Here is a 288,358-nt window from a genome sequence, read left to right on the forward strand (position 1 = left end):
GTGCTCCAGCTGTTTATGGACCAGGCCCGTATTCCTGAAGATTCGTAGTAGCACGAGCTGCTCCTAGACACCAAATTCTGAGAATCCAGATGTTTTCTTAGAATTTCCCCTAAAAGTGAAGAGCAGATCCTAGTAAAGGTAAAAGCTGTTCCTAAAGAATGCGAGCTCTGTCAGGGGCCGGGAGACAACTTCAGGATGCTCAGGAGTTCCCTCAGCAGAGGACCGAAGAGGCCGGAGCGAAGTTCTCCAAACGCTGGATGGCGGTGAAGTGATGAAACGCTACAGACGGGAGGAGGGTGCAGGAATCATGGTGGCTGATCTCCATAGAGAAGTACGTCTCCAACCCAACGCCACAATACAACACAACTTAACAACACAACATCACAACTTAACAACGTCACAACTTAACGACACAACATCACAACTTAACAACACAACATCACAACTTAACAACGTCACAACTTAACGACACAACATCACAACTTAACAACACAACATCACAACTTAACAACACAACATCACAACTTAACAACGTCACAACTTAACGACACAACTTAACAACACAACATCACAACTTAACAACATCACAACTTAACAACACAACATCACAACTTACCGACACAACATCACAACTTAACAACGTCACAGCTTAACAACACAACATCACAACTTAACAACACAACATCACAACTTAACAACACAACATCACAACTTAACGACACAACATCACAACTTAACAACGTCACAACTTAACGACACAACATCACAACTTAACAACACAACATCACAACTTAACAACACAACATCACAACTTAACAACACAACATCACAACTTAACAACGTCACAACTTAACGACACAACATCACAACTTAACAACACAACATCACAACTTAACAACACAACATCACAACTTAACAACAACACAACTTAACAACACAACATCACAACTTAACAACGTCACAACTTAACGACACAACATCACAACTTAACAACACAACATCACAACTTAACAACAACACAACTTAACAACACAACATCACAACTTAACAACAACACGACTTAACGACACAACATCACAACTTAACAACATCACAACTTAACAACACAACATCACAACTTAACAACACAACATCACAACTTAACAACAACACAACTTAACAACACAACATCACAACTTAACAACAACACAACTTAACGACACAACATCACAACTTAACAACATCACAACTTAACAACACAACATCACAACTTAACGACACAACATAACAACTTAACAACACAACATCACAACTTAACAACACAACATCACAACAACACAACGTCACAACTTAACAACACAACATCACAACTTAACAACACAACATCACAACAACACAACGTCACAACTTAACGACACAACATCACAACTTAACAACACAACATCACAACAACACAACGTCACAACTTAACAACACAACATCACAACTTAACAACACAACATCACAACAACAGAACGTCACAACTTAACGACACAACATCACAACTTAACAACACAACATCACAACTTAACAACACAACATCACAACAACACAACGTCACAACTTAACAACACAACATCACAACTTAACAACACAACATCACAACTTAACGTCACAACTTAACGACACAATATCACAACTTAACAACACAACATCACAACTTAACAACACAACATCACAACAACACAACGTCACAACTTAACAACACAACATCACAACTTAACAACACAACATCACAACTTCACAACGTCACAACTTAACGACGCAACATCACAACTTAACAACACAACATCACAACTTAACAACAAAACATCACAACTTAACAACATCACAACATCACAACAACACAACGTCACAACTTAACAACATCACAACTTAACAACACAACATCAAAACTTCACAACACAACATCACAACTTAACAACACAACATCACAACTTAACAACACAACATCACAACTTAACAACATCACACCTTAACAACACAACATCACAACTAAACAACACAACGTCACAACTTAACAACAAAACATCACAACTTAACAACACAACATCACAACAACACAACGTCACAACTTAACAACACAACATCACAACTTAACAACATCACAACTTAACAACACAACATCACAACTTAACAACATCACAACTTAACAACACAACATCACAACTTAACAACACAACATCACAACATCACAACTTAACAACACAACATCGCAACTTAACAACACAACATCACAACTTAACAACACAACATCACAACTTAACAACATCACAAATTAACAACACAACAACACAATGTCACAACTTAACAACATCACAACTTAACAACACAACATCACAACTTAACCACACAACATCACAACTTAACAACACAACATCACAACTTAACAACACAACATCAAAACTTAACAACACAACATCACAACTTAACAACACAACATCAAAACTTAACAACACAACATCAAAACTTAACAACACAACATCACAACTTAACAACACAACATCAAAACTTAACAACACAACATCACAACTTAACAACACAACATCAAAACTTAACAACACAACATCACAACTTAACAACACAACATCAAAACTTAACAACACAACATCACAACAACGCAATGTCAGAACTTAACAACACAACATCACAACTTAACAACACAACATCACAACTTAACAACACAACGTCACAACTTAACAACAAAACATCACAACTTAACAACACAACATCACAACAACACAACATCACAACTTAACAACACAACATCACAACAACACAACGTCACAATTTAACAACATCACAACTTAACAACACAACATCACAACAACACAACATCACAACTTAACAACACAACATCACAACAACGCAATGTCAGAACTTAACAACACAACTTAACAACACAACATCACAACAACACAACGTCACAACTTAACAACACAACATCACAACTTAACAACACAACATCACAACTTAACAACACAACATCACAACATCACAACTTAACAACACAACATCACAACTTAACAACACAACATCACAACTTAACAACATCAAAAATTAACAACACAACATCACAACAACACAATGTCACAACTTAACAACATCACAACTTAACAACATCACAACTTAACAACACAACATCAAAACTTAACAACACAACATCACAACTTAACAACACAACATCAAAACTTAACAACACAACATCAAAACTTAACAACACAACATCACAACTTAACAACACAACATCACAACTTAACAACACAACATCACAACTTAACAACAAAACATCACAACTTAACAACACAACATCACAACTTAACAACACAACATCACAACTAAACAACACAACGTCACAACTTAACAACACAACATCACAACTTAACAACACAACATCACAACATCACAACAACACAACATCACAACATCACAACAACACAACATCACAACTTAACAACACAACATCAAAACTTAACAACACAACATCACAACTTAACAACACAACATCACAACTTAACAACAAAACATCACAACTTAACAACAAAACATCACAACTTAACAACACAACATCAAAACTTAACAACACAACATCACAACTTACCAACACAACATCACAACAACACAACATCACAACTTAACAACACAACATCACAACAACGCAATGTCAGAACTTAACAACACAACATCACAACTTAACAACACAACATCACAACTTAACAACACAACATCACAACTTAACAACAAAACATCACAACTTAACAACACAACATCACAACAACACAACGTCACAAATTAACAACACAACATCACAACTTAACAACACAACATCACAACAACACAACGTCACAATTTAACAACATCACAACTTAACAACACAACATCACAACTTAACAACACAACATCACAACTTAACGACACAACATAACAACTTAACAACACAACATCACAACTTAACAACACAACATCACAACAACACAACGTCACAACTTAACAACACAACATCACAACTTAACAACACAACATCACAACAACACAACGTCACAACTTAACGACACAACATCACAACTTAACAACACAACATCACAACTTAACAACACAACATCACAACAACACAACGTCACAACTTAACAACACAACATCACAACTTAACAACACAACATCACAACAACAGAACGTCACAACTTAACGACACAACATCACAACTTAACAACACAACATCACAACTTAACAACACAACATCACAACAACACAACGTCACAACTTAACAACACAACATCACAACTTAACAACACAACATCACAACTTAACGTCACAACTTAACGACACAATATCACAACTTAACAACACAACATCACAACTTAACAACACAACATCACAACAACACAACGTCACAACTTAACAACACAACATCACAACTTAACAACACAACATCACAACTTCACAACGTCACAACTTAACGACGCAACATCACAACTTAACAACACAACATCACAACTTAACAACAAAACATCACAACTTAACAACATCACAACATCACAACAACACAACGTCACAACTTAACAACATCACAACTTAACAACACAACATCAAAACTTCACAACACAACATCACAACTTAACAACACAACATCACAACTTAACAACACAACATCACAACTTAACAACATCACACCTTAACAACACAACATCACAACTAAACAACACAACGTCACAACTTAACAACAAAACATCACAACTTAACAACACAACATCACAACAACACAACGTCACAACTTAACAACACAACATCACAACTTAACAACATCACAACTTAACAACACAACATCACAACTTAACAACATCACAACTTAACAACACAACATCACAACTTAACAACACAACATCACAACATCACAACTTAACAACACAACATCACAACTTAACAACACAACATCACAACTTAACAACACAACATCACAACTTAACAACATCACAAATTAACAACACAACAACACAATGTCACAACTTAACAACATCACAACTTAACAACACAACATCACAACTTAACAACACAACATCACAACTTAACAACACAACATCACAACTTAACAACACAACATCACAACTTAACAACACAACATCACAACTTAACAACACAACATCAAAACTTAACAACACAACATCACAACTTAACAACACAACATCAAAACTTAACAACACAACATCACAACTTAACAACACAACATCAAAACTTCACAACACAACATCACAACTTAACAACACAACATCAAAACTTAACAACACAACATCACAACTTAACAACACAACATCAAAACTTAACAACACAACATCACAACAACGCAATGTCAGAACTTAACAACACAACATCACAACTTAACAACACAACATCACAACTTAACAACACAACATCACAACAACGCAATGTCAGAACTTAACAACACAACATCACAACTTAACAACACAACATCACAACTTAACAACACAACGTCACAACTTAACAACACAACATCACAACTTAACAACACAACATCACAACAACACAACATCACAACTTAACAACACAACATCACAACAACACAACGTCACAATTTAACAACATCACAACTTAACAACACAACATCACAACAACACAACATCACAACTTAACAACACAACATCACAACAACGCAATGTCAGAACTTAACAACACAACTTAACAACACAACATCACAACAACACAACGTCACAACTTAACAACACAACATCACAACTTAACAACACAACATCACAACTTAACAACACAACATCACAACATCACAACTTAACAACACAACATCACAACTTAACAACACAACATCACAACTTAACAACATCAAAAATTAACAACACAACATCACAACAACACAATGTCACAACTTAACAACATCACAACTTAACAACATCACAACTTAACAACACAACATCAAAACTTAACAACACAACATCACAACTTAACAACACAACATCAAAACTTAACAACACAACATCAAAACTTAACAACACAACATCACAACTTAACAACACAACATCACAACTTAACAACACAACATCACAACTTAACAACAAAACATCACAACTTAACAACAAAACATCACAACTTAACAACAAAACATCACAACTTAACAACAAAACATCACAACTTAACAACACAACATCAAAACTTAACAACACAACATCACAACTTAACAACACAACATCACAACTAAACAACACAACGTCACAACTTAACAACACAACATCACAACTTAACAACACAACATCACAACATCACAACAACACAACGTCACAACTTAACAACACAACATCACAACTTAACAACACAACATCACAACTTAACAACACAACATCACAACTAAACAACACAACGTCACAACTTAACAACACAACATCACAACTTAACAACACAACATCACAACATCACAACAACACAACATCACAACTTAACAACACAACATCAAAACTTAACAACACAACATCACAACTTAACAACACAACATCACAACTTAACAACACAACATCAAAACTTAACAACACAACATCACAACAACGCAATGTCAGAACTTAACAACACAACATCACAACTTAACAACACAACATCACAACTTAACAACACAACATCACAACAACGCAATGTCAGAACTTAACAACACAACATCACAACTTAACAACACAACATCACAACTTAACAACACAACGTCACAACTTAACAACAAAACATCACAACTTAACAACACAACATCACAACAACGCAATGTCAGAACTTAACAACACAACATCACAACTTAACAACACAACATCACAACTTAACAACACAACGTCACAACTTAACAACAAAACATCACAACTTAACAACACAACATCACAACAACACAACATCACAACTTAACAACACAACATCACAACAACACAACGTCACAATTTAACAACATCACAACTTAACAACACAACATCACAACAACACAACATCACAACTTAACAACACAACATCACAACAACGCAATGTCAGAACTTAACAACACAACTTAACAACACAACATCACAACAACACAACGTCACAACTTAACAACACAACATCACAACTTAACAACACAACATCACAACTTAACAACACAACATCACAACATCACAACTTAACAACACAACATCACAACTTAACAACACAACATCACAACTTAACAACATCAAAAATTAACAACACAACATCACAACAACACAATGTCACAACTTAACAACATCACAACTTAACAACATCACAACTTAACAACACAACATCAAAACTTAACAACACAACATCACAACTTAACAACACAACATCAAAACTTAACAACACAACATCAAAACTTAACAACACAACATCACAACTTAACAACACAACATCACAACTTAACAACACAACATCACAACTTAACAACAAAACATCACAACTTAACAACACAACATCACAACTTAACAACACAACATCACAACTAAACAACACAACGTCACAACTTAACAACACAACATCACAACTTAACAACACAACATCACAACATCACAACAACACAACATCACAACATCACAACAACACAACATCACAACTTAACAACACAACATCAAAACTTAACAACACAACATCACAACTTAACAACACAACATCACAACTTAACAACACAACATCACAACTTAACAACACAACATCACAACTTAACAACACAACATCAAAACTTAACAACACAACATCACAACTTACCAACACAACATCACAACAACACAACATCACAACTTAACAACACAACATCACAACAACGCAATGTCAGAACTTAACAACACAACATCACAACTTAACAACACAACATCACAACTTAACAACACAACATCACAACTTAACAACACAACATCACAACTTAACAACACAACATCACAACAACACAACGTCACAACTTAACAACACAACATCACAACTTAACAACACAACATCACAACAACACAACGTCACAATTTAACAACATCACAACTTAACAACACAACATCACAACTTAACAACACAACATCACAACTTAACGACACAACATCACAACTTAACAACACAACATCACAACTTAACAACACAACATCACAACAACACAACGTCACAACTTAACAACACAACATCACAACTTAACAACACAACATCACAACAACACAACGTCACAACTTAACAACACAACATCACAACTTAACAACACAACATCACAACTTAACAACACAACATCACAACAACACAACGTCACAACTTAACAACACAACATCACAACTTAACAACACAACATCACAACAACACAACGTCACAACTTAACAACACAACATCACAACTTAACAACACAACATCACAACTTAACAACACAACATCACAACAACACAACGTCACAACTTAACAACACAACATCACAACTTAACAACACAACATCACAACTTAACGTCACAACTTAACGACACAATATCACAACTTAACAACACAACATCACAACTTAACAACACAACATCACAACAACACAACGTCACAACTTAACAACACAACATCACAACTTAACAACACAACATCACAACTTCACAACGTCACAACTTAACGACGCAACATCACAACTTAACAACACAACATCACAACTTAACAACAAAACATCACAACTTAACAACATCACAACATCACAACAACACAACGTCACAACTTAACAACATCACAACTTAACAACACAACATCAAAACTTCACAACACAACATCACAACTTAACAACACAACATCACAACTTAACAACACAACATCACAACTTAACAACATCACACCTTAACAACACAACATCACAACTAAACAACACAACGTCACAACTTAACAACAAAACATCACAACTTAACAACACAACATCACAACAACACAACGTCACAACTTAACAACACAACATCACAACTTAACAACATCACAACTTAACAACACAACATCACAACTTAACAACATCACAACTTAACAACACAACATCACAACTTAACAACACAACATCACAACATCACAACTTAACAACACAACATCGCAACTTAACAACACAACATCACAACTTAACAACACAACATCACAACTTAACAACATCACAAATTAACAACACAACAACACAATGTCACAACTTAACAACATCACAACTTAACAACACAACATCACAACTTAACAACACAACATCACAACTTAACAACACAACATCACAACTTAACAACACAACATCACAACTTAACAACACAACATCACAACTTAACAACACAACATCAAAACTTAACAACACAACATCACAACTTAACAACACAACATCACAACTTAACAACACAACATCACAACTTAACAACACAACATCAAAACTTCACAACACAACATCACAACTTAACAACACAACATCAAAACTTAACAACACAACATCACAACTTAACAACACAACATCAAAACTTAACAACACAACATCACAACAACGCAATGTCAGAACTTAACAACACAACATCACAACTTAACAACACAACATCACAACTTAACAACACAACATCACAACAACGCAATGTCAGAACTTAACAACACAACATCACAACTTAACAACACAACATCACAACTTAACAACACAACATCACAACTTAACAACAAAACATCACAACTTAACAACACAACATCACAACAACACAACATCACAACTTAACAACACAACATCACAACAACACAACGTCACAATTTAACAACATCACAACTTAACAACACAACATCACAACAACACAACATCACAACTTAACAACACAACATCACAACAACGCAATGTCAGAACTTAACAACACAACTTAACAACACAACATCACAACAACACAACGTCACAACTTAACAACACAACATCACAACTTAACAACACAACATCACAACTTAACAACACAACATCACAACATCACAACTTAACAACACAACATCACAACTTAACAACACAACATCACAACTTAACAACATCAAAAATTAACAACACAACATCACAACAACACAATGTCACAACTTAACAACATCACAACTTAACAACATCACAACTTAACAACACAACATCAAAACTTAACAACACAACATCACAACTTAACAACACAACATCAAAACTTAACAACACAACATCAAAACTTAACAACACAACATCACAACTTAACAACACAACATCACAACTTAACAACACAACATCACAACTTAACAACAAAACATCACAACTTAACAACAAAACATCACAACTTAACAACAAAACATCACAACTTAACAACAAAACATCACAACTTAACAACACAACATCAAAACTTAACAACACAACATCACAACTTAACAACACAACATCACAACTAAACAACACAACGTCACAACTTAACAACACAACATCACAACTTAACAACACAACATCACAACATCACAACAACACAACGTCACAACTTAACAACACAACATCACAACTTAACAACACAACATCACAACTTAACAACACAACATCACAACTAAACAACACAACGTCACAACTTAACAACACAACATCACAACTTAACAACACAACATCACAACATCACAACAACACAACATCACAACTTAACAACACAACATCAAAACTTAACAACACAACATCACAACTTAACAACACAACATCACAACTTAACAACACAACATCACAACTTAACAACAAAACATCACAACTTAACAACAAAACATCACAACTTAACAACACAACATCAAAACTTAACAACACAACATCACAACTTACCAACACAACATCACAACAACACAACATCACAACTTAACAACACAACATCACAACAACGCAATGTCAGAACTTAACAACACAACATCACAACTTAACAACACAACATCACAACTTAACAACACAACATCACAACTTAACAACAAAACATCACAACTTAACAACACAACATCACAACAACACAACGTCACAAATTAACAACACAACATCACAACTTAACAACACAACATCACAACAACACAACGTCACAATTTAACAACATCACAACTTAACAACACAACATCACAACAACACAACATCACAACTTAACAACACAACATCACAACTTAACAACACAACATCACAACTTAACAACACAACATCACAACTTAACAACACAACATCACAACTTAACAACACAACATCCACTGCGTGGATGGTGACATGGTACGGAATGTAGCCAATCAGAAAGCAAGCTGGCTGGGGAACAAGGAAGTAAATAAAGTCTGTGTTCACGATGTCTCCAGACTTAATTTCTTCAGTTCTTGCTTTTTCTGTCAACAATAGCCCCAAGACCACCATCATTCGCTCGTCCTGTATATTCACTTCCATGCTGGGTGTTGTGTTTTTCAGTTGTTGCTATGGTTCTTCTTCTTTTGCCGGTTGTTGCTATGGTTCTTCTTCTATGTTATTTGCCAGTTGTTGCTATTTTTCTTCTTCTACGTTTTTTGCCGGTTGTTGCTATGTTTCTTCTTCTACGTTTTTTGCCGGTTGTTGCTATGTTTCTTCTTCTACGTTTTTTTGCCGATTGTTGCTATGGTTCTTCTTCTACTTTATTTACCGGTTGTTGCTATGGTTCTTCTTCTACGTTATTTGCGGGTTGTTGCTATGGTTCTTCTTCTACTTTATTTACCGGTTGTTGCTATGGTTCTTCTTCTACGTTATTTGCGGGTTGTTGCTATGGTTCTTCTTCTACTTTATTTGCCGGTTGTTGCTATGGTTCTTCTTCTATGTATCGACTTTTGCCTGGCTCGGAGGACTAGATTCTAGATTGTTGTGGGATGGTTGAAAAGTTGATCTATCTATCTATCTGTCTGTCTGTCTGTCTGTCTTTCTGTCTCTCTGTCTCTCTCTCTGTGTGTGTGTAAACAGTATATATGTATATAGTGTTTACTATAATATTGATTTCTCTTGAGAGGCTTTACAGTGATACATTGCAAATGACGGTGTTTCAAACTATTGTGTGAGCTCACATTCTAAAACACTAAACATTGGAAATTATTATAGATGTTCGTGTGTTTATTGTCTATTCTTGTTTATTAAATGTAATGTTACAGTTTTAAATTATTTTTTCATCATAAATCCAACATAAAAAACGCCAATCAGGTGAAAATCTTACATTTAGCGTTAACTCCAGTTATACCCAACGTGTTACTCTGGCTCTCTTGCCCCTACCAATATGGCGGACGCGTTGACGTATCGCAGCAACGGGCTGACGCGATCTGTGCGTCTAATACGTAAGTGACCGGGTCGTGAGAACACCGGAAGAAGATGACAAAGCGTCAGTCGTGTTCATGTTCGGATGGTTTTTTTAATGACTTCTTTGTGTGAGCGGAGTGTGTGAGTGTGTTTCAGCAACAATGTCTTCAGTTCAGCATCTGAGAGAGTTTATCAGCGCGCGACTAACTGCTGCTGCTGAAGAAATATTCACAGAGTTTGAAAAAACCATCGTCCAGTACGAAGAAGAGATCGATCGTCAGCGCAGACTGCTGGATGTCACCTGGAAACCTCAGATGAAGCTAACCAGGATGAGTATGTGACACTGTGATGGGCTGAATGGTGTGTGCGTGTCGGCTTAAACGTCGGCCGGTGTTCTGCGTGTCGGCGAGGGTTGTCATGGTAACGGTGGAGCCAGAGCCCTTTAATGGAGAATTGCATCAAGGAAAGCAGCGACACCGCAGAAAGGGCCGCTAGCGGTCTGCTGGTCGTGGACCTGATCTGGTAGGGAGAGAGTCCAGGGATTTGCGGGCTTGGTGGCCTGGTGGGTTCCAGAGACGGGCTTCAGTATGAAGAACCGCAGGTCGATTCCCCATCACAGTGGGCTCTGTTTACTGCTCCCCGGATCCTGGATCAGAATGCAGAATTTCCCAATAGGGCTTAATGAAGCTGTGGTTATTATTATTATTAACATTAGCTGCTAGTACAGGAGCCGGGTCCAGCCAGGGCCGGCCATAGACATTTTTTATAGACGGGCTGGAGAACAGGGTGCCACATGGGAATCAGGATTAGAACATCAAAATGAATGAATAAATAAGATTACTTTGAGGTTATTTCCCCCTTGAATTTTGACCAACATTGTGGTTGTGTTCATTATGTGTATTTAATTTAATTATTTTATTGCCAGGGTCGTACCATAAGTACCATAAGTCCTCTTCCAAGAACCGTTATAAAACATTACACATACTTTTTGAACTTTTCCCCCAGTTTGCTTAATTAAATCTATCCTGATCAAAATGAACAAATATTTAAGAATTCAAATTATTCTAACTTTAAATGCTATTTCGTGTTTTTCCCCCTATAAAAAAAGATGTTGTCATCAAACTAGTATTTAAAGGGAGAAAATGACCTAATTGGTATTTTCATCAGGCCTGAAGTCTTTATAGCTGCTAGAGGAGATTTTATCTTCTAATGGCCTAAAAGGATAAAAAGTATAGCCGTAAAATAATCATCTAATGTAAAAACAATGCTAAAACTGTAATATCAACCTCGTCTGTGCTGTTTTTTCAGTAAGAATGTGCTCTGTCAGCATTTTGTCATGTGACCCACAGACTCTTTTATTGCATAATAATATTGTTTCTATGTGTATACATATTGTTTTATAGTTTGTTCAGCCCAAAGTTGCACAAGAACCAGGCATCAGAAACATTCACAAGGGAATTCACTCGGGAGAGAAGCCGTATTCTCGTAAAACCTGCAGAAAAATGAGTCTGAAGGGCAGAAATGGACAGAAGGATTACAGCCCTGTGATATTTTTCTACCACGAGAACATCATTTTGTGTTTGTCTCACCATCAGAAACTCTCAGGTTGTGGTTTTTGGTACGTTTTGGGTTGTTTTCTGTCTGAATTCTGCTGCTGAATTCTATTCTATTCTATTCTACAGTCATTTAACAGACGCTTTTATCCAAAGCGACTTACATTTGAGAGTAAGAACAACACAAGCATGAATTCAAACAAGATGGGACGTCATAATTAAGTGTTAGTCAGACCGCTTTGAGTCCAGGTGGACCAGGTGCTGTCATGTAGTGCTAGAGGCAGTGCATATAATTTTTTTTTTTTTAGTAATTAGTAATTTTATTTAAATACAAGATCACGATTTCATCACACAATATCAACTTGAGATGGTTCATGATGAAACTGTTGAGTTTAGCTCAGAAGAGGGATTTATGAATTAAATGTCATTCTTTCCTTGAATTTACAGTTTAATAGTCTTTAAATAAAAGTGAAACTCTGTATATAAAAACTTAATTTTCATCATTTATAGAACATAATTAGGTTTAAATGTAATAAAACCAACTTTTTCTCTCCTTTGCTCCTTCCAGAGCTCCCGCAGTATTTCCACAGGAAGGACGTTCCCTCCGACTCCGGTCTGGACCCGGACGACCCAGAACCTGCACCGGTGAAGGACGAAGAGCTTCTCTCTGACCAGCTGCTCGGCTGGGAGGAGAAGGACTTTGGTCCAGACCAGGAACCAGAAGCTGCACCGGTAAAGGAAGAGGAGGAGTTCTGTATGAGCACAGAGGAGGAGCTGCATGTGTTAAAGACCGAGACCTTCATCGCGACTCCTACTGATGACGAGAACAAGCAGCGTGACCACGGCGAACTAGAACTGAACTGTGACCAGTTTCTCTCCCAGAACCCTCCTTTAATCGAGGCTCTAGATAAGGACGATGTGAAGCTTGAAGAGTCGGGGTCAGCTAGAAGTGAGGAGGTGAAGCCGGAGAGGGAATGTAACAGCAGAAATGTGGACAGGTCTTCCCCGTCGGAGAGTCCGTGTGGTCCCGGTACAGGGACGAAGCCTATACTATGTGATGTTTGTGGAAAAGCCTTTAAGCATCGCTGCCTACTTAAAAACCACTACAGGACGCACACAGGTGAGAGGCCATTCTCCTGTAAAACCTGCGGAAAAAGTTTCACCCAAGCCAGAGTCCTGAAGGTCCACATGAGAACTCACACCAACGAGATCTTCACCTGCAGCACCTGCAGCAAAACCTTTAAAAGTGAGAACAGTCTGAAGATTCACGAGGGAATCCACACGGGAGAGAAGCCATATTCCTGTAAAATATGCGGAAAAGGTTTTCTTTATAATCACCTGACGCAGCACATGCGGGTCCACACGGGTGAGAGGCCGTACTCCTGCAAGCTTTGCGGAAAAACCTTCTCTCTGAACGACAGTCTGAAGGGCCACATGAGAACCCACACAGACGAAAAACCGTTCCCATGTAAGGTCTGTGGGAAAAGATTTAAAGGTAAATCCACTCTGAGAATCCACGAGGGACGTCACACGGGGAAGAAGCCGTATTCTTGTAAAATATGCGGTAAATGTTTTGCGTCTAATGAGCTGTCCAAGCACATGAGGATCCACACGGGCGAGAGGCCGTACTGCTGTAAGGTTTGTGGCAAACGTTTCACTCAAAGCGGCGGCTTGAACGAGCACATGAGGACCCACTCGGATGATAAACCCTTCCCATGTGAGATCTGTGGAAGGAGGTTCGCCCAGAAAACCCACGTGACCAGCCACATGAGAACTCACACGGGTGAAACGCCATATTCCTGCGAGACCTGCGGTAAGCGTTTCAGGTACAGTAACGGCCTGACGGAGCACATGAGGATCCACTCGGGCCAGCGGCCCTACATCTGCTCCATCTGTGGGAAGAGCTTTGTTCAAAGCAGCCAGCTGAACGGTCACCTGAGGATGCACGCCAACGAGAGGCCGCATCCTTGCCACCTTTGTACCAAACGTTTCAGACGTAGATATGATTTGAACGTCCACATGGAAACTCACCTTTTTTCTGGTTAGTAAAGCTTGCAGGAGAAAATCTGTACGAATCAAAATATCCGTCTTAGAAATTCACGTCCCACTGCGGGAGATGATTCAGTTCACGGCGTTGCAATCACAACAATGAACAAAGTTCAGCCAATCCAGGCAACTTTGTCCAATCACTGCAACCTTAATGGACCAATCACAGCGCTGCTCTGTGTTACCTGCTACACCCACGGCATCAGATTGACCTCCCGTCTCAGATCGCTGATGTCCAGATGTGTGCGAGGGAAAAGTGTCGCATCCACTGCGAAGCTCCGTGCGCTCAGCGTTCAGGGAGGGTTTTGCTGGACGTGCTGAGCAACCGCCTCACCTCTCCAAGCAGCCGGCGCAGGTTCGAGTCCCGACTCGGGACTTGTTGCTGCATGTCTTTTTTCTCTCTGACCTCCTATCAAAGAACGGTCCCACAGCCTGAAAGTGCTTCTAGTGTTGATGATGAAAGTGGCGGCGAGCTGTTTTAAACGTTTCTTCTGCAAGCAGCCAGAGAAGGTTTGACATGAGTGGATGATACGGAAAACCAGCATTATGAGTCGACCTTTCCAGATCCGCTGTAAATGCTGAAAGCATCACTACGTGAGCTGCACAGTGGTGTGGTGGTTAGCACCGCGGCCACTCAACAAGGTCACTGGTTCGATCCTCGGATGGGGGAGGTTGGACCAGAGGATGTTCTCCCATGTATGCGTGGGTTCGCTCCGGGTGCTCTGGCTTCCTCCACATCCAGACATGCAGGCCAGGTTAACAGGTCTTCATGTCTGCATAGGACTACTTGTATAAATAAAGGTTAAAAATGGATTATTTGTTATTTGCTGCTTTTTGAACGATAGTTGCAGCTAGTTTCCTTTTTTCAGTAAAGAACATTGACATTTGAAAACTAGCATTTTACATAAATTTGAGGTATTTTTTATCAGGAAGAAACACTAAAAACTTCTGCAGCTTTTCCTAGAAGGTGCTGCTAAATCAGGCATTTTTGGTCCAATCACAAAAAGCCCTGGTGAAGTGCTGGAGGGACGAGCTAACTTAACGCTGTTCACCCGTCCTGAATGCACAGGTGATGTCAGAGCTAACATTTTTGTGTTAATGAGTGTGTTGGATCTCTGAGCGGGAGCTGTGTCTGTCAATGCAAACACAGACCTGAGCCAATCCGTCAATCTTCCCCATGAAAAGTCTGGAGGGATCCGTGATGCTAGGCTCGGTTTTAGGCTCGGCTCAAACATTTTTCAGCTGTAGTTAGTTGTACGCAGGTCAGGACACCCTCTGTCAGTGGTATCTAAATCTTCCTGCTCTTCCTTGAACATCCCCTCCATCCGTCTCAGACTTGCTGACCTGCCATGTTTGCTCCACCCACAGAGACCTTCTAACTGCCCACATTACCGTTTGGGACAAAGGGAAATGCGGTCTTTCCCATCAGAACCTACAACATCTCCGATTGCTTTTTATCCTCCTTAAATCTTTCCTTTTTCAGAGGGACTTTGGCTTTTCTGATGAAAACACGACAGATTTTGTTGCTGCTAATCTGGCTGCCTTGTTCTGTTCCGGGTTAGAGCTCTGGAACGTTGTTGGGATATGTGGAGAATTCCTTCTTATTTATTGTTGTTATTGTTCCCTTTATCAGAGTATTTTTAACTTTCTAATTTTACTTATATGTTAAAGTGACTTATGCCTTAGGATTTTTCTGTTTCATGTTGTCTCACGTTTTTTCATACTGGTTTTTAGATCTCTGCTGCTCTTATACTATTTTTAACATTTACATGAACTGTTATTAATATTATTAAAGTGTCCTTGGATGATATTAAAAAAAATCTTGCAGTGCTCTTGGTATCCTTATGACTGTGTGTTAGAAAGAAATGTGTTTCATTTCCCAAAGTAAAAATGATTAAAAAATATTAAATTTGAGTGGTTAGCAGTTGAATGTCCTCTTGATGATAAACAGTTCTGTGGAGCCGGTGGGAAATGTTCCTCTTAAACCCAAGCAGCTGCATTCCTGTAAAATATAGAAGCCTCGTTATTGTGAAACATGTGACAAAGGTTTCGGACAAAAGAGTACTCTGATATGAGAGGCTGTAGTCCTAAAAACATCTGTTTACATATATATGTATGAGAGCGACATGTAGCGGAACTACAGCTAAAGTCCAGTTTCTGCCGGAGGAGGAACTGTGTCACATCCGGTCTACGTGAACAAAACAAGCGGCGCTAGCAGCGTTAGCTAGCAGTGTTAGCTAGCAGTGTTAGCTAGCAGTGTTAGCTAGCAGCGTTAGCTTGACTTCAGAGGAGGTAAAGCTGTTAGGTTCGGTGTGTGAGTGTGTTTCAGCAACAATGTCTTCAGTTCAGCATCTGAGAGAGTTTATCAGCGCGCGACTAACTGCTGCTGCTGAAGAAATATTCACAGAGTTTGAAAAAACCATCGTCCAGTACGAAGAAGAGATCGATCGTCAGCGCAGACTGCTGGATGTCACCTGGAAACCTCAGAAACACCTTCACGCTGCAGGTATGTCTCACTGTGATGGATTGAATGAACTTCCACATCATGGAGTGTGATGAAAGATTCAGGATTGATCTGTTAAATCTTTGTTAATTCTGACTTGAAACTAATTCCTTATTATTATCACGAGAAAGTTCCTTCCACATCTCCATCACTACCTTCCCTTCTTCATGCTAATTAGGTTCTTACATTTTCTGTACTTTAGTTGTTTTCTTTTTTAAACCATTTCCTGTCTTTTATAAAATTCTAAAGTGGTAGTGTTTCAATTTCCAGGATTAATTATCTGCTGACATTGTTTGATTCAACTGTTTCTCTACAAGTAAATTAAAATTATTATAATTATGCAAAGAAAAAAGTCTCAAATAACCACAGTACAGTGATAAACCACCAAGTCAGGATAAAGTTCTCTGTAGCTAAATCATCCATATATATATATATACACACACACACACACACACACACACATCCAGGGCTCCAGACTAACGTTTTTTACGAGGAGCCCAGCGACCCTAACTTAAATTTTTAGGAGCGCAAGCAGCAAATTTAGGGACACACACTGAAATATTTACATTTCCTCTCATTTTCACTGTATTAGTGATAAAAACTTGAACAATAAATTCAGAAACTACAATCTTTACAATTCACATTGTTTTTGTGCAGCAGTTGACATAAAAAACATCTTACTGGCGGCACGAATACAAAACAAGTAAACACAGAACTTATCAAATAAAATCAAATCAAATCAGATTTGATTTTCACTTTGCAGTCGAAGCAGAGCGGCAGCTTTGTCCCCGGCCTCCCCCACAGGACATGGTACGACTGGTCCATGTAGTTCCTGCTAATAAACAGCTTCAGGGCCTGATGCTCCTCCAGCCGCTGTTCCCACTCCTCAGTAAGAACAGCAGCTATTGGCTGTCCTACAAGTCGCTAATTAGCATCATCAGCCTGGTACATGTAGTTGTAATGGATGCTGCCATAAAGAGGGACGTAGTGGGAAAGACAAAAACTGATAAAAAGACAACCTAAAAATGTTTAGAACAGCAAACAAACAAACAAATAAATAAATAAAATTTCTGTCAATATTTTCTTTCTTTTTTTAAGTGTATTTTGTTTTTAATTCAGAGTCTGGAACATTTTTAAATATTTCCTCAACACTCTTCATTAACAGACGTTACTGTGACGGTAAACCAGCAGGATCCTCCAGCAGCAGCTTCTACGTTTCATTTCCAGCCTGGTCATGAAACAGAGCTGAACGTCGTCTGAATGCAGCAGCTGCTGCTGCGAGAAGACCAAGACCGTGTCTCAAACCGCGCACTTACATGAGTGCACTGGAAGGTAGTGCGTAGTGCGCACTAAGCACTACCTTCTGTAGTGACACTATCGTGGGTAAGTCCTGATCCACACTGAGCTCTAACGTTTTGAACTTACCGGTAGTGACGTACCAGCTTAGCAGCGCCGCTCTGTTAATATTTTTTTTTTCTTCCAAAACCACGTTAACATACGTGTTTGCATGTCTTCATACTTTTATGCTATTAAATGCCTTTTAAAAGGCCTCATTAGTGAAACAAAGAACCGTGGCCTCCACTGTATGAATCTATCTCAGTAGATAACAATAGAAACCATCAGCACACATTCATGTGTCTTTGCGTGTCTCCCCCATACCTGTTAGTATAAAGTACAATTTAAAACACTAATAAGCAAAGATATCTTAACTGGATTAAAGTACGTTACATTATACATGTGTTTTATTGGTGTTTCCACTGATACGTTCACGTCTGCAACAGGAAACCGATTTTACTAGAAATCATCATTTAAAATATGAAATGCAGTAATGAAGACGCTAAAACAGGGATACAGAAAACATTTTATTTAAACTTTTTATTAAAACATTTCTCACTTGCCACCTCCTCTTCTCCACAGCAGCGTCCTAGCCTGCAGGTGGTAAATGCCTCAGTGCCACTGCTGGCTCGGTGGTTCGATGCCACAGTGACCTACGGTGAACACAGAATGGCAGTTTATATAAAAGCAAACATTATTATGTACTTTATGGGTACTTTGCAGACGCTTATCTAAAGTGATGTACAATCAGCTACGGCTTAGTCAGCGTTACCATGGAAACGGGCCGGTTCTCTAACCAGCGGTGTTTCCTAACCAGTTTTCAGATAAAGGACCATTTCGTTTACGCCAGAGACCCCGCAGTGCTTAATGTGGAGGTTCAGCAATCATGAATAAACATACGGAACCTATAGCATTAATCATTTTTAACACTTATAGCCCATCAACATCCACGAAATCGGCTATAAAACTGTTAACATTTACGTTGCTAACTCTACTGCAGCCTCCAACAAATGATCAGATCCATAACTGTCATCAGGGATAGACGAGATAAGTGGTCTGTGTCAGCGCACTAAGCACTTAAATGTAGTGTTCGAAGTATAGAGGTGCGCGGTTTGAGACACACCCCAAGCCTCGTATGAGAGGGTCTGCACAGCACCGCTAGGGTCTGCACAGCACCGCTAGGGTCTGCACAGCACCGCTCCTCGTTGGGAAGATAAACTCCCTTCATTCACCTCCGTCTCCAAAAGTCTCCAATAACACCAGAAAAACTCGATAGAGGGTCTGAAAACTCGCTAAATACAACCACAAAGTCGCTACGCTGGCAACACTGAGGAATAATAAATTCCTCCAAGACCCGCCTCTTTCCACACATCAGCCAATCACAGAGCTCGTTCATCCCCGCTCACACACGCATTGCCTGTTGTCTTCTTCGTTGGTATTTGTCTCTTTTTCTCGTATCCAATTATATAACGTGTGTTCATATAAACCAGTTTATAAATGATGATGAGCTAAGAAAACCAACAGATTAGATCAACTTTTCCCTTTGATTCACTCCTCCATCCTGAGCTGCATGAGGACACAGAGGAGAGGAAAACCTGCATCAGAACCAGAACCGGGAAGGAAAACCTGCATCAGAACCAGAACCGGGAACGAAAACCTGCATCAGAACCAGAACCGGGAACGAAAACCTGCATCAGAACCAGAACCGGTAACGAAAACCTGCATCAGAACCAGAACCGGGAAGGTAAACCTGCATCAGAACCAGAACCGGGAACGAAAACCTGCATCAGAACCAGAAACGGTAACGAAAACCTGCATCAGAACCAGAACCGGGAAGGTAAACCTGCATCAGAACCAGAACCGGGAACGAAAACCTGCATCAGAACCAGAACCGGGAAGGTAAACCTGCATCAGAACCAGAACCGGTAACGAAAACCTGCATCAGAACCAGAACCGGTAACGAAAACCTGCATCAGAACCAGAACCGGGAAGGTAAACCTGCATCAGAACCAGAACCGGGAACGAAAACCTGCATCAGAACCAGAAACGGTAACGAAAACCTGCATCAGAACCAGAACCGGGAAGGTAAACCTGCATCAGAACCAGAACCGGGAAGGAAAACCTGCATCAGAACCAGAACCGGTAACGAAAACCTGCATCAGAACCAGAACCGGGAAGGTAAACCTGCATCAGAACCAGAACCGGGAACGAAAACCTGCATCAGAACCAGAAACGGTAACGAAAACCTGCATCAGAACCAGAACCGGGAAGGTAAACCTGCATCAGAACCAGAACCGGGAAGGAAAACCTGCATCAGAACCAGAACCGGAAAGGAAAACCTGCATCAGAACCAGATCCGGGAAGGAAAACCTGCATCAGAACCAGAACCGGGAAGGAAAACCTGCATCAGAACCAGAACCGGGAAGGAAAACCTGCATCAGAACCAGAAACGGGAACGAAAACCTGCATCAGAACCAGAAACGGTAACGAAAACCTGCATCAGAACCAGAACCGGGAAAGTAAACCTGCATCAGAACCAGAACCGGGAAGGAAAACCTGCATCAGAACCAGAACCGGGAAGGAAAACCTGCATCAGAACCAGAACCGGGAAGGAAAACCTGCATCAGAACCAGAACTGGGAAAGTAAACCTGCATCAGAACCAGAACTGGGAAGGAAAACCTGGATCAGAACCGAGACTGGGAAGGAAAACCTGCATCAGAACCAGAACCCGGGAAGGAAAACCTGCATCAGAACCAGAACTGGGAAGGAAAACCTGCATCAGAACTGAGCCCGGGAAGGAAAACCTGCATCAGAACCGAGACTGGGAAGGAAAACCTGCATCAGAACCAGAACCGGGAAGGAAAACCTGCATCAGAACCAGAACCGGGAAAGTAAACCTGCATCAGAACCAGAACCGGGAAAGTAAACCTGCATCAGGACCAGAACGTAACCAAACCTCCTCCACGTTCCAGTCTTCTTTTCTTGGTGGGCTTGTTCTTTGCGTTGGTAAAGTGGAGCTGAAGTGTTTTGCCTGAAAGCTCCGGTTTGGTGTCGTCTGTCCGGATGTCCTCCAGAAGCTTTGTGGCTTGTCTGTGTGAATCCTGGTAAATTCCAGTCTTGGTTTTTTGTGTGTTTTCAGCAGTGTGTCCTCCTCTGTCGTCTCTCATGGAGTCCTCTTTGGCTCAAACAGCGACGGATGCTGTGATCTGACCCTGATGCACCTTTAACTTGGAGGTCACCTTTAATGTTTCTGGGGGTGTTGTTGGCTCTTTGGTTACCATTCACATTATCCATTTCTTCAGTTTGTCATCAGCTTTCTTTTGCAACGTCCAGGCATGTGGCTTCAGTGTGTACAGTGTTCCTGTCACAGGAACACTCAGCTGCATGGAGATGGTCTTGTAGCCTTTACCTTTAACACGCTGGTCTATGAATTTCTTTCTGATGTCCTGAGACAGCTCTGACCTTGGCTTTCTGTGGACCATGTTCAGTGTGGTGCACACCATGGCCCTCATTTATCAGATGAACGTACACAGAAATCTGTGTGCACAACCATTTCCATACGAGGCTCAGCATTTCTTAATCTGGACGTGAGCGTAGGGTACGATCAGATCTCATGACAGGTCTGAGATCATGTAGCAGGTTTGAGTCCGTGTGGATCTGCGTTGCAGCTCAGCAGGTGCTGAAAATAACTATTAAACCTCAAACCGTCTGGACACCAGCAGCCACATGTTCAGGATCAGAATGAACCCATGTGCAGAAAAAAGCAGATTTAAATGGATCCCAAAACGAATAACATATCTTACTGATGCTTGGAGTGCACACGACACGTAAAATGATTCAGTAAAAGAACAATATAAACAGCTGAAGCCACACAGGACAGTTAGAAGAGCTCAGATTTAACATCATTATCACTGCGGTCCATAGACCAGAACAGACCTCCTAAACCACGGCCCATAGACCAGAACAGACCTCCTCAACCACGGTCCATAGACCAGAACAGACCTCCTAAACCACGGTCCATAGACCAGAACAGACCTCCTAAACCACGGCCCATAGACCAGAACAGACCTCCTCAACCACGGTCCATAGACCAGAACAGACCTCCTAAACCACGGTCCATAGACCAGAACAGACCTCCTAAACCACGGTCCATAGACCAGAACAGACCTCCTCAACCACTGTCCATAGACCAGAACAGACCTCCTCAACCACTGTCCATAGACCAGAACAGACCTCCTAAACCACGGTCCATAGACCAGAACAGACCTCCTAAACCACGGTCCATAGACCAGAACAGACCTCCTAAACCACAGCCCATAGACCAGAACAGACCTCCTCAACCACTGTCCATAGACCAGAACAGACCTCCTAAACCACGGTCCATAGACCAGAACAGACCTCCTAAACCACGGTCCATAGACCAGAACAGACCTCCTAAACCACGGTCCATAGACCAGAACAGACCTCCTAAACCACGGTCCATAGACCAGAACAGACCTCCTAAACCACGGTCCATAGACCAGAACAGACCTCCTAAACCACGGTCCATAGACCAGAACAGACCTCCTAAACCACGGTCCATAGACCAGAACAGACCACCTAAACCACTGTCCATAGACCAGAACAGACCTCCTAAACCACGGTCCATAGACCAGAACATACCTCTTAAACCACGGTCCATAGACCAGAACATACCTCTTAAACCCCGGTCCATAGACCAGAACTGACCTCCTAAACCACGGTCCATAGACCAGAACTGACCTCCTATACCACGGTCCATAGACCAGAACAGACCTCCTAAACCACTGTCCATAGACCAGAACAGACCTCCTAAACCACGGTCCATAGACCAGAACTGACCTCCTAAACCACTGTCCATAGATCAGAACAGACCTCCTAAACCACGGTCCATAGACCAGAACAGACCACCTAAACCACGGTCCATAGACCAGAACATACCTCTTAAACCCCAGTCCATAGACCAGAACTGACCTCCTAAACCACGGTCCATAGACCAGAACAGACCTCCTAAACCACGGTCCATAGACCAGAACAGACCTCCTAAACCACTGTCCATAGACCAGAACAGACCTCCTAAACCACTGTCCATAGACCAGAACAGACCTCCTAAACCACTGTCCATAGACCAGAACAGACCTCCTAAACCACTGTCCATAGACCAGAACAGGCCTCCTAAACCACGGTCCATAGACCAGAACATACCACCAAAACCACGGTCCATAGACCAGAACAGACCTCCTAAACCACTGTCCATAGACCAGAACAGACCTCCTAAACCACTGTCCATAGATCAGAACAGACCTCCTAAACCACGGTCCATAGACCAGAACAGACCACCTAAACCACGGTCCATAGACCAGAACATACCTCTTAAACCCCAGTCCATAGACCAGAACTGACCTCCTAAACCACGGTCCATAGACCAGAACAGACCTCCTAAACCACAGTCCATAGACCAGAACAGACTTCCTCAACCACTGTCCATAGACCAGAACAGACCTCCTAAACCACGGTCCATAGACCAGAACAGACCTCCTAAACCACGGTCCATAGACCAGAACATACCTCTTAAACCACGGTCCATAGACCAGAACATACCTCTTAAACCCCGGTCCATAGACCAGAACTGACCTCCTAAACCACGGTCCATAGACCAGAACTGACCTCCTATACCACGGTCCATAGACCAGAACAGACCTCCTAAACCACTGTCCATAGACCAGAACAGACCTCCTAAACCACTGTCCATAGATCAGAACAGACCTCCTAAACCACGGTCCATAGACCAGAACAGACCACCTAAACCACGGTCCATAGACCAGAACATACCTCTTAAACCCCAGTCCATAGACCAGAACTGACCTCCTAAACCACGGTCCATAGACCAGAACAGACCTCCTAAACCACAGTCCATAGACCAGAACAGACTTCCTAAACCACTGTCCATAGACCAGAGCAGACCTCCTAAACCACGGTCCATAGACCAGAACAGACCTCCTAAACCACTGTCCATAGACCAGAACAGACCTCCTAAACCACGGTCCATAGACCAGAACATACCGCCTAAATCACGGTCCATAGACCAGAACTGACCTCCTAAACGCAGACCAGAACTTGTTGAATGATCAAGATGTGGTCTTTTTATTTTTGACTAAGGAGAGAAGTTTTTATTGTTGTATTTAACACCATTTATTCTCTTTGGGACCTGGTTTCAGAAGTTAGTGTTTTCAGGCTCTCGACATGCCGGTTCCACAGGAAATGTTGAAATAATAAAAAAGTTTAGCATATTCACCTCACCTCTTACCGTTAACAAGTACACAGGATGAGTTCTTCCAAAACATTGTGGACCCCCTGTGGTCTTTGGAGGATCCTTAGGGGTAAGGAACCCCAGGTTGGGAACCTCTTATCCCTTGCTACAGGATTAAGTCCTGTGTGAAATATACCAGAATACCTGCCTGTGTCAACACCCTGCATGTTTTTTTTATTCCCTCCAGACCTCCCACCACAATTCGACTGTAAGGAAGAGGAGGTTCTCGCAGACCAGCAGCTCTGTAACCAGGAGAAGAACTCCAGTCTGGACCAGGAGAAACCAGAACCTCCACAGATTAAAGAGGAGCTGGAGGAACCTTGTACCAGCCAGGATGGCGAGCAGCTAGCCCTGAAGGAGGAGACCGACGCCCTCATGGTGACTGTTCACTTTGATGGAATGGACCTCAGCGAGGCGGAACCGAACCGAGACCAGCTCCTCTTCCAGGACTTTCCTGCAGCTGAGAATCAAACTCAGGAAGGAGGTCAACCTGAGGAGCTGGGATCGGCTAGAAATACGGAGTTTTTCCACAGTTACGTTACCGACGCCGCCGTTCCAAAGACCCGGTGTAACACCGCCGCTAAAAAGTCCGTTCAGTGCGACGTTTGTGGGAAAACTTTCAAACATAAACATCAGATTAAACCTCATTACAGGATCCACACGGGGGAGAAGCCGTACTCCTGCGAGATCTGCGGAGCCAGTTTCGCTCAGAGTGGAAGTTTCTACGTCCACATGAGGACTCACACGGGCGAGTACTTCCAGTGCAGCACCTGTGGGAAGAAATTTAAAGAGCTGTCGCACCTGAAAACACACAAGAGAACGCACACAGGTGAGAAGCCGTACTCCTGCCAGATCTGCGGGAAAAGCTTCCGACATAGCGGCACTTTGACCGTGCACATGAGGACGCACACGCACGAGAAGCCGTACACCTGCGAGATGTGCGGGAAAGGGTTCAATCAAAGCACCAACCTGTTGACACACATGAGAACGCACACAGGCGAAAAACCGTATTCCTGTCAGATCTGCGGGAAAAGTTTCCGACATCGAGGAACTTTGACCGATCACATGATCACTCACACGGATGAGAAACCCTATTCATGTCATGTCTGCGGCCGGAGTTTCCGACGGAGAGGAGTTTGGACCGAACACATGACGACTCACAGCGCTGACAACACAGCCGGAGATGCTGGTTCCAGTTAGAGGTGGAGATTTCAGATTTAACACCAATTCTTAGAACTGATTCACGGCTTCAGAGCGGATCTGATCTCCTGTTTGGTTTTTAGTCCTGGACCAAGAACAGATCTGATCCCCAGTTCGGTTTTTGTCCTGGACCAAGAACAGATCTGATCCCCAGTTCGGTTTTTAGTCCTGGACCAAGAAGGGATCTGATCCCCAGTTCGGTTTTTAGTCCTGGACCAAGAAGGGATCTGATCCCTGGTTCGGTTTTTGGTTCGGCTGGACCAGCATCATGTTTTGTATGAGCGGTTTTCTCCTGGACAGTCAGATATAAATCCGGTATCTGAGTCAGAACCAGAGTCTGTCCAGTTCTAAAGAGAATAAAGGACTGGGACTGGACTGGAAAGTGGAAAAATAAAAACTATTTACCACTTCAGAATATTTTAACAAGGTCAGAGATGAAGCCATGAGGACTGGACCAGGTCTCTGGATCACCACTCTGTACCAGGACTCTGGATCGGGTCTCTGAATCAGGACTCTTGATCAGGACTCTGGACCGGGACTCTGGACCAAGTCTCTGGATCTGGACTGTATTTATTAAAGATGTCCAGATGAGTTCTGATTTTTCAGTGAATCTAGGCCGGCGTTGGGGGTCCTGAAGGGGGTCTGGTTCATGTCTCCGTGGTTCTGTCCAGGTTTAGTTTAAATAACTGCGTTAATAATAAAATCCTAAAAAACCCTTCAGGTTACCTCTTTGTTTTTGTAGGAGCAGAAATGTTCTTGTGTCTGTTCAGATATGAACCTGACCGGGTTCTGTGGACCACCAGATGGATTCTACACTAAGGCTTTGTTTCAGGAGCTGGTTCTGGTTTTTTAAAATCCATTAATAAGGATTGTCAGCAGTTCCCGAAGCCGCTGGACATTTTCTCCTCTTACCTTTTCTTTAACCTTCGGTTTATCAGAGCCTGCGGTTCTAGTGGGTTGGACCGTCTCAGGATGGACCAACCCAGCCCTGTGCTGGGTGGATAACGGGTAACCTGGACTCTGGATCGGACCTTTGAGACGGTTGTACAGTTTCTCACCCCTGTTTCTGTGGTTTCTGTCATTAAATCAACAAGAAAGTGCAGGTGGTGTCTTTTTTTCTGGCTGTTCATTTGAGTCCGGGCTGAATTCACCTGCTTGGTGGTTGGACCCGTCTGGCTCGTCCCGGCGAAGCTTCTTAGCTGAACCGACCCGACCGGCTCGTCCCGGATGACCTTCTTACCTGAATCGACCCGTCCGGCTCGTCCCGGCGGACCTTCTTACCTGAACCGACCCGACCGGCTCGTCCCGGCTGACCTTCTTACCTGAACCGACCCGACCGGCTTGTCCCGGATGACCTTATCTGAACCGACCCGTCCTGCTCGTACCAGGGGACCTTCTTACCTGAACCGACCTGTCTGGCTCGTCCCGTCGTACCTTCTTAACTGAACCGACCCGACCGGCTCGTCCCGGATGACCTTACCTGAACCGACCCGTCAGGCTCGTACCAGGGGACCTTCTTACCTGAACCGACCCGTCTGGCTCGTCCAATCGGACCTTCTTACCTGAACCGACCCGTCTGGCTCGTCCAGTCAGACCTTCTTACCTGAACCGACCCGTCTGGATCAAGAATCTCTGCAGTGATTGGAATTGTGTTTAAGTTGTTTAACTTTGGTTCTTTCAAGCATGTGCAGATGCACACAGTATATAATCAATCTCTATATTACCAGCACAAAATAAATATGCACACACACAGAAATACAGTGTTTTACACAATACACACAAAAGGTTGAGGGTAAAAAAAAAGTGTGTAATGTTTGTTTTTGGATTGTGTGTATTAATTTCTGCATATGTGTGCATTCAAACACATATTTGCAAAGTTTATAAATAATGTATTACACGTTCATTCCCTCCATACTGAACAACCAAACAGAGACGAGGTTCTTTCAGCCGTCATGTCGTGATTTATCTCTGAATCCGGGTTTAGGTCTTAAACTTTCAGATCGCTGTTGCTGGTTGAGCCAAAACTAACTGAACAATCAGTGTGTTAAAGTCAGAGCTTTTAATTGGCTGATGAGTTGGACCTTATTCGAAACGTCCAGATCTTCCACCAATAAAATGAAATGGAAAACACTCCTGATAGAGGAAATGTGGCTGGCAGAGACAAAGTTAAAATGGAAAATCCCCCAAACAGAAGCCAACATTGAGAAGAAACGATTCTCCGATCGAACGTTCATCCCGTCTCACTTTGACCCACGTTGAGCAGATCAGCTCAGGCACGTTTTCTCTGTGTGCAACAAAACCTGAAGATTCATTCTGAGACACGACGGAAGTCCTCACCTGAGCACGCTCACACCAGAGGCAAATTACGCCAGCTGTGAACATGCAGGCATGTGGAACAACTCATGAAGATGCAGCTGTTCAGACACCGTAGTTCAGTCAAGCTGCACAAAGTTCATAAACGTCTTCAGCTTTGTTACTGAATTTGGAGATAAAGCTGATGCGCTTCTAACGATGGTGGTTCACTGGGTTTCTGTCAGTCGTTTTAACACCTGGAGCAGAATCGGTGAAGGATGCAGCGTTCTACAGCATCTGTTACCATGGTGACAGTGCACAGGGTGGCTGGAGGAAGAGTAGCCGTCTGCCAACCTGAAAGTCGGCGGATCGATTCCGGTTGAAGTGTCCTTGGCAAGACAGTGAACCCCACGTTGGCTCCCCATGTGTCAGGTGTGAATGTGTGTGATAGGAAAAAGCACCTAAAATACACAATAAATAAGAACGGTTCATTCACCACTTTAACCTCTATCTGTTCAACTACTTGTTAACACAAATGTCTAAATAGCCAGTTGCTAAAAATAGAAAAAAATCTGTCCATTTTTAGAGTATTTATAGCTGCTATAATGGTAATTTCCCTACTTTTGGATGGATGAAGTAACTAAGTCTGTCTAAAGAAACACTGAAGCTTTGTGAAGCACTTTTGGTGAAAATGAATGTTTCAACCATGTAGTCTTTACATAAAATCATTTATTGTCCCCAGTTTGTATTTAAATGTAATATATAATTATTAAACAGAGATTATTATATACTATTCACTTCTGGAGTATTTGCATTTTGACTTAATTTAGTTGATGTAAAGGTCTAGTTTATAATGTAGGTTAGTTAACAGATGTTTGGTGTTAACCTACAGATGTTAAAGGCAGTAGAATAACTGAAAATTAGTAATCAAATAGAAAACAAAGCGAAAGATGTACATTTGGGAAAATTAACGTCTTTTTAATATTTCAAAATAATTTAAAAAGTATTATTGCAATGTAAAGTTTCAGAAGTCCATCTTCTGTTTAATTACATGAAGAATTTGACAGAATAATCTCTGATCTTCCTGACTGTTCTGTCTATGTCAGTATATGTAGTCTACTGCTACTCCACTGAATTCTATTGATGCATGCTCATTTTTACGTGCTTTTTAAACTTGAATTAAAGTGGAACCAGAAGACAACCCGTGTTTCTGTCGGTGCCTGACGCGGTGACATCCGGCGGAAGTGAGCGAAACGGCGAGAGCGAGAGCTTTACTTTTGTGTTTACTTGGCGGGAATACGGCTGCGTTTCGGTGTGTGAGCGGAGTGTGTGAGTGTGTTTCAGCAACAATGTCTTCAGTTCAGCATCTGAGAGAGTTTATCAGCGCGCGACTAACTGCTGCTGCTGAAGAAATATTCACAGAGTTTGAAAAAACCATCGTCCAGTACGAAGAAGAGATCGATCGTCAGCGCAGACTGCTGGATGTCACCTGGAAGCCTCACATCCACCTAAACCCGATAGGTATGAACCCCTGATGGTCCCACCCGACTCATGGATCTGACTCCTGGAGGATGGAGGAGAGTTCTCAGTAAAGCTTCACTGTTTTCCACCCAGAAATAAAGACATGCTAAATGTTTACAGCCGCTTGTTCTGATTGGCTGATCGTCTCGTGCCTCAGTGGATAAACTGATCAAACTATTGTAGTCTGGTTCAGAGCTATCGTAGCCGCAAAGGCTCATGGGTAGGCATGTCTTAACAGGAATAGCCCTTTGATTGTTGTTAGGTAACTTCAGGTGATGTGACTGGATTACTTTTATCAGTTTAAGCTCATGTTAAGTTTGGCTCCTGGAAAGTTTCCCTCTGCTGTGTTGGTGCTTTAACACCAGTCTGCTGTCTGAGCTGCTCAATATACCGTTTAATTTATACCACATACTCATTACTGCTGTCATGTTATTGATTAATGTGAATCTGTATTTAACACTGACCCTTGCCAGAAGGGAGAAGGTTTTATTTTGACACTGGGGCAAGCTGTCAACATTAATTTGCATTATCATGTGATTTAGAGCAAATATAAAAATCTAAAGCATTTTATTCAGGGATCCACATCAGGGTTTGTACTGAATCTAGGATTATTTTAATGAAAGGTGTGTAATGCTACGAGGGAAGAGAAACGTGGACTCTGAAGCTCACTGTGGCCACTTGTCCTTCCTCTGCTGCTTGGCAGCTTTGATTTTACACAATAACACACTGATCGGTGATGAGGAAGCAAGTTTTCTGCTCAGTGACTTTTATAATCATCGTTATTAATGACGGTGGAACAAACACGTCAGTCGGGTTGCCGATGAACTCAGAAAATGTCCCAGCCTGATAATGTTGATGTTCAGCCTTTCAGTTCAGTAGAACTTGATCTGATTCCTCAAACAGCTTCTACTGATGTTACGACTCTTTCCAGCTGCTCAGGCAGCAGAGTTCTGTTCCAGTCCACCTACCTGACCCTGTATGTTTAGAGACCTCCAACGGACACCGCTGGACTTTGCAAACTACACCCTGAAAGAAATGTGGACACAATTATGTCTTTATTATTAACTTTTTACCATTTTTATGATCCATTTCACCCTGAAAGATCCATGCCTCTCTTGTTTTGGCGAAGCCTCTTTCCACCAGGAAACGCTTTCTTTTCCTTCTTAAAAGACAAAGTCCTCCGCTGGTCGTCCCTGCCCGGCTGACGGTAAAGGAGCGGACCCGTTAGCACCACTCTCTGCAGCTAGCTAGCTTTAGCTCTTTCAGCAGAGGGTGTGATAGCAGGATAGCTAAGCAGGTTAGACTTAGACTTAACTTTATTGTCATTATACAAGTGCGGTAAGCAAGTACAACAAAATGTCTTTCAGTACAACCCGTCCAAGAGCAGACAGCAACAACATGTAAACACAAACAGGATCAGGCAGCAGCTGCAGGGACGGTGCACCTATTTCACAGATGGAAAAGGATAACATTAGAAATAGAACAGGATGAGGGGAAAAAAGCATCTCAACACTGGGCCTGGAGGGGCAAAACAAACACACCTCAGTACATAAAAGCACAATTCAGACAACCAACCAAGGCGGGGAAATCATGGGGGAGGTGTGTCTGTGATAGTGTGCGTGAGTGTGCTTGCTTGTGTGCATGCGTGTGTGTGTAAGTAAGTATAATTAAGCGAGCCTATGAACTTTCTCCCAGTCCCTTTCTCCAGTCTCTGCCACCAGATGATAGTTGGGCGATCTTGGGAGCTGATCCAGGAAAGGTCCACAGCCCGAGAAGGTGGGGGGGTGGGGGCAAGTGCAGGAAGAAAAGATTAGCAAGAAGTGAAGGAGCACAGCCAATCATGTGGGTGGAAATGGGTTTTAAGGTGAAGCTGCAGCAAGGATGCTCGTTGCAGATGGAGAACAGAGGATCGGCTGAGCGGTGACAGGATTATTGTCTGGTTATTTCTGGACCTCATTCATTATTTCATCCATTTCACAGATATGTTAAAGCGTGGATGAGTTTAGTTTTATCATTTCAAGGATCTGCATCGACGATCAGGACAGACTGAAAGTCCAAACTTCTGTTTGTGTGTGAAAGTGTCTGAACTCTCCCACAATGGTGCACACACATATTAACAATACTTACACACTTAAATGTAACGTGGAAACATGAAGGACCTGCTTATTCTGCAGAGCCCTGTTCATGGTTGAAATATAACAGATGTTTAGTTTTATGGTCTCAGTAATTAACTGGTGTCCCGTTGTCCTTGCAGAGCTCCCACAGCATTTTACCCATGAGGAGGAGGTTGCTCTCACCCACCAAGAGCTCTGTAACCAGGACAGAAGCTCCACCGTGGACCAAGAAGAACCAGAACCTCCACAGATTAAAGAGGAGCAGGAGGAAATATGTACCAGTCCAGAGGAAGAGCAGCTTGTACTGAAGGAGGAAACGGAGAGCTTCATGATTGCTGTTACTCATGAGAACAGGGAGCAGAGTAAACCAGAAACCAGCAGCGAGCAGCTTCTCTTTCAGATCTCTGCTTTAGATGAGACTCCAGAATGTGAAGGAAGCAACCATGAAGACTCAGAATCAGCTGCAGATGGAGAGTCAGAACCAGAAAATCAGCGTCACAGAGACAGAAGTGATGAAAGTCACAGCAGTAATGTGGAAAACTCTGGAACGTCAGGGAGTCTCTGTGCGCCTGGCATGGCTAAAAAGTCTGTCAGCTGTGATTTTTGTGGAAAAGTTTTTACACAGAAATACAATATGATGAGACATCGAAGAACACACACAGGTGAGAGACCGTTTCCCTGTAAAATCTGTGGTAAACGTTTCACAGCACATGACAACATGTTGGTCCACGTTAGAATCCACACCGGCATTAAACCATATTCCTGTAAAATATGTGGTAAAAGTTTCACTCAGCGTAGCAGTTTGACTACTCATACCAGAATCCATGCAGGTGAGAAGCCTTTTACCTGTAACACCTGTGGAAAGAGTTTTACTACTAGTGGTCACTTGACTGTTCACATGAGATCCCACACAGGTGAGAAGCCGAATGCTTTTAAACTATGTTCTCAGTGAATACTCGATTCTGATTGGCTGTAGGTTATCCTTTAAAAAGTGTTATAGGACACCTGTTAAAAAAAAAGTTCCAGTCAAATAGCCTTACCCCTCCCTTCCACCGGGTGTGTATGTGGCATGTTACGGCTGTGCCACGGCCTCCACTGCTATTTGCAGCTGTTTTAGTCAGTGGTTTGATTCCGACCGGGTGCACTCGTGGGCGCTCCACACCGGACATGCTCCCGGTATGAAATGCCGTGCCACGCAGGTCGGAACGAACCCATGGCGCAGCCGTAACGTGACGCATACGCACCCGGTGGAAAGGAATGGTGATTTAAATTGTTGCACAGAGTTTCTGTTGGTAACCATGGCAACAGAAACTCAGAACATATGTTATTTCACAGTTTATCACAACAGCACGACAATAGATGATACATGAGTGATTTTATAGTTTCCTTTAACCTGTTTGGTGAATTTGATCATTTTAAAGACTTGGATGAAGCAGAAGAGAAAGAGAGAAGAAAACATGAGAAGAAGGAGATGCGACACAAGGAGGTGACAACGGAGGAACTGAACAATTTAGAGGCTGACAAGGACGAGGTAAACACAAATAAAAGCTCGAAATGGGCAGTTAAAACATTAAGAGACTTCCTGGCTCAGAAAAACATGGACATCAGCTTTGAGAGCTACGCTGCCTCGACTCTCAACGACGTTCTGAGACTCTTTTATGCGTCTGTCCAGTCGACTAAAGGAGGAGGAGAGTACAGCGTTGCCAGTTTGAGGAGTTTGAGAGCCGGCATTAATCACCACTTAAGAGACGTCAACATCATTAGCGACACTGCGTTCAAGAGCAGCAATGCGGTTTTTAAGGCGATACTGAAACGTTACAGAAAGAGCGGCAAAGACACCAGCTTCCACCATCCTCGCATCCCCGAGTCGGACCTGGAGATAATCAGATGTTCACCTGCGCTGTCTCCTGAAACGCCCCTCGGCCTCGTCAGAAAGGTGTGGTTTGACATCCAGCTGTGTTTGGCTCGGCGTGGCAGGGAGGGAAACCGTGAGCTGACCATGACATCTTTCAACATCCAGAGAGACGAGGCTGGCGTTGAATACGTCAGCCTCGCGCAGAATCCCGACGCTAAAAATCACAAAGATCCAAACAACCCACACAAGCAAAGCCTAAGAGGTTTCATGCTGGCAAGGCCCGGGGATCCCCTGTGCCCGGTACAAAGCTTCAAGAAGTACATCTCTAAATGTCCCCCAGACGCTAAATCTTTTTATCTGCACCCGAAGCGCTCCATCACCACGGCATCTGATGTGTGGTACTCCAGGGAGCCGATGGGCGTCCACTACCTGGGAGACATGCTAAAAAGAATCAGTGAAGAGGTTTGTACCATTCTAATAATAATGTATCCCCGTGTGTGATGCCTGACCCCCTTCTGCCCTCATTAATAGCCTGTGTGTTTATTATTGTTTCTTTAAGGTGGGTCTGTCGCGGATTTACACGAACCACAGCCTCCGAAGGACGGCTGTAGGCCGACTCTCAGACGCCGGGCTGGAGACGCGCCAGATCAGGTCTGTGACTGGACGTCGCTGTGAAAGCAGCCTGCAGGCTTACAGGGCTCCATCAGTCCAGGAGAAACAAGAATGGAGCAACATTTTGTCGTCCTGCAACGTCCCAACCAGCAGCGGTCAGGGTCCATAAACGTTACACTGATGTAGCAGGTGTGTGTGTACCAGGAGCAGGATGTCCCAGAGGTGTAGCAGGTGTGTGTGTACCAGGAGCAGGATGTCCCAGAGGTGTAGCAGGTGTGTGTGTACCAGGAGCAGGATGTCCCAGAGGTGTAGCAGGTGTGTGTGTACCAGGAGCAGGATGTCCCAGAGGTGTAGCAGGTGTGTGTGTACCCAGAGCAGGATGTCCCCGGGGTGCAGCAGGTGTGTTTGTACCCAGAGCAGGATGTCCCTGGGTGCAGCAGGTGTGTGTGTACCCAGAGCAGGATGTCCCCGGGTGCAGCAGGTGTGTGTGTACCCAGAGCAGGATGTCCCCGGGGTGCAGCAGGTGTGTGTGTACCCAGAGCAGGATGTCCCCGGGGTGCAGCAGGTGTGTGTGTACCCAGAGCAGGATGTCCCCGGGGTGCAGCAGGTGTGTGTGTACCCAGAGCAGGATGTCCCAGAGGTGTAGCAGGTGTGTGTGTACCCAGAGCAGGATGTCCCAGAGGTGTAGCAGGTGTATCCTCGCAGTGGTATCGATTCTCTCTTCAGAACCTCAGACACAGTCGTTTCCTCGGAACAGGCATTTATTGCACAGGATTGTCTTCTGCGTAGTTTCCATCACGGTCATGGCTCCATGCTGTAAGAACTGCGAATGCACAGAGTAGAAAACATCCAAACATGCAGAATAACAATTAAACTAACAAACACAAGTTTAGCTGGTAAAATATAGTTTGTGAAACTGACCCCTCATTGGCTGCTTGTCCTAAAAGAGGTTTTAGTTCTTGAAAAACGGGTCAACTTCATTTAAAGCCTTACAGCATCAAAGGCAAAAATAAACCGATTTACGTTAGAAAACTAACCCACTGCCAAGGCGGCGTCCAGATGGCGTCTTTTCTAAGTCGCTTTTGGACGTCCAGGTTTGGTCCCCCGCGGTGCAGACTGACGCCAGACGGCGTTTTTTCTGACATCTTCAGAACGTTAAGTTTTGACGTCCATAGGACGTCTGCCATCGGGGTAATTGCAGTATGAAGGTGGTTGTTGTGGACGTCCCTTATACGCCAAATTAAACGGATTTTAAACATGGTGACTTTCCTGCTTCCAGGCAGCTCAGTTTTACACATATTTACACCACGATAAGTAAACCAGGGATTTTTGTTCCCTATGAGAACATGCTGGAAGTCACTGGAGTCCAGTCTGAGGGCCGTAGGTCCAGACACAGCAAAGACTCCAGATCCAGGTCCGGACACAGCAAAGACTCCAGATCCAGGTCCGGACACAGCAAAGACTCCAGATCCAGGTCCGGACACAGCAAAGACTCCAGGTCCGGACACAGCAAAGACTCCAGATCCAGGTCCGGACACAGCAAAGACTCCAGATCCAGGTCCGGACACAGCAAAGACTCCAGATCCAGGTCCGGACACAGCAAAGACTCCAGGTCCGGACACAGCAAAGACTCCAGATCCAGGTCCGGACACAGCAAAGACTCCAGATCCAGGTCCGGACACAGCAAAGACTCCAGATCCAGGTCCGGAGATTCATGATTCAAGAATTCCTTTATTTCTAATATCATATTGTAGAAAGTGGGTGCAGCGTTGTCCAGAACTCTTTGTAGAATTCTGCTGGATAACCATCTGGACCTGGGTCATCTGGACCTGGGTCATCTGGACCATCAGGACCTGGGACTTTATTGTTGGGCTCATGCTGGCGTTGACCTGTTGAAAGAGGGGACTCCAGGCCGCAGCCATACAGTGTTTTTGTGGTTCCCACCGCTGTCAGCACCATTGGTTGTGGCGTGTTGGTGATTTGTAATCTAGCTCTATTAGTGAGCGAAGACTTAGCATCTATGGGGGAAATTATGGATGATGATGCGTTTGGACCACAACAACCACTTTCAGCGGTAGCGTTGTCGGAGCCTGCTAGCTTGCTAGCAGCTGTAAGATTTTCTGGTTGAATTTCAGCTGCAACGTTTTGATCGAGATCATAACCGGGTGACTGGTCCTGAAGTAGCCGCCAGTTTATCAGGTCTGCTGAATCATACATGTACATGTATTTTTAGGCATTATGGTCGATTGTTTAGTTAATATGACTAACTAACTAACTAGAGCACGTCAGCTGCAGAATTTACACGGATCCTTTTTTCCACTGACGTACATTTAAAAGTCTTCTTCTGTTGATACGGCCTGTCCCTGTTAAACAAAGCTGGGATGAAACGGGACTCTCGTGGGTACGTGGAGATGAAGCGGGGGGCTGACAGGCTGCTTACTGGAACTGTGCTGGTCTGTCCTGGTGGAAAGAGCTGAGCCAGAAGGCTGAACTGTCCGGTTTACCAGCAGCTTTATGCTCCAGCCAGAGCTGGACCATAAGATCACAAATAACATCTGGACGTTTTCTGCTGATGATGAGACTGAACGTATCTGAACGAATGAGTAACTCGCCGCTGCAGCCAGATAATTGGTGGTGTTTGGGTGTAATTTAGTGAGTCATGTTATACGGGCCTTGCATGTGGTGGAAACATGGTGACTTCTCAAGCAGAAGCTTTTCTTGTGTCCTGTTGTCCTTTCAGAGTCTTCTCAGCAGTAGAAGTGGAAGAAGGAAGGTGTTGATGAGCAGCCGCTCGGTACCCAGGAGGCTGGCTTCAGTCTTCATCAGGAGGAAGCAGAAGCTCCACAGATTAAAGAAGAAGAGGAGGAACTCTGCACCGTTCATGTGGGAGAACAGCTTGTTCTGAAGCAGGAGGCCGATGCCGTCATGGTGACTCCTGCTCACGAGGAACATATTACCGGTGACTTAAAACCAAACCAGGAGCAGCTCCTTTCTCAGGTTTCTCCTGAAGATAAGAGCCAAGACCATCTGAATTATTTTAACATGTAATCGTGTCTGTTTTGTAAATATGGTGTTGATCTTTTCATCCGGTTTTCTGGGAGTGAACTGAAGTCCCAGGAGAGGAGGGACGTCTCAGCTCCTGGTTTTTCCCAGATGGAGGTTTTCTGTCCCGCTTCATGACTCCTGTCTTGGTCTGTGTTCCAGCTAATCTGGGTGTTTCTATTCTCATTCGTCTTGTAATAAATGGAAGTGGTTTACACGAGGAGCTCCGCTGTTTTCAGACACCAGTTACGCAACATTAATGGCTTCATGAGCTGAAGGGAGGGTATTATTTGTCATCAGCACGTGATGAGCCTGTATTTGTTTCATTTATGAGTTTGATGCCAAATTACAGCCAGGCATCTCAGGGTAGCTCATTTTCTACCAGTCCTACCACATCCACTGATACACACTTTACTGAGCTCATATTTGTAGAGGTCATTTATATTTGCATATGTCGCTCTGCGTATTGTAGACACCACTATACACGAGTCTGTTTTATTACTTGCTGCTTATTTTATTCCTTTTTACTTTTACTAATGCTGCACTAGAGCGACATCTGCCTGCAAACCTTCCTTGTGTGTGTGTTCATACTTGGCGAATGAAGCTGATTCTGAAGTTATTACGTTGCCTTGGGAACGTTTTACATGTTTTATATCTAAACAGAAAAAAGGAAACCTCACATGGACAAATTAGATATTACAGTTACTTTTATTAAAATATTACAGTTATTTTCTATTTTATTTTCATATAAACCAAATTCATCCTGTGGGCCAGACTGGACCCTCTGGTAGGCCCGTTTTGTTCTCCGGGCCCTATGTTTGACACCCCTGGGTTAGGGGGACATTTGGCTATAAAAAAAAGTCAACAAGGGCAATTTGCTGAAAAAGGTTTGGGAAACAGCAGCAACACAGCAGGAGAATCAGGGCGGTGCAGGTGTGTGTGAGACCAGCAGGGCGGTGCAGGTGTGTGTGAGACCAGCAGGGGGCGGTAATGCAGCTCTACGTTAGTTTGTCTGCCGACCAGAAGAAGCAGCAGCAGCGCTAGCATCGTTAGCTTCGCTGTGTGGAGGTGTGTGAGCGGAGTGTGTGAGTGTGTTTCAGCAACAATGTCTTCAGTTCAGCATCTGAGAGAGTTTATCAGCGCGCGACTAACTGCTGCTGCTGAAGAAATATTCACAGAGTTTGAAAAAACCATCGTCCAGTACGAAGAAGAGATCGATCGTCAGCGCAGACTGCTGGATGTCACCTGGAAACCTCACATCCACCTAAACCCGATAGGTATGAACCCCTGATGGTCCCACCCGACTCATGGATCTGACTCCTGGAGGATGGAGGAGAGTTCTCAGTAAAGCTTCACTGTTTTCCACCCAGAAATAAAGACATGCTAAATGTTTACAGCCGCTTGTTCTGATTGGCTGATCGTCTCGCCGCGGTCACGTATCTCCGCTTTCGACTGATGGCTTATTTTCCCGGCAGGGTCTCGGATCGACCTCCACACATGGAAATATTATGCGCTTCTTATGGCGAGCCAAAAGGGCCATAATTCGCCACACTGTTTGCGCGTTTGTGGTGAAAAACTTTTGTTAAAGCTTCGCTAAACGCCGAAAAATACGCCGTTCTTGGTGGTCATTGTTTGAACGCGCGTTAAAAACGGCGTTTTGATGTATTAAAGTGATCCCAGCCCCTTTTTGTACAGCCAGTAAAATTGAACCGTGATAATCCAGTCAGTAAAGAATAAGAGCAGATCCTCCAGTTCATCACTGGTCTCTGCTGAAGGATTGTCTGCATTGTTCCAGTAACCCTGTGGTCTGCTGGTGTGTTTACATCTCCAGACATATTCACATGCACTGCCAGGACACAAGTTCAAATATAGATAAAATAACTCCGATCATTGCTTCACGTCCTGGAAGTGGACCATGTGCAATATATATACATACATATATATATATATATATATAATGTAAACGAAAATTTACAAAGTTCAGACTGAAAGTCCAAACTTCTGTTTGTGTGTGAAAGTGTCTGAACTCTCCCACAATGGTGCACACACATATTAACAATACTTACACACTTAAATGTAACGTGGAAACATGAAGGACCTGCTTATTCTGCAGAGCCCTGTTCATGGTTGAAATATAACAGATGTTTAGTTTTATGGTCTCAGTAATTAACTGGTGTCCCGTTGTCCTTGCAGAGCTCCCACAGCATTTTACCCATGAGGAGGAGGTTGCTCTCACCCACCAAGAGCTCTGTAACCAGGACAGAAGCTCCACCGTGGACCAAGAAGAACCAGAACCTCCACAGATTAAAGAGGAGCAGGAGGAAATATGTACCAGTCCAGAGGAAGAGCAACTTGTACTGAAGGAGGAAACGGAGAGCTTCATGATTGCTGTTACTCATGAGAACAGGGAGCAGAGTAAACCAGAAACCAGCAGCGAGCAGCTTCTCTTTCAGATCTCTGCTTTAGATGAGACTCCAGAATGTGAAGGAAGCAACCATGAAGACTCAGAATCAGCTGCAGATGGAGAGTCAGAACCAGAAAATCAGCGTCACAGAGACAGAAGTGATGAAAGTCACAGCAGTAATGTGGAAAACTCTGGAACGTCAGGGAGTCTCTGTGCGCCTGGCATGGCTAAAAAGTCTGTCAGCTGTGATTTTTGTGGAAAAACTTTTCCACAAAGATACAAAATGATGAGACATCGTAGAACACACACAGGTGAGAGACCGTTTCCCTGTAAAATCTGTGGTAAACGTTTCACAACACATGACAACATGCTGGTCCACGTTAGAATCCACACCGGCATTAAACCATATTCCTGTAAGTTATGTGGTAAAAGTTTCAGTCGAGGTAGCAATTTGAATTTTCATACCAGAATCCATGCAGGTGAGAAGCCTTTTACCTGTAACACCTGTGGAAAGAGTTTTACTACTAGTGGTCGTTTGGCCGTTCACATGAGATCCCACACAGGTGAGAAGCCGTATTCCTGTAAAATATGTGGAAAATGTTTCTCTGAAAATCATAATTTGACTGCCCACATGAAAATCCACACAGGTGAGAAGCTCTATTCCTGTAAAACATGTGGTAAAACTTTTATTGAAAATCGTAATTTGACTGTACACATGACAACTCACACAGGTGAGAAGCTGTATTCTTGTGAAATGTGTTGTAGAAGCTTTGCCAGGAGTGGTTACCTGACTGCCCACATGAGAACTCACACAGGTGAGAGGCCGTTTTCCTGTAAAATCTGTGGTAAACGTTTCATAACACATAGTAACTTGCTGGGCCACATTAGAACCCACACGGGCGAGAAGCCTCATTCTTGTAAAATCTGTGGTAAACGTTTCACTCGGAGTAGCAGTTTGACTTCTCATACCAGAATTCATTCAGGTGAAAAGCCTTTTACCTGTATTACCTGTGGAAAGAGTTATACTTCTAGTAGTCATTTGACTGTTCATATGAGAACCCACACAGGTGAGAGGCCGTATTCCTGTAAAATATGCGGTAGAAGTTTTGCTCAAAGTGGCAAACTGACCATCCACAAGAAAAGCCACACGGATGAGACCCCGCTGCCCAACCACATGCAAGGAAATGTTTAAAGACATCAGCTGTGAAAAAGCCCAACTAGACGTTCACATGAGAGCTGGACGCTATCAGTGTGGACTAAATCAAGTCCTCTGAGCCACATGATCTAACAAAAACAAAGAAGAAACATAACACCTGGAAAAACGAAGAAGAACCATGGTAACAACCGTAAAACACAGCACCCAGCATGGCAGAGGACATACATGAAGTAATGATGGTGGTTTGAGAGTAGTTAACAGAAAAATCCAGAACTGAAAAAATAACAGACTGGAGACAGAGAGTTTATATCCTTCCTGGTTCCCCAGTCAGCTCGCTCTCTGATTGGCTACATTCCGCTGCTGAAAGTCAGGTTCCTCTTCTCTTTCTACCAAACACAATGACCTCAGTTTTGTCTTCATTTAATTGTAGAAAATTCTCCTTCATCCAGGTGTTTATTTGCTCCAGACTCTGACACAGTAAGTCTGCTGGTCTGCAGTCGTCTGGTGACAGACATAAAGTTGTGTATCATCAGCATAACTTTGATAATTAATGCTATAGTTCTGTAATATTTTACCCAGAGGGAGCAGATACAAGTTGAACAGAAGGGGTCCAAGGACTGACCCCTGGGGGACTCCACAAGTCATGGCCACTCGCTCGGATTCATAGCTGCCGATCGGAACTAAATAACTCCGGCCTTCTAAACAGGACCAGAGCCAGTTAAGGACCGCTCCAGAAAGTCCAGCCCAGTTTTCCAGCCTGAAAACAGGATTCTGTGATCTACAGTATCAAACGCAGCACTGAGATCCAACAGAACCAGGACTGATAACTACGTCTGTCGGTGTAACCTGGATTTACCTATGAAAGAAGTTCCAGTCAAATCGACTTATTATTGTAAATTATTGCGTTGACTAAACAGTAGTTGGTAACCATGGCAACAGAAACTCAGACACCAGGCTGCAGACGTGCCAGATCATGTGTGTGACGGCGCATCGTTAAACCAGCAGCGGTCAGGGTCCACAAATGTTAAACCAGCAGCGGTCAGAGTCCACAAACATTAAACCAGCAGCGGTCAGAGTCCACAAACATTAAACCAGCAGCGGTCAGAGTCCACAAACGTTAAACCAGCAGCGGTCAGAGTCCACAAACATTAAACCAGCAGCGGTCAGAGTCCACAAACATTAAACCAGCAGCGGTCAGAGTCCACAGACGTTAAACCAGCAGCGGTCAGAGTCCACAAATGTTAAACCAGCAGCGGTCAGAGTCCACAAACATTAAACCAGCAGCGGTCAGAGTCCACAAACGTTAAACCAGCAGCGGTCAGAGTCCACAAACATTAAACCAGCAGCGGTCAGAGTCCACAAACGTTAAACCAGCAGCGGTCAGAGTCCACAAACATTAAACCAGCAGCGGTCAGAGTCCACAAACGTTAAACCAGCAGCGGTCAGAGTCCACAGACATTAAACCAGCAGCGGTCAGAGTCCACAAACGTTAAACCAGCAGCGGTCAGAGTCCACAGACATTAAACCAGCAGCGGTCAGAGTCCACAGACATTAAACCAGCAGCGGTCAGAGTCCACAAACGTTAAACCAGCAGCGGTCAGAGTCCACAAACGTTAAACCAGCAGCGGTCAGAGTCCACAGACGTTAAACCAGCAGCGGTCAGAGTCCACAGACATTAAACCAGCAGCGGTCAGAGTCCACAGACGTTAAACCAGCAGCGGTCAGGGTCCACAGACGTTAAACCAGCAGCGGTCAGAGTCCACAGACGTTAAACTAGCAGCGGTCAGAGTCCACAAACGTTAAACCAGCAGCGGTCAAACTCTACAAACGTTAAACCAGCAGCGGTCAAACTCTACAAACGTTAAACCAGCAACGGTCAGAGTCCACAAACGTTAAACCAGCAGCGGTCAGAGTCCACAAACGTTAAACCAGCAGCGGTCAGAGTCCACAGACGTTAAACCAGCAGCGGTCAAACTGTACAAACGTTAAACCAGCAGCGGTCAGAGTCCACAGACGTCAAACCAGCAGCGGTCAGAGTCCACAAACGTTAAACCAGCAGCGGTCAGGGTCCACAGACGTTAAACCAGCAGCGGTCAGGGTCCACATACGTTAAGCCAGCAGCGGTCAGAGTCCACAAACATTAAACCAGCAACGGTCAGAGTCCACAGACGTCAAACCAGCAGCGGTCAGAGTCCACAAACGTTAAACCAGCAGCGGTCAGAGTCCACAGACGTTAAACCAGCAGCGGTCAGAGTCCACAGACGTTAAACCAGCAGCGGTCAGGGTCCACAGACGTTAAACCAGCAGCGGTCAGAGTCCACAGACGTTAAACCAGCAGCGGTCAGGGTCCACATACGTTAAGCCAGCAGCGGTCAGAGTCCACAGACGTTAAACCAGCAGCGGTCAGGGTCCACATACGTTAAGCCAGCAGCGGTCAGGGTCCACAGACGTTAAACCAGCAGCGGTCAGAGTCCACAAACGTTAAACCAGCAGCGGTCAGGGTCCACAAATTTTAAACCAGCAGCGGTCAGAGTCCACAGACGTTAAATCTCGTCCTTCAAACGCCACTATGGACATGCCAGTATCTTTATGAAAGGTCACGTTCAACAGCAACGTTACATTTAATTTTAAAAAGGTCGTCGCCTGTTTTTCTGTCTTGATTACTTTACTTACATACTTGATACAGAGTGAATGGATAACTTTATAAAAACGATTTAGGATAAACTTGCTTGATAAACATTTAATTATCAGAGTGAATGGTGGATAATTTTTGAACGATGTAGGAAACTATTTGTGGACTTTGACTGAAACAAAATGCTGCATCATCCTCTGGACACACACCAGCTGTAAGAGCTGCACCCGCCCTCTGAAATGTGTGTGTGACATAACATAACTGCAGCCGAGCTGCAGGTTCTGTGTTAGAGCCGGTTACCTTGGCAACGCGTCACAACGAAATAGTCCGCTCAGCCGCTTCTTGTGAAAAACTTGCAATTTCGCGTCGGACGTTTCACGCCTCCGCGTCATCCATTACTTTATGATTTCTGACGCTCTTTGACGTCAAATCACATTTTCTCTACTTCAGTATTTTCTTTGCCACAAAGTCATGAACCAAAATAAAAACCAGCGCTTTTCTCAGATGATAAAACGTGTCAATTTTAAACATACAATGGTCCCAGATAGTCTGGAACTCATGTTCCTTCACAACACTGCAGTTACGTGGTGGCTTTTAAACTGTTAGGTAATGCTATGCTAGGTTAGATAACCACAGCAGTGTTATTACTAACTTAGACGGAGAGTAACTTAAGCTAGGTTAGCACAGCATACATAGAACTTATTTTTACTTTGTAGTCAGCTTTGTCCCTGTCATCCCCCACAGGACATGGTACAACTGGTACATGTAGTTCCTGGTAATAAACAGCTTCAGGGACTGATGCTCGTCTCCAGCCGCTGTTCCCACTCCTCAGTAAAAACAGCTGCTATTGGCTGACCTAAAACTCGCTAGAGGGTCTGAAAACTTGCTAAATAGCCACAAAGCCACAAAGACCCACCTCTTTCCACACATAAACCAATCACAGTGCTCGTTTGTCCCCACTCACACACACAAGGTGTGTCCCAATTCAGGGTCTGCACACTTCGAAGTGCGGATTCGTCGGCCACATACGTCATCGCGGTGCGCGAAGTACTGTCCCAATTCACAGAATTTGAAGGACCCTCCGAATCCACCCTTCGAATCCGCACTTCGTTTGGCCTCAAACGAAGGATGCTTGTGATGCATCCTTCGCGGCCTCTTTTCTCCCATAATTCGTTGCGCACAGGACGGTGGCGAATCAGCAACCTCACAAGAGTCTTATTAAGTTTAAATAAAGTTTTATTTTAAAAAAAAGTTCGTTTTTTTTAACTACACTTTAGTATAAACGTTACAAAACCAAGTACATTTAAAGCATGTTTGTTAAATGGTGACATTAAAATTCGGTAATATTTGATATTCAGATACTTTTAAGGGGTTAATTAAGTGTGTACCGGCTGGAAAACAACAGAGCCTCAAACCGTTTTTTTTTTTTTTTTTAACTGTCGGTGTTGCCGCTCCGTGTTCAGCGTCTACTGACGTTTCCTACGAGTAATTTCTGAGGTTTAAGTGATTAAACGTCCTGTGTTGTTGCTATGGGAAATTCTTGTAGACTAGGTAGGCTGTCCCATTTCACGAACGTTAAGCAGACTTCGAAGTGTGTAGACTACGGAGGACACTCTGTAGCCTACGTAGTCTGCGCACTTCGAAGTGTGCAGACCCTGAATTGGGACACAGCTACACATTGGCTGTCGTCTTCTTCGTTGGTGTTCGTCTCTTTTTCTCGTATTGAAGTTAGTTTGAGGCAAACCAGCAGCTGATTTGTTATTACTGTGAACTACTGGGCTGAAGAGGGAGCAGAAGTTTGTTAGCGACTAAATAAATTCAGTTATAACTCCTACAAGAAAAACACTGAAAAATGTATCGTCTCCGTTATGGAGTAGATGAAAAATTCACTCGCACTGTCTCACATTTTAGTCGCAAAATGCGACCGTTTGGCCGCAGTCTGGAGGCCTGGATGTGAGCTTATCTAGTGTAGATCTGCTAGTTTCAGACTTCTGTTCTTTCACAGAGTTTCTGATTAAATCTTCCTGCAATGGGACGGATTTGTGCTTCTGAGGGTGTAAAAGTAAAACCGGACTTTATTCTTTACCTGCGGATCCTCATCTGGCGACAGACAGCAGCTCAAATCGTAGCAGCAGCAACTTCCAGCAGCTCTTCCTGCAACTGCCACAACCTGCCGCGAGTCTCCAAAGCTTTCCAGAGCTGCTGGAGCTGCTGACAGGCAGCTAACAGCGCTAACAGCTAACGGCTCACACTGATACGTTCAGGACCACCTGGTTCATGTGGAGCTGAGGAGATTCAGGAGGGAAAGTCTTCCACCTCAAAGATGCTCTGTGGTGTAGCTGCTTGGTGAATCTGTCTTTGCATCTTACCAGTGAGCTGAGCTGCTGTCTGTCAATCATTTCTGCCTGTGCATCCCGCCCCGCCCACTCTCCGCCCCCCGATCACCCCACACCTCCCACCCCAACCCTTGCAGCTTCAGCCATTTTTCATAATTTGGCAGTGGGTGGAGTTATGCAGAAAGTAGGTGGAGCTACACTTTAAGTACAAATGCAAAAAACTAACAGTTTTAACGTATTTTCAGACCGGAAGTGTTGGTTTATGTGAGCGAATCACAGAAAAGCTCTGCAGTGGGAGGAGCTTCCGGGTGTGACAGCTTCCTTTAGAGGGCTGAGCACCAAGTATTAACTAACCAGTTTAGAGGAACCATTTTTACACACATTATCAACCTTACTCAGAAATGAATTTTGGCATGGCGAGACAAGGCCCGTCATCCCATAGCAGCACCGAGATCCGGTGATGAACGGTCTGTCGCTGTTCTGAAACGCCAACACCGCTTCCCATGGCAACCGCTGAACCCTCAATGAAGTTAGCTTCTGATTTGCAGCTTCCAATTTGCCAAATTTGTAAAGGGTGATTCTGCCCAGATCCCGTTAGACCAGCCCCTGACCAAAAGCTACAACACTTGGACTCTTCAAACCTGGACTGGAATGTCCGACACATCATCTGGATTCATGGAAACAGTTTGTTTTGTGAAACCTTTATTCTATTTGTGGCTCATTTTTTGATCTGTAAAAAACAACAACACTTAGACTCATTAATTCTTTAACTTTGAACTACTGCAGATTCTGTAAAATTCTGTGTTTTGTGTTTGTTTTTCTGATCTTTTGTGGATGAACCTGACATTGTATAAATTGTGGGGAAATGGTGAAGAATTTGGTAAACTGGGTGGGATGCAGTAGTATCGTACAACAAATCCATTTTTACTTCTGCAACCTCCTTTTCAAACAGGAAAAGGAAATGTAATCATGTAAATGTTGAAACGTGTTTGAAATAAACTGCCCAAAAGCCGACATAATTAACTCTTCTTTTCTTTTATAAGGAGGATTTCTGTAGTGCTGTGAAGCAAAGGTGCATGAGGCAACTGAAGTTTTCCATCTCAAAGGTTATAAACGGCAAAAACCCCAAAGAAACGTGTCATTTTTTTGTTTTGTTAAAGGACCAAATAAAGACCTCATATATATATATATATATATATATATATATATATATATATATATATATATATATATATATATATATATATATATATATATATATATGTGTACATACATACATATATATATACATACATACACACACATATATATATATATATAGCAACACAGCAGGAGAATCAGGGCGGTGCAGGTGTGTGTGAGACCAGCAGGGGGCGGTAATGCAGCTCTACGTTAGTTTGTCTGCCGACCAGAAGAAGCAGCAGCAGCGCTAGCATCGTTAGCTTCGCTGTGTGGAGGTGTGTGAGCGGAGTGTGTGAGTGTGTTTCAGCAACAATGTCTTCAGTTCAGCATCTGAGAGAGTTTATCAGCGCGCGACTAACTGCTGCTGCTGAAGAAATATTCACAGAGTTTGAAAAAACCATCGTCCAGTACGAAGAAGAGATCGATCGTCAGCGCAGACTGCTGGATGTCACCTGGAAACCTCACATCCACCTAAACCCGATAGGTATGAACCCCTGATGGTCCCACCCGACTCATGGATCTGACTCCTGGAGGAGAGTTCTCAGTAAAATTTAAAAAGTGTCTCCGTGCTCAGCAACATTTTAGAGATAATATGACTCGGTGCAAAATGAGGTTCTATTAAGTTTGGTAATAAACCAAAGATCAGTACCGTGTTATGTACACAGTTCGGGTCGCCCGTTATGTATCAGCGGATCGTTTTTTTGTGGGAGATGAGAGTAAAATGAGCTTCTTGTGGGAGATAAAGAGTAAAATGAGCTTCTTCTGGGGATAAACTTGCTCACATCTCTCGCCTTCAGGGTTGAGCCTCAACGTGTTAAAAATGTTATTAAAACTAATGACAGTAGTCGAGGTCTAGTTCATTATCAGTCCATGTTCTGTGTTTCTATTTTCAACCAGCAGTATGAAGGAGGGGTCCAGAGACGTGGTGTTAGGTAAACCGGTCTCTTGTAAATGAGACTGCATGTCTCAGTGGGCTGTCTGTATACATAAAGCTTAACATTAAATGGTAGTAAAACTGATGCTACACCTTTATGACCACATCTAACAGAATTTCTTTGTATGTGCTCAAATTTCCACTATAGTCCATCAAAGTTGCTTCACAAGTTGAAGCTCAGGAAAAGTTCTTGCTGTCTAGGATGAGCCAGTAACACCAAACTACTTAAGAAATATGCATTTATTGTTGTCAACAAACAAAAGTACAAGATAGAACGATAACAGAAAATATGGCAGCTTAAAAAATAACAAGTTTAATTCTTGTAACTGTATATAAATGTCCCACCTCCATTTCTCTGTGGATGCTTCTGTGTCTGAGCTCGGCTGACGGGACTCTGATGCCTGATGATGAAACCTTTATGAAACATTTTAATAAGCGCTTCATTCTTCCTGTGAACATCTTGACCACGGTGCCTTGGTTTTACTGCGTGTTTTACTTGGTGTTTTGGAGAAAATAACTGGATTTCTGACCTGGTTGGCTGACAGTCATTAGCACACACACCCACTACTAAACTGAAATAAAGTTCTACAGTCATCTAGCAGACGCTTTTCTCCAAAGCGGCTTCCATCTGAGAGGAAGAACACCACCAGCAGAAACCAGCCAGGTGGGACGTCAGACTGCTGGAGTCCAGGTGAACCAGGTGCTGTCAGGTAGAGCTAGAGGCGGGGCTTCTTTTTTTCTTTTTTTATTCCTTTGCTTAAATACAAGATCTCTATTTCATCAAACAACATCATCTTGGGCATAAGTGCAGCAGCTTCTTCAGTACCTGGTTGAACCAAAGAGCTGGACAAATCTTTCAAACTCATTCTGAGTAGAAGAGTTAAGCTAAGTGTGGAAATGCTCCTTAAACAACTGAGTCTTTAGCTTGCTTTTAAAAGTGGATAAGGACTCTGCGGATCAGACGGAGTTTGGTAGATGGTTCCACCACCGGGGAACAACAGAGAATTTCCTGCTGATCTACAATAAAGAGCAGAGAAAAGCCAGCAGGTGAGGCAGCAGTACTCTGTCTCACCTCCAGGGGGCGTAGTTTCATGCTGGTGGATGAATAGTTTAATAAGAAGCTCTTTTTGTTCTTACAATGTAAATGTGACTCCAGAGGAGTCGGTGCCTCACCAGCCATGAACCCACCGCACGTCACTGATCTCCATCAGCTTTCTTTGTTCAGCTGCTGAGAAAATGAAGCTCTCGGTTTGCTCTCTTTTTCTGCTGCTCCTCTTTTCCACCATCCACTCGTCAGGGCTTCCTACGTTCCTCAGGACCTCCACATAGCCAGGCTACGTAAGCCTCGCTTGGATTAGCTCAACTAGATGCAGCTGAAATGTGTTAGTGGAACGAATGAGCCTTAATTCAGAGCTGGTGTTAGTTCAAGCGAAGCTTTCCTCATACAGCCTGGCTTCCTGTAGCTACGCTGGTGGAATACACCCCTGGTCTTTTAATTATTGTTGTCTTAACTGTGTTTGTTGGTGATAGAAATGGTTTTACTGAGCTGGTAGCTGAGATTCTGGACTTTCTGTGGATACCACACATGTTTATAGTTACATCTACAGACCTGACGCTACACCCGGAAACCAGATGTTAACCCTTAACTCCCGGTAGCGGAGGCTGCAGGTGCAGAGGTGAAGCTAAACAGTCAAGATAAGAATGAAAGTTTAGAGAAATTATATCCAGAAATGTGGATAATGAAGCAGTGAAGCTGCATGGATGGAAGTTATTGTGCATATTGTGAATATTTCTCTCTCCTCACCATCTAGAAGCTGTGAGATTCTCATCCTGCTTTCTGTCTGTTCACCTGATGCTGATATTCATCACATATTGTTCCTTCTGTGTTTAGAAGGAAGCAGCTTCACAGCTTTAAATTCATCCTGCTGACTTTTTACCTTTTAGTTAGTAAATCCTGAACATTTCATCCTTCTTTCTCATAAATATGTGATTTTATAAATGAAGAAATATTTTAACTGTTGCTGTTTAAAGAGAAAACTGCTGCTAAACCTGTTTATGTGTTTAGTGCAGGTTTCTGCAGCCTTTCCAATCCAAAGAGCCATTTTTCCCTCAGCCAGCTAAATAAAACTCCTTTAGAGACGCAGATGTTACCAGACTTTTCAAAAAGGAAACTTATCATTTTTGATAAATATCTACTATAGAAAGCTTTAAAATAAAGAAAAACAAAAGATACAGAGACTGGAAAATGTCTGGAACTGTGTTTCTGGAACATGTAAAAGTGTTACAGCAATGTATTCAGAACTTTGTAAAAGTGTTTTGCAGTCGCACATGCAAGTTTGCATGTGCAGTTATCCAATCAGCTGACAGGAGGCGAAGGTGTGGTGAATGGAGCCAATCCTCAGCAGGTAGAAAGCAAGGGTGTGGTGAGCAGAGCCAGTTCCTGGTGGGTGATGGCACACAGAGATCAAAGCAAAAGGGAAGGCAGCCGTAACAGGGTTGATGTTTGGTTTGGCTTCCCCATGACACTTCTGTCGTAGGACGGATCAATAAGATCTGTCAGGGTGGCCAAATGCTCCCCACTATTTTCCTTCTTTCAAGAATTTTTAGATTAGATTGGCGAGAGCTATACAGTTCAATGAATGAATGTTTGAGCGTGCCTGGTCTGAATCTTCCGTCTCACAGGATCTACGTCACTTACAGCATCAGTGTCACTTACCTGCTTCTCCATCCTCCTATTTACCTTATTTAAATGATGCCATGTCCTTTCTGACTCTACGTAGTTCACAATTCTCCTCTGCCCAATGTGCAGACATGTGCATGTGCACATGCAGGTTAGCACACGCCCACCAGCAGACAGGCAGAGTGTGTGAAAATATGTGGCATTAATAACAGATGATAACCAGACTTCACTAATTGACCCAACATCCCACCGATAAAACTGATAAAACTAGTTTTGATCGTAGTTTTATTTAATGTTTAGAGCTGTTCATCAATGTCTCTGCTCTATCGTAACAATCTATCGTCTAGCGTAGATTTAAACTGCAGTTGGATCTTTCAATCAAATGTTTTCCAAGGCCCAGCTCAGCTTCTGATTGGTTATTAATGTGTGTATTAATAGCAAAGCTGTGTTCAACTCAAACTGTTTGTAGATGAACTTAACCTGACTATAGTCCATATTAGCGCATATTAACTTATGCCCCTGGTAGGGTCACCCATGGCAAGGTGAGGGACCAGACAAGCACGGCTCAATAGACCCATATGATGAATATCCCCTCTGGAGCCAGGCCTGGAGGTGGTGAATGGAGGCGAGCACTTGGTGGCCGGGCCTTTGCCCATGGGGCGCAGTCGGGCTTAGCCCGAAAGGTTGGCATGGGCCCCCCTCCTGTGGGCTCACCACCTGCTGGAGGGGTCATAGGGGTTGGGTACAGTGTGAGCTGGTTGGCAGCTGATGGCGGGGACACTGGCGGCCTGATCTTCAGCTAGCTCTAGGGACGTGGAACAACACCTCTCTGCCGGGGAAGGAGCCTGAGCTGGTGCGCGAGGTTGAGCTGTTAAGGCTAGATATAGTTGGACTCACCTCAACGCATGGTTTGGGCTCTGGAACCACTGTCCTTGAGAGGGACTGGACCCTTTTCTTTTCTGGAGTTGCTCCCGGTGAGAGGCACCGAGCAGGTGTGGGCATGCTCATTGCCCCCAAACTTGGCGCCTGTGCATTGGGGTTTACCCCGGTGGTCGAGAGGGTAGCCTTCCTCAGCCTTCAGGTGGGGGTATGGGTCCTGACTGTTGTTTGTGCTTATGCACCAAATAGCAGTTCAGAGTACCCATGCTTTTTGGAGTCCTTGGAGGGGGTTTTAGAAAGCACTCCATCCGGGGACTCCCTCGTTCTGCTGGGGGACTTCAATGCCAAGTGGGCAATGACAGTGAGACCTGGAGGGGCGTGATTGGGAGGAATGCCCCCCCTGATCTGAATTCGAGTGGGTTTTTGTTATTAGACCTCTGTGCTCATCATGGATTGTCCATAATCAACACCTTGTTCAGACATAAGAATGCCCACATGTGCACTTGGCACCAGGGCACTCAAGGCTGCAGTTCGATGATCGACTTTGTAGTCGTGTCGTCGGCTTGTGCCCGCATGTCTTGGACACTCAGGTGAAGAGAGGGGCGGAGCTGTCACCTGATAACCACCTGGTGGTGAGATGGCTCAGATGGTGGGGGACACCCAGTCGTGTGATGAGGGTCTGCTGGGAACGTCTGGTGGAGTCCTCTGTCAGTAAGAGTTTCGGCTCCCATCTCTGGCAGAGCTTCAACCATGTCCCGGGGGAGGTCGGGGACATTGAGTCCGAGTGGGTTATGTTCCATGCCTTTCTTTTTGAGACGGCCAGCTGGTGCTGTGGCCGTAAGGTCAATAGTGCCTGTTGTGGCAAAAATCCCTGAACTCGTTGGTGGACACCAGCGATGAGGAATGCCGTCAAGCTGAAGGATTTGGCCTGTGGGATTCCGGAGGCAGCTGATGGGTATCGGCAGGCTAAGCAGAACGTGGCTTCAGTGATCGCTAAGGCAAAAAGTCGGGCATGGGAGGAGTTTGGAGAGGCCATAGGGAATGACTTCCGGATGACTTTGAGGAGATTCTGGTCCACCATCTGGCGGCTCAGGAGGGGGAAGCAGTGCTCCATCAACACTGTGTACAGTGGGGATGGGGGCTGCTGACCTCGACTCAGGACGTTGTGGGTTGATGGAGGGAATACTTCAAAGACCTCATCAATACCACCGACACGTCTTCTGATGAGGAAGCAGAGTCGGGGGATCCTTGCATGGGCTCTTCTATCTCTGGGGCTGAGGACACTGAGGTGGTTAAAAAGCTCCACGGTGGCAGGGCCTTGGGTGTGGATGAAGTCTGCCCGGAGTTCCTTAAGGCTCTGGATGCTGTAGGATTGTCTTGGTTGACACGCCTCTGCAGCATTGCATGGACATCGGGGACATCTGGGGTGGTGGTCCCCTCTTCAAAAGGGGGACCGGAGGGTGTGCTCCAACTACAGGAGGATCATACTTCTCAGCCTCCCTAGTAAGGTCTTTTCAGGGGTGCTGGAGAGGAGGGTGAGTCAGATAGTCAAACCCCAGATTGAGGAGGATCAGTGTGGTTTTCGTCCCCATCATGGAACAGTGGACAACCTATACACTCTCTTCAGAGTCTTGGAGGGGGCATGGGAGTTTGCTCAACCAGTCTACATGTGCTTTGTGGACTTGGAGAAGGTGTTTGACCGTGTCCCTCAGGGATTCCTGTGGGGGGTACTCCGGGAGTATGGAGTGCCGGACCCCCTTGCACGAGCTGTCCGGTCCCTGTATGACCGGTGTCAGAGCTTGGTCCACATTGCCGGCAGTAAATCAGAATCGTTTCCAGTGCGGGTTGGACTCTGCCAAGACTGCCCTTTGTCACCGATTCTTTTCATAACTTTTATGGACAGAATTTCTAGGCGCAGTCGAGGTGTTGAGGGGATCCGGTTTGGTGGCCTCAGGATTGGGTCTCTGCTTTTTGCGGATGATGTGGTTCTGTTGGCTTCATCGGGTCGTGATCTTCAGCTCTTGTTGGAGGAATTCGCAGCCAAGTGTAAAGTGACTGGGATGAGAATCAGCATCTTCAAATCCGAGACCATGGTCCTCAGCCGGAAAATGGGTTGACTGTTTTCTCCAGGTCAGGAATGAGGTCCTGCTCTAAGTGGAGGACTTTACGTATCTCGGGGTCTTGTTCACGAGTGAGGGAAGGATGGAGCGGGAGATCGACAGGCGGAAAATGGATAGGTGGATGGATGGATGGAATTCCAGGTAGCAAGACACCTAGTTGTAGCTGCTAACTCCTTCGGTAGACGTTTCTGAAATGTAAAGTTGTTTTGCCCTTGGTAAAAGTATTGCTGCATTGTATTTTGGTTTTATTCATGTAAATATGGTTTCTGTGATGTAACCGTGCATTGCGGCAAAGTAAAAGTGAAACATTATATTGTTTTGCACTTCCAGGCCACCGTAGGATTGAATTGAATCAGAAATAAAAACAACTTTGATTCTGTCACCTGACAAAATATTGATTCATGAGTCACATGCTCAGTGACTGTTATTATCACCATTTTTAATGACTTCATAGTTGTTGAGAAAATAATTTCTTTGTGATTTAAACTTTTAGGTTGACTCAGTCTGAAATAGCTCCTGATCATCTCTTTTCTTTTCTTTGCTCCTGAAGTTCAGACTGAAAGTCCAAACTTCTGTTTGTGTGTGAAAGTGTCTGAACTCTCCCACAATGGTGCACACACATATTAACAATACTTACACACTTAAATGTAACGTGGAAACATGAAGGACCTGCTTATTCTGCAGAGCCCTGTTCATGGTTGAAATATAACAGATGTTTAGTTTTATGGTCTCAGTAATTAACTGGTGTCCCGTTGTCCTTGCAGAGCTCCCACAGCATTTTACCCATGAGGAGGAGGTTGCTCTCACCCACCAAGAGCTCTGTAACCAGGACAGAAGCTCCACCGTGGACCAAGAAGAACCAGAACCTCCACAGATTAAAGAGGAGCAGGAGGAAATATGTACCAGTCCAGAGGAAGAGCAGCTTGTACTGAAGGAGGAAACGGAGAGCTTCATGATTGCTGTTACTCATGAGAACAGGGAGCAGAGTAAACCAGAAACCAGCAGCGAGCAGCTTCTCTTTCAGATCTCTGCTTTAGATGAGACTCCAGAATGTGAAGGAAGCAACCATGAAGACTCAGAATCAGCTGCAGATGGAGAGTCAGAACCAGAAAATCAGCGTCACAGAGACAGAAGTGATGAAAGTCACAGCAGTAATGTGGAAAACTCTGGAACGTCAGGGAGTCTCTGTGCGCCTGGCATGGCTAAAAAGTCTGTCAGCTGTGATGTTTGTGGAAAAACTTTTCCACAAAGATACAAAATGATGAGACATCGTAGAACACACACAGGTGAGAGACCGTTTCCCTGTAAAATCTGTGGTAAACGTTTCACAACACATGACAACATGCTGGTCCACGTTAGAATCCACACCGGCATTAAACCATATTCCTGTAAGTTATGTGGAAAAAGTTTCAATCAGCATAGCAATTTGACTACTCATACCAGAATCCATGCAGGTGAGAAGCCTTTTACCTGTAACACCTGTGGAAAAAGTTTTACTTCTAGTAGTTATTTGACTGTTCATATGAGATCCCACACAGGTGAGAAGCCGTATTCCTGTAAAATATGTGGGAAGTGTTTATCTGACAGTGGAAGTTTGACTGCACACACGAGAACTCACACAGGTGAGAGGCCCTTTTCTTGTAAAACTTGTGGGAAATGTTTCTCTCTTAAGCGAACTTTGACTGCCCACATGAAAACCCACACAGGTGAGAAACCATATTCCTGTAACACATGTGGAAAAAGATTCTCTGTAAATCATAATTTGATTGCCCACATGAGAACTCACACAGGTGAGAAGCCCTATTCCTGTAAAACATGTGAGAAAAATTTCACAAGAAGAGATGAGTTGTTGGTCCACATTAGAACCCACACAGGTGAGAAGCCCTATTCTTGTGAAATTTGTTGTCGAAGCTTTGCCAGGAGACATCACCTGACTGCCCACATGAGAAGCCATGCAGGTGAAAAGCCCTATTCTTGTAAAATCTGCGGGAAATGTTTCTCTCAGAGTCGTTATCTTCCTGCCCACATGAGAACCCACACAGGTGAGAGGCCGTATTCCTGTAAAATATGCTGTAAAAGTTTCACCCAAAGAGGCAAACTGACCATCCACAAGAAAAGCCACATGGATGAGACCCCACTGCCCAACCACATGCAAGGAAATGTTTAAAGACATCAGCTGTGAAAAAGCCCAACTAGACGTTCACATGAGAGCTGGAGGCCATCGACGTGTTCTACACTAAACTGTTATTATGACATACTTTTCTAATAATTCGGATTCTTTTTATCGGCTGCAGGAAATGAGCCTCAGACCGGTCTCCAGATGTTTTCCTGTGCTGCTGTTTAAACAGAAAGGTGGAGAAGCAGCTCGTCAGTGTCTGTTAGAAAAGTTGCTCTTCGGTTTTTCTTCCCAGAGTAACTCCACTTTTCCCCTCAGCTGTCGTTTCATCGAGTTACTCCTGCCTGGTGTGAGGCAGCTGTCAGTTAAGATTTGTGGGCACAAGTACACATCTGTGCATATTCATCTAATAAAAAAATAGTAAATTCAAATTCTTGGAAACGCAGACAGATCTCTATTTCGAAGTAAATGACGGCAGTGACCCTGATCCTGGTGAGGGAAGCTTATAAAGCTTACATGCGAGGCATGATCAGACTCTAGCAAGGAGAATAAAAGAGCGGATTCAGGAACAATTACAATTGAAATAGTAAATAATAAATTTAGAGGAAGAATTTCATAGTTCCAAATTAGAAGGAGTGCTTAAAGAGTTAAAGGAGGCTGGACTACTGTTGACTAGTTTACTCACAACAACGGCCGAGTCTGAAATTTAGTTTGCCAGACAGCCTGAATTTGGAAACAAGCCAAATAAGTACTTAGATCATCTTGCAAAAAACTCTCAGAAAAGCTTTTATCTGATGAGGATCACATCCGTCAAACAAGCAATACAAATATCAATGACTGCTTTCAGAAATTCTATGAAGCATCGTTGACCTCAGAGCTTCTTAAACAGCTTGCAGGTGCCTCAGCTGACAGAACAACGAGCTGAATAGTTGGAAGGACCCGTTACAGTAACAGAAACTGACAAATCGCCTCACGTCAGGCAGATAAAAGTCCAGGAGCTGACGGATTCTGTGAAAAGCAAAATCAACAAATTACAACACGTGTTCAACAAATCGTTCGAAGAGGATGAACTCCCAAAACTTATGTACTTATAGTTATTCCTAAAAAGGGAAAAAATCCAGAACTATGTGCTTCTTATCGCCCGATTAGCCTACTTGGATGTAAAAATATGTTAATGGTTAATAATGGCTAATCAACTTGAAAGAGTGGTGACTGATATAATTAATGCAGACCAAACTGGGTTTCTAAAGGGCCGTACGTCATCAAGCAACACATTTAATTAATCTTAATCATTATCTTCATTTTAATCCAGCTCCAAGTGCTATAGAAGCCATGGATGCAGAAAAAGCTTTTGATCATATTGACCAGATTTTTGAACTCCTAAACAAGATGCCTCGGTCTTACTGGCCTAATTTCTGCCCAACTCCAGCTTAACAGAAGCACCGCTCAAGGCTCGCCTCGATCACCTTTATTGTTTTCTTTAGCTATGGAGCCTTTAGCAGTTGCTGTTTGGCAAACCTCTGATATCAAAGGAGCAACACAGCCTTAAATTCTTCTGTACGCAGATGACACCCTCCTGACATTAACAGACCAGCAAAATCAGTAATGCTCTAATCAACTGTGTGAAAGTTCAGCCAAATTTCAGGATGTAAAGTTAACTTCACAAAATCTGAAATCATGCCTCTTTGTTTTTCTTACGAGTATGAACCTGACTTTGTAAAACCCTTTCGCTGAGCACCAAATGGATTTACATATTTGAGGGTTAAAATAACTCTGAAAATTAGTCAACTTAATGTTGAGAATGTCAACCTCATGATAAACACATGAAGTTGGAAAAAGCTCCCTGTTTCCTTTCTTGGTAGAGTCAGTCGGTCAGGATGTTAATTCTCTCCAAAGCCATTTACCTGCTATCTTTGCTCTTCACATATGTGAAGAGAAACAGGATTACAGATATAAATAAGCTATTTCTTCCTATTTTGGCCGAAAGCCTAAAAAGTAACTGGATATTTTAGAACTACCAAAGGAACAAGGAGGACGAGGTCTCCCCAACATAACGAACTACATAACCTCAGTTCAAGCCAGAAGGACCTCTGTGGGCACCGCTCAGCCAAAGCCACCGTGGCTTGAGATCGAAGCCACCGTCTCCAAACCATAGTCTCCTGTCGACTCGACAAACGCAGGAGTAAACTCCCAGTTATGGCGAAAGACAGCTTTCTATTTACTGATGCAGATAGTGCGTGGAATTCTCTACGGAAATGATTTGGGGCTAAACATAAATTGAGCTGCTGAACAACAATGACCAATAACCCTGATTTAACCAAAGGGGGCTCTGGATCTGACTTTCAGAGCTGGTACGAAGCAGGAATTCCCCGTATCTATGATCTCTGGGACAGACGTGAGTCCTTACAGGCCTAATACAAACTACAAGCAAGCGAATTCTACAAATACCTTCAGGTCAGACTTTATGTGCGTACTAAAACGGATACTGTCGATCTTCAAGAAGACTCTAACTTTGTCTTCAGATTTTATACCAAGCTGTATCATTTGAATACGGACAAACTATCATTCCTACAGAAATCATGGAAGACTCAAATATAAACAGTACACAGAAATATGGGAGAAATTTTTACTTTTACCTTTGAAAATATCCATACAGTGTATGTAACAGATTCAGAGAAGTGCAATATAATATCTTAGAAAATGTTTATATATCTCCGTATATGTATAGTAAATACAAACTGACCAAAAAGACGGTTATTAGGACCAGATTTCACTGCCGCTGGGAATGCCAGAAGAAAAAGCAGCAACGACAGCCTGATCCACAACTATGTTTACTGGGATAAATCCAGAGTCAGTAAAATCAGATGAGAACAGGAGCAGAACCTCCTCCAATGGACCGGTGGACGTTTGTCTGTATGAGCGCTCAGACGGACCTCTTTACAGCCCAGCGCTGGAACAGCTGGGAACTCGGCAGACTTCAGGACTTTGACCACCGCTGTGGATGTGTTCTGGATTTTCTACATTTGTCACATAATCTGAACTGTGCTGGACTGTTTGATCACTTTTAAAATGTTTAATAAAAAGAATGTTAAAATAATAAACTCGTATTTATCGTATTTTTAATCTGTGGGAATGTTATTTACAAAGTTACAACATCACGAATGATGAATACAAAATGTCGTCTATGATCACGAGTTCTTCATTAGGAATTTGAAACCAGCTGTGGAGCAGAAAACCACGCCCACCAACACATATGAAGGGATGTGAGCTTATCTAGTGTAGATCTGCTAGTTTCAGACTTCTATTCTTTCACAGAGTTTCTGATGAAATCTTCCTGCGATGGGACGGATTTGTGCCTCTGAGGGTGTAAAAGTAAAACCGGACTTTATTCTTTACCTGCTGATCCTCATCTGGTGACAGACAGCAGCTCATCTCGTAGCAGCAACAACTTCCAGCAGCTCTTCCTGCAGCTGCCACAACCTGCCGCGAGTCTCCAAAGCTTTCCAGAGCTGCTGGAGCTGCAGACAGGCAGCTAACAGAACAGCTAACGGCTCACACTGATACGTTCAGGACCACCTGGTTCATGTGGAGCTGAGGAGATTCAGGAGGGAAAGTCTTCCTCTTCAAAGACGCTCTGTGGCATAGCTGCTTGGTGAATATCACTTTACATCTTACCAGTGAGCTGAGCTGCTGTCTGTCAATCATTTCTGACTGTGCATCCCGCCCCGCCCACTCTCCGCCCCCTGATCACACCTCCCACCCCACCCTTGCAGCTTCAGCCATTTTTTTAATTTGGCAGTGGGTGGAGTTATGCAGAAAACAGGGGGGCGGAGCTACACTTTAATCCTTGCCTCCTGGTACTTTTGGAAATGTGGGTAAAGTTTAAAAAAAATACCATGTTGAAGTGGTTTTGCCATTACTGGTCATGAGATCGGTTTTAAAACACATCAGCCCTCGCCATCGCCGAAAAATATACCCAAGAAAGCTGAGACTACACTGTTCGCTATGCTTCCATGCAATTCCCATGATGCTTTGCGGTGTGACGTCATTTTCCCACGCTGTATGGACGGCAAAGGATAAGAGCTGCTAGTCGAGATCACAGAGGTCTGACAACACGCAACTGCTGCAAAGCTGCTCTGTAGGAACATATCAGCTAAGACTGTACTTATATAGTGCTTTTCTATTCATGTCGACCACTCAAAACACCACGTCACATTCACACACACACTCTATAGCAGAAAGGGTGACTTGCAGAGTGTCTGCGTTGATCAGACAAATGGCATCCGTCCAAAAAGGAACTCGTGCTTTTCTCTACCTGTCCATGTCCAGAACGAAACCCGGGCCATCTGCATAGCGTCAGTGTGGACTGGAAGGATGAGGCAGTAAATAACTATTCAGCCGCTGGCGATCAGGTCACGAGGAATACTGCAGAGCTGGCTACAGGGCTTCCTTAAAGAAGATCTGACTGAAACGGTGGAAGTAATAAGAGGCTAAGAAGACAACCTGCCTGAAAAGTCCCCCAAGTTCACTTTCACGAAAACCAGTTGTGCTTTTCTGTGTTTGAGCCAAGCTTACACCGTTATGGTCGTCTTGGGAGGGTAATTCATCCACAAACACGTGGCATCCCTGTGCCACACCAACGATGTCATGTGTCCACAATGGGAGCAAATTCATTTATTTCAAATGAAGCAGTGCATTGAAAACACAGACGGTCTGCAACGCACCTCAACACCAGGAGAAAGTCTGCCCACCACCAGGACGTAAAACAGCCGGTACACTGCGTCTGCACAGAGGAACAAAGCATCCATGGAAAGGTCCACCGAGAACCAGCCAGCCAGCATCCGGGGAAGTCTGCTTTAATCTCCACAAAGCCAAGATAGGAACATCCAACGGAGAGGAAGTAGTTTCTGTTCACATCATATTAGCATTTTAATTTCGAAGCTAAACAGAATTTTAACCATTTTAATCATATTTTCAGCAGCTTTCCGGCGATGTCCACCGATGTCCACCAATGTCCACCGATATCCACCAATGTCCACCAATGTCCACCGATGTCCACCAATGTCCACCGATGTCCACCAACCACCGTTGCCACGTAACACAGTTCTGGATGTTTCTGAGAAACATTTCACAGGTCAGAGGAATGTGTTCTGCTTCAAACTTGTTTTCAATTGAATCAGACATAAATCCTTTAGAAAAGCGTTTCCCTTGTCTCTAGAACATCTTCCTCTGTCAGACTCGGGTCTCTGTCCCTACGGCACTGAGACATGGACAAGGCTCAGTTATTCTTTCTCTCGTGTTTGCTGTGGCGTTCCATCCTCCAGTAGGGATGGATCTGCACGAATAAGCCGCCTTCAACTTGCCAAGTACGTTACGGTGTGATTAGAGAATAGAATAGAATAGAATCATACATGGAGGAATGATGAAAACGTAGGTATCTGCCACTGACGGTACCCTTAAACACAATAAATAATTAAAATGAATGTACGTATGAAACAAAACTAATTTCATGATACAAAAATAAAAAATATCTAAACTTAACGAGGAGGCGAATAAAACCAATAAAAACAGAATAAATGAGTTTAAGCAGCTTTACTGAAAGTTAACTGTATTGTCGGAGTGTATTTCTCTGGTTTTTTCTAAAGTTATTTACCTGCTCACAAACTTCTTTAAAGGAGGAAGTTTTACTGAGTTCTGTCATTTACAACATACATGTAAAACAACATACATATAAAACAACATACATATAAAACAACATACATATAAAACAACATACATGTAAAACAACATACATGTGAAACAACATACATGTAAAACAACATACATATAAAACAACATACATGTAAAACAACATACATGTAAACAACATACATATAAAACAACATACATGTAAAACAACATACATGTGAAACAACATACATGTGAAACAACATACATGTAAAACAACATACATGTGAAACAACATACATATAAAACAACATACATATAAAACAACATACATGTAAACAACATACATGTGAAACAACATACATGTGAAACAACATACATGTAAAACAACATATATATAAAACAACATACATGTAAACAACATATATATAAAACAACATACATGTAAAACAACATACATGTAAAACGTGTGTTTCCCCAACGTGGTCTGAAGAACAGCTTTGCTGTGTCCAAGGTTTGAGTGCTGGGCCCCTTGGATTGAAGAAGACCCATAAATCTGACATAGTCCTAAACACTGAGTTTGAAAAGGTGTCTTCTTCAAGACTCCAGACCAGCTGAGCTCTAGTTCAGCTAAGGTCTAGTCCAGCTAAGCTCTAGTCCAGCTGAGCTCTAGTCCAGCTGAGCTCTAGTCCAGCTGAGCACTAGTCCAGCTAAGCTCTAGTCCAGCTAAGGTCTAGTCCAGCTAAGGTCTAGTCCAGCTGAGCTCTAGTCCAGCTAAGCTCTAGTCCAGCTGAGCACTAGTCCAGCTAAGGTCTAGTCCAGCTAAGGTCTAGTCCAGCTAAGCTCTAGACCAGCTGAGCTCTAGTTCAGCTAAGGTCTATTCCAGCTGAGCTCTAGTCCAGCTAAGGTCTAGTCCAGCTGAGCTCTAGTCCAGCTGAGCTCTAGTCCAGCTGAGCACCAGTCCAGCTGAGCTCCAGTCCAGCTGAGCTCTAGTCCAGCTGAGCTCCAGTCCCAGCTGAGCTCCAGTCCAGCTGAGCTCCAGTCCAGCCTGGTGTCGGAGGACGGTCTGCTGGATTGAGCTCATGAAGCAGAAGGTACAGTTATTCTATCTTCTAACTAACGTCTTAATTTCCTGTGCAAGGTTTGCAGGTTGGATGCAAAGGGGTCCTGGTGTGATCTGGTGTCATGATTCCTGGTTTAGGTTCCTTGGTTTGCTGTGGTTTCATGTTCTTGGGTCATGTTTAGTTCTGTGTTGCTTTTTGGTTCCTGCTCATTAGTTCCCCTGGGCCTTGTTAATCCTTCACTTCCTGCTTGCAGTCCGTTGGTTGTTTGTTGTAACCGTCAGCGTTCTGTTCGTTGCTGTTAGACGTGTTCGTGCCATGTTTGGTCTGTTTTCCATGTTTCATGGTCTTTTGTTTTTTTCCCGGCACTGGGTCCTCACGCCCACGGCTGCCTGACATCTAGTTCTTAGATTGAGGAGATGAAGACAACATGCACCAAGATCTTCCAGAAAATCCGGGGAGCATCAGGTAAGACTTTATTTTCATGTAATCCTCTTTATCCTCACAGGTCAGTGATTCTCTGCCCTCATGGTGTGGTCTACAGCTGAAAGCTTGTCCTGAGGGCAGAGTCTTCATGTGATCTTCTGTCCTAGAAGGCAAGGTGAGTTTATCTGCAGCACGATCCAACGACAGAAGAAAGCATAATTTAACATGAAAATGGACAAAGAACATTAGATAAAGGCAATAATTAAAACAGGATCATGTTTGGGGTCTGCCTCTGGGCTCTTTGGGTCTTGGGCCCCTTCGCTCTGGACGCCCTGGAGGGTCGGTGGGTCGGCCGCCTGCTGATCTTGGCCCACCGGGGCCTCTGCCCCGTGACCGTGGGGGGGCTCTGGGTGGGTCTGGATGGTCTTCATGGTGGGGTGGGATTGGGGCTGATCGCCCCAGTCTCTATATTATTATCACCTTTTTATCTTTTTAATCGTTTTTATTCAGATAAGATTTGTATTTTACTACATCCTATTTGTCTGAATGGGAGGAAAAAACAATCAGGTCGTCATGACAAGAATGAAAATCTGGAAGCTGCGGACTGTAAACTTGATCATATTGTACCCTGTACGCTGTCCTGGATGCGTCCTATGACGTCTCCGCTGGAAGCAGATCTACTTATTTACTAAGCTGAAAATCCCTGAATTGTGTTTTTGTGGTAATAACACAGCAGCATTGAGGACACGGTGGTGCATCATGTTGATGGAGAATCTGGACCTTGGCAGGTTAGAACAGACACTTTGCCATGATGACAGGACTGTCTCTTCTTCAGTTTATCTTTAACACCACCCATGTGCCCAGTGGACAGAGTCCTCCAACGTTTTCTTCTGAGGTGACGTGGCGTCGGTGTCCAAACTGAAGAGGATGCTGGATCACATGACCAAGGTCTGTAACGTGTGTTTATGTCCCAGATTAACTACAGTGAACACGTCTGGTTTGGTGGTTTTCCTCTGAGGACCAGCTGCAGACTCTACAGCAGGGGTAGCCAACGTTGGTCCTCGAGGGCACCAATCCGGCAGGTTTTCCAGATTTCCGTGCCCGAACACACCTGACTTAAACTAACGAATCATTGTGGAGATCCTTATAGGCTGTTGGATCCATTTAATTTGAGTCAGGTGTGCTGGAGCAGGGCAATCTGGAAAACCTGCCGGATTGGTGCCCTCGAGGACCAACGTTGGCTACCCCTGCTCTACAGACTGTCTCACTTTGTGTGGAGCAAACTGTGGAAGTGGGAAACTTTTTTCTAGTTGTTTTTGTTGTTGAAGATGAACTTTTTCCACCTTTCTAAAGGACCACGACCACCGTGGCTGGGAACAAATCTTTTACTTCAAGGTGGAGTTGCAGCTGACATGAGGACGACGGGGGAGGAGACGGTGGCAGAGGCTGCAGAGCTCGTCAGTCAACTCTGGCGGGAAGACAGCGGCAGTGTTGATGAGCATGAGCAGGAAATGATTTCAGAGCCTGAAGTTTTTTATTTCTGAGAAGGAGGACATGTGGATGGAGGTCGTTTACTGTACTGTGAACGCAGAGCGTGAACAATAAAGGATTTAAAGACAATGTTTGATCATTTCATATAATAAGTATTGAATGATTCCCTCTTTATACACAATGAAAACTAAAGGTTGATGTCTTCCACTGGTGCAGCACAGATCTAACTGGAAATAATCTTGGCTCAGTTCTGGGGGAAAACGTAGAAAAGATGAAACGTCTGGCAAAATGAATCCGATGGCGCTGCGCGGAAATCAAAGCCAGACGTAGGAATATTGTATACGAGATGCTATGTGTAAACTTTATCTGTAAATGCAAAAACTATTGTGAGAAATTTAGTTTTGTATTTTATTTCTTTTTTACTTCAGAAACTGTCCAGACTGAACTGTTAAAGTGCTTGTTGTAAGCATATCGCTGGTCCGCTGTGTGCCAGTCCTTCACCATGCCGACCCAGTCAGGTTAGTCCTCTTATACTGGAGAAGCTTCCCACTACCTGCTGGTTTTCTGTATGACTCTCTCCTTGTGCAGGTTTTATTCAGCATGAACGGACTTTCTCATCTGGAGTTATGATACGTAAGGTGCTGGCGTTACTGACACCAGGCTAATTAAATCTGTTTTTAATGGTTTTTACTGTGAGCAGAGCCCGACTGGAAACTGAGACTAAACATAAAATGAAAAAAACTCAAAAAAATAGAAAATAAGTGGCGCGTTGCCATGTCGTGTTCGTAATCGTCGGCTGATTGGTTGATGCATTTTACTTTGAATATGTCTTCTGAAATTTCCCAGTCAGGGATTAATAAAGTACGCCTGATTTGATGCATTTCCGGGATACAATTTATTTAGAAAAGTAGTAGTTTCCGTCCTAAACTCTGGTGGAGGTGGTCTGAGGGTGGAGCCTGCACCAGAACTGGCTCCACAGCAGGAGAATCAGGGCGGTGCAGGTGTGTGTGAGACCAGCAGGGGGCGGTTAATGCAGCTCTACGTTAGTTTGTTCTGCCGACCAGAAGAAGAAGCAGCAGCGCTAGCATCGTTAGCTTCGCTGTGTGGAGGTGTGTGAGCGGAGTGTGTGAGTGTGTTTCAGCAACAATGTCTTCAGTTTCAGCATCTGAGAGAGTTTATCAGCGCGCGACTAACTGCTGCTGCTGAAGAAATATTCACAGAGTTTGAAAAAACCATCGTCCAGTACGAAGAAGAGATCGATCGTCAGCGCAGCTGCTGGATGTCACCTGGAAACCTCACACACACCTGAAAGCCTGCAGGTACCAGAACACGAACATGAGGAGATTTCTGTCCGGATGTTCGGAAGAATTTATTTCTCAGTTCAGTGCGAGTTAACAGAAACTTAACCTTCAGGTAAAAACACTGTGAGGTGATTTTTATAGTAAAATAAGACACGATCACAACAATAAAAATTAGATCAGACAGTAAAACTGGTTTTTCGTGATGGAAGAAGATGGGGGTCTTTATTTGTGCAGAACTTTTCACACAGAGCTGAATTTAGGTCCGAGTTCAAACACCAAGCAACATAAAGAGGTGTGAAGAGGATCTGGTCCCACCGGGTCCTACCCAGCACTCCTACCGGGATGAGACCCACAGCTCGTTAAAATCTACACCAACAGGCTTGTTAATGGACAGAAACATACAGGATCACAACCACTGGTTAAATTCCACCTTTGGTCTGAAGCAGGTGGATGAACTTCAAATAGAATCAGAATAGAAAAGGATAGAATAGAATATCAATCAGTTAGTACATTTCGGTGTTTTCTCTCACCTCAGACTGAAGCAACATAAAATATAACAAAACACTAAATACAAAAACCAAACTATATATATAATGTAGACAGTATAAAGAATATGAAGAGTATAAAATACACAAAGTAAACATGAATATAACAGGATATTAAAACAGAAAAAGAAAGTATGTACAGGAAGAAAAAACGTCTTACATGTGTGTAAATGTGGAATAAAAGTCGGTGTTGGACAGTAAAGCGTCGGCGTGTAAGGTCCTTCCTGTGAAAGAGACGGCGCGTCCTCGCTGGGACTACGTGTATAATAAAGGTTTTCCAAAGTTGAGCAGTCGACGGCCTGGAGCAGGGACCTGCAGGGAGCCGCCCCGTGGTGGGTGATGGGGTCTCTGATGGTGTTCCTGGGCCCTGCTGAGACAGCTTGTGTGGGGTGTCCTGGACGGATGGAGTCTTTGAGAAGGATGAAAGCTTTGAGACCCACATTAACTCTTTAATTTAGCTTTAACCTTACAACCCTTCCAAGGATACCAGTTTTTTATCTTTTGATCATTTTCAGACGGTCATTCATGCCTTCGTCGTTTCACATCTCCCTGTTTAAAAGCGTAACAAAGTCCAGCCCGGTGAAACCGAGCCGCTAACTGGTGAAACCGAGCTGCTGGCCCGGTGAAACCGAGCCGCTAACCGGTGAAACCGAGCCGCTGGCCCCGGTGAAACCGGTGAAACCGAGCCGCTAACCGGTGAAACCGAGCCGCTAACCGGTGAAACCGAGCCGCTAACCGGTGAAACCGAGCCGCTAACCGGTGAAACCGAGCCGCTAAACCGGTCGCTGTCATTCCTCAACTACGGAACAGCTCCTGCTTTTGTTTGGGATTTTATGTTGTGTCGTTCTACCTCTGGCTGTTTCTGCTGTCATCTGTCTTCATGTTTAAATCTAAGTTCTATATGTTTTATGCTGTAAAACATCTGGGTTTACATGTTCCTTATAAATAAAGTTGACTTAAAACCGCAACGTAACACATGGACGGGCTGTTGATTTGCTTTATTTCACTTTCTTTTGTGTGGGTTATTGGTAAAAACCTAAATTTGTCAAGTGTTATAAAACCATAGTGCACAAATACAGTAACACTAAAAGACAAAATTGAACGCTCGTGTCTGAAAGGCAACTTTATTTGTAGCACGATTCAGCGACTGTGATTCAAAGTGCTTCACGAGGACACTGAAACAGCAGAAAATAAGAAGCATTGTTTAACGTTAAGGACAAAAACAGGAAGGAAAAAGGAAGAAGGGTGGATAAAATGGTGTTAAAACATGATCGAGCTTAAAAGAAACGGATGCAGATCATTAATCCCAGAGAGACTGAACGGATGGTTTCTGGTGGGATGTTTGAGGTTATTTTTTCTTTTTTTATGCTTTCATGTTAAAATCTTAGCAATGGCCTGGACAGCGAGATATTTAATCCTGTTCATCTTTTCATCACTCCGGTAACACCTTTCTGTCTCTGCAGACCTGCCAAAGGAACATGACTTTAAGGAGGAGGAGGTTCTTGCTGACCCGGACAGGAGCTCCAGTCTGGACCAGGAGAAACCAGGACCAGCACAGATTAAAGAGGAACCAGAAGAACCCTGCGGCAGTCAGGAGGAGGATCTCGTAGTCAAACAGGAGTCCGACGCCTTCAAGGTGACTGTTACCTTTGATGAAAGTGACCCCAGTGAAGGAGAGCCAAGCAGAGACCAGCTCCTCTTCCAGAACTCTCCGGAAGACGAGATCCAGGATAACAATGAAGATGCTTCATCCAACGGAAACGAGCTGCCACAGGAAGCTGACACCCAGGGCGACGGCGTAGACACCTGTCCCATGTCACAGGGTCCCTGTGGTCCTGACTCCAGTAGAAAGTCTGCAAAATGCCACATCTGTAGTAAAGTTATTAGTTTTAAATCTGGACTGAAGAAGCATCACAGAATCCACACAGGTGAGAAACCGTACTCGTGCAAAACATGCGGTAAAAGTTTCAACCAGACCAATCATCTAACCGCCCACATGAGGAGTCACACGGACGAGAAGCCGTATCCCTGCCAGATGTGCCACAAGCGTTTCAGGCGAAGCGAAACCTTGTTGGTCCACATGAGAACTCACACAGGTGAGAAGCTGTACTCCTGCCAGGTCTGTGGGAAGAGCTTCACCCAGAACGGCACTTTGACCATCCACATGAGAAGCCACACCGGAGAGAAGCCGTATCCCTGCCAAGCGTGTGGCAAACGCTTCAAGAGAAGCTACAGCTTGTTGATTCACACCAGAACTCACACGGGCGAGAAGCTGTACTCCTGCCAGGTCTGCGGGAAGAAGTTTTCTGTAAGTCATCACTTGACTGGACACATGCGAAGCCACACGGGCGAGAAGCCGTACTGCTGTCGGCTGTGTGGTAAGAGATACAAAAGAGGTGAAAGCCTGGTCGCTCACATGAGAACCCACACGGACGAGCGGCTGCGATTCAGTCCAACGTGAGGAGAAAGTTTTCATCTACGACAGAATAGAAACACTCGTGTTGGAAGAGATGGAGGGAAACGCCGAGCTCAAAATCTGAAGGCTGGAAGTAGATTTCCCTCCATGTGATTAAGACTTTTAATCACGTGACTCTGGAATTAATATGATAAATTTATTGAATTTTGTCATGTTTTAATCTTAAATGAAAGATTTGTAATGTTGCACCACCAGCCGAACCTTCCACACTAGAACTGCACAATATAATAGAAAATGAACCTTCAATCGCGGTATCAGCGTGTGTGAGCTACGTGTTACAGCAGCAAAAGTGCTAAACTGTCGTTGCTGTTTGCATATTTTAAGGAAGTGATGTTCCAAACGCTGCTGTATTTTCATGTTCTGCGTCCATGGCAGATCAAATACACTCTTCCTGGAAGCTCCATGCAGATGCTAACTGCTACATGTTTATGCTACCGGCTCCATGCAGATGCTAACTGCTACATGTTTATTGCTACCGGCTCCATGCAGATGCTAACTGCTACATGTTTATGCTACCGGCTCCATGCAGATGCTAACTGCTACATGTTTATGCTACCGGCTCCATGTAAGATGCTAACTGCTACATGTTATGCTACCGGCTCCATGCAGATGCTACTGCTACATGTTTTGTGCTACCGCTCCATGCAGATGCTAACGCTACATGTTTAGCTTACCGGCTCCATGTAGATGCTAACTGCTACATGTTTATGCTACCCGGCTCCATGTAGATGCTAACTGCTACATGGTTTATGCTACCGGCTCCATGCAGATGCTAACTGCTACATGTTTATGCTACCGGCTCCATGCAGATGCTAACTGCTACATGTTTTATGCTACCGGCTCCATGCAGAGTGCTAACAGCTGCAGCAACAGAGCTCATGAGTGAGCGGTGGTGATGGTGGACGTAACGAGAGAATGAGGAAAATGTGGACCCAGAAGAACTCGTGGCTAAAAGAACAGCACGTCTGCTATTTGGAATTTCGTTGGTTAGATGAGATGCTGCAAACAGGAACTCTGCAGGGTACGTTGGATACTTGAAGCCAAGCACCAGACAATGGGGCTAGGCGGATCTATTTATTGATGTTATCAATACCAAGACTAGTATCGGTATCAGTCGATACCAGTGTGATGAGATAATATTTTTCTTACAGAGGGCTAAGAAATGACGAATAGCGGGTTAGCTTAGCTCTTGACTTTATTTTTCTTAAACTATTGTGTGATAAAAGAGAATAACCGTTATTTTATTATTTTGTCACATTTTTTATTTACAAAAAAGCTTGAATTAAAAAATTCAGTTCTTGCCAGTTTTAATTTAATAAAAAATTATTTATCTGACAATGTTTTTACTGTGGTTTGATATTGATAATAATTATTGATCAATAATTAAAGGCCAAATCATTACATGTGAAATTTCACGCAAAAAGCATCAGTATCGGTATCGGCGATACTTGCCCTGGACTTACTTGGTAGTAGATCGATACCAACATTTGCAGTATCGTAAATTGTAATATTTGGGTGGAAACTAGAAATGTTGACTTCTTTTCTTTATTTTTTGTACGTCTACAGCAGGGCTACAAGGTGTAGTCCTACGAGGGCCGAAGTCCTGCAGGCTTCCATGTATCCCTGCTCCAACACACCTGACTCAATACGTCATTTAACTTCATAGGCTGTAGGATCCATTTAATTTGAGTCAGGTGTGTTATTTTTTAAATATTTTTAAGGGACTAGAACCAACTTAAAACATAACTGTTGCCGTTTAAAGCGCTGTAGCAGACTCATCCACAGGGCCGGTTTCAGCTCAGGAGGAAGAGCAGTCATCCTTCAACAAGAAGGTCGGTGGATCGAATTCAAGCTTTCCCTGGTAACATGTTCAAGTGTCCTGTTGGGGTGTGTATGGGTGGATGTGGTGTGAGTGGAAAAGCGCTATGTAAGTACAAGTGCCATTTACTTTTTATTTTTTCCATCTGCAGAGTAGTCCTGGTCTACATAATGTTAGTTAAACGTGACTAAACCAGGGTATTAACTTCTAACACTGAAAATCAAGAGACAAACTTGCTGGACCCTGAATGCATCACACGGATGATCCCTGATGTGTTTTTCTGGTGCTGGTGGATGGTGGCTGGCCTCCTGCTCCTCCTGCCTCCTCCTCCAGTTGGGGGTCTCCTGAAGGCGTTTTCTTCCTGCTACAGAATCATGAACGCCCACTCTGAGATGGGCTCCTTGGGTTCAAACCATCCTCTCAGAATGTATGATCCACTGGACCACCACGCCCCCTGCAGCCTGCTCCGAACCCAAGTGAAGATTCTTCTAATCTAACAAAAATGATCACAAACTTTTGTGCTGCTAAAAGTTTTGTTTTTAATGATATTAAAGTTTAAAAGTTACCCACAGGTTCAACGTTTCTGGGTGGCAGCAAATGATCGGCTGGACGTGTCTGTCAGGAAAAACGACCCCCTGGTCTTCCTCTGGCCTTTCACGTTGGCACGATCACTGCTTTCTATTCGTTCTTTTCTTTTTCTACCTCTTCCAGCATCACATCAGCAGAATGATGGTCCGGCTGCTGTGTTGTGGACAGAAGGCTCCTCGTGAGAATTTAAACATTATTCTTTATTTTTCAGTTTGTCTGTTGCTGATTTTACATCGATTGAAAGAAAAAGAGTGAAGAGATGAGAAAAAAAGATATAACGTAACAACATCAGCTGTTCAGTCTTAGAAAAAAACAACCGGCTGCTGCACCTGGAAGGAAACAAACAACGAAAAAACGTGCAAACATCTTTAAGAAAACAGAAGTGACAAATGATTCACAACAGAAACACCAGCAACACAAAGAGGACCATGAACACGTTGGTGATTAAACCCGCAACCCGACACCGTGACCGTCTCAGCAGCAGGTTAGTGAAAAACGGGAATCAAATGTGACCGGGCCACCATAAAGCTCAGGGCCATCTCAGGGGGCCGCAGGAGACCCCCACTGGGGGGCACCACACAGAGGGGGGCAGAGGAAGGCTCCAGCCAGAGCGCCCCACGGCCACGGAGCACTGGTCCCAGATAGCCAGGAACGGTCACCGCCGACCACGCCAGACCCCCAGAGATGGACACAGCTCCCCTAAATCACGGTATCACGGAAGTAGAGGTCATTTATTTCTGGTAAAACCATCATTTTAATTGTGGCAAACTCTCCCCATGAGTGAGATGGGTAGGGAGTTCCACCGTGTCAGATCGTCCTCGATAGATTTTAAAAGCTGAACGTGGTTTAGTTTTAGCTCTGCCAGCCTGGGGGATGTTTATACTGAGCTATCTCATACCACCTGGCTGTCATGTGGTGGTGGGAAGATTCTGGAAATGACAGAAAACTGTGGACTTGGACCAGTTGATGAGTAATTTCTGTAGGAAAAGTAATACATCAGTATGACTTATGCTCTATATCACATATGTCAAACTGGTCCAGCAAAGGGCCGTGTGGCTGCAGGTTTTGGTTCCAACCAAGCAGCAGCACACCAGATTTGACTGATTCAATCAACTGATCTCAGTCTTCAGACAGCTGATTGGTCAAACTGTGTGCTCTTGGCTGGCTGGAACAAAAACCTGCAGCCACACGGCCCTTTGCTGGACCAGTTTGACATGCCTGCTCTATATCATTTCCTGGATGCCTTTAATATCTTTATTTTGCCTGACAGCAGCTGCTAGAGGTTTAATAAAAACTGCGAACGATGAAGAAGGAAGGGGACAACCCTGCCTGGCGCTGCTCTGCAGACTGAAGCTTGGAGAAGTTTGATCAGCTGTTCTCACACAGGCCTTAGAAGGGCTATATAAATCTTTATCCACTCCATAAATGATGATCTTGAATCCAAATTGTGTAAAGTTTAAGTAAAAATTTCCAATTTAATCGGTCAAATCCTTTTTTCCCCATCTAAAGAAATAATAATTGTTTTTCTGAATTCTTGATGGTGGAGTAGTCTATTGATTCCTGATATTTGGTTCCAGGATTTTTATATCTTTTGTTTTTAAATAAAGTTTGTATTTATTTGTCAGTGAGAAAAATTCAATTCTGTTTGAAATTAAATTATTTTTTCCTCGCCAATTTGAACAATTAAAAAAACAGTCAACCAACCAGCAGTACTGATCCCACATTTAAAGTCAGCAAGAGAAAATAAATAAACCAAAAAGAAAATAGAAAACTAAACCCACAGTGGATTAATGACACTTGGGTTTTTTGTTTAGTTTGTATTTAGTTCTTTCACAACATTTGATAATTTATAACTTTTTTTAAATATGAATTAAAGTGATTGAAGTCTTTGTGGAAATGTTGAAATTGTGGTCCTCAGGTATTTATGTTTATGAATGAAAACCTTCCCCAGCATCAGCAAAACATGAAGGACCAAATGTTGGAAGCTATCATCCACAATCACACTGAATAATGTTTTTGTCCAAATGAGATGCGTTCAGAGAAGTTTTCAACTTTTCCAGAATCACACAAGCAGTTTCTCTTCTTCTCGGAAGGATTATGTCGCTGATCCTTTGTGGAATTAACTTCTTTTACTGGTGGCGCAACAGGAAATTCGACATATTTTGTCTTATTTTGCCCATTTCATCTTTGGGAAAGTGTTTAGAAGTCCTGTTTCTGTGAGCGATGGGACATGGTTGTTTGGCAGGCAGCGCGTGGAGGTGTAAACTAGTGACAGGACTAACATGTTTGCCGCAGATGATTACTCCACAAGATGGCGCTAATGCAGCTGCAGGCTGGCCGGAAACAGAAGAAGAAGAACATCCGGCGGAAGTGAGCCTAAATCCTTCACAGAGAGAACTTTGTTGTGTTCGGTGTGTGAGCGGAGTGTGTGAGTGCTGTTTCAGCAACAATGTCTTCAGTTCAGCATCTGAGAGAGTTTATCAGCGCGCGACTAACTGCTGCTGCTGAAGAAATATTCACAGGAGTTTGAAAACACCATCGTTCCAGTACGAAGAAGAGATCGATCGTCCAGCGGCAGACTGCTGGATGTCACCTGGAAACCTCAGAAACACCTTCACGCTGCAGGTATGTATGGATGAACCGGAATCCCCTTAACTCCTTTAAAAGGTGCAACACGGTTTAGTTCCCACCTGCACCGGTAACATGAATACGTGATGACGCATCGACCCGTAAAGCGGAACGTAGAGCCGTCCGCCATATTGGTCGTTTATGGGCCTGTTATTGTCAATAAAACTACAAATTTACCTTTTAAATGGCTACAGTTTATTACAGAGGGCTCACATTATTCAGATTAAAATCCAACTGAAACCAAGATCTCTTGCAGGGTGATCTGGCCTAGCAGAGAAAATATAGTTGTAAAGTTTATTATAACAACCTAAAATCGATCAGATCTGCAGGTTTTAAACAACAGTTAAAAACAGACACAACCCAGAAGATTCTGGAAAGTATGTATGTAAGAAGGAAAGAAAAACCTGGAATGAAATGATTTCCGGCATCTCCAGCCTCTGTTCTCTTGGGTCCCTTGGTGCCCCGTGACCGTGGGGGGCTCTGGCTGGGGCCGTCCTCTGCCCCCTCTGGGTGGGTCCGGGGTGGTTCATGGTGGGGGGGCTTGGGTTGGTGCTGCAGGATTGATGCTGATGGCCCGGGTCTCTGGGCCGCCCTAGTCTGCCTCTAGCCTCCGTGGAGGCGTGGCCTCATCTCTGATCCTCCTCTTCCTCATCCTCTGCATGCTGACTCAGCACTGAGGTGTCCAGTGTGTTTATACACTCAGAGATGCTTTGGTTCAGGCGTGTGTGTTTCTGGTTCTTTGGTTGTTGTTGCTGTCTTGGTTATTTGTAGGAACTCCTGATGATTGTCTGCCTGTAGTAGGGAATTCTCTGTTTTTCTGTGCAGGTGTAGCAGCTGCTTGTCTGGTATTAGGTTGGGTTGTAGCTTGTTGCTTCTATCTGCTGGATCTTTGTCTCCTCTTCCTTTTTCTACTTTCTTTTTTACTTCTCTTCGCCTCCAAATTTGTTTGGTACAACACAGCAGCCAGACCATCATTCAGACCAGGACAAGGTAACGACAAAAGAATTAGTGACACGAAACCTGGAAAGAACGCTCACGATGGAGCTGCAGGTCCTTAAATCTGGAGAACAGCTCTGTCAGATTGCCTTGGATGGTTATTGGCTGAATAATTTGGTTTTATCTGCATTTAACTCGTCCCTTACATGCAGTCCCGTCCCCGTTTAAGATGGAGTTGGGCCTCAGAATCGCAGCTTTTGCTTGCCAGGAAGTGATTAAGGCCTGTTTTCCCACTGAAATGTTGGCTGCACATGATTTTTACATGATTTAACTGAGTCATATTGTACAGGTTATAGATCATCCTGTACCTTCCACCCACTGCTCTACGTTTTAAGGTGGAATGAAGGCACAGAAAAGCAGCAGATCAGGTTCATGTCTACTCTTTTTCTTTTCTGTCAGACAGATGAAGAAAACGGTTCCCGTGACCTTCACATGTTTTGACTACATCTGTAGTCTTCCTCAGAAGGGTCACGTGATGTTACTGTGACGTGTCTAATCAGCTGTTTACCAGCTGTTTTATCTGGTTTTGTCCTTGGGGCTCACTTCCTGGTTTCCAGCTGCGGTAGTTGTTGCTTTTCTTTTTCTTCCAACCTAACAGCAGACAGCCGCTGCTACACCCGTACAGAAACAGAGAATTTCCTACAGCTTTTACAGGTAAACTAAGCAGACAATCATCAGGAGTTCCTAAAAAAATAACCAAGACAACAACAACAACATGTATCACAACAACAACCAAAGAACCAAAAACACACACACCTGAACCAAAGCATCTGTGAGTGTGTAAACCCACTGGACGACTCCAGCCCGGTTTCCACTGAGCGGGTCGGTGTGTTTTTTGTATGTTTCCATTATAAAAGGGGCCCATACGACCGAACCATACCGCACCGTTTATGGACCCCCTTCAGTTGTAGTCCATAGGAAAATTCTACGGTACAGTTAAGGTGGAGCTACTGGCTTCTACCGATTGATTGGCAGATAGAAAAATGTCACTGCCCATGACAGCAAGCGTGAAACAAACACCGTTGGATGTAGAAATCAGGACGCCTGCTAACACCAGTAAGGTCTGGGCGTCCCTGCGGCATGTATCGTCCGTACTAACAACCAACAGCCAAGCAGAACAGAAACGAGCTGCTGATTAGACTCCAGGGTTGTTTGAAGTGAGCCGTTTGCTGTTGTCGCGCTAGTATGACGCTACGCTAGCATGATGCTACGCTAGCATGATGCTACGCTAGCCACCTGGTCTAAACCTGCATGCCCAGCGGCGGTCCGACTTGAACCGAACCGGGCTTCAGTGACTGTGTCAGCATGCGGAGGATGAGGAATGAGGAGTGATCCTGCACATGTGACCACGCCTCTACGGAGGCTAGACACAGACTAGGGCGGCCCAGAGACCCGGGCCATCAGCAGCAATCCCAGCAATGTTGCTTCTCCAGTGGATGGCCGGGGCTCCTTCCCAGTTCACGATGTGATTTGTGAGTTTTTCTGCTCCTTTTGCTGCTTGTGTGTCGCTTCTGTCTCCTTCACATTCCTCCCTGTTCCCATTTTCCTTGTTCTAGAGCAGGAGGGTCAAACTCTGGTCCTCGAGGGCCGTATCCTGCAGGTTTTCATTGTTTCCCTGATCCAACACACCTGACTGAATTAATGGGTTATTGTGAAGACGTTGACAAGAAGCTGTTGGATGCATTTGATTTATTCAGGTGGATGATAAACGGGTGTTTTTGTGAATGAAATAGTTTTTGTTTTCTGTGGGTTTATTGGCTTTAAGGTTCACGGTTCTCTGAATGCGTTTTTTTATGTACAGGATGACGACCGTGATTATGTATTTTTCCATGTTTTTAAAGCCATTTTTGGCCCCTCGTTGCCACTAAAAAGCCCGATTTCTACAGAATAGCGGAGAAGCCGTTTTTCAATATTTCGCCATCCTGCCACAGAAATACAAAACTTAATATAATATTTGTAGCAGGAGGCAGCAGATTTACAGACACATGTTCAAACATGAATATAAATCCAGAACCAGAGTTCTAAGTGAATATTTGCTCTGAACACGAATACTTTGGTTTCCACCAACATTAATGTCTGTCTGCAAACAGCCGAAGCAACGTCTGCGTCTCCGTCCACGAACTGTCCGTCTGTAACCGCTTTCCTGTTTGTCCGCTCTTCCAGAACTCCCAGCTCATTACATCTGTGTGGAGGATGAGGACGATGCAGCTGATGAGCAGAGCTCCAACCAGAAGGAGGAATCCAGTCCGGTCCAGATCCGGAAATCCAGTCTAGACCAGGACAAATCCAGTCTGAACCAGAAGGAACCAGAACCTCCGCAGGTTAAAGAGGAACCGGAGGAGATGTGCATCGGTCAGAGGGAGGAGCTGTTTGTACCGAAGCAGGAGGCTGATATCGTCATGGTGACTCCTGGTGAGGAACCTGGTGACAGCGGGACGGAACCGGACGGCGACCTGCTCCTCCTCCTCAGCTCTGGTGGAGAGAACCAGAACCAGAACCAGAAAAGAAGCGAGTGTGAAAGTCCTGATTTGATTGAAATTTCAGAGGTGAAGGAGAAGAGAAGAGCTGATGGGGAGGGAAGTCCCGCCGGCAACTTCCACGGCTCTCCAGACGTTCAGTGTGTCTCCAATCCGAGCGAAACATTTCCCAAATGTGAGATTTTTGGAGACGTTTTTAGGTTTAATTCCAACCTGAACGAACATTTTCTGTCTCATGCCAGCGAGAAGCCGTTGATCTGCAACGTTTGTGGGAAGAGGTTCAGTTCTCTGTCCACGCTGAAGGTCCATTCGAAGATCCACACCGGGGTGGGCTTGTTGTACTGCAAGATCTGCGGGAGAGGTTTCACCCGCAGAGACATTCTGAGACTCCACATGAGGATTCACACAGGCGAGAAGCCGTACTTCTGCAAGACGTGCGGGAAAAGTTTCCGACACAGCGGCACCCTGACGGACCACGAGAGGACCCACACCGGGGAGAAGCCCTACACCTGCCACTTCTGCTGGAAGAGCTTCACCTACAAACGGGGTCTGACCGTCCACATGAGGACGCACACCTTTATCAGCTTATGATGAGGATGCTCCTTTTTATTATTTATCCAAAACAATGCTGCAAAACTGATTAGCTAAAGCAGGGGTTCCCAACCTGGGGTCTGGGACCCCCCAAGGGGTCCCCCAAAGAGTACACGGGGTCCCTGAGTTTTTGAACATTAGAGCCAATGTGATTAATGTGCACAAATTGTCCCTATTTTAATGAATAAAAGTAAGGCTGTATGTTGTTCATGTAACTTTGGCTAGAACACATTATTTATGGTGAGAATCTCTGAAAGCCTAAAACCAGAAGGGTTCCAGCACAGGGTGGAGCAGGGGGTCCACAGCGTGTTAGCATGAAGGGGGTCCCAGAGGAAAAAGGTTGGGAACCACTGATCTGAAGTTCTATATGGATACACTTTGATACAAAATTAAAAAAAACTTTATTGATCTTTACTAATATTTAGATCCTTGGATGTCCGGACGACCTGTTTTCCTTGAAATGACATGATCTCTGTGTGACATAAAGGAAGTAGGATGTGGGCTTTTAGGTCGGCTACGTAAATTTTAGATGCTTAGCAATGTAAACGGTTAGCTATGTAACCCATTAGCTAGGTGGACGGTCGGCTGCGTGGACGGTCGGCTACGTGGGAAAAAGACTGAATAATAATAGTGGTAATGCTTGAATTAATTTAGAATCTAATTAAAAGTCTGAATCTCTGTGTTTTAATTTCCGTTAAATGAAACGTTTCTATCCAAAGATGCTGCAGTTCGTTATATAAAATTCAGGAAGTTTTCAGTGTGAACTGATAACTAAACAATTTTAATATAAAAAAGTGGATTTTTCAGGACCAGCAGGGTTCAGTTGGTGTGTTACGGACGTGTTACCTTCCTCTTGTTTCCTGTTATTTGTTGTGGATGATCTTCATTTTAATGTTTTTAATAGTTAAATGGTAAAAATGGACGAATAGTTTGTTTTAATTCTCTTCATAGTTTTTAACTTTTTAAATTGTAGGGAAAACGTGTGAAATGTTTGTGTGTTTTATTCTGTTTCTTATGGTTTCTGGATGTAATTCATGTAATAAACGGACTGGACTCCACGGCCGTGTGCTGACGTTTCATTTCCCACATTTTCCTGCGGGTAGTTGTGATGATGGAGGAAAATAAAAACAGCTGTTCCTGGTTGCTGCTGCACGTTACGTCCATCTGAGGATAAAATGAGCAGCGTTGAGGCCTGTCGAGCAGAGCAAGTCCTGAACATACTGCCTTTTATTTAAAATGGGACTTATTCTGTTAAAATAGAATGAACATGGAAAAATTTCTTCCACTAAGGAACACCTTCCAGTTAAAAGAAGTCACGATGACCTGAGACCCGCTCACGTTCATGCTGCCATCTTGTTTTTACTTCTCGTTTTCAGTGAGGCTATTTATACATATCATCTCCATTCTATCAGAAATGTGATGGACAACAGACTCAGCCAGATTTAAGACAAACTTTATTAATCCTGATGGAATTTTTGACACTGGCTGCACGCTATAAAAACCTTCACACACTAAATAAATAAAATGGAAACAAATACAAATGAGTTTATGGACTGAGACACAGTAAATAACATCAGGTTTGATGGCTGTGCAGCAGTTGTTTGTGAAAACCAGTTTACGCTGTCTCAGGGCTCCAGCTGAGCCAGAAACTCCTCCATTTCTCTGCACCTCCGGTTTCTGCCTTTTTCCACAATCTTCCTCAGGATGAGGATGCTGTCCTGACGGTAGGAGGATGGCTGCGGAATCGCTGCCGCCATCATGTGGTTGTCTATGGACTGGTCCATCTCTTTCCGGGTGGAGTGTAAGTACTTAGCGTAGCAGTTGTACAGCATCTGAGCTCCTTCAGGATCCAGATCTTGAGTCAGCAGGTCTTTGAACATCCGCTCAGCTTCAGCTTGCTTACACTTTGCGTACAACCCTGCCAGGTGGATTTGTGTTTCCAGAGAAGAGTGAGGATAAAGAGCGATGACGTCCCTGCAGAGGCTGATGGCTCTGTCCAGCATGCTTTGCTCATGGTTGCCGCTCTGGTTGAGAACCCTCCTCCTGTAGCAGGTGGCGGCGCACCTCTTTATGTACCGGGCATCTGGATGCCTCTCCAGGGCCTCTTCTGCTAGATCAATAGCTTCATCTATAGAAATAAACCTTCTGTAGAGCCTGAGTAAAGGGTTGATGCCGCTGTAGCTGCTGACCGGTTTTCTTAAAACCCTTCTTGCTAACGCTCGAGCTTCTTCTTCCACTTCTTCTCCTTTTGCAGCACGTGCCTCCAGGTAAAGAGCAGCCAGGTACAAGTTCTCCGGATCATGTTCTTTGGCGATTTTCATTTTCTCCAGGACGTCGGTCCCCAGGGTTTTCATGTGGGGGTTAGAGGCGCTCGCTGAAGCTAACGCACGGCTGGTCTGCCACTCCACCATGTCCGGCTGCATCCGGATGGCTCTCTGGAAGTAATCTGAAGCCTTCAGCTTCTTGTCAAACTTCATCAGGGTCCAGGCCTTCTCTGCGTAGATCTCTGGATGGGGGCTCACCCTGTCATTGGGATGGGTACTCCTCCATCAGGCCGGAGACTTCCAACAGGAAAGATTGGCTCTGTGTTTGTTCTCCCAGGAGATGGTGCATCCAAGCCAATTACCGTAGTTCACCACCAACCAGGGACCCTGGTCTGAGACTGTGTTCCTCATCTGGCGGAAGGCCTCGTGGCCCTGCAGAAGAACCGCAGGGCCTCTTCCGCGAAGCCCAGCTGCTGGATGAAGGAACCCCTGCAGGTTGTAGGATGTGGCCCAACCAGCTGTACCCCTCCACGGAGCAGATGTCCTCCAGCTGGTCCCGAACACGGAGGAGTTTTGGACCTGCTAGCATTCAGATCCCAGGTGAAGTGGCACTTAAGTGCCTCCAGTTTGGACTCAAATCATGGACCGCTCTGAGAAGCACTGAGGAAAAATGAAAAGAACAAATTAAAGAAATACAACAGCAACAGGTTCTGTGGAGTGTTGTGTTATTATCTATCTATCTATCCGTCCGTCCGTCCGTCCGTCCGTCCGTCCGTCCGTCCGTCCGTCCGTCCGTCCGTCCATCCATCCATCCATCCATCCATCCGTGTACTGGTGCTGTTTCTCTGGAAACCCCGTTAGCAGGTAGTTTGGTGAGTCAGGTATCATCATGATGAAGGGCGTCTGCGGCTTTAACATCCATCCAGACTGATGCTGCAAAGTCCTCAAATCCTTGAAAATCACCAGTTTTCAGGGCTGGAGGATTCAGAATGGCCTTGAGTTCTCCCTGTGCCAGCTGTCTGCTGTGAAGGCTTGCATGGCACTTGTGTTTGGAGTTGCACTACTGATAAAGCTCTCAGCTATCTGATGTGGGGAGGGAAGCCTCTAGAAGGATTTGTAGTCCTCTGTTAGATGCTGGTCAGGTCCAAACACACTGTCTAGGCCCATAAAGAAGCATGAAGAACTCACTTTCTCTCCCTGAGCTGAACACAGGTGACTTTGTTTTGGGGATGCTGACTGATGTTGCTGCTGTCCCTGGAGGTCAGGCAGGTTGAAGGAGTGAGCTGGATGTGAGGGCTACATGGGAGCTGGTTGGGTGTAGCTGGCCTGATCCTGAGGCCACAGGCTGTGACATGGATGCAGGTGCAAGTCGTGCTGATGAGGCAGGAGGTGGAGAAGCCACAGGCTGTGCAGGCTAAGGGACAGCTGCTGAGGACCTGGACCAGGTGGTCCCCGTAGCAGCTCCAGGCAGTGATGTAACAGGTCCGACATGCTGCAGCAGGCGAGGCCACAGGCTGCTTCGATGAATAATGGATGTAGTCTTTAACTGAGGGGAGGACGGTCAGCTGATGCCAGGGAAGCTCAGGAATGAGATCCAGCTAAATCCTTCACCTGCACACTGGTGCTGGGATGTTCAGGAGGAGTAAGCAGCTCTAAGTGAGGAGACGACTGTAGTGGATGGTAAATGGGTTTGTATTTATATAGTGTTTATTGCTAAATATATAAGTAGAATAAAAGATGGAGAATAAAAAAAAAGAAAAACATAAATGACTTGAGACAGAAAATAAATCAATAAAATGAAATAAAGGCCAGGCTGACTCTCTGCTGCCCTCTGGTGTTCAAGATGTTCCATAACTATGGTCATAGCGGCTAAAAACCACACGTTTGGTTCCTGCTCTGGTTCCTAACCCATGGGAGGGGGGGGAGGGCGGGTGGATATGCTGCCAGCACTGGGGAAATGTGGAGTGTAGCTGGCCTGGCTAAGAGAACCTGTGGCTTCGTAACCTCCTGTCCTTCGGTTTGGTTCTTTCAGGAATTCCAGGATGTTCTTTTTTAGGTTTTTCTATGTTCATCAAATCTAAAATCTTGATAATGACCTTGTTTTTCTTTGTAGTAAAACAAAGAGAAAGATGTGGAGTTTTCCTTGTTTACAGGTTATTATGCTGTTATTTGACTGGTTTGAAGCATCAGGGTCAGACTGGAGAACTGTGCTGGGTCCCCCCCCCCGCGCCCTGCTGTGTGCAATAAATATGTGCAATTTAACATGTGCAAAGAACTTGTATGTCTTTATGCTGTATTTAGATTAGTTGTTCCTATTTACATATTTATGTCATTCTTCTTTTGTTTATTCTGATTTGACTTATTCCTGCTGTCGTACATGCCAGCTGGACCTCGGTACAGAATCTCGTACCACTTCATGGGTAAACATATGTGGGATGACAACTAAAGTTCTTGAATCAGCACTCGGTGTCCTACCTGGTTTCCTTTGTTCATTTCCAGATGGTTGTTTTTGTGTTTGTGGCCTAACTTAGTCTCATCTTGCATTTCTGCCACAGCAGGTCCTTCAGTAGAGCCACGAGGGTAAATAAGAAGGTCTAAATATGTAGAAACCAAGCGTTGCTGGGTCCCTGTGGAGCTGTCAGAAACCGGTAAATAAAAACCAGGATCTTGTCGTCTTACTGAGGTTTGTAAAAGCAGCAGAGAAGATGAGTAGTGAAACTCCACACATCACCAGAACTGGAAACTTCATTAAATATGGATTTAGAGGCATAAATAATCAAGTGTCTCCTGTTCCATGTAGACGCTGGGCTGCAATGAGCAGGGGAAACGCTGTTTACTGAAGAAACATCAGCAGATTCAAGGAAAGATGTTGATGTTTAAAAAGTTTATACTCACCTCATCGTCCGCTAGGGCTCGACTTCAGTGGAGGTAAAACACATCCAGGTTTCCTTATGCAGGCTGTAAAATCAGTAATGTCAACCTCTGATCTGTTGTAAATGGTGTCCACCGGAGCGCAGCGGGTGGATTCTTCCTCCACGAAGCAGAAAGCACCATGAACCTGTTCAGGTCAGCAGAACTCGGCCGGGGAGATGGCGGGTTTCTACTTCCTGGAGCCGGCTTTCTGGACACTTCCCTCCCAAGTCTGGGTGGGGAGATTGAGCCATCCAAGTGAAAAGGTTAAAGTCCAAATGAAGGCAACACGTGTCCAGGTCTTCTGTAACTGTCCCATTATTCCAGTCCCCTCCTCAGTCCTGGCCTCAGTAAAATGCTTCTTTAACAAAAGCAGCTTATTTATGAAGTGCTGGTTAGAGACTTAAATAGAGTATACATATATACACACACACACACATATATATATATAAAATAAAAATAGATTTGATGCAGAATTGTCCCAAAACAAATTGAAAGATGAAAGTGATGATTTCACTCAGATTGTTGATGCACTGGAAATGATTTACACTAAACTGGGTGGTTTATTTCATACAGCCTTTATTCAACAGTACATTTGAATTTTAATCATCGTTAGCCCCACAGCATAACTGCCTTAGTCATATTCTGAGGTTGTATAGGCAAAATGCAAAATAAATCAGAAGTGTTAGAAGAGTGGAATTAGACAGATATTACAATCTGGCCAAAATATGACCTAATTATACATAACAATACTTCAGTACTTTGTCCTTGTTACACAGTGGAAGCAGAAACAGAAATGTCAACTTGGAAAAATGTTAGAAAATGACAACAGTGTCATCAAAGCTGATGCTTCATTTTATTCCAAATTAATCTTTCTCTTATAAAATATATTATTATTATTATTATTATTATTATAAATTTGCTGCGAACCATAAAACTTCAGATGTTTGAACTTTGTTCCAGTTTATTTATTATTGCGCCGCTAGGTGGGGACAGAGCGCTGGGCCGAACACTGGGACCGACGGAAAGAAGAGAAGAAGATATGGTGACGTACTAATTCTGCGACAGGGAGTCCAGTAGCATGTAGCGGCGGTTTGGAACGTCTCTCTGGATTTGGCCCGGACTCTGAAAGAAAGTGGACGCTTCGGACTTTTTGGGCGGCTCTGTGAGTGTTGATGTTAGTGTGTTTTCAGAGAAAAATGGCGGCAGTTTGTCGGAGATGACGAAGCAGGTCGCAGGTGTGCTACTGTCGTTAGCCGGACTTGTGATTAGCTAACTTCATTAGTGACCTCTGCCTGTGTTTGATCCCAGTTGATGATGTGAACAGTCGGCCGTGTCGGTGGTGTCGCGGAGCAGAGCGTGTCCTGGCCGCAGAGGTGGAGGAGGGCTGGCGGAGGCTTTGAGCTCCGTGTCCGGGATGGAGACCTGGACCCCGAACCCCCGAGCCAAGCCTTTCATCCCGCGCCAGCAGCGGAGCTGGTACCTGACCTGGAAATACAAACTGACCAACAAGAGGACGATCCGGAGGTCCTGCCAGGTCGGTTTGAACTTCCTAGTTAAGGTGCATGTCTTCATCTCAGAGGCTAGAAGTTTAAAACCAAACAAAGAGCAGGGCAGTAAAACGTTCTGGCTTTAAAACTGAGAATTTTGAAGATCTGAACGCGTCTTCCGTCAGAGGAAGGGGCCACCGTTCCAGTGTTGGTTTGGTTGTATGTGAATGTTAGTGAACGAGCTTCCCAAAGACCCAGAGTGTTTTATACACTGCAGAAGAACTTGTTGCTGGTGCAGACAGTCCGCCCATCCTTTGGAAAACTAACAATGCAGAGCTCACAGATGATACCACACCTTCATCAGATGCTGAAGGCTGAAGGTGGGAACACCTGACTCCTGAATTGTTAAACAGGAGGAAGTTGTAGATCTGTCCAGCCTCTCCTTTGCTGCTTGGATGGCTCTGAACTTCTTGGGTTTCACTGAGAACAAGACAGAAGTCATGTGGTCCAGCAGCATCCGTGCGTCGTCCTCTCCTCTCTATCACACATCTACGTGTAAAACTGGACCTGAATCTGAAACTTGATGCCGTGCCAATGTTGTTGTGAAATCCTATTTTTCTTTTCAGGGAATGTAGTTTTCCAGGTTTTGTGCAAACGTAACTTTAAACCGTGACTCCTGGATTATGACCTCAGGTCTTCTGTCTGGAATCAGCCAGGCCTCCATCGCTCGCCTGCAAACCGATGCCGCCGCCCACATCTTATCTTTTAGACGAGAGCACGTTACCCGGACGTCAGCCTCCCTTCACCGGCTTCCACTTTGCTTTTAAATGTCTTTTATTTGTTTTTAATGGCGCTACCTTTTTTTATACAGCACCCGGTGTCTCGGAATCAGCAGACCAGATCTGAAGACCCGATCTGAACTCTGAGGTGTGGAGCCTTCGCAGCTGCTGCATCTAAACTTTTGGAACATTTACCATCTCACGTTCTTCACTCTGAGCTCAAATCTGGTTCAAAAACTCATTTTACTCCCCGGCCTTCACCCAGTGAGAGGTCGATTACTGGTGAAATGAAATATCGGATACCGGCTTTTCCAGCGATATAATTATCTGATAAAACAGCAGGTGCTGGGAGAAACATGAGCCAGGTCTGTTTGAAGTGGGACCGGATGCACATATCTCACTGGTTTTGTTTAAAACGGTAGTTTTGGTTCAGTTGGAGATGTTGTAGATATGCAGGTTGAAATGTTTTATATTGCACAAGGACCAAATATGACATCATCATTCAAAAATAAAAAAGACAATAATAACGTTACGAGTCTCGTTGAAAGTTCTGGAAGTTCTTCATCCTCCAGTTTAGGAGCTGCTGGTTATGATGGAGGAAGCAGACTGTACCATCCAGCTCCTCCTCCTCATCAGTCTGCCGAGGAAATCCTGTTAAATACCAGGAAGGACGTATGAGGCGGAAAGAGAAGCGATGAGGGAACAGCTGCTGTTCTCTGCTCTGCAGCTCAGAAAGCTGCTGACTTTCCCTCCAGGTTAAATCTGGCTGATGAGCAGATCTCTGCTTTTATACATTAGATGGTGGTAATTTTTATCACATGGTTATTTGTGCTGTTCTATTTTTAGACTCGCGACGTTCTGGAAACTCCTACTGAAACTGGAAGGTAACACATCCGATATCTCAGCTGATCACTGATCAATCAGCTGCTGTGTGAAATCATTGTGCTGTCTGAAGGCTTTGTGGATGTGGCGTTTGGCGTCCCCGTTTTCCATTTTAACCCACAAACTTCCTGTTTCCACTTTCAAAGTGTCTGGGTTTCTTTCAGCTAAGTGAAACAGTGAAAAGATGAGTAGAAAGTTTGAAAGTTGTTGTTTTGAAGCAGGGTCTCCTCCGGCCCTCTGCTGGCGGGGAGCGGTACTGCAGGCTCTGACACAGCTGCCTGATTGGAGATCAGCCAAACGCACGGTCGGTGTATGGGTCGATCCTTCTTGTCGGTTATCGACCAGATGAGTTGTAAAATATCAGCATATCGGATCAAAAGTCCAACATCATGCGTCCCTAATAATTTTTCTTTCTGACTGTTGCCTTCGGTCCGTGCGTTTGATCGTGATTGGTCCTCCTCGCCTGGTTCTTAGCGTGTGGTATGGCTAAGCTGCTTTGTTTGGCAGGAAATCTTCTCCCGGGTAACATCGTTCTTTGACAGAGAGCCAAACCTTTTCTCAGTTTTCTGATCTGGACTAAGAAACTCTTTCTGGGCCAGAACAAATCCAGCAAGAAGAGAAGCTAAAGCCGGAGAAACTGGCTGCAGGTGTAGTCTGTGTGGCAGAGGAAGGCTGCTTCCCGACTGACGTCTGGTGGTTTCATGATGCCGTGTTTGGCTTGCTGTGTGGCGGCGTGGACCAGGTGATGATGACGATGTTTCTTCCTGCTCAGGCTGCTGCTGTGCTCTTTCTCCTGGTAACCGTCATCGTCAACATCAAACTGATCCTGGACACCAGGAGAGTCGCAGACGAAGATGCAGCAGCTCAGGAATACGGTGAGAAACATTTCCAGCTCTTCACCGAGCCCATCTTTCCATCTTTGTTTAACTCGTCTGTCTGATGCTCTCACAGAAGATGTGATTCCCAACATGGAGACGCCGCGCAGGCCGGCTAGCGGGCGCAAAGTCCTGGACATCGAGGTGTATTCCAGCCGATCCAAGGTCTACGTGGCCGTAGACGGGACCACGGTGAGCAACGAAGAACTGTTTTCATTATTAAAGCTAGTGGTTTTAGTTTTACCATAGTCCTATTCCAGTCCTGGTACTGGACCACTTCTGGTCCAGTCCCAGTGCCGGACCATTTCTGGTGATGCTGGATGAAAACATCTGAATTTTTTATTTTCATAAGCTGATTTTGGATGAATTAGTTTAGTTTAGTTTAGTTTATTTGTTCTGCACATATCACTTAGGATATAGTACAAGGAGGGGAACGAAACCCACCAAGGGTTTATACGGAGTTCCACTCCTATTACAAGTTACATTTGAATGGCACACAGACAAAACAAGGAACTTATGAGATATAGGAGAACAAAAATACTAGTTAAAGAGAGCAAGGTTAGCTAAATAAAGACATAAGGTTACAGTAGTTGAAGAAGTACACGGAGGTAAAGAAAAAACAAACAGAGAGAAAATATTAATAAGGAATTAGCATAGTAAACAGGTAATCACAAGAAATAAATGTATTTACAGTATAGCGAGCAACGTACGGATGATAGCTGAGAATTTCAGGATGTAATTAGATCGAAGGGCATAGTTATCACAAGCAGACTAGATATTCTTTCAACTGCCGTCGGAAGACAATCGGAGAGGATACAGATCTCAAAGTTAAACTTAATTCAACTCCAGAGCTGGGGGCCTCTAAAACTGAGGTCATTTTGATGACCTGAGGTTCTTGAGAAAGGAAGGACTAAATTAATTTGTCTGTGTCTTGTTTGATGAGAATGAACATCAGAAATAAAAGTAAAGAAGTTATGTAGTGTAGCTGGAGATCATCCCTCTTATAAATAAACTTATGAATGAACGTACAAATTTGAAAGACACTAACTTTTCCAATGGGTAAAAGGGAGTATTTAATAAATAAAGGTGCAGAAGGTGCGTATTTAGTGGAGTTAGAAATCATCCGTAAGAACTTCTTCTGGATTTTGAGGATTCTATCAAGATGAGTGGGATGAGTCGCTCCCCAGACTATATTACAGTAATTTATGAATGGGAACAAAAAACTGTAGTATAGGGTTAGATGTGCTGAGGAGTGAATCAAGGGATAAACAAGTCTTAAAATATTTAGCATCTTAGAAGATCTTGAGCAAACCAGATCAACATGTTTAGACCAGGTTAGCCCCTCATCTATCAGAACACCCAGGAATTTGATTGAAGCTACTTGTGTAACTACAGCTCTGTTAATTTCTATGTGAGCATGTTCTTTTGCATAAAATTTGTTGATGTTGTGAAAGACGATAAAGTTGCATTTTTTAACATTGAGGGTTAGCTTGTTGGTTTGAAACCATACAGATAAAATAGATAGCTCATCATTAACAAGTTTAATCAGGGTGTCAAAGTCCTCATGTACTGCTATGAGATTAGTGTCATCAGCAAATAAAATGGGAAAAAAATGTTCGCAGGAAATAGGTAAATCATTTATATAAATTAAAAACAATAATGGACCCAAAATAGAACCCTGAGGAACCCCAAAAGGAATAGTTAAACTTTCTGAAGAATGACCATTGAAGTATACAAATTGTTCTCTATTGTTGAGGTAATTGTAAAACCAGGCTAGGGCAGAGTCTTTCACACCATAGCTATTTAGCTTTGAGATCAAAATATCATGAGAGACTGTGTCAAAAGCTTTACTTAAATCTAGAAAAACACCGAGGGCAAATTTTCTATTGTCGAGAGCATTGGATATATAATTTACAAGCTGAATTAAAGCATGTTCAGTGGAGTATTTTTTACGGAAGCCATATTGATGTTTGAATAAAATATTGTTTGAAAGTAGATGTTCATTTAATCTATTGTAAACTAGTTTTTCGAGTATTTTAGAAATACAGGGCAGAATGGATATAGGACGATAATTCCCAAACTCCTTCATGTCACCCGATTTAAAAATAGGAATAACTTTAGCAATTTTAAGGTCGTGGGGAATAATTCCAGACTGAAGTGATAAGGAGAGAATGTGGGTGAGGGGTTGAATTAAATGATCAATAGTTTCCTTAATAAGGATACTCTTGATTCCATCGTGCCCAGGTGCAGAGTTCTTTAATGATAGAATTATATCGCGGACCTCCTGTGGTGTAGGGGTGTCAAGATTTTTAAGCAAGGAATACTGTCCATTAATTTGACTACACGGATCAATATCTGTATCCTTGATACCATGAAACAGAGCAGATCCAATGTTGGTAAAAAATTGTTAAAGCCTTCTACTATATCCTTAGAATCTGAGAGGTACCCATTATTAACTTTCATTTGGGAAAGAGCTGGCTTCTTATTACGATGAAGAACTTGGTTAATGATGTTCCAGGTTGATTTAATGTCGTTGGCAGCTTTATTAAATTGAATCGCGTAAAACCTTTTTTTTGTCCTTTTTACGAGGCCTGTGAATTTATTTCGATATTTTTATAGGTATCTATATTATAAGGAGTAGGTTTAGTGATAGATTTCCGATATAGCCTATTCTTCTTTCTAGATTGTTTCTTCAATTCATCAGTAATCCAAGGTTTGTCTCTGAGCACCCTAGATTTTGGAACTGTAAGGGGTAAACTGGATTCCAGAACAGAATTGAAGAGTAGCAAGAATTGATCATAGGCTTTATTTACATCCTGCTGCATCAAGACCCCATCCCATATAATGGAACTGATAGCTGATTTAAAGGCTGCTATATTTTTACGTGTGAATTTGCGTGTTTTTGTTTGTACAGTTTCAAGGTTATTATTATGAGCTACGAAATTGGTGTACATAATTTGAAATACTGGGAAATGGTCAGACACATCGCACCGTAACAAACCAGCTGTAGTTTTGTAATCCAGAGAATTAAACAAAATATTATCGATGAGAGAGGCCGAGGATCTAGAAACTCTGGAAGGTCTCGTAATTAAAGGGTAGAAATTTGCAGCGTACAGGGTATTAAGAAAATCATGAGTAACGATAAGTTCTTCTTTGAGGAGATTTAAGTTGAAGTCTCCATGTATAAGACAAAGCTTGTGTTCATTGAATATACGTCCTAAGATTGAATCAAGCGCATCGATGAAAGTTTTAATATCAGAATCAGGGGGTCTGTAAATGCAGCCGATCACAATGCTTTTCCCGTGAAATTGAAGGCACGACGGAATTTCAATAAATAAAGATTCCACTAAAGTAGAATTAAGGTCATAACTCAGGTCCTTTCTGTGGATATAAGTGTAAAAATCAGAGACATAGAGTGAAACTCCTCCTCCTCTTCTGTTTTCTCTAGAAGAATGAATAGCATTGTACTGAGACAAGGAATAGAGGTGTGAGACATTATTGTGGAGCCATGTTTCCGTAAATGCTAGAACTGAGAATGAATGTGACAAAGTTGATAGTAACGTTTTAAGGTGATCGAAATTTCCTTGGAAACTACGTGCATTCATATGAATCGTGGAAAAAACAATTTGATTATTAGGAATCGAACGAGACAAGAAATTAAACTGCTGCTCTGTATAATAATCACAAGACATTTTGACCGATTTTAAGTGAGTATAATTAATGTCAGGATTAAAAAGAGTTTCGTAGATCCCAGTGTTATCCAAGTTCAGTTCAAATGGGTTTAGAATCTGTGAATCTGATTCAATTTTCCCACTTCTTATAATGTCAATAGATGCCAGGATAAGAAAGTGATAGAGGTGTTACCTCGAGAGAGTAACATCGCAAAATGACGACTCACGATCCACCAACTCCGCAGGCCTACTGGAGTCAATCCTTTCCAGCAAATAATAATAAAACTGTCAATCCGCTGGCAGCAGAGACCGGAGAACAGCAGACAGATCAGCTTCATTTGAATTTATCCAGTTGATTTAATTCCCGTATCGCCAATACTTTCACATCCTCAGGTCGTAATCCATTTGTCTTAATCCACACTTTGCTGTTCCGAATCCATGTCGACTGAATATTTCCATTTTTACGCAGAAGTCGTGCTTCTTTCGCGATATCGGCATTCTTCTTTGTGAGATGCTCGTTCAGATAAACTTTCGTCCCTTTTAATTTCCCCGCCTGCCTCAACAGCGCAACTTTGTGTTTGCGATTCACAAAGCGCACTAAGATGGCAGGAGGCCCCAGGAACTTGGAATCTTGCTTCTTGGACAGCAAGTGGCATGCAGAAAAATTACCACTGCAAACTTCGATATCTTTGCTCTCCAGGAAGGAAACGACCTGTTGTTCCAAAGATTGTGTCTCTTCCTCCGGGGCGTTCTCATTGAGTATACCTGCCTCTGGGTTTACCACCCTCGCATAGGAACGGTGTTTTGTTTCTAACCCGGTGATAATGAGATCATCTATTTGCGTGTACTGTTCGAGATCCTCAATTCTTTTCTCCAATACAGCGATTTTCGCGTCTTTCTTGATGAGTAACTCCTTGAGCGACAGGATGTCGGCTGACAGTTTCTCATTCAACGCCATCAGATTTTCCTGTTTGGTTACGTTTCTCAGTGTTGCATTAATTTGTTCCAATTGTTCCTCCACTCTCTTCATCTGAGCCATCGTGGGCCCCCCCCATGGCAGTAAAACTTATGAAAAACTAGTTTACTACCAAAACGTGAGGTTAATTCAAGTCGAGAGAAATTCCAAAAATCTCAGAGCTCTCCTCTGCCCCCGCTGCTGCTGAGCTGCGTACCGCCATTTTTCGTTCCAAGTGTCAGCTCAATTAATTTTGATTATTTAAATTTTAATCGATTGAAATCATTTTTTTTTTAAATCCAGCTTTAGAAGGTAAATTTATTGTCCATTCCTGGTTGAGACGTGTTAGTAAATCAGCTGTTTCCTGATTGGAAAGAAAAGAAATGATGCCGTCTGTAATGTTGGGGTGGTCATGGTGAAACTCTAGTTCTCCGTGGAGGTTTGTGGTGGAAAGAAATGCTTTTGTCTGTGTTTGGTTTATGAATGAACTGAGTGAAACGTGTAAGCTTTCCTGTCAGGCGGTGAAAGGTCACCTAAAGCTTTCTGATGGTGGTGCGATGCTAACGGAGCTGCTCGTCTGCAGGTTCTGGAGGACGACATGCGGGAACAAGGCCGAGGCATCCACGTGATCGTCCTCAACCAGGCGACTGTGAGCATCTCTGATCCCAGACCAGAACTTTCAGGGTCAAACTCGTGTTAGAGTCATGTTGGACGAGGTAAACTCAGGTAGACCTCTCTCTGTCTGCGTCTCAGGGTCATGTGATGGCGAAGAGGATCTTTGACACCTACTCCCCCCACGAAGATGAAGCTATGATCCTCTTCCTCAACATGGTGACTCGGGGCCGAATCCTCATCTTCACCATAAAGGTGAGTGACCACCAGCAGCCAATCAGGTGTGAGTGTCTGAGTCACCTGATGAGCTGGTGTCCTGCAGGACGAAGGGACGTTCCACCTGAAGGACGCCGCTAAGAATCTGCTGAAGACTCTGGGGAGCCAGGTGTCCCTCAACCTGAGCTGGAGAGACATGTGGACGCTGGTGGTGAAGAAAGGAGGTAGAGACGTCTCACTACAGCCACACACACATTTACACACCTGAACAAGATCAGTAAGACAAAGTAAAGACTAAGTAGTCCACAGTGGGCCGGATTTAACCGCCGTCAGGAACCAAACCAGACGGCGTCAGACCACCGAACATTCACACCAAACCTCACGTTCAGTCTGGTGTGTGTCCAGGTCAGGTTTATGGAGAGAAGCACTCCAAGTCTCCGGCTCTGTCCACCTGGGGCGACCCGGTTCTGCTGAAGACGGAGGTCCAGCTCACAGCCTCAGAAGGTACCACAGAAGAAGAACAAACATGTTTTAAAGACTCATTTCAAATGTGTTTATCAAAAATGTGTCAGCGTAGACGACATGTCGGCCATCTTGGTCCTGTCAGAACCGGACCTTGTTGGTTAAACTGGGTTAAATGTAAAATGTTCGTACACTTTTCAGCCGATTGGATGTTTTATACGTGAAACGTGACAGGAAATATATAATTATCTATCACTGACGTGCAGTAAGGTAAACACATAACAGCTGTGAACTTATTGTGAAAGAGAGAAGGTGGTGGACTTTTCCTGCTTGTCACCGTCATGATTCTCTGGCTTAAATGCCTCCATTTATAAAGTCGTAAAACCCTAAATGTTGTACATGAATGCATCCAGAAGCAGCTCTGAATCAGCTGTCAGTATTCCTCCCGAGGAGACATTTACCAGCAACAGTAAACTTTTTACATCTTAATACGACAGCAATAAAATAAAACCGCTCCGAATCCAGATTTTACACAGTGTTTATGGTCAAGTCCCATTTTTTTTACCTGTGTGTAGTTTAGTGTCTCACTGCAGCCGACCTGGCCAGGAAAGTCCGGACAAACCAGGAAAGTCCGGACAAACCAGGAAAGTCCGGACAAACCAGGAAAGTTGGTTAAATGTCCGACTTTTTCTTTTTCCAGTTTCCTCTCTATATGCTGTCCGATTCTGTTCTACTTTAGGTTTTTTTAGTCAGACCAGGTTCTGTCTGGACGTCCAGGTTCCTGGAGGCAAAGTGGAAGAAGCAGATCATCTGGGAATTTTCTGGGAATACTTTAATCTGTGTAGGATAAGCTGTGTTTATATGTTTCCTACTCTGTTCTGCCGTCTTGGGATTTTTGCAGGGTCTCGTAGGTTTGGGAGGTAATGGAGGGCGGACTGGAACTAGACTACTGAAGCTCTGTCAGTTTGCTCCAGAATCAGCAAGATGTTTTCCCGTTGTCTGTGACTTGAAGGCGGGTCGGGGGATGACATCTTTCCGACCCGTTACGGGGATTACTGACCTGCTCTGTGGTTCTGTGTCCTACAGAAGCCGAGTGTCACTGGGCCGACACCGAGCTGAACCGGAGGAGGAAACTGTTCTGCAGCAAGGTGGAAGGATACGGCAGCATCTGCAGCTGCAAAGACCCTGCGCCCATCGAGTTCAACCCCGACCCGGTGAGACGCTCCACCTTCCGCCGCCCACGCAGTCAGCTGCTGAGGGCTGAAGATGGAGCAGAGATGACACCAAACCTTTGCTTTCACAGCTGAATGTTGTAGAAAATAGTTTTAATACATGTTTAGTTTTTTAACCTTTATTTAACCAGCTCTCATTTACAGTGACAGCCTGAAGGCAACATGAAACATTTGGACATTTAAGCAGTAAATCAGGTTTAAACAGTTTAAAATGAAACTCTGGAAAGTGAGACGTTGATGTGGACATGGATGCGATGGTGGAGATTCTCCATCTGCCAGATCATGGTCATCCTAAGATCCTGAATCAAAGAACTGGACTTCTTTTTGTTTGTAGAAAACGTCATCCAAATCTTTTCTCCAGTCTGGAACTGACTGGTGAGGAGGTCCAGGTTTATAAGCTGTAGTCAAGCCACCGACCACCCGGTACATCCACGAGAACGATGGGAACCTGTAGAGCTCCTCATGTAAAAGAAGACTGTGTCTAGTGTTTGGAACAAGAACAAACAAAACATGGAGGTTTTGAAAGGGAAACATACGTCAAGACAGAAAACCCAAAGCTGCTGAAACCAGAAAATGTCCAAGAAAAGAAAAGAAACGTTGGTGAGAACGGAAGGAAAACCAGGTTCAGGTGAAGCTGCTACAGACTGGTTTATACTGGGATTAAAAGCTGCTACAGACTGGTTTATACTGGGATTAAAACCTGTTACAGACTGGTTTATACTGGGATTAAAAGCTGCTACAGACTGGTTTATACTGGGATTAAAACCTGTTACAGACTGGTTTATACTGGGATTAAAAGCTGCTACAGACTGGTTTATACTGGGATTAAAAGCTGCTACAGACTGGTTTATACTGGGATTAAAAGCTGTTACAGACTGGTTTATACTGGGATTAAAAGCTGCTACAGACTGGTTTATACTGGGATTAAAACCTGTTACAGACTGGTTTATACTGGGATTAAAAGCTGCTACAGACTGGTTTATACTGGGATTAAAAGCTGCTACAGACTGGTTTATACTGGGATTAAAAGCTGCTACAGACTGGTTTATACTGGGATTAAAAGCTGTTACAGACTGGTTTATACTGGGATTAAAAACTGCTACAGACCGGTTTATACTGGGATTAAAAGCTGGTACAGACTGGTTTATACTGGGATTAAAAGCTGCTACAGACTGGTTTATACTGGGATTAAAAGCTGTTACAGACTGGTTTATACTGGGATTAAAAGCTGCTACAGACTGGTTTATACTGGGATTAAAAGCTGTTACAGACTGGTTTATCCTGGGATTAAAAGCTGTTACAGACTGGTTTATACTGGGATTAAAAGCTGTTACAGACTGGTTTATACTGGGATTGAAAGCTGCTACAGACTGGTTTATACTGGGATTAAAAGCTGTTACAGACTGGTTTATACTGGGATTAAAAGCTGTTACAGACTGGTTTATCCTGGGATTAAAAGCTGTTACAGACTGGTTTATACTGGGATTAAAAGCTGTTACAGACTGGTTTATACTGGGATTGAAAGCTGCTACAGACTGGTTTATACTGGGATTGAAAGCTGCTACAGACTGGTTTATACTGGGATTAAAAGCTGTTACAGACTGGTTTATACTGGGATTAAAAGCTGTTACAGACTGGTTTATACTGGGATTAAAAGCTGCTACAGACTGGTTTATACTGGGATTAAAAGCTGCTACAGACTGGTTTATACTGGGATTAAAAGCTGCTACAGTCTGGTTTATACTGGGATTAAAAGCTGCTACAGACTGGTTTATACTGGGACTTAAAGCTGTTACAGACTGGTTTATACTGGGATTAAAAACTGCTACAGACTGGTTTATACTGGGACTAAAAGCTGTTACAGACTGGTTTATACTGGGATTAAAAGCTGTTACAGACTGGTTTATCCTGGGATTAAAAGCTGTTACAGACTGGTTTATACTGGGATTAAAAGCTGTTACAGACTGGTTTATACTGGGATTGAAAGCTGCTACAGACTGGTTTATACTGGGATTAAAAGCTGTTACAGACTGGTTTATACTGGGATTAAAAGCTGCTACAGACTGGTTTATACTGGGATTAAAAGCTGCTACAGACTGGTTTATACTGGGATTAAAAGCTGCTACAGACTGGTTTATACTGGGATTGAAAGCTGCTACAGACTGGTTTATACTGGGATTAAAAGCTGCTACAGACTGGTTTATACTGGGATTAAAAGCTGTTACAGACTGGTTTATACTGGGATTAAAAGCTGCTACAGACTGGTTTATACTGGGATTAAAAGCTGCTACAGTCTGGTTTATACTGGGATTAAAAGCTGCTACAGACTGGTTTATACTGGGACTTAAAGCTGTTACAGACTGGTTTATACTGGGATTAAAAACTGCTACAGACTGGTTTATACTGGGACTAAAAGCTGTTACAGACTGGTTTATCCTGGGATTAAAAGCTGTTACAGACTGGTTTATCCTGGGATTAAAAGCTGTTACAGACTGGTTTATACTGGGATTAAAAGCTGTTACAGACTGGTTTATACTGGGATTGAAAGCTGCTACAGACTGGTTTATACTGGGATTAAAAGCTGTTACAGACTGGTTTATACTGGGATTAAAAAGCTGCTACAGACTGGTTTATACTGGGATTAAAAGCTGCTACAGACTGGTTTATACTGGGATTAAAAGCTGTTACAGACTGGTTTATACTGGGATTAAAAACTGCTACAGACTGGTTTATACTGGGACTAAAAGCTGTTACAGACTGGTTTATACTGGGATTAAAAGCTGTTACAGACTGGTTTATCCTGGGATTAAAAGCTGTTACAGACTGGTTTATACTGGGATTAAAAGCTGTTACAGACTGGTTTATACTGGGATTGAAAGCTGCTACAGACTGGTTTATACTGGGATTAAAAGCTGTTACAGACTGGTTTATACTGGGATTAAAAGCTGCTACAGACTGGTTTATACTGGGATTAAAAGCTGCTACAGACTGGTTTATACTGGGATTAAAAGCTGCTACAGACTGGTTTATACTGGGATTGAAAGCTGCTACAGACTGGTTTATACTGGGATTAAAAGCTGCTACAGACTGGTTTATACTGGGATTAAAAGCTGTTACAGACTGGTTTATACTGGGATTAAAAGCTGCTACAGACTGGTTTATACTGGGATTAAAAGCTGCTACAGTCTGGTTTATACTGGGATTAAAAGCTGCTACAGACTGGTTTATACTGGGACTTAAAGCTGTTACAGACTGGTTTATACTGGGATTAAAAACTGCTACAGACTGGTTTATACTGGGACTAAAAGCTGTTACAGACTGGTTTATCCTGGGATCAAAAGCTGTTACAGACTGGTTTATCCTGGGATTAAAAGCTGTGACAGACTGGTTTATACTGGGATTAAAAGCTGTTACAGACTGGTTTATACTGGGATTGAAAGCTGCTACAGACTGGTTTATACTGGGATTAAAAGCTGTTACAGACTGGTTTATACTGGGATTAAAAGCTGCTACAGACTGGTTTATACTGGGATTAAAAGCTGCTACAGACTGGTTTATACTGGGATTAAAAGCTGTTACAGACTGGTTTATACTGGGATTGAAAGCTGCTACACACTGGTTTATACTGGGATTAAAAGCTGCTACAGACTGGTTTATACTGGGATTAAAAGCTGTTACAGACTGGTTTATACTGGGATTAAAAGCTGTTACAGACTGGTTTATACTGGGATTAAAAGCTGTTACAGACTGGTTTATACTGGGATTAAAAGCTGCTACAGACTGGTTTATACTGGGATTAAAAGCTGCTACAGACTGGTTTATACTGGGATTAAAAGCTGTTACAGACTGGTTTATACTGGGATTAAAAGCTGTTACAGACTGGTTTATACTGGGATTAAAAGCTGTTACAGACTGGTTTATACTGGGATTAAAAGCTACTACAGACTGGTTTATACTGGGAATCAAAGCTGCTACAGACTGGTTTATACTGGGATTAAAAGCTGATACAGACTGGTTTATACTGGGATTAAACGCTGCTACAGACTGGTTTATACTGGGATTGAAAGCTGCTACAGACTGGTTTATACTGGGATTAAAAGCTGTTACAGACTGGTTTATACTGGGATTAAAAGCTGCTACAGACTGGTTTATACTGGGATTAAAAGCCGCTACAGACTGGTTTATACTGGGATTAAAAGCTGTTACAGACTGGTTTATACTGGGATTAAAAGCTGTTACAGACTGGTTTATACTGGGATTAAAAGCTGTTACACACTGGTTTATACTGGGTTTAAAAGCTGCTACAGACTGGTTTATACTGGGATTAAAAGCTGTTACAGACTGGTTTATACTGAGATTAAAAGCTGCTACAGACTGGTTTATCCTGGGCTTGAAAGCTGCTACAGACTGGTTTATACTGGGATTAAAAGCTGTTACAGACTGGTTTATACTGGGATTAAAAGCTGTTACAGACTGGTTTATACTGGGATTGAAAGCTGCTACAGACTGGTTTATACTGGGATTAAAAGCTGTTACAGACTGGTTTATACTGGGATTAAAAGCTGCTACAGACTGGTTTATACTGGGATTAAAAGCTGTTACAGACTGGTTTATACTGGGATTAAAGCTGTTACAGACTGGTTAGTACTGGGATTAAAAGCTGCTACAGACTGGTTTATACTGGGATTAAAAGCTGTTACAGACTGGTTTATACTGGGATTAAAAGCTGTTACAGACTGGTTTATACTGGGATTAAAAGCTGTTACAGACTGGTTTATACTGGGATTAAAAGCTGTTACAGACTGGTTTATACTGGGATTAAAAGCTGCTACAGACTGGTTTATACTGGGATTAAAAGCTGCTACACACTGGTTTATACTGGGATTCAAAGCTGTTACAGACTGTTTTATACTGGGATTAAAAGCTGTTACAGACTGGTTTATACTGGGATTAATAGCTGCTACAGACTGGTTTATACTGGGATTAAAAGCTGTTACAGACTGGTTTATACTGGGATTGAAAGCTGCTACAGACTGGTTTATACTGGGATTAAAAGCTGTTACAGACTGGTTTATCCTGGGATTAAAAGCTGTTACATACTGGTTTATCCTGGGATTACAAGCTGTTACAGACTGGTTTATACTGGGATTAAAAGCTGTTACAGACTGGTTTATACTGGGATTGAAAGCTGCTACAGACTGGTTTATACTGGGATTGAAAGCTGCTACAGACTGGTTTATACTGGGATTAAAAGCTGTTACAGACTGGTTTATACTGGGATTAAAAGCTGTTACAGACTGGTTTATACTGGGATTAAAAGCTGCTACAGACTGGTTTATACTGGGATTAAAAGCTGCTACAGACTGGTTTATACTGGGATTAAAAGCTGCTACAGTCTGGTTTATACTGGGATTAAAAGCTGCTACAGACTGGTTTATACTGGGACTTAAAGCTGTTACAGACTGGTTTATACTGGGATGAAAAACTGCTACAGACTGGTTTATACTGGGACTAAAAGCTGTTACAGACTGGTTTATACTGGGATTAAAAGCTGTTACAGACTGGTTTATCCTGGGATTAAAAGCTGTTACAGACTGGTTTATACTGGGATTAAAAGCTGTTACAGACTGGTTTATACTGGGATTGAAAGCTGCTACAGACTGGTTTATACTGGGATTAAAAGCTGTTACAGACTGGTTTATACTGGGATTAAAAGCTGCTACAGACTGGTTTATACTGGGATTAAAAGCTGCTACAGACTGGTTTATACTGGGATTGAAAGCTGCTACAGACTGGTTTATACTGGGATTAAAAGCTGCTACAGACTGGTTTATACTGGGATTAAAAGCTGTTACAGACTGGTTTATACTGGGATTAAAAGCTGCTACAGACTGGTTTATACTGGGATTAAAAGCTGTTACAGACTGGTTTATACTGGGATTGAAAGCTGCTACACACTGGTTTATACTGGGATTAAAAGCTGCTACAGACTGGTTTATACTGGGATTAAAAGCTGTTACAGACTGGTTTATACTGGGATTAAAAGCTGTTACAGACTGGTTTATACTGGGATTAAAAGCTGTTACAGACTGGTTTATACTGGGATTAAAAGCTGCTACAGACTGGTTTATACTGGGATTAAAAGCTGCTACAGACTGGTTTATACTGGGATTAAAAGCTGCTACAGACTGGTTTATACTGGGATTGAAAGCTGCTACAGACTGGTTTATACTGGGATTAAAAGCTGTTACAGACTGGTTTATACTGGGATTAAAAGCTGCTACAGACTGGTTTATACTGGGATTAAAAGCTGCTACAGACTGGTTTATACTGGGATTAAAAGCTGCTACACACTGGTTTATACTGGGATTCAAAGCTGTTACAGACTGTTTTATACTGGGATTAAAAGCTGTTACAGACTGGTTTATACTGGGATTAATAGCTGCTACAGACTGGTTTATACTGGGATTAAAAGCTGTTACAGACTGGTTTATACTGGGATTGAAAGCTGCTACAGACTGGTTTATACTGGGATTAAAAGCTGTTACAGACTGGTTTATACTGGGATTAAAAGCTGTTACAGACTGGTTTATCCTGGGATTAAAAGCTGTTACAGACTGGTTTATCCTGGGATTAAAAGCTGCTACAGACTGGTTTATACTGGGATTGAAAGCTGCTACAGACTGGTTTATACTGGGATTAAAAGCTGTTACAGACTGGTTTATACTGGGATTAAAAGCTGTTACAGACTGGTTTATACTGGGATTAAAAGCTGCTACAGACTGGTTTATACTGGGATTAAAAGCTGCTACAGACTGGTTTATACTGGGATTAAAAGCTGCTACAGTCTGGTTTATACTGGGATTAAAAGCTGCTACAGACTGGTTTATACTGGGACTTAAAGCTGTTACAGACTGGTTTATACTGGGATTAAAAACTGCTACAGACTGGTTTATACTGGGACTAAAAGCTGTTACAGACTGGTTTATACTGGGATTAAAAGCTGTTACAGACTGGTTTATACTGGGATTAAAAGCTGCTACACACTGGTTTATACTGGGATTCAAAGCTGTTACAGACTGTTTTATACTGGGATTAAAAGCTGTTACAGACTGGTTTATACTGGGATTAATAGCTGCTACAGACTGGTTTATACTGGGATTAAAAGCTGTTACAGACTGGTTTATACTGGGATTGAAAGCTGCTACAGACTGGTTTATACTGGGATTAAAAGCTGTTACAGACTGGTTTATACTGGGATTAAAAGCTGTTACAGACTGGTTTATCCTGGGATTAAAAGCTGTTACAGACTGGTTTATCCTGGGATTAAAGCTGCTACAGACTGGTTTATACTGGGATTGAAAGCTGCTACAGACTGGTTTATACTGGGATTAAAAGCTGTTACAGACTGGTTTATACTGGGATTAAAAGCTGTTACAGACTGGTTTATACTGGGATTAAAAGCTGCTACAGACTGGTTTATACTGGGATTAAAAGCTGCTACAGACTGGTTTATACTGGGATTAAAAGCTGCTACAGTCTGGTTTATACTGGGATTAAAAGCTGCTACAGACTGGTTTATACTGGGACTTAAAGCTGTTACAGACTGGTTTATACTGGGATTAAAAACTGCTACAGACTGGTTTATACTGGGACTAAAAGCTGTTACAGACTGGTTTATACTGGGATTAAAAGCTGTTACAGACTGGTTTATCCTGGGATTAAAAGCTGTTACAGACTGGTTTATACTGGGATTAAAAGCTGTTACAGACTGGTTTATACTGGGATTGAAAGCTGCTACAGACTGGTTTATACTGGGATTAAAAGCTGTTACAGACTGGTTTATACTGGGATTAAAAGCTGCTACAGACTGGTTTATACTGGGATTAAAAGCTGCTACAGACTGGTTTATACTGGGATTAAAAGCTGCTACAGACTGGTTTATACTGGGATTGAAAGCTGCTACAGACTGGTTTATACTGGGATTAAAAGCTGCTACAGACTGGTTTATACTGGGATTAAAAGCTGTTACAGACTGGTTTATACTGGGATTAAAAGCTGCTACAGACTGGTTTATACTGGGATTAAAAGCTGTTACAGACTGGTTTATACTGGGATTGAAAGCTGCTACACACTGGTTTATACTGGGATTAAAAGCTGCTACAGACTGGTTTATACTGGGATTAAAAGCTGTTACAGACTGGTTTATACTGGGATTAAAAGCTGTTACAGACTGGTTTATACTGGGATTAAAAGCTGTTACAGACTGGTTTATACTGGGATTAAAAGCTGCTACAGACTGGTTTATACTGGGATTAAAAGCTGCTACAGACTGGTTTATACTGGGATTAAAAGCTGCTACAGACTGGTTTATACTGGGATTAAAAGCTGTTACAGACTGGTTTATACTGGGATTAAAAGCTGCTACAGACTGGTTTATACTGGGATTAAAAGCTGCTACAGACTGGTTTATACTGGGATTAAAAGCTGTTACAGACTGGTTTATACTGGGATTAAAAGCTGTTACAGACTGGTTTATACTGGGATTAAAAGCTGCTACAGACTGGTTTATACTGGGATTAAAAGCTGCTACAGACTGGTTTATACTGGGATTAAAAGCTGCTACAGTCTGGTTTATACTGGGATTAAAAGCTGCTACAGACTGGTTTATACTGGGACTTAAAGCTGTTACAGACTGGTTTATACTGGGATTAAAAACTGCTACAGACTGGTTTATACTGGGACTAAAAGCTGTTACAGACTGGTTTATACTGGGATTAAAAGCTGTTACAGACTGGTTTATCCTGGGATTAAAAGCTGTTACAGACTGGTTTTTACTGGGATTAAAAGCTGTTACAGACTGGTTTATACTGGGATTGAAAGCTGCTACAGACTGGTTTATACTGGGATTAAAAGCTGTTACAGACTGGTTTATACTGGGATTAAAAGCTGCTACAGACTGGTTTATACTGGGATTAAAAGCTGCTACAGACTGGTTTATACTGGGATTAAAAGCTGCTACAGACTGGTTTATACTGGGATTGAAAGCTGCTACAGACTGGTTTATACTGGGATTAAAAGCTGCTACAGACTGGTTTATACTGGGATTAAAAGCTGTTACAGGCTTGTTTATACTGGGATTAAAAGCTGCTACAGACTGGTTTATACTGGGATTAAAAGCTGTTACAGACTGGTTTATACTGGGATTGAAAGCTGCTACACACTAGTTTATACTGGGATTAAACGCTCCAACTGCTACAGACTGGTATATACTGGGATTAATAGCTGTTACAGACTGGTTTATACTGGGATTAAAAGCTGTTACAGACTGGTTTATACTGGGATTAAAAGCTGTTACAGACTGGTTTATACTGGGATTAAAAGCTGCTACAGACTGGTTTATACTGGGATTAAAAGCTGCTACAGACTGGTTTATACTGGGATTAAAAGCTGCTACAGACTGGTTTATACTGGGATTAAAAGCTGTTACAGACTGGTTTATACTGGGATTAAAAGCTGCTACAGACTGGTTTATACTGGGATTAAAAGCTGTTACAGACTGGTTTATACTGGGATTAAAAGCTGTTACAGACTGGTTTATACTGGGATTAAAAGCTGTTACAGACTGGTTTATACTGGGATTAAAAGCTGTTACAGACTGGTTTATACTGGGATTAAAAGCTACTACAGACTGGTTTATACTGGGAATCAAAGCTGCTACAGACTGGTTTATACGGGGATTAAAAGCTGATACAGACTGGTTTATACTGGGATTAAACGCTGCTACAGACTGGTTTATACTGGGATTAAAAGCTGTTACAGACTGGTTTATACTGGGATTAAAAGCTGCTACAGACTGGTTTATACTGGGATTAAAAGCTGCTACAGACTGGTTTATACTGGGATTAAAAGCCGCTACAGACTGGTTTATACTGGGATTAAAAGCTGTTACAGACTGGTTTATACTGGGATTAAAAGCTGTTACAGACTGGTTTATACTGGGATTAAAAGCTTTTACACACTGGTTTATACTGGGTTTAAAAGCTGCTACAGACTGGTTTATACTGGGATTAAAAGCTGTTACAGACTGGTTTATACTGAGATTAAAAGCTGCTACAGACTGGTTTATCCTGGGATTGAAAGCTGCTACAGACTGGTTTATACTGGGATTAAAAGCTGTTACAGACTGGTTTATACTGGGATTAAAAGCTGTTACAGACTGGTTTATACTGGGATTGAAAGCTGCTACAGACTGGTTTATACTGGGATTAAAAGCTGTTACAGACTGGTTTATACTGGGATTAAAAGCTGCTACAGACTGGTTTATACTGGGATTAAAAGCTGTTACAGACTGGTTTATACTGGGATTAAAAGCTGTTACAGACTGGTTAATACTGGGATTAAAAGCTGCTACAGACTGGTTTATACTGGGATTAAAGCTGTTACAGACTGGTTTATACTGGGATTAAAAGCTGTTACAGACTGGTTTATACTGGGATTAAAAGCTGCTACAGACTGGTTTATACTGGGATTAAAAGCTGCTACACACTGGTTTATACTGGGATTAAAAGCTGTTACAGACTGGTTTATACTGGGATTAAAAGCTGTTACAGACTGGTTTATACTGGGATTAATAGCTGCTACAGACTGGTTTATACTGGGATTAAAAGCTGCTACACACTGGTTTATACTGGGATTAAAAGCTGCTACACACTGGTTTATACTGGGATTAAAAGCTGCTACAGACTGGTTTATACTGGTTTTAAAAGCTGTTACAGACTGGTTCATACTGGGATTAAAAGCTGCTACAGACTGGTTTATACTGGGATTAAAAGCTGTTACAGACTGGTTTATACTTTGATTAAAAGCTGCTACAGACTGGTTTATACTGGTTTTAAAAGCTGTTACAGACTGGTTCATACTGGGATTAAAAGCTGTTACAGACTGGTTTATACTGGGATTAAAAGCTGCTACAGACTGGTTTATACTGGGATTAAAAGCTGCTACAGACTGGTTTATACTGGGATTAAAAGCTGCTACAGACTGGTTTATACTGGGATTAAAAGCTGCTACAGACTGGTTTATACTGGGATTAAAAGCTGTTACAGACTGGTTTATACTGGGATTAAAAGCTGCTACAGACTGGTTTATACTGGGATTAAAAGCTGTTACAGACTGGTTTATACTGGGATTAAAAGCTGTTACAGACTGGTTTATACTGGGATTGAAAGCTGCTACAGACTGGTTTATACTGGGATTAAAAGCTGTTACAGACTGGTTTATACTGGGATTAAAAGCTGCTACAGACTGGTTTATACTGGGATTAAAAGCTGCTACAGACTGGTTTATACTGGGATTAAAAGCTGCTACAGACTGGTTTATACTGGGATTGAAAGCTGCTACAGACTGGTTTATACTGGGATTAAAAGCTGCTACAGACTGGTTTATACTGGGATTAAAAGCTGTTACAGACTGGTTTATACTGGGATTAAAAGCTGCTACAGACTGGTTTATACTGGGACTTAAAGCTGTTACAGACTGGTTTATACTGGGATTAAAAACTGCTACAGACTGGTTTATACTGGGACTAAAAGCTGTTACAGACTGGTTTATCCTGGGATTAAAAGCTGTTACAGACTGGTTTATCCTGGGATTAAAAGCTGTTACAGACTGGTTTATACTGGGATTAAAAGCTATTACAGACTGGTTTATACTGGGATTAAAAGCTGCTACAGACTGGTTTATACTGGGATTAAAAGCTGCTACAGACTGGTTTATACTGGGATTAAAAGCTGCTACAGGACTGGTTTATACTGGGATTAAAAGTTCCTACAGACTGGTTTATACTGGGATTAAAAGCTGTTACAGACTGGTTTATACTGGGATTAAAAGCTGTTACAGACTGGTTTATACTGGGATTAAAAGCTGCTACAGACTGGTTTATACTGGGATTAAAAGCTGCTACAGACTGGTTTATACTGGGATTAAAAGCTGTTACAGACTGGTTTATACTGGGATTAAAAGCTGTTACAGACTGGTTTATACTGGGATTAAAAGCTGCTACAGACTGGTTTATACTGGGATTAAAAGCTGCTACAGACTGGTTTATACTGGGATTAAAAGCTGTTACAGACTGGTTTATACTGGGATTAAAAGCTGTTACAGACTGGTTTATACTGGGATTAAAAGCTGTTACAGACTGGTTTATACTGGGATTAAAAGCTACTACAGACTGGTTTATACTGGGAATCAAAGCTGCTACAGACTGGTTTATACTGGGATTAAAAGCTGATACAGACTGGTTTATACTGGGATTAAACGCTGCTACAGACTGATTTATACTGGGATTGAAAGCTGCTACAGACTGGTTTATACTGGGATTAAAAGCCGCTACAGACTGGTTTATACTGGGATTAAAAGCTGCTACAGACTGGTTTATACTGGGATTAAAAGCTGCTACAGACTGGTTTATACTGGGATTAAAAGCTGTTACAGACTGGTTTATACTGGGATTAAAAGCTGTTACAGACTGGTTTATACTGGGATTAAAAGCTGTTACACACTGGTTTATACTGGGTTTAAAAGCTGCTACAGACTGGTTTATACTGGGATTAAAAGCTGTTACAGACTGGTTTATACTGAGATTAAAAGCTGCTACAGACTGGTTTATCCTGGGCTTGAAAGCTGCTACAGACTGGTTTATACTGGGATTAAAAGCTGTTACAGACTGGTTTATACTGGGATTAAAAGCTGCTACACACTGGTTTATACTGGGATTAAAAGCTGCTACAGACTGGTTTATACTGGTTTTAAAAGCTGTTACAGACTGGTTCATACTGGGATTAAAAGCTGCTACAGACTGGTTTATACTGGGATTAAAAGCTGTTACAGACTGGTTTATACTTTGATTAAAAGCTGCTACAGACTGGTTTATACTGGTTTTAAAAGCTGTTACAGACTGGTTTATACTGGGATTAAAAGCTGTTACAGACTGGTTTATACTGGGATTAAAAGCTGCTACAGACTGGTTTATACTGGGATTAAAAGCTGCTACAGACTGGTTTATACTGGGATTAAAAGCTGCTACAGACTGGTTTATACTGGGATTAAAAGCTGCTACAGACTGGTTTATACTGGGATTAAAAGCTGTTACAGACTGGTTTATACTGGGATTAAAAGCTGCTACAGACTGGTTTATACTGGGATTAAAAGCTGTTACAGACTGGTTTATACTGGGATTAAAAGCTGTTACAGACTGGTTTATACTGGGATTGAAAGCTGCTACAGACTGGTTTATACTGGGATTAAAAGCTGTTACAGACTGGTTTATACTGGGATTAAAAGCTGCTACAGACTGGTTTATACTGGGATTAAAAGCTGCTACAGACTGGTTTATACTGGGATTAAAAGCTGCTACAGACTGGTTTATACTGGGATTGAAAGCTGCTACAGACTGGTTTATACTGGGATTAAAAGCTGCTACAGACTGGTTTATACTGGGATTAAAAGCTGCTACAGACTGGTTTATACTGGGATTAAAAGCTGCTACAGACTGGTTTATACTGGGACTTAAAGCTGTTACAGACTGGTTTATACTGGGATTAAAAACTGCTACAGACTGGTTTATACTGGGACTAAAAGCTGTTACAGACTGGTTTATACTGGGATTAAAAGCTGTTACAGACTGGTTTATCCTGGGATTAAAAGCTGTTACAGACTGGTTTATACTGGGATTAAAAGCTATTACAGACTGGTTTATACTGGGATTAAAAGCTGCTACAGACTGGTTTATACTGGGATTAAAAGCTGCTACAGACTGGTTTATACTGGGATTAAAAGCTGCTACAGACTGGTTTATACTGGGATTAAAAGCTGCTACAGACTGGTTTATACTGGGATTAAAAGCTGTTACAGACTGGTTTATACTGGGATTAAAAGCTGTTACAGACTGGTTTATACTGGGATTAAAAGCTGCTACAGACTGGTTTATACTGGGATTAAAAGCTGCTACAGACTGGTTTATACTGGGATTAAAAGCTGTTACAGACTGGTTTATACTGGGATTAAAAGCTGTTACAGACTGGTTTATACTGGGATTAAAAGCTGCTACAGACTGGTTTATACTGGGATTAAAAGCTGCTACAGACTGGTTTATACTGGTATTAAAAGCTATTACAGACTGGTTTATACTGGGATTAAAAGCTGTTACAGACTGGTTTATACTGGGATTAAAAGCTGTTACAGACTGGTTTATACTGGGATTAAAAGCTACTACAGACTGGTTTATACTGGGAATCAAAGCTGCTACAGACTGGTTTATACTGGGATTAAAAGCTGATACAGACTGGTTTATACTGGGATTAAACGCTGCTACAGACTGATTTATACTGGGATTGAAAGCTGCTACAGACTGGTTTATACTGGGATTAAAAGCCGCTACAGACTGGTTTATACTGGGATTAAAAGCTGCTACAGACTGGTTTATACTGGGATTAAAAGCTGCTACAGACTGGTTTATACTGGGATTAAAAGCTGTTACAGACTGGTTTATACTGGGATTAAAAGCTGTTACAGACTGGTTTATACTGGGATTAAAAGCTGCTACAGACTGGTTTATACTGGGATTAAAAGCTGCTACAGACTGGTTTATACTGGGATTAAAAGCTGTTACAGACTGGTTTATACTGGGATTAAAAGCTGTTACAGACTGGTTTATACTGGGATTAAAAGCTGCTACAGACTGGTTTATACTGGGATTAAAAGCTGCTACAGACTGGTTTATACTGGGATTAAAAGCTGTTACAGACTGGTTTATACTGGGATTAAAAGCTGTTACAGACTGGTTTATACTGGGATTAAAAGCTGTTACAGACTGGTTTATACTGGGATTAAAAGCTACTACAGACTGGTTTATACTGGGAATCAAAGCTGCTACAGACTGGTTTATACTGGGATTAAAAGCTGATACAGACTGGTTTATACTGGGATTAAACGCTGCTACAGACTGATTTATACTGGGATTGAAAGCTGCTACAGACTGGTTTATACTGGGATTAAAAGCCGCTACAGACTGGTTTATACTGGGATTAAAAGCTGCTACAGACTGGTTTATACTGGGATTAAAAGCTGCTACAGACTGGTTTATACTGGGATTAAAAGCTGTTACAGACTGGTTTATACTGGGATTAAAAGCTGCTACAGACTGGTTTATACTGGGATTAAAAGCTGTTACACACTGGTTTATACTGGGTTTAAAAGCTGCTACAGACTGGTTTATACTGGGATTAAAAGCTGTTACAGACTGGTTTATACTGAGATTAAAAGCTGCTACAGACTGGTTTATCCTGGGCTTGAAAGCTGCTACAGACTGGTTTATACTGGGATTAAAAGCTGTTACAGACTGGTTTATACTGGGATTAAAAGCTGCTACACACTGGTTTATACTGGGATTAAAAGCTGCTACAGACTGGTTTATACTGGTTTTAAAAGCTGTTACAGACTGGTTCATACTGGGATTAAAAGCTGCTACAGACTGGTTTATACTGGGATTAAAAGCTGTTACAGACTGGTTTATACTTTGATTAAAAGCTGCTACAGACTGGTTTATACTGGTTTTAAAAGCTGTTACAGACTGGTTCATACTGGGATTAAAAGCTGTTACAGACTGGTTTATACTGGGATTAAAAGCTGCTACAGACTGGTTTATACTGGGATTAAAAGCTGCTACAGACTGGTTTATACTGGGATTAAAAGCTGCTACAGACTGGTTTATACTGGGATTAAAAGCTGCTACAGACTGGTTTATACTGGGATTAAAAGCTGTTACAGACTGGTTTATACTGGGATTAAAAGCTGCTACAGACTGGTTTATACTGGGATTAAAAGCTGTTACAGACTGGTTTATACTGGGATTAAAAGCTGCTACAGACTGGTTTATACTGGGACTTAAAGCTGTTACAGACTGGTTTATACTGGGATTAAAAACTGCTACAGACTGGTTTATACTGGGACTAAAAGCTGTTACAGACTGGTTTATCCTGGGATTAAAAGCTGTTACAGACTGGTTTATCCTGGGATTAAAAGCTGTTACAGACTGGTTTATACTGGGATTAAAAGCTATTACAGACTGGTTTATACTGGGATTAAAAGCTGCTACAGACTGGTTTATACTGGGATTAAAAGCTGCTACAGACTGGTTTATACTGGGATTAAAAGCTGCTACAGACTGGTTTATACTGGGATTAAAAGCTGCTACAGACTGGTTTATACTGGGATTAAAAGCTGTTACAGACTGGTTTATACTGGGATTAAAAGCTGTTACAGACTGGTTTATACTGGGATTAAAAGCTGCTACAGACTGGTTTATACTGGGATTAAAAGCTGCTACAGACTGGTTTATACTGGGATTAAAAGCTGTTACAGACTGGTTTATACTGGGATTAAAAGCTGTTACAGACTGGTTTATACTGGGATTAAAAGCTGCTACAGACTGGTTTATACTGGGATTAAAAGCTGCTACAGACTGGTTTATACTGGGATTAAAAGCTGTTACAGACTGGTTTATACTGGGATTAAAAGCTGTTACAGACTGGTTTATACTGGGATTAAAAGCTGTTACAGACTGGTTTATACTGGGATTAAAAGCTACTACAGACTGGTTTATACTGGGAATCAAAGCTGCTACAGACTGGTTTATACTGGGATTAAAAGCTGATACAGACTGGTTTATACTGGGATTAAACGCTGCTACAGACTGGTTTATACTGGGATTGAAAGCTGCTACAGACTGGTTTATACTGGGATTAAAAGCCGCTACAGACTGGTTTATACTGGGATTAAAAGCTGCTACAGACTGGTTTATACTGGGATTAAAAGCTGCTACAGACTGGTTTATACTGGGATTAAAAGCTGTTACAGACTGGTTTATACTGGGATTAAAAGCTGTTACAGACTGGTTTATACTGGGATTAAAAGCTGCTACAGACTGGTTTATACTGGGATTAAAAGCTGCTACAGACTGGTTTATACTGGGATTAAAAGCTGTTACAGACTGGTTTATACTGGGATTAAAAGCTGTTACAGACTGGTTTATACTGGGATTAAAAGCTGCTACAGACTGGTTTATACTGGGATTAAAAGCTGCTACAGACTGGTTTATACTGGGATTAAAAGCTGTTACAGACTGGTTTATACTGGGATTAAAAGCTGTTACAGACTGGTTTATACTGGGATTAAAAGCTGTTACAGACTGGTTTATACTGGGATTAAAAGCTACTACAGACTGGTTTATACTGGGAATCAAAGCTGCTACAGACTGGTTTATACTGGGATTAAAAGCTGATACAGACTGGTTTATACTGGGATTAAACGCTGCTACAGACTGATTTATACTGGGATTGAAAGCTGCTACAGACTGGTTTATACTGGGATTAAAAGCCGCTACAGACTGGTTTATACTGGGATTAAAAGCTGCTACAGACTGGTTTATACTGGGATTAAAAGCTGCTACAGACTGGTTTATACTGGGATTAAAAGCTGTTACAGACTGGTTTATACTGGGATTAAAAGCTGTTACAGACTGGTTTATACTGGGATTAAAAGCTGTTACACACTGGTTTATACTGGGATTAAAAGCTGCTACAGACTGGTTTATACTGGGATTAAAAGCTGTTACAGACTGGTTTATACTGAGATTAAAAGCTGCTACAGACTGGTTTATCCTGGGCTTGAAAGCTGCTACAGACTGGTTTATACTGGGATTAAAAGCTGTTACAGACTGGTTTATACTGGGATTAAAAGCTGCTACACACTGGTTTATACTGGGATTAAAAGCTGCTACAGACTGGTTTATACTGGTTTTAAAAGCTGTTACAGACTGGTTCATACTGGGATTAAAAGCTGCTACAGACTGGTTTATACTGGGATTAAAAGCTGTTACAGACTGGTTTATACTTTGATTAAAAGCTGCTACAGACTGGTTTATACTGGTTTTAAAAGCTGTTACAGACTGGTTCATACTGGGATTAAAAGCTGTTACAGACTGGTTTATACTGGGATTAAAAGCTGCTACAGACTGGTTTATACTGGGATTAAAAGCTGCTACAGACTGGTTTATACTGGGATTAAAAGCTGCTACAGACTGGTTTATACTGGGATTAAAAGCTGCTACAGACTGGTTTATACTGGGATTAAAAGCTGTTACAGACTGGTTTATACTGGGATTAAAAGCTGCTACAGACTGGTTTATACTGGGATTAAAAGCTGTTACAGACTGGTTTATACTGGGATTAAAAGCTGTTACAGACTGGTTTATACTGGGATTGAAAGCTGCTACAGACTGGTTTATACTGGGATTAAAAGCTGTTACAGACTGGTTTATACTGGGATTAAAAGCTGCTACAGACTGGTTTATACTGGGATTAAAAGCTGTTACAGACTGGTTTATACTGGGATTAAAAGCTGCTACAGACTGGTTTATACTGGGATTGAAAGCTGCTACAGACTGGTTTATACTGGGATTAAAAGCTGCTACAGACTGGTTTATACTGGGATTAAAAGCTGTTACAGACTGGTTTATACTGGGATTAAAAGCTGCTACAGACTGGTTTATACTGGGACTTAAAGCTGTTACAGACTGGTTTATACTGGGATTAAAAACTGCTACAGACTGGTTTATACTGGGACTAAAAGCTGTTACAGACTGGTTTATCCTGGGATTAAAAGCTGTTACAGACTGGTTTATCCTGGGATTAAAAGCTGTTACAGACTGGTTTATACTGGGATTAAAAGCTATTACAGACTGGTTTATACTGGGATTAAAAGCTGCTACAGACTGGTTTATACTGGGATTAAAAGCTGCTACAGACTGGTTTATACTGGGATTAAAAGCTGCTACAGACTGGTTTATACTGGGATTAAAAGCTGCTACAGACTGGTTTATACTGGGATTAAAAGCTGTTACAGACTGGTTTATACTGGGATTAAAAGCTGTTACAGACTGGTTTATACTGGGATTAAAAGCTGCTACAGACTGGTTTATACTGGGATTAAAAGCTGCTACAGACTGGTTTATACTGGGATTAAAAGCTGTTACAGACTGGTTTATACTGGGATTAAAAGCTGTTACAGACTGGTTTATACTGGGATTAAAAGCTGCTACAGACTGGTTTATACTGGGATTAAAAGCTGCTACAGACTGGTTTATACTGGGATTAAAAGCTGTTACAGACTGGTTTATACTGGGATTAAAAGCTGTTACAGACTGGTTTATACTGGGATTAAAAGCTGTTACAGACTGGTTTATACTGGGATTAAAAGCTACTACAGACTGGTTTATACTGGGAATCAAAGCTGCTACAGACTGGTTTATACTGGGATTAAAAGCTGATACAGACTGGTTTATACTGGGATTAAAAGCTGCTACAGACTGATTTATACTGGGATTGAAAGCTGCTACAGACTGGTTTATACTGGGATTAAAAGCCGCTACAGACTGGTTTATACTGGGATTAAAAGCTGCTACAGACTGGTTTATACTGGGATTAAAAGCTGCTACAGACTGGTTTATACTGGGATTAAAAGCTGTTACAGACTGGTTTATACTGGGATTAAAAGCTGTTACAGACTGGTTTATACTGGGATTAAAAGCTGTTACACACTGGTTTATACTGGGTTTAAAAGCTGCTACAGACTGGTTTATACTGGGATTAAAAGCTGTTACAGACTGGTTTATACTGAGATTAAAAGCTGCTACAGACTGGTTTATCCTGGGCTTGAAAGCTGCTACAGACTGGTTTATACTGGGATTAAAAGCTGTTACAGACTGGTTTATACTGGGATTAAAAGCTGTTACAGACTGGTTTATACTGGGATTAAAAGCTGCTACAGACTGGTTTATACTGGGATTAAAAGCTGCTACAGACTGGTTTATACTGGGATTAAAAGCTGCTACAGACTGTTTATACTGGGATTGAAAGCTGCTACAGACTGGTTTATACTGGGATTAAAAGCTGCTACAGACTGGTTTATACTGGGATTAAAAGCTGCTACAGACTGGTTTATACTGGGATTAAAAGCTGTTACAGACTGGTTTATACTGGGATTGAAAGCTGCTACACACTGGTTTATACTGGGATTAAAAGCTGCTACAGACTGGTTTATACTGGGATTAAAAGCTGTTACAGACTGGTTTATACTGGGATTAAAAGCTGTTACAGACTGGTTTATACTGGGATTAAAAGCTGTTACAGACTGGTTTATACTGGGATTAAAAGCTGCTACAGACTGGTTTATACTGGGATTAAAAGCTGCTACAGACTGGTTTATACTGGGATTAAAAGCTGCTACAGACTGGTTTATACTGGGATTAAAAGCTGCTACAGACTGGTTTATACTGGGATTAAAAGCTGTTACAGACTGGTTTATACTGGGATTAAAAGCTGCTACAGACTGGTTTATACTGGGATTAAAAGCTGTTACAGACTGGTTTATACTGGGATTAAAAGCTGTTACAGACTGGTTTATACTGGGATTAAAAGCTGTTACAGACTGGTTTATACTGGGATTAAAAGCTGTTACAGACTGGTTTATACTGGGATTAAAAGCTACTACAGACTGGTTTATACTGGGAATCAAAGCTGCTACAGACTGGTTTATACTGGGATTAAAAGCTGATACAGACTGGTTTATACTGGGATTAAACGCTGCTACAGACTGGTTTATACTGGGATTAAAAGCTGTTACAGACTGGTTTATACTGGGATTAAAAGCTGCTACAGACTGGTTTATACTGGGATTAAAAGCTGCTACAGACTGGTTTATACTGGGATTAAAAGCCGCTACAGACTGGTTTATACTGGGATTAAAAGCTGTTACAGACTGGTTTATACTGGGATTAAAAGCTGTTACAGACTGGTTTATACTGGGATTAAAAGCTTTTACACACTGGTTTATACTGGGTTTAAAAGCTGCTACAGACTGGTTTATACTGGGATTAAAAGCTGTTACAGACTGGTTTATACTGAGATTAAAAGCTGCTACAGACTGGTTTATCCTGGGATTGAAAGCTGCTACAGACTGGTTTATACTGGGATTAAAAGCTGTTACAGACTGGTTTATACTGGATTAAAAGCTGTTACAGACTGGTTTATACTGGGATTGAAAGCTGCTACAGACTGGTTTATACTGGGATTAAAAGCTGTTACAGACTGGTTTATACTGGGATTAAAAGCTGCTACAGACTGGTTTATACTGGGATTAAAAGCTGTTACAGACTGGTTTATACTGGGATTAAAAGCTGTTACAGACTGGTTAATACTGGGATTAAAAGCTGCTACAGACTGGTTTATACTGGGATTAAAAGCTGTTACAGACTGGTTTATACTGGGATTAAAAGCTGTTACAGACTGGTTTATACTGGGATTAAAAGCTGTTACAGACTGGTTTATACTGGGATTAATAGCTGCTACAGACTGGTTTATACTGGGATTAAAAGCTGCTACACACTGGTTTATACTGGGATTAAAAGCTGCTACACACTGGTTTATACTGGGATTAAAAGCTGCTACAGACTGGTTTATACTGGTTTTAAAAGCTGTTACAGACTGGTTCATACTGGGATTAAAAGCTGCTACAGACTGGTTTATACTGGGATTAAAAGCTGTTACAGACTGGTTTATACTTTGATTAAAAGCTGCTACAGACTGGTTTATACTGGTTTTAAAAGCTGTTACAGACTGGTTCATACTGGGATTAAAAGCTGTTACAGACTGGTTTATACTGGGATTAAAAGCTGCTACAGACTGGTTTATACTGGGATTAAAAGCTGCTACAGACTGGTTTATACTGGGATTAAAAGCTGCTACAGACTGGTTTATACTGGGATTAAAAGCTGCTACAGACTGGTTTATACTGGGATTAAAAGCTGTTACAGACTGGTTTATACTGGGATTAAAAGCTGCTACAGACTGGTTTATACTGGGATTAAAAGCTGTTACAGACTGGTTTATACTGGGATTAAAAGCTGTTACAGACTGGTTTATACTGGGATTGAAAGCTGCTACAGACTGGTTTATACTGGGATTAAAAGCTGTTACAGACTGGTTTATACTGGGATTAAAAGCTGCTACACACTGGTTTATACTGGGATTAAAAGCTGCTACAGACTGGTTTATACTGGGATTAAAAGCTGCTACAGACTGGTTTATACTGGGATTGAAAGCTGCTACAGACTGGTTTATACTGGGATTAAAAGCTGCTACAGACTGGTTTATACTGGGATTAAAAGCTGTTACAGACTGGTTTATACTGGGATTAAAAGCTGCTACAGACTGGTTTATACTGGGATTAAAAGCTGCTACAGTCTGGTTTATACTGGGATTAAAAGCTGCTACAGACTGGTTTATACTGGGACTTAAAGCTGTTACAGACTGGTTTATACTGGGATTAAAAACTGCTACAGACTGGTTTATACTGGGACTAAAAGCTGTTACAGACTGGTTTATCCTGGGATTAAAAGCTGTTACAGACTGGTTTATCCTGGGATTAAAAGCTGTTACAGACTGGTTTATACTGGGATTAAAAGCTATTACAGACTGGTTTATACTGGGATTAAAAGCTGCTACAGACTGGTTTATACTGGGATTAAAAGCTGCTACAGACTGGTTTATACTGGGATTAAAAGCTGCTACAGACTGGTTTATACTGGGATTAAAAGCTGCTACAGACTGGTTTATACTGGGATTAAAAGCTGTTACAGACTGGTTTATACTGGGATTAAAAGCTGTTACAGACTGGTTTATACTGGGATTAAAAGCTGCTACAGACTGGTTTATACTGGGATTAAAAGCTGCTACAGACTGGTTTATACTGGGATTAAAAGCTGTTACAGACTGGTTTATACTGGGATTAAAAGCTGTTACAGACTGGTTTATACTGGGATTAAAAGCTGCTACAGACTGGTTTATACTGGGATTAAAAGCTGCTACAGACTGGTTTATACTGGGATTAAAAGCTGTTACAGACTGGTTTATACTGGGATTAAAAGCTGTTACAGACTGGTTTATACTGGGATTAAAAGCTGTTACAGACTGGTTTATACTGGGATTAAAAGCTACTACAGACTGGTTTATACTGGGAATCAAAGCTGCTACAGACTGGTTTATACTGGGATTAAAAGCTGATACAGACTGGTTTATACTGGGATTAAACGCTGCTACAGACTGATTTATACTGGGATTGAAAGCTGCTACAGACTGGTTTATACTGGGATTAAAAGCCGCTACAGACTGGTTTATACTGGGATTAAAAGCTGCTACAGACTGGTTTATACTGGGATTAAAAGCTGCTACAGACTGGTTTATACTGGGATTAAAAGCTGTTACAGACTGGTTTATACTGGGATTAAAAGCTGTTACAGACTGGTTTATACTGGGATTAAAAGCTGTTACACACTGGTTTATACTGGGTTTAAAAGCTGCTACAGACTGGTTTATACTGGGATTAAAAGCTGTTACAGACTGGTTTATACTGAGATTAAAAGCTGCTACAGACTGGTTTATCCTGGGCTTGAAAGCTGCTACAGACTGGTTTATACTGGGATTAAAAGCTGTTACAGACTGGTTTATACTGGGATTAAAAGCTGTTACAGACTGGTTTATACTGGGATTGAAAGCTGCTACAGACTGGTTTATACTGGGATTAAAAGCTGTTACAGACTGGTTTATACTGGGATTAAAAGCTGCTACAGACTGGTTTATACTGGGATTAAAAGCTGTTACAGACTGGTTTATACTGGGATTCAAAGCTGCTACAGACTGGTTTATACTGGGATAAAAAGCGGTTACAGGCTGGTTCATACTGGGATTAAAAGCTGATACAGGCTGGTTTATACTGGGATTTAAAGCTGCTACAGACTGGTTTATACTGGGATTAAAAGCTGCTACACACTGGTTTATACTGGGATTAAAAGCTGCTACAGACTGGTTTATACTGGGATTAAAAGCCGCTACAGACTGGTTTATACTGGGATTAAAAGCTGCTACAGACTGGTTTATACTGGGATTAAAAGCTGCTACAGACTGGTTTATACTGGGATTAAAAGCTGCTACAGACTGGTTTATACTGGGATTAAAAGCCGCTACAGACTGGTTTATACTGGGATTAAAAGCCGTTACAGACTGGTTCATACTGGGATTAAAAGCCGCTACAGACTGGTTTATACTGGGATTAAAAGCTGCTACAGACTGGTTTATACTGGGATTAAAAGCTGCTACACACTGGTTTATACTGGGATTCAAAGCTGGTACAGACTGTTTTATACTGGGATTAAAAGCTGTTACAGACTGGTTTATACTGGGATTAAAAGCTGCTACAGACTGGTTTATACTGGGATTAAAAGCTGTTACAGACTGGTTTATACTGGGATTAAAAGCTGTTACAGACTGGTTTATACTGGGATTAAAAGCTGCTACACACTGGTTTATACTGGGATTAAAAGCCGCTACAGGCTGGTTTATACTGGGATTAAAAGCTGCTACAGGCTGGCTTATTCTGGTATTAAAAGCTGTTACAGACTGGTTTATACTGGGATTAAAAGCTGCTACACACTGGTTTATACTGGGATTAAAAGCTGTTACAGACTGGTTTATACTGGGATTAAAAGCTGTTGCACACTGTTTTATACTGGGATTAAAAGCCGCTACAGGCTGGTTTATACTGGGATTAAAAGCTGCTACAGACTGGTTTATACTGGGATTGAAAGCTGCTACAGGCTGGTTTATACTGGGATTAAAAGCTGTTGCACACTGGTTTATACTGGGATTAAAAGCTGCTACACACTGGTTTATACTGGGATTAAAAGCTGCTACAGACTGGTTTATACTGGGATTAAAAGCCGCTACAGACTGGTTTATACTGGGATTAAAAGCTGCTACAGACTGGTTTATACTGGGATTAAAAGCTGCTACAGACTGGTTTATACTGGGATTAAAAGCTGCTACAGACTGGTTTATACTGGGATTAAAAGCCGCTACAGACTGGTTTATACTGGGATTAAAAGCCGTTACAGACTGGTTCATACTGGGATTAAAAGCTGCTACAGACTGGTTTATACTGGGATTAAAAGCTGCTACAGACTGGTTTATACTGGGATTAAAAGCTGCTACACACTGGTTTATACTGGGATTCAAAGCTGTTACAGACTGTTTTATACTGGGATTAAAAGCTGTTACAGACTGGTTCATACTGGGATTAAAAGCTGCTACAGACTGGTTTATACTGGGATTAAAAGCTGTTACAGACTGGTTTATACTGGGATTAAAAGCTGCTACAGACTGGTTTATACTGGGATTAAAAGCTGCTACAGACTGGTTTATACTGGGATTAAAAGCTGTTACAGACTGGTTTATACTGGGATTAAAAGCTGTTACAGACTGGTTTATACTGGGATTAAAAGCTGTTACAGACTGGTTTATACTGGGATTAAAAGCTGCTACAGACTGGTTTATACTGGGATTAAAAGCTGCTACAGACTGGTTTATACTGGGATTAAAAGCTGTTACAGACTGGTTTATACTGGGATTAAAAGCTGTTACAGACTGGTTTATACTGGGATTAAAAGCTGTTACAGACTGGTTTATACTGGGATTAAAAGCTACTACAGACTGGTTTATACTGGGAATCAAAGCTGCTACAGACTGGTTTATACTGGGATTAAAAGCTGATACAGACTGGTTTATACTGGGATTAAACGCTGCTACAGACTGGTTTATACTGGGATTGAAAGCTGCTACAGACTGGTTTATACTGGGATTAAAAGCCGCTACAGACTGGTTTATACTGGATTAAAAGCTGCTACAGACTGGTTTATACTGGGATTAAAAGCTGCTACAGACTGGTTTATACTGGGATTAAAAGCTGTTACAGACTGGTTTATACTGGGATTAAAAGCTGTTACAGACTGGTTTATACTGGGATTAAAAGCTGTTACACACTGGTTTATACTGGGTTTAAAAGCTGCTACAGACTGGTTTATCCTGGGCTTGAAAGCTGCTACAGACTGGTTTATACTGAGATTAAAAGCTGCTACATACTGGTTTATACTGGGATTAAAAGCTGTTACAGACTGGTTTATACTGGGATTGAAAGCTGCTACAGACTGGTTTATACTGGGATTAAAAGCTGCTACAGACTGGTTTATACTGGGATTAAAAGCTGTTACAGACTGGTTTATACTGGGATTAAAAGCTGTTACAGGCTGGTTTATACTGGGATTAAAAGCTGCTACAGACTGGTTTATACTGGGATTAAATGCTGTTACAGACTGGTTTATACTGAGATTAAAAGCTGCTACAGACTGGTTTATACTGGGACTAACAGCTGCTACAGACTGGTTTATACTGGGATTAAAATCTGCTACACACTGGTTTATACTGGGATTAAAATCTGCTACAGACTGGTTTATACTGGGATTAAAAGCTGCTACAGACTGGTTTATACTGGGATTAAAAGCTGCTACACACTGGTTTATACTGGGATTAAAAGCTGCTACAGTCTGGTTTATACTGGGATTAAAAGCTGCTACAGACTGGTTTATACTGGGATTAAAAGCTGCTACAGACTGGTTTATACTGGGATTAACAGCTGCTGCAGACTGGTTTATACTGGGATTAATAGCTGCTACAGACTGGTTTATACTGGGATTAAAAGCTGCTACAGACTGGTTTATACTGGGATTAATACCTGCTACAGACTGGTTTATACTGGGATTAAAACCTGCTACAGACTGGTTTATACTGGGATTAAAAGCTGCTACAGACTGGTTTATACTGGGATTAAAAGCTGCTACAGACTGGTTTATACTGGATTAAAAGCTGCTACAGACTGGTTTATACTGGGATTAAAAGCTGTTACACACTGGTTTATACTGGGATTAAAATCTGCTACACACTGGTTTATACTGGGATTAAAAGCTGCTACACACTGGTTTATACTGGGATTAAAAGCTGCTACACACTGGTTTATACTGGGATTAAAAGCTGCTACACACTGGTTTATACTGGGATTAAAAGCTGCTACACACTGGTTTATACTGGGATTAAAAGCTGCTACAGACTGGTTTATACTGGGATTAAAAGCTGCTACAGACTGGTTTATACTGGGATTAAAAGCTGTTACAGACTGGTTTATACTGGGATTAAAAGCTGCTACAGACTGGTTTATACTGGGATTAAAAGCTGTTACACACTGGTTTATACTGGGATTAAAATCTGCTACAGATTCTGCGAAGGTGGAAGCCGTAATTTTGCTGTTTTATCTGGAAACACAAAAACAATAATCACTTCTAATGTTTTTTTCCAGCTTCTCAGCAATAACGTCTTCAATGTTCCGGTGGCTATCATCGCAGGGAACAGACCCAACTACCTGTACAGGTGAGTTAGCTAACACCGGAGTGGTTCCATCGGTGACTGAATGTATCGTGTCTTTCTGTTTCTGTTTCCTAAACCTAAATAAATTATTGAAGTGTTAAACTGCAGTTTGACTCTGCAGTCTGGAGTCCTGGTTTAAACAGTTTAATATGAAGCTGCTGCCCAGCGTAGAGAAAGATGGCTGCTCAGTCACATTTACCTGCTGCCTGATTCTCACCGTCATGAACCCTGACCACCATCATGGTCTGCTTTCAGGATGCTGAGGTCGCTTCTTTCAGCTCATGGTGTCAACCCCCAGATGATCACCGTCTTCATCGATGGCTACTACGAGGTACCACCTTTCTGTCTCCTCCCAGTCTTTGTTTAGGTGTTTGACCACAGTGGCTATCAAAAGCAGTAACGGGCTCCAGGTCGGGAATCAGACCTGCGCTGCTGTGGTGTTTGTACGTTTCTGGAAAAGTGTGGTGTGCGGCTGACTTCCTGTCCTGCAGGTGGCCTCGCGCAGACGGGAAGCTGCGGCGTTCCCGCAGGTGGCCTCGCGCAGACGGGAAGCTGCGGCTTTCCCGCAGGTGGCCTCGCGCAGACGGAAAGCTGCGGCGTTCCCGCAGGTGGCCTCGCGCAGACGGAAAGCTGCGGCGTTCCGGTTTTACTGCCACATTCCATCAGAATTTTCTATATGGCAGAAATCACAGTGCTCTAGTTTTTCAGGGTATTAAAGGTCACATTAAACGTTGGGAATGTTGGGAACTTTGTTGTCGTGGTTTCATGTTCTAACAGGGGTGTGAATACTTTTTGGCCCGTCTGTACAGCTGAGCAGTGATTGGTTGACCAGATTCAGACGTGTGATGCGAGGTTTTTCTCCGAGATGATGAGCTGTGAAGTGAAACGTTTCTCTCATTTAGTCTGAGTTATGTCGTTCAGGATGAACGTTTTTTACCCAACAGCAAATTTCTCCTGCAGAAACATTAAATGTTGATGAATTTGACAGGTTTGATTCATTTAGTTAAATTAATAAAAACATTTAACTTATAAGTCATTCTTCTTCTCAGGGAGACAAGGTCACCTCCATCTGTCGGTGACTGATGGTCTGAATTAATGACACCTCATATCAGAGTGAATTAATACACTTTTAATTATTAAACCTTCATCAGTGTGGAGCAGAGACTTAAAGACATGACTGTTCCTCACCTACACTCAGCGAACCAAACTCACTGTGAATGTAAGGTAGCTTTCAGGAACTATGGTGGAGATTTTAGACAAGACTAGTTTATCTGTACAGCACATTTCATCTATAAAACTATTTAAAGTGCTTTACATAAAACATTAAAAGCATTAAAATAATTACAGCGGGCTGCAGGAAACAATAACAAGTGCATTAAAAACACTCTAAAAGAAATGAAATAAAAACAAAGAAAATGCTGAAATTAAATTGAAGAAATAAAGTTCCAGTGTGACGAAGTAACAGTTGTTTTGATAAAAGGCAGCAAGGTTTGAAGAGTTAAAACTTTATTGGATAAAACTTTATTCTGAGCAGACGTGGCTGAAAACTGCATCTGGTTTGAGAGGTTCTTTAGTCCTGGATCTGGATCTCCAGCAGCTCCATAAAAACGCCGACGTTTCTGAAACGTTTGTCTCTGTCGGTTCAGGAGCCGATGGACGTCGTGGAGCTGTTCGGACTGAAGGGAGTTCAGCACACACCAATCAGCATCAAGAATGCCCGAGTCTCACAGGTAACATCCATCCGTTCATCCACCCGTCCGTCCGTCTGTCTGTCCATCTGTCCATCCCTCCAGTAACGTGTCTCTTCTCCTGGTTTCAGCACTACAAGGCGAGTCTAACAGCAACCTTCAACCTTCATCCTGTGAGTGCCTCATCGACTGATTTCCTTTGTGTAGTTTTGTCCACACGCTGATGAAGCTTCTGTTATTGACCGTTTTCATCAGGAAGCAAACTTTGCCATTGTCCTGGAGGAAGACCTGGACATCTCCATTGACTTCTTCAGGTATGTTCCCACAGGATGATCAGTAGCACCTCAGAGGAGGTCAGGTGTGTTGATGTTTCACTCTCATTTCATCAATTTGCCATTCTATTCTATTCTACAGTCATTTAGCAGACGCTTTTATCCAAAGCGACTTACATTTGAGAGGAAGAACAACACAAGCATGAATTCAAACAAGATGGGACGTCATAATTAAGTGATAGTCAGACCACTTTTGAGTCCAGTTGGACCAGGTGCTGTCATGTAGTGCTAGTGCAGTGCATATAATTGTTTTTTTTTTTTTTTTTTTTTTTAATACAGGATCACGATTTCATCACACAATATCAACTAGGTCATAAGTGCATGATTTCATCACATAATATCAACTTGGGCATAAGTGCATGATTTCATCACACAATATCATCTTGGGCATAAGTGCACACAGCTTCTTCAGTACTTGGTTGAGCCAAAAAGCTGGACAAATCTTTCTGACTCATTTAGTTAAGCTAAATGTGGAAATGCTCCTTAAACAACTGAGTCTTTAGCTTGGTCTTAAAAGTGGATACGGACTCTGCGGATCGGACGGAGTTTGGTAGATCGTTCCACCACCGGGGAACAACAGAGGAGAAGAGTCTAGCTACTGATTTTGCGCCATGTTGTGGTGGGAGCACTAGGCGTCTTTCACTGGTAGAGCGTAAGTTTCGAGAGGGAGTGTAGCTCTGGATTAAGGAGTGAAGGTAGCCCGGAGCCGTTTGGGTTATTGTTTTGTAAGCCAGAAGCAGAGCTTTGAATTTGATGCGTGCTGCAACTGGAAGCCAGTGAAGAGCAATTAGCAGTGGAGTGACATGAGCTCTTTTGGGCTGGTTGAAGACCAGACGTGCTGCTGCGTTCTGGATCATCTGCAGAGGTTTAACTGAGCATGCAGGCAGGCCAGCCAGTAAGGAGTTGCAGTAGTCAATGCGTGAAATGACCAGAGCCTGGACCAGGAGCTGGGTCGTGTGTTCAGTCAGGTAGGGTCTGATCCTTCTGATGTTGTAGAGAGCAAATCGGCAAGACCGGGAAACCGAGGCAACATGATCCTTAAAGGTCAGCTGGTTGTCTACCATGACACCAAGATTCCTGGTAGAAGATGTAGGGACTAGTGTGATTGAGTCTAGCTGCACACTTATCTGTGGTGGTAAAGAAGGACTGGCTGGGAAGACAATAAGCTCAGTCTTGGACAGATTTAGCTGAAGGTGGCGGTCCTTCATCCATGCAGAGATATCAGCAAGGCATGCTGATATTCACATTGAGACGGTTGTGTCATCAGGTGGGAAAGAAAGGAAAAGCTGAGTGTCATCTGCATAGCAGTGGTAGGAGAAACCATGAGAGCTAATGACTGCACCGAGTGAGGAGGTGTATAGGGAAAAGAGAAGAGGGCCGAGCACCGAGCCCTGAGGCACCCCTGTTGTCAGCCCATGTGATCTGGACACGCCCCCTCGCCAAGATACTTTGAATGATCTCCCTGTGAGGTAGGATGTAAACCACGAGAGGACAGATCCTGAGATGCCAAGCTCTAAGAGTTTGGAGAACAGTATATGATGGTTGACAGTGTCAAAGGCAGCCGACAGGTCCAGCAGTATAAGGACTGAGGATTGACCAGTGGATCTGGCAAGCCGTAGGGAATCAGTAACTGACAGGAGAGCAGTTTCAGTAGAGTGACCTTGCCTATATCCAGATTGATATGGATCTAACAGGTTGTTGTCTTGGAGGAACTGTGAGACCTGACTGAAGACGGCACGCTCTAGTAATTTAGACATGAATGGAAGCAGTGAGACCGGCCGGTAGTTTTCAACCTGGGCTGGGTTGAGTGTGGGTTTCTTCAGCAGTGGGGTAACCCGAGCTTGCTTGAAGGCAGAAGGAAAGACACCGGATTTAAGAGAGGAGTTGATAATATGAGTTACTGCAGATTTGACTGTAGGTAAAATGCTCTGCAGGATGTCAGAGGGAACAGGATCAAGAGGACAGGTTGTGGGTTTTGAGTTGACTAGAAGTTTAGAGACTTGGTCCTCATTTAGAGAGTGGAAGGAGCAGAGTGAGGCACCAGTAGCTGGTTTGGTAAGGCTGAGTTGGTCAGGCTCAGTGAATTGGTTACTGATGGTGGCAACCTTTTCAGTGAAGTAGGAAGCAAACATTTCTGCAGTCAGCACAGTGGGAGGCTGAGCAGGTGGTGGAGATAGGAGAGAGTTAAACGCCATGAACAGTTGTCGTGAGTTGGGAGCATTGCGGATCTTGTTCTGATAAAAGGCTATCTTGGCCGCCTTTAGGCTGGATGTGAAAGTTACGAGTTTTTGCTGGTACTCAGACAAGTCAGTGTGCTCTTTTGATTTGCGCCACTTTCTTTCAGCCGCCCTGAGTCCGGCTCTGTGATCCCTTAGAGCCTCTGTGAGCCATGGACTGGGAGGATTTTGTCTGGCTGGTTTTGACACCAGAGGACAGAGTTTGTCCAGAGAGGAGGCGAGAGAGGAGCAGAGTGTTTCTGTAGCCTCATTAACAGACAGTAAGGAGAAGTCTGAGTGGGAAGGGAGGGTAGAGTAAACCTCATCAGACAGCTGTGTAGGTCTGAGGGATCTCAAGTTTCTGCGGTAGGACACCATTTTTGGAGCCGCTTGATTGACATGAGGAAGGAAGACAGAGAATTTAACCAGGAAGTGGTCAGAGAGGTGCAGCGGGGTGACAGACAGGTCGGCTGTGGAGCAGTTTCTGGTCAGCACCAAGTCAAGAGTATTGCCAGCTTTGTGTGTTGGAGGAGTCTGTACCAGTTTGAGATTGAAAGAGTAGATAAGAGCCAGAAAGTCAGTTGCCTGTGGTTTGTCAATGTGAATGTTCATGTCTCCCATGACAATTAGTGGTGTGCCATCATCAGGAATGTCAGAGAGAATCATGTCCATTTCAGAGACAAACTCAGCTATACTGCCACCCGGAGGGCGGTAAATGACCAGAATGTATGCAGTGATGGGTGTAGAGACCTTTACTGCGTGATACTCAAGTGATGAGCAGTTAGCCATAGGACGGACAGAAGTTAAGTTCCACTTTTTAGAAATAAGAATGCCCGTTCCACCTCCTCGTCCAGCTGAGCGAGGTGTTTGGCTAAATTCTGCATTGACAGAAAGGGCAGCTGGTGTAGCTGTGTTTTCTGGACGGATCCAGGTTTCAGTCAGGGCTAGGACCTGAATGTCAGAGAGATTTATCAATGAACTGATAAATTCTGTTTTGTTAACTGCGGACTGACAGTTCCAGAGACCAAAGGTAACAGAGGGTGTGACTGATGTGCATGCCATTGGAAAGGACAGGTTTTGCGGATTGCAGTGTCTATGGGTGACACGTCTTGGTCTGTACCCATATCTGACAGGGATGGGTTTGAAGCACATTGTGCGTTAATATAGTTGTGAGGAGGTTTAAGCTTGTGCCCTTTCTCGGTGGACTCGCGCAGGTAGACTCGCAGGTCTTTACCCTTTGTGGTCCTAACCCAACGTGGGCTGATGCCTCGCTGACGCTTCAGCGCACCATGTGTGGAAAAGTACCTGGAGCTGACACAGCTGAGCTCACTTTGCTTGATTGCACCCGGCTGAAACCGCCTCTATCTGCTTTGCCCTGAGCAGTACACAGTGGGTGTGACCCGCGTCACGGCCTCAACTGGTTGTAGAGAGAAGGTGCTAACGACAGAGCCCCACACCAGCAATGTAAACAATAACCCGAAACCAAGACAGAAACTCAAGCAGTAACTCACCTAACTGACTGTACCAACCCTGACTGAAATCAGTGCTTGTTCTGCCACTAAAAGTAGGAAACTAGTCCCGGGAGTAAAGCCACGTTTTTAGGATTTCACACCATAAATCCTGATGTAAGAAGTGAAAATGAAAGACAATGTAGTTTGCCTTTTGTGTAGAAACTGTCGTATTCTACCACATGAAGTCTGCTGAGCCACCTGCTAGCATCCACCCAGATCCACCGTCGAGACGAGTCCATATCGTCTGGCTGCCTGCTTTCTGCACAGTCAGGTACAGCAGGTCCCTGACAAGAAACTCATAAAATGTCATCAAAAGTTAATAAGTTTTATATGTAAAGATGTGGGATCCCATTAGTATTGTTTTAGAGAACAGCAAAGATCAGACAGTCTGACAGAAAACAGGATTTCAGCAGCAACAAGGTGCAAACAGCTGGCAGCTGGAAACTTGGTTCATCTCAGCATGGAGGCAGAAACTGGACACGTGGAGGACAGAAGAAGAGTCAGGACTAAAAACCATCTACAGCGGAGGAACAGGATCTGAAAGTGATGTCCTGATGACTACCTAATGAAATGATAGAAAGCTTGTCTTAGAGGGTTCACATTGGGAAGAAAAATTAAAACATTCAGTTTAAGCTCCTTAGAACTGGACCCACTGGTTCTGACTCAGATACTGGATTTATATCTATGACTGAACATGTAATAAATGTAATAAATTTCTGCAGCTGTTTCCTGTTGTCCAGGAGAAAACTGCTCATAAAGTACGAGGCGTTGGTTCAAGACTTGGACATTAGTGAAAACCAAACTGGTGATCAGATCCGTTCTGAAACTAAGAATCAGTTCAAACGATGTTTAATCTTAAATCTCTGCTTTGAATTTATACAACTTCATACAGATTTTTCCACCAGTATTTCAGGACAACATATTTCACATATCTGTGAGTTTTTATTTTTATTCATGGAACCTAAAGACAGTTCCTGCTGTGGGCTCAGAGAGAAGGCTGTAAACTCTGGGTCACCACCAGGTGGCAGTATATCCACATGAAGCAGCCCTTCATCTTCCTCCTCTGGCCACCGATTTGTTTGAAGCACTGACTTCAAATAGCTGAAAAAAACTCAGCAAGTCTGCTTTCAAGTTTCAGTTGGAGAGCAAAGGAAAGCGAAGCTTCTGCTCACAGAAAGGTTTCTTATATAACTGCAGCTCCTCCACAGTCTCAGGCTCAAACCGGAGCCTGGTGGACTTGCAGGATCCAGTTAAATCCGCCTGCCAGCCTGCAGCTTTGGGTCAACAGGTCTACCAGGTCTGTGTAGTTAACGTTGTCTGTTTTTCTGGTAGCTTCCTGAGTCAGACCATCCACCTGCTGGACGAGGATGACAGTCTGTACTGCATCTCAGCCTGGAACGACCAGGTGAGTTCTCAGTGCTCCGTGTGCCAGCTGAATATTACCACAAGGGCTGCTCGATTATGGGAAAAATGATAATCACGATTATTTTGATTGAAATTGAGATCTCGATTATTTAACACAATTATAGATAAGAGGTTTTGGGGGGGGGGGACGACATTTGAAGTGTTTACTGTGGTAATACAGACTAGTTTCTTTCCACCAGGTCCTCATAGCTTTTGTTTGTCTCAGACCAGCAGCTATGTTCCGCCTGGTGTGATCTGGAAAAAAATAGTCTGGAGACATTTCGTTTTCACGTTGAAATCCGCGTCAATAAAATGTAGCGCGACATTTCTATACGGCTCTGGTGCGGCTTCACCACAGGTCCGTAGCGGTGGCGAAACATCGGACTGTCACCACGTCTTTCACACACCCTCACTACACTCATCATACAGGGAAGAAAGAGACAGTCCACTAACATGGTGGTGAGATGGCAGTGATGCCGTTTGTCCAAAGTGTTGATGAGTTTCTTAAATCCCGGATTGTTCACTGTGTTAATTGAGAAAAAAGTTCTGTTTGTTTATAACGTTTGTCTCTCTGTGACTCTGGGAGCTGGTGGATTATTTAGTTGCGACTCACAAAAATTGAACATTTTTCTATTTTTTTGTGTTGCGTCGCAAGTCCCCGTGTGCACGTCTGCGTGCACGAACGCAACATTTTACATGCACGACTGTCGCCTGTCGCTTGGCTGGAGGAAACTCGCGCAAGTTTACATAGAAAATGATGGAGAAGGAGCGACGCCGCCTCCTGTGTGTCCAGGTGTCTGCAACTCGTTCTGAATAAAACTAAAGCGGTTGTGGGAGGAGTCTGCAGCAGTGGGAGGAGTCTGCAGCTGTGGGAGGAGTCTGCAGCTGTGGGAGGAGTCTGCAGCAAAGCGCTGCAATGACAGCTGCTCTCGATTTGAAAACAGCACAAAGTGAAGGACAAAAAATAATCGGACCATTTCATTTTTATGATCGTTCAAAACCCAGATCGTAATTGCGATTAAAATTCGATTAATTGCCCAGCCCTAATTACCACCACCACTGAAAAGCAGGTCTGATCTCATCTCCTGCGGTTCCTGGAGCCTGAAGGATCAGACTATGAGTCTGTGGTTTTCAGGTTCCGATCCAGCACTTTGTCTGGGTTCAGGACCCAGAGACCATCACTAAATTGAGCCCTTTAAGGCCTAATGTGTATATTTAATAAATCCCGTTTCTGAGACCTATCGCACCACTTCATGGTAGAATCTTTGCTCTGAAATGCATCTTCTGCCTCCCGGTGGACACCGTTGACAATACAATGAACCAGACACAGCACATGGTGATAAGCTGCACATAGATGCAGGTTTTTCTTCATTAAAGAGCCCAAAAATAAGTTAAAAATTCTCTGCCCATTAGTGCCAGGATCAGGCTTTAAAACATAAAAAAACGTAGGTTTTTTGGCAATTCGTGGGTCCTGAGCTCGTTTTTCAGTGTGTAGTAATTATTTGAGCATCTTTTCTGTATGATGTCGTCTTGGAGCTGTTTATTGATTCTTCTTCTGGTGTTTGTTTCATTGCTGTTGATGAGCTCTGAGCAGAGCTTCTCTGTAAAGGCTGAGGGAAGGTTGCTGTGCCTCTGATGACGGTTGTTGTTGTTGTTGTTTACCAGGGCTACGAGCACACGGCCGAGGACCCGGCTCTGCTCTACCGGGTGGAGAGCATGCCCGGTCTGGGCTGGGTTCTGAAGAAGACCATCTACAAGGATGAACTGGAGCCAAAGTGGCCGACGCCTGAGAAGGTGCAGATTTCGCTTTTCTGTTTATCTGCTTCCTGTCTCCAGAACGCTGACTTCCTGTCATCCCGCCTCTCTGATTGGTTCTGGTCTCTCTGATGGAAGGATTGTGGAGGTTTATATGATGGCAGAGTTGATCCCAGTCTGAATTCTTCTTCTGAGGCCGATTTGTTCATATGTTAACAATCCAGAAGTCGTTGGTAGAGACAGTCGGACTGATTTGAGGCGTGTGATTGGCTGAAAGGTGTCTGCTGTGTTTGTGCTGCAGCTGTGGGACTGGGACATGTGGATGCGGATGCCGGAGCAGAGGAAAGGCCGGGAGTGCATCATCCCCGACGTTTCCCGCTCGTACCACTTCGGCATCATCGGCCTCAACATGAACGGATATTTCCACGTAAGACTGAGACCTGTTTTTACTTACGGTACCCGGTCCCCCCGTAGACCTGAACCACCTCCACAGCACAATGATCCGTCCTTCTGGATGTCGCAGCAGTTTTTTCTGCTTCTTTTGTTTTCTTACAAAATCTCCTGAGTTTTATTTGAAAATATGTATAATAATTATTGTATTAATGTTGCGGTGGTGTGTAGCTCTGTGGGGTAAATGTGATGGATATTTAACCCTTTAGCTGATCTACGGAGGTTTTCCAGCATTTCTATCCCGTCCAGGAGGTTTACAATCCAGCCACTAAATGTAGTTTTATTCAGAGACTCTATCTGGTAAATCCACAATGATCCATGATAACAGCTTTATTTATCACATTTCACCATAAAAACATCACCATCACTACTATGTTGCTAAGAGACCTCTATTTAGACCTGGACATGATGATGAAGCCACTTCCTGTCAGACTTTCCACCAATCAGAGAGCTTAGATTGACGGTAACGTTTATCCAGGTGACTGTGCTGGTTTGTCGTCTTCTGTCCTGCAGGAAGTTTATTTCAAGAAGCACAAGTTCAACACGGTTCCCAACGTGCAGCTGAAGAACGTGGACAGGTGAGTCTACCTGCAGCTGAATCCCACCACCACCGTCAGCTCTCTGATGGTTCTGCTCTTCTCTTCCAGTTTGAAGAGAGACGCCTACGAAGTGGAGATCCAGAAGCTGCTGAAGTGAGTTTGTGTCAGCTGTTGGGAAGGTTTGCCGGTGTGGTGGTTTCATTTTTGTTTGTGTGATGCAGAGAGGCGGAGGTCCTTGACCACACCAAGAACCCCTGTGAGGACTCGTTTGTGCCAGACTCTGGGGGGAAGATCTACGTCATGTTCATAAAGATGGAGTCTGAAACAGACACGTCCACTTGGACTGAACTTGCCAAGGTACGCCCGCCTTCATCCTGAGACGTGGTGAGTTTTCTTTTTTTCAACGGGCAGATTAAAAGTCCGTCTCTCTGCTGCCGGCAGTGCCTGCATGTCTGGGACCTGGATGTTCGAGGATACCACAGAGGCCTCTGGAGGCTCTTCAGGAAGAGAATTCACATCCTGGTTGTGGCCGTGCCCATCTCCCCGTACTCGTAAGTAATGCTCAGATCAGAAACAGATGGAGGTTTCTGCAGCATGTGTCCTCATACAGACCAAACACACAACCAGTAAAACCTTGAAATTACATATTTAACAACCTGCTGGTTCGTCCTCCAAAACCTGCTTTAATCCTGGTGTGATAGATGAAGCAGGTGGTGGAAACCTTCCTCAGAGGTTTTCTCCATATTAACATGACAGCATCACACAGTTGCTGCAGGTTTGTCGGCTGCATCCATGATGAGAATCTCCCGTTCCACCACATCCCAAAGCTGCTCTACTGGACTGAGATCAGGTGGCTGTGGAGGCCGTTGGAGTCCAGTGAACTCATCCTCATGTTCTAGAAAGCAGGTGGAGATGATCTGAGCTTTGTGACATGGTGCATTATCCTGCTGGAAGTAGCATCAGAAGATGCTCCACTGTGGTCATAAAGGGATGGACATGGTCAGCAACAATACTCAGGTAGGCTGTGCTGGTTAAACCAGACCACGTTGGTACTAAGGGGCCCAAAGTGGACCAAGAAAATCTCCCCCCACCATTACACCAGCAGCAGCCTGAAGCGTTGATCCAAGGCAGGATGGATCCATGTTTTCATGATGTTTCCAGCAGATTCTGAGCCGAGCATCTGAATGTGGAGCTGAAATGGAGACTCATCAGACCAGCAACGTTTCTCCATCTTCTATTGCTGCTCTGGATATTTTCTCTTCTTCAGACCATCTCTGGAAACCCTGGAGATGGTTGTGGGTGAAAATCCCTGTAAATACTCAGACCAGCAACCATGCCACGTTCAAAGTCTTTTAAATCCTCTTTCCTCCTCATTCTGATGCTTGATCAGTTAAATGCTGAAGTCTGACTGAAAAAGGTTCCAGTCACCGTGACAACGAGCATCCTCAGAGCTGCATCGTGCAGTGAAAACCAGGCAGAAACACGAACCAGCATCCTGGAGACTCCATCTGTACTGATTACACAGCAGACCCACCCCCACATCTGACCTTTGACCCCGTCTGTCATTTCCCACTCAGGTTGAAGAAGCCGGCCACCGTGACTCCCATCCACTTGGAGCCTCCTCCCAAAGAAGAAGGAGCGCCGGTGGAGCAGATGTAGACCTGATGGTGGAGCCTCAGACCTGGGCCGGACTCGGTCCTGGTTCAGTAAACACTGAAAGACCAAGAACCACTAATCCAGCTGGACTCGTGACCAGGCAGACACCGGGGAAACTGGTCACAGCTGAGTCCGTCCTGCAGTCTGACAGGGACGGTACCGGGACCGGATCTGGTAACGGTGACTGTGCACCCGCCGTTCTGTCTCCATGACAACAGTGTTGATCTCAGTAGAACTTTAGAGCTTCAGTGTTTTTCTAAACTACTGACCGTGTTGTCCATCCTGTATGAACATTCTAACTTATTTATTTTACATCAGACACCACTTCTACTGTTTGTTTTATTTTTTATAAAGAAGGAAATAACTTATCAAGGTCAGTTCATTTTTTTAGAGTCCAACATTTACAAATAATGAAATGATCATGAACAAACAGGCTGATATATATATTTTTTTATGAAAAATGTGAAAGTTTGAACTATTTTTCAGCCTCAGACGCCGTGAGTCGTGAAGGTGAAATGAGGGCATCATGGCAGACAGAACCTGAACTAATTTTTACATTTTAACTAAGTGAACCACGAACGATGCTGCAGACGTTGCATTTTTTCAGCTAAATTAGCGACATTGTGAAACCTGCTGCGGGTGTCTGATACAGCCCGTCTACGGCTGAGGGACAGCTGGTCCAGACGGGATAAACCTCTGTCTTTGGTATCCATTGATCTCATTGGTTACCAGCTTGTGACAGGGCCAGGGGAAAAATGAGGCGGGAGTGTGTGGTGATCCCCAGCTTCCTGAAACTTCAGCTTTCAGAACTCCAAAAAGAAAAATGCTGCTTGTAGCCTGTCCATCATCTGCAGGGCTGCATCTCAGATCCACCTCTCCTCCTCGTTCCTCTGCAGTATCAGTGAGCTCTGCTAATCCTGGTATCCAGGAAAGACACTAGAAAGACGGAACCGTTAGCTAGCTAACGGATTCACAACCAGATAGCATGTTTAGCTAGTTGGAGGATAATATGTTGTAGCAGGTTTGTTTTTAGCGGGGGTTGGGCTGGGTTGGCGTTTCCTCCGCTGATCTCAGACCAGTCCTAAAAATCCTAAACAGGAAGTTGATGAAAACCGGTTTAAAAGTGGAACTCGCAGCTCGGACTGCGCCGTAGGATGGCAGGTCAGACTGAATTCTGGGTTTGGCGTTTCAGGTTGTCTGACTAAACATGAAGCTTTGCATCAGTTTCTAACTGCAGTTTCCAGGTTTATGAAATCTTTGTCAGAAACATCAGCCGTGAGGTTCGCTTGGTAAAGGTGTGAATTTTTATTTTTTACAGCTGGAACAGTATTTTTGTACTTTTGGGGGAAGCTGCTGCTGTTGTCGTTTAACATCCTGTCCCATGACTGAAGTTTGTTTGCTGCTGTTGTTTGCAGACATTTTTTTCTTAAACTGGTATTTAATTTTTCTTTTCATTTCAATCTGCAGTGAAAGTGTTTGTGTGAATCTCCTGGACCTTGTATGACTGGAAGTCCCTTCAGAGAATGAATAAAGATGTTTTTTACTGAGCTGCTTCTTGTTTTTTACGCTGTAAGTTTCAGTAATTCATACCGCAGGACTTCTTACTGGTGGACGTTATTCAGGAGCTGCAGTCGTTCTCGGCTCAGATGTTGACGCTGCCTCCAGATTTCCCTGGAGAGCCTCTGTGGGGAAACGGTGAAAGGAAAGGCAAACTTTGAGGGTGCGTATGGAAATGTGGGTTTCGTGGTTTCCTGCCCTTCAGGTTCATGGCCTGCGGTATAAACAAATTCAGCTTTCCTTCACGTCACTGCTGCTCAGCTGAAACCTGGATTAATGTTTGTGTTTTTGTCTAAAAGCAACAGAATCCATGATTGGAGACCCAGCAGGACTCCCTGGGAGGGGCTCCGGTTTAGTCTCAACTGGTGAAAATGAAACCGACAACTTCCAGTCAGACCAGCAACTCAGCCGGCAGCTTTGGTCATTATTATGTTTAAGTTTTAAGGTTCTGCAGACGAGCTCGTGTTTAAGATCAAGGTGTTTCAAAGACCATCCCAGCCGTGGTTCAGCCGTGGTTCAGCCGTGGTTCAGCCGTGGTTCAGCCATGGTTCAGCCGTGGTTCAGCCGTGGTTCAGCTGCTCTCACCCCTCTGTAAATTACTGTTATACGTGGCAGATGATAATATAAATAACACTTTCATTAATTAGTTTTTCTGCAGGCATGACTGAAAATGTCTCAGTAAATGTTTTAAATACGCTCAATATGTCAAATATTTTCCCCCGTTTATTACGTTTATTTGTAATATGTCATTTAGTACAGATAAAATCTAAAGAAAAATAATTAACTAAATATCCTGTTTAGGGATTGACATTAAGATCTTTTATTTTTCAACTAAATACATTATTATTTTTGTATTTGAAGACAAAAGGTTGAAATCTATGTGGTCATGAGTATAATTTGCATTATTAGAGGGGATTCATGTTTCCATTCTTTTTTATTTAAAATGTAAAATTTATTTCATTATAAAAATTTATTTCGACCTGTTGTTTCAAGTTGATTTTAATTATACCAAATCCCAACTGAGCTAAAGCTCACCTGTATCTACCTGTCTCCTCTCTGATCTAACCGACAGCTTTGACTCTGTCACCTAACAGAATAACATGCTGAGGAAACAAGTTTTTTTTTAATTCTGTGATCTTGTGTTCTCGTGGATCAGGCTAGGTGGTCTACACTCACAGGTGCTGCACACCTGACATGCTCCCGGTGTCGGAACAAATCACGGCACACACACACCTGGAGTAAATTGAGGGTTAGCTGACTGTAACGTCCAGGCTGGAACACAAGGACGTGAGTTTCTCAGCCTCGGGACGCTGCAGGGCTACGATGGCTCCAGGCATGTGCGCAATGAATGTCACACTACCATCAAAACAAGTCAGAAACAACCTTTCCTGGTCAGAAACTTGCACTGAATTTTAACCACATGTACTTTTGGCACCCAAATGGCTGCAAACACTGAGCTTTAACACATTTGTGCACAACGTTTAGCAAAGCATCAAATGAGCTCAATATATTTTATTGATGGATAAATTTACACTTCATAGGTGTAATTTTTACAAGATGAAAATAAAATGAAGATGGTTTTAGGCTAAATAGAAAAGTGAATGTGACGGTGAGGCTCTGAGTTAATAACAGCAGGACATCATCGGGGATCTGTGGTCCTTCTGGAGAGGAAGCCTCAGCTGACTCTGCTGTCCAGGTGACAATACAGGTACATGGACACAATCATGGCAGCAATCTGGAGAAATATAAAAACTATCATTGTAATTTATTTGAGCCTGATGGACCATTTAATGAGGTTTAAATTCTACAGTCACCGTCTCAGCTCATTTCCTGAAATGAACATTTATTCTTCCAACGAAGTGATAAACTTCCACATCGCTACTGCAAACCTAAAAATGTCTTTGAGTCAAAGTTCCATTTCCCTGAAGCAAATGAATTAATGAAAGCTACCTGGTTAGCTGTTTTCTTACCTGTAAAACTCCGCCTCCTGCTGCGAGGCCGCCCACAATGTTGGCCTGCTTTTGAACGGTGTTCAGGATGTGTTCAAAACAGCCCTGAAGAAGAAAATAATTCCCTAAAAGTAAATCAACTCCAGGCAAACTGAGACTGTTTCTCAGTAAGGTTAGCTTGTTAACTGGACAAATGCATCAGCTAACCTCGATTAGCACCTGGTAGCATTAGCAAAGTTTAAAGTCTTATTTCCATACAGCCAATTCAAAACAAAGTCGTCTCGAGCCACTTTTACAGACCAATTATAACCCAAATGAAATTTAAAATAGGTTAATAAATAACATGAAAACTTACGCTAGCAACAGCTGGATACCTCTGGTACCTAACCTTGATTACCACCAGTTTGAGGGTGGGGTTCAAATTAGAGATGGGATTTATGGCTCGTTGAAGGGAGCCGGATCTTGAGGAACCGTTCCTTTCAAAGAACCATTCAAAAGACTCGTTCTTAAAATATCTTACAAAATTTTACAAAATATAAGAATGACAATCAAATATGTACCTATATAAAATCTACTATACAAGATTAAAACAATTATAGGAAAAATATAGATTTAAAAAAGGATAAACCTGAACAGTCAGTGCAGATGTTTTGGATAGAACTCAGGATTTGTTTCCGAACAACTTTCTACCCACAGATGCTTCACATGAATGGAGCGTGTTGGACATCAGACTTCTATGATGTCACAAATGTGATGAAGGAGGTGGGAATCTTGTATATAAAGGGAATGGCTCACAAATGAACGGCTCACAGCTGTGACTTGGTTCACATCGTTCATTTAAAGAGCCGTTCAAAAGAATTGATTTGTTCATGAACGTCACATGTCTAGTTTTAATAAATGCTAGCATAGCTACTTAGCCACGTACATTTACTTGCATATGTGGGTTTAAATATGCGTTTACTCATGTTGTTCAGAAGTGACGTTGAGGATGAAGAGGTCGGTGACTTCAGTGATGTGGAATGAGATCGGAGTCTGGAGAACTTGCTTACAAGTAACTTGCTTGTTATGCTAACATAGCCTATTCAGTCTTCCAGTTATGTTCTGCTATTGTATAGCTGAATTACTGTTCATGTGTTACGTTAACATACCGGGCACATTCAGCCTGTTGTTCTGTGTGCTGTTGTGTAGTTGAATAACTTGCCTTTCCACATTAAATGTCAGTTATTGGTTTTGAATTTTGAGAAATACATTTCTAAATAAATGCGACTTATAGTCCAGTGCAACTTAAATATGGCGTTTTCCTCTTCATGGTGTATTCTTTTGACTGATGCGACTTATATTCCAGAGCAATTTATAGCCCAGAAAATATGGTAAGCACATGTAAGAAAAAAGAAAAGGCAGAAAAGAGAGAACTTAAGACTCTACAGGTAGAAGATGTCCAAGAAATGACTGAGGTGGATGATGATCCAAGCGGTGAACATGATGCTTTGTAAAGGCGTTCTGTTTGGCAAGGCATCAGGCTTACCAGATCTACATAGTGGACTTTACCAGATCTACATAGTGGACTTTACCAGATCTACATAGTGGACTGTCAGAAGCATGATCCTTGTTTTCACATACAAAGCATTTTACCAAAGAGAATCAATGGTATGGGGTAAAGACAATGAATGAAAACCAAACACAACCAAAAACAATAAGTATGATAGAAAATAAAGTCTGTTCTGTAAACAAAATTGCTCTTCAAAAAATATAAAAAAAATATTAAACATGGGGCTCAGATAGGGAAACCCGGTAGTTAGTACCATTGTATTTTTAAAAAAATAGATAAAAAACTGCATTGTTGCTGTTTATGAAGCTGAAATATCTCCCTCATCGCTGATCTATGAGCAGTGGGTGAACCGCGCTGCTGCGACGTTGCTGTGATGTTGCTGCGACGCCACGCTGCTGCGACGCCACGCTACGGCGACGCCACGCTACGGCGACGCCACGCTGCTGCGACGCCACGCTACGGCGACGCCACGCTGCGGCGACGCCACGCTACGGCGACGCCACGCTACGACGACGCCACGCTACGGCGACGCCACGCTACGGCGACGCCACGCTGCTGCGACGCCACGCTACGGCGACGCCACGCTACGACGACGCCACGCTACGGCGACGCCACGCTACGGCGACGCCATGCTGCTGCGACACAACGCTGCGCCTTTTCCACATACCCCGGGGCATCGGCCCAAAAGAAAATGCGGCCCACTGTTCTGTCAGTTTAGCAAACAGAGTAGCATACATTACGTTAATGCGCATGCAGGTTAAGTTTAGGGTTAGGTGCAGTCGTCAGTTTGCGCTATGCGAATGCTGATCTGACAATGTGTGCTAAACTGACAGAACACTCGGAATCCTCCCGAACCCTCAATTAGCCGGCATCCCTCTTGATGTGTATTTCAGTGTGAGAAATCGGAGGTTTAGCGTGAGAGTCTCACTGCTGATATGTGAGAGTTGGCAGCCCTGTAAAACAGCGGCGTACCAGCTCGCACAGGTTAGTGCTTCACCACGGTCTCCTGCTGCAACATGCTGCTGTCACGTATGACACGAGAGACAACCCTCCCAAGAAACCAGAGCCTTCAGTCGAAGTGCTCCATAGTGAAACCTGCTGTCATACACAGTCTATGGTAAAGATAGATATAAAGAAAAAAAGATCACAGCTGTCAAACATATCATGCTCATTAAAACATGAGTGAACAAAGTTTCTAAATTGAGGAACATGGATCCTTTGTTAATATAAAGATGCATAAAGTACCTCCTGTACTGGTTAGGAAGCGTCTCAGAGGGGGTCAATCCTTTTACTAATCACAGGCATCCGCAACAAATGTGAAGCAAGCTTGGTTTGAAAAGGGTCTACAGAACGTCTTCAGTCTCACCTGCACAGGTAGGAGCGCTGCCTCGATGAGGCTGCAGGGGGCGATGTTGGTCCAACAACAGCTGGGTGGCAGGCTGCCTCCATTCTGCTCCTCAAACTTTGAGCCCTCAAAATCCGTGTAGTTGGAGAAACCACAGCACTTCAGCTGGCAAGAAGAGTATAAGAGACGAGTTTTCATCACTTCCTTTATCTGAGATAATCTCCAAATACGCTCAAAGCGCAACCGTAAACCTCCATTTCAGCCGGCTTTTACTTTACCTGAGTTTTCTGATCCATCGGTGAAAAACACTCAGTCAGAAACAGGTTTTATGGTTGGGTAAAGAGAGATGTTGCCATAGATAACAGATTTCATATCTTTTGGTCAGTTACTGTTAAAACAAGTCAGTTTTTAATACAGTTGGAACCTCACCATTGTTACCTGTTACATGAAGGGGTGATTTCTTAGATTAAATATCTGTTAAACTGTGACCACACTGTGAGTATTTAACAGTTTTATCTTGTAGTAAAGATCCAGACTGGAACAGTAATGATGGAGCTTTTGGTCTTTGTGATTTGATGGTTGTATTTAACGGCTGTTTTTCTGAGAAAACCTGTTTGGCTTATTTAGATTTTCTTGATTTAGTACCATCATTTTTACATCCACATGAAGTTAAAGCTGTGACAAGCGTAGTATGATGCCTAAAGTACCTCTGTCATGGTGGTGTTCAAGATCTCAGTGACAACAGGATCGCTGCCGTATTGGGTCTGAAATGCAGGGGTGGCCCACACTCTGAGGATCCCCCCAGCCTGGAAAACACAAACAAAACCACCAAAAAAGTTTTATTAATATTCTTTACTTAACCGTGATCAAATCCACCATAAAGCACGTCCCACTGGACAAGAAAGGCTTAACCTCCATACAGACCTCTGAAGATGCAAACCTTGAGAAAAAGTTTCAGCCTTTTTTTGACCAATTTTGAAATGCCCTCATGTTTTAGAGAACTTCACATAATCCTGCAGTCCTGAACTTCAGGGAGAGAAGGATGCATCGAAGGAGGAAATCAGAAAATCAGCGTCACTGTGAGAAGCTGCTGTTTTATCAGAACTTTTGTAAAGTTTCTTTTGATGCCAGAGCATCAGTTTCTACTTTTAACTCTTTTTTATTGTCCTTGTTATGATTCACACACCCTCCCCAAAGGCGACCCTGAAGGCCTGTTCATGCTGCTTTTCCGTACACAAAAACGTTTTTTTTTCAAATGGCGCTGCGTTCATACTTTCGTTCATCCCTCACGTTAGCATGCCTGTTAGCCACTACGTCCACCAGAGGGCAGTGCAGAGCTCTGACATCAGTTTCAGACAATAACAAACGTGACAGTGGAGCAGATGATGGTCGTTCTCAGAGAGAAAAAGAAGCAGCATGGTGGACGGTTGTGGTCTGTTTGGACATTAAATACATCACAGCTTCTTCTTCTTCGTTTCTTCTGCAGGTCACACATCAGCTCAACACTGCCCCCAAAGTTTCTGGTGGTACTGCTACGTTTGGGCCACCAGAGCCCCGGAAACGGACTGAACTATGCACGTAAAGGTCAGACGAAATGCTCCGTATCCATAGCGTAGGCAGTGCGTCTCAATCCAGGTCCTCAGGACCCCCAGCCCTGTTTTAGAAGTAACCCTACTTTCACACTCCTGTATTAAATGAATGGCTCATTAACAGGCTGCAAGGAACTTGATGAGGAAGTTAATTAATTTGAATCAGGTGTGTTGTAGTAGGAACGTATCTGGCGTAGAACATAAACGGGTCTTAGAAGGCATCTGGGCCTGTTGTCCTTGGTCCATAAAAATTAAACTTCTAATCTGACGGGCATCTTTATTTCTTACTCTTTCAGCCATCTAAGTGCACGTGCTGAGCCAGGGTTGGTGCTTCCTCCAGGAGGTCTTCAGGAATTGGACAGAAAAGACTGGATTCCCTAAAAGCCTGGACTGAAGGTAAAGGACTCACTCGTCTCCTGTCCTCCCAACAAGCCACATGTTGCCAGGAGTTTGTAGGGTAGGCTGTCATTTCCCTCTGCGCTAGTTTATGGAGACAAGACGTTTTATTAGAAATACATTAGAAATAAACACGCAGGTTCTGGTTTGTGAACCTTTGCTGTCTTTATGAACATAAGGTTGATTTTATTTATCAGACCGCGTCATTTCCAGAAAGCACCCTCCCCTAAAACCCCGGTGGAGCTGTGACCCAAATAAAACACCTGAATAACCGCGTTATAACGTGATACGGTCCCCGTTTTTATTTTATTTGGATGACAGCTCCACACTTCTGTATAAAACAAACAAAAGAAGAAAAGAAACTTGTAAACTTTTCGCTTTGACGACCGACAGCAGAAACCAGGCGGATGAATCCAGAGCTTCAAAAATATTCACACACAGAAAAATCCCGTATTTCCAAACTTTAAAACGTCCCACTTTTCCAAACGGATCCCTCCTCGTGCCCCAACATTTCACTCAACTATTTCTAAAATGTCCTTAATAAAGTAATAAATGTTGTTTCTGTAAATATTGGGAAGACATTTAAAATATAAATAAAAACAGAAAATAAACGTAGTTTTTTTGAGATATCGAGAAAATGAACTATTGTTCTCTTAAGATTCCGATTTTAAAAAGACCTAAAAATGGTTGCTCTGGGCTTCCGTACTTTTTAAACTTTGTTTATAAAATATTGCATTTCTAATAAAGTTCAGTATTTTAAAATTCCTTCATTTTCAGATTTGTTTAAATTAGATTTCTTCTCAACCATCTCCAGGTTTATTATGTAGATGTGAAGCTTTTGTATGGAAATATCTTCCAGTGGACGGTTATGAAAGCTTTGACTGGCAAAGACACACACACACACACACACACACACACACACACACACACACACACACACACACACACACACACACACATAAATAAATAAATAAATTTATATATGTATGGACACAGTGGACTGTGGGAGCTCCTGAAAGTAAAACACAGGCTGATTTAATGGGAAGGAAGGGCGATTCTCTGGGAGTCACCTATTCATCAGAAATTAAATAAATCTTCTCTCACACAAAGCACCGGGGAAATAAACAGCCATGCCTGGAAAAAATGGAAATAAATCAGAAATAGCTGAGCCATTATTCTCCATTCTTCTCCTCTTTTTTATGGTTGCAGACTGCGGGACATTTACATATATATTGATGCTCCCGATGGCTTGGCCAGGACGTTTGGTACGATATTCATGTTCTGGCTACGTCTTGTGAAGAATTCCTTCTCAAACTCCGGTTATCCTCCTTTCCTTCTTTTTCTTCTCCAGTCTGTTTTCTCTCTTGATTAATAACCCTGTCGCGTACACTCACACAAAGACTCGACTGATGAGGAGGAGGGCGCGGTACTGTACCTACCCATGTTCTGCTCTTGTTTTTATCATGCACGTCTGTGTGCACATGTAGGAGATGCCCAGGGGGATGCTGGGATTTGTGCCACAATTAAAAGTGCCCCCCAAGAAGCTGAGAGAGCAGCGAAGATCATTGAGGGTTATTACCAGACAGCTAATTCATCACTGTCATTCGGCCTTGCGCCTCCACATCCTGTTAAACACACACACTCGGCAGACATGCAGGACAAAGGCTGCAGAAAGACTCGGCGCAGTGATGCAGGAATCCATCCATCAGCGTGGGGCGGCGGGAACACGGTGTTCTCATGATAAAAATCTTTATCTTTACGTCTTATTGATCCTTGTTGCTGTACAGACTGCTAATTGGTTTTTCTTTTAAAACATCCTGCAGGGTTTGTCTTTGTTCCAAGAGTCACAAAGTAGATTGAGCTTCGAAGCAAACGTCTTATTTTTTATTCTTTTATTCTTATATTCAGATTTTTTCATGCTACATTAAAAATCTGGATTTGGCTTTATCTTGGTGAGAGAAGTTGATTTTGGCCATGTAGGTGCCTTGACACAAGGGTGAACCAAATCCACCAAAAACCACTTTCTCCTCCTTATTTATGAAGATTCTGACCATTTTCCAGGCGTAAATGAGGATGGCTGGTCATCGGACCCTCTGGTCCAAACTCCTCACCAGTTGGTAATGAACCAAACCGTTGCTTTTCACCGCCCAGAAAACAAGAAGGAAAGGTTTCATCATCTAGCTGAGCCCAAAGGCAAAGTTCTGGATTTACCGGTTGATCTACCTTCCTACCCTCACCTATGGCCACGAGCTGTGGGTGGTGACTGAAAGAACAAGATTGTGAATATGAGTGGCCGAAATTAGGAGCATAAAGACTGGACTCTGGAGCCATGGAAGAAGGTCATGTGGTGGAGGATGAAGGGATGCAGCCATCATGTCTAGTGCTGCTGTACAAGCCTGTGGGGGCAGTCTATGACCTGGGGTTGCTGCAGCTGGTCAGGTATAGGGTCAAGTCTAGGTTCAGGTCTAGGTTCAGGTCTAGGGTCAAGTCTAGGTTCAGCAACATTATGTGTCCAGAGAATGAGGTCAGCTGATACCTAAATGTCCTGAATGAGCAGGTTATTCCATCTTCCCTGATGGCTCAGTGCCAGGGTTCATGGGGCTCAGATTGTGAAAGAGTGGTTCAGGGAGCAGGAGACATGGATGGGTCACCACAGAGTCCAGACCTGAACCCCATGGAGGATCTCTGCGAGTCTGTGGGCAGACTCTCCATCATCAACACCAGACTGGAACTGCTTTTTAAAGCGCTGTTGTTCCAACAACCTGAAAGTTATTGGTTCTTTGTTCAGATGAGCTGCAGACACGGCGGCCAAAAGGCTGATTTACGCTGCAGATGAGCAGAGCAGTTCAACCCTTTATTTATCGTCTCCTCTCATTGTCTACGCCTCTTTCTCTTTTGACTCAGGTACCTATATATATGCATATTAGGTGTAAATTGCCCATATTGATGATTTCACTGCGGTTGTGTTTACAGCTCCTTATCAGAAGCAGAAAAAAGACTGCTTTTATTCATGTATGTGATGGAGGTGACAGCTCTGTTTGTGTTTGTAATGATGCTAAAATTAGATCTGTGACCTCTGTTAGGAAGTCTTGTGTATGTCGAGCAGCACAGGACTGTGCAGAAGTCCTGGTCAGCCTAATTTCTTTAGGAATTTCCAGGAGATCAGGGAGCAACTGCAGTGATTTAATGTAACATGTTCCAACATGAAATAAATCCAGTATCTGAGTCAGAACCAAACAAACAAAAAGTCTTCAGGAATATATCCAGGATCCTTGAAAGACTTTCCAAAGCTCCTCTTTGAGGAGTGATACCTTTCAAAGATCGACATATAGTTTATAGTTTCCCCACAGTGGTGCCCCGTAATTAAAAGGGTCCTATTATGCTAATTCAACTTTTGAGTTTTCTACAGTGTTATAGTGTTGAATCGGGCTGGTTATCAACAATTTCCTGAATCGATTTAATTCCATTCACAACAGCCTGTTTCGATTAGATTTTGATTGACTCTAATTCAATATCAAATCAGATTTGCTGAGTCACTGCAGGTTGCTGAGTCATTGTGGATTGCTGAGTCACTGCAGGTTGCTGAGTTGCTGTGGGTTGCTGAGTCACTGAGGTGCTGAGGATTGCTGAGTCATTGTGGATTGCTGAGTCACTGAGGTGCTGCAGATTGCTGAGTCATTGTGGATTGCTGAGTCGCTGCAGGTTGCTGAGTTGCTGTGGGTTGCTGAGTCACTGAGGTGCTGAGGATTGCTGAGTCATTGTGGATTGCTGAGTCACTGAGGTGCTGCAGATTGCTGAGTCATTGTGGATTGCTGAGTCGCTGCAGGTTGCTGAGTCATTGTGGATTGCTGAGTCACTGCAGGTTGCTGAGTCATTGTGGATTGCTGAGTCACTGCAGGTTGCTGAGTCGTTGCCTGTTGTTGAGTTGTTCACTCTCGTTTTTAGGGTCTGAATCGGGCTCGAACATACGACTGCATGTTTACTGAGTGTTTAAATTACTTCGGTTCTGCTGCTGCTTTCTGTAATGAAAACGCTTCAACAACTACTCCCAGGATTTGACCAATCAGAGGCAGCCTGCCTCAGGGGGAGGCGGGGCTCAGAGTTTTTTTTAACTTTATTAACCTTAATTAACACATGTTAATAGCTAATATCTAAACTAGTTCCCACCAATCTTCAACATGGTCTTCTGGAATAGTTCTCCAGGATCCTTGAAGGACTTTCCAAAGCCCTTCTTTGGATGTTTTTGTCTTTTGCCCTGTTTTCTGTCCAGATGATCCCACAATGCTTCAGTAATGTTGAGGTCCTGGTTCTGGGGAGGATCCATCCCTCCATCAGATCCGTTTCCACTGATCTTCAGTCCAGTTTTGGGGTCATGTGACCTACCTCAGCCTTTTCTCCCTCTTTCCCTTACTTAAGAACGACTTCTTGACAGCCACGTTTCCATGGAGATTGTTTCTGATGAGGCTTGGGCCAACAGTAGATGGATCAGCTGAAGGTCCAGATGCATCTCTCAGGTCCTGGTTCAGGTCTTTGCTGGATTTATTCTTTGAAAATCATCTTTTTGCTGCAGAAATCCTGTTTTCTGTCCGTCAGACTGTCTGATCTTTGCATTTATAGAAAAAAACTAAAGAAATGGGAACAGATGAGGGAAGCTGCAGGTACAAACTAGTTCTCAAAACCACTTTAAATGATAACAGTGTACTTTATGTCTTATATTTCATGTTGTTTTAGACAATAGCTAGCACCCCCCGCCCCCACCACCACACTGGCACACTGTGGACTCGCCTCCCACCAGACAACACACACACTGCTGGTTTAGGTTTTTTTCTCATGTAAATGACACCTGAGAGAAAAGGAAGATTTATTTTAAGGGAAGCACCTCAGCGGCAGCAGCGCTCTCGACTCAGCCTCCCAGGACACACACTTAAACCAACACACTCAGCTTCTTTATACAAACGCTGGCATGAAAACACAGAAGTTGCATGTAAATCTCTACACTGAAAAAAAAAAACTCACTACATTGCTTTTTTTATACATTTGAAAGGATCAATACATAAATTTGAGCTGTGCAGAAAGAGCTCAAATTCTAAAATACAGTTGTAGAAGTCAGTCTTCATTTTATGATCCTTAACTACATTAATAATTTAAAGATAAACTAAAGATGCTATAAAACATCATGGCTGTAAAGACCCATTAATACGCTACATAAAGACAGAAACGGAGCCTTCCATCTGTCTCCTGTGTCCTCTACATGCGTAATGTAGTCTGTTTCCAGAGAACCCCCTAAACAGAAAACAGAGTAGAACCACCAAAAATCAGGAGGGCTTGTTGAGCAGCATCGCTGACATGTGACCAGAGAAAGATGTAACGTATATAAAGGCCCCACAGACCCCCGCTGTCTACCGTTTATCTCTTTCTGAGAAGGAACATAACCATGATCGCTTCCACCATCCAGATGTTTATCGTCTGAAACTGAGGTCAGAACTCAGAGATGAACTCTGAACTCTGCACTGCCCCCTGGTGGCTGTGTTGGCTAACAGCCGTGCTAACATCGAGGATGCAGGGAAGCTTGAGCGCAGTGTCGTTTGAAATGGACGTACTGATCTATGCATATAGATGGAGCATAGATGTGGCTTAAAAACGTTGTTTGGAATACCATGAACTTTCAGAACATTTAAAACTAATTAGAGAACTTTTTCAGATTTTCTCAGTGATGCGCCCCCTATCGATGGCTAATCCAGCATCTATACTGCCTTCTACCCGCACTGTGAGACCTCTTCAGCAGCAAAAGACAGCCACATCTTGACACTTGTCCCGTCTCTTGCTCTGTCTCTTTCTCTCTTTTCCTCTCTTCCTCCGATAATGTCCGATAACGAGCAGTGTGATAAAACCACCCTGCTCTTCTCAGTCCGAGGTTCAGCTCTCTGATGGACCGTCCAGTGAAGGACAAGGTTAACAACAGTGTCTATGTTTCTAACATAGAACACAGAATATGTCCCTAAATGGAACCCAGAGGAGCAGCATCAGTTCTTCCCACAAAGATTTCTGGTCTTCTGCGTATTCTTCCTGTTTTCCATCTACAAGATCATTTCAGAACCATTTAAAGTTATTAGGACAGAAATTTCTTCTTCAGGTAACGCCTGACAGCTGTACAAATCTGTGTTTCTTTTCTTCTTTCTCAGCAGGAATCCCTGCTTAGTTATGTTGCTTGGTGACCCCTCTTTCCTGTCCTCTTCACCCCAACCAGTCCAGGAAGATAGCCGTCCTTGCTGGTTCTGGTCCCGATGGAGGTTTTCCTTCCTGGTTCTGGTCCGGATGGAGGTTTTCCTTCCTGGTTCTGGTCCGGATGGAGGTTTTCCTTCCTGGTTCTGGTCCGGATGGAGGTTTTCCTTCCTGGTTCTGGTCCCAATGGAGGTTTTCCTTCCTGGTTCTGGTCCGGATGGAGGTTTTCCTTCCTGGTTCTGGTCCCGATGGAGGTTTTCCTTTCCGGTTCTGGTTCTTTTAGACTTTGAGAGTTCAACTGCGCCACATCAGGGCTAATTTAGGTCTAAGTTATACTGTAGCTATTTCATAGGTTACGTTGTTAGTAATGAATAAAAACACTGCAGCCAATCAGAAGAAAGTATCCCCACAGCTCATAGAATAAAGTGAGTCTATTATGACCCCCAGTCATGCATATCTCTCCTCTGTACATCCTTTTGTGATATAAGTGCTTTATTGACTCGTAAAGGTCAGTTTCAGCTAAAAGTGTTTGATCTTGTGAATTCGCTGACCTTTAAAACTGCTGCAAAACTGCTTGTGCTGCAATTAGAGATGGAGAAGAGTCCAATAATGTTGTTTTCACGAGACAGTAATGACGCATCCTCGTGCTGATTCCTCCTACAATCTTGCTTTGAGCAGCAAGACATGTACTCAGGAACACAATTAAGACGTCAGTGTCTCAAAGAAAAGGCCTGAAGGCACAACAGGTTTATTTCATGTAGAAGACAACGCAAAGTGCTTTACATGAAACATTAAAGCATTGCTGCAGCATGCAAAAGAAACACTAAAAAGGAGAATTACAACAAACTAAAAAGAACAGGATAAATAAAATATTAACGGACAACATGATGTATACAGGTCTCTCTAAAAAGGGCTAACCCTAACCCCACAGTAGTCAATGAAAAGAGAAGATGAAGACGTTTTCTAAACCAAGCTGAGCCTGGTCTGGTTCCGGCTTTAATAGGGATGTTAAAATTTTAGCACAGAGTCCAAAATGACACCAATATTTCTGGACTGATCCTCTGGTTTGAACATTGTTGACTGAGGCTGAACAGAAATCTTTGGATGCTCATCTGTGGTTCCAAATGCAATCATTTCACATTTATCTTTTTTAAAGTCTTTAAGTGAAGCTTTTTCTGGGACCAGAGTCCTTTGGTGAGACGGTAATATATGATCTAAGCTAGTGGGAGCATGTAGATGCTGAACTATAGGGGGCCCACATGTCACCGTTGTCTGAGTAGATATATAGTTACCATAGATACAAACAAGTCTTCCAAACAGGATCCAGACTAGTTCCAAACTGGGCCACAGATTCCAGCCCAGTGTCCAGTCGGTCTAACAGGATGCTCTGATTGGTGTGAAAGCAGCACTGAGATCCAGCACAAGCAAAACCGTACATCTGAACTTCCTCTAACGATTTATTCTTTCATTTTTTCTCTTCACTATTACAGGAAATCTTGTCTCTTGAAAGCAAAAACAAAAGATGGCTGAAGATTTTTGCACAGGTCTCAGTGTGTTAAAGAAAGTTGTTTTGCAGACACTTTTTATAGTGTGCATCTTACAAACCGTTCACCAACACCAGATGTGCAAACAAATAAAATTCCCGAGCACAGCAGCTCCATCTGGGTAGATGGGAGAGCATCAGATTACCACCTCCTCCCGGGGGCTCAGATTCCTCCTCTGACCAGTCCTCACTAACCTCCATCTATGTAGCTCATTTGAGGGCCTTGTAATTATTATACGTGCCACTAAATGGAAATGGAGCATGTGTGTATAAGTGTGTGAGGAGATGGGGACACATATGTAAATAGGCTGTTTTGCATATAAAATGCTTTACCTTCAGTATTCCAGAGTAATAAATTGCTCAAAGTCAGAGGCAGCGCTCGGCCCCGGGCTATCCCGGAGTCATTAAGTAGCCGAATGTAGTGAGGCGACATAAAGCCAGTAATTCAATGAAAGCTCGCCACTGTGATGGAAAATTTACATGGAGATAAAATCCAGAGTGGGACGAGGAGGTGAGAGGGTAAGAGAGAAAGATGGAGAGCAGCGAGAGGAATTAACAGACAAAGGAAATGGGAGTAAAGAGGAGGAGGAGGAGGAGTGCAGGGAATGAAAACTTACAAATGAAGAGTAGGCCAACACCACGACTCCTGCTGCCACTTCAGCAATGAAAATGATGAGGATGACGGAGAAGAACTGCAGCAAGAGAGGAAGAAGGGAAAGGTTGTGATGTTTGCAGCTGACAGTGACTCATGTTTCTGCTCATGGATGGGTTTATCTTCCTTTCTCAGATCTCCTGCACTGTGGGATCAGGATCTGCTGCACCATCATCAGTCAGCCGGTGGCAGATATGGGCATGATGGAGGCTCGGTGGGGGAAATTCACCGCCTGCACTCCTCATTAGACTCACTGCAGTGGGCTTAGAGGTAGTTAGCTCCATCATTAATGAGTGCAGTAATGGGCACTGTGCTGTTCTGGGCATTGTGGTTAGCCGGGCAGCTGATGGACATCCAGCGCCTGTAATCCGGCATCACCTCATCAATCCAAACACGATCTTTTGTTGTGTTTTACATTTTAATATACACCGCACATCAAAAAAGAGGCCACAGCTCTAATATTTGCTTGGATTTGTCTCATCCGGGATTTCAGCAGCATTCTCTGTGGAAATGTCGTGTTCATTTTATCAGCCTTTTTAAATTTAGTCTCAGTTTTAGTCCAGTGTCAATCGCGCTTATTAGTTTGTATGACATTTAGTATTTTAATTAGACAAGTTTTAGTCGACTATAAGTCGAGCATCTTAGTCTTTATTTTAGTCCAAGAAAACACAATTTTATTTGTCTAGTTTTAGTCATGATAATCGAAAACTTATATTTAAAACATAAAAATCCTATTTTATGCAGAAATAATTGCAAGCATGCATGTATTTATATTAATATGCCGATTCAGATCAAATGACCTTGTGATGGAAACCTGAAGACAAACAGAACAGCATTTTATGTCACTAAATAAAAACATTGAGATGAAACTCCTGGAGCCGTGGTTCCCAACCTTTTTAGCCTGGAACCCGTTTAGACATCACAAACTCTGGTGGCCCCAGACATTCAAAACACAATTTTACTTACTTTTATACCACATTTAGGCTATTTCGTGCTCCTAGCTCCTAGATTAGCTCATACTTTGTCTGATTTAAATAAACTTGCAATCTGCCCGACCAGTATAATGTATCTAAGTTAGCATAAATTCAACTTCACACACAATTCTATCAACAAGTGGCTGCTATCGCTACATGCTAAGAAGCTAATGTAAGTTAGCTAGCGGTTTGTGGTCGGTTTAACGTTCTTGTTGGAACATTACAGCCGGTGGTTTAATGTTATAAACAACCAACTTACTACGATGTCTTTGTGGTGAACTGCGACGTGTCTGCAGGTTTGTTGTGTTTTTCCAGCTACATTTCCAGACCACCTTCCTTCCCTTCCTTTGATCAAGCATACGTTTTGTTTTTTCTTCTTCTATTTTTTCATTGTTGTGAAAATGGGGCCATTAAGTTTTAACCTTTCACCGTGTATCCATCTACTTCTGTCACACGTGTTTGTTCACCTGCCCGCTGCAGGTTTGAAGGGGGCGTGTCACTGTGTGAGTGGAGGAAGAGCCGAGGAGGAGGAGGAGACAGGATTTGACAAAATCATATCATATAATATAATTTGCATCTCGTCTTTGTTCGTGAACAAAATGTCCATAGATGTTAGTCCGGTTTTTATTTAGTGAACTACATTTTCGTCTCGTCTTTATTAGCCCATGAAAACACATTCTGATTTAGTCCCGGTTCTTGTTTATTAACGGGGGTTTTAGTCTCTTCTAGTCTAGTTTTCGTCCAGTGAAAAATGTGCTTTGACGAAAATTTTTTTGTTTAGTTTTTGTTAAAGAAATTAACGCTATGACATTGTCTCCATAAGCTTCTCAAATGTCACAACTTTTATTTCTAGTGTTCAGGCCTGGACTCTGTGGTGGCCGATCCATGTGTGAACATGACGTCTCCTGTTCCCTGAACCACTCTTTCACAGTTTGAGCCCCATGAATCCTGGTACTGAGCCACCAGGGAAGATGGAATAATCTGCTCATTCAGGATATTCAGGTATCAGCTGAACCTAAACCTGAACCTGAACCAGAACCTAAACCTAGACCTGAACCTAAACCTAAACCTGAACCTAAACCTAGACCTGAACCTAAACCTGAACCTGAACCTAAACCTAAACCTGAACCTGAACCTGAACCTGAACCAAAACCTGAACCTAAACCTAGACCTGAACCTAAACCTGAACCTGAACCTGAACCTAAACCTGAACCTGAACCTGAACCTAAACCTAAACCTAAACCTGAACCTGAACCTAGACCTGAACCTGAACCTGAACCAAAACCTGAACCTAAACCTAGACCTGAACCTAAAGCTAAACCTGAACCTAAACCTAGACCTGAACCTGAACCTGAACCTAAACCTAAACCTAAACCTGAACCTGAACCTGAACCTGAACCAAAACCTGAACCTAAACCTAGACCTGAACCTAAACCTGAACCTGAACCTGAACCTAAACCTGAACCTGAACCTAAACCTAAACCTAAACCTAAACCTGAACCTGAACCTAGACCTGAACCTGAACCTGAACCAAAACCTGAACCTAAACCTAGACCTGAACCTAAACCTGAACCTGAACCTGAACCTAGACCTGAACCTAAACCTAAACCTGAACCTGAACCTGAACCTAAACCTGAACCTGAACCTGAACCTAGACCTGAACCTAAACCTAGACCGGAACCTGAACCTAAACCTGAACCAGAACCTAAACCTAAACCTGAACCTGAACCTAGACCTGAACCTAGACCTGAACCTAGACCTGAACCTGAACCTGAACCTGAACCTGAACCTGAACCTAAACCTAGACCTGAACCTAAACCTAAACCTGAACCAGAACCTAAACCTGAACCTGAACCTGAACCTGAACCTGAACCTAGACCTGAACCTAAACCTGAACCTGAACCTGAACCTAAACCTAAACCTAAACCTGAACCTGAACCTGAACCTGCACCTAAACCTGAACCTGAACCTAGACCTGAACCTGAACCTAAACCTGAACCTGAACCTAAACCTAAACCTAAACCTAAACCTGACCAACTGTAGAAAACCCAGGTCATAGACTGCCCCCACAGGCGTGTACAGTAGCACTAGGCCTGATGCTGCATCCCTTCATCCTCCTCTCTTGTCACCCTGATGCTCCATCACTCTGGACCAGGGTAGACCTGGACTCATCAGACCACATGACCTTCTTCCATGGCTCCAGAGTCCAGTCTTCATGTTGCCTAGCAACCTGAAGCCTTTTTCTCCGGTTAGCTACACTGGTTAGTGGTTTTCTTCTGGCTCCACAGCTGTTCAGTCCCTTGAGTTCCTCCACATTGTTCATGTGGAAAAGTTCTAACTTCCACTGTTACCGCTGCTGTAAAGTGAAAGGCTGCTGCTAAGTGGTGCGACAGGACAGAAATAAAAGTAGTGAAGTGTAGTTTCTCAGCTTCGGGATGCTGCAGGGAAATGAGGCTCCAGGAAAGTTGTTGATAGTAGATGTTAGTGTGCCATCAAGACTAACCAGAAACCGAATTTTAAGGACAGAATTTTGTGTACTGCTACTTTCTTTTTATCTTTTTTTATTCTTCAAGCGAATCCATACACTTTCATACTTGTTAGCATCGTTTCCAACACGTACCGCCAGCAGCAGATACTTGCTCTCCTTTCGGGCCCCACAGCAGCCCAGGAGCCCCAGCAGAACCAGCACCACTCCGATGGCGATGCAGTAAAAGCCCACATTGATGAACTGTAAGGCCTGATTAGAGAAGGGTCCCAGGAAGAGGAGGAAGGCGTTGCCGTCCACGCTCACCCATATTCCCACGGTCAGCAGGGTCACACCTCCCAGCTGCAGGAAGATCCGGAGAAAAAAACATTTCAGGAAAGACTTTCCACAGAAACGCTGCTGATTCCTTCATTTAAAAGACTTAAATCTACACTTAATGCTGAGAAAAACATCAACCCTTTATTATTCAGACATCCAGATGGGGTCATGTCGACAACCTTCGGGGGCGGGGGGGCATATCTTTCTCCATATCTTTCTTTTATTCAGAGAGGAGAGAAAAACTGCCTGAAACTTATTATATTTGGAGGTCATGCAGCAACTTGGCCTCTTTTTACCTCTGACTGAAAGGACTGGCTCTTTCTGTCTCTGCCTCTATCGCTTCCCTAATGCTGTTCAGCTACGATGGGCAGAAATCTGCTCAGAAATCCTTCTGCTGCTGGAATGACGGCAGGATAACAGCAGGAAGAGAGAGGAGGACTCTTCGGGATAGTTTAGTACTGAGTGTATTAAAACTTTCAACAGTCAGAGGAATTTCCATGGAAACAGCTGAGAATGAACGACAGTCGACTCAGGTGGTTACAATCCTGTAAATCCTGATGAGGGTCTTAAAATACACCAAAATATTTCAGAAAAATAATACTTTACCTATTTATGTTGGAACCTGAAATAGCAGAAAGCTGAAATTAGAGGAGCTGATGTATGTATGAGGAATAAAATTTTCCTCAGAGGTCGACTGAATCCTCTAACAACTAAAAGCTGAAGATGCCTGCAGCGAAGGTCTGAGGATAAACCCGTCCCGCCATGATCCCAACATCTTCCAGGAGGTGGAGATTCCTGAACATTTCATGATGTCAGGTTTTTTAGAAACCTGCTCGTCACATGTTTCATGTTACATCCTGAAAATCCCGAAGGTTTTGGAAGCTGACATACTTGATGTGTTAATATTTTTGTGCAGATTCTCAGTCATCCAGGTCGCGGTGATCCTAAGAGCTTGAATCAAAGGCATCTGGACTACTTTTTTTATGATTGGAAGCTACCGTCTCCACACTGGCGTTTCCAGCTGCATGTAAAATGATCGTGGTTGGAGAAAACCTGGACACATCTGATCTTAACAGCCACAGAGCTGAAAGGATTTTATGAAAGACAGTTTGTACAGAGACAGCACTGGTCAAAGTTGTAGGTGATATTTGAACTAACCTCCTTTTTTTCTCTTTTTTTTCTGTATAGCACTTTGCCTTATTTGAACATCTCAAATCCCTTATTTTGAATTTCTTCTATTAAAATGTAATGTAAAAGTTTTTACTTGGACATATATTTGTGAATTATAAATCTATTTATAAAGTATTTTTTATTTCTTGTTCTCTTATTTTACTTTTCTTATACATATTTTATTCCCAGTAGAACATAAACAACATGTCAGGTGATGAAAATGAGAGGTTTCACCATACGAAGCAAAATATGAGCTGACAGTGAATGTGATGCAGCAACACGGTGTAAAAAGTAGTTCCAGGGTGATGCAGCAACACGGTGTAAAAAGTAGTTCCAGGGTGATGCAGCAACATGGTGTAAAAAGTAGTTCCAGGGTGATGTTCAGCACGGTGTAAAAAGTAGTTCCAGGGTGATGTTCAGCACGGTGTAAAAAGTAGTTCCAGGGTGATGTTCAGCACGGTGTAAAAAGTAGTTCCAGGGTGGTGTTCAGCACGGTGTAAAAAGTAGTTCCAGGGTGATGTTCAGCACGGTGTAAAAAGTAGTTCCAGGGTGATGTCCAGCACGTGTAAAAAGTAGTTCCAGGGTGATGTCCAGCACGTGTAAAAAGTAGTTCCAGGGTGATGTTCAGCACGGTGTAAAAAGTAGTTCCAGGGTGATGTTCAGCACGGTGTAAAAAGTAGTTCCAGGGTGATGTTCAGCACGGTGTAAAAAGTAGTTCCAGGGTGGTGTTCAGCATGGTGTAAAAAGTAGTTCCAGGGTGGTGTTCAGCATGGTGTAAAAAGTAGTTCCAGGGTGGTGTTCAGCATGGTGTAAAAAGTAGTTCCAGGGTGGTGTTCAGCATGGTGTAAAATGTAGTTCCAGGGTGGTGTTCAGCATGGTGTAAAAAGTAGTTCCAGGGTGATGTTCAGCATGGTGTAAAAAGTAGGGTGGTGTTCAGCATGGTGTAAAAAATAGTTCCAGGGTGATGTCCAGCACGGTGAAAAAGTAGTTCCAGGGTGACGTTCGACACGGTGTAAAAAGTAGTTCCAGGGTGGTGTTCAGCATGGTGTAAAAAGTAGTTCCAGGGTGATGTTCAGCATGGTGTAAAAAGTAGTTCCAGGGTGATGTTCAGCATGGTGTAAAAAGTAGTTCCAGGGTGATGTTCAGCACGGTGTAAAAAGTAGTTCCAGGGTGATATTCAGCACGGTGTAAAAAGTAGTTCCAGGGTGGTGTTCATCATGGTGTAAAAAGTAGTTCCAGGGTGGTGTTCAGCATGGTGTAAAAAGTACTTCCAGGGTGGTGTTCAGCATGGTGTAAAAAGTAGTTCCAGGGTGGTGTTCAGCATGGTGTAAAAAGTAGTTCCAGGGTGATGTTCAGCATGGTGTAAAAAGTAGGGTGGTGTTCAGCATGGTGTAAAAAATAGTTCCAGGGTGGTGTTCAGCACGGTGTAAAAAGTAGTTCCAGGGTGACGTTCGACACTGTGTAAAAAGTAGTTCCAGGGTGGTGTTCGGCACGGTGTAAAAAGTAGTTCCAGGGTGGTGTTCAGCATGGTGTAAAAAGTAGTTCCAGGGTGATGTTCAGCATGATGTAAAAAGTAGTTCCAGGGTGGTGTTCAGCATGGTGTAAAAAGTAGTTCCAGGGTGGTGTTCAGCATGGTGTAAAAAGTAGTTCCAGGGTGATGTTCAGCATGGTGTAAAAAGTAGTTCCAGGGTGGTGTTCAGCACGGTGTAAAAAGTAGTTCCAGGGTGGTGTTCAGCACGGTGTAAAAAGTAGTTCCAGGGTGGTGTTCAGCATGGTGTAAAAAGTAGTTCCAGGGTGGTGTTCAGCATGGTGTAGCATCTCTTCTTCTAACATGTCTGGAAACGTCTGGGAAGTCAGGAGACCAGTTGCTGGAGTTTTAGGAGAGGAATGTTGTCCCATTCTGGTCTGATGCAGGATTCTAGCTGCTCTACAGTCCTGGACCTTGGTTGCTGGATTTTTACTTAATGATGGATGGATCTTTGCATTCTGTTTTTACACACACACGGTTGTATATTTCAACCATTTCTATGTTCTGCTTTACCTGCATTCCTTCTCTGTATCAAAAGCTTCTCTGAAAACACGACCTTTGAATTTTTCTCTAACATATAACGAATGCATCAGATCTGCTGCATGAGGAAGATGATGATCAGAGCCTCATCAGGGATGGTGGGAGACCAGGTGGGCCTGACTCTGCAGGCAAATTCAGCTTAGCGTTGCTGAAGTTTCCCTCCATTTCACAAACAAGGGAGATTATCCGCTGGAAGACGGAGACATAAAGACGGCAAATTAAAAAGCTCTGAAGTTAATGAGATGAAAACTGCAGCAGTGAGGAGAAAAGAAACAGAAGCAGCTTCACTGCTGCCTCAGCGCTCTCACAGGTTTATGTAACATCTCCGGTCACACCGGAGGCGGCGTTGTTACGGCAACGGGCCAAACCACCCCTTTTAAACAGGACTTTTTATGTAACGATTTCAAATAGTGAGTGAACCCCCCCTCCCCCTTCTTCCTCCTCCTCTTCCTCCTGTTATCAGTGTAGAAACGTACTCACAAAGACAAGAAGGTTGAAGAAAACCATCATCAGCTTGACGAACGTGAGGCAGCTCATTTTTATCTGTAAGAAAAAGAAGATAAATGATAGAATTTCCCTCCATCTTCTGCTAGCAGATTCATGTAGACTCAGAAAGTCTGACCTCAGCAGAGTGGATGTGTTTGAACCTGTTCTAGTTTGATGGAGGTAAACTTGTGAGGATTGCTGCTTAAATACGGCTGATGTCCGGGCAGGTGCACAGCCCGTGGCAGGAAGCAGAAACCACACCGGCGGGGAGATGGGGATGGGGTGTGGCCCCCCAGGACACAGGTGAGACGGTAGCTCAGGTGGCAGCTGTGACCTCTGCAGGTACGGTGACACAGATTCACTGACAGGCGGAGAAAACCTCCACCTGCAGCAGATCTGTGGAGCTAAAACCAAACCCGAGATGGACAACAGAAATTTGGTAGGAAAATAAAAAAAGTGGTTCAGAAAAACAAGACGTTCTATGTTTCCAATCAAAACGTTTCAGCTTTCATCAGCTTCATTTGATTGATCAATTTTTACATTTAGGACCTGAAACAATTTTAAATCACAACCAGCAGAGGAGAAAAAAACCCCAAAATGTTGTGTTGATGAGGTCATGAAGTCCAGCAGCGAAAGTGTGACGCAGCAGGAACGTCTCCTCGACGTCTGAACCTCTTTGTTCATGGACATCAGGTGAGTGCCCAGATAGCAGTCATGTTCAGGCCTCATCTGGGCTACTTTTGGCACTTATGGCTCAGTTAGGGCACTGGCAAGTGTCTTGTGGGCCGGATGTGGTCCAGATGTCAGATGCCAGTCTGGACGTGGATCACAGCAATTTCCTTGTGGCCACATGTTGTGGTCATCTGGCAGAGTTTTGACAGCTACTCACATGGAGTCAGCACCGGAAGTCGAGACCAAATATGGGCCAAACAAAACTGCAGATGTGGGCAGTGTTTGGGCCAAAAATGTTTTTTGTATCTGGGAGGCATTCTTCTGAAGCACAGGAACCAGAACAGACCAATGAGCTGCAGGGACACAGCAGCGTTGTAGTCGTGAAAGTGAAGTGGACTCACCTGGGCTCCCTGGAGACTTGAAAGTCTCCGAGAACTCTGTGGGTTTCACGTAGACCACCCTGATAACTTGGAAGTAAGCTCAGCCAAACGGTGTAACCAGAGGGAGTTAATGAGTAAACGAGGGGACAGGAAGAAAACAGACTTAAAGGTCCAGTGTGTAAGAATTTATGCCATCTAGTGGTAAAGACATGCATAGCACAGTGTGAATGTATGGTGGCTGGCAGTGGCCAAAATTCTTGTCTTCAAGATGTTTTCATTTGTTTTTGGACCCAATGGCCTGAGGTGCAGCAATGACTGCACTACAGGTAACTGCATGTATACTGTCTTCTTCTATGGTGCATTACTCATCCCAAACGGAGCTCCAGCTCCTATCAAAGCTGCTACAGCAGTTTTATTCTCAGAGGGACTTGATTAGATACCAATAATAATACAGTTTCTTTATATAAATATAAATATATGTATATTTGTATGTATGTATGTATATATCACATTCTTTTGTTATTGATCCCTGATTTTATTATGAGCTGCACCTTTAACAACACGGAAACAGAAATCCAACACAAACTAAATTAGAATCAGAACCAAATCCAGATCATGAGCCATTCTGGATTAGCTGCAGTTACAGTTATTTCTTCAGAGACCTGTAAAAACTCCATTCAAGACTATAGAAAACCGATGAAGTTTTTTTTAATCATGCTGAACCGTCAGTCTTTGCTGAGCCTCATTCTTCAGGTGGTAAAAAGCTGATGTGGTTCCTGCTTTAATATTGCTGTTAAAATTTAGCTCAGAGCCCAAAATGACAGCAGAAACTAAACAGGGCTGTATTTGTCTCTGTGATTACAACAAACACATGATGAGTTTTCTTCCTCTTTGTTCCTTTGTTCCTCTTCATCCTGCAGCGCCTCATCCTGACCAGCAGAGGGCAGTATGCAGCTGCAGAAACCACCTCTTCTTTGTCTCTGATGAAAGGAAACGAATGTTGGCTTGGTTTCTAATATTGATTTGTAATCAGCACATCCCTGACAGCCAATCAGCTGCCTGAATAATCTGAATCTGGGTTCAGCTGATTGGATTCCAGATGTTGATGGTTTTCAGGGTGAACGCAGCAGCTGGGACTTTTCTTTTTCTCTCAACAATTCTGAATCCTCACATCTGTGCTGAGCTGCAGGACAGAGGAGAAAAACATCCAGGAAACCTCCTCCTTGTTGGAAAGTTGAGTCTTTCTCAGTAATGTGGCTTTAATGGCCTCATTGTGAGTTATGACAATCTCACACGTGCAGCCATTAACCCACCGGTTCTCAATCTCAGTAAGAGAAGCACCTGTCAGGCTTCGTTAGACATTAAACCTGTAATCATCTATGCATGCACACACTCCGCGCACACGACTCGTGCAAATGGAAACGATGCGACAGGTGCTTCTTCATCCCAGTGACGAAGGCTGCAGCCTGGGGTGTGGGGTGGTTAGATGGAGTGTTTTCAGAGCTCCTCCAGGGCCATTACAGCTTCACCCTGTGAACCCCCCATGAGCTCTCATTCATCCTGTAACTTGATTTTAAGGTTAATGTAACATCAGCTGCTGTGTGCTCAGCTACTTTAAAGGTAGTAAAGCTCATTAAAAGCTTCCAGGATCCCTGATGGAGCTTCCGTGAACCAGCCTGGCCCAGTGGGACCAGTGACACCAGAAAATCTCTTTATTTCATATTTAACAGTGTTCTTGGATCATTCAGTCATCCATACCCTCTAAAGATCTTATTACAATCTTCAAATATTAAATTCTGAAATCAGTCTACATGTCATCATTCACCATGAGGTTTCTCTCTGTTGCTTCTGCAGTTTTATCCTTTAGTGTCTGTTTCAGATGAACAATGAACCTGTTTGCATCAAAATAAGATATTTATTTATTTAACCTTTATTTTACCAGGAAGTCCCACTGAGATTACAAAACATTCTTTTTCAAGGAAGCCCTGGCCAAGACAGCAACAGTCAAGTTCCATTACAGACGTCATTAAAACAACCAATAAAAAAACAAACAACACAAGACAAGCAGTAAAGAACATAAAATTTAAATCTAAGGGGGCAGTAGAATACAGAAAGCACAGTGAGCTGGACAAGCAGTTTGGGTCAGCTTCCCAGCACCAGCGTTCAGCTCCTGCAGGTTAAAGTCAGTCAGCTGTTCCAGACTGCAGGGGCGGAGCATTTAAAGCCTGGTGGCCAAATTCAGAGCGAGCTTTGAGGAACAGAAAATCATCAGAGCGCATACAATAGTTACTCGACTTAAATGAAATATAATCACAAAGGTGAGAAGGAAGCAGGCCAAGAATTGATTTCTAGATAAAATAATACCATGTGAAAGTCTGCGTATGGAGGGAAGCCACTGGACTCTGGTATAAGGAAGCAGTGGTGGGTGAGAGCTCTGCAGCACTGTGGCAGACTGTCCCGAAAGCCAAGGCCTGAACAGAGGCACGCATATGCAGCAGGTCTCCATCAATGTTAGGAGGAGAGTCATCTGGCTTCTTAGCATTATAAGACAACATAGCTTTAGTTTTAGTTTCTTTTAGCCGGTATGACGTCAGGAGCACATCGCAAAGATAGCGCCACGACAGCAAACCACAGTGTCATCTGCATAGAAATGAAGTTGTGTGTTTAAAATGTTTTGACCCAGATTGATGACAATCTGGGAGTAATCGGATTACTGTGATAATCTGGTCTGATGCATCTACATGCACTTCAGAAATGCCACATTCAGTCGTATCTCAATGTACGTAATAAATAAATTTCTGCACATTTTTGCTTGCTGTCATATTTTCACTGCACCTTAAACAAGATGTTCTAGGGAGCTTTCACACCTAATACTCCGCTAGACTCTGTACGATAGTGGGTTGCAACATTCTTCTGGTCAGTTTGTGTTCATGTTGCACGCCCTCCTCACCAGAGGTGGCGCTGCATCAAGAACTACTGAAGGAGAAGACAAGACTAAAAAGGCAGAAGAAAACTAGCTCGTTTATTGGCTAATGCAGGACAACCTTTGTTCTGGTTGATCTCTGAGGAATGTTTCCATCACCTTGTTGAATCTATGCCACCACCTGGAGGAAAAAGGGGTCCAACCCGGTCCTAGACGGTGGTCCTAATAACCTGGACGGTGAGTTTAAGACACGACTGATCCAACAACTCGTTCTGTGTGGAAGGAGAACTGGAGAAAGTCATTTGATGGGATGAAATATAACACAAGGACTGGCTTGTTTGATGGTGGAAATGATTTATATATCATCAATGTGCAGAAAGCCTCTCACTTCTCTGATATGTTTGTCCTGAACATGAAAAATGTGGCTCTTTTTCTTTGTTAGTTCCCGTTTAGTTGACATCGAGAAGATGAAGATCTTCCCCCAACAGTGATAAACTGTCTTTGTGTGATTGTGTGTGTGTTTGTGTGTCAGACATTTTTTGATTTGGGCCTCAGAGTTCACGACTCGGTGAACCATAAACCAGCAGCTTTGGATGGGTGTAAACAGCCTGTGGTGATGGCATGTGCTACAAAAGCTGCTGATGATGAGGGTGATGATGGTGATGTATCCTCACACCTGTGCTGACCTCTCCTGTCCCACCCTGCAGGAAGGATGTGTTGATCTCAGGTCCAATCAGAGCAGCCTCCACTCTTTATGATGCAACTAATTATTTACAAGGAAAATAATATTTAGCCTTCATCTCTGTTGTTGTCCATCATCCTCGCTGCCAGCTGGACCGGCGCCGACCCGGTGATGCCTCTCTGACCTCCTCTGTTCCTCCTGCTTTTAATTTATCTCACATAAACATTGCATATTAATTCAGAGTAATCCATCAGGCCAGAAGAGGTCTATAAATCAAAACTAAAGCGTCGGCTAATTGACTCGCGAGGAGGAGGAGAAGAGAGGAAGAGGAGGAAGGGGTTAATGGGAGAGGAAACGAAGGACGGGAAAAGAGGAGGAAGAGGCGTGGAGCGGCGGCGTGTTGCTGCCTCTGACCCGAGAGCCTCCTTTGTTCTATGACTGATGGGATGCAGCGATGACACACATTACCGAAGAGCCCCCGCGGCTCAGGGCTTGATCCCCCCACCTGCAGGGGCCAGTGTGCAGCAGCTACAGGGGCCAATTCTCTCAGGACTCTTAGTGCTGCTGCTAATTAGCTAAAAGGGGTCATTAGTATGCAGATCCTCTGTTTCTTTATCTCCTGCTCTCACATTCTTCCTTCATCCTCTTTTCTCTCCCGGCTGTCCATCCACTCACCTCTCGTCTTCACCGTGATTCGTCTCTGAGACTTTAATTAGATTTGGTCAAACAATTAGGACGACTTGAGTTAGCTGTGAGCCCTTGATTCCAGATCATTTCCCCTTCCTCACTGAGTCTGGAAACGATATCGGATGTAGAACCTCAGAAGCTTTTCTTAAGTAAGAGTTTTCCCTGTTTGGAATGACTTGCAGAAGTTTCTGCTGACCAGTTACGCTCTGGGAAGTCTGAGGGGAGGAAGGCCTGCTCCATGTCAGGCAGGTGGTCATACTGTGCCTTCCAGCTGTCTTACGATGTTGCTTTCCCAAGGAATGTTTGCTGGAAATGATTAAGTGACCTTGTTTTTCTGAACAGAGAACTCCAGAATGAAATATGGCTGCCCCCAGGACAACCTGTGGTCCATTGTTGTCTGTATTTAAGTTCTTTCTATTATGTTTTGTATTCACTCAGTGTGAATGTAAACAGCAGCGAGTTGTTGTAGAGGGTCAAACAGATAAAGCAATAAAAACAGACACGCCTACTTAATTATGCTTTTCATTAAGTTTTCTTTATTTATTTGTAATGCATAATATTACTGCAATCTCAGTTACTGCAGCGCTATTCTACATCCCTCCGCTGGGGGGCGCTCATCGCGCCGGAGTTCCAGAGCAGCGCGGTCACACAGGAAGAATAAGCCGTCCTGGAAGCTAACGCCAGCGGGTCTCTATTCTTCACCACAGGTTGGTAAAAACCCATTAAAATCGGTGTAAATTACAGACTTTAATGAAATCGTTGTTTGAGTAGTTTGTAAACAAAGCGGTTTAAGAGATTTGTGAGAAAACAGCTGTTTCTGCTAATCAATGCTAATGCTAGCAGATTTGAGTTGTGTGTGAGGTAAGCTAACCAAAACACAACTGAGAAACTAGTGGACTCACTTTTAAACCGAATTCACTTTGCACCGTATGAAAGTTGTTCATGCAGGATGATATTTTCTGATGTCAAAGGTAAAAGTGTCTTTCTGGTTTGTACCACACCAGAAATGCCATGTTGCAGGTGGCAGAGCGAACCAGAGTAAGCAAACTGCATACTCTGGCTAACCTTTTAGTTTCATAGGTGAAATTTGTTGTACAGTAACTAATATGTACAGAAAACAGGCAGTAAAGTGGTTTTCAGTGCTTGTGTTTAAAATGTATTTTGTGTAGCTTGAATGATAGTAAAGACAAAAATGTGTCAGTAGCTTTTGTATAGACAGTTAAATGCAGTAGTTAAGAGTTGCTAAGTTAATTTGTATTTGTTATTGTGTTCAAGTAACCTTCCTGGAAACATGTTCAGTCAGTGGATTGTGAAGGAAGTCAGATGTTACGTCCATGTTGTAAATGAGACTGGAAATGAGGGCCGTCTGCTAAACTGTTTGATGATACCTGATCCCTGTAAAGAATAAACCTTCCTGTATGAAGCTAACACCAGCTCAACCAGTGTCTGCGCTGGTCTTCACCACAGCTTGACACATTGAGACGACTAAAACTCTGTTTCCTTCCGACTGTAATGCCAGAGGGGCAGCATTGTTATCGGTAACTGCGTGGTTACGGAGGGGTTGTTCGTGAAATGTTGCATCACAATGTTGTTTATCAGCCGTTACCGTTAAAACTGACAGCTGTTCTCACGCTGCACGTTTTATGAATTTCTAATTTTATACAACATCATTGTTGACGTTTACAAATGGGCTGTTTTGGCGGCCTCCACACACACACACACACACACACACACACACACACACACACACACACACACACACACACATATATATATATATATATATATATATATATATATATATATGGTAATTTATAGGTTTTTCTGCAGGCTGGCAGCAGCTCAAGTCTTTGTTTTGAGGCTTCCACGTTGTGATAGAACGATGAGAAAGATGCTGTGTGATGGATGGTGAGGGGGTGCCTGGGGGGCTCCGTATCTCTGAGGCTTCGGTCCTTTACTGCTTTCACAAAATGGACTGTTTTATTTGGGTCAGCTGTGTTTCGGGTCGGTTTCAGACCTGTCTCCTTGACCTGGTCTCCCTGACCTGGTCTTCCTGACCTCGGCTCCCTGACCTGGTCTTCCTGACTTCGGCTCCCTGACCTGGTTTCCTTGACCCAGTCTTCCTGACCTTGGCTCCCTGACCTGGGCTCCCTGACCTGGTCTCCCTGACCTGGTTTCCTTGACCTGGTCTTCCTGAACTTGGCTCCCTGACCTGGTCTCCCTGACCTGGTTTCCTTGACCTGGTCTTCCTGACCTTGGCTCCCTGACCTGGTTTCCCTGACCTGGTCTTTCTGACCTGGTCTTCCTGACCTTGGCTCCCAGACCTGGGCTCCCTGACCTGGTCTCCCTGACCTGGTTTCCTTGACCTGGTTTTCCTGACCTCGGCTCCCTGACCTGGTTTCCTTGACCTGGTCTTCCTGACTTTGGCTCCCTGATCTGGGGTCTCATTTATAACCGTTGCGTACGCACAAAATGGGGCCTGAAACTGGCGTACGCCTCTTTTCACACAAAGGTTGTGATTTATAAAAAACAAACTTGAGGTGAAAATGTGCGGTCTTTCACGGCAGCTCTGACCCATGCGTACGCTGGTTTTGGAGGCTGGGGGAATTGGCGACACAGATGGAGAGGTGGGGAATTAACAACACACTGCATCCAGAGTCCTCTTGTGGCAGCGTGGGGTCCTGTCACCATGTCTCCAATTAATTTTGCGCTCTGGCTGTATGACCGCAGATGTGATTTCGGCTCACTGGTCAGCGTGCATGACTTCAACCCGGCAAGAGTTCATAACCCGTCTCCGCCGTCTATGCGTCCTGCTACACTCTTCCACATCCAATTTCTCTATATTGCAGGAGAACAGGCCGACATTAAAAGGCAATTTGCAGCAATGTCCGGTTTTCCTAATGTAATCGGCGCAATTGACTGCACTCATATTGCTATAAGGGCCCCATATGTCGATGAATTCATGTATGTCAATAGGAAGCATGTGCATACTATCAGTGTTCAAGTCATATGTCAATCCAACATGATGTTGACAAATGTAGTTGCACGATGGCCTGGCTCTACACATGACTCTTACATCCTAGCGCAAAGCAGTGTAGAGAAGAGACTGCAGGCAGGCGCTGTACGTGATGGCTGGCTTCTTGGTAAGACAATAACTTTATATTGACAACCAGCTTAGCCAGATGCAGACCACTGATGCACTGTTTCATTGAAATGCAGGGGACAGTGGCTACCCCCTCCGGCGCTGGCTCCTGACCCCCTTCCCAAACCCCCAGAGCGCAGAGGAGACCCTGTTCAATACCGCTCACTCCCGTGCGCGCTCAACTGTAGAGCGCGCCATCGGCCTTTTAAAATGCCGGTGGCGGTGTCTGGATGCGTCAGGGGGTAGATTATTGTACCATCCCCAAAAGGTGCGCAGGATCGTGAGGGCGTGTGGCGTGCTGCACAACCTGGCACTGAGGCACGGCATCCAACTACCTCCTGGCCTCCCCCCTCCTCGGAATGCCGACCCTCACCCACAGCCCCCTCCCAGACACAGGGAGTTCCAACACGGGGCACGGCTCCGTGAGGAGGTCATGCAGCGATTAAGCAGACAATAAGGTTCACTTTTTCACAAGCTCTTTTAATGTGTTTGAAATGTCGAACATAATGTCACACAAATTATGCAGTGTTGTTCTGATTTCCTTCAGTTCATTGATGGTTTCTTTTTGATCTCCGCCATGGTCCGCTCTGTCCCGCTCACAGAGTTAACTGAGGTAACTATGTGTTGCCACTCACGACACTTAGTCTTATTTGTCACGCCACTACTGTGGCTACCAAACAAAATAATTTTTCGACTCTCCACCTCACTCACTAATGCATCGATTTCTGGCTCTGTGAAGTTGCGTTTTTTGGTTCGCTTCCCTGCGGTTGCCGTTGTTCATGGATCACAACATGGATCAGCTGGCTCATTTTAATACACGCTGAGGTACTTTGCATTGACCATTTATGGTGGAAAGTGGGTGTGTAGTGGGCGGAACATGAGCCAAATTCACCTGCGCAAACTTCAAGGACGAGTGTGATTTATAAAGGGGAAATTGCTTGCACCTGTGCGTACGCACGGTTTTATAAATCAGAATATTTTATGGCGTACGCCAACTTCCGGTTTTGGGCGTAAGTACACTTTTAGTAAGAATCCTACGCACAGTTTTATAAATGAGACCCCTGGTCTTCCTGACCTGGGCTCCCTGACCTGGTTTCCTTGACCTGGTCTTCCTGACCTGGTCTTCCTGACCTCGGCTCCCTTTCAGTATGTGTTTGGAAATCAAGTTCCACTTCCTGTTTCTGGATTGGTTCCAGAATAATCCCAACTTCTTTGTTTACCGTCTGCTCCCTGAGGAATTTCTTTCCTTATCTCACACACCGACGCACTCGTCCCTCTCCAGGCAGACCCTCCCTCCACCTGGTTTCCTGGCTCGTGCAGGGATGATGGAGATACGAGAGGCTGTCATGCAGTAAATAGCGTGGACACTGGCTCCCTGCCAGGAGATGGTAATCAAGCTGCTTCTTCTGCTTCCTCCTGCTTTGTCTGAAACTCTCCCCCTCACTTCAAAAAGCAGCTAGTGGAGGCCGGTGAAGCCGCCGCGAAGCCTCCCCACCATCCCTCACCCTGATGCATGAGCCAGTCTGCCATCCTAACAAAAGAGCCTCCTCCACATCACTCCTTCTCCCCCAGTGAACACATCTTCCCTTCCTCTCCTCCTCTGCTGTTAATCTACCTCTCCATTCTTCTCCCTCCCTCTCAACCCATCCCTTTGTTTTGCCTGCTGAATGACTTATTTCCCCGTGTCGTTTCATCGGGCATGCAAAGTGTCTCATCGCGGCATCATGGACGATGAGTCCCGGTGGCTCGTGAAAGGTTAATGCTTTGAGTGATTGTAAATTGTTTGGCTATTTCAAGGAGCTGTGAAAGGGATAACTCAACCATAAAATTTGATCGGCTGCCTCCCCTCTCTTCCTCCTCCACCGCTCTCCTCTACAGATCCCCCGTCACTTCCTTCAATCATTCTAATTTCTCTCCTTTCTGTCTTTGTTGTCCTCGGTTACTCTTCCACTTTCATATTTTCCTTGTGTTCAGGTTCAGAGGTGAACAGACTGAGCTGTCACCCCTCTGTGTTTTTATTGCTTCAACTACAATTTACAGCTGGAATAAAACTCTGTGTGGAAGAGAGTCTTTCAGCAAAGACCTGTCCATTTTCTGATCAGTAAACACTGCATCTCATCTTTGATCCCCTCCGACAACTTCTTACTCTTCATCAGGTCCACCTTCTAGTACCGGGTCATCCTCTTCATCAGGACCGCCTTCTAGTACCGGGTCGTCCTCTTCATCAGGACCGCCTTCTAGTACCGGGTCGTCCTCTTCATCAGGACCACCTTCTAGTACCGGGTCGTCCTCTTCATCAGGTCCGCCTTCTAGTACCGGGTCGTCCACTTCATCAGGTCCACCTTCTAGTACCGGGTCGTCCTCTTCATCAGGACCGCCTTCTAGTACCGGGTCGTCCTCTTCATCAGGACCGCCTTCTAGTACCGGGTCGTCCTCTTCATCAGAACCACCTTCTAGTACCGGATCGTCCTCTTCATCAGGACCGCCTTCTAGTACCGGGTCATCCTCTTCATCAGGACCGCCTTCTAGTACCGGGTCGTCCTCTTCATCAGGACCACCTTCTAGTACCGGGTCGTCCTCTTCATCAGGTCCACCTTCTAGTACCGGGTCGTCCTCTTCATCAGGACCACCTTCTAGTACCGGGTCGTCCTCTTCATCAGGTCCACCTTCTAGTACCGGGTCGGACCTTTTTAATCCTGGTGTGATAGATGAAGCAGGTGGAGGAAACCTTCCTCAGAGGTTTTCTCCATATTAACATGACAGCATCACACAGTTGCTGCAGGTTTGTCGGCTGCATCCATGATGAGAATCTCCCGTTCCACCACATCCCAAAGCTGCTCTACTGGACTGAGATCTGGTGGCTGTGGAGGCCGTTGGAGTCCAGTGAACTCATCGTCATGTTCTAGAAAGCAGGTGGAGATGATCTGAGCTTTGTGACATGGTGCATTATCCTGCTGGAAGTAGCATCAGAAGATGCTCCACTGTGGTCATAAAGGGATGGACATGGTCAGCAACAATACTCAGGTAGGCTGTGCTGGTTAAACCAGGCCACGTTGGTACTAAGGGGCCCAAAGTGGACCAAGAAAATCTCCCCCCACCATTACACCAGCAGCAGCCTGAAGCGTTGATCCAAGGCAGGATGGATCCATGTTTTCATGATGTTTCCAGCAGATTCTGAGCCGAGCACCTGAATGTGGAGCTGAAATGGAGACTCATCAGACCAGCAACGTTTCTCCATCTTCTATTGTCCAGTGTTGGTGAGTGTGTGTGAATTGTAGCCTCAGTTTCCTGTTCTTAGCTGGCAGGAGGAACCCGGTGTGTCTTCTGCTGCATCCTGGTCCAGACACCTGCTGCTCTGGATATTTTCTCTTCTTCAGACCATCTCTGGAAACCCTGGAGATGGTTGAGGGTAGGGCTGCAATTAATAACTATTCTGATGGTCGATTAGTCACCGACTATTAAAACGACTAGTCCACCAATCGGATTATGTATCTCATGATTATTAAATGGATCTTATTTCACTTTCAGCTTTGAAATCTTACATGAGGTTGTTATGTAAGTCCGACGTTCCTCCTCTTTAAATGTTCGAGGATGCAGACGTACTGTCGTGGTACACAAGGTCCGCTTTACAAACCTCATGTATTTAATTTATGTTGTAAGTTTAACGTGAAGTTATCCCAGACTTTTAACGTTCTCGGCTGTGGTTTTCCTCCCTGGTCCGCCACCACATTTTCCCCCTGGCGGACTTTATTGCGCATGTGCAACTCTCAGCAGAGATAAAAAAGAAGACGATGTCTCACTCTGTATTTTTTCCCCTCTTTGCGCATGTGCATTGTGCAACTCTCAGCAGAGATAGGATGAGAAGACGATGTCTCACTCGGTAGTTTTTCTTTTTTTTTTGTGCCGACAATAGTCGACGGCTAAATTCGTTGTCGACTATTTTTACTGTGCTGTCAACAACATTGACTAATCGTTGCAGCCCTAGTTGAGGGTGGAAATCCCAGTAAACACTCAGACCAGCAACCATGCCACGTTCAAAGTCTCTTAAATCCTCTTTCTTCCTCATCTGATGCTCAGGTTGAGCTTCACCAGGTCGTCTCCATCATGTCTCCATGGCTACATGCTGTTCACCTGGGTGGGTGGATCAGAGGTGAAGTGAGTCCAGGTCCTCGGACCTGCAGCTTGAGATATTCCCAACATGTTCTCAGAGAACTCACTGAAGACACTAAGCTAAATTATTCTAATTATTTCATTTCAGCTCGACTAAAGCATTAGTGAAGGAGGTTATACTTTCACTGGTATTAAACACAATAAAAGGCTAAAAGCAGCGATAATCGGTGGTACTGACGCTGCTCGGTGGAGGCTGGATGAGTAAAACAGCCTCATTGGGCAGCTGCTGCTGGGACTCGCAGCCTTGGGGGCGTTCAGGCTCTTCATGCATATAAATTGGTTTGATAATTTGATTAACTGTTAATTTTGTTGGAGAATTCATTCTGCTAAAGTAAGGCAGGTGAATTATTACTAAACGCTGTGGTCCTGCTCTTCTGTTGTGGCTGAGACCTTTATTTTAATTTATGCTGTGTTTACACCGACAGCATAACAGAAATAACCATTCAGTGAAACTACTGCGAACCAGGGTCCAAACAGCTGGAAAAAATGGAAAAACTGGGGTCAAAGTGTCGCTGGTTCACTAATGAATTAGTTAAGAAATCAGAAATATTTCCAGTTAGTTAAACCTGGAGTTATTCGTAGCCATGGGGAATTTAATTAAGCTCATTTTTATTAAACTGATGGTTTCTGCTTCCAGCAGATGTGTCAGCATGTTCAGACCTTTAACTTAAAAATAACACCACCAGATTTATTCAAACCACTTCTCTGTAATTAATGAGCAACTTTATTCACAGTCTCAGCAAATGTTTTTTCCCTCCCAGAAGTGGAATTTCAGACCAAACTTTACTTGTTTTTCTTGCCAAAGATTGTGCAGATGTCGAGGGCATCGTGATAAATTCAGACTGGATCCTGGTCTCTGTGAATCCGGACCGAGGACTTGAAGCTCAGCGGGGCCAGGAATCGTTCTGATGAGCGAAGAGATGAAGCTCGTATTTCTTCAGAGAGTTTAAATACTGAGCTAAAATGAGCTCCTGCAGGACTCTGGAAGAAAAGTTCAGGCAGCATCGGACCTTCAGCGAGTGATGAAGGATGAAGGACGGCAGAGCAAACCGTGGAGGAAACGTCCGAAGAATGGACGAGGAAACGCTGATGAAGGAGGGAAAAGCTCATTTCTCTTCACACTGAATTATTTTGTTCTTTCCTCAGTTTGGTTGTTTCAACATACACAACCGTTCAAAAGTTTGGGGTCACTTTGCCATGAGATTCAATAAGGAAGTGGCCCCAAACTTTTGAACAGTAGTGTATGGATGATTATTTTTTATAAGAAAGTTTTTCTCTTTGAAATTCAAAGTTTAGCTTTATTTAAAAAACAAAATTAATACAGAAAAAATAGGGAAAAGAAAGACAGGAACAAAAAGTATAATTTAATATGAAGTAAAGTAATAAAGATGATTATACATAAATAAGAAGTGGCTGGACATACATTTGCAGCACCAGGCGGTCAACCGGTCACCAGGGACCAATTTCAGCTTTTTTAAAAGATGGATGAAGATTTCGTTCCACTTTTTTCTGCTCAAATCGTTCAATGAACATTAGTTAATTTAATTCTAATTAACTTTATTCAGATTACTGTAGCCCATTAAAGGCCAGTTCGATGACCTGGTTTTACTGGTTTTATGAGGAGAAAAACAAAAGTGTTTTTTTTTCATATGATTGATTTTGGGTGGCTAATCGTTGTTAGATATACAAAAATATCGATTTCAGTATCGATTAAATTTCACTGTTACCGCAGCTCGAACAAAGTAAGAGACATTAAACGAAAGGGATTTGGATGCATCGTTTCTTTTTTCAGATGTATAATTTTCTGCCTTTTTGTGTCATTAAAGGACAATAAAGTTCTTTTCAAAAATTGTGATCAGAACATTTACAGATAAATATCTTTCCACTGTTTTTTCTCAGATCTTTCAGTCAACTTTAGTTTTAATCAAAAATACTAAATATGTTGTTATTGAAGTTTTTTTAACCCTTTAAATGCCAGTTAGCTGACACAGTGGCACTTTTTTATGAAAGAAAAAAACGTTATTTTCCATATAATAGTTCTCTTTTTGTGACTGGAGATTTTATTTAAAGATTTGTCTTAGTTTGTTCTATAAATAAAATATTTCAGTTCCCCAAATCTGTTATATGTAAAATAACTTTTTTGTTGTTTTTCTTTTCATAACGTTGCATCGTGTCGTCAAGCTGCCGCTTACAAGGTAAACATGAATAATCCTTTAAAGCCCGACCCAAGGAAAAATGGGGAGATAATTTCTTTTCATCTGATGTCTTTTTTAGGCCCTTTATCAAAATGTAAAGATAAAAAATAATAAAAATAATTTAGGTATATCGACCATTTGTTGCTGTGTGATGTCAAAATTATTGTAGTACAAAAGGTGTCCACTAGGGGGCAGAAGACATATCAGAATGTGTTTCATTTTTTATTTAAAAAATTCTGATTTATTGAAATTATACTTTGTTTGAAGAACATTGGACTCAAGAAAAGTCTTGAGCTCTCTAGCAGAGAAAACTGGTGGAAATCCCAGTTTGTTTTGCTTTATGTGGAGTTAATGGCGACTGGCTGCCACACGGGAGCCTCGCTGTATAAACGGCCTCGGGCAGGTAATAAGATGCTCATTACAGCTCTGGTTCAGAGGTGTAGGACACTGGAACACATCTCAGCTTCCATCAGCACACATGTTAACGCACACGTGAACACATGGGAACGACATCGCCTTCTCCTGGCGGCAGCTTCCTGTGAGGAACAGTGATGCATAGTTTTTATTTAGACTGCATTAACTCTGGCACCCCACTAACACACTGAATGTAATGTTCATATAAAGTGCTGAGAAATCATGTAAAATGTGTCACAATTCCTCATTTCATGCTAGCAGAGTCCTGTCAACCTGCAGACAGACTTATGTTAAAAATTAATTCACTTCTGGTGCAGGGTGATAAAAAGTGAAGGTATTATATGCAAACATGACACCAGAGCATGGAGGTGCAGAGACTCCCGACCGGAGCTCTCTACTGGATCACAAGATGCTAATTTATTCAAATGAAACTTGCTCAGTGATGCATACACTGGGAAAGTTTTCCAGTCTTTCCAGGTGGTAGCTGGATGTTACACATGCTTTTACATTTCTGGGCTCATGCTGCTTGTACGTTGGTTCCTTCTCCATCCAGAGCAAAGTCAGCAGGCGTGACCAACACACTAACAGGACTAAATGAAATCATCATACAGACTTTACTCATTTTATTCACATTGTGGTATTATGGAGTTCAGAAGATGAATTTGCCATCTTACAGCCTGATGTTCTGATGAGCCAAAGTGGGAGACATTTTGGACGAGTGTGTCTTATCGAGTACATTTGACCACTAATCCGTGGGCTTCGGTGGCTTAGATCACAATGAAACCTTCTTGCTTTAGGCTGAGAAAATTCTTGCTTTTTAACCTCACATTCTTCTCGCCAAGCAACTCCGTCGTGAGCCGTCGTGGTTCTTATAATTACTGCTACGCTTGTTTCATAGAATTCCACTAGGGGTGCCTTAGAGATGTGTGCCAGGTATTATCCAGAAGTTTGTTTGTTTTCATGTATATTTGCAACTGTCACATTTCTGATTTCTGAGATTACGACGTTGTTTTGTTCTAATAATAATAATAATTAAAGCTGCAGTCCGGACCATCGGGTCGGAGCCTCGTGGCTCCTGCCACTCGTCTCATACACATTTTGCTAGCATGTTAGTTAACGTGCTAACATGCTAGGTAATATAGTAAAATGGCTAGCTGAGGATCTGAAATTTTGATATATCTAGTTAGCATTTTTTGCTAGCATGCTAATATGCTAGCATGTTAGCTTACATACTAACAGTCTATGTAATATGGTAAATGGCTAGCTGAGAACCGGAAATGTCGATCTACCTAGCATGCTAATATGCTAGCTAACATTCTATGTAACGTGCTTATTTAACTAGCTGGGATTCTGGCATGTTGATGGACGTAGTTAGCATTTGGCGCTATACAGTCATTTCTCCATTACAGTGAATGTGGTGTGTTATGGACCTAACAAGTATCAATGCTTTCAACGTTGGTGCAGTTCCCATGTATTTCTATCCAGATATGAGCAAACCGTGTTTCTTGGCGAGAACGCTTTTTTTCCGTCGGTTGCCACGGTAACATGCTTTGTCCTATTAGAAAGATTTCAATAAGGTTTGGTCCCTTGTGAGGAAGCTTCTCATCGAGTTTGGAGTCACTCGCACAAATCCCCTCAGATTAGTTCGTTCAAATACGATACGTATAAAGTGAAAAAAATGGGCGTAAACTCCAAGATGGCGGGCCCCCTGCTGCCATGGCAACATGTGTTCGATTGTCTTTTTTGCTCATCTTGGTGTGTTACACGTGTGTGCCAAATTTTGTCTTCATGCGGTGAAGTAGATGTTCGGGACCCCATTCAGTTTTGGATTTTTTTTCTCTAGGTGACGCTGTTGAGCCATTTTAAGTCTATGCGGACCTTAGAATATCGAAATTTTCGGCGGGCTTGATTTATTTATTATATTGTGTATCCGTTCTTCATTCACACACTGATGGCGGAAGCGGCCATGCAAGGCGCTAACCATGACCCATCAGGAGTATTAGCTTCTCTCTTCTTCTCTTCTACATTCAACCATCTCTCCCCTTCAGTCGCTTTTATAATTTAAAATGTGTATTTGATTCTTTGTGGTGTGAACAACCAGATCATGGTGCAACCTGACAGCGGAAGACCTGAAGGTCCACTAGTGTGACCGTGTGCTTTATTAATAATTACTTAGCTGGTGTCTACTCTGTACATACTGACCCTGTGATGGCCCGGCGACCTGTTCAGGTGTACCTGCCTCTTGCCTGCTAATTGCTGGGATAGATGAATGAATTTCTACACCGTCTAGTTCATGCTGATTTTTTCTTTTGTTATAAGAGCCTGTTTGCTAAAAACAGTGTGCAGAAACGTTATAGTGCATTTATTCACCGTTGAAACAGTTTTGACCTTGATTGAAAAAAAAGAACAATCTGGATTATGCCACTGAAACACCGAGCATGACAACAGTTATCGTTAATGAAAGAGGACTTATTACAGACCAGTGAAGGGAAGGACAGTGTACTGGTCTTTATTCCTCTTTTTATGGCAGTTGCTGAATTTGTAGGACAGAAAGAAAATAATGAACATGGAGACAATAGAGGAGGTTGGTGATTGGTTTATTTAGAGATCACAGCAGAAAAACAGCAGCAGCCGTGTCATACATGCTATGTAAGGACCCTCAGCCAAGCATGACGAGTTTTAGACTGGACACAGCTGGTCACACTGGTCCCTACACTGCCCCCTACTGGTTGCTCACATTTTGCAGCCTGCAGAGACGTAGCTTAATTTCTGAGAACGTAAACAAACACAAAATACACAAAGATAAACATGATAAACATGCATGCGCATAGTTAATAGCAGGATTCATTTTCAGCTGCAGTCATTGGTCCAATTTACACCAGATTAAACTGCTGATGAGAACAGAACAGAATAAATAGAATAGAAATGAATGGAAGAGAACAGAATAGAACAGAATAAATAGAATAGAAATGAACAGAATAGAACAGAATAAATAGAATAGAAATGAACAGAATATAACAGAATAAATAGAATAGAAATGAACAGAATAGAACAGAATAAATAGAATAGAAATGAACGGAAGAGAATAGAATAGACTTTATCTTACAAAGTACAATGAAGTTGCAGTGGTCTATCAACAATGATGCAGTCTTATAGAAAGACTTGGAGAAAGGGTTAAGAAGGAAAGAAAATGTATTAAAGTAAGAAAAGTAAAAAATCTACACAGTTGACTTCACCTCTGGATCGACACACTCAGGCTGACGACATGTCAGCAATGAATAAGTGTTTAAGGAAGACCTGAACGGCAGCAGCAAGCCGACATGGTGCTGGAGCAAAGCTACGTAGCGAACAAGCTGGCCAGTTTTAGTGCCTAAAGGGGGTAGAATATCTGCTAGGTGGTATTGACAGTCCATATTGCCAGGGGGGAGAAACTGAGTCTGGAAGTGTGAGATCTGATGGACCTGAAGCCGTCCAGACGGTAACGGGTCAAACGGGGGTGTGAGGGATCTGACTGCTGAGGCAACGGGAGCTGGATGTAGCATCCAGGGAGGGCGGGGCCGGCCAGTGATCTGTGATCCCTGACTGTGGTCCCTGGTTACCAGACCTCTCCTCCGAGGAGCGATGGAAGGCCGGCGGCAGCTTCTTCCAAGCTGTTTTTCACCAGGACGCGCAGGGAGTGCACCTGCTGCCGAGCCTTCATCACTAAGGCTGTGTTTACACCAGGAGAGGTCTGCAGACATGTATGTGCCCAGGAACCTGAAGGAGGAAGATCTATGGGTTAATGACATGGGGGCGTGGTCCTGTCTGTTCTTTCTGGAGTCCAAGATGAGTTCTTGGTTTTATGGAAAAAATCTGATTGAATGTTTGGAATCTCTGTGTGTTTAAAATTCATGGCTTGGACGTCAGATGAAATCTTTTCCAGAGTCAACACAGCAACCGTCTGCCGGTTCTGGTGGAACATATGCAGCCAGAACTTATTTAATCAGAAGTGTGTGATAGGGCTGGGCGATATGGCCTAAAAATAAAATCTCCGATTTTTTATAACCAAATCCGATTTCCGATTTTAATAGATTTTTTTTCCTTTTCTTTTACAAAACATAAATAAACTTATTAAAAACGTTCATTTGTTTATATAGATGAAAGCCAGCAAAAATAAAGCATATAATGTCGTAGCTCTTCCACCATATAAACGACTTCATATCTTACATTGAAATATGCGACACAATGCATCCGTGATCTCTTTCCATCTGGATCATTATCATACAGGATCCACTGCAGGAATAATTCCCCTGATGAAGGTTGTCTCTTAACTAGTGTTTGTGGGTTAAGTTGATTTCTGCATCTCATAGAGAGCAGCATTTCTCACTGCAGTTATACGTACAGCTAAATCCCAGGCGTGAGTAAAGGGTCACTTTACTGAAAATCTGTCAGACAAACACCGTTCTGGTGTGGAGGGAGGGCTAAGTCTGCTGCTAACTAACTATGGAAAAAAATCCAGATTTTCAAAAAAAATTATCTCCAGAAATGGAAAATTCGATTTATCGATTTTATCGATTAATCGCCCAGCCCTAGTGTGTGAACTCAGTCTTTTAGAAAAGATCTTGGCTAAACTGAAGGTAGCATCCAGCAGGAGGATCACAATGCTCCCGCTTTGCTTTACGAGGATGACTGTAATCACCGCCTGGGTTCAAAGGCTGCAAAATAATGAGCCCAACTTTTATAAGAGCTTTTTCTCTCTGTCTCTTTACAAAATGTTCAAGGTTGGAAAAGTGGCCTGTTGATGAGAGAGAAATGTTAATTCTCTGTTCTAACAGCTGGCAAGGAGACGGCAGTCCTAGCAGCAGCTGAATGACGGTGGAGGCAGACTGCTGCACCGTCAGACCTGCACACCTATTAAATGATAACATTAACTCCTGCAGAAGCCTCTGTATGGTGAAGGTGTGTTAATGTAAAGTCATGCATCGTAAATTGAAAGGACATTTAGTTGCCAAGGCCATTAGCTGCTCACATTTTCCCCCTGGGGGATTTATTTAGTTAATTCTTGGAGCCCAAAGCGACTCTGAGCCAAATCCATTTAGCTGGGGTATAATTTTACAGCAGGAGGGAAAATGGTATAATTCACAGTTTCACGCCAAATTTCTGATTTGTGCTCTAAACACTTCAACTTTTTGACCTTTTGGATTTGGAAGAGATTGGATCCATGTGCTTTATGAAGGAACCGCTGTGGGCTGTGGTCTATAACTGCTGCAGGTTCCCAGTCCCAGTTTTCAGGACTGGTGTTGGATGGAGAGAACAGGTGCAGGTGCTACGTTTGGCTGGAAAATGAATGTCACACAGTGGATAATCACCTGCAACAGTTCATGTTTGATACACCCGATGAGGACGAGGGTGTATACACACCCACCATCCACTATCAGCTCCACCTGGTCAACTTTTTTTCTTTTTACCTTGTTCTGTCCAGCACGGTGGCGGCAGAATGATGGTCAGGCTGCTGTGTTGTGCTGAACAAATTTACTTTGCCAAGAGAAGATTAATGGGTGTAAGGCTCCTCTTGATCTGATTTAGTTTATTTAATCTTATTTATTTTGATTTATGGAATTGATGTTATCTTGCTGGACCAGACCGGAAGGGACAGAAAAAAGAATAAAGAAGAGAAGTAAAAAGTAGAAAAAGAAGAGGAGACAAAGATCCAGCACATAGAAGCAACGAGCTTCAGTCCAACCTAACACCAACCAGCTGCTACACCTGTACAGAAACAGAGAATTTCCTACAGCTTTTACAGGTAAACTAAGCAGACAATCATCAGGAGTTCCTAAAAAAAAAAAAACAAGACAACAACATCCACATGTATCACAACAACAACCAAAGAACCAGAAACACACACACCTGAACCAAAGCATCTCTTAGTGTGTAAACCAACTGGACACCTCAGTGACCAGTGGTTTTTACGTCTCTACACACCTGCTTTCATTTGCTTCACCTGCTCCTCGTTTAGTTAGTTTACTTCTGTGTATGTATATCCCAGATAAGAAAAACTGTTTGGCCCATACCTGGCCCAGATCTTTATTTTGAATTATGAGCAAGTGGTTTAGGATTACTTCTGGCCCAGAAAATACTGACTGTAGTCCACATTCAGGGCAACAGCTGGAATCTGGTCCACTTCTGGCCCAATTAACACTTGCCAGCGCCGTAACGGAGCCATAAGGGCCAGAGGTAGCCCAGATTCAGCCCAAGCATGGCTGCTATTTGGGACCCCTTGATTTCATCTGTTAGTAAGTTTGTTTATAAAGCACCTTTCACAGATAACAATCTTAAAGTGCTGGACATAAAATGGGGGCAATAAAAGACCACGATAATGTTCTCTACCAGATGGTCGTTTACCTACGTGTCACCATTGTGTTGTTCGTAGCTGCTTCTTCATTTACTTGTTACCTGGTGGTTTTCCTGCTTGTGCAACACCCTTTGTTTCCTGCACTGGACTGGAACTGCTCCGGTACCAGGACTGGACTGGAACTGGTCTGGTACGAAGGTTGGACTGAAAATGGGTGAAAAAGGAAAAAATGTGGAAAGAAAAACTCTGAAAGAAATTATGGGAAAGCTGGAAAACTATTATTTGAAGACCACTTAAAAAAATTAAAACAAAGTCATAGATGAAGACATGATCTGGATCAGGACTCTGGATCGGGACTCTGGATCAGGACACAATTTGGCCTCATTAACAAAATGAAATATTAGTTTTGTTCCTGTTATTTTATCATCAGATTATATTCGTGAGTCTGACACATGAATCCTGGCGGCGACGTCTACTCTCATACAGTATGAACACACAGCTGGATTTGTGCCCTCCAGACCCTCTGAGACCTTTAAAAAGCCACTGCTGGATGAAGCCACAACAAAGAGAGTTAAGAGGAACCCAACAGTCGTCTTCATGGCCGGGAGAAGAAATAAAATGCTGGTTGGTAGCAGAACCCCTATCTCAAATTAAAATTCCATCTCCCACTCTGAGAAGTATATAAGTCTGTAAAATATATATATTTAAGATTTATTGGACATACAGAGGTGGTTGAGAGCAGTTAATCATGCGCCATATATATACCCGCCATATGTGGAGCCATATAGTTGAAATATGAATGCCATAAAAGGGATGGAAGACTTATGGGAAAGCGGGAAAAACACGGAGTGATGGGAGAGCTTGTTTGATTGCAGGAAGGAGAGGAGGGAGGAGAGGAGTTCTTTGTCTGCTGGCGTTCCTCGTCTTCCAGCTGAATCTGCCCTTGCAGCCTTCCCTCACTGCTGCTGCTTCTGCTCTCGCTGCAGATCATCGTCCCCCGTGCTGCTTCAGCTGCTCAACAGATGGCCGCTTGGCTCATTAACTTTAATAAATCTAACATCAATTAGACCGGAGGTAATTGGGATGCCGCGGAGGTGATTGCAAGGTAGCGCCACTGCATACGAAAGCCTTCGCCTCTTTTAATGAATGGCGCTCATCAGGCCTTGGATGAGGCTGCCAAGCAGCGTGGCATTAAAACATGTCTCTGATGGAAGGATGGACAGAAGAGACACTTTCTGTCTGACCAGTTATACCAGCCGACCTTGATGAGCTCAGGCTCTCCAGCTGTGCTCGTGCACCTTCTCATTGTCCTCGTTCTTTTCCCACCTTCTCCTGTCGTTTGAAATGACTACTTTTGCCACGTCCATCTCATAACAATACATCTCTCACGCTGCCCATTTTCTTCTGGCTGCCTCTCTCCTTGAACTTTTTCCTTCATTATACCTTCCTGACCTTTCAGACATCAGTATTCTTCACTGCCATCATGTGCTGGTGATTTACACACAGCTTATGTGCATGGTGTATGTGAGGCATGTTTGTTCTCCGTGGTGCATGCACTGTCTGTCCATATATACATGTTTGCATGTGTGTATGTCCACGCGTGGTGGACAGCTCTCCATGTATCTGTCCGACAGGTTTGCTGACTCAGTCGGATTTTTACTGCGCGTTGCCACCGCCAACAGATGCGCCACAAAATAGTGTGTTTGTCCGGATGCATACACAACATCTGCCTCGTGAACGCTTCAGTGCAGAGTGCTGTGTCTCAGAGAAAGGGACACACACCTTTAATCCAAACAGATTGTGTTGGACGCTTCGAGCTGCTCTCGGAGAGGCTGAATTAGTTTGTCAGCTGAACAAAGCACATCTGCTGAGCCGAGGCATGAAGAGGATGAGAGAGGTCCGCTGATCCCAGGGTTCGAGCTCCGCCTCCTCCTGTCAGCACGTTGACGTGTCCTTGGGCATCATGCCCAAGTTTCTCCCAGTGGTCAGTTTGCTTGGGTTGACATACCTCACTGCCACCAGCGTGGGTTAAAACTGGATAATTACGCGGTTCCGTAAAGGTTTGAATGATGTGTAGAAAGTAAATAAAAGCAGAAAATAATAATTTATAAATCTCATCAACTCATATTTTATTCCCAGTAGAACACAAACAACATATCTGACGTTGAAATTGAGACACCATTTCATGGAAAATGTGAGTTGATTTTAAATTTAAAGTACCTCAAACAGACATCTACAGGTCTGTTTCCACAAACCACTAAAAGTTTATGACCTGGTCTGTATAGAGTGACCAGAGGGGGGCAGTATAGGCTGCACTGCTGCTGGCTGGAGTTCAGTAGAAGAAGAAGTTGATGCCCTCTGGGTGGGTCCAGGGTGGTCTTCAAGGTGGGGGGTCTTGGGTTGGTGCTCCAGGGTTGCTGCTGATGGCCCAGGTCTCTGGGCCGCCCTAGTCTGCCTCTAGCCTCCGTAGAGGCGTGGCCTCATCTCTGATCCTCCTCTTCCTCATCCTCTGCATGCTGACTCAGCACTGAGGTGTCCAGTGTGTTTATACACTCAGAGATGCTTTGGTTCAGGTGTGTGTGTTTCTGGTTCTTTGGTTGTTGTTGTGATACATGTTGTTGTTGTTGTCTTGGTTATTTTTTAGGAACTCCCGATGATTGTCTGCTTAGTTTACCTGTAAAAGCTGTAGGAAATTATCTGTTTCTGTGCAGGTGTAGCTGCTGCTTGTCTGCTGTTAGGTTGGACTGAACTTGTTGCTTCTGTCTGCTGGATCTTTGTCTCCTCTTCCTTTAATCTACTTTCCTTTTTACTTCTCTTCTTTATTCTCCTTTTTTCTGTCCCTTCCGGTCAGGTTCAGCAAGATAACATCAATTCCATAATTCAAAATAAATAAGATTTGAAAAAATAAAAAAAGCGAGAGATTATCTAGAGGAGTCTTATACCCATAAAGCTCCTCTTGGCAAAGCAAATTTGTTCTGCACAGCAGCCAGACCATCATTCTGCCACCACCATGCTGGACAAGACAAGGTAAAAAGAAAAGTAGTTGATCTAACAGGATTCAACAACCGCGGAGGACATCCACAAGCAGGAAATGGATGGTTCTTCTTCTTCCTTTATTCTCTGGGAATACCTGGGATATTATATCCAACCCGGGAGGATTTTGGCTCAGACCAGAAACAGCTGGTGAGTCATTTTAATCTTCCCCCCCGATGAGCATCAAGTCTTCAAAACAGACAAAACGTCTTTTTTTTCTTTTTTAATTCACTTCTTCAAAATCCAAACCAGAAGGAAGGACTGAACTCAGAGTTTACTGGGATTTCTCCAGTAATGTCTAGCTGGAACCACTGAGAAATGCAACCAATTTGCCAACTTTTTTAGCCAAAAAATTAAAACAATTAGGTAAAATATTAATTCTGCACAGTCACACAAGAAAACTAGTCTGTGTCTAAAACCCGGAAATAATTCTGATGTTATGTCGCAGTTTAAAATGGTGAATTTAAAAATCCTATAAGAAACAGTTTGGCATCTGAAATCAACAACATGCACTCTGGACATGATACCATCTGACTTTTTAAAAACAGTTTTTACCTCAGTAGAAAGTGGTCTCCTACTGATAGTTAACAGCTCACTGGCATCAGGCATTTTTCCCAAGTCACTAAAGATAGCTGCTATTAGGCCTCCTAAAGAAAAGGACTCTAGACGCCTCTATAATGAACAACTATAGACCGTCTCTAACCTCTCTTTTATTTCCAAGATTACTGAGAAAGTTGTGTTTCACCAGCTTAATGACTTTTTAAATGAAAGTGGAAATATTGATAAATTTCAGTCCGGCTTCCGACCTCATCACAGCCCTGAAACAGCTCTGGTCAAAGTGTTAAATGACATTAGGTTGAATACTGATTCTGGTCAAGTATCAGTCCTGGTTCTGGTCCAGTATCAGTCCTGGTTCTGTTGGATCTCAGTGCTGCGTTTGACACTGTAGATCACAGAATCCTGTTGCACAGGCTGGAAAACTGGGTTGGACTTTCTGGAGCGGTCCTTAACTGGTTCAGGTCCTGTTTAGAAGGCCGGAGTTATTTTGTTCCGATCGGCAGCTATGAATCAGAGCGAGTGGCCATGACTTGTGGAGTCCCCCAGGGGTCAGTCCTTGGACCTCTTCTGTTCAACTTGTATCTGCTCCCTTTGGGTAAAATATTACAGAACTATAGCATTAGTTATCAAAGTTATGCAGATGATACACAACTTTATGTCTCTGTCACCAGATGACTGCAGTCCAACAGACTTATTGTGTCAGAGTCTGGCGCAAATAAACACCTGGATGAAGGAGAATTTTCTACAATTAAATGAAGATAAAACTGAGATTATTCTGTTTGGTAGAAAGAGAAGAGGGTCAGCATTGGTAAACACCTGGAGACTCGGGTTCCTAAAACCACCGACCAAGTTCGTAACCTTGGAGTGTTGATAGACTCAGACCTGACTTTCAGCATCCACATCAAAACTTCACTAAGAAGCTTTTTACCAGCTCAGAAACATCAACAGAATTAAAAGTTTAGTCTCCCAAAAAGACCAAGAGAAACTCATCCATGCATTCATCTCCAGTAGACTGGATTACTTTAATGGTCTTTTAACAGGACTTCCTAAAAAGAGCATTAAACACCTGCAGCTCATCCAAAACGCTGCTGCTAGAGTTTTAACCAGGACTAACAGATCTGAACACATCACACCAGTTTTGAAATCTTTACACTGGTTTCCAGTTTGTACTGGTTTCTAGTTTATACTGGTTTCCAGTCAGTCACAGAATAGATTTTAAAACCCTTCAGATTGTTTACGTCCCAGAACGGTTTAGGCCCAGAATACATCTGTAATATGTTCAGAGAATATAAACCTAGCAGAGCTCTTAGATCCAAAGACTCTGGTCAACTAGTCCAGACCAGAGTCCAGACCAGAGTCCAGACTAAACATGGAGAAGCAGCATTTAGCTGTTATGCTGCAAACAAGTGGAACAAACTGCCAGTGGAGATTAAACTTTCACCAAATGTAGACATTTTTAAATCCAGGTTAAAAACATTTATTTTCTCATGCGTCTATGCATGAAATCTGCATTTTAAAACTTATCTTGCTTTTAATCATTTTAATGTAATTTATTATTTTATTGTGATTATGTGTTGATGCCTTTTACTATTTCTAAATATCTGTAATGTCTTTGTTTTATGTAAAGCACTTTGAATTGTCCTGTACATGAAATGTGCTGTACAAATAAACTGCCTTGCCTTGGAACCAGTTTAATGCGTTCTGCCGTGGATCGGACCACTTTGTCTTGATCAAACCTTCCTTCTTAAAGACACTCATGAATCTCACACTTGGGGAGACCAAGGATGGGGAGAAGGATTTTCCCCGAGCCCCCTCTGGGACCTGTAACCTGCCCTAAATAAGGCAGAGCAGTAAGCCTGCATCTGATGAAGCTCTTTGTTTCTGCAGCAGGGAAAGCTGCCTCCTCTCATCTTTGTGTAAATATCAGGCTGCTCCCTCTGGGCCAGCGAGGACGAGGATAACAGGAGGGGGTGGGGATCATGGCTGTTAACAAGGGACTACCAAGGGTCGTCCTTGGTTTTATTTGACAACAGGAAATGGAATCAAGGTGGCAGAGGTCACTTTCTTTGTTGGGGAAACTTACATGGATCTTACATAGAGCTGCTTTCCAGCCCGACATCGCGCTTCACGTTTCCACATCAATAACTAGGTAAAAACTCTGTTATAAATAAACTACAACAAACAGCATAAAACTGCAGCAGATTAATTCAATTTATCTTTATTTATATAGCAACAGTTTACAACTAAATCATATCAACCTGTACAGACAGTCCAGTTCAGTCCAATCCATTTTAGTCCAATTATATTCCAGTTAAAACAAATCCACCACATGATCCACATCAGTCCAGTTTATAATAACTGTGTTCATATAAATAATGACCGAGCTAAGGAAGCTTCTCTTTCATTTAATCCTCCATCCTGAGCTGCACAAGGAGACAGTGGAGAGGAAAACCTCCATCAGAACCAGAACCAGTGCATCATGGGACGTCGCCCAGCAGAGAGGAGCCCAGTGCATCATGGGACGTCGCCCAGCAGAGAGGAGCCCAGTGCATCATGGGACGTCGCCCAGCAGAGAGGAGCCCAGTGCATCATGGGACGTCGCCCAGCAGAGAGGAGCCCAGTGCGTCATGGGACGTACCCCAGCAGCCTCGGCCAATAGCAGCTGGTCTAATGGGCTGGACACATGGGAGGAAACGTTGCTCCTCCTCCATCATTTTCTATGGAACCTGCGTATTGAGGTGAAAATCACCGCCCTCCTCCAGGCAAGCGACAGGTGACATTCGTGCACGTGAAATGTTGTGCTTGTTCATGTAGACGTGCACATGGAGCTTGCGACGCAACACAAGAAAATAGAAAAATGTTCAATTTTTGTTGCTGTCACCTGGCAATACAGCCAACCAGCTAGCCAGCGCGTCTGCACTTTGAACATGGAAGAATGGAAAAAGCAAGATTTCTGTCAATTTGTGCAAAATCTTCTGACTCTCCATCCGTCATACTTTGTCACGTCATGGTTTGAAAATGTCAAAATCCCCACCAACATCATAACCAGTCACATTTCTTGGAGAAATGCGATCTCAGAGCTCGCTGTTTGTCGCGTCCCGTGTGTTCGGTTTCATGAAGGTTGCGATGAGTTTTGCATGCCGCTGTCGTTGGTCGCCTACATGTGCCCATAAAGGATGGATCAGGGTCCCCAAGCCACACCTGCTATACGATTTATCTGGAAGGAAAGTTTGAAGATGATCTGAAGGTAGAGAGGGGGTCTGATACCTGAAGCCAGACTGGGAGCCGGTTCCACAGAGAGGGTCTGAGAACTGGAGGTTCTGCCTCCCGTCTACTTTTAGAACCTCTAGGAACCAGCAGTAAACCTGCAGCCTGAGAGTGAAGCTGTGATGGGACAATCTGGAACTCTGAGGTCTTGAGGATCTAAAGTCAAAGCCAGCTTTATTGTCAGTTCTGCAACGTACAGGACAAACAGAATTCACATTGCTGTTCTCTCAAACCTCGTTGCATGAAATACAAGAACGTAAGCCAATAAACGAAAACAAAACAGGTTCTGTCATTAAGTAAACATGATAATAAATAGACCAGACAAATTACAGTCAGTGTGATATATGTTTATGGTTATAGTGCAAAACAACAAAAAAAGGAGAAAAGATCGAGTTTCCTAATCTTCCAGTGGATCTTGGTCTCTAAGAGTTTTATATATGAGGAGAATTTTTGATTCTGTTCAGAGTTAAACAGGAAGCCGATGAGGAGATAAAACTGAAGAAATAAGATGTCTGATGATGATTCTCAGAACCCTCGCCGCAGCATCTTGGATCAGACGGAGACTTTTCCGAACAATGATCAGGAATTCGTCATCCAGTCTGGATCCACGGACCAGTTTTCCTGCTTCCCTCTGAGACAGAATGCTCCTCATTTTGGGAATATTTAGGAAATAACTTTTATTTGCATGGGTGTCCATGGGCCAAGATTTTAGTATTCCAGCTTGCAACTGTAGGGGGTGCCAAAGAGCAAAAACAGCCCGAGTCTGTGGTGGGGCTTTAATATTCCACATGAAGGCTGTCGGATTAATCCTGATACGTCCGGCTGAGAAATAAAAAGCTGAACACAATAAAAAGATGAAGAGGTGTGTATGTCGTCATACTGAAATGAAATCGTAAAGTTAATTTAAATTCATCTTGCAAGGACTCTGTGTGGGAACGACATGAGCATGAGTGAAAAATGAGCCGATAATCTGAGATGAAAATAACCCACTCACATCGCTGTAACTGTAGAGTTCACCATGGCATGTTATCTGAAGGCTGTGGTGGAATATAAGATAAAATAATCAAGTTTCATCCCTCGGCGCGCTCACACAAGCAGAAACAAACTCCTCCACCTGCGCCTCCTCCCAGCTGATGGCTCTGTGGGAGGATCCAGCATCCTGTGATGTTAGATTCTCATGTTGACCCTGAAATTATATTTATTTGTTGTTTGGACATGGGGAGGCATCTGTGACGTGGACCTGGGAGGGCTGTTAGTGGAGTCGTTCATCATCCCACGAGGAGAATGAAGCTTCACATCTGAGCCTCTGTGGACCCAGCGTACAGGTTTGAGGGGGTTTAATCCAACATAGAGGCATCAGTAGGCATGGAAGAGGCTGAAGGAGCGAATCAGGAGATGAAAGCCAGCATCTGTTGGGCAGGTGGATCAAGGCTGGTCTCCAGAGATCCAGATTCCCTCATGCTGTTGATCCTGTTTCTGTACCAAAGCATGTGTGACATGGAAAATGAGCCCTTATTGTTCTTTGTTTCAGCAGATATTCATATGTAAACGCAACCCAAACAGACAAACATGACATGGCCCACCAAGAAATGGTGGTGTGGATCTCTGTGGGGTAAATGTGATGGATATTTTACCCTTTAGCTGATCTACGGAAGTTTTCCAGACATTTCTATCCCATCCAGGAGGTTTACAATCCAGCCACTAAATGTAGTTTTATTCAGAGACTCTATCTGGTAAATCCACAATGATCCATGATAACAGCATTATTTATCACATTTCACCAATGTAGCCCACCGATAACCGTATTCTGGTATAGACCCTGAGCTCTGTAAATATATGCACTGGATGTGTTCTATGAAGTGGTAAAACACTGTTTCAAAAGGAATATGAAATAAACACACAAATATTAACTTAGATAACCAACTTGTATTTCAAACAGATGCACAATAAACTGACCCCTCTGTCACTTTCAGTTGGACATGAAATACAAAACTAAATATGTCAAGTGGGCCCACTCACCAAACAACCACCCTTCAAAGGTGTCACTCACTCAGCATTTCCTGTTACCAAAATCTTTCAAAGTAAAATAGCATACATAGCCATGAACTCTCAAAATAAAACAAATGACTTAAAATAATGAATTTCAGTTCGTCTAAATCATTTAACATATTTACAGTTTTCTTTTAATTATGCAAACATGACAGCAGGAACAATTTATAATAAATGTCTTTAACTCTTCACTGTTTTTAACCACATACTTTTTAAATTACCATTCAACATTACAAGACAACAGTTTGTACCTGGTTACACCATAAAAACATCACCATCACTACTATGTTGCTAAGAGACCTCTATTTAGACCTGGACATGATGATGAAGCCACTTCCTGTCAGACTTTCCACCAATCAGAGAGCTTAGATTGACGGTAACGTCCAATCAGGAGCAGCCAAAGATCAACCAGTGAGCAGAAAGTTCTATGTGTGTGTGAAAAGAAGAAAAATAATGCTCCTCTATGGCTGGAATAAAGCCAAGAAGACGTTTCTGATGCACGGTGGCGCCACAAAGCAGCTGAGCTGGAGTTGGTTTAGTGAGGATAGCAGGTAAATAGTAGCAGGAATAACTGGAAATGAGGAAAAAGTGGAAACATGGAAATAGTTTCTGTTGTGTGTTTCAATGCCGTTGGTGGTCGTTGTATTACTGCTGGTGGTTGTGTTACTGCTGGTACTGGTGGTGGTGTTACTGGTCGTGCTGGTGGTGTTGCTGCCGGTGGGATTACTGGTGCTGGTGGTGATGTTACTTGTGGTGCTGGTGTTACTGGTGGTGGGGGTGGTGTTACTGGTGCTGGTCGTGTTATTGCTGGTGGTGTTACTACTGGTGGTGGTGTTACTGCTACTGGTGGTGGTGTTACTGGTGCTGGTCGTGTTATTGCTGGTGGTGTTACTACTGGTGGTGGTGTTACTGCTACTGGTGGTGGTGTTACTACTGGTGGTGTTACTGGTGCTGGTTGTGTTACTACTGGTGGTGGTGTTACTACTGGTGGTGGTGTTACTGGTGCTGGTTGTGTTACTACTGGTGCTGGTGTTACTGGTGCTGGTTGTGTTACTACTGGTGGTGTTACTGGTGCTGGTTGTGTTACTACTGGTGGTGGTGTTACTACTGGTGGTGGTGTTACTGGTGCTGGTTGTGTTACTACTGGTGGTGGTGTTACTGGTGCTGGTTGTGTTACTACTGGTGGTGGTGTTACTACTGGTGGTGTTACTGGTGCTGGTTGTGTTACTACTGGTGGTGGTGTTACTACTGGTGGTGGTGTTACTGGTGCTGGTTGTGTTACTACTGGTGGTGGTGTTACTGGTGCTGGTTGTGTTACTACTGGTGGTGGTGTTACTGGTGCTGGTTGTGTTACTACTGGTGGTGGTGTTACTGGTGCTGGTTGTGTTACTACTGGTGGTGGTGTTACTGGTGCTGGTTGTGTTACTACTGGTGGTGTTACTGGTGCTGGTTGTGTTACTACTGGTGGTGGTGTTACTACTGGTGGTGGTGTTACTGGTGCTGGTTGTGTTACTACTGGTGGTGGTGTTACTGGTGCTGGTTGTGTTACTACTGGTGGTGGTGTTACTACTGGTGGTGGTGTTACTGGTGCTGGTTGTGTTACTACTGGTGGTGGTGTTACTGGTGCTGGTTGTGTTACTACTGGTGGTGTTACTGGTGCTGGTTGTGTTACTACTGGTGGTGGTGTTACTACTGGTGGTGTTACTGGTGCTGGTTGTGTTACTACTGGTGGTGGTGTTACTACTGGTGGTGGTGTTACTGGTGCTGGTTGTGTTACTACTGGTGGTGGTGTTACTGGTGCTGGTTGTGTTACTACTGGTGGTGTTACTGGTGCTGGTTGTGTTACTACTGGTGGTGGTGTTACTGGTGCTGGTTGTATTACTACTGGTGGTGGTGTTACTACTGGTGTTGGTGGTGTTACTGGTGCTGGTGGTGGTGTTACTGCTGGTGGTGTTACTACGGGTGGTGGTGGTGTAGTCAGCCAGTCATTAACATGGAGAACACAGAATGTGGGGTGCAGAGCTGCGAGGTGTTTGGTGTGTTCATGTGTGCGTCCCACCTTCCTGTTTTTATGCTCACTGACTGGAAAATTACTCCAACTCTCTACAAAACCCCACTAATGACTCCAGATTAGAATCTGATGGTTTTCATCTTCCTGTGAGTTTTGTTTTGGGACCTGGGGCTTCAGGGAAGACCGTGTGTTTGTTCTCTTTTTTTAATTATTGGGGCTGAATTAAAATGTAGAAAAGAACCCTGGATTAGGTGACAGATGGAGGTTTCACGTGGAGCCCTGTGGGATCCTGGAAGCACCTGTGGGGGGACAGGAAGTCCCCGTTCCTGTCCAGGTTTGGCTCCTTTGCTGCTCCTGCTGTCCTTGTGATGGAAGCTATTTCAGTGAAACAGCTGGAACAAAGAAACAGGTTCCTTCTGGCTGAGGCTTGAACAGGGTATCGTTCTTCAACCTGCCACCAGGGGGCACTGTAGGATGCTTCTCCGCTGAGCACAAAGGAAAAGAAGCTTGGAGCAGCACAGTATGGCGCCTATAGGATGCAGGGAGAACAAAAGAAAGCAGAAGCATTCAAAACTTCAAAGTTTGCTGCCATCTATCCATTTGCAAGGATTGTCAGACAAAAGGCCAACCTTGTTCCTGTGTTGTACGGAAAACAACAGAAATCTCCTGCACGTCTGTGAATCCTCCTCAACCCTTCATCTTTCTTTGTGTGCAGGCTGTGTGGAGTTTCTCTTCTGTTGTCTGTATTAAGTGGCAGGAAAAAAATCCCTACTTTTCTTTACCTTTCCAATTCATTTGTTGATAGACAGAAACCTGTAGGGATTCATGTGAGAGGAGTTTATCTGGAGAATGAAAGGAAACAGGCTGAGTATGAATTCCTGAGTATGTTTGAGCACATGTGCTGTTAATGCAGCCATTTTTTCCTCCTTAAGAGCTGCAGTGTAATGAAGCTCCTCCTCAGCGAGTGCACTCAGTCACATTTGATTTAAATCAGTTATAAGATCACGGACAGCTGGATGGAAAAGAAATGCAAACTTTCAGTTCTCAGGTTTTGTTTACTAAAACAAGTCAAAACTGTGTAAAATGTCAATAAAAACAGAGATCAGTGATTACCAAATCTCATCAGGTCATATTTTATCAGATGATGAAACAGTCGTTTCACCATGTGATGAAAATATGAGCTGATAGTGAATCTGATGGAAAAAGTTGGAACAGGAGCAACAAACAGCTGGAAAAGTACCTGGTACAAACCAGAAACACCTGGAGGAGCATTGGATAACTAACCAGGTTACCTGGCAACAGGTCAGTAACATGACTGGTATAAAAGGAGCATTTCAGAGAGGCAGAGTCTCTCAGATGGAAAGATGGACAGAGCTTCACCAATCTGAGACAAACTGGCTCTAAAACGTGGAACAGTATCAGAAAAATGTTCGTCAGACTCTGAAGATCCACCATCTACAGTTGCCACGGTTACATGTTTTTTTATTATTATTTTGAATTAATTATTCAGAATGAAATAATTCTGAATTAAAATATTCTCCTTTATCTGGAAATAATAATTCCTAATTGAGGTTTCCATGGAAACACGGTTAATCGCTTTTATATAATTCCTCTTTAGATCAGGGGGCTGGGAAGGATTCTGATTGGACGGGGGGCGTGGCGTATTTACGTCTACCAGAAGAAAACAAAACTTCCTGCTTCTTTTCCTTTCGTCTACAACATACGCGACACACGATAAGAACCATGTTGGCTCTGATGGTGGTTCTAGTCGTGAAGCAGCACTTGGACACCAGCATCCTTCTTCACTGTGGTCAGCTGAGGAGGAGGGAGGTAGAGTACCGTATCGCCATGGCAACAGGACAAAGGAACAAGCATGCTCAGAACAACCGGAGTTAATTTAAAGCTGAATGAACGTTTACATGATCGAGGTATTACCCAGTTCAGATTTAAAATCAGAATAAACCAGCTACTTAATTTGAATTTAAATTTAATTCGGATTTAGATGTTTACAAGATCATTTTAAAGAGGATTTAATTTTGTTCTGAATTAAAGGGAATTAAAACTCATGTAAACGTGGCCACTGTATAATATCAGAAGATTCAGAGAATCAGGAGGAATCTCTGTGTGCATGGGACAAGGCTGGATGCTGGTGGTCTTCTGCATTAAAAGCAGACATGATTCTGTACTGGAAACCACTGCATGGACTCAGGAAGACTTCCAGAAACCACTGTCTGTGAACACAGTTCACCCTGAAACCCACAAATGCAGGTTAAAGCAGATGGACTCACATCTGACTCTGGAAGACTTTGGTATCCAGAGGAGTTCATGGTCCATCAATGACTGCAAGGAGTCCAGACCATCATCCTTCCACCACTGTGCCTGCTATGAGGCGTTTAAGGACCAAACATGTCCACTTTGGTCTAGACCTGGTTCCAGAAGTCTGGTGGTGTGTTCAGGTGCTTCTTTGCCAGCCTGAGTGGTGCCATGTTGTTTTTTCTCCTGCAACCTTCCCAACAAGCCATACTGGTTCAGTCTGTTTCTAACTGGACTGTCATGAACTTTAACATCTACCTGCTAACAGAACATTTGCAGCCGGTTCTGCTGTTCAGCTGTGGTTCAGCAGAGTTCATATGAGGACGTTGTGTCGGCTTCTGTTGAAGCCTGGCTTCATTTCTCTGGAGACAGTTGATTCAGTTACAGCTGACGCATGGTTCGAGTCCTGTGGGAGTTTTCTTACAATCAGGCTTCATTCAATTTAATATAGACACCAAAAACTCTTGGTGTGTTTAAAATTCATGGCTTGGGCGTCAGATGAAATCTTTTCCAAACACAGCAACCATCCGCCGGTTCTGGTGGAGCATATGCAGCCAGAACTTATTTAATCAGAAGTGTGTGAACTCATTCTTTTAGAAAGGATCTTGGCTAAACTGAAGGTAGCATCCAGCAGGAGGATCACAATGCTCCCGCTTTGCTTCACGGGGATGACTGTAATCACCGCCTGGGTTCAAAGCAGCCAGGCAGTTCCTGACAAAGAGGATAAGCTGGTAACACTGGAAGTGATTTACCAGCAGCTGCTTAAATGAAAACCTGAACAGGCTTAATGTTAAATTTCCAAACATTCCTGATTAATTTAAAGTGAGATTAACATGAACTTGCGTCAGCTCTATCCATTATAAACATGCTACGAGTCTGAAGCGAGCTAGCAGCAGCAGCTGAGGTCATTTAGCTAGATATTTCTTCAATCTGCAGGTGGTGAGATCACGTCTGCTCAGATTCAGGTTTGCTGATGGAGCCCATGTCTAGATGCTGATGGCTGATGGTGGAGGCAGACTGTTACCTACATTAAGGTGTGTGTATGTAAAGTCTTTTTCATGAACTTTGACACCTAACATGCTAACTGAGGCCGGGTTAGGGTTAGGGCCATGGAGCTCCTGGATCTTTTCGTGGACTGAACTTGGCTGCTGTCCTGAATGATTTCCTTGAAATGACTGCCGTGAACACGTGTTTGGGGTCGTGGCTGAAAAAGTTTGGGATCCTTCTCAGACTGATGAGCAGTAACAGCTGGCTTTCTAAGATCATTGCTGATGTCTTTCCTCCTTGGCTTTGTGTTGACACACGTGAATGCTGCATTGAATCTCTTTTTTTGGGGTTTCTGTTCATTCTTCGTGCCTCAGCGAGACTCTGCTGGACTTTCTGGGTTTTCTGTTAACTGTTGGAGGAGAATAAAGCTTTGTTGGTGTCAGCTGACGGCTGCTTGAGCTTCCTGCTCATCAGATTTACAGCAGTCACTTCATGTTTCCTTTGAATGGAAATCTCCAGCCTTTGAAATCCATTATTCCATCCAGATTATCACAGCTGACTATTGGACAACTAGAAGTGTGTAGCTGTGTGTGTCTGCTAGTGTTACAAAGCCAACAGCTTTAGTTCTGCCGTCCGTCATGAGGAGAAGACGCAGCACATGATAAAATTCTACAGAAATGCAAACACTGGCCACTGCAGCGTGAACACACACGTGTTAGCGTGTGTGTGTTCATGTTTCTCTGTTTGGATGTTTGTCGTAGAAAGACGAAGCTGCTGATTTAACTGTGGCTGTTAAACATTTGTGTGACCTCACATGTCAGAGATCTGCCAGAATATCCGTGCTGCGTATGCAGAGGCAGCAGGACGCAACCAAAACACTCGATTCTGGAGGTCACCACTAGGGGCAGTACACCGCACATGAAACCAGTCAGTCACATTGTATTTCTGGGTTTTTTTTTCTTGGGCAAGACTCTGCATCAACCCCCAAAACGCTTCCAGTCTGCAGTAGGGAGGAAAAAACATAGAGACACCGCTGTGTTTACCTCAGTGGATGCTCCTTTTATACCAAATCCTGACACCCTCACCGGCCACCAGTTGATGCGCTGGTTGGAGAATCTTCCAGAACCATGTGACTGGATTTTCTAGAGACTTTACTGTTTTAATTTGACTCTAAAACAGCTTTTACTGAGTGTGTTGGTCAGTGACGATCACTTCTTTGTTTCTGTTAAGTAGATAAAAAACAACGAATTACAGACGAATTTCAAGACTTTGCATCAACTTTTCCAGAATATCTGCAAAAATAATTATTGTAAATTAATTTGCTCATATTTGTTTCCTAATACAGATGAAAAGAGTTCATTCCTCCCTTCAGATCTCAGTAACATCCCGCAGAAACCGAGCAATGGTACTGATGTTGTGTTTGACATTATTATGACTTCAGTGGATCCAAACAGTCCAGATGAATAAAACTCGGTTCACACACCTCGACCAGCTGAAGCCATGAAAATTGCTTTGTGTATGAAATAATAGACATTCTGAATATGTGGGAAGTCAGAACAATTTCATGCCAAAATGAGAATTAAAATTGCCCTCCGCTGCCTGATCTGCATAAACTGTCTCAGCTGTGTCACTCATTCCACCGTACGAATGCAAATGGCTTCGTTTGGAGCCGGGAAGCGACCACAGACCTCACGCTGGCTCTGACGGAGACCCCGTTGTAAATTAACCCTACATTTTTCTCTCTGCAGCAGCAGCGTTGTTTTTAAACAGAACTCTGATGGTTAATTTAAAGTTTATTTTCAGCTAAAGGTCGACCAGTGGGGGAATGAAACACGGGAAAAAATCTAAAGAAAATCCGGTTTATGTGAAGCACAGATCCAGAACTTCTCCAGATACGTAGTTTTAAATCCCTGAAACCGTGAAAGGTCAGTGCTGCTGCTCAGCTCATTATTCTTCTCCTACATTTAAAGTCACCAGCACACACTGAGCAGTGTTCCCTCCAGTTTTTCATGCGTCTGAGCGTATACACAACTCCCTGAGAATCCTCCGGACCGCTGTGAGCAACTGGACACCCACACTTCCCTCCCCGGCCATATTTGCCAGCTTGTCCGGGTGATCCAACGAGGCGCTCCCAGCCGAGAGCTGTCGTCCCTGTAAAATATAGAATTACAAAGGTTTTCATCAGCATCTCTGCTACTCATAATCTAGCAACAGCATTTAATGTCCAGACATGAATTTCTTAATAAATGACACTAAAATAAGCACAAATCTGACCAGGAACCTAAATTTCACCTTACTTTTCCTGTCGGTTCTTCTCGCCTCTCAAATGCTTGTAGACTTTGTCCTGGTTGACGTCCGTCTTTGACTTTACGTGGGTCAGCTGGTCCAGATGTGCCACTTCAAGACGATTTCTGGATGCTGTTTGATATGATTCATTAAACCAAAACCTCTTTCACAATCTGCACTGGATGCTTGAAATGTAGCACAAAAATCCACAAGCTGTGATCTTCTTCAGCTCCTCACATCGAAGTGCTGCAGCCACCACATGAGAATGTGCTGATTGACCCTTTTTTTGCTTCGCTGTGTTCTTAAATTCAGCATATTTGCTGTTAATGGCCTCCCCAGAATGTGGGTGGAGAATGTCGGTTGATCCATACTCAGAACTGATGTTTGAGCTCAATGCTTCAACGTCAGATGCAGACAGCTCCTTTAGTTCATCCTCTGGAAAACGAGCATCCAGGTGATCACGGATGGATGGATGGACAGATGGAGGGATGGATGGATGGATGGATGGACTGATGGATGGATGGATGGATGGATGGATGGATGGATGGACTGATGGATGGATGGATGGATGGATGGATGGACTGATGGATGGACTGATGGATGGATGGATGGATGGATGAATGATATTTCTGCCATCAGCTGGTGAGGCCCTCATCACCTCTTTGACACGGTCACGCCGCTGAACGTCCTTCTCATCCTTCAGGTATTGGAAACACAACTTCTCAGTCTTTGCTCTTGCAGGGTCCTTCCATCGCAGTCAGGTTGCATCTTTGAAAAGAAAGACAGAATTGTTCCAACTCTCCCAAAACATCTCCCAGAGTGGTGAGAGTGACCTGGAACTTTGGATCACTCCGCTTTTTCTAGCAGTAATTTGCCTCTTGTCGTTCCTCAGAACAAAATTCATCGCTTGGTGCTGCGACAGCCTTCACAGTTCTCTTAGAGGTCTGAATCACAGCGTCCTCACCGAGAATCATTGCTCGGTCCTTCATTTTAGCCTCTTTACAGTAGGCCGAGAGGAAGTGGAACATACAGTTCTAAGTAGAGTTTCCACACCTCACATGAAAGGCACATCTTTCCAGGCATCATCAAAGCCCAGGTCCTCTCTATGGGCCACGCATTGTTCCATTAGGTCCATGCTTGAGTAAAACCGAGTGATTGTCTGCACAGTATCCTGAGCAAGGATGCTGTCAGCTGGATGATGCTGCCAGACAGTTTTACAGTGAACGCCATTTTCCTCCCTGTATTTAGCAGTTCGGTGATGCGACTACAAAGTCGATCATCGAACTGCGGCCTAGAGTGTCCTGGTGCCAAGTGCACATGTGGGCATTCTTATGTCTGAACAAGGTGTTCGTTATGGACAGTCCATGACGAGCACAGAAGTCCAACAACAAAACACCACTCGGATTCAGATCAGGGGGGCCGTTCCTCCCAATCACGCCCCTCCAGGTCTGTCATTGCCCATGTGAGCATTGAAGTCCCCCAGCAGAACAAGGGAGTCCCCAGAAGGAGTGCTCTCCAACACCCCTTCCAAGGACTCCAAAAAGGGTGGGTACTCTGAACTGCTGCATAAGCACAAACAACAGTCAGGACCCGTCCCCCCACCCGAAGGTGGAGGGAGGCTACTCTTTCGTCTACCGGGGTAAACCCCAACGTACAGGCGCCAAGTCGGGGGGCAATGAGCATGCCCACACCTGCTCGGCGCCTCTCACTGGGAGCAACTCCAGTTTTATTTTCATTCAAATGTAAGAAGTTATGAGACGTCCAGGCTTTTATATGATGGCGATGCTGAAGCAGTAACCTTTTCATTTTTAGAGGAATATAAATTTGACTATCACCTGTATTAAAGTTAAATAAAATACCATGAAATAAAATATAAAGTGTTTTCTGAGTATAGTGCCAAGTGGGAGCAGATGAAGGGAAAAAGAAGAAGACAGCCTAAAGCTAAACATCAGAGCATCACCTGATGCTTAATGTCCGATCATCCAGGTAAGACCTGAGCCGCTGCAGAGCCTCTGATGTCCACCCAGGGCTCCAGTGGTGGATGAGGATTTCATGGTCCAGGACGAAAAGCAGCAGATAAACCACGAAGTAGAAGAACAACGTAGTCAGTAGCTCGTAAATATCATGAGAAAGGCCAGGAACTAAGTTTACACATCTGTTCCAGGGGACCTCTGGGATCATCTTTTTACCGGTGGTTAAATACGCTGGATGTGTTCTGTGCTAAACACACATCTGAGGTGTTGTGTATGGAAATGAGCAGCAGATAAAAGGTTGGAGGTCCCCGTCCTGTCAGAAAGCAGAGGTGAACGAGTTCTAATAATCCTGCAGGATTTGTACCGAGATGTTTTCATTGTTGCCGTTTTAAATCCTTGGTGGTGTTTTTCTGCAGAACTCGTCAAATCCTCCTGATTACAGTCAAACCATTAATAAAAGATCAGACACCTTCGGCAACTTTTTAATTGGCTGTGAAGCAGCTCTCCAGATTTACATGCAAATGACTCCTCTGGTGTGTGTGTTTAGGGGGTGGGGGGTGTTATATAGTCACTCAGCTGAAAAATGTCACCTGTTGGGATGTTTGGGGGGATTCTCCCCCAGCCCAGCATTTCCTCTGCTTCCCGCCTGACTGCCTGGAGCTGGAGTTGGGAACGTGGCGTTCCCTGTGATTGTAGCTAACAAGCCGCTGCTGTGCTACACGTTCTGGATGTTCAGACAGGAGCACCTTGGGTCAGAGATGAATATTTAAAAGCACTTCCATATCAAATTAGATGTGGCCTTGCAGTACAAAGACTTGTGCCCAGCGAAGCTTAAAAAGAGTCTAATTTGCTCTCAGAGCTCCTTCTGTCATAAATATGCCTGGAAGGGATTCACAGTCCATGAAGAAGAGACGTGGAAACATCCCTGCCCCCTGAAGCTCTTTGTTTCCATCTTTAACACCAACAACTGCAGAGGAGGAAACAACAGGAGGATGACGAGAGGGGGTCAAGGCCGAAGTTCGGGTCAGGATGTGGAAAACACCTTCCCAGTTTCAGTGAAGACGTCCAGAGAACCGTTCCGTCTCCTGAAGTGATTTATTTATGGAGACGTGAGACGGAGGTCTAACTGTGTGCTGGTTGTTCCGTCTCTCTGAGCTTCAGCTGCCAACAAGAAACACCTTCAAAGAAGAGTCACATGACAGCAGAGACTCTGCTGGTTCCAGAGACGTCTGTCTCATCACGGTGGGACAGAAACTCTGCAGCTAGCAGCCAGAACCAGAAACCAGGTCTTACTGTTGCTGTTTGTGGTGAAAAGTTTGATTCCAGCTCTAAAAACTCTGCTAATGTTTCTCCTGTGACTCTGCCTTTGTTTAACATGAACCATGAAGGTCCTGCTGTTTCTATGGAGATGAAGGAGGTTTAGAATAGAATAGGAATTCTTTATTAATCCCTTCAGAGAGCCCTCAGGGAAATTTGGGAAGTGAAGTGAAGTTATTCACTCTTCCTGTCATAGACTGTCTTGGGTTTTACTTCTTTCTGGATCGTCATGGTGTTTCTAGGGTGAATGTGGGGCTATCCCTGGATCCTCCTGACTCTGACCACTGATAGAGGCCCATCATCATCATCATCATCATCAGCCGATGGCTTCCTGAGATATTTACCTGCATAACACGTCTATTAGACACCTGGAAACCTGCTCAGCTTCACTTTTTACCTGACCTGACTGAGGAATCTGAGGTGATGAAGACGAGGAGGCGGAGAGAATGAAATGAAGAGGCAAAGAAAAGAAAACGTCTCAGAGGGGAAAAGGAAACTGGTGTGTTGAAAGTAAAAATAATTGAGCCTTGACTTCCCTGGTTGATAGGGGGGCGACCTTGTTTCAGTTAGGGAAGTGCTGTGTGTGAGGTGAAACTATTAGAAGTAGCCAGTCTGCAGGAGTCTGCAGAAGCATGGCCATCAGGCGCTAGTACCCCGCCTCCAGGCCTGGCTCTAGAGCAGTGTTTCTCAATCCTGGTCCTCGGGGACCACTGCCCTGCATGTTTTAGAGGTGTCCATCTTTAACACACCTGACTCAAATGAATGGCTCGTTAGCAAGCTTGCAAAGAACTTGACAAGCAGTTCAATTAATCTGAATCAGGTGTGCTGGAGTTGGACAGGACTAAAACATGCAGGGAAGTGGTCCCCGAGGATCAGGATTGAGAAACACTGCTCTAGAGCAGCAATTCTCAACTGGTGGGTCCCGACCCAAAAGTGGGTCGCAGACCCGTTTTTAGCGAGTCGCGAGACATCACTTGGGCAAAGTATATATTTACGAAAAAAAAAATCATCCACTTTTATTTTGAAAGGAAAATTTTGTCCTGTAAGTGCTGTCAGTTTACACTCCTGAACAGTAGGTGGCGAGACTGTCATAATGCTTTCTACCTGCAATTTTACAGCACAGAATAAGACATTCAACATCAACCTAGCTCTAGTCATAGGCTCTAGCTGTATCCAAGCATGGCGAAACGCAGGTACGACCCCGAATACATTAAATATGGATTTTCGTACACTGAGGACAAAGGGAAACAAAAACCTCAGTGTGTTCTGTGTGGTGAAGTATTGGCACATGAAAGTATGAAGCCTTGCAAAATGAAACGGCATTTGGAGACTAAACACCATTCTCTCAAAGATAAACCTGCTGTGTACTTTGAAAGACGACTTCGGGACCTGAAGGCATCACAAAAGTGCCTCACTTCTTCGTGCTCAAAGCAAGAGCAAGCACTCCGGGCATCGTACCAAGTAGCATACCGTATTGCAAAGATGAAAAAGCCCCACACCATTGCTGAGGACCTTATCGTACCTGCAGCTATGGACATGGTCAGAGAGGTGTTAGACCAGTCAGCAGCAGATAAACTAAAAACTATACCTCTGTCAAATGACACAGTGAGTCGGCGAATAGAACACATGTCGGATGACATCAAACAGCAGACCACAACTCGCCTTAAGACGAGTGGTCACTTTGCATTACAAATGGATGAATCCACAGATATAACAAACAAAGCCGTTTTACTCATTTACGTGAGACATGTGTGGGACGGGGACATGCAAGAGCATTTCTCTGCACAAGAGAGCTTCCTACAACTACAACGGCAGAGGACATCTTCAGCTCCGTGGACTTGTACTTAAGTTCAGTTGGCCTAAGCTGGGACATGTGTGTTGGCATCACAACGAATGGCGCAGCGTCGATGACGGGAAAAAACTCCGGCATTGTGAGGAGAATGCTTGACAAAGCTCCGAATGCAACTTGGAACCACTGTTTTCTGCATCGGGAGGCCCTGGCAGCAAAGGGTATGGTACCGGTGCTTGATGTCATCCAAGTGGTAAACTACATTAAACGAAGTGCAAAAAACTCCCGGTGTTTCCAAAAACTGTGCAAGGATCTTGGTAGTGACCATGTACAAGTTTTGTATCATGCTGAGGTACGCTGGCTTTCAAGGGGTAAGGTGCTGTCCTGCTTTTATGAACTACGAGCTAAAATCGCAGCCTTTCTTGCCCAAAACAACTCTCCCCTTGCTGGTCTGTTCAACAGCAGTGTGTGGCTCGCACATGTTGCTTACCTCGCCGATGTGTTGGAACAATTGAACACTTTAAATACATCTATGCAGGGAAGAGGGCATAATATTTTTGAACAATATGACATAATCGATGCCTTTAAGAAAAAGATATCCATGTGGGCAAGTCATGCAACTAAAAAACGACTGGACATGTTCCCCAATGCTTGTCATGAAGCACAGCAACTGGACATGGCAGAAAAAAACGTAATGAAGAAAACCATCACCGCACACCTGAATAAGCTTCTCGAGCGCTTTAATGACTACTTTCCCGAGAAACAGAGGGATGATGACTGGATACGTGACCCATTTGGAACAGACATGGAAAGTGTCACGTTGCCAAGCAACGAAGAGAATCAGCTGGTGGAGCTGTCATGTGACCGCACGCTAAAAAAGAAATTTGCGGAGGTCAGCCTCTCCCAGTTCTGGTGCAGCGCCGTGATGAGTGAGTACCCTTCCCTTGCCACACGAGCAGTAAAAACTTTCTTACCATTCAGCACTACCTATCTCTGTGAGTGTGGCTTCTCAGCTCTTGTTCAGCTGAAAACAAAGAAACAGTCTGGACATTGAGCAGGATCTTAGAGTTGCCCTGTCAACTATCACTCCAGACTTTGAGGCTCTTGTCAGAAGCCAAAAACATCCCCAGTTGTCCCATTAATTCCTGCAAACTGAGGAAAATGTTGTTACACCTAAAGTTGGAGTAGGCCAACTATTACTATTATACTTAATTTCATGTACTTGAATAATTTTGAGTTTTACTTTTTATTTGATTTAGTTTGTTTTTGTTAAAAAATAGCTGTGCTGGTTGTTTCAAGATCACTTCTTGAACTTTTTTTTTAATTTAAGTTTTATGTAAAGACAGTTAAGAACAAATTCTTACTGACTTCTTAGTTGCACTTTTATGTGTGCCTTCACGGCATGTTATTGGCTGTTTCAAAAAAGTGATTCTGATGGCAACCCCATATTCAAAATGTAGGAGTAAATCGTTTTTGTTAAACATTATGCTAATTGTTTTAAAATCAGTTCTTTGCTTTTTTTTATTTAACATTTATGTAAAGACTGTTCTCATTGACTTCTCAGTTGCAGTTTTTCATGTCATGTCCTCTGAGCCTCTTATAATGGCTGTTACAAAAAAAAGTGATTGTTATGGCAGCATGGTTACACATGCCAGAGTTTTATTGGAAGTCGTTGCACTTTGTTTTTCATGTTTATGCATGTAAGCACTATTATTTTTACAATTTGAGGTTTAAATGGAACCACCTTTTTTTATTAAATAAATGTGACAAATTGACTTTTTTTCTTTCTTTGGGTCGCAGCTTGTTGCTGAAGGGTGTAGGTGGGTCTCAAACCCAAACCACTTGAGAACCACTGCTCTAGAGGGTGGCCCAGGTGACCCGTGTCTGGGCAAGGGAAACTTAAAACCAAAGGTTTTTTTCCATGTGTGACCCTACCAGGGGCACGAAGCCCCCAGCAACACAGCTCCTGGGATCATGAGGACATGCAGACCACAGCGGTGAGGTGAAGGGCTTTGCACGGGGAAAAGGTTCTTGTTGCAGAGTCACACAGGAAGTGATGGTTTTTTTAACTAATCACCGGAATGCAGTGTGACAAGCTCCACCATTCAGGGCTGGATCGGTGAGACTGGAGCATGCGTCCTGACCCGTCTCGTCCCGAGCCGGACCTGTTGGTGGGAACTGTCTATGACCCGAACCTGCAGGCCATGTAATAGGGCTGGGCGATATGGCCTAAAACTAAAATCTCCGATTTTTTATAACCAAATCCGATTTCCGATTTTAAGCGATTTTTTTTCCTTTTCTTTTACAAAACATAAATAAACTTATTAAAAACGTTCATTTGTTTATATAGATGAATGCCAGCAAAAATAAAGCATATAATGTCATAGCTCTTCCACCATATAAACGACTTCATATCTTACATTGAAATATGCGACACAATGCATCCGTGATCTCTTTCCATCTGGATCCTTATCATACAGGATCCACTGCAGAAATAATTCCCCTGATGAAGGTTGTCTCTTAACTAGTGTTTGTGGGTTAAGTTGATTTCTGCATCTCGTAGAGAGCAGCATTTCTCACTGCAGTTATACGTACAGCTAAATCCCAGGCGTGAGTAAAGGGTCACTTTACTGAAAATCTGTCAGACAAACACCGTTCTGGTGTGGAGGGAGGGCTAAGTCTGCTGCTAACTAACTATGGAAAAAAATCCAGATTTTCAAAAAAATTAATCTCCAGAAATGGAAAATTCGATTTTTTCGATTAATCGCCCAGCCCTACCTTGTAAGTCCCTCCCACCACATAAACCAGCACCTCTGGTCTCAAAAGACCACATTTTTTCTGTTTGTATTTTAGTGATTTTATTTGTTTAACCAAATAAAACTAGATAAAAGAAAACTGTTTATTATCAGAGCTCCACCTCTACCTCCTGGTAAAGGTTCTGATCAGGTCATCCTTCCACAACAAGCACATTTATGAAAACATTAGTGAACATGCCAAGAAAGTGAAGTCAGCATCATCCACATCTCCTGCTCATCCTCCCCACAGTTGCTATGCTCCTCCAAGCCTCCACCATGGAGGGATTCCAGGTGGGCGGAGCCTGGTTGGAGAGACCAGGTGGACTCTGGTGGAAAGGTGAACTGAGGACTGATCCTGTGAAAAGGTTTCACCTGTTTAACATGGAGACGTTCCACCTGTTGACAAACGGTATGTAAGAGTCCACCTGTCAAAAATGTTGTATTTTTTATTCTGTTTGGTCATAATTTTATACGGTTTAACAGTTCTTCACCATCAGTTGTACGACTCAGTGTTTCATACTTTTAATTTATTTTAATTAGTTTGGATTGATAAATTTCTTTCTTAATTTGATTTTTGGTTTAGGTCATTGTGATAATGAGGTCAGATTAGTGACTAACAGAGTGGATAAAAGTTTGGTGATATTAATAAAGCTTTAAAAAATTCTGCGTCTGAAACAAGTCTAAGCAGAACTGAGTGTGTGTGTTGTTTTATAATGTGGTGGTGATAGGAGTTGTGATACGTGAACATATAAAAATGCAGCTCTAATCTCAGGAGGGCTGCATCCCATGACTTCTGCAGAACCTCTAAATGGAATGCAGCCCTGATTAATGCACCTGTGATTGAGTCTAATGTCTGATTTTGATTTTGAGGCACAATAATGACTTTTTTATATATTGTGCAAATATTTATTAATATATAGAAGTTTAAAGCTTCTAACTTACTAAAAAAATTCTCCTGATCCAATAATGTGACACACACTGTAACCCAGCCCAGTATAAACCAGTCTCTGGGAGTATGGAGTGCCGGACCCGCTTGTACGAGCTGTCCGGTCCCTGTATGACCGGTGTCAGAGCTTGGTCCGCGTTGCCGGCAGTAAATCAGAATTGTTTCCAGTATGAGTTGGACTCCGCCAAGACTGTCCTCTGTCACCGATTCTGTTCATAACTTTTATGGACAGAATTTCTAGGCGCAGCCGAAGTGTTTAGAGGATCCGGTTCAGTGGCATCAGGATTAGGTCTCTGCTCTTTGCCGATGATGTGGTTCTGTTGGCTTCATCGGGCCGCCATCTTCAGCTCTCACTGGAGCGATTCGCAGCCAAACGTGAAGCGGCTGGGATGAGAATCAGCACCTCCAAGTCCAAGATCATGGTCCTCTGCTGGAAAAGGTTGGAGTGCTCTCTCGGGGTCTGCAATAGGGTCCTGCCCCAAGTGGAGGAGTTCACGTATCTCAGGGTCTTGTTCACGAGTGAGGGAAGGGTGGAGCGGGAGATGGGAGGAAGGGGCATAAACCAGCCATCCTCAGTTTTTGAGACTAAAATGACGTGAAATGAATGTATCAGTAAACATGTGCATTCCAGCTTCCAGATCAGAGTGGATCTAAAAAACCACCAAACATACTGCGGGGTTGTAGCCGAGGAGGCCACCCAAGTAGCCTTGTGCTCTGGGATTGCTACTGATGTCCCGGGTCCCTGGGCTGCCCTAGTCTGCTATTAGCCTCCTCATCACTGATCCCTCCTCATTCCTCATCCTCTGCATGCCAACACAGCCACTGAGGTGTCCAGTGGGTTTATACACCAAGAGATTTTTATTTGTGTGTGTCTACTTACTAAATATACACCAAAGTACTAGGATCTAGTACTTTGGTTGTTGTTGTGATACGTTTGTGATGTCTTTTTTATTTTGTTATTATGTAAAGGCAGAATAATTATGATTATTTCTGTAAAAATAATTTATAATTTAAAATGTTCTAATTTTTGCGAGGGATAAAAGGAAGCTTCACTATAAACAATCTGCCTCTCTACATCAACAATGTAAAAAAAACACAAAACACACCAAACATTTCATTCCAGGTATCTGGGAGTGAAAAATCCAATATTTCACGTCATGATCAGAACAACTTTTTCAGATCTCGAAGCCATTTTAAATGTACATACGTGTACATTTCTACATGTGTGCAGTAATCCTGAGCCCCTGAACGGACTCAGCTCATCATACACACTGAAGTCATGTCTATGAAGTCGAAAAGATGGAACACACAGAAGTTCTCCTCCTGTTTTCCTCTCATCGAACTCCTGTAGCATCTCTGTACCTCGAGGGGTCCGCGAACCCCATTTGAGAAACCCTAGTTGATCTGTCAGGCTGAACGCACCTTCATATGAAGGAGACTCATTTAGCCTAAAAACTGTTTAGATTGTTTTAACTGATTCAGAAATGTTTGCATCCAAGAATCTTTCTGGTTTTTCCTCCAGTTCGCTGCTCTGAACCAGTTTTTTTCTTTCTATCCAGCAAACGTACGAGAACTCTGAGCAAACGTGGTTATCCATCATAAACAATGGGAATTCCTGAAGCTCTTTCTTTGTCTTCCAGCACCATGATCTTTCACCATGTTTAAACTGGTCCCATAAATCTGGGTTGACTTGTTTGTTTGGTTCCAGTCCTGGAAAAAGAAAAACCACACCTGGAAATGATGGGGATGATCCGGCTGTTCTGCAGGAATTAAACATAAAACACATTTCTGTCTTTCCACTTCAACAAACAACCCTCAGCTTCACATTGGGTCGGACTGAACTCGTCTGCTGCTGTTTCCCTGTGGACGGGAAAGGAGCTGCTCCAGAAAGATGCTCAATCTTCCTTCAACTCAATCAAATCATCAAACAAAAAGAGGGAGGAAATTTTACCTAACAAGAATTCTTAAAGATTTGACAGCTGAAAAAACTAAAATGTCCCTGAAAACGCAGCATTTTAAAGAAACAAACAAAAAAAAAGTCTTATTATGAAGCAGCTGCCCTTAAAGCAGTTTCAGTTAAACCTCCTAAATATGAGACTTTGGACCAGAACTGGATGAAACCATCGTTATGAGGCGTTTTACACAGTTATCAGTAAAAATGATATTATCTCAGTTAAGGAAGAAAAACCCAAACATTTTCCTTAACTTAACTTGTACAATGCATGTTTGTTAGCCTGGCTGTTATCCTGTCTGTTAGCATGTCTTGTTAGCCTTGCTGTTATCCTGTCTGTTAGCATTGTTGTGGCTTTTGTCCGGCCGGGCTCCCTGCTCCGGGACCGTACTCCGACCACGAGAAGGAGCGTGCCTCCCGGCTGGGGCCTCCTTCTTCTCCTTCTCTGTCTCTTCCCCGGTCGGCTCCTGCTTTGACAGTTAACTTCACTCGCGCTTTAAAAAGAATCTGACTCCGATACTTCCTTTAAATGGTTTATTGCAGTGCACAAAGGCTGCTGGCGAATTCAGACCACACGAACTGCCGGAGTCCTGCTACGCAGGACTCTTTAAGCTCGTCTCTCGACCCCTCCTCTCCTTCCAAACCTTCTAGAAGTTTCTATCCTCAACATCTGTTTCCTATCAGACCTTTCACACACATCCACACACATATAAACATTCTTACAACATCCCTAATCGGGAAAAGAACTGGCCTTCTTCCCAGCTTTTCTCGGAACCCTTTAGGCCACTCTGCTCTCCTGGTTCGTGTGTGTTTATCCTCTGGATCTGGTCCCGGCCGGCTACTCACGTAGGCTGTTTTTAAAGGTCATCCTGCGAACAGTGTCCTCAACTGACTTTTCCTCCACAGACTCCACCCTCTGGTCATTTTTCTATGACCATTGTCAACAGTGTTATCCTTCTTCTTCTTCTTCTAACTATCATCGTAGTATAACTCTGATGTGGGCCTGCAAGCTGCTAAAAACTTCAATATAAAACACACATGATGTATAGTTGATTACTTAATATGATTATACCGATTACATGTCTAAATATCTGATAACATTGTTAACCCATCATTCTGCCTTCCATCCACACTCATTCACACTCTGATGATCCTATGGCCTCGGCTGGCTGATAGCTCAGTCCGGCGCCATACGATCCCTACGTCTGTCCCTCATTGACGTAAAACCCCAATTTCGGTTACTGGACACTTTCTACTGCTTAGTATATGCCGGAAAAAACCTTCAGTGTGACATTCTTTAAGGAAAAACGACATATGACCCTCTGCTTGGGTACACATTGGACTTGCACCCTCACAGAGCCATCTACTCGATGACCCGGGGTCTGGGGTCATCCTCCTAAGCAGTTTACTCCGTATCCAGAACTACCTTCCCCGATTCTTCCTCCCCTGTCTTTTACTTCCACCCTCTCGCGCTGTTTAATCGTCTGCTCCTCCCTTAATTAACGACGCATCTCCTATATGTATTATGTGATGTATCTTAACCTTTAAATTGTGTTTTGATTAATAAAAATAAGCGTGTAAAGAATTGAATCCATCGACATCCTACGGTCCCCGCCTATTAATCAAACAGATGTTATACATGATATTATTCATTTGTTCATCACTTCATGACTGTACTTAATCATTTCAGTCCCTTCTTTCTTTTTCTCCAACCGGTTTCCAGTCTATAACTCTCCACCCTCTGACACCTCGTGTGTCATGAAGTCTCCACACTGGCCTGCCATGCATGGAGCTGAAGGTGGGGCAAGGGAAAACTCTGCTTTCAATGGGCATGTACCCTTTCAGGGGTATTTTGATCAACACAGCTGTAGCAGGCTGCAAAAGCAAGGCAAGTGAGGCAGCTCCTCCTCTCCTCGTTCTGGTTGTTCAGCAGACCCCCTTGAAGTCTGCTGAGACCTCCCCCTCATCATCCTCCGAGCTGAGGCTGCTGTCCTCCAGCTTAAGGTCTCTCGGTGGCCCCAAGGTGCCGCCGTCATGCTCCTTCTGTATGGCAGTCCCCCTTGGAGCTAGCAGCGCCATCTGCTTGGTCACCGCTTTAGTCACCAAGGTCCGGATCACTGGAATACAGCAGCATAAGGCAAAGGCCATAACCAACAGAGACACAGCTATTCCAGTGAACCATTGTAAGAGTGATACTTCCCAATTGTCGAAGAAGCAGCTCAGTCCAGCTCCCCAACTCTCCTGTCCTTCTGTGGCCTTTGTCATTTCTTGTTTCAGTCCTTTAAGTGTGGCCATGGCCCGTGTGAACTCTCCTGTCTTGGACATCACATCAGGAATAAACGTGCAACATTGCTTTGTGCCAATAACATGGCACACCCCCCCTTGGGCCGCCAAAAGCCAGTCCAAGGCCTGTCTATTTTGCATTGTCATTATGCTGGTTGCCGATAACTGTTCACCCAGAGCCGATAACGCATCATCCGTCGCGTTAGCGAACCTATGCAGTGTGAAAAACACGTAATTAAGCCATTCCGTCGTCTTAATTATGCTAACGATCGGCATCAGCGCTTCGAATCCTACCGCAACTTCGTATCGGAGTCAGATTCTTTTTAAAGCGCGAGTGAAGTTAACTGTCAAAGCAGGAGCCGACCGGGGAAGAGACAGAGAAGGAGAAGAAGGAGGCCCCAGCCGGGAGGCACGCTCCTTCTCGTGGTCGGAGTACGGTCCCGGAGCAGGGAGCCCGGCCGGACAAAAGCCACAACAGCATGTTTGTTAGCCTGGCTGTTATCCTGTCTGTTAGCATTTCTGTTAGCCTGGCTGTTATCCTGTCTGTTAGCATGTTTGTTAGCCTGGCTGTCATCCTGTCTGTTAGCATGTCTTGTTAGCCTTGCTGTTATCCTGTCTGTTAGCATGTCTTGTTAGCCTTGCTGTTATCCTGTCTGTTAGCATGTTTGTTAGCCTGGCTGTCATCCTGTCTGTTATCATGAGTGTGTCTCAAACCGCGCACTTACATGAGTGCACTGGAAGGTAGTGCGTAGTGCGCACTAAGCACTACCTTCTGTAGTGCACACTATCGTGGGTAAGTCCTGATCCAAATTGAGCACTAACGTTTTGCACTTACCGGTAGTGACGTACCAGCTTACCAGCGCCGCTCTGTTAATATACTTTTTTTTTCTTCCAAAATCCAAAATCACGTCAACATACGTGTTTGCATGTCATACTTTTATGCTAAAACAGCTTTTAAATAAGCAAAGATATCTTAACTGAATTAAAGTACGTTACATTATACATGTGTTTTCATTGGTGTTTACACTGATACGTTCACGTCTGGCAACAGGAAACCGATTTTACTAGAAATCATCATTTAAAATATGAAATGCAGTAATGAAGACGCTAAAACAGGGATGCAGAAAACATTTTATTTAAACTTTTAATTAAATCATTTCTCTCTTGCCGCCTCTTCTTCTCCACAGCAGCGTCCAAGCCCGCAGGTGGTAAAAGCCTCAGTGCCACTGCTGGCTCGGTAGTTTGATGCCACAGTGACCTACGGTGAACACAGAATGGCAGGTTATATAAAAGCAAACATTATTATATACTTTATGGGTACTTTGTACATCACTTTAGATAAGCGTCTGCAATCAGCTACGGCTTCGTCAGCGGTACCATGGAAACGGGCCGGTTCTCTAACCAGCGGTGTTTCCTAATCAGTTTTCAGATCAAGGACCATTTCGTTTACGCCAGACACCCCGCAGTGCTTCATCTGGAGGTTCAGCAATCATGAATAAACATACGGAACCTATAGCATTAATCATTTTTAACACTTATAGGCCATCTAGATCCGCGAAATCGGCTATAAAACTGCTAACATTTACGTTGCTAACTCTACTGCAGCCTCCAACAAATGATCAGATCCATAACTGTCATCAGGGATAGAAGAGATAAGAAGCATGCTGCAGTTTATATTAGAATTATGATCAAATATCTTCATACTTACAACAGTAGAAAACAGCCTCCGCCTGCATCGGTACCGCTGAGTCGGTGGCTGCCAGCTCTGAAAAACTGGTTGAAAGTCCCTCCCCTTCCGCTACGTCAGCAAGATGGCGTCCGTTTAGTGCGTGTAGTGTCCATCGTTTCGCACTAGATTTTTGGCCGAGTTTAGGGCAGCATCCGGGTACTTTCAGTGCACTGAGTTTTTACTGAAATTTCTGTGTCAGCGCACTAAGCACTTAAATGTAGTGTTCGAAGTATAGAAGTGCTGCGGTTTGGGACACACCCCATGTCTTGTTAGCCTGGTTGTTATCCTGTCTGTTAGCATGTTTGTTAGCCTGGCTGACATCCTGTCTGTTAACATGTCTTGTTAGCCTGGCTGTTATCCTGTCTGTTAGCATGTTTGTTAGCCTGGCTGTCATCCTGTCTGTTAGCATGTCTTGTTAGTGAAGTTTTAAAATATTATTTGTTGGCTTTAAAAGATTTGTTCACCACCTGTAAATAAATCAACAGAAGGAAGAGTGTTCAAAAATCCACATTTTTAAAAGAAGGCAAAAACACCAGAGTTTGAGTAGAATTGACAATTCTTTGTTAAGCCAGTAATAAGAAAACAATACATATCTTCTCGAGAAGGAGGCCTGTTAGCTTAGCTTCTGGTCAACTAATACACGAAGTGTCGGGACTCTTCGGTTCAGCCAAAAGACCCGCCTACCTAAATTATCCTCCTCATTTATACTGATACAATGCATTGTGGCTATGTGCGTGCATGTGGTGCGCATTCATGTGAATGTGTATTTTGCAAGGTGGTCCTTCCTTCTTCCGTCACTTTTCTTCCCAGGCTGTTTTCTTCTTTCCCACAGTCAGTTGGGTGAGATCTGCAAAACAAGTTTTATCCTCCCTATTTCTGCTTATTTGTTATCTTCTCAGCTTTCTCTTGCTGGGCACCAGAACAATTTTCAAGGTCCCTTGCCACTTTACCAGCATTGTGAATGCCGGACTCAGTAACCCTGTATGAGTTTATGTGAATGCACTATCTGTAACCTGCAAAGCAATGATAACAATTAAGCTGTAGTTCTATTAATTAAAAGCAGAGCCTAATGCATGTTACTAAAATCTAAGGATAAAACGTAAATGAATAAATGAATAAGAATGCTTAAATAAGTAAATGAATAATAAATGAGTAAATGAATGAGAATGCATATAAAATATTTGCAACATTAGCCTGGCTGTTATCCTGTCTGTTAGCATGTCTTGTTAGCCTGGTTGTTATCCTGTCTGTTAGCATGTCTTGTTGGCCTTGCTGTTATCCTGTCTGTTAGCATGTTTGTTAGCCTGGCTGACATCCTGTCTGTTAGCATGTCTTGTTAGCCTGGTTGTTATCCTGTCTGTTAGCATGTCTTGTTAGCCTTGCTGTTATCCTGTCTGTTAGCATGTTTGTTAGCCTGGCTGTCATCCTGTCTGTTAGTATGTCTTGTTAGCCTGGTTGTTATCCTGTCTGTTAGCATGTTTGTTAGCCTGGCTGTCATCCTGTCTGTTATCATGTCTTGTTAGCCTGGCTGTTATCCTGCCTGTTAGCATGTTTGTTAGCCTGGCTGTCATCCTGTCTGTTAGCATGTCTTGTTAGCCTTGCTGTTATCCTGTCTGTTAGCATGTTTGTTAGCCTGGCTGTTATCCTGTCTGTTAGCATGTTTGTTAGCCTGGCTGTCATCCTGTCTGTTAGCATGTCTTGTTAGCCTGGCTGTTATCCTGCCTGTTAGCATGTTTGTTAGCCTGGCTGTCATCCTGTCTGTTAGCATGTCTTGTTAGCCTTGCTGTTATCCTGTCTGTTAGCATGTTTGTTAGCCTGGCTGTTAGCCTGGCTGTTAGCATGTTTGTTAGCCTGGCTGTCATCCTGTCTGTTAGCATGTTTGTTAGCCTGGCTGACATCCTGTCTGTTAACATGTCTTGTTAGCCTGGTTGTTATCCTGTCTGTTAGCATGTTTGTTAGCCTGGCTGTTATCCTGTCTGTTAGCATGTTTGTTAGCCTTGCTGTCATCCTGTCTGTTAGCATGTCTTGTTAGCCTTGCTGTTATCCTGTCTGTTAGCATGTTTGTTAGCCTGGCTGTTATCCTGTCTGTTAGCGTATCTTGTTAGCCTGGCTGTTAGCATGTTTGTTAGCCTGGTTGTTATCCTGTCTGTTAGCATGGCTTGTTAGCCTGGCTGTTATCCTGTCTGTTAGCATGTCTTGTTAGCCTGGCTGTTATCCTGTCTGTTAGCCTGGCTGTTATCCTGTCTGTTAGCATGTTTGTTAGCCTGGCTGTTATCCTGTCTGTTAGCATGTCTTGTTAGCCTGGCTGTTATTGAGTGTGTCTCAAACCGCGCACTTACATGAGTGCACTGGAAGGTAGTGTGTAGTGCGCACTAAGCACTACCTTCTGTAGTGACACTATCGTGGGTAAGACCTGATCCAAATTGAGCACTAACGTTTTGCACTTACCGGTAGTGACGTACCAGCTTAGCAGCGCCGCTCTGTTAATATACTTTTTTTTTTCCTTCCAAAATCACGTTAACATACGTGTTTGCATGTCTTCATACTTTTATGCTATTAAATGCCTTTTAAAAGGCCTCATTAGTGAAACAAGAATCGTGGCCTCCACTGTATTAATCTATCTCAGTTGATAATAGAAACCATCAGCACACGTTCATGTGTCTTTGCATGTCTCCCCCATACTTGTTATGGGGGAGACATAATTTAAAATTTAAAACACTAAACAACAGCTTTTAAATAAGCAAAGATATCTTAACTGGATTAAAGTACGTTACATTATACATCTGTTTTCATTGGTGTTTACACTGATACCGTTTACGTCTGGCAACAGGAAACCGATTATACTAGAAACCATCATTTAAAATATGAAATGCAGTAATGAAGACGCTAAAACAGGGATACAGAAAACATTTTATTTAAACTTTTTATTAAAACATTTCTCTCTTGCCACCTCTTCTCCACAGCAGCATCGTAGCCCGCAGGTGGTAAAAGCCTCAGTGCCACTGCTGGCTCGGTAGTTTGATGCCACAGTGACCTACGGTGAACACAGAATGGCAGGTTATATAAAAGCAAACATTATTATGTACTTTATGGGTACTTTGCAGACGCTTATCTAAAGTTATGTACGCTGTACTTCGTCAGCGAAACCATGGAAACGGGCCGGTTCTCTAAACCAGCGGTGTTTTATAATCAGTTTTCAGATCAAGGACCATTTCGTTTACTCCAGAGACCCCACAGTGCTTCATCTGGAGTTCAACAATCATGAATAAACATACGGAACCTATAGCATTAATCATTTTTAACACTTATAGCCCACCTAGATCCTCGAAATCGGCTATAAAACTGTTAACATTTACGTTGCTAACTCTACAGCAGCCTCCAACAAATGATCAGATCCATAACTGTCATCAGGGATAGAAGAGATAAGAAGCATGCTGCAGTTTATATTAGAATTATGATCAAATATCTTCATACTTACAACAGTAGAAAACAGCCTCCGCCTGCATCGGTACCGCTGAGTCGGTGGCTGCCAGCTCTGAAAAACTGGTTGAAAGTCCCTCCCCTTCCGCTACGTCAGCAAGATGGCGTCCGTTTAGTGCGTGTAGTGTCCATCGTTTCGCACTAGATTTTTGGCCGAGTTTAGGGTAGCATCCGGGTACTTTCAGTGCACTGAGTTTTTACTGAAATTTCTGTGTCAGCGCACTAAGCACTTAAATGTAGTGTTCGAAGTATAGAAGTGCGCGGTTTGGGACACACCCATTGTGTCTGTTAGCATGGCTTGTTAGCCTGGCTGTTTTTCTGTCTGTTATCCAGTCTGTTAGCCTAGCTAGCTGTACAGGTTAAATCTCCATGGTAACTAATGTGTAACTGTTCTTGTGAAAGTCAGGATAAGCAGGAAATCTTTGCTTAATCCCGTATCTCTGTTTAGTGAAAGATTACTGTGTACAGATTGAGTTCGTTAGCCACCTGCTCGCCTTTCTAGCAATGACTGTCCGTAAAGGATCGCTATGGCAGATAAGTTTCTATGAAACAGAGCGGGCTGTAGTTTCAAAAAGGGAAATCATCCTGAATGAACTGTCTTGTGTGAAAGCAGAGAATCTGGGGAGGTTCCAGGTTTGTTCTTCACTATATCGTTTTTACAAATTGCCCCACCGAAGACTGAGTCTCTGCTCAGTTAACCGATGATGTGAAGTGTGTGCCTGCAGGGCCGTGAGACTCTTAATTACTCGTCTGGATCATTAGAGGCTCGATCGGTGTGATGGAGACCTCCTCCCACACAGAAGATCTGTTGCTTGTTCCAGGAGGTGAAACGGTTTTATTAATGGTGTCAGATTTGATGTCCGCCTGGGGGGCTGCTCTGCGGTCTGTGCTGGCAGATTCATTGGCTTTCTTTGGCATCATGCATGCATGTGGGCACAGCGGGGGGCCAGTAAGCTGCTTTATTGGGTTTATCATTGTTCAAACACATTTCAGCCTGTGATAATTTCAGTTTTTGGTCTTTACTTTGAGAAATTAGTGAGTTTTGCTGCAGAAAATGAGCCTAAAAATGAAGAAGAAATGGCATCTTTCCAAACATGATTCTGGTTTTTCCCCTGTTCTCCGGAATCTCATGGACACAGGTGGACTTTGCAGAGCTGGCAGTCCTGGAAGCTGACTTTACTCTCCGCGCAGTTTCATTTTTCCTGTTTCTATCTGCTGCATAAATATCCCGAGAGCCTCTGTGGGATTGGTTGTTTGTTAAGCTTCCAGACTTCAGTCTTGCAGTTGCTATTGGGAAGGTTTCCAGCACGGCCATGTTGATCAAAGCCATGAGCGTGCTTCAAAAACACAGCGGGGGTCACACTCATCCAAGGACACATCAAAGTGTGCTGGGAAAACACATCCAACCCTCACAGCAAAAACTTTGTCCTCAGTTTGGAAAGAAAATCTATTTTCAGTGATTCTCAGGGAACTAAGGAGGTGGATATTTACCAGCGGGGTTCAGAAACTGTCACAAAATGTCACATATTCCTTCATGAGGAGCAGCACAGCTTTTTGTTTTGGTTTGTTTTACATCCGCCATCTGCCCTCATTTCAGTTTTAAAGTGAATCATTAGTTTAATGAAGGAAATCTCGCTGTGATGGGAACCTGAAATGAGATCCTCAGTCTGTTAATACAGGGGTGTCAAACATAGGGCCTGGGGGCCAAGAAAGGCTCATCAGAGGCTCAAGTCTGGCCCACAGAATGAACTAATATTTTAATGAAAGTAACTGTAATATTGTAATCCTGTTTAAATGTAACCAGGTCAGGAGGAGAGCTAGTTCCATGTTTTCCATCTTTCTGACCTTACAGCTTGTATGCTGAGGTGAGTCAGTTCAGGTGCTCAGGATTACTTCACATACGTGTGGAAATGTGCACATATGTACATTTAAAACAACTTCGAGACCTGGAAAAGTTGCTCTGATCATGATGTGAAATGCTGGATTTTTGTTGTAATTCACACATAAATCTGATTTTGAAAACGAAAATTGTATAAATAAGAAAATGATCAAATAAAGAAATTAGAAACTTATTTTAAAACTGTATATATATATATATATATATATATATATATATATATATATATATATATATATATATATATATATTTAAAATATTTATGTATTTTATAAATTGGAAATAGATTAAACAGAATCAAATTACACATGTAGGACACTTCAGGCTCGACGTTCTTTAATGTAAACCTCTTGACGACGTGGTGGTTCTTGTTTGTACTAAAACAAAGGAGTCTTCCTTATTTCTGTGTTACTGTTTCGACCCACTGGAGGCCAGATTGAGCTGAATGTGGAACCTGATCTAAACTGAGTTTGACTGCCCTGGTTTGAAGTGACAGAACATGACAGAAGCATCTTCATCACGTGGGACTGAGGGCTACATCCCATCATGTTCCTGCAGTAGCTCCCATCCCGATGCACGGTTTGTGTAAATCCAGGAGGAAAAGGCTGGAACGTGAAGGCTCACCGAACCGTCAGAAGGTTTAACTGTTGTGGTTATCAGCTGGAGGAAAACATCTCCATCACCTCCCTTTTAACTGGATGTGGAGGGATCTGGATCCTCCTTTGTTGTTGTCCCTCCTGGACTTCTACAGGAGGTTTTCTCTTCTTTGTTCCGTCTGTTCTCGGTATTGATAATGTTTTAACCTCTACTACGGCACAAAAATAACTTCAGCATGTGGTTGGGAAACAAACTGGATCTAGACCCGTCTGTTTAGACCTGTCTCTAAACCCCTGTTTCCACCTGCAGGTTGAGTTCGGTACGGGTCGGTCTGGTAAACCCTGATCTCTGTTTCTACAACAAGCGAATATATATGTCAGCGAACACAGCATGACATCATAGTGGCGCGACAGCTTCCAAAGGCGACGCAGAAACAAAGGAGGCGAATGGTGGACTTCCAGCAGGGTGTCTTCTTTCAACAAATCCACCGTATATTAATCATGGAGCTGTTCCTGCTTTCCTCTGACTGCAGAGTCACACGGGAAGCCATGATTCTTTCTTTCTGCCAGTCAGCTGTGTGTCAGGCTTCACCCAAAAATGTAAGCCGGCTCCAACTGCTCGGGATGAGGATCTCAGACCAGGGTCCTCAGCAGGAAAAGGCTGGCGTGTCATCTCCAGGTCAGGAATGAGGACCTGCTCCAAGTGAAGGAGTTGAAGGTCTTATTCAGGAGTAAGGAAGGGAAGGAGCGGAGGATCTGCAGGAGGTTCGGTGCGGCTTCTGCAGTGATGTGGACTCTGTGTTGGTCTGTCCTGGTGAAGGAAATGAGATGGAAGGAGAAGCTCTTGATTTACTGGTTGGTCTTGGACCACTTCTGTTGTCTTCAAACCTGCTGCTCGGAGCTGAAAACACATGATTTCCTTTCATCTATATGCAGACGACTGTAGGTTTACTTCCATCTGAAGCTTGGGGTGTGATCTGTCCAACCTCTGACCGCCTGGTGGCTGGCTGCTCTCTCAGGTCAGCTGACCAGATGTTTGTACTGTCAGAGGTCACCATCAGAGATGATGGAGGCTTTGTTTTGTTTGGAAGAGAAGCTACAGCTTTGAGTTCCAGTGTTTCAAAATGAATAATATTAATCTTTTTCCCTCCTGTATCCATAGATACACACAGTTCTTTAACATTAGATTTTTGTAGTATCTGAGTCAGAACTGGAGTCATCCAGATCTAAGGATCTAAAAATGAATATTTGTTGTGTTCAGAGTTTTTATTTAAGGCCTCAGAGTCAGGAGAGCAGCCTGTGGTGTCCTGCTTTTATTCTCCAACACAGTCTGAACTCATAGAGAAGCTTTCTGTTATTGCTTTAGCATCCAGGAACAGTTCTCCAGGGTCCTTCAAGGACTTTCCAAAGCTCTTCTTTGGATGTTTCTACCTTGTGTCCTGCTCTCTGTCCAGATGATCCCACACTGCTTCGTTAATGTTGAGGTCCAGGTTCAGGGGAGGATCCTTCCCTCCATCAGACCTGTTTCCACAAGTCTTCAGTCCAGTTCTTGGGTCATGTGACCTACCTCAGCCTTTTCTCCCTGCTTCCTTCCTTGGGAAGGTCCAGATGCATCTCTCAGGTCCTGGTTCAGGTCTTTGCTGGATTTGTTCCCAGTTCTTCAGGACACCACTTTCAGACCTTGTTCATCTCTTGAGTTTGGAGCCTTTTTTCTGCCTGAATGATTCAGAGGTTAGAATTAAGTTCCTCTGAAACTGGTCCAGTACCAGGACTGGAGTGGATCTGGTCCGGTACCAGGACTGGAGTGGATCTGGTCCAGAACCAGGACTGGAGTGGAAATAAGGGAAATAAGTCAGAAAATGTCCAAAGAAGAACTTGAAAGACCTTCAGAAAGATGGAGGAGCATTTTAGAAGACCAGGGAAACGTTTCCTGGTGGTTTTTCCTGGAATTCTGAAGCTTCTCTGTAGGATCTGCATGATGATCAGGTTCAGTTTGGGGGAAAATCACAACACAAGCTTCAGACCTCTGACATAATAAATTTCATGTGCATATTTATTTTTCCGGTGTGTGAATGTGTTCTTTGTTTTCTGTGTGATGAGACAAACCCAGCTCATTGCTGAGGAGCTGCCGGGTCGGAACAGCCGGGATGTTGCTGCAGGAAACCGGGACGGATCTGGTCCATCATCTGCAGAGGCAGCAGGGACCGTGCTTTATTAAACGTGTTGATCTGCTGCATGTTTTCTGTTCTGAGACGAGCTTCACATCATGAAGACCCGACCAGTGTCAGAAAAGATCAGCTTTCATTTTCCCGGAGTCCCTCCCGGCGTCGCCGCTCTGCGGTTTGGTGGGATTTCTGCTGCTCAGGTTCAGATCCAGCTGCTAATACAGTCTGCTCACATTTAAATTCAGCTTTTATTAAATTTGCTCTACAAACATTTCAAGACCACCTGTTGGGATTATTTATCTGCTCGGCTCCGTTTCACTTTTCTCTTTGATTCCAGTCGGAGTTCAGACTTGGTGAAGGAGAAGTTGACTGTTTTCATGGAAGAGCTGCAGGTCTTTATAGGTTTTATTAACGTCAGTATGTTACCTGAGATCTGAGCTTTAAGGATTTTTAAAGTGGGCGTCTTTGTTCACTTCATCAGGACATTTGAGAAGTTGGACAGTTTTTTGTCCTCCATGTTTTTAGTCTGTCGTTGATTTAAAATGAGTCCGTGATGAGGTTTGAAGACGTGACTTCAGAGCTGAGTGCAGCTGTCACATGATGAGTAAATGTTCCCGCTGTGATGGGACGACTAGCTTCTACAGTACTACTAGTATATTATCTGGAAGTGTTAACCTGGGGAAAACACTGGAGAAGAGTGTTTTCTTTAAACGTCTTCTACTTGCAGCTTCTACAAGTGGTTTTAATTGATGCCAAATATAAAGAAAGGCCCATTATTCCAGCAGTTTGTGGGATTCTGAGTATTTTCCTCTATTAAGCCACAGGAACCTGCTTCGTGACCTTAATACATGTTGAATTATGTCGTAATTAGGGCACTTAGCGTTGGTCTGCAGCTCTGACTCCCGACCTCTGCTCTCTGCCACGCTAAGGCTGGGCCGGGCATCAGAACCAGGCGTGTGCACCGCGTTCCTGAGGGCATCTGTGTCCAGCTGATGCTGACAGACGTGCACTGATCCCCATCCCAAATGAGTTCATCTGCATGGAAGAGAAAAAGTGAGACGAACTTTATGAATTTAGATGCAGAAGGAAAATCTTCAAACTGTTTTCAGAGAAGTTTGCTTTCTGCAGTCAGAACCGGACGGGGACGGAAAATTCTGGAACGTGCCAGAAAATCCGCCCCACTTTGTTGATTCTTCCGTTGGGATCCCAGTCTTACTGATCCCACCCAGAAGGATGGATCTTGACTCAATGTGCTCCAGTGATTGGTGGAAAGATTCATCACTCCCCGTGTGACTCAGCAATCAGAACAAAGCAGGAACAGCTCCATGTTTAAATATACGGTGGATTTATTTAAAGCCACGTGACAAGAAGAAATAAAGACCACCTACTGAATGTCCACCATCCTCCTGTTCTCGCCTTCTTCTTCCTTAGAATTCAAGGATGGCGCCTCATTGCTTTGATGTCACGTTGTTATGTAGCTGACACGTCTATCACTATCACTGACTACCAGGTGTGTTTGCTGTGGAAATGCTACAGACGTCAGGGTTTACCGACACTAAACCATAACAACCACTGGTTCCAGCCAAGGTCTGCAGACCAGCATCTCTGAACGCAACACGTCCAGCCTGGAAGCAGATGGACTCCAGCAGCAGAAGACACACCAGGTGCCTCCTGCCAGCTAAGAACAGGAAACTGAGGCTACAATTCACACACACTCACCAACACTGGACAATAGAAGATGGAGAAACGTTGCTGGTCTGATGAGTCTCCATTTCAGCTCCACATTCAGATGCTCGGCTCAGAATCTGCTGGAAACATCATGAAAACATGGATCCATCCTGCCTTGGATCAACGCTTCAGGCTGCTGCTGGTGTAATGGTGGGGGGAGATTTTCTTGGCCCACTTTGGACCCCTTAGTCCCAACGTGGCCTGGTTGAACCAGCACAGCCTACCTGAGTATTGTTGCTGACCATGTCCATCCCTTTATGACCACAGTGGAGCATCTTCTGATGCTACTTCCAGCAGGATAATGCACCATGTCACAAAGCTCAGATCATCTCCACCTGCTTTCTAGAACATGATGATGAGTTCACTGGACTCCAACGGCCTCCACAGCCACCAGATCTCAGTCCAGTAGAGCAGCTTTGGGATGTGGTGGAACGGGAGATTCTCATCATGGATGCAGCCGACAAACCTGCAGCAACTGTGTGATGCTGTCATGTTAATACGGAGAAAACCTCTGAGGAAGGTTTCCACCACCTTGTTCACCAAGATTTACACACAGGGTTCTGACCTGGTACTAGAAGGTGGATCTGATGAAGTATATTTACCACGCAGGTCTGAAAAACGCAGTGGTCCAAACTTAGAACTGACAGGAGAAAAATAACTCCTTTCCTGTGACTGTAATGCTAAAATCACAACACGTGCAGGTTTTTTTTTATTTCTCAACACAGAAACAGACTTTCTGTCAGTTTCCTTTAAATTTGGGCTGAAATTTGATGATAAAAATGTTGAAAAATTTAATGGAGATTTAAAAAGGAAGTTGCAAAACAGTCGAGATTGTTTTGAAAGAGGAAAAAGTTTTTGATTTTATCATGAGAAGTGACATCTTCTGTGTTGGTGTTTTGTCAGATGAAGTGCAACCAGCCCCCACTCAGCCAGATTAGTTTGACTCGCCCCCTGCTGTGGGGGGTCGAGCTCTCTGCAGATATTATGGGTTGGCTTTTCTTTAACAGAGCTGCTGCCTGCAAGAAATTCAAAACAAGTCCCCATTTGTGGAGTCTTTAAGTGTTTTTGGTTGCACAATAAAAACATCCAGGACACCAAATTACTGCTGATCGTACGGAAATCTGCTGAGCTTAATGGGGTGTTATTCTTGGCTCAGTTTACCAACCAAACTAAACATTTTATCTCCCTGTGAAGCAGATTTTAATTTATTGCTTTTGAATTTTCATTTTGGTTGAGATTGTGCAGCTGATGGCCCTGCAGCTACCAACCCGCTCTGAGTGCTGATGTTGGCTGGATGGCAGCTGCTCTCTGGCTCACTTTGTCACTACCAGCAGCCGGATCCCAGCACACATCACACCTCATTAACAACCCGGCGTTCCTGCCATTCCCAGCGTTCCCTGCAGCCTGAGAGACAGCAAGGAAAGCTGCAGCTGATGCCGGATGCTCCTACCTCCAACTTTAGCCATTCTGTTTACTATTTAAGTGTAAGTTAATAATCTATTAGATGTGTTTACGTAAGGAATGCTAACGCAAATGGTTTCTCTCTGAGATGGAGGCCGGCTCCATTAGCTCACTGGAGCGCCGTGAGTAATGGATGCGACCCGTGTGATGAGTTCCTGAGCGCCATTCGACACAGATTACATTTTCCCAGACAGGCTCGTGTGGTCGATCTCTGCCATCATTCAGGGTCTTCCCATCCATTTTCACCAATGCTGCTTTCATATTGGATTCATAAGAGGACGAGCTATTAGTCTCCACTAATGCTGCTCTGCTCCATTCAGCTGGAAAGACAAACTGATCAATAAAGCTCTCAGAGATGTCAGCATGACATCATCATGGAGGGACGGGACACGTGTGGAGGCACATGCAGCGAAGGTTGACTGGTTTTATTCTTTAGAACCATGTAGGTGAGACGTGTCCAGCTTTAGGCTGAAAACCTGTTTAATCCACAATTATTCTACCAGGACTACAGACCATCTGAGGGAAGAACTAATTCTACAACAGTGTCCTGGCCAAGATGGCGGCACAAATAACAGCCAAAATAAAAAGAAGACTTTAAAAACACACAAGAACTTAAAAAAGAAAAGTTAAAACATAAAAACCATTTAAAGAAGCATCAGTTAACACGAAGGTTAACATGAGCAGACCACAGATTAAACTCTTCTTTAATTTACTTTTTTAAATCACACGCCATAAGATCAGCTTATTTTGCAGCTTGTTCCAGGCAATGAGGAAAGAATATAAAATAACTTTCCCTCCCATCTCAGTCCCGACTTTCGAGACATAATAAATATGAGTAGTTTGACCGAAGATTGTAGCTGTAAGCTAACTTCCATTTAAAATATTGGCAAATGTCTGTTGGAAGAATACCCAGTTTGGTTTTACGAACATGTGTCAATGTCCCAAAGGTCACGTAGAGGTCAGCCAACACTAAGAAGAAACATCGTCTTCATCCGCCTAATGACGGCTAACCCGGCATCGTCTTCATCCGCCTAATGACGGCTAACCAGGCATCGTCTTCATCCGCCTAATGACGGCTAATCCGGCATCGTCTTCATCCGCCTAATGACGGCTAACCCGGCATCGTCTTCATCTGCGTAATGACGGCTGACTCAGCATCCTCTTCATCCGCCTAATGACGGCTAACCCGGCATCGTCTTCATCCGCCTAATGACGGCTAACCCGGCATCGTCTTCATCCGCCTAATGACGGCTAACCAGGCATCGTCTTCATCCGCCTAATGACGGCTAATCCGGCATCGTCTTCATCCGCCTAATGACGGCTAACCAGGCATCGTCTTCATCCGCCTAATGACGGCTAACCAGGCATCGTCTTCATCCGCCTAATGACGGCTAACCAGGCATCGTCTTCATCCGCCTAATGACGGCTAACCAGGCATCGTCTTCATCCGCCTAATGACGGCTAATCCGGCATCGTCTTCATCCGCCTAATTACGGCTAACCCGGCATAGTCTTCATCCTCCTAATGACGGCTAACCAGGCATCGTCTTCATCCGCCTAATGACAGCTAATCCGGCATCGTCTTCATCCGCCTAATGACGGCTAACCCGGCATTGTCTTCATCCGCCTAATGACGGCTAATCCGGCATCGTCTTTATCTACCTAATGACGGCTAACCCAGCATCCTCTTTATCTACCTAATGACGGCTAACCAGGCATCGTCTTCATCCGCCTAATGACGGCTAACCCAGCATCCTCTTTATCTACCTAATGACGGCTAACCAGGCATCGTCTTCATCCGCCTAATGACGGCTAACCAGGCATCGTCTTCATCCGCCTAATGCCAGCTAACCCGGCATCCTCTTCATCTGCTTAATGACAGCTAACCCAGCATCCTCTTTATCTACCTAATGACGGCTAACCAGGCATCGTCTTCATCCGCCTAATGACGGCTAACCCAGCATCCTCTTTATCTACCTAATGACGGCTAACCCGGCATCCTCTTCATCCGCCTAATGACAGCTAACCCGGCATCGTCTTCATCCGCCTAATGACGGCTAACCCGGCATCGTCTTCATCTGCGTAATGACGGCTGACTCAGCATCCTCTTCATCCGCCTAATGACGGCTAACCCGGCATCGTCTTAATCCGCCTAATGACGGCTAACCCGGCATCGTCTTCATCTGCTTAATGACGGCTAACCCGGCATCGTCTTCATCTGCTTAATGACGGCTAACCCGGCATCGTCTTCATCTGCTTAATGACGGCTAACCCGGTATCGTCTTCATCCGCCTAATGACGGCTAACCCGGGACGGCTAACCAGGCATCGTCTTCATCCGCCTAATGACGGCTAACCCGGCATCATCTTCATCCGCCTAATGACGGCTAACCCGGCATCATCTTCATCCGCCTAATGACGGCTAACCCGGCATCCTCTTCATCCGCCTAATGACGGCTAACCCGGCATCGTCCTCATCCGCCTAATGACGGCTAACCAGGCATCGTCTTCATCCTCCTAATGACAGCTAAGCCGGCATCGTCTTCATCTGCTTAATGACGGCTAACCCGGCATCGTCTTCATCTGCTTAATGACGGCTAACCCGGCATCGTCTTCATCTGCTTAATGACGGCTAACCCGGCATCGTCTTCATCCGCCTAATGACGGCTAACCCGGCATCGTCTTCATCCTCCTAATGACGGCTAACCCGGCATCGTCTTCATCCTCCTAATGACGGCTAACCTGGCATCGTCTTCATCCTCCTAATGATGGCTAACCCGGAATTGTCTTCATCTGCCTAATGACGGCTAACCCGGCATCGTCTTCATCCTCCTAATGATGGCTAACCCGGCATCGTCTTCATCCGCCTAATGACGGCTAACCCGGCATCCTCCTCATCCACCTAATGACGGCTAACCCGGCATAGTCTTCATCCTCCTAATGACGGCTAACCCGGCATAGTCTTCCACCTGCTTAATGACGGCTAACCCGGCATCCTCTTCATCCGCCTAATGACGGCTAACCCGGCATTGTCTTCATCCACCTAATGACGGCTAACCCGGCATAGTCTTCCACCTGCTTAATGACGGGTAACCCGGCATCGTCTTCATCCGCCTAATGACGGCTAACCCAGCATTGTCTTCATCCACCTAATGACGGCTAACCCGGCATCCTCTTCATCCACCTAATGCCAGCTAACCCGGCATCGTCTTCATCCACCTAATGACGGCTAACCCGGCATCGTCTTCATCTGCCTAATGACTACTAACCCGGCATCCTCTTCATCCGCCTAATGACGGCTAACCCGGCATTGTCTTCATCTGCCTAATGACGGCTAACCCGGCATCCTCTTCATCCGCCTAATGACGGCTAACCCAGCATTGTCTTCATCTGCCTAATGACGGCTAACCCGGCATCGTCTTTATCCGCCTAATGACGGCTAACCCGGCATCGTCTTCATCCGCCTAATGACGGCTAACCCGGCATCCTCTTCATCCGCCTAATGACGGCTAACCCAGCATCGTCTTCATGCGCCTAATGACGGCTAACCCGGCATCCTCTTCATCCGCCTAATGACGGCTATCCCCGCATCGTCTTCATGCGCCTAATGACGGCTAACCCGGCATCCTCTTCATCCGCCTAATGACGGCTAACCCGGCATCGTCTTTATCCGCCTAATGACGGCTAACCCAGCATCGTCTTCATCCCGTCTCTTCTCTGAGATCTCTCCAGTCTGTAGAAGTCAGTCTGATTTTCGCTGCTGTCTCATTTCTTAAGTTTTTAATTTTGTCTGTCTGATAATGTCTTTTTGGATTTCTTTGATGAATCACCATGGTGATGGTTTAAAATGGCCAGTCAGTTGATATCCAGTTGCTAGTCTATGACATTGTGCCGTAAAGTGATTTTCTATGCTGGAAAAATTAAAAGTAGAGAAGTGGTTTCAGAGCCTCGGGACGTTGCAGGATGACGACGCCTTAATGAATGTCGATGAGTAATGTGAGCGTAGCATCCAGTGAGTTGGAGGGATGGAGTTTTAAGGTGAAAGTTATGTAGTGTTCCTTTAAAATACAATCACAGGATATAGCCATTAATGTTACAGTTGACTTACAGAACTATCATCTAACAACAGCAGCATTTTGCTTTTACATTAAAGTTGCGTTTTTACTGTTACATGAACTAAAACTGGGAGCTGCTCAGTTGGTCGTAGTGCTTTTAAAACTCACTTTTCTGAGTCGGGACTTTGTCTTACCTGTAGAAATCCATCTGATTGTGTTTAAAAAAGCTGCAAAAAACAAAGAGTTTCTCTACTTTTAGCCAACAACTAACATAACTGAGTTATAACCTCCTTCTCTGTGACAGAGCATCTTTGTTGTTAAAATACTATTAAACATGAACCTTTGGGCCACAATGTTTAATGTTTTATTAGCACAAAAACACTCAAGTTAATTCTGACTCAGATGGAACACCTTCCTGTCAATATGTGGATTAAATATTCAACAATAAAACCGGAGTATTACCAGTTTCATACGAGGCTTCTAAAATCAGCCCTGAGCAGCTTTTGGGAAACAACTGAACCACAACTCTTCTTTCTAATTTCCTCTGTTCAGCTGTCATGAAATTCTAAAATGTGCACATTAAAATTGTCTTTGCATAATAATCTTATTCCCAACAGTTTATTAAAGACATGATTGTGTGAATGTTTACGGTAATCACTCTGCAAGCTTGCGCTTCGTGTGGCAGCGGAGGAAAATCCCCTGAGATGGTCGCCAACAAGTCTTTCTTTCAACACTTAAAAGCTGTGGCTCTGTAGCAGAATGTGGTTTGTGGCAACATAAAATATGGATTGAAGAGAAGCTGGGAGTCTGCAGCTTCTTGTTAAGTCCCAGAGAGAAAAGGCGGCCTATATTTCATATCATACTATCCCAAATCTCAAAGAAGTTGGGACTCTATATAAAAACAGAGCAATGATTTCCAGATCTCATGAACTCATATTTTATTCCCAGAAGAAAATAAACATCATATCAGATGATGAAACTGAGACATTTCACCATGTGATGGAAAATATGAGCCGATGCAGCAACACGTCAAAAAGTAGTTCCAGGGTGATGTTCGGCACGGTGTAAAAAGTAGTTCCAGGGTGATGTTTGGCACGGTGGAAAAAGTAGTTCCAGGGTGATGTTCGGCACGGTGTAAAAAAAGTAGTTCCAGGGTGATGTTCGGCACGGTGTAAAAAGTAGTTCCAGGGTGATGTTTGGCACGGTGGAAAAAGTAGTTCCAGGGTGATGTTCGGCACGGTGTAAAAAAGTAGTTCCAGGGTGATGTTCGGCACGGTGAAAAAAGTAGTTCCAGGGTGATGTTCGGCACGGTGTAAAAAGTAGTTCCAGGGTGATGTTCGGCACGGTGAAAAAAGTAGTTCCAGGGTGATGTTAGGCATGGTGGAAAAAGTAGTTCCAGGGTGATGTTCGGCACGGTGTTAAAAGCAGTTCCAGGGTGATGTTAGGCATGGTGGAAAAAGTAGTTCCAAGGTGATGTTAGGCATGGTGGAAAAAGTAGTTCCAGGGTGATGTTTGGCACGGTGGAAAAAGTAGTTCCAGGGGGGATGTTCATGGTAAAATTTGTGCAAGTATCAATGGGTAAATGGGACGAATTAACAACAAACAAACAAGAAAAGACGATGAGACATATCTTGCTTTAGTCCTACCAGATTGATTGCGGGTGATGAAGACAGACCACAGCGTGTCGTATGTCTGAAACTATCAGCATGTGACAGTATAAAACCAAATAAGTTACCGTGCTACTTGGGGACGTCTCATTCTGAACACAAAGAAAAGCCTTTAGATTACTTTAGAAATAAACTACTTAAATGTGGTAAACAGCAGAGTTATACTGAAGCAGCGTCTGCCTCGTCAGCTCACCTGAAGCAGCTTCCTGGTTTTCACGCCTCACATTGATCATTCCCTGACTGCCGCTGACATGGTGTTGTTAACGGAGTAGCTGCCAATAAACTATTTTTCCTTCACATTTCTTTGTAAGCATCGAGGTACTTGTGATAGTGGGGTCGGCGGGAGTTTGATGTTATTTCTGGGGATGAAAAGGGGGGCCCTGCAGAAAAAGGCTTGGGAACCACTGGTGTAGAGTAGGAGAATAAGCTTCCCAGATTATTCTCTGCAGTGTTTTTCCTTCTCCCAGGAACTGTGCTAACTTCCCTCCTTTTAGCAGCAGTGTAGGAAATGGAAGTCTGTTTAACACAAAGGCTACCTGGAGATGCACCAGGTTAAGCTGACCTCTCTGCTGGATCACAAAGCGTACTGGATCACTTACACATGCTTGGGTTAAAATCTTCATTCAGTTCTATTCCTACCACCTTTAATGTTTGATGCATCAGTCCAGTCCTTTCTGTGTGGAGTTTGCATGTTCTCCCTGTGTATGTGTGAGAGAACCTACGCACAAAGACATACATGTTAGCTTAACTGGTCTCTCTGGTTCACTCTAAATTCTTACTCTTCGCTGGGAAGGGCTGCAGCTTCCTCGTGACCTGGAATAGAAATACGCAATATAGGAAATGGATGGATGTCTGGGATGATTCCACTGAAGTGGCTAATGTGCAAATATTCCATTCTCACCGATGCACATAGTAGAAAACGGCCTTTGAAGACACACTACAGAATTTTAACAGATTTTTTCATTGATGTGCTCTATCGACGGTTAATCCAGCTCCATCTTCATCCTACCTGTACTCTGAGGTCTCTCCATCCAGTAGAAGACTTATCTTGCCTCTTGTTGTGTCTCTCGCTCTGTCCCTGCCTCCCTTTCTTTTCCTCTGATAATGTTGTCTTGTGTTTCTTTGACACGGTGACGTTGAAATTGGCGGGCGTGCTTACGCTCGCTAGCGTGTGCCGCGGTCCTTAAAGCTGCAACGTCACGCAGCGTCTCAGCATGTGAGAACAGCAGCGGCTCCAGAAACGTGTGATTACAGATGTCACTGTACCATCAAAGTAGTCCAGAAAAGCTTTTTCTATTAAGGTTGGAGTGTCCTTACACTGTGGTGGACGCTATGCATGAACGGGTTAAATTCATGAATAACCTGAAGTTCTGTTCCAGTCACCATCACAGCAGGATCTGTGTCTTCTGCAGTTTTATCCACTGTGTTATGAAAATTTGCAGTTTTGGGCTCGTTTAAAGTCTGATGGTCTACAGACTTCAGTTCTTCAGCTGCTTGTCTTTTGCATGAACATAGAAAACTGCAGCCATTAATCTCACATGTCTCACTGCTTTAAAGTATTTGAGGTGGTTTTAAAGGCTCTTCTCTGAGCTCTGGTCTGAGTAGCTGTTAGCTTAGCTCGTATGTCAGGATTCTTCGTCCCCGAACTGACGGCTGCCTACTACAGATAACAAATAAAAATGTCTTTTTAAGGACTTTCCTCATCATCATTCCTCTTTAGCGAGCTGATTTGACAACCTTTAGAAACAGTTTTCTCTCCAGCATCCTTTTAAATGAAATCACATCAGTTTAGCTTCACTCTTTGTATTTTTAAATGAGCTGCAATTAGGGCTCTGCTACGTTGTTTTCTTTGACAAATTAATATGATCATTTATGTGCAAAGCCTTTCAGAAATCTTCATATTAAAAATGCGCTAAGATGAATGAAGCTGTCAAACCGGCCTTGTCGTGATCCCTAACATCACATCTATATTCATGGGGAATATCTGAGGTTAATAAAGAGTTTGTCATTTATTACACAGAAAACGGTGGAAACACTGGCCTGAATAGAATTAACGTGGTGGAAGTAATGCAAGATAAACAATATATGGAAGAGAAGCAAAGAGAACCCTGGAAATGCAGCGACCTGACCTCTGGTAGCTGAGGGTGTCTGCCTTTATTGAAGCATGTAATCTGCAGGATGCAGACAGAGCTTGCAGGTTTTACAGCTTAATGTATGCATGAATGCACATATATACAGCCAGCATGAATTCCCTTGGTGTGTTTCCAACAAGCAAACACGATATCTCCACTCGGGGCTTAATTATGTAGGCTTGATGGGTTCATTTGGTCAGAAGATGAGCGAACACAGTTCACCTCGGATGAACTCGTGCTGCTGGTCTTTTACATAACAGGCGAGGGGAGGAAGTCAAGGTAAGAACTTCCTGCTTGGACACACTTACTTCAACAGGAAAAGCTAAAATGTGTGTGAGGTGTTTCCAAATAAAATCCCCAGTTGTTCCATTTCTCAGCTGGAGCAACCTTCTCCAGTCTTTATTCTGGCAAATTCTATATTCCAGGTCCAGAGGAGAACAGTTTTCCATGTGAAGTTGTGTAAATCATCTGCCTGGAAAAATTAATATCCATATGTGCATGAAGAACTCACAAATCACACATCATTAGTAGAAAGAGCTGTTTAATTAATCCGTATCCATGGAAACGACAATGGCTCTGGTTTTACTGCGGACACAATCATCATGAATATCAACTCACCCTTTTCCGAAAGCTCAAATGTGGAGGTCAGAAAGTTTGGAAATGGTGGAGATGTTCACCTTTACCACTTTATAAGCTCCACCTTCTAGTACCGGGCCGTCCTCTTCATCAGGTCCACCTTCTAGTACCGGGCTGTCCTCTTCATCAGGTCCGCCTTCTAGTACCGGGTCGTCCTCTTCATCAGGTCCACCTTCTAGTACCGGGCCGTCCTCTTCATCAGGTCCGCCTTCTAGTACCGGGTCGTCCTCTTCATCGGACCGCCTTCTAGTACCGGGTCGTCCTCTTCATCAGGTCCGCCTTCTAGTACCGGGTCGTCCTCTTCATCGGACCGCCTTCTAGTACCGGGTCGTCCTCTTCATCAGGACCGCCTTCTAGTACCGGGTCGTCCTCTTCATCAGGTCCGCCTTCTAGTACCGGGTCGTCCTCTTCATCAGAACCGCCTTCTAGTACCGGGTCGTCCTCTTCATCGGACGGCCTTCTAGTACCGGGTCGTCCTCTTCATCAGGACCGCCTTCTAGTACCGGATCGTCCTCTTCATCAGGACCGCCTTCTAGTACCGGGTCGTCCTCTTCATCAGGTCCGCCTTCTAGTACCGGGTCGTCCTCTTCATCGGACCGCCTTCTAGTACCGGGTCGTCCTCTTCATCAGGACCACCTTCTAGTACCGGGTCGTCCTCTTCATCAGGTCCACCTTCTAGTACCGGGTCGTCCTCTTCATCGGACCGCCTTCTAGTACCGGGTCGTCCTCTTCATCAGGACCACCTTCTAGTACCGGGTCGTCCTCTTCATCAGGACCACCTTCTAGTACCGGGTCGTCCTCTTCATCAGGACCGCCTTCTACTACCGGGTCGTCCTCTTCATCAGGACCGCCTTCTAGTACCGGGTCGTCTTCTAGTACCGGGTAGTCCTCTTCATCAGGACCACCTTCTAATACCGGATCGTCCTCTTCATCAGGACCGCCTTCTAGTACCGGGTCGTCCTCTTCATCAGGTCCGCCTTCTAGTACCGGGTCGTCCTCTTCATCGGGCCCGCCTTCTAGTACCGGGTCGTCCTCTTCATCGGGACCGCCTTCTAGTACCGGGTCGTCCTCTTCATCAGGACCGCCTTCTACTACCGGGTCGTCCTCTTCATCAGGACCACCTTCTACTACTGGGTCGTCCTCTTCATCGGGACCGCCTTCTAAGACCGGGTCGTCCTCTTCATCGGGACCGCCTTCTAGTACCGGGTCGTCCTCTTCATCAGGACCACCTTCTAGTACTGAGTCGTCCTCTTCATCGGGACCGCCGTCTTCATCTGGACCGCCTTCTAGTACCGAGTCGTCCTCTTCATCAGGTCCACCTTCTAGTACCGGGTCGTCCTCTTTATCGGGACCGCCTTCTAGTACCGAGTCGTCCTCTTCATCGGGACCGCCTTCTAGCACTGAGTCGTCCTCTTCATCGGGACCGCCTTCTAGTACCGGGTCGTCCTCTTCATCAGGACCACCTTCTAGTACTGAGTCGTCCTCTTCATCGGGACCGCCGTCTTCATCTGGACCGCCTTCTAGTACCGAGTCGTCCTCTTCATCAGGTCCACCTTCTAGTACCGGTTCGTCCTCTTCATCGGGACCGCCTTCTAGTACCGGGTCGTCCTCTTCATCGGGACCGCCTTCTAGTACCGAGTCGTCCTCTTCATCGGGACCGCCTTCTAGTGCCGAGTCGTCCTCTTCATCAGGTCCGCCTTCTAGTACCGGGTCGTCCTCTTCATCGGGACCGCCTTCTAGTACCGGGTAGTCCTCTTTATCGGGACCGCCTTCTAGTACCGAGTCGTCCTCTTCATCGGGACCCCCTTCTAGTACCGGGTCGTCCTCTTCATCGGGACCGCCTTCTAGTACCGGGTCGTCCTCTTCATCGGGACCGCCTTCTAGTACCGGGTCGTCCTCTTCATCGGAACCGCCTTCTAGTACCGGGTCGTCCTCTTCATCAGGACCGCCTTCTAGTACCGGGTCGTCCTCTTTATCGGAACCGCCTTCTAGTACCGGGTCGTCCTCTTCATCGGAACCGCCTTCTAGCACCGGGTCATCCTCTTCATCGGGACCGCGTTCTAGTACCGGGTCGTCCTCTTCATCAGAACCGCCTTCTAGTACCGGGTCGTCCTCTTCATCAGGACCGCCTTCTAGTACCGGGTCGTCCTCTTCATCAGAACCGCCTTCTAGCACCGGGTCATCCTCTTCATCGGGACCGCCTTCTAGTACCGGGTCGTCCTCTTCATCGGGTCCGCCTTCTAGTACCGGGTCGTCCTCTTCATCGGGTCCGCCTTCTAGTACCGGGTCGTCCTCTTCATCGGGACCGCCTTCTAGTACCGGGTCGTCCTCTTCATCAGAACCGCCTTCTAGTACCGGGTCGTCCTCTTCATCAGAACCACCTTTTAGTACCGGGTCGTCCTCTTCATCAGGACCGCCTTCTAGTACCGGGTCGTCCTCTTCATCAGAACCACCTTTTAGTACCGGGTCGTCCTCTTCATCAGGACCGCCTTCTAGTACCGGGTCGTCCTCTTCATCAGGACCGCCTTCTAGTACCGGGTCGTCCTCTTCATCAGGACCGCCTTCTAGTACCGGGTCGTCCTCTTCATCAGAACCGCCTTCTAGTACCGGGTCGTCCTCTTCATCTCCTTCATTCTCTGACCTCAACAAGACACTCTGGTCATGAGGAAATGCTCTGAGTTGCTGCCCTCTGATTGGCTGGTTAAATTGTGTTAACAGAAACTGAACAGATGGACCTAAAGAGGACGGCTTGAATCCTTTTTCTTTAAATAAATATGAAGAGTTTCATTCCAGCCAGAATCAGGATTTATCCTGACTTCTAGTGACCTTGATGAACTTCAGATGATGGCCGATGAGGTCTGAAACCTCCTTCACGACTTTAACTTTTCTAAATTTAATGCCTTTCCGGTCAAACACTGAGACAGCGAGCTGCCAGCAGAGAAACATGGAATGAAATTAACAGAGCAGACTGTAGGCTTTAAAATTTCTGTCTGGATTAATTATTTATGAATAAATTATTCTGACATCACCTAAATGATTTGAGCCTTGTAATAAAGGACAGTTTCATCATTGGTGCACAGGGACCGAAGAATCACAAGGAGCTCCTGGGTGAGTCGTTTTTAAAGACTAACACACTTAGAAGAAGCTTGCTGTTGTCCCAGCAGAGCTTTCTGCAGACCTACATAACTCCACCGAGCTTCATACAATTCAATCATAGCTTTATTGTTCTAACAAGCGTTTAAGTCCAGTCTTTAGACCTCGATATGGGACATATTATCTTTGTGTTTCATGGTCTTATAAATAAATGATGTAAGGTTTTTATTTGTGCCTGTAGAACAATTATCTTTAATCTTTAATTTCCTGATGGTCTTCCTGCTGTTTCATCTTGCTTTTCAGTGGAAGTTTGCTTAATATTTTCTCCAACATCATGGATTAGAGGTTTGTTTTTACCTGGAAAGAGATTCTGATAAGTTTGTCATAAACCTTCATCACTGGTCCGTAATAATCCATGACTGGGAAATCTGATGTTGTCACGACGTTTTACAGCAGCGGTCAGTTTCTGGGATTATCTGTCGTTCAGAGGATGGAAACGGTCCGGGTTTAAGGTGAGGGCAGATGAGAGATGAGGGTTAGGATACGAGAGATGAAAGTGATTAGATATGAGAGATACGGGATGAAGGAGATAAAACAGGATCTTTATTAATCCCGGGGGAAAATAAATGTGGTCTGAAGCTTCATTTCCTTACACTGAAAAACAGAAGAAATTCTAAAAGGAACATAAAACTCAATAAATAAATCTAAACAGATAAATGGAGGAGAAGACTTGGAGAAAGTGGACCTGAGGAAGTGGCAGTGTGATGATGATGATGATGAGATGAAGCTTCCACCGTTTCCAGACTGAGGGACAACATCAGTGATGGTTGTACATGGTCTGTGTAATTAGATAAAGCTTTGCATGTTCGCCGCCCTGAAAGCAGAAAACGTGTGTGTGTGTGTGTGTGTGTGTGTGTGTGTGAGAGCGAGCAGTCGTCGCTGTGTTCAGGTTTGGTGTGTGGACCCCTGATGGGGGATTATCTGCAGGCCGCCTCCTTCCATCTCTTCAGTAAAATAAACCACAAAGGTTTGTTTCTCGTTTCTGCTGGAAAGCGACGGATGGTGAAGAGGAACTGAAAGGGTGGACGGTGGAAAGAAGTTTTCTCCCGTTAGAAGGAGCTGAGACGCTCCTGATGATCAGCTACTAATTGAGATGTGGAAGAGGAGGATCATCACTAATTCAGCCTCTTTAACCCTCCAGTGATCTGATATGATTCTTCAAGCCAATAAACCATCAACAATTAAAAGGTTTAAATGGTTTGAGGCAAAGAAACAAACGGGAGGTTGTGATCATTGATTTGAATAAATGAAGCTTGAAGTTAATTAAACCATCTAACCATCTCATGTGGCTGCAGAGCAGGATTAGAAGTCCGGGAACAGCCTCCAAGCTACTGATTTTAACTCAGTTTAGGATCTCCTGCAGGAATATTTCCCTCACACTGTTTGTAAGTTGGGTTTCTTATTCTTTACCATCATATTCCTTCTTTTCATATTGTGTAAAAGAATAATTCAGATTCTTTCTGTTCAGATCAGGACAATTTGAAGCAGTGGTTCCGAAACCTTTTTCCACCTTTTCAACAACAAGAATGTCAAACTGTAAAATAATGCTCCTCTATGGCTGGAATAAAGCCAAGAAGACGTTTCTGATGCACGGTGGCGCCACAAAGCAGCTGAGCTGGAGTTGGTTTAGTGAGGATAGCAGGTAAACAGAAGCAGGAATAACTGGAAATGAGGAATTCAATTCAAGTATTTATTGTCATTGTCACAGAAGAACAACGAAATTACGTTTGGAGCATCCACATGCATAGTTGATAAAGTGAAATACCTAAGTAATCCCTAAAAACCCTAGTGTAAACATTTAGCACAGTATGACATCAGTACAGTGACAGTATTGGCAGCAGCTTAAGGGCATGTTGTTGGTAAAGTGCATTTGAGAGCAGGGACATTCAGACAAACACATGAGAATAGTGACATTATGCAGCAATGCAAAACCAGTTCAGTGCTATTGATGGTGGGTGTGGTTATTGTCCATGAGAGGGGGGCAGAAAGGGAAGGGGGGCAGTGTTCAGTAGTCTCACAGCCTGAGGATACAGGCTGTTGGCCAGTCTGGATGTTCTGGCCTTTATGGCCCTGTACCTTCTCCCTGAGGGCAGCAGGTGGAAAAGGTGATGAGCAGGATGGTTCTGGTCCCGCAGGATATTACGCACTCTTCTCAAACAGCGAGTGGGATAGATGGTGCTGATCTCTGGGAGAGTCGTCCCAGTGATTCTTCCTGCTGTTTTCACCACCCGCTGAAGTGGAAACATGGAAATAGTTTCTGTTGTGTGTTTGTTTCAATAACAATATTTTTTCTCCTGAAAGCCAAGACTTGAGAGAACGATGAGATGAGAAAAGGTTTGGTCACTGTTGATCTGTGTGTTATTTCTACAAAGTTCTGTTAGTAATAAATTCTGCTTTCTTCTTCTGGTCGACCTTTATGCTGCTACATCTATTCATACATTCATTTTACATCATTTTACCTCCCAGTCTGACAGCTGCTACACACTGGTTTATACTGGGATTAAAAGCTGCTACACACTGGTTTATACTGGGATTAAAAGCTGTTACAGACTGGTTTATACTGGGATTAAAAGCTGCTACAGACTGGTTTATACTGGGATTAAAAGCTGATACAGACTGGTTTATACTGGGATTAAAAGCTGCTACAGACTGGTTTATACTGGGATTAAAAGCTGCTACAGACTGGTTTATACTGGGATTAAAAGCTGCTACAGACTGGTTTATACTGGGATTAAAAGCTGCTACAGACTGGTTTATACTGGGATTAAAAGCTGCTACACACTGGTTTATACTGGGATTAAAAGCTACTACACACTGGTTTATACTGGGATTAAAAGCTGCTACACACTGGTTTATACTGGGATTAAAAGCTGTTACAGACTGGTTTATACTGGGATTAAAAGCTGCTACACACTGGTTTATACTGGGATTAAAAGCTGCTACAGACTGGTTTATACTGGGATTAAAAGCTGCTACAGACTGGTTTATACTGGGATTAAAAGCTGCTACAGACTGGTTTATACTGGGATTAAAAGCTGCTACAGACTGGTTTATACTGGGATTAAAAGCTGCTACACACTGGTTTATACTGGGATTAAAAGCTACTACACACTGGTTTATACTGGGATTAAAAGCTGCTACAGACTGGTTTATACTGGGATTAAAAGCTGCTACAGACTGGTTTATACTGGGATTAAAAGCTGCTACAGACTGGTTTATACTGGAATTAAAAGCTGCTACAGACTGGTTTATACTGGGATTAAAAGCTGCTACAGACTGGTTTATACTGGGATTAAAAGCTGCTACAGACTGGTTTATACTGGGATTAAAAGCTGCTACAGACTGGTTTATACTGGAATTAAAAGCTGCTACAGACTGGTTTATACTGGGATTAAAAGCTGCTACAGACTGGTTTATACTGGGATTAAAAGCTGCTACAGACTGGTTTATACTGGGATTAAAAGCTGCTACAGACTGGTTTATACTGGGATTAAAAGCTACTACACACTGGTTTATACTGGGATTAAAAGCTGCTACAGACTGGTTTATACTGGGATTAAAAGCTGCTACAGACTGGTTTATACTGGGATTAAAAGCTGCTACAGACTGGTTTATACTGGGATTAAAAGCTGCTTCACACTGGTTTATACTGGGATTAAAAGCTGCTACACACTGGTTTATACTGGGATTAAAAGCTGCTACAGACTGGTTTATACTGGGATTAAAAGCTGCTACAGACTGGTTTATACTGGGATTAAAAGCTGCTACACACTGGTTTATACTGGGATTAAAAGCTACTACACACTGGTTTATACTGGGATTAAAAGCTGCTACAGACTGGTTTATACTGGGATTAAAAGCTGCTACAGACTGGTTTATACTGGGATTAAAAGGTTCAGCTTTTGCAGTCTAAAAAGATAGATCAAACAAAGACAGGTGGATCAAAATTGGTAATCGTGTGTTGGACTTTTAAGTCTTGATGACTGTACGTTTTCCTTAATTGTTCTTAATTCTTTTCTGATCTTGCGTTTTTTGTCTGTGTGTGTTTTAAGCGAACATTGCGATTGGAGCTGTAACGTGCTGAATTTCGTTAAGTTGACAGACGACTGAATCAGCGGACTAGCACCCATTTATCCGTTTGTGCAGAGTATGAGGAACATCCGTTTCAAATGTCGGTGTCCTCACACACTCGTTTCCATTAAGTTACCATGGTTGTACAACACATCCACCAGAGGGCAGATCAGAGTCCACGTCCAAATTCTTACTTCAGTTTCAGACAATAACAAACATGGCAACAACGGAGGAGATCATGAAGATGTTCATTCACAGAGAGACAAGGAGACAGCACACCAGACGGTCTGTGCAGCTATTAAATACAGCTCATCTTCTTCTTCTTGGTTCCTTTAGCTGGTCGAAAGTCAGCCATACTACCCAACACTGCCCCTCGTGGTTTCTGGTGGTACTATCCGAAGCTCTGAAAACTAACCAAAGTTCGCAGGTCAAGGACACAGAAGATGGACGGAAGGCTCGTAGAGCATAAATGGACATGTTTTCATGCACTAATAATCAGATCACAATCTTTTGATTATGTTTACATGAAGCATTTTTAATCTGTCAGACATTTCTTCTGAATATTTGTGTGCATGTAAACATGTCTACTGATAACTTTACCGTTCCTCCTTCCCCTCAGGCCCGTAGTCTGGCTGTCCGACTTCTTATAAAAACTAGCTGATATTCATTTATGCGCTATTAACCATCTTTACAGTCAGTAGTACCATCGTTCTCGTCCACGTTGTCATCACTTCTCACCTTGATTACTTGGTGGTTTACCCCGCAAGTCGATCCAAAAACTGCACTTAGTTAAGAACTCTGCTGCCCGGATCTTTACCAGAACCTCAGCTCTCGAACACATCACTCCTTAACTCCTGACTTTTCAGATCCTGAACTTTCAGATCCTGAACTTCCAGATCCTGAACTTTCAGATCCTGAACTCTCAGATCCTGAACTTTCAGATCCTGCATTTTCAGATCCTGAACTTCCAGATCCTGAACTTTCAGATCCTGAACTTTCAGATCCTGAACTCTCAGATCCTGACCTCTCAGATCCTGAACTCTCAGATCCTGAACTTTCAGATCCTGAACTTTCAGATCCTGACCTCTCAGATCCTGAACTCTCAGATCCTGAACTTTCAGATCCTGAACTTTCAGATCCTGAACTTTCAGATCCTGAACTTTTAGATCCTGAATTCTCAGATCCTGAAGTCTCAGATCCTGAACTTCCAGATCCTGAACTTCCAGATCCTGAACTTTCAGATCCTGAACTTTTAGATCCTGAATTCTCAGATCCTGAAGTCTCAGATCCTGAACTTTCAGATCCTTAACTTTCAAATCCTGAACTCTCAGATCCTGAACTTTCAGATCCTGAACTCTCAGATCCTGAACTTTCAGATCCTTAACTTTCAGATCCTGAACTCTCAGATCCTGAACTTTCAGATCCTGAACTCTCAGATCCTGAACTTTCAGATCCTGAACTCTCAGATCCTGAATTCTCAGATCCTGACCTCTCAGATCCTGAACGTTCAGATCCTGAACTCTCAGATCTTCTTCTTTCCAGCTCTCCTCCTGCTCATGGACACGATGGGGTTCAGAGCCTTTACTCATCGGGCTCCGAGCTTCTGTAACTCTGTGTTGTGAAGGGTTTCCAGAAATAATTCTGCATTTTGTAATTTAGTAGAGTAGGTAGTTTGGCCATTTTTAAAGAGATTTTAAACAGATTACGGAGGACAGAACCAAGGTCATTGTGAAGCTAAATGTGAAGATGTTGTTAGAGATGCTGTCAGGTTGACCAACACTTTGGTCATTGTTGTGGTTTCTACAGACCTGTGAGATGAACATTATATTAAGTGCAGATTAATTCAGCCTCTGCTATTTTTTTACCCTGAAGGAACACAAGAGAACAACTGAGGTACGAGCTGAAGACCCCACCTGTGCAGCCGTACTTCCTCTTTGCATCTACAACATGTGGTTTTTCTGTGGAACTTTAATGGCTTCAGACCACTTTTATGGAGCAGAGCTGGTCCACGTCCTGCCCCGAGGGTAAGGTCAGTAAAAATGACCACAACAGGACTCCACTGAATAAATCCACAGTCCATTAATGCTTGACTGGCACTACAGAGGAGGCCTCGGTACAGGGCTGATGTCAAGCTCTATAAATCCCCAAGAAATGACTCCTCTAGCAAAAGTTATACTAATGTACACACGAGCTCAACACATTTGTTTCTTGGCAACTTTTTCTGAGTTGATAATTAGAAGAGTTCTCATGGGAACATTTATTCCTGCTTGCTGAGCATCCTGAGGGACCACAGCTGCCATCTCATCCCTGTAATGGAAAACCTTTGTAGGGATCAAAAGGTGTGATTATACACAACCAAGAAAAACTAGAGACTAGCAGTAGTCAGACATCTGTAAAAACCAAGCTGTGATTGGATTAGATGGAATACTTTCAGATTTCTCTGTGCAGTGTGAAATGGTTTGTAAGAGGAGCTACAGCTGCACAAAGACACACACCTCCTTCACCCGGCAACGTTTTCTCTCATTTTTCTTCTCTATTAAAGCTTCCAGAATAACGTCCATCATCTCAACATGACTCCATTTGCACCTATAGGATCATTATCCACACACACACACACACACACACACACACACACACACACACACACACACACACACACACACACACACACACACACACACACACACACCTGGACAACTCAAGTGTCCAGATAACAGGCATATGAATCACACTGAATCCCATCAGCAGCCTAACAAAGCCGGCCTGTCTGGTGGGGATTCAGTAAAAGATGTGAAGGGTCAGGTCTCCATCAGCCTCAGAGTGGCAGACGTGTCGGCTGCTGCCCGATTCACCACAGCGTCATTCACCCATAATGGTGAATTCAAAGGGGATCGGTGGCCACGGGTTGAGAGGAGCTGCTCTCTGGAAGATGGAGTGATTTGGCTGTCTGTGCTGCATCCTGAAGCAGCTCATCCTCAGAGCTGAATGGGTACCTGAGTGGGTCGGAGTCTTTGTGTCAGTGTGTGACCCTTCTTCGTTCTCTGCCCCAGCTCCTCTAAAGAGTTCTGCTGTAAATAATGAAACCGAATGTTGTTGCATATAGTTTGGCTTTGTTATATTTTAAATCTCGCAGGAACAGTGTTCAGATTCCCACATTTCTTTGGTTCATACAGTCTGCAATGAAATCAGTCAAACATGTTCCATGTTTTTCCATTTTCCCCTCCAGTATTCTCTATTAGGGACAGAGTAGGACTGCAGGCCTGCCCACATCCCGTACCCTCCTCTTCCTAAGCCTTGCTGCTGTAATGTAGGAGAATGTGACTCTTCATGTAGAAAACTGAAGTCCCTGGAAAAGATGAACCCAAGGGAGCAAATTTAAGATGAACCGATCCCTGCGAAACATGTCGGTCAAGTGTTTCAGATCTTCTGTTCTCCACTGAGGGAGAAATATCTAAATGCTTCATTCTTTCTTTCAGGAACATTGTTTTAAACTCTTAATGTTAAAACTGGAGATTAACATCTTTTCATGACAGAAAACAGCAAATATCTTGGTTCAGTGCAGTTTTCTCTCTTAAGCCTCATTTCTTTCCTTCATGATGGTGTAAACGTGAGTCTCCGGAAGTTGATCTGGTTAGAAAAATGTTTCATCCCATTTAAATCTTTGTTTTTAAAGAAATAATCAGCTGAGGCTGTTCAGGACGTTTAAATGGACACGGTTCAGTTCTGCCAGAAGAAACGAGACCAGTTTGAAACCACGTCACGAAGGGATCATTTCCAATGAACCGCCTCCGCGTCATCCATTAATTTATGCTAATGGCCACCTCGGAGTGCATTAACCCGCTTACATCAGGGTCCATTAAAACGAAAAAAATATAAAATAAATTAATAATGTGTTAATGTTGTTTTTTACCTGTAAAATTGTAAGTTATACACAAGAAGCGGCTGAGTGGACTGTTTTGTTGCGACGCGTTGCCACGGTAACCGGCTCTAACACAGAACCTGCAGCTCGGTCGGCCGCCGTTATGTAACGTGACACACACATTTCAGAGGGCGGTGCAGCTCTTACAGCTGGTGTGTGTCCAGAGGATGATGCCACATTTTGTTTCAGTCAAAGTCCACAGATCATTTTCTACATCGTTCAATAAACCTGCAGGCGGCTCTGATCTGGCACGTCTGCAGCCGGCGTCCGAGTTTCTGTTGCCACGGTTACCAACTACTGTTTAGTCAGCAAAATAATTTACAGTAATAAGGCTATTTGACCGGAACTACTTTCATAGGTGTCCAATATCACTTTTTAATGCACACCCTCCAGCCAATCAGAATTGAGTATTCACCCAGACCATGGTATAACCAATGGGAACATTCACTCAGTGTCATTTATCACTGTCAATCATCCCAGCCCGGTTTGATTGACAGGATCACCACTGATGGACAGCTGGTCATCAGACGAGAAATAAATATAAAACACACACAGTGGGGAGAAATATTACCCCAGGTGTGACACACACGAACCAGTCTGATAAATCACCCAACACTCACTAATGGGCTGGAAACAGACTTTATGATTCAGAAATGTGGTTTAGAAAGGCCATCCACTCAATCCTACCTTCTGGATGCGTCATTCAGTTCCTGACTCATTGAGCCTCCTGTGGTCAGTTCAGTTTGCATCGTCTGTGAACACAAAGAAGATGGCTGCAAGTCCAGAACGCTGAGGTCCTGCTCATCTACGACATATTAGATTGTGACCAGAGTGGGTTGGATCTGGCAAACCTGGCAGTCCTGTAGCCGGAAGTTTGAGACTCATAAGAACAAGAACAATTGTTAAAAACACTGTTTTAGTTTCACCGAAACGCCTCGATCTCAACGTCAAGCACGTAATTTCAGGTTTAACAGCTAGCTTTCAGCAGACCGCAAGCTAGCTGTTTACGCTTAGAAATGTGATTAATCACAGCTTTACTGCGATTAATCACATATATAAAAAAAAAGTAATTATTTTGACAGCGATAATTTATTTTGGCTTATTTCTGAAGAAGATGTGAGACGTTGTTTCTGGTGGGTCATCTTACCCCGTTCACCCTACTGTCTGCGTCTGGTCTAACATTATGAATTAATACCAACTTTATTGAAATGAATGGTCCATTTTAATGATGTGTTGAAATAAAACTGTTGTAGAGAACAAATTCACCAGTAAACAGTCATTTATAGCTTTCTAGCCAGCTGGTCTCAGCATATAATTGAAGCCACTGTGGTTGTGTCAGAATGGGTTTTGTACACTAGACACAGAAATGTGAGTCTGATGCTCTCCATTAACCTTCTGCAGCCACTTGTGGATTTCTGCCGTCTACAAAAAGCTTTCTGGAGTCTGATCTCGGTGCATTACTGCCCAGCCACCAGTGTAATGAACTCCTGTTTTCCCAGCAAGGCTTTCTGCTGGCTTTAGATGGATTTCAGCTTTGCTTATAAAGCCGTCTGTTGTCTGTTTTCTGTTTTCTGCCGTGTAGTCCTGAATCACGGTTTATCAAACCACTCAGTCCTCCTGTGGTTTCCGTCTTTAACCTGTGCCTTCACTTCTTCCTTGTTGGAGTGGAAGGCTTTCTGCTCTTCCTCACAAAGAGTTTTATTGTTTTTCTTCTGTTTTCCTAAGATTGTTTTCTCATTAAGAGCGCTTTGTAGTCCAGTTTAGACCTCTGTTGTTCCCACTCCGGCATTAACATCTGCTGTGTCAGAACAGAGGGAATCTTTCTGAATGTCGTGGCTGCACCTGCACAGGTATTTAATCCTGATTCTTCAAAGTCTTTGGTGTTGGGATTAACAAAGGCAGTTTTCCACAAACAGCCTGGGCAGCCGTCTGCTCAGGAACAGCCTTGTTTCATGGAAAGTAAAGTGCTGAGGTGCCAGATGTGACAGTCGGACATGAAACAATGAGAAGAAAGCAGCAAGGAGCAGTAAGGCCGAGGCGGGATGAAGACAGATGAAGAGGAAGCTGGGGGATCCGAGTGACGGGGAACAAACTGAGAAGAGCTGCTCAGATGCTGCGAGTCCTTATGAATAATGCAACGTTCAAGCTGTCCATGCACACACACGCATGTACATATAAACATGTATCTATGTTAAATTGGGTCACCACTGTTTTGTTTGCTTCGTGTGTGTGTGTGTGTGTGTGTGTGTGTGTATACAGTAGAGCTGGTTTCCTCAGGCCTGGCTCAGAATGCCTTCTGTATTGTTATGGCCTATTAAACCCCCATGATAGGGGGGCTGAGCTGGAGGTAGCATCTGCCTACCACACACACAGACTGCATGCCTCAGGTGCTTTGTGAGGCTAAGTTAACTGAAGAAAGCCATGTGATGCGGAGCAAATAATGTTCTGTAAAAAGGTCAGTGCAATTTAAAGTCTTTTTATGGTTTCTTGTGATGGCCCACAGCTGCAGCAGGCCGGGTTTCTGCAGCTTTTACCAGCTGCAGAGCGGAAACAATGCTGCATTCAGAACCAAAAGAGAGGACCCAGACTTCTTAAACTGACACCTGACTGGTCCACATATGATAATTAGATGACAGTTTTTGAACCACTGCTGTCCTTTCCAGCCATTGCTGAGAGTCTATTTTAAATGAAGACCAGCATGTTTCAACAATGATATACAGGTCGATATGATTCATGGCATTTTTATGGCTGATACCGATCAGCAGATGCTACTTATTTCTGTCTTGTGGGTGCTGTAGCATCACATGTTGGATGATTTGATGTCAGTAATCGGCCTTCTATTCTGATGATCATTACATCAGGTGTGATGGGTTGAAATGCCACATTGCTGTATCAGGATCTGCTTCAAAATGGTTTTCCTCATCTATCTGGACGGTAAATTTCTGTTTCTGCTGCTAAATTCAGGTCCTTTAACTCATTCCTTACCTGTGGTGTGCTGCTAAGGACTGTTTTGGGGCATTTCTTGTTTCTTTTATACCTGCTCCTTCTTTTACATATTTAGAATTCATTTCTATGCTGATGATATTCAGTTCTATATTCATTTTAAACTCTGATGTTTTCAGGTACAAATCTTGCTCAGGTGCTTAGATTCTGTCAGAAGTTGGATGGCTGACAATTTTCTTCAACCTACGATGAGAAAACTGAAGCCCAGACAGACTTTTACCTAAAGCACAGTTTCCATCAGCGGATCTGGCTAAGGACGAGAAGGGACACATTTCTTGTGTTTCCACAGGCAAAAACAGGGAAGGGAACCAGAATATCTGATCCGACCTGTCTTACTTTTGTGGGACCCTTCCGTTTGGGTCCAAATCTTACTGATCTGAGCCTAAAGGGTGGAGCTTAAATGGTAAAATGGTAAATGGTCCGTATTTATATAGCGCTTTTCTGTACCTGGGATGATACCCAAAGCGCTTTACATTATACATCACATTCACCCATTCACACACACATTCACACACTGATGGCGGAAGCTGCCATGCAAGGCGCTCGACCACGACCCATCAGAGGCAATTAGGGGTTCGGCGTCTTGCCCAAGGACACCTCGACATGAACTCGACTTGGCCGAGGATCGAACCGACAACCCTTGGGTTACAAGACGACCGCTCTACCTTGCTGAGCCACGCCGCAATCCATTGTTGCCAAAAGAACAAATTAGGAACATGTTTAAATATATGGTGGATTTATTGTTCTTTAAAGCTTCATGCCAAGAAGAAGACAACGTGCTGGATGTCCACCATTCTCCTCCTTTGTTTCTGCTGTTAACTTGTTCTTCGATATAATTTAGGGAAGGTGTCACACTGCTGTGGCATCCTCCCTAAACCAAACCAAACGGCATCAAACCGTCCACTGAAGCAGACCCCTCTGGGCTTAAAGCTGCTCCACTGGACTGAGATCTGGTGGCTGTGGAGGCCGTTGGAGTCCAGTGAACTCATCGTCATGTTCTAGAAAGCAGGTGGAGATGATCTGAGCTTTGTGACATGGTGCATTATCCTGCTGGAAGTAGCATCAGAAGATGCTCCACTGTGGTCATAAAGGGATGGACATGGTCAGCAACAATACTCAGGTAGGCTGTGCTGGTTAAACCAGGCCACGTTGGTACTAAGGGGCCCAAAGTGGGCCAAGAAAACCTCCCCCCACCATTACACCAGCAGCAGCCTGAAGCGTTGATCCAAGGCAGGATGGATCCATGTTTTCATGATGTTTCCAGCAGATTCTGAGCCGAGCATCTGTGCCTTTGTACAGCCCCTGAACTATTTACCTCTGGCTTTCTGAAACATGGATAAAGCTTTTGTTTTCTTGAAGAATTTTCCTCCAGAACCTGAGGCTTCTCTGTGGCTCCACATTTATTAAGTGGAGGAAATAATCTCCCTCACGTCTGCATTTAATCCTCGCTGAGGAAGGTGGTTGATGATATCTGAGTTTTAGGTGGATGGGAGACAAATTGGGGCTGATGGTGGAGGAGATGCCCTTCACTTCTCCTCCTCCTCCTCAGTTATGCTCCTTGCTGAACACAATCAATACTCACACCTGCTATTTCCAGCCACTTTTCTGCATCTCTGTTCAGCCTCTCGCTCCCTCTGGTTGATGTAATCTTCCATCCATATATCCTGACTCTATTATAGCTTCTGCAGCCTTCCTGAGAGCACCCAGAAATATGTGTTTTTTCCTCCCATTTATCTGATCAGACAGCTTAAATCACTATATTCAAAGCAAACAAGTTTCTGTAGCACCAGTATTATCGGCCCAGTGACCGCCTGAAGGGTTGACTTTGGTCTAATGGTGACACCAGAAAACAGATCATTTTGTTTTGTTTAGATTCAGAAATCATGGATCGTGGAAAGAGACATGGAGGTGTCAGACCTCAGATTATGTGTGTTAGTTATTATTAAATTAATCTCAGAACAATCTATCTTTATAGATGTGTGCATGGTTGTCTTATGACTAGTAGATGACTAGCTTTAGCTCTTCCAACAGAGGGAGTGACAGCAGGATAGCCAATCATGTCGGTTGAAATGGGTTATCTGGTGGGTTGGGACATGTCCCAGCCATCATTATCCACTCCTACACTCATGTAACTCCAGCATCTGACTCAAGAACCTCGATGTTCTGGGTCAGTGACTCACATGAGACCATGATGACTCTATGTCCCAGTTTTGTCTCAGCCTTCAGATAAGAGATAAAGTGTCTTCAGGAACGCCCAGTTTGCTTTATTTAAGCTCCCAGGACAAGTTTAGCTAGTTCTTGTCATGTTCTACAGCACTTTTAATCCCAATGAGCTCCAATTCGGAGACACAGCCTGAACTCTGAGATGTTACAGAGCTCGTCTTCATCGTCTCGTCTGAATTTAGCTCCACTTTCTTCCTGCTGCTTCGCTTTCAATCACAGTGAAGTGAAGCTGTGGGAGGATGAAGGACGGGAGGCAGGAGGAGGTGCACGTCATGAACGGAGAGAGGAGGTGATGAGGAGAGGACGGGAGGAAAGACGTGCACGCTGCATGTGCATGTGCGAAAATAAGAGTGAGGGTGGCAGATGTGAGCTGAGAGTTCTGCAGGGGACAGATGCCTGATGTCGGATCAGATCTGTCTGTCACGTCAACAGACGTCTCCAGACTCGATCCGTACAACTGCGCCTCAGTCAGAGGTGTCATCATCAATATTTCCCAAATTTCCCTGCAGATCCCGCTTCATTTCACCTCCATTAAACCTCCGAAAACTAATATGCTCCTTAACACGCCGCCTGAAGACATGCTTTGGTTTGAGATTTCTGGAGATGTTAGTCCATTAATGTGAAGTTTTCCATACTTTTCCATAAAAATTCCAGGATTTCTTCTGAGCTCAGTTCAGTCATCTGTGCTGGGTTGTGGTAGAATTGGCATGAAGTTTACTTCTTCTGTTCCTGTTCCACTTCTTTTATAATCACCAAAATAAACAAATAAACCAAGTTTCTCTTCTTTCAAAATATAAAATAATCCCTTTTCTACATGTTTTATATGTTCGGATTTCTGTTGGCTCCTGCAGCAGGTTGCTATTGTTACCACACTATATTATAAATATTAGTTCAATTCATCTTTATTTATACAGCACCAACAACAAAGTCGTCTCCACTCACTCTTACAGTCTGATTGATTGCAGTCAATTATAATCCAGTTAAACCAGGTCCATGATATGATCCACATTAGTCCAGTTTATAACTGTTTATATGAACCAGTTGATAAGAAAATCAACAGGTTGGATTAAATCTTCTCTTTCATTCAATCTGTTTACCGTTAACTCCAGAATCCAGGATTACTTTTGGATCCAGAGTTAATTCCTGGCTTGGACAGGTGACGCGCTGCATGGTCACAGACTGCTGCTTCCTGCTTCCTTACCGCTCCCACGCGTTGACCGTGAGGCCTTCAGCTGTCCTGGGAACGCCTCTGGATCCCTCCGGAAGAGCTGGGAGAAGTGGCCGGGGAGAGAAGTCTGGGCTGCTGACCCCGGATAGACGGCAAGAAAATGGATGGATGGAAAAAAGAGAAAAAAATAAATGCTAGGCCATGTGATGAAGCAGCTTCAGAGAGCAAAGCAGGAATTCTTGGACAAACGAGAAGCTGGACGCGATTTTACATGTCCATCTTTCCAGCTGCTGGACAGCCACCACAGCAGACACCTCCGAAGAAGACACGTCCTCCCCCTCCTGGTCTTCCACAGATGAAGATGGTAGGATGACTACAGATAACCTTCAGAGACTCACTGACGCCAAACATCCATTTAGAATGAATCCTGGATGTCGCAGCGTTGTCATGTTGCCTAGCAACCAATTTAAATTTCAGTAGGTGATTAATGTCAGATGGTGTTGACATGCTAACATATTATAAAACTCACTCAGTCATCTGAATATATTTATTTTGGGAAAAGTGTTGGTTATAATAGAGCCTGATGACATAACCACAAACTTTCAGGACCAAAAGCTCCAACATGTTGACGTTTACTTCCACTTTGGTTCTGGTTAAACTGGTGTGAACGCGGGCTGCTTTGCTAGAAAGCACCGAGGTTCTGAGACTCATGAGCAGAGTCCGAACCAGAACCATGTCTGTGTAAAAGCACTATTTTCCCTTCACGTACATAAACAGGAACGTCCGTTTCAAACGTCCCTGCTCTCATTCTTTCATACGTTAGCATGGTTGTTAGCTGATACATCACAGTCTAAAGTTCACCTCCGAGTTCCAACGTCAGTTTCAGACGATAACAAACATGGCGACGGCGGAGGAGATCGTGATGACGGAGCAGACGGAGGTGGTCTCTGGGACATTAAAAACTTCTTATTTCTTCTTTGGTGGATCAGCTGTGTCTTGACTCTGCCCCGGTTTCTGGTGTTGTCCTCTGCTTTGCATCAGAGATCGTTCTGGTGCAGGTCTGATTCTGGATCTTTGTTGTTGGCTGCATGTGCTCCAGATGAGGCTGAGGTGGAGATAACTGCTTTTTTTCTGGTGAGCCTGCTCGCTCTCTAACACAGCTTCTCGCTTTGCTTCTCGCTGTAACACCACATGATAAAAGCATGAGCTTTGAAGTGCTTTGGCCACTGTGTTTCTTACCTAGAAGGAAAATCTGTTCTTCTCCCTGCTGAGAAATTATTCATGACCGCTGAGAGAGAAAGAAAAGCTCTTTCTTTGCTGTGTTTTGAAGGTGAGCCTGGTTCTGGGTGCTTGTGTTTGTACTGAGGCTTTGTCTTTGTTACTGGATGCCAGTAAGTTTGACAGAGTGCAGCAGTACATGTAGAACCAGATTATTTTACATTATTTCTCTTATTTAATGCATATTTGTGGAAATCCATGATCCTTTAGATTAATCTGGCAGAAAACCAGAAGCTGTGGTTTTCCTGAACAATGACGATGGGAAGATGCTTTTATTTATTTATTTATTTGGCACATGTTAAAAGACATAATACAAAAATTATTTATATAAAAACAGTACAAGTGCAGGGAGAGGCAGAAAACCCATACGGGCTTATTTTAAAGCCTCTACCTCAAAATACAGAAGAATTACATTTTTGTTCATTTACAATTTATACAATATAAGTTACAGTTCCACAGATCAATGGGATTTAATTAGAACTTTTTTCAAACATTTCTTATAAGATTTTAATAATCTATTACTTTCCACCAGATGTGAAAATTGTTTCCATAATATGCAGCCTCTGTATCTTAAAGAAAACTGAGCTCTGCATGTGACATATTTAGGTACATGAAAGTGTTGTGATTGACGAGTGTTGTACCTGTGAACCTCTGCATTAGTTTTGAAATAAAATATAAAATGTTCGGGGATAGTACTTGGATGGAATTGCATTTTATACATGAAGAAACAAATTTGCATAATATTGAGATCATAAATATTAACAATATTAAGTTTGTAAAATGAACCATGGGACGGAGTCAAAGGCTTAGAATGAGTTGCAATTCTGACAAAACGCTTTTGAAGAATCAAGATTTAATTGAAAGCAGATGGATCGGTGCTCGCCCAAACAATATTACAACATGATAAATAAGGATAAATCAAACTGTAATATAGAGTAAGTAAGCAGTTTGTATCAACCAAACAACTAATTTTCCTTATGATTCCTATTGATTTATTGAGTTTACTAGTAACCCAATCAATATGTTCCCTCCAGCTCAGGTTCTCATCAACAGTTTCGCCTAAGAATCTTGTGGCAGAGACCTGAGTTAGCTCAGCAGAAGCAATTTTAAGTTTATTTGTTAAAATATGATATTTTTTTTTACCACTAAAAATAATGTAATTAGATATTTTTAAATTCAGACGTAATTTGTTCAGTTTAAACCATTTGTCATAAGCAGACAATCCGGCATTTGCTTGGTTCATAAGTAAATTACAATTTGAATTAAAGCTGCAAGCAGCGTTGGAGGCCCTCGCACCTCTGGCGCCGCTTCGGCCTATTGCACCGCCCCATCGGCCAACAGCCTCCCTCCAGCAACACAGCCGCTCTTGCCCACAGCCATAAACCCATTCTTCCAGAGTTTATCTCCATCATGAGGGGATGTTCGTCATCAGAAGATGAACTTGCACCTCAGCCTGACCAGTCATGACATCTAAAGCATTCATGACCTTGTTTCATACAAACTGTGTTGAATTCCCACAAACCGGAGCATGATGTTATCAAGAGGAAAATTCCACGTGGCCACTAGGTGGCGCTATAGTTGTTTTCATGTAGTACCATGTTCATGTTGGAACTCTAATGAGAACAGGAAAATATCAGCTCAACTGGTCAACTGACAGCAGGGCTAGAGCCACTTCCTGTTTCATGGCGAATGATATAACCATAGGGGGTGCTATAGAGCCAAATAACCAGCATATGTCTATTTGAATCAGTTCCAGGCCTGACCACTGTCCTCCCTGCCGAGTTTGGTGGAGATCAGGAGTACATTAGGTCAGTTACAAGTACTTCCTGTTTCATGGCGGTGGACGCCATTCGCCATGGTTTTGCTGGACAACGGAACTTGAGGTTTTTTTTCTGTAGTGTCATGAAAGGGTTTGACCTGATCTGAAGCACTGTAGAGTGCCTGAGGTTAATCTCTGATGAGCTGGACCCCGGTGTCTGAGAAAGGCACTTCCTGTTTCCAGGGGGCGTGGCTTAGGCCAAGACCAGAAGTAGGTACATGTATCTGTTCAGGAGCAGACCCTGATTAATTACTGTAAGTGTCATATTGATTGGATGAAAATTGAGGGATTTATACAGATTAATGATGTCACGGCGTCTTATCCAACCTTGTCATGGCGCCACGGTCTCGCCATGCAGCGTTGAGCAATGTCCAGATGACAACATCAGGACTTGTAGTTGTGGTTGGCATGGAACTGAAGTGAAACATGTGCAGTTTGCTACAGAATGAGTGTTGTATTTCAGAAATAATGGATTCCATGCTTGATGGCGAAACATCAAAACTTGATGAGGCGCCGCCGCTGAACGCCACCTCCTATTAGAAAATTTTCAATAACTTTTGACCACACATGCCTCTGGAGTGTTCAGACTTAGTTTGAGGTAAGTACGATAAAATCTGTAGGAGGAGTTCGTTCAAATGCAAGGCAAAGAAACATGCAAAAATGACGCCCAAAATGACAATTTTTTCAAAATGGCCGACTTCCTGTTAAAGTTATCATATAGGTCCAAGAGGCTTTTTTGTACATCCTTCCAAGTTCTATCAATGTTGTGGATTTCAGCCATATCGGTCAATGTAGTGGGCAGTTATGATCAATTAAATATTTGTAGGGGGCGCTATAGAGCCATATTGCAATTTTTCCAGCATATGTTAATGTGGCTGAGTTCCTTCTCTGACCACACTCTTTCGTTGTGAGTTTGGTGAAGCTCAACATTACAATGGGTCAGTCACAAGTACTTCCTGTTTGATGGCGTCGGACCACTATTCGCCATGGTTACGTTTGGCGAAGCAACTTGAGATTTTTCTTGTGGTATCATGAAAGGGTTTGACCTGTTGTGAAGCACTTTCAAGTGTGTAAGTTTCATTCCTGAGAAGATGGATCCCTGCGTGTGAAAAAAAGCACTTCCTGTTGGAAGTGGGCGGGGCTTGAGGCTAGTCTGGAATTGGTCATATGAATCTGTTCAGGGACACACCCTGATTAATCCCTGCAAGTCTGATGGGGATTGGATCAGAATTGAGGGATTTATAGTGATTTATGATGTCATGGCGTCTTATCGAAGTTCGCCATGGCGCCACGGTCTCATCCTGCAGCATAGAGCAACAGTTTTCAATGAATATCATCACCAACTTGTTTTCTGCTGTCTGACCCAGTTTGGACCTGGTTGTGTCCAAAACGTGAGATAAGTGGGTCTCCGAGTAAAAACCATGACTTCCTGTCGCCAGGGGGCGTGGCCGATTCATATCCCAAATATTGACATGTAGATGTGTTCAGGATGGGACTGGCATCATACATGGCCATTTTGGTTCAGATATATTGTTTTATGTGGAAGTTATATCACTTTCGTTCTTCACGGCGAGACATCAAACTTTGAGGCCCCACCCCCTCCATGCCCTTTCTCCTATTAGAAAACTTTCAATAACTTTTAAAGACACATGCCTTCTGAACATCCTGAGCTATTTTGGTAGCGGTATGATAAAATCTCTAGGAGGAGATAGATTTTGAAAATGTCAGTAAAACGCCAAAATGGCGGATTTGACCCAAAATGGCCGACTTCCTGTTGGTTTCAAGCTGTTGCTCCAAGAGGATTTTTTGTTCACCCGAGCATTTGGAATATGTGTAATGATTTTCATAAAGATTGATGATGTGTAGTGGCAGGGCATCATAAATAGGTGGCGCTCTCATTCAATTTTGCCCGAACAGTCCCGAGCACCCCAAAATATGTAAATTTACGCATTCCTTTGGGGGGGTACGCAAAATTAGGCGCGTTTTCCCGCATGTTCAGGTCCCCTAAAATGCAATTTACTTTTGAGGAGAAGAAGAATAATAAGGAAAAAACGGAGCAATTACAACAGGCCTTCGCACCGCCTTCGGTGCTCGGGCCTAATTAAAGCTGCAAGCAGCGTTGGAGGCCCTCGCACCTCTGGCGCCGCTTCGGCCTATTGCACCCCCCCATCACCCCGCAACCTCCCTCCAGCAGCACAGCCGCTATTGCCCACAGCCATATACACCTACCTTCCAGACTTTATCTCCATCAAGAGGTGATTTTCATCATGACAGGATCAACTTGCACCTCAGCCTTTCCAGTGATGACATCTGAAGCATTCATGACCTTGTTTCTTACAAACTGTGTTGAATTCCCACAAACTGGAGCATGATTTCATCAAGAGAAAAATTCCACGTGGCCACTAGGTGGTGGTAAAGTTGTTTTAATGTAGGACCATGTTCAGGTTGGAACTCTAATGAGAACAGGAAAATATTAGCTCAACTGGTCAACTGACAGCAGGGTTAGTGCCACTTCCTGTATAATGGCGAATGATTTAAACAATCACAGAAAGCCATTTTAATCATGATGCTGTAAGACGTCAGTCATATTTTCAACCATGAGTTCATGAAGGATGATATTAATGAGTTAGAATTAGTTATACAGATGATAAAGGTTAAAATGGTGGGACTTCCTTTTCCCAGGGTGCGGGGCTATGGTGTTGAGAACATAAGGACATGAAGAGGCATTTTTGTTTGTTCTGTCATGTTACATAAATATGCCACATTTTATCATGTCGTTCAAAGCAGTGGTTGGGACTGATAGATTAAATATTTATAGGGGGCGCTATAGAGCCGCATAACCAGCATATGTGTATTTGAATCAGTTCCAGGTCTGACCACTGTCCTCCCTGCCGAGTTTGGTGGAGATCAGGAGTACATTGGGTCAGTTACAAGTACTTCCTGTTTCATGGCGGTGGACGCCATTCGCCATGTTTTGCTTGAGGAACGAACTTGAGTTTTGTTTTCTGTAATATCATGAAAGGGTTTGATCTGATCTCAAGCACTTCTGAGTGTGTGAGGTTAATCCCTGACGAGAGGGAACCCGCTGCAGGAAAAAGGCACTTCCTGTTTCAATTGGGCGGGGCTTAGGTCAAGACCAGAAGTAGTTACATGTATCTGTTAAGGAGCAGACTCTGATCTATCAGTGCAAGTGTGATGCTGATTGCATGAAAATTGAGGGATTTACACTGAATAATGATGTCATGGCATCTTATCCAACCTTGTCATGGCGCCACGGTCTCGCCATGCAGCGTTGAGCAATGTCCAGATGACATCATCTGGACATGTAGATGTGGTCGGCATGGAACTGAAGTGAAACATGTGCAGTTGGGTACAAAATGAGTGTTGTATGTCAGAAATAATGGATTCCATGCTTGATGGCGAAACATCAAAACTTGATGAGGCGCCGCCGATGAACGCCACCTCCTCTTAGAAAATTTTCAATAACTTTTGACCACGCATGCCTCTGGAGTGTTCAGACTGAGTTTGAGGTAAATACAATAAAATCTGTAGGAGGAGTTCGTTCAAATGCAAGGCAAAGAAACATGCAAAAATGACCCCAGAAATGACAATTTTTTCAAAATGGCCGACTTCCTGTTGAAGTTATCATATAGGTCCAAGAGGCTTTTTTGTACATCCTCCCAAGTTCTATCAATATACTGGATTTCAGCCATATCGCTCAATGTAGTGGGCAGATATGATCAATTAAATATTTGTAGGGGGCGCTATAGAGCCGTATTACAATTTTTGCAGCATATGTCAACGTGGCTGAGTTCCCGGTGTGACCGCGGTCCTCTCTGCCGAGTTTGGTGGAGATCAACGTTACAATGGGTCAGTTACAAGTACTTCCTGTTTGATGGCGTTGGACCACTATTTGCCAAGGTTACGTTTGGCAAAGGAACTTGAGATTTTTATTGTGGTATCATGAAAGGGTTTGACGTGTTGTGAAGCACTTTCAAGTGCGTAAGTTTAATTTCTGAGGAGATGGACCCCGGCGTCTGAAAAAAAGCACTTCCTGTTGAAAGTGGGCGGGGCTTAGGGCTAGTCTGGAATTGGTCATAAGGATCTGTTCAGCGCCGGATCCTGATTAATCTCTGCAAGTCTGATGGGGATTGGATGAGAATTGAGGGATTTATAGCGATTTATGATGTCATGGCGTCTTATCGAAGTTCGCCATGGTGCCACGGTCTCGCCCTGCAGCGTCGAGCAACAGTTTTCACCAGATATCATCACCAACTTGTTTTCTGCTGTCTGACCCAGTTTGGACCTAGTTGTGTCCAAAACGTTAGATAAGGGGGTCTTCGAGTAAAAACCATGACTTCCTGTCGCCAGGGGGCGTGGCCAATTCATAACCCAAATATTGACATGTAGATGTGTTCAGGATGGGACTGGCATCATACATGGCCATTTTGGTTCAGATACATTGTTTTATGTGGAAGTTATATCACTTTCGTTCTTCACGGCGAGACGTCAAATTTTGAGGCCCCGCCCCCTCCATGCCCTTTCTCCTATTAGAAAACTTTCAATAACTTTTAAAGACACATGCGTTCTGGACATTCTGAGCTGTTTTGGTAGCGGTACGATGAAATCTCTAGGAGGAGATAGATTTTGAAAATGTCAGTAAAACGCCAAAATGGCGAATTTGACCCAAAATGGCCGACTTCCTGTTGGTTTTCGGGCTTTGCTTCAAGAGGATTTTTTGTTTGCCTGAGCATTTAGAATATGTGTAGCGATTTTCATAAAGATTGATGACGTGCAGTGGCGGGGCATCATAAATAGGTGGCGCTCTCGTTCAATTTTGCCCGAACAGTCCCGAGCACCCCAAAATACGTAAATTTACACATTCCTTTGGGGGGGTACGCAAAATTAGGCGCGTTTTCGCGCATGTTTAACTCCCCTAAAATGCGATTTACTTTTGAGGAGAAAAATAATAAGAAGAATACGGAAAAAACGGAGCAATTACAACAGGCCTTCGCACCGCCTTCGGTGCTCGGGCCTAATTAGATATGAGTAATGTTGTATTGTCAGCAAACATTATTGGAGTAAGTTCATTAGAAACATTAGATAAATCGTTTATATAAATTAAAAATAATAACGGACCTAATGTGGATCCCTGTGGAACTCCACACTGAATATCTGCCCTGTCAGAATTGCAACCATTGAAACAAACAAACTGAGATCTGCTGCAAATATAACTTTATAACCATTTAAATGCAGTTTTATGAAAACCATATTTATGTAATTTTGCAAGTAAAATGTCATGTGAAACAGAATCAAATGCCTTTGATAAATCAAGAAAGATACTACAAATGAATTTATTATTGTCTAATGCAAAGGTAATATTATCTAATAAATGAATTAAAGCCATATAGGTGCTATGATTTTTTCAGAAGCCATATTGATGTCTATAAAAAAAAGAATGTGTTTAAATGACAAAAAATTCTTTTATAGACAGTTTTTTCTAATACTTTTGAAAAGCATGGCAGGATTGATATGGGTCTATAGTTATTAAAACACTGTCGGTCATCTGCTTTAAACAAAGGAATGACCTTGGCTATCTTTAGGTCTTCTGGTTCTACACCTGTGTTTAAAGATAAGGAATAAATGTAAGCTAATGGTTTCAGTATAGACTGTTTAATTATTTTCATTAGAGTACAGAAATGTTATCGTGCCCAGCTGAAGATGGCTTTTATTCATCAATTATTTCACTTATTTCATTTGTACTTGGTGACTGAAAGAATAAAATTGGAGGACAACATGATTTGATTTATTCTAATGGATCTTCAGTAGAAGCTGACATATTTTTTACCAGTTCTAAACCAGAATTTACTAAATATTGATTAAATTTCTGAGCTATATCAAATGGATTTTCTAACATTGTTTGACCATCAACAAATCCCTGAGGTAGTTCTGTAGGTAAAGTTTTTCTTTGCAGGAACTCATTGATTACTGTCCATGTAGTTTTAATATCACTGGAACACTTTTTAAATTTGTCAAAGAAATACTTCCTTTTTGCTGATCTAAGAGAATGAATATAGTTATTTCTGTGTTCTTTGTAACTGCTGTGGGTAAGAGGTGTAGGATTCAGTATATATTTCTTGTACAATTTATTCTTTTTCCTTAACATTTCTAACAAATCAGATGTAAACCATGGCTTTTTAGATCTTTGACTTGTTTTTTTAATAGTTTTACAAGCTGGAAAACATATATTAAAATGCATTTCAATTTCCAGACTCTACTTTAAGTGAGCAATGCTGGAAAATAGGATAGTGATCAGACAAATCTGAATATTTAACCCCTGATTTAGTTTCACTATTAAGATTGTAAAAAATTATCAATTAATAAAAAAGACTTATCTTTCACTCTAGTTGGTTTATGAATTAGAGGAATAAAGTAATTGGAAAACAAAATATTAGTGAATTCATTAGTCTGTATATTAATTTTGCTTTTTAGTATATTTATATTAAAATCACCTAAAAGATAACATAATTTATTTTCAGAATTTATTAAGTCAAGGGTTGCAGATAAACTTTAATAAAATGTCTGATACATGAAACTGGTGGACGATAAATGACACCAATAATCACATTTTTGCCACCAGAGGCCCCAGCAAGCTCAACAAACAATGATTCTATTTCCCTATTGTCAGAATTTAGGATTAAATCATTTCTTCGCTGAAATTAAAAATCGTTATGAATGAAAAGAGACACGCCACCTCCTGGTCTAGCCTCTCTTACATAATGGCAGGACTGGTAATTTGACAATTTAAAAAAATCTTTAGTATCTTCTGAGTTTCTGACAAGGCTACTACAGTAAAATCATGTTTGAGTGTATATAATAAATGTACAAATTCATCATAATTCTTCGATAAGCTACGTATGTTGAGATGAAAACTTGAAAATGCATTGGAAGGTATAGTCCCTGATAAACCATTAAACCTTTCTACACTATAATATTCCCCAAAGTTAAAATCATTAAATGCAGAGTAAAAGTGAACATCAGGGTCAATGTCTATACTATAAGAGTCTGTATGAGAATCAAAAGGCCTGTAGGTCTCATTCTCAAAAACAGAGCTACTGGTCCACATTGTTTAATCTGTAATATTAGTTGTGTAATAAAACCTCAACGGTCTTACTCACAGTCTAATTATCCAACATTGACATTAGGGATCTGATGTTTCCAGTTGAGGTGAGATTCGAGGTGGATGAACGGTGAGTTTGTCATACTTTAAGTTTGCTGTATCACCTCTCTGACGAGCAGCTGTCAGGGCTGGAAGGAGCTCTCTCCTTTTCTGTCAGGAAAATCTTCATTAATGTAGATTCCTGATCCTTTCAGCTTCTTGGCTCTATCCAGGACAGCAAGCTTATCCTTAAAGCGCAGAAATCTCACCAGTATGGGACGAGGTTTCTCTGGATTTCCAGGCACTGACTTCCCAGCTCTATGTACCATGTCCAACTCAATTTTTAGGTGATCCTGTTGAAGTTTCTCACTGAATAGCTGTCTTACTTTCCCTTCACTTTCCATCATATTTTCATTTCCAGACTCCTTGATGCCATCAATAATAATGTTGTTGCGTTTTGATTGGCCATCCAGATATTCTGTTTCGTGTATGCAAGAAGACTTTTGCATTTTGTGTCCAGATCTGATCGAATTTCATTGCAGTTTTTAGTCAGAGTTGAAGTTGATGTTTTGTTGTCATCAACTTCTTTCTGGGTCAATTCCAGACTCCCTTTAAAGTCATGAATCTGCTTTGTCAGATCATCAATTCTTTTATTTGAAGAGTCCACAATCACCTGGACACACATTTTAAAGCTTCTTTCTTGTTGTTCAAGTAAAGTTTTATAAAAGTCTTTTTGTTGGTCCAGCATTTCATGCACCTGAGCCATGGTGACATAATCCTCAGTGGTATAGTTTGAAGCTTTAGGTGGCATGACTGTGGTCTTCAAGGCCTACAGGCCTACAGGCCAACAGGGTCCAAATCTCAGTTGGACAAAGAAAAACAAAGTCCCACAATAAAATATATTGCCAAAAGGCTACTAAATAGATCCGTATATTATCCAAAACCACATCAGCCACACGAATGAAGGAATTAAAACAGGATTCCAGAGATTTTGGTTGGATTCAGAATAAGCTCTCAGCTCAGCAGGAGAAGGCGGCAGCCATCTTGGATCTTTTCAGAACTTCCATCAGACGCCACACACACATCTGTAGCCTAGAAGCTGTGAACGGGAACGGGGTCTCGTCTTCAGTCTGAAGATCTGATGATCCGGATGAGGGAACAATGTCGGGAATCTGACATGACAAAGATGAAGATGATGTCACTCACCAGCTGTTTCTAATCTGCTAATAATAAACTCAATGACTAACCAGAGTCTCTCAAAATTTAATAATCCAGATATTCCCAGATACGATCTAATATCCCAGATATGATCTAATATCCCAGTTATGATCTAATATCCCAGATATGATCTAATATCCCAGATATGCTCTAATATCCCAGATATGATCTAATATCCCAGTTATGATCTAATATCCCAGATATGATCTAATATCCCAGATATTCCCAGAGATTATCTAATATTTGAGATAAGATGAAAGGAAATGAATTTCTGAAGAAGACCTCTCTCCATGTTACTATGTGGATGTCCACCACTGTTGTTTGTTTCCTGTTAGATCTTCTCTTCTTTCTCTTCCTCCTCTTCTTCATCATCTTTCTCTTCTTTTTCCTCTTTTTCATCCTCTTCTTCATAATAATTCATGTCTACTTTTTTTCTATTCCAAAGATCTCTTCCGGCTAGTTTCAGTGGTGAACAGAAACCTGACCAGTGTTCCTTCTTTCATTTGAAGTGCGGTTAAAATAAATCTTGCTGCACAAAATTCTGTTACAAGCTAAAGTTTTGGTTTGGTTTCTTCATTCTGAACATGAACCGACAGCCACAGAACAAAGACCAGGAGACACTGATCAGGGCCGGAGGCGAGCCAGGGACCACGTCTCTACTGTAATGTCCTTCAGATGAGCCCAGCTGCTAAATAAATGTGATAAACTATCCGCCAGTGGAGATGTTCTTTTTTCAGAGGATTGTTTAAATGTTTTATTTTCCCAGCAATCACTTTTCCTGCTCACAGATGGCTGTCGCTGCAGCTGCTGCAGAGCGGCAGCGACTCGTCGTGTCTTATTCACCAGAACAGAAAGAAATGGGTAAAGAATCAGAATCTATAATCTCTACAGTTGTTGCTTGTGATGAAGATGAGTTTCCTCTGCAGCTCTGTAGTTTCCTCATTAAAAACCAGAGATTCAGCTCCTCTGAAACAGCCGAGAAAACCAAACAAAAGGCATGAAAATCATCATTTAAAGCAGGACAAGAGTCACAGCTTTCTGTTCTCTTGAGGAGACTGACAGATTTCCTCCTTTCTTCTCCTGGTTTGATCTCCATTCGCTTCTCTAAATTTCATGGTGACCCATTTTCAGTCAGCTCTGGCTGGTTTTCCTCAGCTGTGCAGAAGCTGGATGAAGCTGGATCTTTGGGCTGCTCGCTTGGTGTCAGGAAGTTGTGTAAAAACTTACTGTGCAACTCTCTTTGGTTTCTGTAGAATAAAGAATTCACACACGTTTTATTGACGGCACATTGCATCATTCAGGGCTGGAAGGCTGCAGATGAGGCAGGAGCCACGAGACGCGACCACCACGTCCAGTTTTCCAGAAGCGTTTTTTTAAGTGCAGCCTCCTCTTCTTCGATCAGTGAGCCCCACTTTCATCTCATCTTTCTTCCCTCCACCTCCTGCTGCGTCCTCCGCTCCCCTCCCTCCATCCATCCTGCCATCCTTCTCATCGTCTTCATCGCAGGCATCATTACCATGGCTTCACGCTGGGCCTCACACACCGCCGCCGTCTCTCCTTTTTGTTAGTCTTCTGAGCGAGATGCAGAAAGAGGAATGACATGAGAAGTGGCTGCATGAAGGTGGAGGAGGATGGAGGAGTTTCAAAGTGACATGTCTTGTCAGAGGAATGGAGAGCGGCGGCTTCGCTAATGAATCTATTGTGCACCGTATCCACTGATTCATACGGGGGACTCACACACGATATTCATCCTCCACTGAAATTAGTCCCAAACATCTTCACCATCTCCTCCGGTTGGAGTAAACCACCACAGCATCAGGAAACCAGTTTCTATCTTCACCAGCACGTTACTGGTTTACCCTGTTTTACTACTGTTGTTCCGCCTGTTCATTTTCATTATATAAACCAGTTTTTAATCCCAGTATAAACCAGTCTGTAACAGCTTTTAATTCTAGTATAAACCAGTCTGTAGCAGCTTTTAATCCCAGTATAAACCAGTGTGTAGCAGCTTTTAATCCCAGTATAAACCAGTGTGTAGCAGCTTTTAATCCCAGTATAAACCAGTCTGTAACAGCTTTTAATCCCAGTATAAACCAGTCTGTAGCAGCTTTTAATTCTAGTATAAACCAGTCTGTAGCAGCTTTTAATCCCAGTATAAACCAGTGTGTAGCAGCTTTTAATCCCAGTATAAACCAGTCTGTAACAGCTTTTAATCCCAGTATAAACCAGTCTGTAGCAGCTTTTAAGCCCAGTATAAACCAGTCTGTAACAGCTTTTAATCCCAGAATAAACCAGTCTGTAGCAGCTTTTAATCCCAGTATAAACCAGTCTGTAGCAGCTTTTAATCCCAGAATAAACCAGTCTGTAACAGTTTTTAATCCCAGTATAAACCAGTCTGTAGCAGCTTTTAAGCCCAGTATAAACCAGTCTGTAACAGCTTTTAATCCCAGTATAAACCAGTCTGTAGCAGCTTTTAATCCCAGTATAAACCAGTCTGTAGCAGATTCAAATCTCAGTATAAACCAGTCTGTAACATCTTGTAATACCAGTATAAACCAGTCTGTAGCAGCTTTTAATCCCAGTATAAACCAGTCTGTAACAGCTTGTAATCCCAGTATAAACCTGTCTGTAACAGCTTTTAATCCCAGTATAAACCTGTCTGTAACAGCTTTTAATCCCAGTATAAACCAGTCTGTAGCAGCTTTTAATCCCAGTATAAACCAGCCTGTAGCAGCTTTTAATCCCAGTATAAACCAGTCTGTAACAGCTTTTAATCCCAGTATAAACCACTCTGTAACAGCTTTTAATCCCAGTATAAACCAGTCTGTAACAGCTTGTAATCCCAGTATAAACCAGTCTGTAGCAGATTCTAATCCCAGTATAAACCAGTCTGTAGCAGATTCTAATCCCAGTATAAACCAGTGTATAGCAGCTTTTAATCCCAGTATAAACCAGTCTGTAACAGCTTTTAATCCCAGTATAAACCAGTCTGTAACAGCTTTTAATCCCAGTATAAACCAGTCTGTAGCAGCTTTTAATTCTAGTATAAACCAGTCTGTAGCAGCTTTTAATCCCAGTATAAACCAGTGTGTAGCAGCTTTTAACCCCAGTATAAACCAGTCTGTAGCCGCTTTTAATCCCAGTATAAACCAGTCTGTAGCAGCTTTTAATCCCAGTATAAACCAGTCTGTAGCCGCTTTTAATCCCAGTATAAACCAGTCTGTAGCAGCTTTTAATCCCAGAATAAACCAGTCTGTAACAACTTTTAATCCCAGTATAAAACAGTCTGTAGCAGCTTTTAAGCCCAGTATAAACCAGTCTGTAACAGCTTTTAATCCCAGTATAAACCAGTCTGTAGCAGCTTTTAATCCCAGTATAAACCAGTCTGTAGCAGATTCTAATCCCAGTATAAACCAGTCTGTAGCAGCTTTTAATCCCAGTATAAACCAGTCTGTAACAGCTTTTAATCCCAGAATAAACCAGTCTGTAGCAGCTTTTAATCCCAGTATAAACCAGTCTGTAGCAGCTTTTAATCCCAGAATAAACCAGTCTGTAACAGCTTTTAATCCCAGTATAAACCAGTCTGTAGCAGCTTTTAAGCCCAGTATAAACCAGTCTGTAACAGCTTTTAATCCCAATATAAACCAGTCTGTAGCAGCTTTTAATCCCAGTATAAACCAGTCTGTAGCAGATTCAAATCTCAGCATAAACCAGTCTAACAGCTTTTAATCCCAGTATAAACCAGTCTGTAACAGCTTGTAATCCCAGTATAAACCAGTCTGTAGCAGATTCTAATCCCAGTATAAACCAGTCTGTAGCAGCTTTTAATCCCAGTATAAACCAGTCTGTAGCAGATTCAAATCTCAGTATAAACCAGTCTAACAGCTTTTAATCCCAGTATAAACCAGTCTGTAACAGCTTGTAATCCCAGTATAAACCAGTCTGTAGCAGCTTTTAATCCCAGTATAAACCAGTCTGTAACAGCTTGTAATCCCAGTATAAACCAGTCTGTAACAGCTTTTAATCCCAGTATAAACCAGTCTGTAGCAGATTCTAATCCCAGTATAAACCAGTCTGTAGCAGCTTTTAATCCCAGTATAAACCAGTCTGTAACAGCTTGTAATCCCAGTATAAACCAGTCTGTAGCAGATTCTAATCCCAGTATAAACCAGTCTGTAGCAGCTTTTAATCCCAGTATAAACCAGTCTGTAGCAGATTCAAATCTCAGTATAAACCAGTCTAACAGCTTTTAATCCCAGTATAAACCAGTCTGTAACAGCTTGTAATCCCAGTATAAACCAGTCTGTAGCAGCTTTTAATCCCAGTATAAACCAGTCTGTAACAGCTTGTAATCCCAGTATAAACCAGTCTGTAACAGCTTTTAATCCCAGTATAAACCAGTCTGTAGCAGATTCTAATCCCAGTATAAACCAGTCTGTAGCAGCTTTTAATCCCAGTATAAACCAGTCTGTAGCAGCTTTTAATCCCAGTATAAACCAGTCTGTAGCAGATTCAAATCTCAGTATAAACCAGTCTAACAGCTTTTAATCCCAGTATAAACCAGTCTGTAACAGCTTGTAATCCCAGTATAAACCAGTCTGTAGCAGCTTTTAATCCCAGTATAAACCAGTCTGTAACAGCTTGTAATCCCAGTATAAACCAGTCTGTAACAGCTTTTAATCCCAGTATAAACCAGTCTGTAGCAGATTCTAATCCCAGTATAAACCAGTCTGTAGCAGCTTTTAATCCCAGTATAAACCAGTCTGTAGCAGCTTTTAATCCCAGTATAAACCAGTCTGTAACATCTTGTAATCCCACTATAAACCAGTCTGTAGCAGCTTTTAATCCCAGTATAAACCAGTCTGTAACAGCTTGTAATCCCAGTATAAACCAGTCTGTAACAGCTTTTAATCCCAGTATAAACCAGTCTGTAACAGCTTTTAATCCCAGTATAAACCAATGTGTAGCAGCTTTTAATCTCAGTATAAACCAGTCTGTAACAGCTTTTAATCCCAGAATAAACCAGTCTGTAGCAGCTTTTAATCTCAGTATAAACCAGTCTGTAACAGCTTTTAATCCCAGTATAAACCAGTCTGTAGCAGCTTTTAATCCCAGTATAACCCAGTGTGTAGCAGCTTTTAATCCCAGTATAAACCAGTATGTAGCAGCTTTTAATCCCAGTATAAACCAGTCTGTAACAGCTTTTAATCCCAGTATAAACCAATGTGTAGCAGCTTTTAATCTCAGTATAAACCAGTCTGTAACAGCTTTTAATCCCAGTATAAACCAGTCTGTAGCAGCTTTTAATCCCAGTATAACCCAGTGTGTAGCAGCTTTTAATCCCAGTATAAACCAGTATGTAGCAGCTTTTAATCCCAGTATAAACCAGTCTGTAGCAGCTTTTAATCCCAGTATAAACCAGTCTGTAGCAGTTTTTAATCCCAGTATAAACCAGTGTGTAGCAGCTTTTAATCCCAGTATAAACCAGTCTGTAGCAGCTTTTAATCCCAGTATAAACCAGTCTGTAACAGCTTTTAATCCCAGTATAAACCAGTCTGTAGCAGCTTTTAATCCCAGTATAAACCAGTCTGTAACAGCTTGTAATCCCAGTATAAACCAGTCTGTAACAGCTTTTAATCCCAGTATAAACCAGTCTGTAGCAGATTCTAATCCCAGTATAAACCAGTCTGTAGCAGCTTTTAATCCCAGTATAAACCAGTCTGTAGCAGCTTTTAATCCCAGTATAAACCAGTCTGTAACATCTTGTAATCCCACTATAAACCAGTCTGTAGCAGCTTTTAATCCCAGTATAAACCAGTCTGTAACAGCTTGTAATCCCAGTATAAACCAGTCTGTAACAGCTTTTAATCCCAGTATAAACCAGTCTGTAACAGCTTTTAATCCCAGTATAAACCAATGTGTAGCAGCTTTTAATCTCAGTATAAACCAGTCTGTAACAGCTTTTAATCCCAGAATAAACCAGTCTGTAGCAGCTTTTAATCTCAGTATAAACCAGTCTGTAACAGCTTTTAATCCCAGTATAAACCAGTCTGTAGCAGCTTTTAATCCCAGTATAACCCAGTGTGTAGCAGCTTTTAATCCCAGTATGAAACCAGTATGTAGCAGCTTTTAATCCCAGTATAAACCAGTCTGTAACAGCTTTTAATCCCAGTATAAACCAATGTGTAGCAGCTTTTAATCTCAGTATAAACCAGTCTGTAACAGCTTTTAATCCCAGTATAAACCAGTCTGTAGCAGCTTTTAATCCCAGTATAACCCAGTGTGTAGCAGCTTTTAATCCCAGTATAAACCAGTATGTAGCAGCTTTTAATCCCAGTATAAACCAGTCTGTAGCAGCTTTTAATCCCAGTATAAACCAGTCTGTAGCAGTTTTTAATCCCAGTATAAACCAGTGTGTAGCAGCTTTTAATCCCAGTATAAACCAGTCTGTAGCAGCTTTTAATCCCAGTATAAACCAGTCTGTAACAGCTTTTAATCCCAGTATAAACCAGTCTGTAGCAGCTTTTAATCCCAGTATAAACCAGTCTGTAGCAGCTTTTAATCCCAGTGTAAACCAGTCTGTAGCAGTTTTTAATCCCAGTATAAACCAGTCTGTAGCAGCTTTTAATCCCAGTATAAACCAGTCTGTAGCAGCTTTTAATCCCAGTATAAACCAGTGTGTAGCAGCTTTTAATCCCAGTATAAACCAGTCTGTAGCAGCTTTTAATCCCAGTATAAACCAGTCTGTAGCAGCTTTTAATCCCAGTATAAACCAGTCTGTAGCAGCTTTTAATCACACTGTAAACCAGTCTGTAACAGCTTTTAATCCCAGTATAAACCAGTCTGTAGCAGCTTTTAATCCCAGTATAAACCAGTCTGTAGCAGCTTTTAATCCCAGTATAAACCAGTGTGTAGCAGCTTTTAATCCCAGTATAAACCAGTGTGTAGCAGCTTTTAATCCCAGTATAAACCAGTCTGTAGCAGCTTTTAATCCCAGTATAAACCAGTCTGTAGCAATCCCAGTATAAACCAGTGTGTAGCAGCTTTTAATCCCAGTATAAACCAGTCTGTAGCAGCTTTTAATCCCAGTATAAACCAGTCTGTAACAGCTTTTAATCCCAGTATAAACCAGTGTGTAGCAGCTTTTAATCCCAGTATAAACCAGTCTGTAGCAGCTTTTAATCCCAGTATAAACCAGTGTGTAGCAGCTGTCAGACTGGGAGGTAAAATGATGTAAAATGAATGTATGAATAGATTTAGCAGCATAAAGGTCGACCAGAAGAAGAAAACAGAATTTATTACTAACAGAACTTTGTAGAAATAACACACAGATCAACAGTGACCAAACCTTTTCTCATCTCATCGTTCTCTCAAGTCTTGGCTTTCAGGAGAAAAAATATTGTTATTGAAACAAACACACAACAGAAACTATTTCCATGTTTCCACTTTTTCCTCATTTCCAGTTATTCCTGCTACTATTTACCTGCTATCCTCACTAAACCAACTCCAGCTCAGCTGCTTTGTGGCGCCACCGTGCATCAGAAACGTCTTCTTGGCTTTATTCCAGCCATAGAGGAGCATTATTTTTCTTCTTTTCACACACACATAGAACTTTCTGCTCACTGGTTGATCTTTGGCTGCTCCTGATTGGACGTTACCGTCAATCTAAGCTCTCTGATTGGTGGAAAGTCTGACAGGAAGTGGCTTCATCATCATGTCCAGGTCTAAATAGAGGTCTCTTAGCAACATAGTAGTGATGGTGATGTTTTTATGGTGAAATGTGATAAATAATGCTGTTATCATGGATCATGGTGGATTTACCAGATAGAGTCTCTGAATAAAACTACATTTAGTGGCTGGATTGTAAACCTCCTGGACGGGATAGAAATGCTGGAAAACTTCTGTAGATTATCTAAAGGGTAAAATATCCATCACATTTACCCCACAGGTATACACACCACTGCTCCTGAGACACTGGTGATGGATTGAGTGATAGCCCTCAGGGGCGCCGGACATATAGCAGAGTCTCAAGGGTTAAATTATTAACAGAAAATGACTTAATTTATTACAGATTGCATAACATCAGGGTAGAGTGAGGATTTAGCCGAAAGCCAAATGCTCAACCAGAATTAAGTACGCACACCCCGCTGTGTTTCCGTGTAGATGGAAAATTAATCTGAAGCAAATTTCTGAAATGGATGACAAGAAAAAAAGTTCTGCTTCAAGCCATTAAGAGGGGAAACACCATCCTTTTCATCAGCTCCACTTGTTCAACTTCCTGCAACCAGCCAATGACAGGGCAGCATTTAGTCACGTAGACATGGCAAAGACGACTTTTTGAAGTTCAACCTGAGCATCAGAATTAGGATGAAAGGGGATTTACGTATCTTTGAACGTGGCATGGTTGCTGGTCTGAGTATTTACTGGGATTTTCGCCCACAACCATCTCCAGGGTTTCTAGAGAATGGTCTGAAGAAGGGAACATATCCAGAGCAGCAGTTGTCTGGACCAGGATGTCTGGTTATGTCAGAGGTCAGAGGAGAATGGGCAGACTGGTAGACAAGGCAAGTTGATTTATACAGCACATTTCATGTAAAAGACAATTCAAAATACTTTACATAAAATATTAAAAGCGTCACAGCGGGGAGCAAGAAGCAATAATTATTGTGCTTCAAGGCACAGTAAGTTCATTAAAAACACTTGAAAAGAAATAAATTCAATTAAAACAGAAAGAAAAAAAAGTTAAAATAAAATAGATAAAAAAATAAACAGAAATTAAGCACCAGTGTGGGGAAATACCAGCTGTTCTGACAAATGGCAGCAAATAGAAAAGTTTTTAACCCTGATGTGTAATTGCTGAGTCAGCAGACCTGCAGTTTTCTGGGAGTTTGTTCCACATGTGAGGACCCTGATGACCTGAGGGATCTTGTTGGCTCATAACAAACCAGAAGATCCTGAATGGATTCTGGTCCTAAACCATTCAGGTCTTTGTAAACTAATAGCAGGAAGCCAGTGTAAAGATCTGAGGACTGGAGTTCTAGGATCTACGTCCGTGGTCTTAGTGAGGACTGGAGTTCTAGGATCTACGTCCCTGGTCTTAGTTAGGACTGGAGTTCTAGGATCTACTTTTCTTGTCTTAGTGAGGATTGGAGTTCTAGGATCTACTTTTCTGATCTTAACGAGGACTGGAGTTCTAGGATCTACTTTCCTAGTTTTAGGGAGGACTGGAGTTCTATGATCTACTTTCCTGGTCTTGGCGAGGACTGGAGTTCTAGGATCTATGTTCCTGGTCTCAGCGAGGACTGGAGTTCTAGGATTTATGTCCCTGGTCTTAGCAAGGACTGGAGTTCTAGGATCTACTTTCCTGGTCTTAGTGAGGACTGGAGTTCTAGGATCTACGTTCCTGGTTGTAGCGAGGAATGAAGTTCTAAAATCTACTTTCCTGGTCTTAGTGAGGACTGGAGTTCTAGGATTTACTTTCCTGGTCTTAGCAAGGACTGGAGTTCTAGGATCTACTTTCCTGGTCTTAGTGAGGACTGGAGTTCTAGGATCTACGTTCCTGGTTGTAGCGAGGAATGAAGTTCTAAAATCTACTTTCCTGGTCTTAGTGAGGACTGGAGTTCTAGGATTTACTTTCCTGGTCTTAGCAAGGACTGGAGTTCTAGAATCCACTTTCCTGGTCTTAGTGAGGACTGGAATTCTAGGATTTACTTTCCTGGTCTTAGTGAGGACTGGAGTTCTAGGATCTACTTTCCTGGTCTTAGCAAGGACTGGAGTTCTAGGATCTACGTTCCTAGTCTTAGTGAGGACTGGAATTCTAGAATCTACTTTCCAGATCATAGTTAGGACTGGAGTTCTAGGATCTACTTTCCTGGTCTTAGCGAGGACTGGAGTTCCATGATTTACTATCCTGGTCTTAGCGAGAACTGGAGTTCTATGATCTACTCTCCTGGTCTTAGTAAGGACTGGAATTCTAGAATCTACTTTCCAGGTCATAGTGAGGACTGGAGTTCTAGGATTTACTTTCCTGGTCTTAGTGAGAACTGGAGTTCTAGGATCTACTTTCCTGGTCTTAGTGAGGACTGGAGTTCTAGGGTCTGCTTTGATGGTCCTAGTGAGGACTGGAGTTCTGGGATCTACTTTCCTGGTCTTAGTGAGGACTGGAGTTCTAGGATTTACTTTCCTGGTCTTAGCAAGGACTGGAGTTCTAGGGTCTACTTTCCTGGTCTTAGTGAGAACTGGAGTTCTAGGATTTACTTTCCTGGTCTTAGTGAGGACTGGAATTCTAGAATCTACTTTCCAGGTCATAGTGAGGACTGGAGTTCTAGGATTTACTTTCCTGGTCTTAGTGAGGACTGGAGTTCTAGGATCTACGTTCCTAGTCTTAGTGAGGACTGGAGTTCCATGATTTACTTTCCTGGTCTTAGCGAGAACTGGAGTTCTATGATGTACTTTCCTGGTCTTAGTGAGGACTGGAATTCTAGAATCTACTTTCCAGGTCATAGTGAGGACTGGAGTTCCATGATTTACTTTCCTGGTCTTAGGGAGGACTGGAGTTCTAGGATTTACTTTCCTGGTCTTAATGAGGACTGGAGTTCTATGATCTACTCTCCTAGTTTTAGTGAGGACTGGAGTTCTAGGGTTTACTTTGGTGGTCTTAGTGAGGACTGGAGTTCTGGGATCTACTTTCCTGGTCTTAGTGAGGACTGGAGTTCTAGGATCTACTTTCCTGGTCTTAGTGAGGACTGGAGTTCTAGGGTCTACTTTGATGGTCTTAGTGAGGACTGGAGTTCTGGGATCTACTTTCCTGGTCTTAGTGAGGACTGGAGTTCTAGGATTTACTTTCCTGGTCTTAGCAAGGACTGGAGTTCTAGGGTCTACTTTCCTGGTCTTAGTGAGGACTGGAGTTCTAGGATCTACTTTCCTGTTCTTAGCGAGGACTGGAGTTCTAGGATCTACGTTCCTAGTCTTAGTGAGGACTGGAGTTCTAAGATTTACTTTCCTGGTCTTAGCGAGAACTGGAGTTCTATGATCTACTTTCCTGGTCTTAGCAAGGACTGGAGTTCTAGGACCTATGTTCCTGGTCTTAGCGAGGACTGGAGTTCTAGGGTCGACTTTCCTGGTCTTAGTGAGGACTGGAGTTCTAGGATCTACTTTCCTGGTCTTGGTGAGGACTGGAGTTCTAGGATTTACTTTCCTGGTCTTAGCGAGGACTGGAGTTCTAGGGTCTACTTTGATGGTCTTAGTGAGGACTCGAGTTCTAGGATCTACTTTCCTGGTCTTAGTGAGGACTGGAGTTCTAGATCTACTTTCCTGGTCTTAGTGAGGACTGGAGTTCTAGGATCTACGTTCCTGGCCTTAGCGAGGACTGGAGTTCTAGATCTACTTTCCTGGTCTTAGCGAGGACTGGAGTGCTATGATCTACTTTCCTGGTCTTAGGAAGGACTGGAGTTCTAGGACCTATGTTCCTGGTCTTAGCAAGGACTGGAGTTCTAGATCTACTTTCCTGGTCTAAGTGAGGACTGGAGTTCTAGGATCTACGTTCCTGATCTTAGCGAGGACTGGAGTTCTAGATCTACTTTCCTGGTCTTAGCGAGGACTGGAGTGCCATGATCTACTTTCCTGGTCTTAGCAAGGACTGGAGTTCTAGGACCTATGTTCCTGGTCTTAGCGAGGACTGGAGTTCTAGATCTACTTTCCTGGTCTAAGTGAGGACTGGAGTTCTAGGATCTACGTTCCTGGTCTTAGCGAGGACTGGAGTTCTAAGATCTGCTTTCATGGCCTTAGTGAGGACTTGATGTCTTGGATCCACTTTCCTGGCCTTAGTGAGGACTGGACTTCTAAAATCGACTTTCCTGGTCTTAGTGAGGACTGGAGTTCTAGGATCTACTGTCTTGGTCTTAGTGAGGACTGGAGTTCTGGGATCTACATTCCTGGTCTTAGTGAGGACTGGACTTCTAGGATCTACTTTCCTGGTCTTAGTGAGGACTGGAGTTCTAGGATCTACTTTCCTGGTCTTAGCGAGGACTGGAGCAGCAGCGTTTTGGACTAACTGCAGGTGTCTGATGGACTTTTTAGGGAGACCTGTGAGGACAGCATTACAGTAGTCCAGTCTACTAAAGATCGTGCTGAGTCATCAGACCTTAAATCCTCCAGATGTTCTTTAAGTGATAACAGGCCGACTTCACAGCTGTCTCAATATAACTGCTAAAATCCAGGTCTTAGTCTAGGACTACTCCCAGGTCTGAGTCCAGGACTACTCCCAGGTCTGAGTCCAGGACCACTCCCAGGTCTGAGTCCAGGACTACTCCCAGGTTTCTGGCTTGGTTGGTAGTTTTGAACTTTGCTGTTTGAAGCTGAGAACTAACTTTTAATTTTTCTTCCTTTGGCTCCAAAAACTGTTATTTCAGTTTAGTCTTCATTTAACTGAAAGAAGTTCTGACCCATCTGATCTTTAATCTGATCCATGCAGGTGATCAGAGTCTGGATCGGACTGTAGTCTCCTGGTGAGATGGTTATGTAGATGTGTGTGTCATCAGCATAACTGTGGTAACATGTTTAGTTGTTTACATAATGTGAGCGAGTGGCAGCATGTAGATGTTGAACAGCAGTGGCTCCAGGATGGAGCCTTGGGGAACTCCACAGGTTATTTAGGTTCGCTCAGATTTATATTTACTTAAAGTCACAAAGTAGTCCCTGTGTTTTAAATAGGACTCAAACCAGTTAACTGCAGAGCCAGAAAGTCCGACCCAGCTTTCCAGCCGGTCGACTGAGATCCAGCAGTACCAGGACTGAAATGTTCCCGCTATCTGTGCTCAGGTGGATGTCATTAAAGACCTGAACTAGAGCATCTCAGTGCTGTGGTGTGGCTGAAAACCTGACTGGTCGACATCAGAACAGGTATTTAGTGTCAGGAAGTTGTGTAGCTGCTGGAAAACAGCTTTTTCTAGAACCTGACTAAGAAAGGGGAGACTTGATATCGGCCTGTAGCTGCTCATGAGGGACGAGTCCAGGTTTTTCTTTTTCAGTAGTGGCTTGATGACGGATGTTTTTAGGGTCTAAAGGAAGACGCCTGAAAGCAGAGACGTATTTATAACCTGGAAGATATCTAAGGCCATGCATCCTGAAACATTCTTAAAAACCCGGTTGGCAGGCCGTTAAGACAGCAAGTGGTGGTACAGACCAGGTACATAGAGAGAGTTGGAAGCCTGATTTACATTACAAGTGTGTCAGTAGAAAATAGAAATGAGTGAATTTAAAATGTCATAATCTTCAGACTTTGGTCTTTATTTACTTGATTTGCTTGGTGCGGTTCTGTGTTCAGTTGTTCTTTAAAGGTTTTATTAAAATATTAAATATAACTATGTGTATAATGAAGAAATGCACAAAAGTAAGACTCTTATGATAAAAAATAAATAAGCTGTTTACCAACAAACAAACCACTCATCATTTCTAAATTAGACTAACATAGAAGCTCAGAGTGACACTAAATGAAGAGCCATTTGAGAGCCGATAGAGCCGGCTCGTCTAAGAGAGCTGAGTTCAAAGAGCCAGATCTATGGAAAGAGCTGAACTTCCCTTCACTAAAATGCATGACACATGTGGTCCTGCTGCTTGGACAAAATCTCCCACTGAGTGAAGCATAAAGTAACTGCCAGATTATAAGAAAACCTTCAACACATTTAAACCCAGAGTGTAACCTGCAGCATCATCAAACAGCACGTTAGCGGATAGCATCCAACTTTCAGTCCTCAGTATCAAAGCAGCCAAAGCTGTGAAGCGTCTGGTAGAAATCAATAGATCTGCAGCTCTGAGTCCATGTTCTCCGTTTCACACAGATTCAGATATTTTTCTAAAGGAGACACTTGGTGCAGAAAGAGCTGGAGGAATAATTGCTGTTTTTAAAAGGTGAGGAGCAGGACTAATGATGTCCCTGAAGAGTTCAGCTTCATGCTGGGGTGAGAGTTCGTCTCAGAGAAAGGCTGAATGTCCACCAAACACATGCAGGAAATAAGTTATATTTAAAAGAAGATGTATTTATAGCATTTATATTCATCATTCTGCTGCACATTGAATTAAACAGCTTTAACATTTAGAATAAAATGAGACAGAAGAGAAATGAAGATTTATGGATCCTGTTAATGCCATGAAAGGTCAGACAGCTCAGATTATGCTGAAGAGTCTCAGACTTAACCCAGATCTAAACACAGAAATGTACTTTCTGTTCTTTCTAAAGGCCCAGTTCACAACATGTATCACCTCAAGTTGCTTCAACCCAGAATAAAGTCCAGTTAAATAATAATGGAGGATGTATGGTGTGATTTACTATATTGACACTTTAAATAAAAACTAGATAATATGGAAAATATTCAGGATCAGAGTCAAACTTTGGCTGAGGATTTACTGAATTTTAATTAAGATACATGTTTATTAGGGCTGCTTTGCACATTTTTTGTTTATTTGAAGGGTTGCTTGTTCACATCCTCAGAACCATCTCAACCAATGCTAGAAATGACCTGTAGTCTGTTATCGCTGCACTAGTTAAGTCTTCTGATTCTGTAGATTAGTGGTTCCCAACATGTTTTGCTTGAGGACCCCCTTCATGCAACCACCAACGAGCTGTGGAACTCCCTGCCTGCCCCGTCTTGAAACCATGCTTGATTTTATGCTTTCATTAGCTGCTTCTCACCATAAATGACGCATGAATTTCCCTGCAAGGGATTAATAAAGTATTTCTGATCTGATCTGATCTGATTCTGGCAAACTCCATTTCTTTGATAAAACCAAAGTTAAGATAATTACCAAAGTATGGCCTTATTTTTTTTTCTTCCAAAATATGATTGAATCATCTGCACTGTGACATTTAGTTCTGTGAACAAAACCCAAATGATTAAGAAAAAAAAAAACTTAAGCAAATGCACCTCAACCCCCAAGTTGGGATCCAGTGTTGTAAATAATCCCATTCTCTTGGAAAGGTTACGATGCACTGATCTCAGAGAGCTGTGTTAGCTTGGTTTAGCAGCTTTTATTCTGGATGTATGCCGTCAGTGAGGTTGGAGGTCTTCTCTCAGATCTGTCATCGCCTCATTAAGGTGTTCCTCAAGGCTCTGTACTTGGGCCAGCATTATTTAACATTATAAGCCATGCTGTAGCTAATGCTCACATCCTGTATGCTGATGATACTGTGCCCTCACCCTCTGTTCTATCTGCAAATCAGCTTCAGAATCATCCAAGATGCTTTCCTGATCTTCAACTAACATCAAATACATGCACAACAAAATATGTCTGATCTCCAACAGGAACTCTTCCACAACCTGAGAGTCCGTTTGGTTTGACTGTTTTAACCCGCTAAGACCCGACCCATGAAAAATGGTAAGAAAAGTCAAATTTTTAAAATATGAGGTCTTTATTTGGCCCTTTAACAAAACGTAAAAAAAAAAATTAACATTTTTTGGGGAGGGACACCTACCATTTATTACCATGTGATATATTTAAAATATTATAATGTGGTTTTCCGCCAAACACCACCCTGGAACTACTTTTTACACCATGCTGAACATCACCCTGGAACTACTTTTTACACCATGCTGAACACCACCCTGGAACTACTTTTTACACCATGCCGAACATCACCCTGGAAGTACTTTTTCCACCGTGCCGAACATCACCCTGGAACTACTTTTTACACCATGCCGAACATCACCCTGGAACTACTTTTTCCACTGTGCTAAACATCACCCTGGAACTACTTTTTCCACTGTGCTGAACATCACCCTGGAAGTACTTTTTCCACCGTGCCGAACATCACCCTGGAACTACTTTTTACACCGTGCCGAACATCACCCTGGAACTACTTTTTCCACCGTGCTGAACATCACCCTGGAACTACTTTTTCCACTGTGCTGAACATCACCCTGGAAGTACTTTTTACACCATGCTGAACATCACCCTGGAACTACTTTTTCCACCATGCTGAACATCACCCTGGAACTACTTTTTCCACCATGCTGAACATCACCCTGGAACTACTTTTTCCACTGTGCCGAACATCACCCTGAAACTACATTTTACACCATGCTGAACATCACCCTGGAACTACTTTTTCCACCATGCTGAACATCACCCTGGAACTACTTTTTCCACCATGCTGAACATCACCCTGGAACTACTTTTTCCACCGTGCTGAACATCAAACTTGTTACTGCATCAGATTCACCATCAGCTCATATTTTACATCCCATCGTGAAATGTCTCAGTTTCATCCTCTGATCTGTTGTTGATCTTCTACTCGGAATAAAAAAAATGGGTTGATAAAATTTTCTAACTTTTTGTGAATAGTTTTTGTACATGCAAACATTTCATATAAGAAGCTTTCCCTGGAGTATGTTACTCTGCACACACCAACACATGATCAGATTTTTCTAATTTCCACGTTTAAATGATAAAATTCACCACATCGTGCTTCCTTAGTCCTCTTATAACCACGTGCACTCTGCTCTCCCACGACTGCCTCTACAACTAAATATTTGATGAAACTGTCAGAGCCGCTTACTGTCGTCAGCCGGGATGGCGCGGGCTGGATGCTGCTGATGCAGTATTCATACAGAAGCGTGGCAGCGGCTGACAGGATGGAGGGAACAGCAGGTAGCAGGGAAGATGGATGCATTAGCAGCCGCACACTGCTTGCTGTTAATTGATTGCTCTCTGCTGAGGCTCCTGATGTGATGTTATTGCTGTGGGACTTCGCTCTGCTCCCCTGATGTGATTTGGGAGAGCAGACGCTTCTGAATCGGGGTTGTGACCTGCAGTGGGCGGAGCTCCATGGCTGCAGGTGGTGGGAAGCCACACCTGTTTGTGTCTTTGAAGCTGATTTACAGTCGTGTTCGATCCACTTCTGAGATGATGAAGCTGTAAATCTGAGGAAAATGTTCAACATTTTATTTATTCCAGAGATTATTCTGAGCTTATGAATACAGATGAAGTCAACATCTGGAAAACTCAAGAGAACCGGGATAATTCAATGCAGATTCATCAAACATGTTTTTATTGAGCACAAAGTGTCTCTGTAGGGATGAGACGATGAATTGATTTGAATCAGATGTAATTACATTGGTACATCCCTGAATCCAATATAAAACTGTTGGATTGCTGCAGATAAAATCTGGTTAAATGAAGGTTTGCTGCACAGGATGTCTAAACCATGACGGCAGCCTGTAAAGGAGCAGACATAAGCTCACTTTTTATAGAAAATAATCTGCTGCATAATTTGTCCCAGCTCTGAAAAATGGATTAAAATCTGCAGCTTGATCAGGAATTATGGAGGCGCTGTGCATACATGGGGGGAAAGTTTTTTTGAATAAACAAGATAAAGCTCTGTGATTATGATCAATAACGTCCTCCATGATCAGTCTGGGTTATCTGCTGTCACTGATGCTTCAGGACAGCTCCTTCGTAGAAGTACGAATCATTAAGAGTCAGAATGACGATGAGTTCATGGTGTGAACACCTAAAAAAATGCCAGAAGTGACGTTGAAAACAAGCCTCTTAAAGCCTTGGTTCTAGCCTTTGTTTTGGCTACAACATCAGCTGGGCAGAACTTTCCTCTCAGGAGGCTCAGAGAAGTATTGTGTGATTGGTTGGACATTTGAGGTGGGCATGGTTAACATGGAAAAGTGTGATGTGGGAAAAGTTCCAAAAAGCTGTGTCAGTTCCAACTAAAGTCAGCTTCTGACATGAGATAATGCGAAATTCAGATATTTAATATGTCACTGGTAATGAACTAAAGACTATTTCTCAGCGAATGTCTTTGTATGTTATATGGTGGACGTGGTAGTGGAATTGGAGGGTTGACGTTAATATTTTGGATGAAAGGGGGGCTAACGTAACCACTGAGGTAAAACATTCACCTTTTAACTATTTAGCGGATTATTACCTCCCACTAGCAGCTATTGTAAGACCGCGGGCTCCCACATTAGCAGCTAACACTAAGACACCGACTCAGCGGTACCGATGCAGGTGGAGGCTGTTTTCTACTGTTGTAAGTATGAAGATATTTGATCATAATTCTAATATAAACTGCAGCATGCTTCTTCTCTCTTCTATCCCTGATGACAGTTATGGATCTGATCATTTGTTGGAGGCTGCAGTAGAGTTAGCAACGTAAATGTTAGCAGTTTTATAGCCGATTTCGCGGATGTTGATGGGCTATAAGTGTTAAAAATGATTAATGCTATAGGTTCCGTATGTTTATTCATGATTGCTGAACCTCCAGATGAAGCACTGCGGGGTCTCTGGCGTAAACGAAATGGTCCTTTATCTGAAAACTGGTTAGGAAACACCGCTGGTTAGAGAACCGGCCCGTTTCCATGGTAACGCTGACTAAGCCGTAGCTGATTGTACATCACTTTAGATAAGCGTCTGCAAAGTACCCATAAAGTATATAATAATGTTTGCTTTTATATAAACTGCCATTCTGTGTTCACCGTAGGTCACTGTGGCATCGAACCACCGAGCCAGCAGTGGCACTGAGGCATTTACCACCTGCAGGCTAGGACGCTGCTGTGGAGAAGAGGAGGTGGCAAGAGAGAAATGTTTTAATAAAAAGTTTAAATAAAATGTTTTCTGCATCCCTGTTTTAGCGTCTTCATTACTGCATTTCATATTTTAAATGATGATTTCTAGTAAAATCGGTTTCCTGTTGCAGACGTGAACGTATCAGTGTAAACACCAATAAAACACATGTATAATGTAAAGTACTTTAATCCAGTTAAGATATCTTTGCTTATTAGCGTTTTAAATTGTACTTTATACTAACAGGTATGGGGGAGACACGCAAAGACACATGAATGTGTGCTGATGGTTTCTATTGTTATCTACTGAGATAGATTAATACAGTGGAGGCCACGGTTCTTTGTTTCACTAATGAGGCCTTTTAAAAGGCATTTAATAGCATAAAAGTATGATGACATGCAAACACGTAAGTTAACGTGATTTTGGATTTTGGAAGAACTTGGACGGATTGTCCTAAAAAAAGTATATTAACGGAGCGGCGCTGCTATTAGGCAGCATGTAGGAGGTCATAGACCTTAAAATAAATAAGCATACGTTCTAATTCATGTGCAGCCCAAGGAGGATCCTGCACTGGATGCAACAACGTTTACAGGTGGGGTTAAATAAGGAGTAAACAAAGTAAAATTAAGAGTTGGAAATTCATTCTGTAAATTAAGGCAGCAGAAGAATCACCGTCAAAAGCTGGTACGTCACTACCGGTAAGTTAAAAAAGTTAGAGCTCAATTTGGTTCAGCACTTACCCACGATAGTGTCACTACAGAAGGTAGAGCTTAGTGCGCACTACACACTACCTACACACTACCTACACACTACCTTCCAGTGCACTCATGTAAGTGCGCGGCTTGAGACACACTCCAAGTTCAACAAAGGCTGGATGTTTTGAAAATAACAGGCTCGGATTTCACCACGCAGGTACATCCTCAAAAACAAATCAGGTAATTGACTGTTAAATGTAGACAAGTATCGAATATCATAGTAGATAGTAGATGCATCAGATCAGATTATTACAGTAATCTGATTACTTCCTCCCATCTGATTTGAAGGAACTCAGTGATCTGTGAGTTCATCAGAAGATGCTGCTCACAGTTCAACAATTATTTCAATCCGACGTCTGATTTGTTGGAGGCTCGGTTCCTCGTCTCCGTCCGTCTGCTGCTGTGTGCTGCCCTCCACCCTCCACCCTGAAGAAGGCGGGAATCGCCATAGCAAACAGTACATCTGTTTTTATCCAACTATTGTTCTTTAGATAAAAAGAGATTCAGTTTCAGGATTCTCTAAATAAGTTTAAATGATATAAAAGGGCCCTTGGCGCTGCAGTTTTGGCGTATTGGTCGTGTCTTGTGATCTGTGTGTGTTTATGCTGCTGTCTTTGTTGCATCGCTAACAGATTTTCTCCCTCATGAAACTGCAGGTCACATAAAGCTCCATGACTCTGACAGTTAGAGATGGTTATTGCATTCTAAGAGAATTAGCCTGATCAGTTTCAGCTTCGTGTCTCATTTTAAACTGTTTTAGTGTCATTTTAATTTTCCAACTCATCTCCAGTTGGACCACATATTCATTTGAAGACAAGAGCGCGTCCAGCTTCATTTTAAACAGACGTTATTTATGGCTACATGTCCTGAGGTCGGAGCTCGGCTACAATAACCACATCAATCAGGACAAGAATCAATATGTGGCCTCTGATTTCATTTCTGTGCTCTCTGATGAAATCTGGGTGCTTCCTCAGGTGTCATATTATATCAAATGGACCAATAAAGACACAGCATGCTTAGACTGAGGTATGTTATTACAGCAGAGACAGAAATGCTCCTCGTGGCCATTTATGACTGAAAAGATGACGTCTTCATGAAAGAAAGATTTTCCTCCCTTTTGCATCTGAATGTTGCTCCTGTTCTCATCTCAGTCAGATTTCATTGTTGCTTTATTACCTGAAGTACTGACATCCTACCTGATGGTGGGACGTTTGGAGAGACGTCTTTGTATTTCTGTGTTTGTATTTGTGTAGTTGAGCTGTTAGCCGTTATGAATGAATCCATCCGAGATGGCTGGTAATAATCATATTCATGATGGTTATCCGTTATATACAGCCAGCGGGCGAAATGTGTGAAAATTAGACTGCAGATCTGCAGATGTATCCTCTCTTTATATGCAGAACAAAGCAAACAGATTTATTTCCAGGTACGAAGAGGTGCTGAATGTGAAATGAGGCAGATAAAGATGCAGCAGGAAGACAAAGAGCACAAAACAACAGTCCACCCATGCTGCACAGTATCTGCCTCCATCCCCTCCCCTGAGTTCACCCTGATGTATTTTTCAGACCACTTCCTGCTTTTATCTAAGCAGCAGCTACCACCAGGCCTCAGCAGCAGCCACCACCAGACCTCAGCAGCAGCAGCCACCAGGCCTCAGCAGCAGCCACCAGGCCTCAGCAGCAGCCACCACCAGGCCTCAGCAGCAGCCACCACCAGGCCTCAGCAGCAGCCACCAGGCCTCAGCAGCAGCCACCACCAGGCCTCAGCAGCAGCTACCACCAGGCCTCAGCAGCAGCCACCAGGCCTCAGCAGCAGCCACCACCAGGCCTCAGCAGCCACCTCCAGGCCTCAGCAGCAGCTACCACCAGGCCTCAACAGCAGCTACCACCAGGCCTCAACAGCAGCTACCACCAGGCCTCAGCAGCCACCTCCAGACCTCAGCAGCAGCAGCCACCAGGCCTCAGCAGCAGCTACCACCAGGCCTCAGCAGCAGCCACCACTAGACCTCAGCAGCAGCAGCCACCAGGCCTCAGCAGCAGCTACCACCAGGCCTCAGCAGCAGCTACCACCAGGCCTCAGCAGCAGCCACCAGGCCTCAACAGCAGCTACCACCAGGCCTCAGCAGCCACCACCAGGCCTCAGCAGCAGCCACCAGGCCTCAGCAGCAGCCACCATCAGGCCTCAGCAGCAGCTACCACCAGACCTCAGCAGCAGCCACCAGGCCTCAGCAGCAGCTACCACCAGGCCTCAGCAGCCACCTCCGGGCCTCAGCAGCAGCTACCACCAGGCCTCAACAGCAGCTACCACCAGGCCTCAACAGCAGCTACCACCAGGCCTCAACAGCAGCTACCACCAGGCCTCAACAGCAGCTACCACCAGGCCTCAGCAGCCACCTCCGGGCCTCAGCAGCAGCTACCACCAGGCCTCAACAGCAGCTACCACCAGGCCTCAACAGCAGCTACCACCAGGCCTCAGCAGCCACCTCCAGGTCTCAGCAGCCACCTCCAGGTCTCAGCAGCAGCCACCACCAGGCCTTAGCAGCAGCTACCACCTCCAGGCCTCAGCAGTATCGGCCACCATCTAGCCTCAACAGCAGCAGCAACTACGAGGTATTAATAGAGACAACCATTACCAGGAGCCCCTGTGTCCTCAGAGCATAGAAAACTTGAAGAATGCAGTTAGTATGTCTCAAGAAATTACCAGTATGACAAATCAAATGAGCACCTTTATGAACCTCATGAAGGAAATAAGTGAAATCAAGAAGAAGAATGAGTGAGGAGAACAGAATTAACTCTTTAGAGAGCCACATATTGGACTCAAGAATGAGTGATGTTGTAATTGGACCAAGAATCAAACACTCAGAGGCGTCACAACAGAGAGCCTCCGACAGCCAACCCACTTCAAGATAGGAGTGACTGTGGAGCTGTTGCAACGACAGTGGCCTACCACTACAAAACTCCCTAAAGGGGCTCCACCTCCACCTCTGGGTCTTGCTGCGAGTAGCAGTGCATCAAACCGGAGAGAGCAGGTTTATAAAAAAGAAAAAAAGGGGGAAGAGTAAAGAAGAGACCAAGACAGTGGTAAATAGTCCAGATAAACCAGAAGCTAGTTTAGCTCAGAACAGCTTTTTCTGTCCTCATGATGACTACCCGGAGGCTGAAAAAAAACACAACTTAGATAATATCAGAATAAAGCTGTCTAGGTCAGTTTAAGTGTAAAGCAAACAATGTTTTAGAATTCTTAGGCAAGAAATCTGATATGTTCCACTAAAGCTCATGGATGAAAATGATTGTGTTAAAGTGGTGTTTCTATTTTCTTTTCCATGTCCAGTAGGCTTTATCCTTCTGAAAACTATGTATGTGCCGTATTAGCTATAAATGTGATCCTAAAGGGTCAGAAGGCCATTTTCAGCACATAGTTTAATATTCTGCATTAGAACTACATTAAGTCATATTAATTAAATGAAAATAGCCAATAATGAAGTAGAAATCCAGAACATGCTAAAGGATGATGCATCAGGAGGTTGGAGGAGCTAAACTAGTTTTTGTAATGAGGAAGCTCCTAGCACACGCTGGCTATGGTACTAGCTCCATTTGTTTCTAATGTTTTCTATTTGTCATGACGCTCAAATGACCAAAAAGGGGTTTAAGACTTGCACACCTGAACATTTTAACATAGACTGGCTTGCAGATGATTGTATACTGAAAAAGAAACTTGGTGATGTGGCGTCTGTATGTAACCTTACCCAGTTAGTAAAGATACCAACAAGGATTAACAGTGCAGCGGTAGACCGCTGTTTTACAACTGCACCAGAAAAATGTTCAACAGCTGAATCTGTACCAGTGACCCCAATAATATAGCATTTACTCTCAGGAGAAAAGTTCCCAATGCAGGGCCTAAAGGAATCCATAATTCATCCTTTTTCAGAGGATGAATTCATTAAAGAAAGATCATAAATCACATAGAACTCTGTAGCTGTAGTGCACCTAAAATGTGGTTTTTTGAGCTGTAAACAACACAGTCTTACTTAATTGTGATGGAAACCACCATACTGTTGATCAAATTAGTCATTTTTTCATATTTTTGCAAAACAGGATTTTGTGGGTCAGAAGTAACTCATACACCCTCTACACGGTAAAACCAGGTTTTGTTTTTTGTGCTGTAGAGCCATATTGGTGAAAACCACGTCCACCAACGCATATGAAGGGATGTGAACTTATCTAGTGTAGATCTGCTAGTTTCAGACATCTGTTCTTTCACAGAGTTTCTGATGAAATGTTCCTGCAATGGGACGGATTTGTGCTTCTAAGGGTGTAAAAGTAAAACCGGACTTTATTCTTTACCTGCTGATCCTCATCTGGTGACAGACAGCAGCTCAAATCGTAGCAGCAGCTCTTCCTGCAGCTGCCACAACCTGCCGCGAGTCTCCACAGCTTTCCAGAGCTGCTGGAGCTGCAGACAGGCAGCTAACAGCTAACAGCTAACAGAACAGCTAACGGCTCACACTGATACGTTCAGGACCACCTGGTTCATGTGGAGCTGAGGAGATTCAGGAGGGAAAGTCTTCCACCTCAAAGACGCTCTGTGGTGAAGCTGCTTGGTGAATCTGTCTTTGCATCTTACCAGTGAGCTGAGCTGCTGTCTGTCAATCATTTCTGCCTGTGCATCCCGCCCCGCCCACTCTCCACCACCTGATCACCCCACACCTCCCACCCCAACCCTTGCAGCTTCAGCCATTTTTTTTTTTTTTTTTTTTTTTTTTTTTTTTTTAACCTGTCTTGTCCAGCATCGTTGCAAACAGAATGATTGTCTGGCTGCCGTCTGGTGCTGGGCAATTTTACTCTATCAAGCAGGGATTTATACTACATGTATAAAGTCCCTCTTGATGACATGAGAAACTTTATTAAATCAGACTCTTAATGCTGGACTCGACCGGAGGGGACAGAGAGAGAGAGAGAGAAAAGAAAGTAGAGAGAAGAGGGAGGGGAGAGAGAGGGACAGAAAGGGTGTGGGGAGTGCGGGTGGGGACTTGAAACATCATACAGAAGACCATGTAATCCATACTACTTACAACATATATAGCTAAGATCATCCTAACCAGTAGGTCATTACATAGCTAGTTGGTAATAGTAACAATAATAATAGTAAGAGTAAGAGTAATAATAATAATAAGAACAGAAATAATAAAAAAAAAAAAAAGGAAAAAAAAATATGATAATAGATATAAGTGAAACTGCTGTATTCAAGAACACGCGCAGAGAAACCTGTGTGGATGTGTTGGAGAACTCGGCCACACGGCGACGCAAAGACTGTGTGGAGACGTTCAGGAAGGAGTGACCATGCAGAGTGATCATACAGATGCCACCTCACTTGAACAGAGGCCAGAGTCAGGCCAGCGGTCCCGAGACCCAGGCCACCAGCCCCCCCGCAGGCAACAGATCCCGACCGGTCCACAGAGACGACCACTCGCCCGCCCAGGAAGGCAGCAGCAGGAGACCCCAGCAGGAGCCGCCCCGCGGACACAGGGCACCGGCCCCGGCAGGCCGAGGCCAGCAGTCCCCGACCCCCCCGGGCACCGGCCGCCCGGGACAGACGGGGCAGAGGGCCCGGGCCCAGGAGCGCAGGGACACCCCCCACCCCCACAGGCCAAGGGCCAGCACGCCACCCGGGGGGACCCGGCCCGCCCAGACGGCCACCGCCAGAGGCCAGCCCCACACCCCGAGAACCAGTCCTGCCCCCCCCCAGACCAACACACACACAAACACACACACTCTCCTTCCACTCCTCCATTCATCCTCCCACGCATACACCATTCAACCCTCACATACTCTGTTCTCCCACACACACACACCATCCTTCCACCATCCATCCTTCCACACACACACCATCCTTCCTCCCACACACTCACCATCCTTCCACCATACACTCTCCCACACCTACCCCATCCTCCCACACACACATCATCCCTCCACCACTCATCCTCCCACACATACACCATCCTCCCTCTCATACACCATTCATCTACCTTCACACCTCCCACACACACACACACACACCATCCTTCCACTACCCATCCTCCCACACATACATCATTCTCCTACACCAAACATCCACCTTCACGTACCCCATCCTCCCACACACACACACCACCCCTCCATCACCCACTCTCCCAAACATACACCACTCCCCCACACACACACCATCCTCCCTCCCATACACCATCCATCCTCCCGCACACACACCATCCTTCCACCATCCATCCTCCCACACACTCCCCCATCCCTGCACCATACATTCTCCCACACATACCCCATCCTCCCACACATACATCATCCCTCCACCATTCATCCTCCCACACCCACACCACCCCCCCTCCCACACACCACGCATCCACCTCCACACACCCCACCCTCCCACACACCATCCCTCCACCACCCATCCCCCCACACCCACACCACTCTCCCACCCACACACCACCCCCCCCCCCCCCAACACACACCCACACAAACACCATCCCCCCACCACCATCCTCCCGCCACCCCACGCCGCGGGGGGACAGCCCCAGCCAGGAGGCGAGGAGACACGAGCCAGGCCCCCACCCCCCCTCCCCGCCCCCGCCCCCCCACTCCCGCCCCCCACTCCCCACCCCCAAAACAGCACCTTCCCCCCAGGGCCAGCAGCCAAAACCCCCCGGGACAGCCCGCCTACGCCCCGGGCCAACGCGACAGGCCACCCGGCCCGCCCCGCCCCCGGGCCATCCATGGAGACAGGGGCGCTTGAAGACCCCATCCCCCCTCCCTCCCCCACTAGTGATGGAATATATTATGTGCTGTTTGCAATTAAAAAAAGAGGGTTAAAATTGGGGGGCAGTAACTGCATTGAGGAGGGGGCGGGGCCACCTGAGCAGTCCCACCCACCTGACCTCGCATGTTCCACCCCCCAAAACGTGTTTGTATGTTGCAAATGTTATTTGTGCTCAGTGACTAAGTGGAATTAAAAGCTGGGAGGCATGCTGCCTCAGCCATTTTTCAAACTCGGCAGTGGGTGAAGTTATGCAGAAAGTAGGTGGAGCTACACTTTAAAGTTGAGAATGCAGATGCTGCACTAGACAATGTGCAAATGTGAAAGGATTGAAGAGAGGTTACGGTGCTTTGTTTACTAGATGTTTTTACTTGATTCCTTCACTGTGTGTGATGTATAACATACGTGTGAGTTGATGCAACGTCACCAGCAGAGTGAGTCATCAGGCAGATGCATGTAACAGCGAAATGTTTTAGAAATAAAATAAAATTTAATGTGCTACACTAAGGATCAATAGGAACAATAAATACATCTACATCCTGTCCGCAGCTTCAGGCCCTGCAGGTCGGATATGAGGGTAAGTTAATGATTGCATCTATTCATTTATTATATCATGAAGAAAAACTATTTTGGATCTATTTTTTAAAATTTCTATGAAAATACATTAAAACATTGAACGTTTTTTTTTGTTAAATATTTGATATCAAAATATCTAAAAGTATATCTTCATTTACTTTTTTTCATTGTAATTTTTGAACGAAATCTTTTTTATTTAAAGACTTTTTATTTATATTTAAAAAGTGATAAATTACTGTAAGCATGTACATTCGTAGTCTTACATTTTTCACTCGTATCTTTTGTCAGATGTTCCACAAGCTAAATGTGATAAAATCACGACTAAAGGGAAAAAGTATACATGATGGGTATTTTTCCATCATAGAATAAGACACAAAGAACTCAGAGTGAAGTCAGCTTCATCGCGATGGGGAGAGACTGTGGTTCAGCACTCAGAGAGTGTCTGGTGTCAACTCCGAAGTCTCAACCCCAGTGCAGCCTTTTTATTGAGCAGCTATCACACTTCAGTAGAGCAAGCAAAGTTCTCGCAAACTTCAAACAGGGAAACACATCAGCATACAACACTTTATGACCCTTATCACACAGAGTTGTGACCACCACATCCTGTCCTCTGCAGGGTGGGTGAGACCGCAAATCATTACCCATCCTTAAGGGAGAAACTTTAAACTGTTAACTTTAAACTGTCAACTTCTTACTCTAACAGTATACAAATAATTTAATTTTCCGCTCATTTAAAAAACAAACAATTGTGAAGGCCGTGCTCTTCAATGGGTGGCGTGAACACTGCTCTAGGCCGGAGAGCGTTGCTAAGGCAACAATCAGGAAGCAGAGGCCCTTATCTCTACAGATAACTCACACCTGCCTGGAAACCATCGCTTTTGCTCTCAGTGAGTGAAGGAGGGACAGAAGTTTATTAAAGTTTGAATCTATGACTGTTATGACACACATGATGTGAGATGATGTTTATAACCAAAAGACTGAGTTTATGGACTGCCTGATCAATACTCAGTTATGTTTTTCTATGTGTTATGCATTACCTATTCACATTTCATATATTCCTGCTTTACTTGCTTGTTTACATTTTATCCTTAGATTCTAGTGATATTCATTAAGTTTTGTTTTTAATTAATAGAACTACAGCTTAATTGTTGGTGTTATTCTGCAGC

General features: G+C 43.3%; 8 protein-coding genes, 1 long non-coding RNA gene and 1 pseudogene across 15 annotated transcripts; 8 read left to right on the top strand and 2 right to left on the bottom strand.

Annotated features, from left to right (window-relative positions):
- Positions 1–12,315: 12,315 nt before the first annotated feature.
- LOC121653003 (zinc finger protein 665-like) lies at positions 12,316–28,682 on the top strand. Its single transcript, XM_042006182.1, has 4 exons — positions 12,316–12,580; positions 14,369–15,841; positions 18,104–18,352; positions 26,201–28,682. Exons 1-4 carry the CDS (start codon positions 12,409–12,411, stop codon positions 27,211–27,213), a joined length of 2,907 nt encoding a protein of 968 aa, XP_041862116.1. The 5' UTR covers positions 12,316–12,408; the 3' UTR covers positions 27,214–28,682.
- Positions 28,683–30,733: 2,051 nt separating this feature from the next.
- Positions 30,734–39,561, top strand: LOC121652924. Of its 4 annotated transcripts, XR_006012708.1 has the most exons (6): positions 30,734–31,026; positions 33,281–33,802; positions 34,562–35,457; positions 35,555–35,796; positions 35,965–36,006; positions 38,348–38,391. XR_006012708.1 is itself a non-coding variant. In XM_042006069.1 (5 exons), the coding sequence occupies exons 1-4, from the start codon at positions 30,855–30,857 to the stop codon at positions 35,774–35,776; spliced, it is 1,812 nt and encodes a 603-aa protein (XP_041862003.1). In that variant the 5' UTR covers positions 30,734–30,854; the 3' UTR covers positions 35,777–35,796; positions 38,348–39,561. The 4 variants fall into 4 exon arrangements, 3 of the variants coding, with proteins under 3 accessions (XP_041862003.1, XP_041862002.1, XP_041862004.1); XM_042006069.1 differs by lacking the exon at positions 35,965–36,006 and having other exon boundaries at positions 38,348–39,561; XM_042006068.1 differs by lacking the exon at positions 35,965–36,006 and having other exon boundaries at positions 35,555–35,762; positions 38,348–39,561.
- A 57-nt stretch (positions 39,562–39,618) lies between these two features.
- Positions 39,619–42,313, top strand: LOC121652927 (gastrula zinc finger protein XlCGF57.1-like). The gene is made up of 2 exons (XM_042006075.1): positions 39,619–39,926; positions 40,843–42,313. Exons 1-2 carry the CDS (start codon positions 39,755–39,757, stop codon positions 42,243–42,245), a joined length of 1,575 nt encoding a protein of 524 aa, XP_041862009.1. The 5' UTR covers positions 39,619–39,754; the 3' UTR covers positions 42,246–42,313.
- A 6,215-nt stretch (positions 42,314–48,528) lies between these two features.
- Positions 48,529–57,528, top strand: LOC121652926 (zinc finger protein OZF-like). The gene is made up of 2 exons (XM_042006074.1): positions 48,529–48,843; positions 55,737–57,528. Exons 1-2 carry the CDS (start codon positions 48,672–48,674, stop codon positions 57,137–57,139), a joined length of 1,575 nt encoding a protein of 524 aa, XP_041862008.1. The 5' UTR covers positions 48,529–48,671; the 3' UTR covers positions 57,140–57,528.
- A 9,368-nt stretch (positions 57,529–66,896) lies between these two features.
- On the top strand, positions 66,897–80,212 carry LOC121652949 (zinc finger protein 90 homolog). Its single transcript, XM_042006105.1, has 3 exons — positions 66,897–67,001; positions 75,037–75,087; positions 78,250–80,212. Exon 3 carries the CDS (start codon positions 78,429–78,431, stop codon positions 79,152–79,154), a length of 726 nt encoding a protein of 241 aa, XP_041862039.1. The 5' UTR covers positions 66,897–67,001; positions 75,037–75,087; positions 78,250–78,428; the 3' UTR covers positions 79,155–80,212.
- Positions 66,922–71,366, top strand: LOC121652945 (gastrula zinc finger protein XlCGF49.1-like). 3 transcript variants are annotated; one of them, XR_006012709.1, is made up of 3 exons: positions 66,922–67,052; positions 69,043–70,144; positions 70,906–71,366. XR_006012709.1 is itself a non-coding variant. In XM_042006102.1 (3 exons), the coding sequence occupies exons 2-3, from the start codon at positions 69,393–69,395 to the stop codon at positions 70,939–70,941; spliced, it is 531 nt and encodes a 176-aa protein (XP_041862036.1). In that variant the 5' UTR covers positions 66,922–67,052; positions 69,043–69,392; the 3' UTR covers positions 70,942–71,365. The 3 variants fall into 3 exon arrangements, 2 of the variants coding, with proteins under 2 accessions (XP_041862036.1, XP_041862035.1); XM_042006102.1 differs by having other exon boundaries at positions 69,043–69,887; positions 70,906–71,365; XM_042006101.1 differs by lacking the exon at positions 70,906–71,366 and having other exon boundaries at positions 69,043–70,638.
- Positions 80,213–80,722: 510 nt separating the features above from the next.
- LOC121653004 lies at positions 80,723–83,962 on the bottom strand (annotated as a pseudogene).
- Positions 83,963–85,347: 1,385 nt separating this feature from the next.
- pomgnt1 (protein O-linked mannose N-acetylglucosaminyltransferase 1 (beta 1,2-)) lies at positions 85,348–136,025 on the top strand. Of its 2 annotated transcripts, none has more exons than XM_042006067.1 (22): positions 85,348–85,493; positions 85,640–85,865; positions 88,252–88,354; positions 88,434–88,546; positions 93,564–93,629; positions 93,734–93,847; positions 93,915–94,032; positions 94,214–94,312; positions 95,357–95,484; positions 122,860–122,930; positions 123,183–123,258; positions 124,574–124,657; positions 124,747–124,788; positions 124,871–124,929; positions 130,007–130,079; positions 131,744–131,872; positions 132,135–132,260; positions 132,797–132,861; positions 132,931–132,975; positions 133,044–133,179; positions 133,264–133,373; positions 134,400–136,025. In XM_042006067.1, the coding sequence occupies exons 2-22, from the start codon at positions 85,746–85,748 to the stop codon at positions 134,479–134,481; spliced, it is 1,959 nt and encodes a 652-aa protein (XP_041862001.1). In that variant the 5' UTR covers positions 85,348–85,493; positions 85,640–85,745; the 3' UTR covers positions 134,482–136,025. The 2 variants fall into 2 exon arrangements, with proteins under 2 accessions (XP_041862001.1, XP_041862000.1); XM_042006066.1 differs by having other exon boundaries at positions 85,351–85,493; positions 88,431–88,546.
- Positions 136,026–137,532: 1,507 nt separating this feature from the next.
- Positions 137,533–158,832, bottom strand: LOC121652943 (tetraspanin-1). The gene is made up of 7 exons (XM_042006099.1): positions 158,776–158,832; positions 154,875–155,081; positions 151,246–151,320; positions 141,586–141,684; positions 140,900–141,043; positions 138,006–138,089; positions 137,533–137,770 (listed from the first exon to the last, which is right to left on the bottom strand). Exons 1-7 carry the CDS (start codon positions 158,830–158,832, stop codon positions 137,711–137,713), a joined length of 726 nt encoding a protein of 241 aa, XP_041862033.1. The 3' UTR covers positions 137,533–137,710.
- On the top strand, positions 148,328–156,633 carry LOC121652952. The gene is made up of 3 exons (XR_006012713.1): positions 148,328–148,340; positions 156,455–156,518; positions 156,592–156,633. It is a non-coding gene; the product is annotated as an uncharacterized LOC121652952 (long non-coding RNA).
- Positions 158,833–288,358: the final 129,526 nt, after the last annotated feature.

This window comes from Melanotaenia boesemani, chromosome 14 (genome assembly GCF_017639745.1).
Source record: "Melanotaenia boesemani isolate fMelBoe1 chromosome 14, fMelBoe1.pri, whole genome shotgun sequence".
Classification (NCBI taxonomy): domain Eukaryota; kingdom Metazoa; phylum Chordata; class Actinopteri; order Atheriniformes; family Melanotaeniidae; genus Melanotaenia; species Melanotaenia boesemani.

Bases quoted from the DNA above. Each gene is read 5' to 3' on its own strand.
- LOC121653003 (XM_042006182.1), top strand. From the start codon at position 12,409: ATGTCTTCAGTTCAGCATCTGAGAGAGTTTATCAGCGCGCGACTAACT. The intron at 12,581-14,368 runs GTATGTGACACT...TGCTCCTTCCAG, and splicing joins GATGAAGCTAACCAGGATGA to AGCTCCCGCAGTATTTCCAC. The intron at 15,842-18,103 runs GTTAGTAAAGCT...GTTAGCTAGCAG, and splicing joins GGAAACTCACCTTTTTTCTG to TGTTAGCTAGCAGCGTTAGC.
- LOC121652924 (XM_042006068.1), top strand. From the start codon at position 30,855: ATGTCTTCAGTTCAGCATCTGAGAGAGTTTATCAGCGCGCGACTAACT. The intron at 31,027-33,280 runs GTATGAACCCCT...TTGTCCTTGCAG, and splicing joins CATCCACCTAAACCCGATAG to AGCTCCCACAGCATTTTACC. The intron at 35,458-35,554 runs GTTTGTACCATT...TGTTTCTTTAAG, and splicing joins TAAAAAGAATCAGTGAAGAG to GTGGGTCTGTCGCGGATTTA.
- LOC121652927 (XM_042006075.1), top strand. From the start codon at position 39,755: ATGTCTTCAGTTCAGCATCTGAGAGAGTTTATCAGCGCGCGACTAACT. The intron at 39,927-40,842 runs GTATGAACCCCT...TTGTCCTTGCAG, and splicing joins CATCCACCTAAACCCGATAG to AGCTCCCACAGCATTTTACC.
- LOC121652926 (XM_042006074.1), top strand. From the start codon at position 48,672: ATGTCTTCAGTTCAGCATCTGAGAGAGTTTATCAGCGCGCGACTAACT. The intron at 48,844-55,736 runs GTATGAACCCCT...TTGTCCTTGCAG, and splicing joins CATCCACCTAAACCCGATAG to AGCTCCCACAGCATTTTACC.
- LOC121652945 (XM_042006101.1), top strand. From the start codon at position 69,393: ATGTCACAGGGTCCCTGTGGTCCTGACTCCAGTAGAAAGTCTGCAAAA.
- LOC121652949 (XM_042006105.1), top strand. From the start codon at position 78,429: ATGTGCATCGGTCAGAGGGAGGAGCTGTTTGTACCGAAGCAGGAGGCT.
- pomgnt1 (XM_042006066.1), top strand. From the start codon at position 85,746: ATGGAGACCTGGACCCCGAACCCCCGAGCCAAGCCTTTCATCCCGCGC. The intron at 123,259-124,573 runs GTACCACCTTTC...CTGTCGGTTCAG, and splicing joins TCATCGATGGCTACTACGAG to GAGCCGATGGACGTCGTGGA. The intron at 130,080-131,743 runs GTGAGTTCTCAG...GTTGTTTACCAG, and splicing joins TCTCAGCCTGGAACGACCAG to GGCTACGAGCACACGGCCGA.
- LOC121652943 (XM_042006099.1), bottom strand. From the start codon at position 158,832: ATGAGCTGCCTCACGTTCGTCAAGCTGATGATGGTTTTCTTCAACCTT. The intron at 155,082-158,775 runs GTGAGTACGTTT...ATCTTCCTGCAG, and splicing joins TCTTCAACCTTCTTGTCTTT to CTGGGAGGTGTGACCCTGCT. The intron at 137,771-138,005 runs GTAAGAAAACAG...ATATTTCTCCAG, and splicing joins CAGGAGGCGGAGTTTTACAG to ATTGCTGCCATGATTGTGTC.